We start from the raw sequence: 285,905 nt of genomic DNA, 5'->3' as shown, positions 1-285,905 counted from the left end.
AGCCTGAGTTTATTAAGAGATTAGATTCCGATGGATGTCACCATGAAAAAAATGTAAAGTAAAAGCATCACAAATGGTTTGCAAAGACTTTAGGATATCCATTTATTTTTATTTTCACTTGAGATTCCATCTAAGAAAGCAGGACTTATGTGAATATATGACACACATAGGCTCATATAATAGCAAATCTTGAAGGTTTTTTAATACAGTGGTGGATAGCAGCATTGTTCAGCAAAGATATTTTCTGTCCCCTAGACAACTCTGCAGCATACAAATCATTACTTAAAAAAAAAAAAAAGCAAAAAGAAAAGAAAAGAAAACAAAAAAGAGTTTCTCTGCTACTCCGAGAGGCTAAAGGTATTTGTGTAATTATTTATACCATGCACATCACCTTGGTATCAAAGCATTACATATCTGGTATTGCCTCTATCAAAGGGATTAAGAGTGCTGCTTCAGCCTAAATTAAGGGTAATGTTATATAGCTAATGTCACAGCATAAATCCGACTGGGGACAAAAGAGTGGAGCAAAGCTGTAGATTGATGGATCTATACTGTTGAACACACACAACACAGAGAGATGGTGAAGAAACACCATGTGCTCTCCTGAGCACTCAGCATGCAATGAAAGATGCTTTTGATGGAGTTTTAGCCTTAAACCACATCAGCAAGACTTTTTTTTTTTTTTACATTTAAGTGTAGCCAGGGCAAACAGGATGTGAACTCAGCCTTCAACATCATAGACATATCGAAGAAAGAGGCAGCACTCAAAAGCTTCTTTGAATGAGGCAAATCATTTTATAGTTAGTTCATCTATATTAATATAATCAGTTAGCTGAGACTCATTTCTTTTTCTATAAACTACAAAGTGCATCACATTTCAACTGTACAAACGTATTACATTTGTGTAAAAAATATGCAAGAGATTTGTGTATATATCTTTTCTAAACCTTCTTACAAGCAGGTAATATTCCCAAAAAGATCATAAACCTTGGAATATACCTTAAGAAATGCCTTTTTTTTTACATTTCCCATTTCTTTACAGATATGAAACAAAACAAATCAAACAAACAACATCTGCTATTAAAAAATAAATGGGGATGGGGAAAGTATTCTTCAAAATATGCTCTTTTTCTTAACATGCAATGATTCTGTAGTAGGGAAATTTGTCATGAAAGTTCTCATTTAGCAAAGAAAAGTCTCTTTCATTTGGTTTCAGCATTTCTCTCCTCACAAATACAGTGACATTCTAAATGAAATAATGCCTAATGATTTCTCCCTAAACATATGAATTATGCATTCATAATTTTCAGAAAGAAAATCAGTGTTTTCATTAAAATTTCTGTTTTGCTGGTTAAAAACTGTCATCTCACCATACTTTCTCCAACAATAAAATTTTCCTTGGGCAGGTATCTACATCATCTCAACATTTTAGCAATGGTTAAGGAACACTTGTTAGTGGAAAAAGGACTGAAAAGGTAATCAAATACAAAACAATAAGGCTATGCACTATGCAAAAACTTTTGAGACATGCAATGCTGTACAAAGTATATCAGTTCACAGTTCAAGATGAAAACTTAAATAAATAGCAACTGAACAAGTAGTTTGATGTACATGAGAGGGTTCTTTGTGCTTTTTTGGGGGGGAAATGAAAAAAGAAACTTCTTTTTTTTTTGAGCCTGAGACAGCCAATCAAGTAACACAGACTTTCAAGTAATATCTAACCAGGATACCTGACCCAGTAACACTGCATGAAAATAAAAAAAAATTAGACTTTCCCAAACCAATTCCCTGGGGCCAACACCTAGAAAGCAAAAATACACAAGGATTACATCAAAAGGAACTGACCTATTTTTTTTTCCCTTCTACATAAGCTTCAGAAATTAGCAAAATACTTCCCTATACAAAATTAGTAATCAGCAGCTGCAAGTCATCAAGATTTCTCCAGTGAGTCCCCCTCAAATGGCTTATTCTTTGAAGGGAAATCCAATTTCAATCACGCATTAAACATTTCCCGGTGACCCCACTGGGCATTTTCAAAGAGCTTCCCCTGCTATCATCACAAGAGGCGCGGACTTCAAAATCCTGATGGAATTGAACCCAAATTCTGAATCGCTTCTTCAAGCGAAGTTGTCTGTATAACGACAAAGGATTTACGTTGTTTTACCACATCTCTGTGGCTGGGAGGCTGCTGTGCCTCATCAACAGTGCTCACATTCCCTCCAGCAGCCACCCATGCACAGCTACCTCAGTGCAAACGTTTAAGCAGGCATGAGCAAGCATGAGGCAAGAGCTCAGATTGTCTTGGAGGGCAATGTGTGGCTTGCTGTTGATTGCTAGGCAACCCAGGCCTGCTGCTGACCCCAGCGCCTTCACCACAGTTGGGGCTTTTGAGGGAGAAAGGACCTTTCAGCAGACTGTGCAGAGCCCTGTTAATGTAAAGCCCTGTTTCTGCAAATAAAGGGCAATAGCAGGGTCGCCCTATGTTCAGTACACTCAGTGGATAGCTAGGTGGCTTTATTTATTTACTTATTTGGTTTTATTTTAATGGAGCTGACAAAATCTGGCAACAATGCGCTCTGTAAAAAGTGACATTTTGACTCTAAGGGAGGAATTATTTGCGATTTGTTTTGAACAGAAGCTTAGTTCATGTCAGATGTGAACCTCCAGACAATCATTAGTTTAAACTGCCTGCTATGTGTTTAAAAATTTCAGTCAATTTATAACTGATCTGAATTGCAAATGGGATGGTAATAAGCCATTAGGGAACAACATATCTCTTTTTCACACTCGCAGCCCTCTGCTTTGAGGGGCTTCAACTGCTCTGAAATATGAAAATACCCTTTTAGTCATGTGCAGTATCAACAAACAGGGCTACTTTCGAGATGCAGAAATGGAATTTCTTGGAAAATCACCCAGAGAAGACTGGCAGCTGACACAGGAGCAAAGCAACACGGAGCCCAAGCTGTGAATAGCAGGCAGTGGTCAGCTGTCTGAAGAACAAGTAGCCTGATTTGCTGGTGGCAATGTAATGCCTGGTATCTGACAAGCACTTGGTTACTTTGGTTGCTGACTAAGGGATCTGAGCCATTTCTTATCCTCTATGAAAAACCATATTTGTGAGTGAACATAGGCTTTGCATTACCAAAGTATTTCTGCATAGTTTGTCGTACTTCTTCAGTACTGATTCTCCTGAGCTCAAAGGAGTAAAAAGGTAAAATTTTTTGTCATTCTCGTTCAAAATGGGGATCTACAGTAGGTATCCTTAAAAGGCCTGCACAACTAAACATAGAGCAAGTGTAAGATAGACGATAGCATTAAGCATCGCAGCTCTTGTCTTGAATATCTCTTCCCTTTGATTATTATCATAATTTATATCATCATAAATCACCTACTGATTTATCATGCTTCATAGTTGAAAAAACTATCTTTACGTATCCTTCTTGTTACTTTATATTTCTATAGCCACTGTTAAGTATCTGCCACTATTTGTTCAGGTTGTTTCTTGGTTTTTTTTTCACAGACTAATAAAATTAGAATCCCTTATCAAATTATTTCGTTGTTTCTCAAATCTGCAGCTGAGTCCAACTATATGACTGTGCTAGATGACAAGCCATGTAATCTCTACATTCAAATAGATTCTCTCCTTCCTCCTATGAAGGAGGGAGAAATTCAGACTTCTGATGTGCATCTTTATTTATTTATTTATTTATTTATTTATTTTTATTTATTACACATTACACAGTGCATCTGTGTAAGTGAGCACTGGGGACCACAGCACTGGTATAAAAAGTGGTGTTATTGATGCTCCCACATCACTGGATACTTTTGCAACCCTAGAGGTGAGTTAATGGGGTTCTGGAACACCTTCCTCCCTGAAGCTGTATGTATAATACAGCTCCTGGAGGTTTTGTTTCTAGACAATCTCCTTTTTGAGGGCAGATTAGCCCAGAGATGCCTACAACAGCCTGCATAACTGTAACCACTCTGCAGTATTCCCCATGGGAGGTCCAGCAGACCAAAATTCTGTTGTGTTAGCACACATGCTGGACTGGATTTCTACAGAACGTTCCTTCCTTCATGAGAGAGCATTAAAATGGATATTCCATCAGTTCTTTCACAGCGCATCCACTCAATCCCCTCTGCTTTTCAGAGATAGCACCACAGCTGATAGCAGGTGAACGTAAGAATTACACCATATCTCAGGTTTTCTAGGGAGTTTACAACAGCTCCTGTACATCTGGCAATATGCTAGAAAGAGGATTGCTTGCTCAGTACTATTATTGACCTGCTGTGCAGCAGAAAGGAAATTGACAAGGTCAAATAGGTCAAAGGTAGAATGTTGAGGCAGAAACTTGCCTTGCTTAAGGAGGGTAGAAATAATAAGGACAAAGCAACTCAGGTAAAACCATGGGATTTGATGACTGTTACAGGAACTTGATTAACTACTAGGACTGAAAAAAACATCCTCTATCTGTATCTCTGCCTCAAACAGCACACATCTAAAACAACTATAACAAAGACTGATTCTACTGAGACCGGCTTTCATCAAACTCCAAACTTTGGTGTACATATGCATATAAAAATGTAAAATCATATATGATTTCATTTTAACACTAGCGAGAATTTCTGTTGTATAAATATTAAAACCAAAGGGAAAACACATTTTCAATAGTCAAATTTTCATATTAAAAGTCTGTAGTAATATGAATAAGCTCCAGACAGGAAAAATCTGAGTTTTTGTTTTGTATTACTTCGAGAACAGATGCACATAAAACTACTCAAGCATAGAAACTTCACAGATAATTCTCAACCACCAAAAGTAAAGAATTCCAAATTCCCAATTTCCTGAGAGCACAACAGACCATTCATCTCCGTCAAATCCCCATGAAGTAAATTAATCCTTTCCAATTATCCTTGCAATGCATATTTGGGATAACAGTTCTCTACTTTGAAATGCACATGACGTGTGGAGCTTCCACTCATTTTAGTGAGATAAAAAGCACATTTCCAATTTGAGTCTTTGAAAAAGTCTGATGTTCAGTATTTATTATAACACAGAGATTAAGGACAGTCCTACTGAACACTAATATTTAAAGACATATTCCTTTCAGAAGTGATATTACAGCACAGGACAATTAACACACTCCCAGAAGTACATACTTCAAGCAAAAAATATTTCCTGTGACAAATACAGAATTTAAAAAGGTATTATGTGTTTGTTCAGATGGAAATATAGTAGTTACATACTTTCAAATCTAAACTCCAGCTATTTACAACTTCCCCAGCAACTGCAAAACACTAAGAAGTCTGCATTCAAAGTTGCCCTGGTTGAGCTTGTGATCTTCTGAGGAATGTGGGCCTGGCAAAGAGTGGTGTCAGGACCCCGAATTTCGGAAGAGTGAACTTTAAGCTGTTCAAGGTATTGTTGGCCAACATCCCTTGGGATGCTGTCCTTAAAGACAAAGATATTGAGGAGAGCTGGTTACTCTTCAAGCGTGCTTTATGGGAGCAAAAGAGCTCTCCATGCCTCTGAATAAGAAAGCGGGCAGAGGAGGCAGGGAACCAGCATGGCTCAGCAAGGATCTGCTGGGCATACTGAGGGCAAAGAAAGGTGCACACAAGCTCTGGAAACAAGGCCATGTCACCTGGGAAGATTACAGGGATGCCGTCCACACTCGCAGACATGGGATAAGGAAAGCCAAGTCACAGGCAGAACTGAACTTGATGAGGGATGTGAAAAACAATAGGAAGACTTTGTACAGGTACATTGGCAAGAAGAGACAGGCCAAAGCAAGTGTACCTCCTTTGGTAAATGTAAAAGGAGAACTGGCTTCAATGGTTGAAGAGAAGGCTGAAGTATTGAATGCATTCTTTGCCTCAGTCTTCACTGACAGCCAGGATTCTAATATTTCTCACATCCCTGAGCCCTGCATTCCTAAACCTCTAAGTGGAGTCTGGGACAGTAACCCCCCCCCCCGCCCTCCCCACTGTAAGGACAGAGCAAGACTGCCTCATGAGACTGAATGTGTACAAGTCTATGGGGCTGGATGGCATGCATCCCAGGGTTCTGAAGGAGCTGGCTGAAGTGGTTGCTGAGCCACTCTCCATCATATTTGAAAAGTCGTGGCTGTCAGGTGAGGTCCCGGATGTCTGGAGAAAGGGTCACATCCCTGCCATGAATAAGACAGAGGGTAAGGAGGACCTGGGGAACTACAGGCCACCCTGTAGTCTCACCTCTGTGCCTGGGAAGATCATGGAACAGATCCTCCTGGATGACATGCTTGATCACATGAGGAATGAGCCTGTGATCCGAGACAGCCAGCATGGCTTCACCAGGGGAAGGTCATGCTTAACCAATCTGGTGGCCTTCTAGGATGGAATAATTGCATTGGTGGACAAGGGAAAGGTGACTGATGTCATTTACCTGGACTTGAGCAAGGCCTTTGACATGGTCCCCCACCACATCCTTATCTCCAAATTGGAGGGATGTGGATTTGATGGGTGGACCACTTGATGGATAAGCAATTGGTCGGAAGGCCGCAGACAGAGGGTGGTCACCAATGGCTCTGTGTGCAGGTGGAGGCTGGTAATGAGCAGCATCCCCCAGGGGTCTGTCTTGGGACCAGTGCTCTTTAACATTGATGGGGGAATCGAGTGCACCCTCAGCAAGTTTGCTGACGACATCAAGCCGACTGGTGTGGTTGAAATCATGGAAGGAAGGGATGCCATTCAGAGGGACCTCAACAGACTTGAAAGGTGGGCCTGGGTGAACCTAAGGAGGTTCAACACGGCAAAGTGCAGAGTTTTGCACTTGGGCTGGAGGAATTCCAGGCATTTATACAGACTGGGAGGAGCAGTTCTTGAGAGCAGCCCTGCTGAGAAGGACCTGGGGGTCCTGATGGATGAAAAGCTTAACATGAGCCAGCAGTGTGCCTTTGCAGCTTGGAAAGCGAATGGTATCCTGGCTCCATCAGAAGAGGGGTGGCCAGCAGGGACAGGGAGGTTATTGTCTCTCTCTATTCTGCTTTTGTGAGGCCTCATCTGGAGCTTTGTGTCCAGGTCTGAAGCCCCCAGTACAAGAAACAAAGGGAACTGTTGGAGAGAGTTCAGAGGAGAGCCACAAAGATGATCAGGGGGCTGAAGTACCTCCCCTATGAAGACAGGTTGAGGGGGTAATAAATGGGGATATTGGTGGCCCTGTCTGTGGCAGAGGGCTTGGAGATTCATCATCCTTGAAGTCCTTTCCAACCTGGGCCATTTGTGATTCTGTGATTCTGTTTTCTATCATTACTTTGGGTCTGAGAAAAACAGCACACAGGAAAAGATGATCAGAATCCATCAAAATTTTGTAAGGGAAAAAAATGTGGAAATCCTTTGCTCTCTGCTTCTTTTTCAGTGACGTTAGACTATTTAGTATTTTTGTCTCCTTAGATCAGGTATTCAGTATTAATTCCCTCAATTACTCTAGTAAAGTCAGTACACGCCACAGTGCATGCTTTAAATGCATTTTATTTTCCATACATCATTTTCCTCATCACCATAAATGGGTTCTTGCATGTACAACCTACCCCGTGCACTTACACCTGCACAATCTGGCAGTTCAAATGTGTACATTATGTAGGGAAACTGTTGACATTTACATACCTGCTCCATTTAAATTGGAAAACTGACTTCCAAGGGGAAGGTTCTTATCCTTATTTGACATGTGGCACAGGCCAAAGATATGCAGTTGTATTTACTGAAAGGAAACCAACACAAACAGTGAGAGAGAAAGATATGAGCAACTTGAGAGATGTGATTTCTTGGACTTTCAGTCATGTGTGTGTGATTGTCATATACTTTTTCGTGTGAGATATTTGGCTATCTGAATATTACTTTTCACATGACATAGTCCTAAGAGCATGTAGTATAAATGATCATAAATCAGTTATGAAAAGATTGTCATGTGAATGGCATCTCAAAGACAAACAATAATTTCTGTGCTCTAAATGAACATAATCCAAACACAGAATAATATTTTGGTTTGGTTAAAGAAGAATTCTACAGGAATCAAAGGCTTAGCCCTACATTCCTTCCTTATGTCGATATTCCTATTGAAATCAGTGGGATGCTCTATGTATATTGCTTGCTCTGAAAGTAATTTTCCTTCTACTTATTTCCATGGAAATTACAATGGATATGAAGAGGACAATAACATTATTTGATGGAGCAGATTCTCAACTACAAAACACTATTTTTCAGTACAATCACCACCATGAGCTATACATTTTTGCTTGCGATGAACAAGAGACTACATGCTGTGGTTGTAAAAATCTGCACCAACATTGGTGACCCATTGTTGCTGTTGCTACTGTTGAAACGCACCATCCACCACCTCACTTGTTCATATTCACTTTTTAGTCTCCCTAAACATTCAGCAAGCATTGATGAATGCATGGAAAAAATTCTCCCACTCAGCTGCATACCTTTGCTTTATACATTATTTATAAATGCTGTTGTTTTCATGGAAACAAATGGGAGGCATTACTTTTGGAACAGCCTACATACATGCTTCACTATGGCTGGATCTATTACTTACATGAGGTTCAGCACTGAGGTTGTTCTCCATATTATTATCAAATGAAACTGTAACCTAGGATTATCCTCCTCTTCCTTGTGCAAATTCTTTTGGCTAGTGGCAATGATATTAGCATGCCGTAGAAGAGCAGTCTAAAAAATTGCCAGGAAGTACAGAAGAAAGATATTGCAAAGATATCATCTCAGGGAAAAACAAGTGAAGACAGGTCTCAGTGATACGCAAATCAAGCCTTGAGAAACAGTTCTCAAGTGAAGTTCCCTGCAGGGATGATTTAAATTGAAATGATTTTTAATCAATATAGTCCAAGTTCAAAATAAAAGAATTTGGCCCCTGACTCTAAATCTGTCTGATTCATTATTAATAGTTATTTCAGAAGTTTTTCTAACCAGTAGTTCAAAGTACAAACCTATTGTAGAAACGACCTTGTACAATACTAATATACATTCAGTATTTTAAAAGGGTTTTTCTAAACCAAGAACATGTAAAGAAAAGCACTACATGCTGAGATTCATCCAAATTAGAGCAGCGTATTGTTATCCCAGCACACCCAGAGGGAAAACAGAAATTGTGGAGAAGTCCAACCTCTTACAATGTTGCTGTTCAGTTTTCAGTGAACCCAACTGAAGTCTATCCAAGTTGTCTTGTTGCTATGTTAGATCGAACTTGTCCTTTCTTTTGAGTTGGAGCTGAATGCGGTGTTGCAAACAAGAGGCAGTGCATAAACAGATTTGAACTTGAGCACACAAAGTTCCATACTAACATGCGGAAGAAATTCTTCATGGCAAGGGTGACAGAGCATTGGAACAGGTTGTCCAGAGAGGATGTGGAGTCTCTTTCTATGGAGACATTCAAGACCTGCCTAGACAGCTACCTGCGCAACATATTGTAGGGTATCTGCTTTAGCAGGGGGGTTGGATTTGATGATCGCTTGAGGGCCCTTCCAACACCAGTGAATCTGTGATTCTGTGATTGAACAAAGCCTCAGAAGGTTTCCATAAAAGACAGACAGAAATGTCAAGGCAGTTGCTTCCTACGGCCATCACCTGGAGGCAGAGAAGTGGGAATCTGCATGCAGAGTGTCTCCTACATGCATATCTACAGAATTCCTCCATTTTCCATTTTCTGAAAATGTTTTTTATTCATTCAAAGAATGAATGTGTGTAGATATGAGATAACATGGGCCTCAGGGCTAGTATCAGTAGGAAGGTGAAGGCAACAACCCCAGATGTGAAGGTGAAAACTATGATGCAAAATGAAGTTCATCTCACAGCAGCTCAAACCCTGAAGACACATTACTGTGAACACAAGTCTTGAATGACCAAGAAAAAAAAAAGTAAATACTATTTCCCAGATGACTCTGTATAAAATGTTCTATCATCACTGATAAAAAACACAACACAAAAGAAGTAAATAAAAAAAAACATGAAAAAAAATGCTTTTTAAGATGTGTGGATCATTAAATTTGCAGAAAGGAACAGCTGCATTCCTGGATTGCAGTGTTATCAAATGACTGCTCAGAGGCAGAATGAGGTGTGAAGCCATAACGCCTCAGCGTATGCCATTGTGGTCACAGATGTCCTTTACTTCATACACTCTGTTGAAGTGGTATGGAGGTGGGACTTGCTTTCAGCTGACTTTTACTTTCATTCTCTTTCATTAATGCACAATACTAAACTGACTTCTTCTTTGCCTAATGTGTCCAGGTTTCCAAGTTCTTACATGTGCATAGCTTTCTCCTCAGTGCCATGACAGTATTTAAGAAACATGGGATTGGCCCAGAAAAAGAGAGGTTTTAGGAACAAACCAGATATTTGTTTTTATGAAAGTACATCCGCTTCAGAAGTATCAAGTCATACTGGGACTAGTTCCTGCGGTGGATTTTAACACTCCATCCATCGATAGACAGATCAGTCCTAACAGGTTGGTATTTACAAGGTTTTGTTTTGCTGTGTTTGGTTTTTATTTAATCATTTAGCAAAACACAAGTTTGCACAAAAGATGAAAATCCACTTGTACACAGATTGAGAGGTCAACAGCATAGCTGAGTGCTCAGACGTTGGCTGTTCTGTAGCCAGGCTGTGTCTGACAAATAGAATATACCTCAGAAAAGGGGATGTGATTTGAAATATTAAGGAGTGTTTCAAAGGTAATAGCTGTAAGGACAAGATAACCACTGGAGAAAGATTATATCTGGCTGCGTATCTATGTATATCACAGGACTCCAGTATATACTACTTCTAGATACCAGGGCTTATCTCATCTGTAATATCCTAATTTCAAGAAGATCAGAATTCACCCACATAACAGTCCTACAAAAGGTGACCGGTCTTCCAAATTCAATGAGGTAAATGGTGAGATTGCAAAGCAACTTGGAGCAGCTGGAGCTGGTGTGAGCAGTGCCAAGAAGGATGGATTTTAACAGGCAATCAGGCAAGCAGAAAGTAGCATTAGGCTGCATAATTTCCTGTTGAAAATGATGGGGAAATGTCAGGAGTTCAAGGGTAGTTATGGAGCATGCATTACCAGAAGACTGTAGGGATGGATATGTATACGAAGGGTTAATCGTGAACACAGCTATACACTTTGCTGGCATATAAGCTTAACATACTTAATCAGGTGATTTATGCAATGTAGAATACAGAAGCATAAATGCCTATCTTCTGGTACCTAAGTCCATTAACATTAGAATTAGACATGTCATCTATATCCAGTATGCATTATTTTACTGATGGTTACATATTTATTCCTTTATCAGATTTTTGTTTAAATGAGCTTCTCTAATCACAAAAGACCTGAATAATTTGATGTGCAATAAATGTGTCCTCGTAGCCTTATTATTCCTTAAATAGAGGATAGAATATATCTGGATTAGCTCAAATGACAATTCCCTATCTTACATTAGGTTCACTAATTTACAGTGGAAAACATTCATGCAATCTCAAATGAAAGAGTTCAAAAAAATGACAGAAGGTATAGTTAATTAGTTGACTGGATTATTCAGTCCTTGCATAAAGGCATGAGCTCAGCTTTAGCGAAGAAGTAAGCACTGACAGAAGTTAATGCCTTCTTTAAACATCTTAGACTCTTGTCAAAATTATAATTGCAATGATTTCCTGCATTTGGTATAACAGAGGGCTGATCTTTTTTCACCTGATAGGAGTTCTTCAGTTAGAAAAGGGAACTGAATAAAGTGAATAAAACACAAGTGTATGACATGCATTAGTAGCAATTGCATTAGATACTGTACGAAACACCTTGAAAAAACAATGTTCTTTATGTTAACGGCACTTATAGGATGAGAGGGACAAAAATGACAAACAGAAAAAGACAGACAGATGGAAGAACAAGGATACAGTGACACAGTTGGTCAGCCTGACAGGCCAGTACATCTCCAGCATGGCAACTGTCAAAATTTTACTAAAATTCACAGTAAAATTAAGTTTTACAGATGCAGCTAAGGAAAATCTCTTAGAAAAACAGTGAGGTGAAGCAAGCTAAAAATCAAAAATATGTGAGACAAATCAGAATGAGGCTTTTTTTTTTTTTTTTTTTTCCTCTGATACACTTTCCTTCTGAAGGAATAAAAAATAGAAAAGAATGGTTTATTTTCCAGATATCTAGATCCATACCCCAGTACGATACACTTTCTTTTCATTCACTAATGTTCTGCATTCATTGTCTTAATCCAACTGAAGAAACCCTTCAGAATCTTTACTTGAAGTTCCCCTATTTCCTAGAAAATTGATGTGTCATGCTTTAAGAAAAAAGCTGCTTTTCCTCTGAACATGTTTACCACCTTCAGTCATGCCAGACATTTTTAGAGTGTAGGAAACATGGCTTTGTTGACATGAGAGGAAGGCCCTATAGAGTGGTTTTGGACCAGAGACTAGGACCAATGGGATGAAATTCAACAAGACCAAGAAGGGCAACGAAGCTGGTGAGGGGTTTGGAGCACAGGTCTTATGAGGAGCAGCTGAGGGAGCTGGGATTGTTTAGTCTGCAGAAGAGAAGGATCAGAGGAGACCTTATCACTCTCTACAGCTACCTGAAGGGAGGTTGTGGTGAGGTGGGGTCAGCCTCTTCTCCCATGTAACTAGAGATAGGACTAGAGGGAATGGCCTCAGGTTGCGCCAGGGGAGATTCAGGTTTGATGTTAGGAACTGTTTATCTGAGAGAGTGGTCAGGCACTGGAATGGGCTGCCCAGGGAAGCGGTGCAGTCACCATCTCTGCAGGTGTTCAAGAAATGTTGAGATGTTGTACTGAGGGATATGGTTTAATGGGAAATACTGGTGACAGGTAGACAGTTGGACTTTTCCAACACTGGTGATTTCTGTGACTCTATGATCAACAACTGCACTGTGAAAATACCTGTGAAGATGGAGAAATAGATTCCTACCCATAGTCAGTTCTGCACGTGGAAAAGTGATTAAAAGAGTAAGGCTAAGTATTGCAGGAAATCAAAAGATTTCCTGTAAAAAGAAAGAAAAATAAATAATTTTCTGTGAAATTCAGATGGGATGAGATTGTGTTATTTGCAACTATTCTAGGAGTGCTCTGAAAATAATAACTCCTATTTTATGTTGGCTCGTGACATCAGAGGTGGATGTTGGTGGTATGGCGGTAGAGACTGAAACTTCCCACCAATATTTTGTTGTATTTTGTTGATGTGGGACAGATAGCAGTAGAGGGGCAGTCTGACAAAATACCATCTGACATGGAAGTGCCTATGGAGCAAAGGTGTGTCATTGAATTCCTCTGTGTGGAAAAAAATGATACTCACTGGCATTCATTGATGCCTGAGACTTTGGCTCTATCAAATACTGCGATTGTGCTCTTTTCCATGTAAATAAATAGGAGGCGTTACTTTCGGAGCGACCTACATACAAGCACTACCCCTTTCAGCATCCATTTTGAAAATAAATCTAAGCAGCAAAAATCAAATCTGACCTTGGGAACGATGGTATTATGACCCAGAAGCTGGTCTGAAATCCTGTCAGTAATCTTCCTAGCTATAGAGAACAATATACAGTTCTTCTAAAGCTCACGAAGACTTCATGAGATAGTGCTTCTTTTATTAAGCCAGAACTAAATGATACAGACTTTCCAAAACAAGGCACCATCATTTAGCTCCTCATTTTATCTTCAGAACTCATTATGACAATATTTTCAGCCAGATCACAGTCACTTACAATGCACATCTAAATAGTATGCTACTCTGTCTGCAAAGATTGAATATAAAGAAAGGAGACTGATGTAAAACAAGGTTTTCAAAATGAAGAAATATTGAAATTAGCATTGCTGCTTGTTTCCCCTTACTGTCCACACCCTCCCAACTATTTTGTCTGTAAAACTGAATGAAGAACAGAAAATCAAATAAGTTGAGAGACTGCTATTGATCTACATGAGTAACAGGATGTCCTATAGAGTAACAGAAACACTGGGGGAGGGAGACAGGAAATAAATTAAGAAAGGAAGAATTATTCATAATGGAAGCTACTCTTGTCTCCCTAGGATTCAGTGTCTTAGATTTATGTTTGTTCTCTCACACTGATCTGCCTCATTCCCATTGTTTTGTTTCTGTTATTACCCAGCAGGCTTTTGCAAAAAGGTGTAATTTGTACCTGCTTTAAAAAAAATACTGTGTCAGTGTCAGCTGTGTTATTTCAAGTAATCCTGGTTGAAGATCTGCAAATAATTTCTAAATAAAAAAATAAAGTAAAATAAAATAAAATACAGAAACTATTACATAGATTTCAGCAAGCATGAATACATTTGCTACTAAAGAGTACCATCCCCCTTTTCACACCGTAGCTGAACAGAATTTGTAGCTGCTGCTCCAAGGATCCATAGGATAACAACTGGCTCACTGCATCTGATGATGCCTCTCACTTGCAAAAGAGCAGCAGCTTGACATACCACAAGTCCCCATGCTACAACAAGCACAGGTAAACACTGACATCCTGTCAGTAACGTCTGACCTTGCATTACGCAGCACTATAACTACTCAAGCACGTAAGTGGCTAAATCATTTTCCAAAACTCTCACAGATAAGAATCAGATATTGCCCTTGTCCAATGGAGACAGCTGAACATGCTATATTAACACTGATATCTTCTAAAATATCTCCTGAGCCTTAAAAGGCCACTGTTTGAATAAATTCATTAACAGATTTTAGTGTTTTCCTGCATGGTTGTACACTTCTGTATCTGTAATGTATCAGTTGTCTCAGGTAGTTGTCTCCACCAACCTGTTATTCCTCTCCACCTAGAACCCAAGTCAGCCGTGTACACTGAGTTGTGCCAACAAAACATTCCTAGATCAGAGCACTGCTGATGCTTTACTTGCCGATATCATCTTGATGAGTTCAAAAGGTTCCAGCCGCTCTGCAGTATTATTTGCCATCTCCTAAGACAACATCCATCAGTGGACACAGTATAAGAACCGTGCAAACCTTTTACTAATCAATGTTTTGATAAATGACTGCTCAATTTGTTTACTAAAAAGCACTTAACTTAAATAAGGTCTCATCTTTCTGCTTTTGCTCTCCGCTGGTAAGACATTTCCTTGTTAAAAAGAATTCTTTCAGCTTTGGTATTAAGATTATTGATAGTAGATGGTCTTTTCCTCTTCATTCTTTAGGCACTGTCCTGCAGATACCAATCTAAGCATTTTTAAATGCCAAAACATTATCCAGCTTCCTTTTGGCATTCCCAAAACTGCAGACTACACTTCCCATCCAAGAATTGTTAGACTTTAGAATGTCAACTACAATAAGAAAGGCAAATTATTACTATCTCAAATTATTACTAATATTCCATTTCAGTCTGCCATGAGAAAAATCGGGAAAAAATGAAGATATTTATGATAAGCAATAACTGACAGAGATTATAAACAAATAAACCTCTGTCTTTGAATACCTCCCACTTCTTGCTTGCACAATACTTGCAAAACAAGTATTTTCCTTCTGTTTTGTGTTCCAATGCCATAGGCTTTACACATAGGGCAGTTGTTACAAAGAAGATACTGCTGCTTGCAAGGGAAGTACTAACCCAGCCCTAAAGAATTTGCACTCTAAACTGGGCACTGGCAACACAATACACATACATATTTGAGCAGGCAAATTTGAGTTGACAAGTGAAAGCCTATATCTGAGGGCCAAGCAATGCTTTATGCAGGAGCTGAGGTACTGATTCATTCTAAAGAAAAAACTGGTCTGTAACAATGACCTGTGGGAGAAGTACATGCAAAGATCATTAGAGATGAGCAGCTCTCTTATCCCCAGGTCCTCTGTATTACTGACAGGCAGCTTCAAGAAGCGAGTACCAAACCAAAAGAAAAAGTATCATAATTTATCTTAAATTTATTAACATTAGAAAAGCTCAATTTTATCTTTAAAAGTCAAGACCACAGATTTTTGAAAGAATTTATTTTGGTACAATTGTGTCAACAGACTTATTTTCTATGACGTAAATAGTTGTTCTGTGAAGTCAGACTGTCTCATAGCATACACTCCTCTCACTGGAATCAACAGACCACTCAGAACTCTTCACAGAACACAGTTGTTTAGGAATTAATGTCACCCTGTTCTAGAGAAAAGATGATACAAGGCAGAAAGTCATAATGCAAGGGCTCCAGACTTTTCAAAGGAAAGGTTTAGAGTGAATGCATGTTGCTTCTGAGCAAACAGTATGCTTTGTCAGTCTAACCAATGCTGCCTCTGTGCATGGAAAAAGTGTAAAGGGAAATGAAATAATCCACGTTTGGAGAGAACACTGAATGTAAAATTTTGTACTGAAGGTGCAGGAGTAAGAAAAGAAAATTTAATAGCTTTTATAAATCAAAGCAGATTAAGTTCAAATATAACTACAAAAGATTAACCTCAATCTTTGAGAAAAAAATGCACAGTTATACAGAATCTCACAGAGGCACCATTTTTTTCCCTGCATTTGTTTCTTTTTTTAATTTATTCTCTTCAATGAATTTTCCAGAATTGCATTTGGAATTTGACCCTAAAGTCAAATAATTAGGATTGAACAGCTTTTTTTACAATAATTCATTCTATATTTTTAGCTAATATGTTTGTTGCTTATTTTTATTGTCCCAGTGTAGTAGCTTTTAATCAGATTCAAATAGTTAAATATTCTTTTTCTGACAGAAGTTGTATATCTATCAGTCTTATTCAAGAGCATGAATTTTATCCAGGTAATTGTGAGTAACTGATCAGGTTTTCTGCATGTCTGGGATCCAGCTTTTCAAGATTTCCTCTGTTCCTTATATTGGATAAGTAGAAAAAAATGCATTCCTCTGAATGTCCATCTATACTCTTTTTCAAGGTCATAGGCACTTTCCATAGTTCCTTCCTTCACATTTTCCTCTGGACCCCTCACCTTGTTGTTGTCCATGAGAACGACACTCTTGGAAGTGTTTTCCATTCCAGCTCTGGATTTTGTAGCCTCACTGACACCCGGATGAACTCAGTTTCTCTGCTTTCATTTTATGTGTATATAAAACCTCAATATATATTATCTGTATATAAACCTTTTCCATTAAACTGATTGTAATAATTTTTATTACTTTTAAGGGGAGTGTTTCAGTTCTGGCTTTTGGGAAAAGTAATGTCCATTCTATGATTCTATAATTTATGCATTTCAAACCCATTTTCTATGATTTATGCATTTCAAACCCATTTTCCTGATCAAATATGATGGAGAATATTCTTTTCATCATATCAACGTTTATTATGCAATGTTTGGATGACTAAGAAACTATGGTGGTTTTGGAAAAAACTGTATACACAATGCTGCCTAATTAATATGCCTGATCTACATACGTCACTCTGAAAGTAGTACCTCCTATTTATTTGCATAGAAAATGCACCAGATACAAGGAGCACAAGAACACTATTTGATAAAGCAAATGCTAAGCTAGAAAACACTATTTTTCAACAGTCACCACCATGAGCTTCACATTTTCACCATCCATGAACAAGAGCCTGCATGCTGTACTTCTAAAGATATCCATCAGAAGAGGCGACTCGCTCTCACTGTCACCACTGCTCCACCCACTGCCTCACTGTGCTCACATCCACTGTTTGGTTTCCATAAACATTCAGCAAGCATCGATGCATGATCAATGTTTCCACGTGGAGGAACTCAGTCACACACCTTTGCTTCATACGCATCTCCATGTCAGACCGCCCCCCTGCTGTCACACAGCAACAAAACATAATGGAATACTGGTGAGAAATTTTAGCCTCTGCTGTCATACCATCAACATTGGCCTCTGAGGTCATCGGCCAACATAAACAAATAGGAGGCATTATTTTCAGAACAGCCCTCGTACAATCCTTCTGAATGGGGTCCAAATTTAGGGTTGAAAGATCAATATGGTTACCAGCTATTCGTGGAGAACTGGAAAGAGCAATCAAAGAGGATGTGAATTATTATCTGTATCAGTTCAGAAGAAAGGGAGCCCTCCCATAAAATCAGTTTAAAAGGATGAAAAAGAATCCCTTTGTTTAGCACTGTGTCCAAGACAAAACCAAATAGACTTACTGATGCAAATACACTCCTCTACTGGCATGCAGGAAAACATTACAGATCCTCAAGAGGAAGTAGTGGGAGATTTTTATGACTTAAATAATAATAATAAAAAATCCTGTGTTTACTCTTGCTATAGTCTCAAGCCTCACTGAAACCTTACCAGTGATAAGAGGGAAGGCTGTTGAGGTGGGACTGGGATTTTGGGATCCTTGGAAGTAAAGTCTGCTTTTCCACATGGAGCCATTGCTCTCCCTGTACACTTTCTCCTGACCTACTTATGGGAGTGGGTGGAAGGTTGGGGAGAAGTCAAGTCCTTCTCAAGGACAACAAAGGAGGCCTTTGTAAAGCAACATGGATGCTAAAGTCCTAAGGGAGGTCCTAAGGGATTAAAACCAGAGAAAGAAAATACCCTTTGGTCCTCCAAACACAACAGTGGAAACATACTTTTCCTTTACTCAATATTTAAAATATTAAAAGTTTGCAAATTCCCTAAAATGGAATCCAATTATCCTTACAAACAGAGTCTGATTTCCCCAACTCTCTGAGCCACTGATGCTCAGCAGCTGGCTGAGCTGTTTTGCACTCTAGAATCTAGGACAGCTGACAGTCAACAGATCTACTTTGCTGAGAGGATTTGCTGGTAATTTTGTCCAGCTTCTGTCTTCCAATGACAGTCAATATTTTCCAAGTAAACTCATCCATGTATTCATGTAAAGGTCTGATTCAAAGCATTAGGCACTGAGACATCTCCTTGTAGCGCTCTAGATAAAGTTTAACTCCACCAAAAGCTGAGCATTTGGATGGAATGCAGTGATAATTTAAGTGCTGGTAAAGTAACACAGCCAATTGAGCACCTTAAAATGCTGATGTGTTACTCACTGAATGTCTTCTGTTCCAATGATCAAAAATTGGCACCGAAGTTATTTGCTAGAAAAAGCATATAAAAATCTGACCAGAAGCAAAGCACTTCAATTAATCGCTCATCAAACTTTCGCTGGTGCACCTGTACCTTTGGGGACCTGAATACCTCTGAGGTCACCTCATGTGTTTACTGCAGTTCATTGTTTGCTGGCTAAAGCCATGATTGTCAGACTCTGATTGTATTCAGAGTAGGGTGTGACCAATGGCCACCAATATCCTGTGCAAGGGTACTTTGTCAAAACAGACACTGTTCTGTCTAAATATGCTTAAGATCAAATTAGTATAAATAAGCAGCAATCAGCAGATGGGTAAAAGTGTATGATGTCAGTTAATCAAAGAAGGTTCACAGTTCTGTCTTTCTGACAAAGGACAGACCAGGCAGAATCTCTGATATGCTTGAACTCCCTTTTGTGCCATGATAAACATGCACCAATTCTTGGAAATGGTCTTGATTGAATTAAGCTACTGTAAAATCCATAACTTCTCCCTCTCATCCATACCACTTACTGATACATTCTATTTTTTTTTGAAGTTTGAAAAGATACTGATGACATTTAAACTGCCTCAAATCACATGTCAATAAAGCACAGCAGTTCTGATTACTAGGGATCTCCTTGATGCCATATAAACTGTGTAGGGTCTCATGCAGAACTGAACCATTCAAATGTTCTCAACTATGACTACTGAGATAATGTCCACTATTGCAAGTTCTAGGTCACTGTTACGTTAAAGCTGAGTCACACTACCAGTCATATTTGCTAGTCATACAAACACCTTTCAGACAAAACTAGCTGCAATTTCTCCTCTAATTAAGTTTTAAGGACTTTCGAAAGACAGGAATTGTAAAAATAAGTTGCACTCCACCGTGATGCACGGTTGAGTGCATCTTCATCAAGGCTGTGGATGCCCCATCCCTGGAGGAAACTAGTACAACATTTACAGGAGCAAATTAAGAATAATTATAGAATGGATACTCAGAGTAAATAACAATGCATGTGAATTAAATAGCGGAATAAACGTTAAGCAATAAAAGTGTCTTAAATCCATTGGTTTAGAAGGAGATTTCTTCATTCAGGCATCTGTTCATTTATATCAAATGGTTTTGCTCCTCTGTCACTGAGATATTTTTAACTTCTCTTCCCCCTCTCTCTAAATCTGTTCATTCAAATAGTCTCAGCTTGACATATCACTGAAATGTATTTCTGCTATGGTTTAGAAAGTAGACACGACTCACTCCATTATTCGAAGTGATGAACAGGATGCAGTTCTACACAGAACTGCAAAATTTGAACCCTGCTAGGCAAAAATTAGCCACAGTCCAGATTTCCGAATGATATCTTTTCGCATTTTTCCCAAGGAAAATAAATTCCCTCTCCCCCTCCATTTTTCCTTCTGTTATGAGAGTATTCATAACATTATCCCCAACTCTAGGAAAATCCATATCACACTGTGGTTAATCTTCTTGGGTTTTCTTATTTTTACTAAGAGAACACCATACCATCTTTGTTAATACCAAGAGATGAGCATACCATCTTCCTATGACCAGAACATAGTGCTAGAGTTACAAGCACAGAAAAGGGAAAAAGCATACTTGCCATGGATAATAAAGCTAACTATCACCCTAAAGTAGAACAATTATCCTATAGTGCCTATATCAAAATACCTTGAATTTCCAGCATCTTCTGAGTCACTAAGTTTATTTAAAACAGCTTGTGATCAATAAGTTTAAGAAGTTAAATAGAAGAGAGGTTTGATTTTACTTTTCTAGAAAAAAAGTCTAAATAAGAATACAGCTTTAAATTACAACATGTTTTAATTGTTTTATTAGGTATTTTCCTTTATTTTCAAGGGCCAGATTTCAAAGTAGTCTTTTAAAAGTACCTAGTTTTAAGACAACCAAGCATAAGTAAGGCCCTGGTTCTGGCCAATGAAATAACTGGATCCATAACCAAAGCAATATTTCAATTTCTATGTGACCTAATTTGTTAACACAGGTATTAAGCATACCAAAAGCAAGTAGAAATCTGAAATCCAATTCTTCTTATAGCCCGTGTCACTGCACAGCTTCACATACAAGGTACAGCACACTGCATCATGTAGGGAAAGGACTACCACAGAACAGATTCCTTTTGCCATGATAAGTTAAAGTAATATTCAGATCTTCAGCAAAGATACGCATTAATTTTGAAGATTCTTTCTTATTGCTTCCTACAAATGCTTAATGCATTACTGAGTACTTGCACAGACTCCTTCCAACTACATAGACAACGCTTAGAAGGATTCTTTCAGCGCCATCTTTATCCATAACCCATTCAGCACTGACTGCCAAACATGGTTGTGTGACAAGATTTTGGCCAAGGTGATAAACCAGGCATTTTTCTTATGTCACATGATTTTTGTTGCTTATTTGGCATCATGAAAATGAAAGGATTTATTTTATCATCATTTTCACATATATTTTACCTTTGCCAAATCCAGTTCTTAGTACATGTTCTAAGCAGAATTCACTTTGGCCTTGAGGGAAAAGAAAATTGAGCAGTCAAGGCATTGCAGAGCAGTCAACATCCATGAGTGAAATTCAACTTTGACATAACCTTACTGGCTGGGCTTCAGCAGGAAAGCGTCTGTGCAGGAGGAGCAAGGATGGAGGTGGCAGGTATTTGGAAGAGCATAGAGAAAACTGCCGAAGTGGTTCAGAAATCCTTGCAGCAACAGCTCCAAAAACTGACAAACAAGTGCAAGAGAACCGAACCTGAGCAAATAATTCGTGGTGCATGCACATAAGTTTACCTGGAAAATCCATTGCTCACTCTTAATCCCTTGTTAATCTTCAGCATGACATAAGTTTTCAGGCTAGCACTCCACAGAATGATGAGTGATGAACAGGGATGCTTCAGCTGGGCAGAAAAAAACAACCCTTGGAACGCCAGAAACTCATTCTTCTGAACAACACACACTTAAGGCAACAAAAAGTTTATAGCGGATGCAAACAGCACGGCCACTTCCTGGAATCACTTTTATTTCTCTTAATGCAGTCTGTGCTTTAAGTGCCCCTTACTCGACAAGGGAGCTGAAGTTGGTTCTTCAATACAGAATAAAAATGCAGTGATGTAACACAGAGTTGGATCCTTCCATTTGTCAGCATGGTTCTGATGAGATTCATAGCTAAGTGTCACACTGTGCTAACTGAGCTCCCGACATTGTGCAGCCACACGAATTCAGGCAAATGACTGCTTTCCAGGAAATTTTATCTGAAATATCCTTCTGAACTCTGGCTAAAGGATTTTTCTTTAAGTTAAACTTGAAGTCCTGAAACATTAAAGAGCATTATGCATCAACTTAATTGGAAACAGTTTTGCCTCAACACATCCTGCATTTGTTCAAGGACTTAGAAAGAGAAAAGCCCATGCTTTGAAGCACCGTGACAACTTGAGATAAATTTCACATTACTTTTCTAACAGAGCATAATTGAAAACATACTTCATCACAGACTGTAATCTTATTCTGGGTAGAGATGCATTTAACCCACAAGCCTGAACTTCAAAATTCCCAAGTCTTGATCAAATTCTGACTGTGGCCCAAACTGTCTTCTCATTCTGTAAGAAGCAAATCCAGTTTTAATATTACTAGGCTTATTATTTATTATTAATATTAAAGTAATAATATTTAACACCCCAACAATTAAAAAAAAAAAAAAGAGAGAGAGAGAAAATAAATAAATAAATGAAAAGGCTCCAAATTATGTAGCTCCTGTTTTTATGGCAGTTTTTCAAAAGGTCTTTTTCTCATCCCAGCACCCATATCTCTCCTGCCTTGGGTACTGTTGCCATTTTAGAGTGAGGCAGTACACAAGTTGCTCAAGGTCACAGAGGAAAGCTCTTCCAGAGCCAGAAATGTGAATCAACATCTCCTGTGCCCTAACCACTAAGCTCTCCTTCCTCTCCTTAACAACACAGTGTGTTTCTTTGTTAAGTTTCTTTCTAGTTAGACATAACATAATGGGCCTTTTTTCTTTATTCATAGATAATAGCAATATGACATTATGAGACGGGCAGTTGTCATTCACAGTGAATGTTCTTTTTTCCCTTGCCCCTAAAACATAAACATCACTTAGCAGATTGTTGTCAGTCAATGACACTAGGAACCCTCTGTGTTTCATCATCTTTTTCCAGGAGTCTCACAATGGAAATTTGTGCTTTGTTTCTATTTTTCATGATACGAAAGTTTGACAACTTGTGGATCCTGGGTTGCAAGTATTGCTTCCTTTCCCATACAACCTTCACTGGACACGCAAGAAAAAAGCCTTCTTCACCTAGGAAATGAAGTCAACATCAGGTATTTGCTTCAAATCCTTGAGAAGGATTACATATCAAAGTAATAGATCAGTAGCCACTGCCTACCACAATATGTGAGCAGCCTTCCACATCCCTACTAGACATGAAGAGCACAATAGCATCAAGTGGAAGACCCAAGCACAGTACTGCATTTTCTGCTGTCACATTCTCCATTTAAATCAGAGGGACACATTTGCTATTTCAAGACTATGGTTGGAAGTCATTCTGTGAAACAAAAGAATTATAGATATTCACTTTATTTGTGCAGACAAATAAAAGAATGCATGTGAGAAATGCCTGACATGCAGAACCCCATCTTTGGGTTACTATTTTTGCATTCAACTCTTTAAAAAAGAAAATTTAATATAGTTTCTTTAAGCCCTATCCTCTTTTTCATGACCTTTTTGATCAATAAGCCTTTGTTTTGCTGCGATGCCTTGGCAGCAGAGGACAGCATGACTACAGCTAGTCCTTATCTCATATTTACTTTTAAGCTCTTTGGGCCACGGCAGAGGTCTGAGTCATTTGTTTTCTTTAGGTTACAAACTCTAAATGATGTCCATCACTTCAGAGTGTGGTCTTCACACGAGACACAGAAATTAGCTGAGAAATTACCTCCACTCTTTGATACATCTTCTGGCAAGTCAGTGAAATTCAGGTTGACAGCTATTTTCATGTAGAAGACAGGCCTCTCTGTCTTTTTAAGACTTCTTTTTTTTGGGGGGAGGGGGGTGGAGTATGGGGAGGAGGAGAGACATGAGAAGTCTCCATCAGATTCTGCAGTTGCTATCATTAAAAACAAACAAACAAAAAAAACAAAACAAAAAACCCAGCACCAATGGCTCTCTGTCACTACATGATCTTCTCACAGGAGTTTCACTGATAAAAATAAGTTTCCATTTTCACAAACCAATGTGAAACCTTCTGCTCTCCCTTAATTTTGTTGCCCTACGTAAAACGACATTTTTCAGACACTGCACCGTAACAGCAATCTCTAGCTTGTCTCTCAGCAAAATCTAAGACATCTTAAAAAAAAACACACTGACATTCTACTAATTCTTGCTTTTTTCCCCTTCTTCAACAGCAAATGCTGAAAAGGTGCAAGTGACCAAGTTCTGAAATGCTACATAAATACTCTGAAATAAATCAAAGATTTATACCCAAGTAGGCACAACTAAACAAAACTCACTTTCAGCTTCACAATGTGGAATAACACATCAGTGAGTGACTGATATATTGCTTACGAAAAGGGAAGAAAAAAAAAAATACAAGAAGAAGCCTTTTCACAGTTCAATAGAAAGTCACAATATTTGAGAAATGAATAAGGAGTCATGTAATGGCTTTGCAGCTTTTGAACTTTCACGTGTTTCAGATTTTTCTAATGCTTGCATGGATTAAAGAGATTCACATCTCAATGGCTGGGGCACCTAACATTTTTTCTGGATCAGGTTTAATGCTTTCCACACTGTAAAAATTTCCCTTTGTATGAACACACCCTGAATTTAAGGAATTCTTCATATTTAAGTGTGTGTTTTCCAGTATGTTTCTTTTTATGTTAACCCTGTCAAAGGGCATGGTGTGTGGATCATAAGAATCATCAACTCCTTCAATTTCACACATCAGTACACTGGGCCTTTTTGGCATGCTTTTCTTCCCAGACTCCAAAAATAAATTACAGGGAGGAAAAAAAGTCAGGAGACAATAAATTAGAAGACATCCAGACTTTTTTTTTTTTACTTCTGTGTATTATCTCAACCTGGACCACAGAATAAAAAGGAGAACCATTCATTGCAGTAATGTGCAAAGTTCATCGTTTTAAAGCTGTAACTACACCCTTTCCATCTCTTTAAAAATGTTTCAAAGCAGTGGGGCCCAAAGAAAGAGTCTCTGATGTCCATCCAGCTCACACAGAAAAACACTGTGTTTTCTGCCCTTTGACAAAGGATTAAGGAGCGACAAAAAGCAGCTCCATCCTTTCTAAAATATGGGTATGTGTATATGGATATGATGCAAACTCTAACAGGTATAAGGAAAGAATGAATCAAGAAACAATCTTCACAGGCTTCATGAAAGCAGGCACATCCATTAAGTCTTTATGGCTCAAAAACAGGGGCAACCAGGTGTTTAAAACATTAGCACACAATAGGAGTGACAGTCCAAGATGTTCGGTGCAGAACAGAATGCTTGGGGACTGTGTAGAGCTGAACCTAAAGGATGGGTGTTTTGTTGTTGGGTTTTTTCTTTTTTTGTTTGTTTGTTTTGGTTTGGTTTGGTTTGTTTTCCTAACTGTAGACAAATAGAGAAAGATGATCTGGGATAATGCAAGTAAAGGGAATGTGAGAGCAAAGAGGAATGCTGTGTACTGACATTGGGAGGATGAAACTTCTTTTGAATGCTACTTGCAGGTATAATCATTTGGAAAAATAAGAAAGAAAGGGAAAAAAAAAAGAGACAAAAAGGGAAAGAAAGGGGTGGGGGGGAAAGGAGGAAAAGCTCCGATGACTTTTGCCCACGTTTGTCAAAGTAAAATTGCATACTTGCTCTGTAAAATAAAGCACATGGCTGCAAAACTGCCCCAAAAATACATTTCACTTCTATCATCAGTTTCTCATTCTTACAGGAATTGCCAGGTTCTGAATTCTGACCTTGGGGCTTAAAACACAATGAATGTGTATGAAAGATTATACACACTTTTCACCAAAAAAACAACTTCTTTGTCCCAAGCCACAGCTTTTACAACTAACAACTATATTTGAAAACAAATGTATCCTTTCACCCTGTGAATTAAGCAATAAAATGCTTTTGTGGGCAGTCTGTGTTCCACAGGGACATTTATTACTGAATTTCCATTTATGACTATGCTCAATTTGTTTCACTGAAGTTTGATTCCTTCATCTAAGCAACCATAGCCACCAAAATATTATGGATACTATGGAATGACTTCTCTTCAATAACACACCAGTTCCTCATGTAATAGCAGCAGATGATGCTATTTTCTCTCAAAGCTCATCAGATCTGCTAGTATGTCAAAGTGTACAGGGATATCATCTTAAAACACAAACATTTTTCAGGAGGCACATGTTCAGCATTCTGGATGCATAAGTCCACTTTTTAGTCTACAGCACACAAAGTTCAGGGCACAAAAGAAGTTTTGGTAATATAAGGTATTAAAACAAATACCAGTGAATGCTGGTATGCATCATGAACATACAAGGTATCTTTAAGCTGACTCATTAAAGGTGAAACAAAACACGACACCATACTTAGTAAAGTGATTTTTCTCCCTGAGAAATCAGTGTTCTTTTTCTTCTGTTTTGTCTCCTTCCGATGTGATTCACAGTGTTGCAAGCCAGCAATTGCAACAAGCCTAGAGTATAACTGATGGTATTGGTCTCCATCATTATGCAACACTGGAGCACAGCCAAAAATTCACTGCCTGAGATTTCTTCTACCTTTCTGTGTATTAGAAATGATTGACCCATATAGAAATCTTAAACTATGGAACACCATTGCTCCAAAATCCTGTCTGGCTTCTGATTATCTTGCATGTTTTGAACTACCATTAGAGTCAACAACAATCATAGAACATGAGGGAGCCAGGACTGCCTAAGGCTATCAAAAAGCCAAGGGAGAAAGGTGGTTTGAATAAGGGTATTACCTCTTTACCTCTCCTTACAAACACCATCATCGAACTGAAAACAGAGTTTTCAGTTCAGCACTAGGATTGAGCAAAGAAGGCAACATTTGAAACTTTGGAAAATCCCTTTGGAAAACTGGACAAGCAGGTATCATGCCCCAGTTCTTACAACTCTCCAACCAATCCACCAGTCTCAGCTTTCACTTGGTCCCATGGCTTAGATTTCAGATGCTCTACTCTGAAAACAGACAAGCAAGTCGTACTGCACAACATTATTTTCCCATCCTGCTCCTTGTGAATGCGTCATAGCATGAGAATCTGCTTTGTGAAATCAAAGATCACCTGCCTGCTTGGGCCCCTCGGCGTGGCATTTACTTGTTTCTTCTAATAGAAATAAGATTACTCTCATAAAACGGGAAAATATCTTGGAAGGCAGTGGTTAGTATTCGTCTCTTCCATTTTGTTCTCATGTTCAGCTAACATACTAAATACGAACTGACACTACAGACAGAGACACCATGGGAGGCTATTTATTTATTGTAAGTGTCTCTCCAGTACCACAAAAATATTAGGAATAGTCAGTGTAATGCCAGAAGATCTGAGACGAGTCCAAGTGCAAGACAAGTGTGCTATTCACTGGCTGTTAACAGAAAATACTTGCTACAAACAAGAAGAAACTTGACTGAAGTGGAGGAAATAAGGCTCTGATATGCACCAAAATCTCGGCTCCCCCACAAAAAAAAATGGGTACATAAAGCTCACGTGCACAGAGTTAAACCAAAGCTAGAGGGAAAGGGACACAACCTTACCAGTCTTTGGAGAGCCAATGAGCTTGTGGTCTCACCAGTGAGTTATAAACAACTGCAGGTTTGAGTTCCAAAGGAGTAATAAGAAAAGCACAGCCCCTAACAGTTCAGTTAGGTGGAGATGACTTCACTAACAATTCAGTTCACCTAAAATGGTGTGTATGTATTCTCGTGCATGCATGCAAGAACTGTGAGAGCCATAATATACTGCCATTATTACAGGTCACGAACAGGAGATTTACACAAAGATTCATCAGCCATGTTTCAACCTTCACCAAACCAAGTTTGCAGCACAATGCCTCCTCCTCTGTTCAACCTGGGTTCTCCAAGTAGCGTAACAGAGGACAAAAATCTATCATCAACAGTCATCCACTGGCTGCCATTTTTCAAATGCTTTCAACTTAGAGGTATCCAATCATTTTTTGCCTCGGAAAAGCCTAATTACTGTATCTGTCAGGCTTATAACAAAAACACAGAAAATTCTAGACACAACTATGTGGCATACCTACCTCCAAATCAATATTTTTGTTGGATGTGGATATGAGTGTTTTATTTATGCAACATCAAAGTTAAAAAAAAAAAAAAAAAAAGGAAGGAATCCATTGTTAACTTCAATGATGATAACAGAATAAGTCACCAGAGAGCTAGAAAGCATTTCCTTTTAAAGACTGCTTTTTTTTTCTGCTTCTGCAATTCTGGGCCCTATCTTTCTAGGTCAAGACATAACCACCTTATTCCCTGAGTTTCCACAGACTGTTATAGCCTGGATTCATTCTTTTTTTTTGGGTTTTGGTTGTTTTTTTTTGGTTTTGTTTCACTTGCTGTTTCATTTCATCAGAACAAAAGATATTTCATGATGAAAACAGAAGTATATGAAAACATCTAGCTGTGAAGACTAACCCCAGTGCAACCTTATCTACTCAGTAGGGAAGTGTTACTTCCTCGCATTTTCTCATACTCAAGGGCAAATTTATGGTATGTTGCTTGAAGATTTAAGTGTTCAAGGAATGTTTAGAGGAAAAGAAGAAAGAAAACTTAAAAATAGAAATACTACACTTTGGAGTGAGAAGAGAGAAAAAGATATGTTCAGCTGAAAATACGAAGACCAGATACCTGGTCCCACTGAATGCCAAGATAAAACAGCCATTGGTTGAGGTAGGGTCATGATCTCTGTGAAGATTTAAGTCTGGATTAACTTTTGAAGCAGGTGTGAACTAAAAGCAGGAGGGAAGAATTAACAATAAGAAAAAAAAAAATGCCTCTCTGTCTTAAACAGCCATCAAGCATTTCATTTTACATCATTTGTGACTGCAAAAATTGAAAAGTGGTTATGAAACCCATCTACCTAGTTACACACTAATTTTCACCACAATGTCCCCTTTTTGTTATCTTCCTATTACACAGCATCATTTGTTGTTGGTGGTGGTGAACGGGATGACAGGATTAATGTGATGGTTACGCTGTGTATTGAAATGCCACGAATTGTATGACAAGATGCTATTACCATAAATAAGCCAGCACCAAACACCTGGAAGCACAGTTCTGGTATTAATCTGAGGCAATTGTGATTATACACTATAATGTATGCCTAGTACTGCATTTGTGTAAATTGTCTATGTCTTTTATACACACATGCACACAGTATGCATACAGTATATCCGAGTATATAGGCGCACACAGGCAGGAAAAATATGAATTTGGGAGCCACAATAATGCTGCTCCTGGCTGAAGGTAATGTTACAGAATTTGTTTCCATCTTAGTGGATCACAGGAAAAAAAATATTGTAAGGATTATTTTAATTTGTAAAACATTTGTATTCCCTCCTGTATTGCAGTAGAAGGAATGTGCCAACTGCCACTTTTTAAGAAATATAATACGCTTCCTCCTACTTTGGGTTTGAAATTGGAACCAAAACAAATTTGCTGCAGCAAAACTGATCTTTATGGTCCTGGCAGGAGGTGAAGGCTGGGAGTGAGCTCACTCTTTGCTGCCATTATCCTTTCATGGGAATCTAGCCATTCTATATCCTGCATCCTCTGCTCCTTTCCAGAAAAACAGAAAGCTGCAATGACATCACAAAATGCACACAGTGCACAACCAGCCAACACTCCTGGGTGAAGAGTACACTGACCACCACAGCCAACTCAAATAGTGGCAGGATTTTGGATCCTTGATTGGAGGAAAAAATTGTCTGCATGTGCTACTTGTAAATCAGCACTTGCTTAGCCACCCTAGAGCATGAAAAGCAGCACAATAGATCTTTCACAGCTCACAGGAGAGGTCACGGTACAAGAATACTGAACAATGCAACACAATCTTTTGTAGGTAAGCAACTTCGGGGTGGGAGGTGTGAGTTGTTACAACAATAGAAACCTCAGAGGAGACAATCAGAAAATTCTTAACATGTTTTTCAAAGGAATGTACACAATTGACTGTGTTTTCAACAGACATACATTTCAAACTCCTCTGGTGCCCTGATTCTTATGCTTTATAAACACATACATAGAGAGAGCTAGATTTTTTTTCTGTTTCATTAACTCCGCATTTTTGCTACTTATAATTATCCCAGGCATTATGATCAGACAATTCACACATTAATTTATTTGGAATAATTTCCATTAAGGAGACATGCAGAATAGTAACCTAATGTTGAGTACAATTTCTGGTGCACTGCATTTTTCATATTTAATATGTCACTTGACAGTTTGTTCAAACTGACTGACTTGATGTTTGTTATAAACATTCACTGTGCTGAAATCCCAAACAAATATCAGGGATATAATTCTTTTCCGTAGAGTACATGCTTAATATTGTTTCTTGCCTTCCTCTGGGCTCTTTCTTAGCATGAATATGCCAGAATAAGATGACACTCATCTCATTTTTCTAAAAAAGAGGTTTCTGCTGAAATGAATGTAATACTGCATGGTAGTTTTGATTTGCTGAAGTCCAAGTTAGCTGATGTTGCAAGTCAACTGGGTGAAACTATGACTGGCTACATCCAGTGAGGGTGAGAACTTTGACAGCTGCACACAAAGCTTGTCCATTGCCTACCTTCCCAAAAGCAAACTTCTCCATGACCTGATCCTTCTCTCTCATCACTAGAACAGGTTTATCACATGGAATGCAAGTGGAGCATGAGGGGAAATGGCAGAAAACACAGCATCTAGGAAGGTTTAGAAGACATGCCAAAGGAAAAATGGTAGCCTAGGTGCAAAGCCAAAGCCACGGACAGCATCCCACAAGAAAGCAGATCAAAAAATAGGGCTTTGATCAGAACACCACTGGGAGGATTGGTTCCTGCTGTGGGAAGCAGAACCTGCATCACAGTTACACTTTCTAGCATTACATCTGGACAGATGGTAAGAACACAGACAGCAGGAGCAACCTGAGGGTTTCCAATAATGCCTCTCTTCACTTTCATGCCTCTACAAGTCTGTAAATCTGCAAAGCTGTCAGGAAGAAAGAGACGGGGAAGAGCTATGTGCTTCAGCAGTAAATGACAAACAGGAAAAGAGACGCAGGAAATTCAAATCTGTATAAAACAAATGCTTTTGCCTAGGCCACAAAATGCATTCAGATGTATGTCTCCATGTTTAACTGCTTCACCTTCCAGAGAAAACTTCATGAGCTGAGGCAGGGGGCCAGGAAACTGCAGGGGTAATGCTGGCCATCCAGACAGACACTGCTCTGAGAAGTGTCTCATTCATCCAGGTATTTCACATGGAACTTGAACGAGCTCACACTTTTCAGCAATGAGTCACACACTCATTTGGCAAATACAAAGACTTTCAGAGTCCCTCTCCCCCATTCCCAGCTACTGGGAAGTCACAATTCTTTGAATGTGATGTCAGGAGGTGTTGCCATGAAAACCGTTCTAAAATCATAAGCACTAAATTGTAACTCCTTTGCATGGTAAACAATCACACGGGGGGCACTGTGGTTTGGACGAAGATATCTTATAATTAGTGACAATAACAAAGGAAATATTCGTAATTACATCAAAGAAGTCTTCATTGAGTATTGTTTTTATTTGCTTCCAGAGGGAACACTGAATTCTCTGAAAAAACATGACTGTTTTAAACAGATGTAGATAAATAAAAAAGGGCTATCAGGAGAATCTCAACTTCAAGCTGGAAAAATACTTCAAAATGCACATGAGGCTATCTAATCAATCAGCTTAAAGGCCAGCCGTCAGCTCTCTGCCAGCAGGCAGAGCTGCTGTGTCCGCAGCGTGTGCGCATCTTTTCAGATGAACACGGCACACTTCAGCACATCCTGGGTGCATGTCTGTGCGTACAGGAGGCACAGTCTGGGGATTCGTTTCATCCAGCAGCACAAACACAGGACTAATTTTGTGAAGAGCAGATAGCTAAAAATAGCCAAGAGTGATGTTATGCAAGAAAACCTGGTGTACGTTTCCCCTTTCCAGATGAGAGAATCTGACATAGCTTCAAATAGAAAAAAATAAAATAAAAAATAAGGCGATGGTCTGACCAGAGTATAAACTATATTACCATATTCATTTCATTCCCTTCTGCAGAGAAGGAATTTGAATTTCCTATACATTAAAGATGCATGCCCACTGTCATACCATTTCAACGACTTAAATAGTAAATGATCAAAAATTCACAGTGCTTCTGCCCTCCTCTGGAAAAAAAATAGGTCAAAAATGAATGGAAACAAACTGTCTTCTCCTTTTTATGCATTTGAGAGAGGAAAAAAAAAAAAAAAACAACAAAAACCAAGGGAGATAAATCTGCATAATACTGAACCGAATCTCTTTAATTCCAGTCAGCTTTTATCATTCAATCACTGAGTCTGTATGTGGAAAAATTCATGCTAATTCCCCCTAGCAACAGCCTCAGCCTATCAGGACAAGCCATGCACCATGCAGCTGCCAGCCAGCAAGAATAACTCTAAGTAGGTCAGGCCTGCATTTCTAAAAATGCCACGGTCTAGTAACCCCACTGTCCCGTCTGTCTGCCCTGCCCCATAATAACCTCAATTGCTTGGTGACACAATGACATACTGCCCTGTTAGAGCGCAATCAAATCACGCTGCATTATTCCGCTGCGAGCATCGCTGCTGGAGGAAGGAGCCGTCGAGGGGCAGCATTAATCAGGCGGCCATTCATGTCCACCAGCACTTCACTCTGGAGATGGGGCCTGCATTAATGACCAGCTGTTGGAAGGAACACAAACAAAGTAACGCCTTCCACCCTGCCGGCTGCGCAGAATACGCCATTCTGTTCAGGCAGGTTGCGCTCATTGACAGAGGCCGCGATGTAAATTAAACAGCCCCAGACAATGCTGGCTTTTGTAAGCTGCTACTAATTAAAGTAAGTATATTTAAATTATACTACACACAATTCAAAGAGCTATTGGTTTAATATACAGAGTCATCTCCTCCTACAAATTTGTGTTCACGGTCAGGAAAAAAAAAAGAAAAAAAAAAACAACAGAACCCACAACCACTGTTTGCATAATACAATCTACACATCCTGGTAAATTAAAGAGTGGCACAAAGAATAGAACTGCAGCTGACTTGTGCTGGGACCAGGGATCCACGCCAGGCTTCCAAAAACAGGCAGCAATGCACAGTGACTGGCGAAGGGCTGTCGATAAAAGCCGTGTAAACATCTCCAGCCACAGCATGGGGAAAGGCCGGTCAGAGCAGGGTAAGCACCCCTGCAATCTCACCGCTTAAGTGCTGCAGAGCCGCCAGCCCAGATCGAAAAACAACAGCAGGGGTCAGAAAGCTCCAGGCATGTCCCTGCAGAGCAGGCAGCCCTAAGCTGCTGCATTCCCAGTGCACCAACAGGACCACGTTTGGTTGCAAGATGTTGTGCTAAGCCGTTTTTTACACCATCCCTTAGCCAGAGGAGCCTTAATAGAAACCACACCTGACCGCAGTAGGTCTGCACTGGGGTGGTATTTCAGCATCAAATCTGCAACGCCAGAGCTGAGTTTTGGTGTGCTGGCTTTGTGTTTAATTTTACGCGTGCTTTTAAACACCTTGGTGTGTCTGGCCGGTCGCTCCCTCCCATGCCTCGTGGCACGCAGCTGCCTGTGCAAGATGGAGACAGGAATGACATTTTCTAGGACAGATGGCTTGTCTGCATTTCTTCCGAAGGATTCACACTTCCAGCCGGTGAACGTGTGCCCTCTGACAAACTGATAAGTCAGTTTTCTCTTTTGCAGAGTGCAGCCAGTCTTATACGTGTAATCCAACCAGCTCTCAGTTACGAATGCAGCCGATTCATTAATCCATTTCGCTCTCTTGTTCGAAGCAGGCTCAAGAACCAGGTTATGACTGCCTTCCTTTGCTTTGTGGCACACATCACACAGCTATTCTTGGAGAGATACAGTCCCTGACGTAACCACGGGCTCCTAATTACAAGCTGCTGACATTTTGCAGCTTTGAAGCTATGAGCTAAAAGCCACTCTTCCTCCTGCTCGTTTGCTTTAGAACAGCCTGAGTTAAAAGCACAGCAGTTTCAGAAAGGTGCAGGAGTGGTATATGCTTCTTTGCAGATCCTGCTGTATTGCCAAGGTCATTTTTCTTTAAGAAAACACAAAACTACAGTATGGGAGTAATAAGACTCCTTTGCCCCCAGCACAAGAATGTTACCCAGCAGCTGGCTAAATATAATCCAACACACAGGGCAGCCTTTGTAGACAGGGTAACAGTGGAAGGGCCAGACAGGCATCTTGCAGGGTAGCTCACCATGACTATTGGGAAATCCCCTCGTATGCAGTTTAGGATGACATTACGGTCTGCGGATTTGTAGAAAAGGGAAAAATAAAGGGGAAGAAAAAAACCCTCTTTCTCAGTAGGCAGCTGCTAACAGCCATGCCAAGCCCCACTAGCTGACTGCAGTACTTGTTTTCCCTATTTTTGCATTGTTCAGATACGGGCAACCCGAGCTGCCAGCTGATCTCAGTATGCCAAGCACTGTGACTAGTCTCCCTGTTCTAAAAAACACAAGTCTCCTCAATGCATGCAAAGAAATACAAACCAAACAGATAAACAAAAAGAGCTCAACGCAATCAAATTACAATGGCAAAAAATAAGCAGGTACATTTCAGAAAAATCTGCTGCTAACTGCTGTCTATTTTCAATAGAGAAATAATTATTTTAATCAGAAGCTGATTTTAAAATTCTAAATTAAAAAAAAAAATAAAAAGAAATATAATGCTGACTATAAATGCTCAGTTGAGCATTTAGCCATCTGATGACTGTGGTAGCCAGCTGGTCTAGAGGTCATCTGGGATGCATTTATTTTGATTAGATTGATCACATTTCTATTACAGCATAGAATTTTTTGCCGCACTGAATATAGCTGTGTCTGTAAAGATTTTAAGATAGAAAAAATGACCCCCTCCCCTTAGCTTCTCTCAACACAGTGCAGAAGATTCAGTGCTCCAAGGTGTTAAATGGAAAGGATCTGCTTTCACATTTCTTAGAAGAATTCTGCCTACATCTGCATTCGCAAAGTGCCGCCTCACTCAGGAATTGGATGTAGAGCTAGAGCTGAAAATACAAGCTGCAATCAAGTCTGACCATCAAAGTGACAAGCTTCCTCTGTAAATTGGTCAGAAATGTCTTTCTTTCATGCCTGTACATGCTCCCACACGCATAAGCACACACATACATAAGCACATACATACACAGCATGGCCGCTGTTTTCCCTGGGGATATTGCTGCAGCCACCTAGCTCATCAGTTCCCTCCCTGACAGCATCAGGAGTGTTCGAGCTACAATTCACAGTGCCTCCATCCATACATTGCTTTCTTAATCACCCCATCCTCTCCACATTGAGAATGCACAGAATCAGACAAACAGCACGCAGCGTTTCTTCTTCCACTGCATTTGCACGCACTCTCTCGCTCGCTCTTCCTCCCGTGGCTTTGCCTCAGCAGGCAGATACGACCAATACCTTGTTTATCCATCTCCAGCACAACGCTGAGGTGCAACTCGACTGCAGCTCTGTGGCTTTCCCCATCTTAATCCTCTGGAGCAGCAGAGGCTGGATTCTTGCTGCTGATGCCCTTGTTGAGCACTGGATTACTTTTCATCATATTTCTTTAAGCTTTTACCCATTCCACCCTAGATTAACATCCCTTCTTTTTCTCCCCACCAAAAAAAAGAAAACCCCCAAACCACCCCACATCACAACCCTTTGCTTCCAGAACCAACAGAAAAATTGCGGCTCCATCGCTTCTCTTCCTTAGCGATGCGCAGATGAGGGAGACTCGCATCAGCCAAGCTGGGGTGAAGTGCAGGCAGCGAGGCTGCAGCAGCAGCAGAACCAGCAGCAGCCACCCAGGTAAATGCGAAAAAGCAGGCTGTGTCGCAGTGCCGTAGCTGTGAGGAAAGAATCTTGCTTCTTCTGAACAGTGCAGCTTCGTGCCTGCAGGAACGGAGAAGAGGGAAGACCCAGAATTAAAAATAGAAGCCAAAATAGTTAAGAAGAAATTATGACTATAATAAAGGGCTGTAACTTTATTTTCTGGGCTTTAGGGGTTTTCCTAGGGGGGTATCTTTCCCCTCTCCTCCCCAAAATCTCCTGTGTTGCTGGATGTTACTGTCCAAGAGTGGAGTCACAAAGGCTCACCCTCCAAAGCGCAGCGAGACCAGCATCACATGAGAAACCACATGACGCACCCAAATCGGATGCTGATGCGGTCCACTATTTCACTCGGGGGGGGAAAAATCTCGACCGAAACATGTCCCTCTCTAGCGGTTAGAAAGAATTTCCCTTTAAAAGAAAAAAAAAAAAAAAAAAAACCTCACAAAAATAAATATCTCCCTATCTCTTGTCTTCAACACCAGAGCTTTGCGAGGCAGGAGAATGCTGTTCCGCAGACACTAGCTGGATGGCAGCAATATTACTTCCAGGCTACGCTATGCAAAGCTGATTCCACTTAAGTGAATTCCTGAAAAGCATACTCCATGTCTTCATAACATGAACAGGCTCTGAAAACCAGCTCCATTATCGTTCCCCACAATCTGTGCCCAAACCTGCGTTCTGAATAATTTATTGGAGACTAAAACGCTGTTTGCCAAGACCGTTCCTTTTCTCGCTCAGCCTCACACTCAAGACCGACTATGGTGAGGAACAGAGGGGCATTCATCATTTCCACAATCAGTGATTTTAGAAAAAGTGCTATCCCTCAAAATAATCACAAAAACGTGAGAAGAAAGGTTTTTTTCCTCATTTATGGGCGCGAAGGGTTCTGACTGGTTTGCAGTCATTGACAGCGCTTTCCTAACGTTGCTGACTCCAAGGCTTTCAGTCCAAGTCAATAAGCAAACAGTATTGCCTGCCAATCCCTGCAGAGGTGTTGTGGCATGCTGTTAAACGTAGTCAAAGCTGGACACCCCAGGCCGTCCCCAACAGGAATGTGCAGCTCCGCAGTGCTGTGCTCTGTCAGGGCACTGAGCAGTTAACATCCTTGGCTGCTTCACCATCTTGCCTATAGGAGCGTGGGACTGAGGCACTGGTTAGCTTGAGAAACAAAAGCAAAAAAGCTGACCTTGATGATCGATGGAATTGCTGCTGCATAGAGTTCCCATTCAACAAACGCAGCTAGCGGTTTGTAGCTTGTTTGGCTCCTGGCATTTGTTGAAATGACAGAGCAGGTGGCACAGTCCTCCACCTCCTTTGTTTGCAAAACTCAGCCACCACCTTGCAACGCTACGCTCCCAGCTTTCTACACGAAACTGTACACGGTGTCAGACAAATGGAAAATGATAGCTGCCGTGAGTCCACACAGCTGTTTCACACAGGATCCCATTGCGAGCTCCGAAGTTTATGAGATGGAGATCAAGCACAGAATTCCCCAGAAGAGGGAGGTGCCTGGCACTCAGGTGGGAAAGTGTGACAGGAGCAGAACCCGATGCTCCTTCGTGCTGATTTCAGCCTTACCAACTGCACACACAACAGCAGATTGCAAAAAAACATTTGCACAAGGCAGTTGATGCTTGTTCTCATTGGCTCCTTCCAGAAAGGGGTTTTTCAATGGGCTGCACCTATGACCTATGTACACGTACAATCCAGTTACAGTGTTTGCTCTCAGCAGGATGCTGATGTTGAGGAAAGTCCCACAACCATATATACAGAAATCAAAGGGTTTCCATAGTCATCCTAGAGCATTTTCACCTGTGACGTAACAGTATTGGTAGGGTCAAGTCTTTGCTGGAAAACAGATACTGCCACACCTACACTCAGACTCTAGTTAATGGATACAGTATTTCAATTTTGATGTAGTGTCAGCTAATCTGGAGAATAAAGGCTTCAGGTGGTGTTTTCAGTCTAAAAGATAAGCACTACCAACACTACCAACAAGGCAGGAACCGAGACCAGCAAAGTAAGTATCTTCAGGCCTTTGGGTTACAAGGAGCTGTCCTGGTGACCATACTTACTATTCTTAAATGCAGCAGGTCTAGGGAAGCGATTCTGCCCCTCTACTCTGCTCTCATGAGACCCCAATTGGAGTACTGCATCCAATTCTAGGTCCCCCAACACAAGTAGGGCATAGAACTGTTGGAACAGGTCCAGAGGAGGGCCATGAAAATGATCAAAGGGCTAAAGCTGCTCCTCTACAAAGACAGGCTGAGAGCTGGGAATCTAAAGACCAGAATGGCCTATAGGAAAGAGAGTAAATTTAGACCAGATATTAGGAAGAAAATCTTTACTGGAAGGGTGGTGAGACACTGGAACAGGTTGCCCAGTGAGGTTGTGGATGCCGCCTCCCTTGAGGCATTCAAAGCCAGGCTGGATGGGGCTGTGAGCAACCTGCTCTAGTGGGAGGTGTCCCTGCTGATAGCAGGGGGTGAAATTAGATGATGTAAAAGGTCCCTTCCAACCGAAACCACTCTATGATTCTACGACAGTATGTCTGAGAATGGATTCTTATACATTCCCATTAGTTTCTAAGACAGAGAATCATAGAATCATAGGATAGCTTTGGTTGGAAGGGATCTCAGACAACAGGAACTTTGTGAGCCAATCATTTTTTCATTTTTCATTTTTTTTTATCAGTAGCTCATTTATGTGTTCTGACTTAGAATCACAAATATGTTGGTTAAAAAGGTGTGCTGGAGGTCACTCAGTGAGCTCTCTGCTTGAAGCATAGCTATCGCCAACATTGCACCTGGTCAGCCATGATTTCTCCAAGACGAGACCTGAAAATCCTTGGGGACAGAGACTACTTAAGGTTTCTGGCTAACCTCTTCCAGTGCTGCAACTCTTCCCTTGTGAAAATTTTTCCCTTGTGGGAAAAAACATGTTCTTTCTCTGTTTCTTACATACAGAACCTTCATTGCACTACTAGTGGGAAATACTGAGTTGCATACACTGCCTAAATTTAACACTGAAGCAGGAGAGAAGTGAAGGAGTCAAGGAACGAAGAAACTTTTCATTTCTTATTCAGTTTGTCAAGTTCTGCTCAAATAAGGAGCATCTCCAAATTGCCATCATGTGAGGACTGTTCTGGTATCTGTGTGCTCCCAGCTCAAGTATTAACCTAACAGCTAAGACAGCAACAAAAGCCGTGATGACAATTCTCATCTTCTCCTATTTATAATAATTATGAGGAGAGGGAATAAAAACCGAGCCCTGATATATGCAAAACCTGAGCTACTGACATTCAAGGCTAGGCTGGATGTGGCTTGGCTAGCCTGGTCTGGTGGTTGGTGACCCTGCCCATGACAGGCAGGTTGAAACTAGATGATCCTTGAGGTCCTTTTCAATCCAGGCCATTCTTAGATTCTACAATACCCAGAGAAGTCTGAACGAAGGTTGAACCAACGGAAGCTGGAGGATACTGGTTTACTCAGGATGAATTTTTTAAATAGACCTGAAAAGGGGGCTCTGCAGAATTTATAAATATATAAAGCTTGTGAAAAACTTTCCACGTAGGTACGTGATACATGTGCCTTTAAATACAACCTAGAGATACACATCTACATTAGATGCAAATAAAGAGAAAGGGAAAGAAGGAAAAATACAAGAATTACAAAGAGAAATACAAGTCAACATTTCTTTAGAAATGTAAAAGACTTAGATGAAGAAAAGCTCTTTGTAAGAGACTTCTCTAAGCACACAGAGCTGAAAAATCTAATCCTTACTCTGAGATCCCTTCAGATAACCTCTCAGTTAAATTCTTTAATAACAGCATGGGTAACAAACTCTCCAAATCTCTAGAATAGACACCTTCCTTTGTGCAACGCTGTCAAACCTTGAAGTAATTCATGGGCAGACTAAAATTACCTGTCTAAAATGACTCTCTCAATTGACTTCCACAGTATATATTCTCCCCTTCCATACAACGAATGGAAAAGAAGGACATTGACCACATTGAATAGCTGAGGCAGGAAGTTCTGAATGGCACTGCTAATGCCAGGGGAAGATATGGAAAGATCTGGGCTTATTTTGAATGCTACTTTGACACAGGTAATAAACAGAATTTTTCCCTGCAGCTCTTTGGTGCCAGCATTTGAAGATCTGTTCTCAAACATTTCATCACCCTGCTTTGTTTTAGTGTGGATTCATGCTGACTTAACGATGCATTAGCTACCTTAGATGTGAAGCAACTGCCCACAGGGAACTATTTTAGAAGTGAAAGTCAGCATTAGAGTAGACTCTAGATTGACAATTAAAATTAGATTAATATGCAAGCAGACCAAAATAAGAGCAGTTCATGACCCCAGGGACCTGGACAAGCTTGAGAAGTGGGCTCATGTGAACCAAATAAGATTCAACTAGGCGAAGTGATAAGTGCTGCACTTGGTATGTGACAATTCCATATATGTCTACAAGAAAACAAGAAAACAAGAACAAGAGCTTACTGAGAGTAGCCCCACAGAGAAGTAGTTGTTGCAGGTTCTGTCAAACAAGAAGCTGGACATGATCTAGCAGTGTGTTCTTGCAGACCAGAAGACCAATTGTATACTGGGCTGTGTCAAAAGAGAGATGGCCAGAAGGGAGAGTGAGGTGATTTTCTTCTTCTGCTCTGTTCTCATGAGGCCCTCCCAGCAGGGAGGTCCACAAGGATCCCAGCACAAAAAAGATGTGGAGCTGCTGGAGCAGGTCCAGAGGAAGGCTACAAAGATGATCAGAAGGCTGGAGAACATCTCGTATGGAGACAGTCTGAGGCAGCTGGGCTTGTTCAACTTAGAGAAGGCCCTGGGGAGACCTAATTGCAGCCTGCCAGTACTTGAGGGGAGTTTATAAACAGGAGGGAGCCTGGCTTTTCATCTGGACAAACAGTGATAGGGCAATGGGGAATGGTTTTAAATTAAAAGAGAGGAGACCTATATTAGAGACTAGAAATAAATTCTTTACTCAGACGGTGGTGAGGTGCTGGCACAGGCTGCCCAGAGAAGCTGTAGGTGCCTCATCCCTGGAAGTGTTCATGGTCAGGTTGGATGGGACCCTGATCAACCCCTGATCTGTGGGTGGCAACTGCACCCATGGCAGAGTGAATGGAACTAACTAGATGGTCTGTAAGGTCCCTTCCAACCAAAGCCATGCTATGATTCCTTTAAGATTATTGAATGCTGGGGAATGATTTTCATCCAGATTTGGCATGCTTCTTTATATGGCTAATTATCTGCTTGGTACAGCATTCCACTATAATATAGACCACTATGAGTCTAAGATTCATTGAATTTCACTGAAGATGAAACACTGGATCCTAACAGAGAGAGAGTTGAACTGCTAGAGGGATCAAGACCTAAAGCATTAGCAACCAGACAGTTACCCAGTTACCTTCTGAGCACCCACTTTATCCTTTGTGAAAAGTCCCTTTTGGGACTCACGTCCTTAAGTCAAAGCATGCAGAGCTTCATACGGGTTAAGCACAGCACTGGCACTGCATAAACTGGGCAAAAGTAACAGGACTTCAATAAAAATCTGGCCAAAAACTGCCACTGCTGCGTAGGACTAAACAGTGCTGCCCAGGAATCAGGAACTGAAAAACAGGAATACTGTAACTTCAGTTGAAGCAGAATGTCACCAATAATGTGCATATCAGTAAAGTAGTGTTGCTAATTTTGACAGAAAAATACAATTGCTAAATTCTGCAGGGAATGGTCCATTTGATGATTCTCAGCAAGTATTAGGGCTTGGGGTTTGTTTTTCAATGACCCCTCACTTCAGAATCTGCAGCTGGAGAAAACATTATCATTAGGCTTGAGGTTTCAACCCAAAAGCCAGGCAAGACTTGATGTTTCACTGAACTCAAAACCTCAAACTGAAACTCAAATGTGCAAACTTTATGGACTCGAACCAGAACAAACACTTGCTAGCCCCATGTAAACAAAAACTACAGAGCTGCACATAGGTTTAAGTACTGAGACATAATGGCTACTGGCTAAGGCATGAAGTACTCCATGCTCTTTTGAAGTGCCCTACCAAATACTGGTAGATTTTCAGTGACCACAGAGTATGTCTAGACACACACTGCCATAGCTTAGAGATGCTCAAGCCAACTTTAACTGAGAGCTCAATCGCCAGAAGCATTTTCTCTGCAGTCCACAGAGATATAGAGTAAAATATCCCACAGTTCTGTGTGGCCACAGTTAAAGTTCTTTGGTAGTTGACAGGCCTCTTCAAACCCATCTTCTGATGGCACCTGGAATACCAATCTAGCTACTGTGTTATACCAAAAATATGTTTTGGTTGTCTGTTCAAGCAAGAAATAGGTACAAATACATCTTTTGGTAATTGTCAGTAGAATATGCCAGGATATGTCTAGAGTACCACAGCAAATGCATTTAAAAAAAATAAGGAAAGGTTTCTTCTGCATTTTTAGCACAGACAAGCAACTGCTGATGTAGACAGTAAATCTCTTGTCATTCTCATCTGGAATCAGATTTTAATTCACTGATAATTCAACACTACTCCTTGAAAAAATTCCCCCATTATGTCTGGACATGATAGACAGCTTATTGCAATTATACTACCTCTCAAAGTTCATCTATTCCACGTAATAGCCCTGACCATATATATTTGTATTTGTGAGCTGTGTAATCATAATACTCTGTTCCTACTGTTAATACCTGCTATTTCAAAATTGAAGTTCACTTAGTACAAATATTGTGTACATTGCCGAAACCTCATGGTTCCACAAGCATTACCGTGGGTAAATTTATCTGGAATATATACAGACAAGAAGCAGAAAGGAGATCCAGACAGAGCTAAAAATGCTATATTTATATGATGTTTTCACAACATTCAACCACATTTCATCATTAGAAAATATATGTAAGCAATTCAAAGGACTGAGACTCTGCATCTTAAGTGCTGTGCTTTTGGATCCCTGTAAAATGTTTGTGTGACAAAGACTGCAGTGGCAGTCCTGGAGGAGAGCAGAAATGTGGGAGTTCAACAGGGCAGAATGTTGATCTAAATGCATCAAAATGATAATCACTCGAAAATAGACACACGATTCTCTCTGCATTTACAGAAGCTTGCTAAGGTTAATATTTCCATTATTATTTTGACTTGCTAAAAATTGTTTCCTCCTTTTCACTTAGCCCTTGGGCTAAACTGTTCCTATGGTTCAAAAGCAACTGCCACGATGCATATTTCAGTGTGAAAGAGGTCAGGATGTAAGATCCTGTAGGGTACTGTAATTATGGTTAGGATGTAAAAAGAAAGTAAAATTTGTATAGAAAATTTGGAACTGCATTAAAACACACATAATGAACAAACAACTTACAGCAAAATATTAACATTCTGTGTTGCTCGTTCACTTGCATTCTTGTCACTGTTCCCTCCTAATTTCCCCAAAGTGTAAAATAACACTGGTTTGACATAACTATGGAATATCTGATAGCTACAAAACACATCACTTGACCTACACCACCAAGAACAAAACCACGGAACTGGGCTCCAAGTCACCTATTAGATTTGTAGCTCTTTCATGTCACGATTTCATTTTGACTCCAAAACTCAAATGCCTTGTTTAGTAAACCTGCACTTTAAGAAGAGAGTCTAATCTGAACACAGATAGTATAAATATCCTAATTTCCTTATAAAGTTGTACAGCTGCTAGTATTGGTTTTATGAACATGGAATGCTATGAAAGACAATGCAGATGTCAGAAGACAAGCAGATAGTGTAATCTTTGGTTCTTCGTACAAATAAATCTCTAAATCCTAATGTGTTTTACAAACCCAAAAAAAAACTGTGTGATGAAGAGGCTGCACAGAGATCAGTCAGAACTGCACGTGCAATGGCTACAAGTCTATGAAGGGTACAGAGCTGCACACCGAATTAGTATCATACCCACGAAAAAAATTAAATAAACAGTGAAGTTTTATGATTATAAATCATGCTACAGAGGGAAAAGCATACAGAAACACATCACAATCAACTCCTTGGTGAAACTGCTGATAACGCAGTTAATGTCTGGTCTTGGGCAAGGGACTGATTTCCTTTTGTTGGCTGCCCAGTTTTAGACAGGTATTTTACATGAAACACATTAAAAGTTCAAAGTGGAAGAACTATGTTTTTTCACCTGTGAGTGGTTTCAGCTTAAACTTCTGCATTACTGTCAGGAAGTCAGTTTTTCCATGCTTGTTACTGTAAACAAAGATTGTATGGCAAGTCTCCAAATGTGATAGCTTAAGGACCAAACTGCAGGAGTGACAGGCTACTTCTAGAGAAAGTGAAAATCACTGTGCATTTAGACTGTATTTGGTGTGCTTATTACTCTGCTGCTTGGAAAGCACAGCAACCACATGCAAATATCCCTTGGCGTACATACATACAGTGTGCTGAAACGGTGAGTGAATAGGCAGGGAAAAAAACCAACAGCATCACTTGTTATTAGCACTGTTTCCCACTCAGTCTTTTAATGGCTGCTTATATCTATCAAACCTCAGTCTAAGCTCTGCTTGGTTTTATTTTGCCTTTCTTTGTAAACTTACAGCAAAATAACATTTGACACTTCCAAGAGGAGTCCTTCTCCTCAAACATTAGCGTTTCTTTGTAAGAACATCACCACTTCCAAGACTAGTAGCCAAAAATTAAAATTTGAAAAGCATTTATCTTGTACATTTTGGTGCTCCTTGGATGTGAATCCAAATTTACCAATGCTGTAATTTTACAAAATTATTATTGTTTTTCAGATCTGAATCCCCTTCGGAAAGCTGAAGGGGTTTGTTTCAGTGAACATAATCCACTCCTTCTGCCCTTGTGCAAGGCTTCCAACAATGACACACACTTTCTAAACGTGCATTTTCCTATATCCAAGACCCTGTTCTGAGGTTCTGCATCAACAACTGAAGCCAATGGATGCTGTGCCATACAGCACCATGCAACAGTAGCATGTAGTGTATCTGGCATTGAAGACACTAAACTGGTGGAGATTGCACTGCTGTATCTATACTTCAGCTTCATGTCTGTAAAAACAGGGATAATATCTGTCCTTCATCTCATGGGAATGTGACAAAGATTAATCAGATTGTGGATCAGTAAGATAATACACACATTAACTGAAGACAAAATACATTTCTCTTCAGAGAAGAGACCTAAAAACACAGGAAAAAAAAAAATGCACCCTAAAATTTGATGTTTCTAGACTCATGTACAAAGCACTTACATTCTACCATCTTCAGTATGACACAAGCACATCCATTAATAGTCTTTGCTGGTTAAGACTTGCTCTCTGAATTAGGACCACAGTGCAGATGTTATATTGGCTGAGCAACATAAAAGCCTCAGATGTGTGTTATTAATTTGTGAAATGCAGATTTGTTTCATTGTCAACAAATTGTGAGTAATTATCAACAAATGGTGAGAAACTGAGGAGCTCTAAAAATAATTATGGCCAACTGGATGAGTGCTTCCTGGTCTTACATCTAACACCAAGAAAATATTTGAAATGTCTTCTGCTCTCAATTGCCATTCAAATGTTGATTCAACTCCTTCAACTCAGACATCTATAACTAGATTCAGCTTCGGAATATTTGCTTTCCTTCATCGTTAGCATCCTATCCTGTGTTTTCAAGCATTTCAAAACATCACAAAACAAAGCCTTCTGAATTACCAGTAAAATATATGAGAACAAAATCTGTAAGCCAGAATAGAAAAATAGATTTGAACCTAACAAACAGGCTCTGTTTTGTTGGTATTCAGTCCTTCCATGTTAAACAGTACAGGACATTGCTAAAATACATTTTAACCAAGATAGCCTCTACTGTAGGTTTAACAACAAATGAAGCTGATTACTCACCCATGCTATCAGTCCACATACCTTCCTCATTGCTAATGAAGACCAACCTTCCAGAATTAGCGCTGAGGAATGCCTTCCATAAAACACAAACACTCTTTAGCTCTGTGTACGATAAAGTAACCTCCACCTGTAAGGTTATACATTTAACAGTGAGATCTGTGTCCAGTGCTAATGAACCTTCCCTTGGTAAGCCTGAACAAGGCTTGCAGCACATAAGATCTATATAAATAACAGTGCAGGTTAGAAAGGTTTCACCATCCACAGGCTCCTCATGACAGCCTGGCTTTACTGCTCTGAAGTGATCATTCCCACAACAAGATACGTACCAAAATCTGGTTGTGCACAACTTGACTGAAAACGAGCACAAAGTAAATTCCTGTAAGAACAAAATGAGAACAGCAGGGCACCTGTAGTGTGTCCTTTGTTTCATGCATTACTTGTGGTTATGATTCTCTGGCCACAGGACCTAAATTACAGCTTTCTATCCCAAACTAGGGGATGATCTCCATGAAGATGGGATTGTTTTTATTCCTAACCTATTCTTTCCAGCTACCTTCACCACATTACTTCAATAAAAAGCCTTATTTGTGGGTGTAGGTTTCCAACAAAGCACACTCAACGTGCTTTCTGCCTTTTCCCCTTCATTCAACAAAACATTTCTTCAGACTTAAATGGATTTTAACTTCATGTAAAGTAAAAGCTAGATAAATGCAATGCAAGTGCATTTTTGTTCATACCAAAAGCAATTGCCAAGTGTAGTTGCACTGCAGCCGAACTTGACTTCTTATAAGACAAAATATCACCCTGTTTCCCAACTTCTGACAAAATGAAGAGGCATTTGCCTCTGACATGGAAACATCTTCCAAACAAAAAAATCTTGCTGGAGATACCAGCCTGGGAGGAGACACAATTGTCTCAAAATCAGTAGCAGTTTAGATTCTTTCCCTTCCTAGAACTACTTCTTTGAAAGCTCTTTAGCCATTATTATTTTTTTAAACAAATGGGGAGAACAAATGGCGTGTTCACATTCACTCTGCTCACAACAGGCCATCCTGCAGATCAGCTCACAGCCAGACCATAATGTGCTAACACCAGCTCCTTGCATTAGGATAATCATTTTAAAATGAGTACTTTAGGTGCTAAGAGTCTGACTACAAGCTGCAACAACATTCAAATAGATAGCTGTACACATATGCATCCAAGTAGCATGGATGTTCATCTGTTTCTATGTCCTTTAGCTAGCCTGAGAGCCTTATACTTCCATAGAGCTCTACCTTCTTGCCTCAGTGCTGCACAAACCTTTCTCCAGCACAAGCACAAGCTTCTCCTAGCTGATAGGACAAAGTGACTTGCGTCTACAGAAACATGAGTTACTGTCCTCTCAGTATCACATGACAATAATCAAATTCACTGCAAAATCACATCCACCAATGTTTTCATGCTTTAGCTCTTCAAGCCCAATGATGTTCCTTATTAAATACATTTTTGTTCTCTTGGATTACAGTTTCATGCTAAAAGGAGAAACAGCCCTAAGAAAAAAGACTGCCATCGGCATCATCCTTACAAAAATTCTGTACAGAGGTATCTTAAACCTCAATGTCAGTGGGCCTGCTAAATACAACCTAGATATGGAAAACAACAACAACAAACAGGAGATACCAGAAGCACTGAGAAGTACAGCACCATGACGTGGATAAATACAAACAGCCAAATGCATTTCCTATTGGCCCACATATTAAACATTTCAATGAAGAGTCAACTGTACACTACTCTTAAGATATTAAAAATGGAGAACTAAACAGACTTAAAATTTCTCTCAAGAAACATGAAACAAGAAATAACCTATAACACTTTTATAAATCATTTACTTCTAATCTGCTGTTACAGACAATTTTATTCACTGATCACACTTGTTACATGGAAGAATTAAGGTTTGCTGAGCACCCTGAGAATGCATTCACCCACATTTCCCATATTTAGTTTCTTTCTAGATTAAGCCCTCCTGCTGAATTTGCTTGGTTTCCAATCACAGTTGAGGAACGGTCACTGTTTCAATGTTCAAACCTTTATATTATTGATTAAACTCAAGACTAACCACATTTTAAAGAATTTAGGAAAGAACATCATAAAACATGAGTATGACTCAAGAAACAGAAGTTTGCAAAGCTTCAAAAGAATGAGATAACCAGAAGGAATAAGGTAACAAGAAGGAATTATGTTAAAAATGCCTGTTCCAGGAAAACATAAAGGACAAACATTTTCTGCCTGGAAAATAGAAACCAGAGGGACACTACACAAAGATAAAAATACCACATTTTATGCAGGAGACAGCAAAATCCTTCCACAGCTGCATACTTTTAGAGTTTGCATGGCCCAATCCGTTTCTTGGAAAATCGGTGCATCTTCATGAATAAACAAACATTTCAGAGAGTAAAGTATAGATCTTCTACTAGCATATGATTATTTTTTTTTTCCTTTTCATTTTTTTGAAATTTGGCCAAAGTTCAAAAATACTGACACATCCTAGCCTGTTTTGTGCAGAGGGTGCCAGCTGGGAGCAAAGCCCACCCGTATCCATTCTGCTTCCTTCAGCTACATCAACAGGGGCTGAATTGGATCCACTGGCTACAGAACCTGTAGAAAGTAACTATGCCTACAAGCTACTTATATATATACTAAATATTTCTTAATATTCATTTCTGGTTTTAGAATACATCCATCCAAAGGGTTCTTTTTCAAGATCAAAAATCAATTGAAATTGTGCATACAGAAGGAAAGACAAAAATGTCTCAATTCTACCTAAGAAAAGATTTTAGAAAAGGATACATGGATTCCTGCTGAATGAGAGGCAGTACAGCATTCAGCTGCAATTTGAATCTATATTATATTTAACAAAACCACAATGTGTTCTCTTGTCCTAGTAAAACTGCATTCTACCTTACCAAGTCTGAATAATTTGTATAAAATTGATTGCTGCAGTTCTTAGTAAGAGCTCTAATTGCATTCCTGGTATAACTTAAAATGATAACCTTATCTTAATTAGTAGCATGCTACAGAAATGCTTCTGAAAGCCGCGGAGGATTAACCTGCATTTTTAAACAGAAGCCCCAGGGCTTTTTTTTTTTTCTTTAATTTCATCTCAAACGTATGAGCTAGTGCTAACTTATCAAGAAAGAAAAAAGTAAAATAATCACACTGAGAGAAAATAACCCTGCTGCCACCTCCTTTGGTCAGTGCAAGTTTCCATGCATAGGCTGATTTCTATGCACATGTGCACACACGCATGTCTGCTACTCCTCCACTCACAGCCCAAAGAATGCTTACACAAAACATGTGTTTCTTATATGTCCCCAGCACATGGCACATTCATCTCATCGTGTGGAGAATTATCCATGCCACCACAGAGCCCTGTGTAGGGCTGGAGCGGGCCAAGCAGAAAGGGGCTGTGACAAAGGGCAGAGGGAAAACACACTGATACATCACCCAGCCCTGGTAGCCACAGTAGAAGGAAAAAGAATCCATTAAATTTAACATTAATTTAAAATTAAAACAAACAAAGCTACCACCACCATCAACAAAAACACTCAAAGGTGTCACCATCTCAGAAGAAAACTAACATTTAAACAACGTGCTGCAGACAGCCCACTGAAAAGATCTCTGATGACAGAACCAGAAGTAACTCCAGATCTGCCACTACAGCTGCCTGCAGAGCTCATCAGCCAGCCAGATGTGGATGCGACTTCTACAAGCATGCACTTCACAACATGGTGAAGGCATACTGCCATACTGTCAGGATCAGAAAAATGAATACTAGGAAAGTTTGGCAGCAAGCTACTAAAAGCCCTTCATGCAAATCCTGCTTTTTCCTCGGCAAGTTTTCATTTGTTTGCTTTCTTGCTACATTTAAGCATATCTTTATTGCTGTTCTGTCAAAAAGTGACTCTGCTTTGTAGCTTAATAAACAATTATTAATCAGTTTTACTGGGATGATAATGAGCCCAAGAGTAGCAGTATAGCACGCCTCCCCTCAGAAAGCAATACTGGAACTGGCAGTTTGAACAACTGAACGAATGCTTTGAACATCCGTGACATATTTCACTACTGTTTGTGTTACATTTTGCTCAGAATTGAGTCCATCTCAATCCCTCCAAAATAAATAAACAAGAAACAAAAGAAAAAGAAAAAACAAACAACAACAACAACAAAAAAAACAGTAGTAATTTCCTTAGACCTCATTCCTTCTGCTCCCACAGCATAGGCATGCACCTATAGCAAGCAGTAAAGCCGAGCATATGGGTGCTAATGTATTATTTGTCTATTTCAAAGTAATTTTTATTCCTAGCCACTTCACACTAAAAAGCACACCTGCTTTTTAACCAAGGTCACCCGCTATACTGCAGGCCCCAAAGGGCACAAACCACTCTGAATGCATCCATGTGCAGCGGCCTATCTGTATACACAGCACTGCTGGAGCTCCTGGGTGCCGCTTCTGTATACAAAAGCAATAAGGTGCTGTTTCAGAATTGCTATAGTGATTCTACTTAAAAATGGACATACATAAATTGATAGACATCCATATGTATGAGGCTATCCCTGGATGCATCCCTCCCTGGTTCCCTGACATTCCATTTGAATGGAATTCAAGAGGAAAATGATTAAACTCTTCCAGAAATGGTGAGATCTGCCCCTTGCCCCCCAACACCCTCAAACTGTAGCATTTTCCTCTTGCAATGTGCTTTCATAAGCTGAACATGCATTTGTCGACACACGCTTTAAAGAGAATGCCCTCAAAGCTGTAGCCTGTATTGCTTTTTGCTCAGTAGAGCTGACAGATACCTACTGAAGGTGTCTTGCATCACACTAACCAGATAGCCTTTTGATAGGAGACTGTGTTTCTCATCTCCGCGTTTTCTTTACATTTTGCTGATGGTATGGATTGGAAAGAGAAGGACTGAATGAAAATCATCAGTTATCCAAGACTGCCTGCCTAATGTTTCTGCTTATGGCAATGAACAATCAGAGCAATCAACCTGGCCTCCGGTGTGATCCTAGCCAGTCCGTTAGCTAGTCCTTATAAATCCATCCATCACCTCTCTGAAAGTCACCGCCTTCCTTTTACCAAAGATAATGTATGTTATTGGGACTATATCACTGCACACAAAATCATTAAAGAAAGATAGACCACAATTTATGGCCGAGTCTGCGGACAGCAGGGCATTATTTTAACCATAAAATCACAATCTGCAAGGACAGTGGCCAAGACAGAGGAGCCGTTAAAGACTTATAATTAGCATCAATCAATGTGACACTACTGTTGACATCTTTATTACTTTAAATACACTAATCAAATACTTCTGCATTGAGATAGAAAGATTGATAGGCAGACAGACACAGAGAACATCTCTACAGAGAGCAATTTTAAATTAGCTATTCAAAAGGCAACAAAAAAAATAAGCACACCAGCATAATTGCATGGAAATGCAGTGCACTGACTAAAGCTGCTTTTAGCTAGGATACTGGACTTGGGGTGGTCAAGCCTGCATATGACATACCTCAAATCTGCCCTGAAAAAATCCCTATTCAAACATCTCAGTCATGCAGTGGGCTCCTCGCTCTTCCAAGCTGAATCAACAAACATCCCGCAGACAATCTTTGCTTTAGGGCATTTTGAGTTAGAAAAATAATGGCTCAGCAACTCCTTATAGCACCACTCCGCTCTACTTTTCTACACACAGTTTAATGGAAGAATATCACGGTATTATTTGCATACCTACACTGTGACTATCAATATTGCCTAATTGCATCCACATGCAATTTCATGCTGCACAGACACTAAAATATTCTGTTACTATTACTGCTAATATAAACATCTCACCATTAATAACCAAGAAGCTGTTTCACTTCTCCACCGCCTCCCAGGCTATACTGTATCTTAATGAAAGCATGTTTGAGGAGCAGCTCCCTTCTCTGTAGGACATCAACTTTGACATTCATGAAATGGGAGTTCTTCAACTAGCACTGGGAATCAACTAAATGTATGCATATCCTTGTCAGAAAACATCATTTGGAAGGAATCAAATGATGGTGCTCCTACATTAGATTAAGTTAGTAATCACTTTATCTTCTTCTGTTTTAATAGAAAATAACAATATTTTTTAAAAATACCATTATACAGCAAAGAAGATTCAAATTTACCAGGTCTTACTTAGGTATAATTAGAGTCTTGTTGGAGGAGAGATGTTAACTTTGAAAAGAGACTGTCTGTTTCCCTTCCCCCTTAATACCAAAAGACAATACCAAATAATCTCCCATATATGTTACACGAGAGGCTATATGCTATGCTTATTTTGGAGAGAGTCTTCCTTCCAAGAGGTCGATGGCAGCCTGCCAATCATTTTACCCATACACTGAGCATAAGGATTAACAAACCTGTGGAAATAACTGAAAAACAGAAGCAGCCTCCCTGAGCTGGAGGCTCCACGTACTCTGAGACGGCTGAAGGCTTCAGCAAGGGACTCCATTCAGCCATCTCTGCCCAGACACAGGGAGTGGTACTCTACAGGACAATAGGAAAGCCTTCAGAGCACTAAGTAATGGGAAAAATGCAGTGATTTGTCTATTGAAAATCCAATTAGCCTAAGCCAATATTTATCAGATCACTCTCCTTAAAACATTTTACTTCAATTTTAAGTGAGTTACACTAATTTGGATTGGACTATCCTTCTCTAATGAAACTGCCAAACCTTTCAGACGCTTTAATTCATTTCTAAATGCAGTGGAGCCCTATAAAACAAGCACAAAGAGACTGCTGAATGCCTGTGGGGCTCCACTGCATTAAAACAAGCCAACCTATCAAGTGACAGAACTTAATGAAAGCTTTTAAGTGGTGGCGGGAGGAAATTCAGACAGAGGACCAAGAGTACAGATCCCCAACTGGGCAGCAAGCCATCTGTCTGCCAGTACTCCCCCACAGCACGCTGGAAAAACTCCTGCATCAGAGGCCTGCCCAGCTCCCATGTCCACTTGGGATGTTCCCAGACACCCTCTCTCCTTGCCCTTCACTGACTCAGTGGGAACACGCATCCCGTCCGTCCCGTAATCTGAGCAGAGGGTTGTGAAAGATCCTACAATTCAATTATTTATTTTCCGAGGCTGACCTTATCGCTTGTGAAGAACAGCACAAGCAACCAGTCACAGAAGGCTTACTAGCTCTGAATCAGCGGTGGGGCCCGCTGTATCAAAGGCCACGATGTGTCTGTAAGAAAGCAGCTGGCAGTAAACAGGAGTCGCACAGAGGGGAAATGACAGCCATCAGGGTGCAGCCGCTTCCTGCTCTGAGCATTTGGCCGCTGCCAAAACAAAAACAATGCTTAAATCTGTGCAAACATCCTCAGTGACAAAGGGGAAGGGTATAGCTCACAGCATAGTATTGTTCACAAACATCAGGCTCACTCAGCATCCAAGTCCAAAAGAGCCCGATTCTGTAATTTCCAGACAGATAGATTTACATAATAAATAACACAAGCACCGGGAATTGTGCTTTCACCACTATATACCGAGCTGCACATCAGGGTGTATACAAGTACTCGAAAGTAATGTATGTGAGCATAAGACTTGGACATTTGAACAATAATCTGTGAGCTAAAATTTGGCAAATGATTTTGCCTAAACCTGAGAAGGGCCCAGACAGCCACAAGAGATGCCCTGGAATGGAAAGGGGAACTTGACAAGATACAGATGTACAGCATGGTGGGACAGAAAATACCCAAAGGAAAGACAGGTATGTGTAGAGGGCAGATGGAGATGGGAGAATGAAAGGCAGAGAGGGCAAAGCAGTCCTACAAAGCAGGACTAGGAGTACCAAAGATCCCATATTACCTTCACAAGCTGCTCACTCCTTTTCTACTCATGATGACACTTATGTACCTGAGCACATAACAATAGGTTTGCTGATTGAATTGGCCTTGTCACTAAGCACACATACACCTCCCCTTGAAGATGGTGTGGGACCAAATGCAGCCAGTCCAGAATCCCTCTTTCTCTGGCAAAGGTAAAGTTTCAGCATAAACTTGGATGAGATTCTGCACCTTGTCCATTCCTCCTCATTATTTGAGGACACTGAGTCAATCCATCAGTCCTATTTTTTTTTGTGTAACTTGACTAAAGGTGGCTCAAGCTGTTTTTAACAGAAATGCAAGGTATTCATGCGATGAGCTTTTTACTTAAACCTGTCTGATTGCTGACCTGACAAAAGAGGAAAACACACCAGAAAAGTCCTTCTTGCATGGCACATCTTTCTTTCCCTCCCTTGCCCATTGCTTCCTTCCTCCCTCCATGTCACTCCACGTCACGACACGCATCACTACTGCTAGAGCACTATGATAAATGTATGCAGCTACTGCACAGGCTTTTTACAATTGTCTGAGCCAACAGTATTAATCATGAACTGGGATTTGGAAATCATAACCAGGAGACAGCCGTCGCGACAGCTCTACATCGTAATGACAAAATATGCAGAGCAATGTGGAAGAGAAGAGCGCGCTCTCTGTCATTTGGTCTCTGTGCAATTGAGAGGCATGGTAATAAGCATGTTCATTTCAGTGCTCTTTTCTCTCTTTACTGTAACAATAGTTTTCTTGCTCCGATGGATTTTTTTTTTATTCTATTCTATTCCTTAGAGTATCAATGTTAATCAAGGCACTGCTACCCAGTGCTGTCAAAGAAATAGCACATCCCAACTCAGCCTGCTCATATTGGAGTCACTGCTGCATGTTTAATGGTTTGATGTGGCCATACAATCACATATAGCCACGTATGTGTGTGTACACAGTTGTTCCCATGCTCTTGATCAAACAGCACAGACGTGCTGGAGGAGAGCAAGTATTTCTTTAACTTAAAGGTTTATATCAATGTTTAATGCAGTATGTTGAGCAGGATTTTAAGTGAGATAAGCTTCCTTTAAGTAACACACGGGCTACAAAGCTTATGGTAACTCGAAATGTGTGTGCTGGATTTTTATCACTTGGGACAACTGCAGCAAAGGCAACCTTTGAGCAAGAGTCCTTTTAAGCCAGTACATGAAGCACTTGTGTCAACTTCCACACCATGCACGGATACAAAACCTTGCAAAAACGGCATCGGAGCCTCAGCTCAGATGAAATTCACAGGTACAAGGGGCCAAACCCCAGCCCTGCCTTCCACCAGCACTCCCCCAAACCTGCTGGAGCTGCATCCCCACGGACTTTGCCTGGGCCAGCCCCGGTCCCGCCACAGTGACCTTGGGAGAGTTCAACGCCGGGAAGGCTCTGGCAGCCTCTGCCTGTCCTCGCGTTACCCTGCGGGCGTGCCAAGTGATGATGACAGCCCCATTGGCTTTGAACCGCCTGACGAAGCACGAGGGCTGACTTCAGCCAGCTCCCGCGTGGGGCTGAGCCGGCCCAGCGTGCACCACAAAAATCCAGGGGAGCTTGGACTGACAACCAGTTCCTTGGAGCAAAGCCTCGGCCGGCCAGCTCAAGAAACTGCTTGTGGCTTCCTTTAAGGGCAGTGGGAGAGCTTGACATAGTTTCATGTCTAGAACATAGAGTGCTGGTATCTAATGCAAACCCAAAGTTTAATCACAGAATGTGTTTGATATTCGGTTAAAAGTTGCTAAAAGAAACTTTCCCAGAAAACGTGACAAATAGTGTGCAGCACAGCACCACTGAAGGCAACATATATGCTTTCAGACAGAGCAAAACATACATCTTACAAACAACCAGCTTCCCGAGGGATGCAAATACCTTAATTCCATGTAGTTTCCAAACAGTTGTTTCAACACAAGCTCTTATACGGATTATTTCATACTCACAGGGGTCACTGTACTGCTTACTGATTAGAGGGAGGGAGTCAACTCTTTAAATTTCTCTTTTGTGCCAGCTCTGGTTTTTCAGAGCTGTGTCAACAGTTTCCAAAATAAACTGCAGCGCCAGTTCTTTTGTCTGTATCATACTCTTATAAGTACCTTGAAAAGAGCAAATGTGGCTTATTGATTTAATGGTGCTAGTGCCAAGACCTCTGCTGCTGGATAAAAATAAAACTCCCAAACCCTAGGCGTCTTCATTTTAGCATCTGGAAAACATGTGCATTAGGAAGTTTTGACATATTCCAAAAACGATACACAAACACTGCCAAGTTCTTTTACTGGCCTACAGAAAAAGTCAGCAAAGCCAAAATAAAAGGCTTATTTTATATTCCAACTATCACGTGCAACTCAGGCTTTGAATACTTAAGCAAAACTGTAACTCTACTTATATGTCAAATTCCAGTAACTATCAACAATAAAGGATCTGTCATTTGTCATATATATTTCTAAAATGACAATTACATATTCAGTAGCATGAAACTCAGAATCAAAGCTGCTCAGGACACACAAAAACCCATGGGCTAAATGTGCCTGAAAGTAATGGGGTAGCTTTGCAGAACTCTCCTTGCCACTCTGGTCACTTCTATTTGGGAAGAAGCTGATGTGGGGGGAAAAGGGTCTGAGCTTTGCCAAAAGCAGAAGATAAAAGAGTTGCTGATATTTTGCAGGGGAATGATAAGACTTAGGATTTGTTTGTTGCCTTTTCAAAACACTATTTTAAACTTTAAATTATCCTCTCTTCTTGCAGGAGTAGTTTATTTGGAATGCTTTTTTTTTTTTTTTTCCTCCTGAAACAGCAAAACTGCATTTGCTTGACATTGTTCTTTAGTAACCGCCCCCATCCATTACCAAAGCATCACTGCAAACTTTTGCTATCCCACCGTTAAAAACAGCATGTTGTTGTGGGTGGGCTTTTTAAAAACAAAAATATTTTACTGATATCATATTAAAGACACAATGCCTGATTGTTGCAGGAAGAACTTGTTATGTGTAGCTAAATCCATATAGGCAACAGCAGTTTGTAAGATCTGGAGCATCCCCTTGAAGTCCTGGTGGTTAGTGGTGCTGCTGACGAAGTTGTGGTTCCTAGCTGCTGGCTGCTCCATTTCCATGAGCTCAGCCAAATAGTCTGTTTGCTTAACTTCAGGCCTTAATACATGCACATAGCTGTGATATTTAAATGCTGCATGAAATGAGGGATCACAGAAAACACAGCATATGACTGTGATGTAGAAGTTCACTGGTGGTGTAGGGATAAAGAGCTGTAGCAACCACTTCTTGCAAGGACTTGAAGAACACATCAGCTTGGGGATCGCTCCCCCCTCCTTAATAAGTCTCAGACACTGAGGAGAAGGAAGAAATACTAGTGACACTCCATGGGGACGCTACTGAGACACAAAGGTCACCCCACCCACAGGTCTGCTGTGACATTCTCCATACAGCTCCTCCACAGAGAACAAGAGTCACTCCATCTTGTCGCACAGATTCATCTTTGCTTCCACTGTTGAGAAGCAGACCAGAAAGCAAACGAACAAAACTTCAATATTGCAGTAGCTTCTAAGCAGCAGCAATGCCTGCAGAATGAGCTGAGCACCACGGCTCCTCTAGCAGGAGATGGACACCAGGTAATTAAGCCAGGTCTCCATGGGGTTTTCAAAATTCAAGCACCCACCTCATTATACTTGTGGAACAGAGATAGGGTCTTGTCTCAGTACGTCATTTAGTGGTAGTAATTGGCTCGTGACATTTCCATTCCTTTTATGAGCAGTTACTGGATTGTCACAGACACTGTTAAGTGGTCTCATGGCTAAAGCTGAAGTTCTGTCACTAAGTGGCCGCATGTAGAAATTTTGTACTATCCAGTTCAGAGAAAAGAAGCCACGTTCTGCATTCAGAGGAATAAGCCCAAACAACTGAAGAAAACAATCCTGCCTGTCAGCTAGGAAAAAGAGATCTTGAAAAACTGATGTTGCCAGAAAGCAATTTGGAAAAAATAAACAAGCAAACAAACAAAATTAACAAAAAATCCTACTCCAAACTAAAGAGCTATGGGCTAACTGTGGCAGAAACTGTCTTCAAAAAACTTTTCTGTCCCAGCTCTAAAAACTTCCTTTATACACAGAAGTCTTCATCAAAAATGCTTCACCCTCATCAGCAGGGATTTTTTGTAGTTGTTCACAAGCAGTTTTTACAGCAGTATTTAAACCACTGACCTTGGCCTAAGAAAGAATACAGACCATACTCATCCAAGTAGGCTATAAACTGCTAGCCAACTTTACAGCCTTTAAGTGCTGTTAGTCTCCCTTATAAAGTTTAAAACCCTTCTAAGGAATTTATCCCTCTGATTGTTCTTGTGCAATGCACAAAAGGTATAAAGATTTGCCTCAGGAAGCATTTGGTTCTGTAATCAGTCACCTTGCAAGTTCCCTAAACCTATCAGTTTAGCAACATGACATCCAAAGAAGAGTCAAAATGAAAATCCCACAATTTTAGCAATAATAAATTTTAGAGATGATACTGGGTTTTGACTCATCAATATATTGTTTTCTTGGCCCTATGCATTGATAAATTGTGAAGAATGCAATAATCTGACATGTTGACAGAGATTCTTTAAATATACTGAGTACTCTGCTAGCTAGAGACATTACATGGATGGAGAAGATACCATCTGAAATAATACACTGCATCACATAAATAAAACAAAACAAAACCAAAACACTCTATGCAAGGTCCAATGTTCAATGAGCTCAGTAATTAAAAAAAAAAAAAAATGAATCTGTTTGGGTCTCTTTGGGAAAGAAAGCTGAATTACTTTTATTTTGCTGGGGGTAGGGAAGGAGAAGGAAGCTTCTATGACAGAATGGTGGTGACTATGTTGAAAAGTAGTCTTTTGTAGCTGAGAATTTGCCCTATCAAACAGTGTTATTTTGCTCTTTATATCTGTTGTAGTTTCCATGGAAATAAATAGGAGGCATTATTTTTGGAGTGACCTACATAGGAACAGCACAGTCTACCACTGAATTCAACAGTTCCAGTCTGCATATGCACACCTGACGTGAAAGTACTGGTTTATTTATGTCCAACTGGTTCTCATTTAGTTTTAATATTTGACAACTAACCCTCATCCAACAGAAGTGCATCAACAGACTTTTAATAGCAGATGAACATTTTTCTATTTTCTAAACATTCCGGATCAATAAATAATTACACAGCTGTAAGTACTGGAAATGAACAAAAAGTCAGTAACAGGACAAACATTCACCACGTTAAATCTCACCAGCTCTATATACTTCAAATGCTCATTACAATAGCTGTTAAATATAAGGCTTTTGTTACTGAAACCATGCTGCAGTTATCACAGGTACTGGAACTGGAATGATATTGCACATAATGGAATGAATACGCTTAGACATATTTATTAGTTCTAATAATATAAGAATATTACTCCTAATCATATGCTCTTAAGAATAAATCTAGTATTATTCCTAAAGAAGGCAAAATAGAAAATAAAGGGGGAGCTATGGCACGAACAATTCATAAGAGGAAATTGTATGATAAGCTCACAAACCCACTAAACTATAAGACCAGCAAACTTGCTAGTAATATATAGCTTAGAAAGAGTATTCTAATCACCTTGAATTGCTCTCTTGACTTTTACAGTGTTGCTGGGGAAAAGAATTGAGGTTATTTTTTAGGTTTACCTGGGACAGATGCTTGTTACAAATAAGTCCTATTACAAGTACACCCTTCAGTACTTTCGAAAGTTAACACAGGAATGGGTGATGCAGATCACCAGGGTCATCCAAATCCTTTTTCAAAGGGAAATCATAATTGGAGAGAAAAAAAAAAAATATGGCCTGGCCTGTCGACATGAAATGCCAAATTGCTGGGACTTCTCATGGAATTCATTACAGGTGTACTCTGAAGTTCTGCTATGATTCCTTTGTGGCAATATCAGTTACCACTCAGTCACTTGGGCTTTCATATTTACTTACAGAGAGTTGTATTGACATGCATATTTTATTTATACATGCAACAAGTGGTATTCTGCTGTCTTTCTCTGAAAAAGCAGCATATTTTTGCTGCATGCAACCCAACTGTTTCATTACCATATTAGTGACTGAGTGCTGTGGCTTGCAGACCACTCTAAGAGGAGATGTGCTGCTACAACAGAAGACACATTAACAGCACATCACTTTACTCGGACCTATCAACTGTTTCCAGATCATTTGGGTTGATAAATTACGCACTCCAGAAACTTTGGGATTTACTTTACTGCAAGAATCATTTGCTTGTACAGAAATATCATGCCTTCCCAGACTGATCTTTTTAGTTTAAAACACATATAAAACCACATGCAGAATTTCTTCCTAATCTGTAGCGTGGATCAAAGATGAAACTGTGGGGCTGCTGCTCAGGTGGAATACCTTTATATCCTTGGTGCTGATGAAATGTACGTGCTTGCTGGTCTGATGTTTTTAATAATTGTCAAGCAGAGTGTCATCGGGCTTATATACATCTTAATGAGAAATTGCTAAAACAGGAACTCCGTTCCTGCTTCTTAATCTGTTGTGTTCGCATCAAAGCCAGACACTGTATAAACAGGAAACTGGAATCAGTCTGATAATGTGTGACCCACAGGACTGGAAATTTAAAGGAGACTGGATACACAGACAGAACTACACACACTTTTGCCTTTTCTCTTTCAAAACAGTTGTTTTTCAGCAGCGTATCATCCTCCATGAAGCCAGGAACTATACGGTTCTCCAAGAAATCTAGGTAAAGTTAAACAAAGATCTAAAACCAAGCCTCAGTCATACTAAACTACATTGATTCCTTTCTAATTTCAGCCTTGTGAAAAGAGTAAAGGTGAAAACATCAAAAGATACTTAAGTCCCATTTCTTAATAGACTTCGCTGCATCAGCTTTGTCTATCACTTTTTTTTTTTAACTTTATTTTTAATTTTGCTATCAGAAACAGTTGCAAATGGTTTTTAGAAACAAGAAACAAAAGAAGGCCTATGGGAAAACTACTGCACACAACAGAGCACAATGCCTGCAGTTTCTGAACTTCACGTTACTGGGCCTATTGGGCTGCCAACAGAGTGCAACGTGTACCTGCCATTAATATTTATGGTAATCTTCTAGAATAATGAATAAATTCCCCTAAAGGTGCCAGTTAAGATGTTATTACTACCATGAATAGGGCAAATACTGAAAAGGAAACCGAGTTCTGTAAGACTCATGCACCACACTTTTCAAAGGATAAAATAAAATGGGTTGGAGAAGGAACAAACACAACTTATATGGCAGACAGGTGGTACAAGGGCAGCTCTGAAGTCAGTGCCTCCTATTTATTATGGTGGCCCATGACATCAGAGGCAGATGGCGCGGGCAAGGCAGTAGAAGTTGAACATTCCCACCCATATTCCATTACATTTTGTTGCAGTGCAACTGGTGGCAGCAGTGGGCAGTCCGACAAAATGGCATCTAACACGGAAGTACACGTGAAGCAAAGGTGTGCCATTGAATTCCTCTGTGCAGAAAGAATTGTGACATTCAGTGATGCTTGCTGAACTTTTATGGAGACCAAACAGTGGATGTTGACACAGTGAGGTGACAGGTGGTGCTTTTCAGCTGTGGCAACAGCTACGTGAAAGACAGGCCATGGTGCAGATGGCCATGCAGATTGTTATGAGCACAGCATACAGGCTCTTGTTTGCAGCTGATGAAAATGCATGGCTAATATTGGCGACTGCATTGAAAATTAGCATTTGTAACTGCGAATTTGCTCTGTCAAATAACTTTGAGCACATCATAAGTTGTCGGGCTGAGGTGGGTTTTCTTGTTTGGTTGGTTTTTTTTATCCCATCTAAATTTAATATTATGCACTTTTCAAACAGATAAAATATGATTCCCATCAATGTTTGCAGGGTCAGCTCATTAGAAAACAAGAAGCTCCAGTGTTGTGTGTGTGGATGGAGCTGACTGTAGAGCTGGAGATGGTTTGTAACTGAGATAAAACACAGAAACAATCACTGGAGATCCAGTCCTAATGTCTTCTTTCCAGGTCACAGGATCTTGACTTCTAAGGACACTAATATACAGTACAAGGCAAGAAGACAATGAAAAAATAAAAATACCTATAATAAAACAGAACTATTTTCTATATATAAGAAAAAGTTTGGAACAAATAATAATACACAGCATCATTAAAAAGCCTCAGCTGTTAGCAGCAAGAGAATTTCTGAAGATTACAGATATCAAGCTATTGTGACTGGGATTAACAGAGTCTCTAATCAGTGAAACCTTTCAGTAGTTACAAAGCCATAATGATGTAAAAAACAACAACAACAACAACTTGAACAAAGAAGCTTTAGGGCACAAAATCATTTCTTGAAGTACTAAACGTTGAATTCTATTAATATGGCTCATGTGGATACATAAAGAAGTGAGATCTTTGCTTTTCAGCACAGTGAGGTTTTCTGTTGATGATGCTTAATAGTAGGCATGTGTTAAAATCCATCCTTATTCAAGAAGCATTCATAGAATCATAGAATCATAGAATCATAGAATCATAGAATCATAGAATCATAGAATCATAGAATCATAGAATCATAGAATCATAGAATCATAGAATCATAGAATCATAGAATCATAGAATCATAGAATCATAGAATCATAGAATCATAGAATCACTAAGGTTGGAAAAGACCTAAAAGATCACCCAGTCCAACCGTTCACCTATTCCCAATAGCTCCTACTAAACCATGTCCCTCAACACAACATCCAGTCTTTCCTTGAACACATTTGTGTCTTTTTAAGTCTTTCCTTGAACACTTTCCTTGAACAGCATTCAAGCTGGCACTTAAATTCCACAAAAACCAAGCTTACTTTTTCCAATTAATGCTGACATTGGAAACAAGTAAAAAATGGTGCTGACAACAGAAATGCAACCTTTGCTTTCATGCTAGAAGGCCACGTGAACGAAAATTTTCGGACTCATTTTCCTGTACAGCAAAGGTGGAATGGACTTAAATCATAGAGCCATGATACCTAGCATAAAACACTCACAGCTTCATTCACCACAAAATCAGCTAGTAAAAGATGCTTTTCCCAACCAATAAAGCACACATTGGCACTGAAATTTGGTTAAAAAAAAAAAGAAAAAAAAAGAAAAAAAAAAAGCATTATCTCTATTCCAAACTAAATGAAAGCTACTAGTTTACTTGTGTATTTATGCTATTTGGTCCTGCTTACAACTGCTCCAGATAAAGGATGTAGCACATCCTTGGGAGTAAGAAAATTGGAGATGACAAAATTTCCTCTAAACACCTCCATCAGCCTTCAACTACCTTTGTCAACACACTGATTCATGTCTTTTCACAGTAGGACCCATTGGACTGGCCTTATTCCAGTACCCCCAGACTTCAGGGGTTTCACTGCTTGAAGATTTCAGGATGAGTCTCGATAATGAAAGATAAAATAATTTCAGCATGTTCAGCTGTAATAGACAACTGAACTGAATAGACAACTCAGACAAAGAGGCACTGGAAGAAATTGTTTAACTTTTCTCAAGCAAGGATTTTTCTCAAGAAGGACTGCAATATTGGATGCAAAACTTACATGAAGGCTTAGAATATTATATAACTTCACTGCATTACTTTTTTCTTGCTGTGCCATTCAGACACATATCCTGCATTTTCTCAGAGAACTAACCAGCCACTTACAAGTCTATTGTTACTAGGTACTATTCAAAAGAGCTTGGCTCAAATTACTGGATTCCCTCCCAGAGCCATGACAGCATCTCAGACTTATGGATAATCATGTGGTTGATCATTGACTTATACATCCTTTGTTTTTGCTCCTATAAGATTGTAAGTGCATTGTGCAACAGAAAACTCCTAATGCTTCCACTCATAGCAAACTACAGTCTTGTACTTATTTTTTGCCTTTTATATCTCTATTTCCTTTCTCTCCTAATATTAAACTGATTAACACGATGGAAAAATCAAAAGCAATTTAACTGGCCAAAATATCATAACTGCCCAGTTTAACAGGTTTATTTGTGTTCAAAGTTCTTTTTCAGCTTTAAAAATCACAGTTTTTCTATCACTACACATTGCCTCTGAGTCCCTTCCTGCTTCGGGAAACTGGACAGGCTATTAAAAATGTGGTCTAGGAAAAGAGTGAGACAATTTTTTTCTTACAATTTTCACTGTTAATAGGAGTCAAGCTAGTAATGCTCTATGATCAGCAAGTGTATTCACGTTGTGTTATTTTGGGGAGAAAAAGATACTTTTTTTTGTTCTTGCTCTTAGTTGGTTAATTATCACTACTATTTAATAACAGCGCATTTTCACTGGTATTGATGGAAAGAGAGCAGATTTCAGACCTGTTGTATTCTGATTAGTATAGCTAGTATTCTGCTATATATAATATAATATATTATATTATATATAATATATATAATAGCTATGTATTCTGATAGTATTAGCTATCTGCCTTGTGTGCACTGTGCTAGGCAGGATTCCTTCTTTTCAGTGTTTCAAATATTATAAATCAACAACAGTTGCAAAACTCCCCTCAGGGCTTAAGGTATTTTACTGCCAAAATCCAACTCTCAGATGCACAATTAGCCCTTAGTGTGAACCAGTGTCATACCTCCTCCTTCATTTTCCCTTCTAATATCTGTTTTGTACCCCAATATAATTATAGAGGCAGGAAAGGGACAGAAATATCCCCAGTAAGAAGTGAATTTAAGGTTGAAGCAATAGTACTTCTGTACAAATGTAGATTTGCCACAGAATACAGAATAATGTATGATTATGATGTCAATCTCTGAGAATAAAAAAATCAGTAGTACATACAGTAGTATACTGTTCAATAATAAATATAATACATGTACACATATGTATAATTAATGAAAACAGGCTGTGCATTGTAAATATCACTGTTACCAAGGCACCATAGGATCTAAACAATTTTCCAGGAAATTTTTCCAGTGGTATCTTTTGTAAGCAGGCAAATTAATTTTTATTTATTAGTTAAATCTCAGACATTTGCAACAATAATTCACTGACTCTATTTTATTCCCTTCCACTTAGCAACACTGCAAAACTAACACAGTTCTAAAAGCACAGACACTCTTCTTCTGGTTGACATATGGAGAACAAAATTATTCATTACACAATTAATCTAAAAGAGAACAAAATGATGCACCTGTGGCAGGTTGAGCATTCAAGAGCAGTAGTTAAAGGTCTTCAGTTAACTGTATATGAGTAAATGTGTAATGTCTTTGTCTAGACTAAGATTTGGAAGTGCCCTGTTATCTTATTTTAGCTAACAATTTGCTAAGATGTCTTTTGTGTTTAAAGCAGCATATCAGCATATAACCCTAATGCACCTTAAACTGATCAAATTATAACATGCTAGGAAATGAATTCTAATTGACACAAAGATATAGATAAGGGGATGCAAACTAGAATCCTAAACTAGTCAGAACTGGATAGCTGAAGTTTTCTGTTTCCCACCTTCAAGCCATAAACTAGAAAAAGTTATGGAGGAGTAAATTAAATTAAGTCAGACTTATGTTAATGGTCAGGTAGAATCCTCAAGTTTATTTCCTTAAAGCAATTAGACATCACTCCCTGCCTTCTTTATTCCATGCCCATGCCATAAAAATAATGCTACCATAATCTCTAGAGTAATCGTATCAAGAAAGAATATCTCTTCAGTTCTGTATTTGAAGTTCTGGCATGGTAAGTCATGAAAACAAACAAAATCCAGTTTGCTAACTCTTTTAAAATCATGTACAGAGACTTAAGTAGGATACACTCAGAATGAAGTGACTTTTTTGGCCCAGAAGAGTGAACTATGCTCTTTGCAAGCCAAGGGAATGATTTAAAAATGCTAAACTGTCACATATTAACTATATTTCACTTTCCTGTATTAAAATCACAACAATGAACTTATTTGGATAACAGTGACCTGTGATCCTATAAATCTCTTGTCCAATAATGGCACAGGAATGGGTACTACATTCATTGCAGCAAAGCAATAAGGAGCAACAAAATGTGCTGTACACGTAAGAATGCAGAGGAGAGTTGAAGTTCAGTTTAAAACAAAACTAAGTTGGAATGATTTGACAAATATTGCCTTTCAGTTCATTACCATTGTTTTCTATGGAGAATTTGCATGATTTACTCAACGAGTCAAAACAAATATTCAATTATGTTTTGTTACACATACACATGTACATATTCGCCTCAAAACACCAGCATTAAAAATAAGTGTGTATCAGTAGCCAGGCTAACACACCTTCAAATTTGAATTTTTGCTCCTTTTATTGATGCAGCTGTATATCTTAAAGCCTTCAGATCTTCTCAGTAAGCCATCACTTGCATTTTTACTACATATCCTTATAGAGTGAGATGTTCATAGTGACTTAGGCAGTGGAAGAGTTTTATCAAGAATAGAGGTTTTCAGCACATAAGTTGCAAAGAGATGCTAATGTTCTTCAGTTCTGACACAGCAAACAAGCACAAATAATTCATCATGTATGGAAGTGAAAAGGAATGTAATGCAATTCCCTGGATGGGAAGGCATATTTATTATTTCAATATGGAATTTATTCTGGTTGATGGATGTAGACCAAGAGGAAAAAAAAAAAAAATCAATACAGTCTAGCATGTATTCAGTCTGAATTTCACTCTAAGCAAGGATAGAAAGGTGAAAGATGCAAAGAGAAAAAAAATATATATAAATTCTAATATACTGTTATTGCTATACAAGGATTTAACTCACTGAAGTTAAGAAGTTAACTAGAGGATGTCATCATCCAGAATTAAAACTTAAAAACATATAGTAAGTCAACTTCCCTTCTGTAAATAACCTTTACTCATTCATCTTTTATGCAATCATTTTATAACATGACCTGTAAGCAGTGGAAGTTTACAAGCAGGATGCACTGCGGAAAAGCAAAATGTGTTTTGTTTCCTATCCATCGTCCATACTCCTACCTTTTCACTTTAAAAAAATGAGATAATGAGAACTCATCAGGTTTCCGAGATTCCCCTTGCAAATTCAGAACAGTAAAAATCTGCTTTCCTCATTGTTCTTTTTATGTACTGTAATTGTTTTTCACGGGCTGTGCTTCTTCCAGAGGAACTCTAACGCAATTTGTCTCCTTGAGAGCTACTGCTGGGTTCCTTGGAAGACTCAGGACATGGGTAGAAAAATGTCAAGGGGGAAACCTTGCCCAGACATAGACCAGGCAGCAAAGATCCCCAGGGAAAAAAATCATGTTTATTAAGCCACTACTCTTGTTCAGTAAAGGTTAGCAAGCATTACAACGAATTTCCTCTTGGGTCAAATAAAGCAGAAATGAGAGTGGATGTGATACCACCTGACAGGCCTTGATTTTTAGCTGGAAGCTACAGTACTATTTTGGATTCTTTTAGGTTCTGGATCTCAGTTTACAACAACAAAACATCTTCACGATTATTAAAACAAAAAAAAAAAAAACCCCAAAAACCAACAATGAAGAACAGTCATTTTATCTCCAGAGAACTATAAAAGTTTTGGGGATTTTTGGGTATAATATTCCACCATTACATGTGAATCTGGGGCAGACTGGTAATAACAAACTGCGTAAAAAGGATGGCTAAAACCATAGATGTGCAACCAAAAATTGCTCCTGCACAAGCTTTAGAAGAGTCAAAACCACTACTTATTTTTTTTCCAGCTTTATGAAAGTGCAATCCTGTGAGAGGCCTATTGTGGTCCTCTTCAGAAAAATAAATTCACCGTATTTACCGAGAAATGTACTCTGCAAATGATCTAACATCTCATTAAGATGATTTTACCCCATATTGTTCTGGCACACAGGCTCTCACAAACATTTTCAATACTCTGCTCTTCAGATCTCATCAGAATCCTAAACTAGGTCATCTGGAAGGATGATGTAGCACACAAACAAACCGATCACATCCAACTTCTCCCTTTCTTACGTGCCTACTATTTAGAGGAATTTGCCCTGCAAAGGAAAGGAAAAAATAAAGAAATAAGTCTTGGATGGCCCTTTCCCAATAGTTCTCTCTGCACCCCAAGAAAGGCAAGCTGCAGATCAGGGCTAAGGTCTGTCACATCAGGGCGGCAGGCAGCAAGGTCTATTCTTAGCACACAGGAGCTGACATTTAGTAGAACCGTAACAAAGACAAGGGAGTTTGTGAACACTCTGCCAAGAGGCCGAGGGCCACGTCATCCTGATAACTCAGATTACAACTGCAGCTTATTTCATTTTGTTTACCTCATGCTAGCAAAGATGTAGGGAAAAATACTTTAATTGTCTCACGAAGAAAAGGCAGCTGAGAATTAACGACAAGACAAACTTCCATTGGCGCTGGACTTACGTTAATGAATAAATAGATAATCAGTCACACATTTCAAGGGAAACATGTTAATGATGAACTTCTGACCAATGCACAAAAAAGCAATCATTTAACAGTTTGCATCTTAGAAAAAGATACATATGATACAGTTTTGGTATTTTGCTCTCCAAAGCAACAAAAAAAATTTACTTAAAAATGGACAGCCATTATCCCCAAAGGTATTTGTTTCAGTTGTCTCATAAACAATAAATTTTTTGTGCTCTTCCACAGAAAGAACACAAGTAATTGACTTTTACATATTGATACTCCTTTGAAAATATCCCATGCAATGCTCTTCTGCTGGATCAATAGCCTACTAAGGATATGCAGGCTTAGCTGTCGCCACTGTAGATAAATGCAGCCAACTTCTGAATACATCCCCAAACCCAGAAGTTTGGCCCTCGTTTTTAAGTCTCACAGGTAGGAAAACTTCCAGGAAAGGGAAGGACAAAGAAGGGAGAAAATGCACAGCTAGAAGCTAAATAAGCAACCTCCAATCAAGAACTACAGAAGAAATCTGCCAAATATCAAATTAAATTAGTGCTAAACATTGTTGAGACCATAAGTAGATCTTAGTTTCTAAGTTCTAGCCCTGATACAATCTAGTCCTCAAGGGAAAAAATAACTGAATTCTCTGGTCTTCACCTGTTGTAAATAGTTGCAAAACACAAGCCGTTTTCTTTACACCTATAACTTCCTCTGAGTTCAGTAGTTCAAAAAGTCTCATTATTGCAGCAGATAAGACAGAATTATGACTCTGGGCTTGACATGGTGAAGTGCCTCATTACACACCATCACAGATATCACAGAATGCAACAGAGATTTCTTCGTCAAGGAGAAGTAATGAGCTGTCCTGGGTCTGCAGTGTCTTTTATAGCCTCCCAGATGTTTGCACTTATTTATTTATTTATTTTTGCACTGAAAAGCCCCCGAGCTGCTATCAACTCAGTAATGAAAAATATAACAGCATAAAGCTGATAAATATCAAAATACGGGGATTGCTGATTATGGAAATAAACTGTTTGTTCAGCATTTTGTTTTGATAATATGGGATGCGCTCAGATTCTTTCCTCCACAATTCCCTCCTCATTAACATCCTGTCCAGTTTGCTGCAGGCTATGACGTTGTCTCCAATAATAGTTTTGGCATATGTTTCCTAAGGAAAGGCCTGGCCACCCTTCTGCAGAGAGGATGTCGATTGCGTTCATGCTGGAGATGCACACGCACCGCCTCCTGCTGGGTTTAAGCCCCAGTATCCACATGACCTGTCACTACCACTCAATAACAGCCACCCAAAACCCATACAGCCCTGCAGATCTTCCCTAGAAATGGGCGATGTATGTTTGTGTCTCTACATATAGAGACACAAACACATGTATGAAAGACAGATAGACAGGCACAGCCATGCAAGCACTTAAAGCACACTGCAAAAGTGCATTGCATCTTACAGTGGAAAAAAAAAAACCTCACAAAACTCACTGTCATTCCTCGAAATCTTAAACGAAAGGCAAAAATACCTTGGGGAAAAAAGCAAGCTTGTTCACTCCCATCATCACAGATCTTCATATTCAGAGGCCACTGTTACTTTTGCTTAAGGCCATTTCTTCTATTTTTTGAGAGAGATGCAAAAGTAACAGGAGTGTTGTGTTAATGCAAAAGCATAATAAAGTTTTCAGCAGTGGTAAGACAAAATGAAATCCCAAATGCCCAAAATGCACCAGTTGGAGGTCTGATCTTCAGTAAATAGAATAACCAGAGATAAATGACCAGAAACTCCTCTTTGAACTTTGGACTCCTCTAAATCAGTAAATTAAAAAACAAAAAAACAACCATCAACCAACCAACCACATTTTAGACAGTAGACTTCAAGTGTCTCTACAGTTATTAGACTAGTCCTCGGTTTCCACAGACCTGTTGGCACTCTCTCCTGCACCGTAGGAAAAAATTTCAGCCCAGAGATAAATCTCATAATGTAATTTAGATGTGGCCACCTTCTTTTGGTGTCCCGTGGCCTCAGTGCCAAAGAATAATTCCAAGCACATTTACTTTTATTAAATTACAGACCCAACCCATCTGTCTGCTACCAAAAATCTCTGGTTTAACATAGGTACCATATGTCTTTCATGGAGGAACGGCATAACATCATTATTTCTGAATAGAGCTCCCCAGCTCCTTCTACCAGATGAAGCAAACTGTCTTAGTTCCACATTAACTACCCTGTGAGAAACATGAAATATATAGAAAGCAAATATTTGCCATATCCAGCATATTCCTTACTCAAAATTCTGAAAAGATGAAGTAATAACAGCAAAACTGATCCAGGAAGCAATATGAAAAGGAACACGAAGATGACAAATGCACAATACCAAGCCTACATTCTTTTCATTTAAAAAATAATTATGGGTAGATAAGCTTATGCTCATACATGCAAATTAAACACCTTAGTACTCATAACATGTAAAAACTTTGGTTTATTCACAGAATCACAGAATGGCCAGGGTTGGAAGGGACCTCAAGCATCATGAATGTCCAACCCCCTGCCACATGCAGGGCCACCAACCTCCTCATTTCATACCAGCCCAGGCTGCCCCGGGCCCCATCCAACCTGGCCTTGAACATCTCTAGGGATGGATGGGGCATCCACAGCCTCTCTGGGCAGCTGTTCCAGCACCTCACCACTCTCTCTGTAAAGATTTTGTTGTCTATTCTTTGTGTCTATTTAAAGATGGGCAAAGGACTTTTGCTGGGCTCGAAATCCAACTGGGAGACAGAAAGTGTAAACTTCTAAGGTTCTAAAGCAGCATTAAAGACTGCATTCATACTGAGACTGGCATTGGAAAGAACCCATACACCCACAGTGCACCTTTTTCCCTGAAGAGCTTCAGGTCAGGAGAAGCCAAAGCTTTATTGCATGATCATGTCTCCACTGAACCGGAACACACAGTGAGTCAAAGGAGAAATGCCAAAAAATTGAAAAAGAAAAGCCTAGACTTTATTTCCTACAGTAATATTAAAGGAGTGAACAATGGGTCCCAGGAGTTCTCATTTTTCCAAATAGAAAAACAAAAAGTACAACTACTCACAGAAACTCCAGTCCTAAAGTGCTTGCTACCCAAGTGCCTTCAAATCCTTAACCTTAGCTTCTCATCTCCACTGAGTACACAGATATCTATTTGGACAAGGAGATGGCCTGATTTTCTCCTTCCTGAATTCTTCTGAAGAAGTTTCTCACCTTCGCATTCTCTCATTAAAGCAATTAAGTCAGTAGGGCAAGATACTAGTAAAGATGCCAATATTGACAGTGCCTTTCATTCTGCCATCTTAACCCGTGTTAAGAATAATTTATGGTACTGTCAGTACTCAACACAGCCTAAATACAAACTCTTGGTCTCTTGTTCCTTAATGCACCTTGCTCTTTGCACAATGGGTGCATTTGCACTGCAAACTCTATTCCAGGGGAGGCAGGGCAAAGGCCATAATCTGGCACAAAACCCATTTAGAAAAACAAGCAGAATGAGTATTTCTTCCTGATGCTGTGTATCTCATGATTGCCAGGTGCCAAGGACTGCTTATTTTGTTTTCTTTTTTTTTCCCCCCCTTAAAGCCACATGTCATGTTTGACAACACCCTTGTGAACTTTTGGCCTGACTTAAAACAGCCGTAGATTATCCCCCAGAAGTGAAGCCTGCTTCAGTGAAAATTGTTGTTCCCTATCTGTAATTTAGAGAGGAAATAAGAGAACATAGACAGGAAGGAAAGTATGGGGAGATAGTGAAGCAGAAATGAAAAAACTGTAGGTACAGAGTTTCTGTACACATTCTAGACCAAAGCAAATCGCCCTATTTCAAAATGCACCACTCACAAAACTACATGCATTTTTAAGGACAATACTCATCTGCAGGACCAGACTAAAGAATTCTAAATGAAAAATACATTTTAAATACTATATATGCTGAGAAGCCAACATGGTAAAATATTACAGCTGTGAGTTAGCTGTAAATCATTCTAAAGATACACAGCTCTTTCTCTCCTATCTCCTTTCCTCTTCCTACATGTTGCAACGTCTCTGAGGTGATACAGAAAACCCAAAGCAGAATGCTGGGCATGAGAAATGTCACTCACCTACGTCTGTTTTGGTTACATTTCCCATCACCAAGCAGACAGGAAACGTTCTCAAGCTCACAAAGAGGCAAACAGAAGCCAGAGCTAAAAGTAGACTGTTTTTTTTTTTTTCTGCATACTATTACTCTGAAAGAACGGAAACCATATGGGGATTGGGTTATTATTCTACTAGTTACTGCCTTCAGGTGGCTCCAAATTAAAAAGAAAGATTGTCAGCAGATGCACCCATCTATTCTACCTCTTCTTCACCTGGCCTATTATAATGCTATTGCAGCTATGCCCACCAGCAAGCTCTAGCTTAAGATATTCCAGCATTTCACTATCCAACCCTTTACCCCCTTAAGCACTAACAGGCTGATAACTTAGCTAAAAAATATCACTCTGGGCTTAACCATCAAGCACCTTTTTCCTTTAAGGAATGATCCAAAGGATTTTCAGATCTATTTTTTTTTTTTTAAGCTGCTGCACACAGAACAAGCCATAGCACAGGCATTCCCTGAGAGATCTGTCATGTCCTATGTCACCCACCTGTGCTTTAACCTCTGCAGCATCAAAACCTTCTCTTGTTCCCTCGGTCACCAAATGCATTTTTACTTCCCTGTATCTTCACATCCTCAGAATCTTTAAGGAATGTTCAAAGGAACAAGCCGCTAAAATTTAAATCCGTGCCAAATGTTGAAGTTCAATCACCTTTAGCCCAGTATCACCTTCTTCAGACTAAAAAGTTACTGGTCAGGGAACAGGTCATCATCATTAGAAAACAGCTAGAATGAATGAACAGATATACACATCAAATTTAAGAAACAACGGTGATAAGCACTCTCTCCCACTTTGTTTCCTGTTTGCAGACAGCTGGACAACAACAGAAAGAGATGCTGTTTGAAAAGTATTTTTTCATACCAGATACATGCACAGGAAACTGCCACAGACATCTTCAAATACACGTCTCAAATACATCTACGCGATACTCAAAATATCTGAAAGACACAAAATAACTGACGGTGCAAAACCGACCTATGGGAGAACTCACAAGCAATTCATATCCATTCCATGGCACAGAAAAAAATTACACAGAAAGCTGTGGGTGTAATATTTTAAAACTGTGAGCTCGATGGCATACTTTAGTACCATAACATTGTAGGCTGATTTGCAATTACTCTGTGATTTGCAAGAGTAGTGAAATAAATATAAAACTGATCAGGAAAAGAACAGCAAGAATGCTAACTTCAGGGCATCTTAGTGCGAGCAGTTGTCTGTTTCCTCATACAAATATACAAGCATTCATCACCAGTAATAAGTAGGACTGAAAACTAGAGGCACTGCTGAATTTCAAAAGTTTTTCCTGAGTGTATTCCAGAATTATTTGTCATTACACACATTCATAAGAAAAGCCTCAAATTGTTTTCTACAAAATTACTTTCAATTTTTTCTAGATTGACCTTCGTGGAAACAATTTTTCTTTTCTCAGAAATCTGTAGAATATATATATTTTTCCTTCTATAGCAACAACAAAATCATTTGTGAAAAAAGGAAAGAAAAGTAGTGAAGATTGTACCAGATGCTGTTCCTTAGACAGTATACTCATACTGGTGGGGCAGTGAAGCTAAAGGTTACATCTGGGAACGCAGGAGAACTCTTCAGCTGCAAATATTGAAGCAGCTTCCTTTTGAATTACTGCTCTTGTTATTTTTGCAGCTGCTCGTGAACTTTCCAGAATTTGCTGCTGAACACAAACTAAGGAAGACCTCAGATATATTGAAGTACTACTTTTAATTACATCGAGAATAACAGAAATAAAGCAATAATGACATCACTTTCCAAGATGGACTTGTTCTTACACATTCAAATTGCTGTTGAAACGACTCTCCTTCAGGCATTGTTGCCTCATTCCAAACACTGAAGCATCCTTAAAATCATTCAGTGCACTTGAACAAGGCCCATGTTCTATAACAGAAGTGTCCTTATTCTAATAAGGGATCTGAATCAATTCAGAAGACAATATCCAAGACAACTTGCACTGCATAGTAGCACAGGCTTAGCTATATGATAGTATTATATGAAATTAGATCAAGCCCAGCAATGCCCACATGGACCCAGGTTTCCCTACATACGTGAATGCATTCAGACACTTTTATTATGAAATCCATTTAGAGGATTTCAACAATTCATTTAAAAGGCTTGGTGAGATTTTCTGGTTTTCAATAGACTTCGATGTCCCTAGTGATTATATTCGGCCCCAAAACCCACAGTAGCTGTACACACTCCTGTAGCACTGCTAAATCCCACTTACCAACTGCAAGCGATTTATACTAATGTGACGTAAAAAGAGTAGGTACCTAGGAGGAAATCTTCTTGAAATAATATATTAATATTGACAAGATATTAATGCTACTCTGTATATCTACATGTGAACACTTTGACCTTAGTTTACAGGCATACGATGCTCTATTTTAAACTCAGAAATAAGATTCTTATTACTATGCTCTGCGCCTGTCTTTGGACAGCATTTCTTTTCCAAACTTTTAGCCATCAGAACCAAATTGTAATTCAGTGTATCTGCAAAAGTTATTTTAGGGACATGAGAACAACCATTTCTTTGCACGGACACTCTTAAATCACACATTCTTTAAAGTCAAACTGAAAAAGCAATACACTTCCATTTAATCATGTCAGCTCTACAGAGAAGGACCTGGGTGTTCTAGTGGACAACAGGTTGGCCATGAGCCAGCAGTGTGCTCTTCTGGCCAGGAATGCCAGTGGTATCCTGAGGTGCATTACAAAGAGAGTGGTCAACAAGTCGATGAGGTTAATAAGTACCTAAAAGGAGATGTGAGGCCACTGGATGAGGCCAAGCTCTTCTCAGTGGTGCATAGTTGTATAATCAATGAATATTAGGATGCTATAGATATGAAATAGACAAAAGAGTTTGACAAAGCAAATTACGATAACAAAAGGAGAATAGACAAAAAGCTTATCCCTATCCTGGGCTCACTCACAAAACTCCAGCAGAACAGATCTCCAGCAGAGACCCTTCCCCACTGGCAGCCAGCTCTTCAATAGGTCTAGGAGAGCTGCAGCCAGCTCCCCCCCTTCCGGCACACAGCTGAATTGCCTTCACCTGTGCTCCTGTGGCTGACTCAGTGCTCGCCTCAGGTGATCAATTAGAGGTTCCCATACAATAATGATAGGACAAGGAGCAATGGACTAAAACTTGAACATAGAAGTTCCATATGAACACGCCTAAGAACTTCTTTACAACAAGGGTGACAGCATTGGAACAGTGCAAGTTTCAGAGTCTCTTTCTATGGAGATACTGAAGACCTGTCTGGATGGCTACATGTGCAACCTATTGTAGGGAACCTGCTTTAGCAGAGGGATAGAACTCGATGTCTTGAGGTCCCTTCCAGTCCCTGCAATTCTGTGATTATTTGCTAATTAATATAATGTTCCTCCTGAATGTAAATACCATTCTTCCCTACAAGGTTATGCAGTTGTTTTCCAGTTTAAATATAAAACATTACTAAAGGATAAACTGAATACTTCTACACAAAGATAAGATGAGCAGGGATTTGCACCACAATAAGAAATGCGATTACTGATAAAAACAACAACTTCGTGTTTGGTTCAGCACCAACTAGAAATCTTAGATCTCTGACAACATGCACAACAGTATCCCCAAACTCTTATTGAAACTGCTCTGGTCATACATTTTTTAAACAAACAGATATTGATGCAGAAGGTGATCATGGAACAGATATAGGCTGCAGGAGATCTCACGCTGATGAAAAGCAGCAGCAGTCACTCTTTGCAATTCTGGACCTACACAGTCCTATAGTATACCTAGAAATATTAAAGATGTTATCTTACTCTGTTCTTAAGGCATCCATCCGCTGAATTGGTCACGAACTGACCTTTGGATAGTCTTAGGTGCTCCCCAGAAAAACCTTCTGTTATGGGCACATTACCAACCCTGACCCCCTGCCTGCAGTAGGACCTCAGGATCAGGGTATTAGATGAGTTGCTTATGTTTCTCATGCTTCACAAGAGGAAAAGTTTAGAAATGGTTGGTTCTCAGAGGTAATGAGGGTGGGGTAGGGGTGCAAAGATGCACCATTCAGGAGGTTGTTTCCTCTGGCTGACAATATGCTCTATTCCTATAAAGCTGCCTTCTGAAGGACAAGACAGTCACCTGAAGAGCTAAAAATCTGTATACAACACTCAAGCCACAAGCAAGGCTGAAATATCTCGGTAATATCAGAGGCACAATTACCCACAGAGAGGAAGCAGCCAGAAAGAGGATGATAAGTAACAACAATTTGCCTGTATAACAACAGGAGACAAAGAGCCATATATCTTGAACAAAGTAGCATCTCACTTCTTCCAGGAAATTGAACTATAATCTCAGCTGACAAAATACTGAACTTTAAAGAATTATCTTAGCTTGAGGAATAGTCTTACTGCCAGCATTGCTCCTGTGCTGCATCTCCAAGCTTTTCCATTGCTCTGTATGCTGTTCAGAAATGCTCATTTATACCAAGTTCAAGAAGGGATAGGATTGGAAAGGCTCTCGTGGCAAAATCTGTGTGAATTACAGGTTTTACTGCATTCATCACCTCCTGTGGAAGTAACAGAACTATTTTTGTGGCATTTGAATCTCATGGGTTATGCTCTGAACAAGAATGTACCCTTGTCACTGACGCTCACTGAAGTGTAGATGCAGAAACTATAAAGGCTAATTCCCATCCTTACAGGGAATCAAAACACCCTGATGACACCTGGTGAACATTAAGGCCAGCTTTGGTTTCAAAGTCAGGGGCCCTTGGGAGAAACAGAGGTTACATTTGTCAGTTCACTCACTGCTCTCTAAACACTGCTTTCCTTCTTTCTTCCTTTATGTTTTCATTAGCACTATCAAGCCTGACAAATATTTTTCTGTTTTTCTTTCCCTCCTCCCTTCACCCATATATCAGTTCCCCTACCATCTGTACCAGGCTCTTCAAGGCTTATTGTGTGAAAACCTGATTAGGAGAGCAAGCTCATTTGTCTGATAAAATAACAAAACAGAGCAAAGCCAAGGGTGACCATCACATGGTTACTCTCCTGTGCTTCAGCCTGCAGATCGGTATCAGTTCAGTGTTCACCAAATGCATAAAAACAGCACCTTAACACCTTAAAGCAGGACCATCACTGCCTCAGTGTCTTAAGAGTGAGAAAGAGTGAGTAGGGACCAACTTCTGTATGAAAGGTAAAAAAAACTATTATCAAAGCAGCTGGTCTGAGAGTTTGTTTTCAAGAGAAGATACGAGCAGATGCTTCTTAGAAGAAAAACAAACAGGTAGAGCAGGGCAAGATGGCATTTCTCTCTACAGGAAGAATTTCTTAACCGTTCAGTTGGTGGTGAGTTTACATCCTGAAGCATAAAGATTCACTTCCCTTTTGTGGAATGTGCACCAGCAAAAAGTTATGTAATGTAGCTGAAGATGGCCTCATTATGTATGTGATCTAATATTTATGGCAGTATTATTTATAAGCTTGCTAAGTCATTACCTTTAATTAAAAGAAAACAAGAAACATCACAATTCTTCCTATCTTCACTTCCTTCACACACAGACTTTTGCATCCGTAAATAATTTGTTAGGATAATTTTAAAACAAAACAGATATTCTTCTCTGTTACATACAATTACTAACTATTTAAGCTTCTCTGTACTACAATGAACTAAATAACAAGAAAAAATTGTGGTGTTTCCAAGCTGGAAATATAGGAGTCAGAATTTCTGCACCACACCTAAGAATCATATGAAGTAGAACTGAAGCCAATTTTCTTCAGACTAGGCATTTGTCCCTGTCATTATCTGCAGGTGAAATGGAGCACCATGAACACTGTTGGCATAGAGAATTTGCTCCCAACTAGGCCCTTACCCTGTAATTTCTATGTCTGTGAATACACTGATTCAGGAAGGCTGCTACTTTTCAAACGTTGAACATGTGCTTCTTTAATACTACTCTTCCTTAAAAGAAAGCACCATGCTTTCTACAAATTAAGTGTAAAAATAAAATAAGTGACTTTAAAATAAGTTAAAGTTCTTTAAGTTTCTTCGTGTACTTGTTCTTTGTTCACAAGCAATGTTTGGTTTGCAACTGGAAAGATGGTACCGATACATGCCGTTCCCAAAGCACCAAGAGCTACAAGCAGACTGGGTGGTACTCTGAACTCCATGTTTGAAGATATTTAACTTCAAAAACCCCAAAATGATGAAAATATCACCCTGTCAATTGTTGAAGAGCATGCAGACTGGAGCACTCTTGGGTTTCCTCCTCTGCCGACATGCCTAAGTCCCAGTCATAATTTGTTCTGATAACCTCTATTCATTTAGCCAAAGAAAGACAATATTCCATTTGAAATGCCAAAAGATTACACCAAATTCTTCTTTCATATGTACTGATACAACCCATAGCCACACTACTTAACTGCCAAGATGCCCCCATACGCTTACTTAGGCACAGAGGAACAGATTCTGCCTCACACTCTGTAGCATTCTCAGAGTACGTAGGACTTGGAAAAAGCCAATAACTCCACTTTGAGACTGTTTTGTATAAGGGGGAACCAAAGGCTACAAAGATGGTGAGGCCAAGATGCCCTTAGAGGAGCAGCAATGGTTCCTCGGTTTCTTCAGTACAAGGAAGAAGAGACTGAGGGGAGGCTTTATGGCAGCCTACAGCTTTCTGATGAGGAGAGCAGAGAGGTAGTGCTGATCTCTCCTCTATGATTACAGTGACAGAACCGTCATGGAGCTGCATCAGGGGACAGTCAGGTTGGGGTTTAGGAAAAGATTCTTTAGCAGAGGGTAGTTGGGCACTTGAACAAGCTTCCCAGAGCAGTGGTCACTGCACCAAGCCTGCCAGAGTTCTAGAAGCATTTGGACAACACTCTCAGACATAAGCTAGATCTGTTGTAGGCAGACAAGATGCCAGGCACTAGTGGCTGCCTGTGGCAATGTGACAGACATCTGTTGTCACTCTTAGCTCATGCACCTGCTCCAACGGTGTGCAGAGATGAGGGCTTTCCCTGATTGATGTGTGTAACTGCTTCACGAGGCTGTGTGGGTGAAGGATGTGGGCTGGCCCCAGCAGCGTACCAACCTAAACTTCCACATTACATTGCACAAGGGAAAGACAGATCGAGACTCATACCTGCCCACCCACACAGATAAACCCAGCAGATATAAAAAGGCATGACCTTAAAAACCAGAACATTAGAAAAAGAGAAGGAAATGTCTCCCTCTTTTTTTCTTTTCTTCAGTCAATCAAATAGGTCATGCACAGAAATGCGTAGGTCGCTCCTAAAGTAATGCCTCCTATTTAGTTGGAAACTATGGAAATTACAACAGTTAGAAAGAGTAAATATCACTATTTGAGCAAATCCTGGACTAAAATACACTATTTTCCAAAATGTTCACCATTATGAGCTATGTATTTTCACAGACAATGAATAAAATCTTGCATGCCACAATCGTAAAAATCTGCATTAGTGGAGGTGATCCACTCTCACTGTCGCCACTGCTGAAATGTACCACCCACAGCCTCACTGTGCTCACATCCACTGTTTGGTCTCCATCAATGTTCAACAAGTGTCAAATGAATATCAGTGGGTACCATTTTTTCCTGCACACAGAGGAATTCAGTAACATCCCTTTGCTTCACCTGCTCTTTCGTGACAGAATCATTTTGTCAGAATGCCCCTCTGCTGCCATTTGTCACATAGTGCGAAATGTAACTGGATACTGATAGAAAGTTTCCACTTCTGCCATACCACCAACATCCGCCTCTGACATCATGGGTCAGCATGACAAAATAGGAGGCATTACTTTTGGAGCAGCCCTCATACTACAGCAAACAAAAACAGGCCTAGTAGAGCTTCACTGTCTCAAATCAAGTTACATAGACAACTTGCTTCGTCCATTGCCTTCACCATGTCAACACTAGACTGCACCTCTGTCTGTAATTTGCGTTAAGAAAGTATCTGGAAAGTTTAGAAGAACCAACTTCACAAGCCTATAAAAACAACCACTTCTACTGCGTATGCTCACCTATCTCCTGAGAGGAAATTCTCCTCTCAAAAATCTGATATTCTATATGCTCTAATTAAGAGAAAAGGAAATAGCTTTCACAGAGTCTTGTGCAAGGGCCAACGAACATAACTCAAACACTCACCTAAAACCATGAAAACACTTTGAAAAGAAGCAAAACAAACATTCTGTTAATTTCCCAGAAGTATATCCAGTAATCCTCCTGACACGAAGGGCAGTAGAATAGGAAAGTGGAAAAGGAGAATTTAGGGATGTGGCAGGGAGAGTTGCCTTTATTTCTCAGTCTTGAACCGTTTTAGGAAGTTGTGACAGAGGAATTCACTTTGATCTGCTTTAGCAGTGCTACACATGAGACATGGAATGGATAGTGGTGCATCTCAGAAAGCCATTTTCTGAGAGGCATTATGGTTCTTCCATCACAATTATTTCTGTAGCACCAACTGAATACTTAGGTGATGTTATTAAGAGTCAAGGTGATATACAACTCAGTTAGCCTTCATCTACTTCCTGAAATCTCAGGAAGTTCCTGTACACACTTAGAAAACCCCAAGATTTTCCTCACTTCTCTGTCCTTGGTGCAACATGTCATTCTTTCTGCTTCCAACCAGTTTAGTGATGGCAATTATTCACCATTTTTGCACAAAAGAAAAAAATGTGAGGCAAAAATAATGTTTATATGTACATTTCCCAGTTCTACTTATCATCACAGTTACCTGCCTGAGTAACTTTGAGATCAGCAGCAACACTGAGAGAAAGCAGGTAAAACCAGCAGCCAGCTCTGAAATTAGAGTCTGCATTCAATTGCAATTGCATGCAAGCTATCAGAATTTTTTCCAAATCTACACATAGCCAAGTGTACACTTTTAACATAAAAATGTATCTTATTTTAGCCAGGAAAACTGAAAAGGGTACATTTCACAAATAAGACATTACTAATCTAGAGACAGACCTGAGCACTGCCACTCCTAGTATAAACACACCTGAAACTGATGCAAAGGGATCATCATACCTTCGTATGTACCTCCTGTACAACTGTCAGCTACAACTATGATAATCAAGTTCATATAGAATCACTGAATCCAGGATGGCCTGGGTTGAAAAGGACCTCAAAGATCATCTAGTTTCAACCCCTCTGCTATGTGCAGGTCACCAACCAGCAGCCCAGGCTGCCCAGAGCCACATCCAGCCTGGCCCTGAATGCCTCCAGGGATGGGGCATCCACAGCCTCCTTGGGCAACCTGTGCCAGTGTGTCACCACCCTCTGTGTGAAAAACTTCCTCCTAATATCTAACCTAAACCTCTCCTGTCTCAATTTAAAACCTTTCCCCCTTGTCCTACCTCTATTCACCCTCTTTCATCAGCTGTTCCCCCTCCTGTTTATACTCTCCCTTCAAGTACTGGAAGGCCACAATGAGGTCTCCCTGGAGCCTTCTCTTCTCCAAGCTGAACAAGCCCTACTCCCTCAACCTTTCTTCAAAAGTAAGAAATGTAGCTCTTATCTGCTTTCTTCTACCACCTTCATTTAAAGCATGAATAGATCTTTAGATCCATGTGGATGCTATACTAAATCTGGCCTCTTCTGTCTTGTTTTGTAAAAAATGAGAGATGTGCCAAAATGGAAAGTAAACATTGATTTCCTCTTCAAATGATGTGGTTTATCTGTTGACCATTTACTGAGAAAGTATTAAGCAATCCCTGCTAAAATACATTGATCTGAAGGAATTTTACTGCTGCAGTGTATGTTACATATCAGGCAAAGAACTCTAAATCTTTACAGTTTTCCTCTGAGCAAGACATACAGAGAAATATGTATCCTACACTGCATCATACACTGTCCACAGAAAATGCTTTTCTGACATAAAAAATCAGAATGAGAACAAATGAATACTCATATTATTATCAGCAATGATGAAACTCAATCTTTAGTTATTACATTTTAAACCAATAACTCCAAGCACTTATTACTCTTACTTTGCAGATCTAAGAATTTTGCTGTGCAGTTACAAGGCCATTGACAGACCCTGAGACACAGCTGGAGCTCTGGAATTCCATCAGATAATGGACCACAAAATTAGATACCCTCCTTGTTTTTTCTTCTTTTAACTTCCACCTATGCCTTCATGTATTTTGAACTGCCTCATTCAGCATTTAGCACAGCACTGCTTCCCACTCTGGCTTTCCTTGAACACAGCCAATTTTTCCTTGTGACTGCTTCCTGCCAGACTGAGCAAGAACATGTGCAAAAACACTCACAGTCCCAATTTATGCCTCAGAATCTCCCTTTGTCCAGCCCAGTACATTAGAATATATCTGTAAAACGATGAAAATTGCCAAAAAATAGGAGATACTCGCTTGTCTTTGCTTGGCAGGATGAAAATGTTGCCTACTCTTGCAGTTTCTCCCCTTGTCAGAGTACACTGCTTTGGTCACACCTTCAAAAGTAGCATTTGCTAAATCATCTCCGTTTGCTGCGCATCTGTTCTCCCTCATAGAACCCAGCACCTTAACCTCTCACTTTCACCCAATTTACAAGACACAACCTTAGCACCTACTACATGCAACAGAATCTAAAACACACGGAGCAACAGAGCTCAGAGGAAAAAGTAGGAAGAACAAGCAACGCTGATCAAGGGGATGTAGTAGCCACTCCTCACCAGCATGCCTGCCCACACACAACCTCTTCTTAAGACAAATACTGTCTTTCATTTGAAAAAACATCACTGTGATGGCAAGGAGCAGCGTGGCATTTTACTTTGTGGTGGCAGAACAACAAGCATCACGTAGCTTTGTCTCACTAAGCAGAACACAAACTGAACGGATGAAACAGTTATCTTAAACCAGGGATGCCGTCAGATTCCAGCTTATCTTCCTGTCCACATCTTCACACAAAAGAAACCTCATCTCTTAAGTAAACAAACACATAAGGAAGCAGCTACAGTAATAAAGTGGAAACTCCATGAAGTAGACAAATTATGATCTCATCACTTGTTTTTTTGGGCATTTATGTTTGTTTTTTAAACATTTTCTTTCTAACCAGACCGAGCTTCATTTACCTGAAAAATTTAAACAGCATCACGGAGGAAAGCAGTAATGAAGACTACACTGCTCATTTTTTAAATGACAATGCAATTTAGTCTGATTTAACGCAAACACAGAAACGTGGCAAGAGCAGATGCACCACTACCAAATGAGTCTTTATTCAAAACCAGCAAATGTAAATGTATTTTGAACAAAAAAAAATAAAAATCTCTCCAGTCTTTGGCTAAGTGCAATGCATGAAGGGTTAAAGTTACAGCCATAGACTAACGCTTCTTTTGCAAAGGCAAAACCTTGTAAATAACCCTCAGGCAAATCATCAACTTCCATATTGCTCAGTTTTCTGTCCTTGAATCATTTATGGCAAAAAATAACTCCTGTGAGGCCCCACGGTGCAGAAACACCCAAGTGCAGGTGGGTCTATGGATATTTATCTATTTTCTTTCAACATTTCCACACTGTAGCTGCTCCCCTTCAAACTCATTACTCTGCCCATTCTTCTGCTCTGCAGAAATAGAGAGGAGAACACTCACACTTTTGTGTTTATGCTTAGTAGCTATGCTCTGACTCAACAAATTTCAGGAAAGTTAATGCTGAGAAGAAATGTGTGACTTCCCAGCCGTGCTACTCTGTAAGGAAATGAGCTGTGCTCTTTAGGGAAAGAGAAACTGCTCTGGAAGTCTAGACTGAACCCTTCCTTTTCCATCCCTCCTCCTGCTTCCCCTTAAATGTATTGAAGACAAAACAAAAGGAAGGCGGAGAATGAAAAGGAACCGCTGGGCAGAATTTCCATCCCTGTGTTTAATAAAAGCACAACTTGGACATGAATTTAAATAGTGCCAAAACATCAGCTGGAGGAAAGGGAGAAGACAGAGAAATGACAGGGATGTTGGCAGCATGTGGCTCAACGAAAGGGGAAGCAGAAATGAGGTGAAAGGCAGTATATTGCAGGCAGCCAGTCTGACCATCCTATGAGGTTGGATTTGTCTTAAAACAAGACAGATAAGGCAAGCTCTGGATCTACTTGTCTACAACTGTGTCAGCCAAAGGGAAAATCCCATACTATTTAGTAAAGTTACTCTGTTTGAGAGGGAATGTTAGAGATTACCTCCTAAGAGCAGCTGTGAGATACGATCAGAACAGCAGGGAAATTGGAAACAATCAGTCAAATAAAGTCAAGTGAATTTTAAAAGACCACAGAGACCCTATGAAGTAAGACAGAGAAAAGACAGGTCACAGACATTAACCAAAATGAATTGAATTTGACAGAAAACTGGAAAAAAAGTAAAGGCACAAATAAAATAATTTTTTAAAGTAATAACAATAATAATCAAGAAATCTCCAGGTAGTTTGGCATTACTTGATTCAACTGGGGACCAGTAAGTAAAAAAATTTTACCAATTCAAAAAATGAAAGATGGGCCAAGTGAATGGGAAAAGAATCATAGAATCACCAAGGTTGGAAAAAACCCATAGGATCACCCAGTCCAACCATCCACTGATCACCAATGGTTCTCACTAAACCGTGCCCCTCAACACAACGTCCAAACATTCCTTGAACACCTCCAGGGTTGGTGACTCCACCAGCTCCATGGGCAGCCCATTCCAGTGCCTGACCACTCTTTCACAGAAATAGTTATTTCCTAATGTCTCGCCTGAATCTCCCCTGTCACAGCTTGAAGCCATAGAAGAAGTTGCTGTGTACCAAGGAAGAATGGCAAAGGAACAAAAAACAACAGACTGTCAATTTAAAGATGTCAAAGATTATTTCAGAGGAATCTATAAGTCACACTGGCAGAAAGACCACCAAGAAAAGCAGTCCCAGAGAGAGAAAGTAAGAAAATATATGGGCACATGTGCATTTGAAGTTAAGAGCAGTACGAAGAGGCACCAAATCTCATTGACTTCCTTTATTTCTTGCATAAATGAGAGGATATATTTTGCTCGAGTCCTTTTGTTTATTTTTAAGGAGAAATGGCAAGGGAAGGAGCACGAAACAAATGTGGCCACCATGACTTATGTGGCCACTTTGAGAATTTTGTCCATTCTGAGCATACTTAATTCCTGCTGCATCAGTGCGGCCTGTGTGACATTTTTTCTTCCCTTTACAGGAAAACCAAACCAGAATTACATCAGGAGAGCAGAAGGGCAGCAAGATTAGAACTTTCTATTACTCGGGGGCAGAGCTCAGCCAGCACCCTCGCTCTGTCTTCAAACACAGATGCAAGCTAATACAAACAGCAGCTCTCAGTGCCCTCTGCCACACTCCCTAATAAAAAATAACAAAGGAACACTTTGAACCACCCTTCAACCCCTGCTTCCAGCTGCTGGCACATGTCTCCATATGGAACAGAGGAGAGGAAAGGGAAGGAGTGACAGGGAGGAGTCTGTTAAAGTCACACTGCTTGCATCCTGAGGTTATACTGGACTACAGTGTGTGCCAGAGCTCAATGTTAGGGTTTGGCTTGTTTTTTGACCAAGAGCGGGAAAGAAGTTTTATCCCTCAAGGAAAATTCTCAAGATTGGGTATGAATGTTAAGACTGTGTGCCTGAATCATCCTGTTAATTCCCTAAATCCCACATCATGTGAGGTTCAGATAATGTTTTCAGCTAGGAAACCGTTTTATTATTTATCTTAAAGGGAAATAAAAAAGTGGTTTAGAGCTTCTCCCTCTCGAAATCACAGCTGGACCTAGTTTTGTTTTTAAACAAAGTTACCAAATTGCCCTTAAGCTGGTCAGTTCCAGTAATCAGCATCAGGGTAATAACAGGCACTCCGTTGGTTTCTCTTCTGCCAGACCAAAAATATCCACTCAGCTAAATTTTTCCCCAAAATGTTTATTTCATCTAGAGTGCAATTGGGTCACAGGCACATCTTTTTTAAGGCTGGAAAACGTACACCTCTAAACATATTTCAAAACAACCAAAAGCATCTCCACCCTTCTTCTTAGAACAGTAGCAACGTAATGAATTTCATCAGATGCTGCCTGTCACTTATGGTACTCTTGTGATATACTACAGGAAAAATACTGATTTCTTAAAGAATCAGGGAAGCTTCTGTCAATTATAAAGATTAATAAATCTTTAAAGTTCTTTTCATGTATAGTACAGTTCCTTTCCTGTGTATTTTATCCAGATAGTAAATTTCATCACCAGAAAATTCCAGCAATTTTAAGTCAGAACACTCTACTTAAATTGGAAATGGCATCCTATAGCCACAAGATCATCCAATGTACTTACAGAGCAGAGTCTGAAGTACAGGGGCAGCATGAAGTCTCTTTTGCCCTGTCCTTTCAAGGGTCCCACTGCCAGAACACCGAAGATGTTGCTGAAGGCAGAGACTGCACAACAATGCTTGATTTGGCAGCTGGCAAAGAGCAATCCTTCTGCATCATGTAACGATATAAAGACACTACCTAGAAGAAATTTGAACAATAATCACTCAGAACCAATAGAAATCATATACTTCATACCACCATAGCTACATGTGTCCCACACCAGTCCTTCCAGTCCTGGAGAAAAGGAGAATGATGCTTAACACCTAAGTAGCATCCCAATCAGTATAAAATATTTTTCTCAGAGACTGGAAATGACACTGATGACAAGGTTTGAGGCTGAAGGATAACACAGAGTTCATAGATAAATGTCATAACTTATGAAATAATTCATCTGAGTGTGTCCACTGGAACGAGAATGTTAACTAAAAGGAGGAGATGAAAACAATTTTTCTGCCCGTGGTCATTCAGTGTGATAGTGGAAGGAAATGACTATGAGTCAGCTCAACATGGGATGGAGAAAAATCTGAAGGAGTAGCAGATACAGAGCCGAAGAGATAAAGGCCATCGTAAGCTACTGATGAATGCTGGTGAAGTCATCTCGAAGGGAACATAACTTTAATCCCCTTAACGTGGAAACATAGTTCTTGACATATGACATTTAGCATTAGCTTTTAAAAGGTAGTGGAATGCTGAGCATTTTCATTTGTGACCATTCCTATTCTGAAAGTAGAGAACATGTAAGAATCCAAACCAGTCAACCACAGATGTTTCTGCATCTAGATAACGGCAGTTGTACAGGCACCTATGTACATGTTCACATGTACTATAAATCATTTAATTAAATTTGCACACAAACTCTGTGGGGTTTGTTTCAGTCCTGAGAAAGGTCTCACACTTCCGAAAGATATTTCTTATTGTATTAGTTCATGCAACAAAAGACTTTTGCTCTTTGATCCTTACAGTGTTACACCTGCTATTTACACACTAGTGCTGTCCACATACATACAACACATTCATATTTTTCCCCCCTCCTCTCCTCATTCTCTTTTTTACCTACAGCAAATAACTGTAAATAGCTACACACTACCAGCTAATACAGTGTACTGACACATAAAAAAGAGCAAAATGTTCAAAGTAACCTTTCTAATCAAACAAAGCTTCCTAAACTGCACTATATATATATACACACACACACACGGTGCATCTGTGTCTATACATGTATACACGTACATACAGCCCAAAATCAAAATGGTACTATTTATGTTTTGTACATAAGGAAAGGATAAAACCTTCATACTGTAAGTCTTTACAGCCCCATAATTTACTCTCTGGTGTCTTAAAACAGCAGTAAAGTATTTCAGTGATAGCCATAGAAGTATGATCTAAATTGAATCTTTTCAAAAGCTCTGTTTCAACTCTAAGGTTCTGAAGAGAATTATTTATATCTGATCAGTAGCAAAGTTAATATGTGGTCCAAACTTTTCCAAAGGAATGTGGGGACTAATGAAAGGAAGGTAGGGTTCTCACTGCACACAATGTGGATTTCTAGTAGGATGTGGATTTGTTGGGGCAATCTTATATCAGTTTGTCACAGCACTCATTGCTTTCAGAAGATGCACCTCTTGTCTTTCCAGCATTGCACCAACCAAAGCTAGCGGACCTGAAACGTGGTAAGGTGTGAGGCCTCAAATTTACCTGTAAACAGGGAAGCTGGGAGTGAGAATCAGAGACAGCCCATGTATCTTCAAGTCCTGCCTTGCCTTACCGCAAAAGGTGTTGAAGAATTATTGGGGTCTCAAGCCTACAATCCCTACAGCCAGCTGGAACTTTGCACTTTGTTCAGTAGAAGTACAAGCAGCTCAGACTTTGCAGAAGACAAAATAATGAATGGAAGTTCAGAATACTGTACAGCGAAGGTTAAGTTTAGACCTCTTAGAGAGTAAACCCACTCTCACAATTAAGACAGTGCACAAATTAATCAAACAGCCTATCAGAATAGTTTTGATTCTGCTTTTAATACTCAGGAATGGAGTAAGGATGTCTTTCGAATAAATACCTTAATACTTTATCAGTAGGGTTTTACAGTAAGCATGTAAGCGGGTGTTACACATTAGAAAACAAGTGTATGGAAATTGGCATTCATTCTTACATCTAATTCTGTGGTGAAAACCTGGGATTTTCATTCTCCTAAAATTTATTTCTTTCCTTCACCACAGGCAGCTGCCCATAAAATACCACCTTAAATGGTGAGAAATATTACAGTCAAAAGCTGTCTAATGACTCAGTTACTCAATTATTGCTTCTTCCTCTATCTACAAGAAATTAATTCATGTTACCAACTATGTTTTGTTTGTTTGTTTTTTAAATGTAGTTTCCAGAAAAACAGTTTTCTGCCATTTTAGTTATTGATTTAAGGCTACCGAAATGCAAACAGTCTTAGTAAACACAAGCCTTAGTAGTGACTGGAAGAGGAACTTCAGGAAGCTTTTCAGCGCGTTTTGAACTAACATGTTTTGAGTTTGTTTTTCAGTTGTAGGTTATCCTCAGCTTGGAAAACAGCAAAGATAGTACTTATGAAATTCAAGGTTTCTGGAAACCTCTAAGAAATGCAACATATCAGCTCCTGATTCAGGAACATACTTATCTATCTTTACAGAAACTTCAATCAAGTATCTTTGAATATGCACCAAAGTCCTCTGCCAAATGGGGAAGGATCTGGACTGCTGCAGGGAGCCACTGAGAAGTGGCTGCAAGGACCTTAACCCTGCAGTGGGGCTCAGTTGATAACCACAGTGTGGTTGTTAGGGAGAATATTCTAATACTGTGAGCACTTACACAATAAAAGTGGATTCAATTAAATCAGACATTACAATTGTTTTCTTACTGTTGTTTCATCTTTTGGAGATGCAAGGAATTGAATGAATTGCTTGCTTCAGACTTTCTGCATAAGCCAATCAAGGATTTGTGTTTTGGGTACTAACGAAGAGAGATTTTAACCAGTGAAAACCTAGGGAAAGTAAGTAAATAACTGATCAAAGCTACTTGCTTAGCAGGAAAAGACTGATAGAAAAAACAAAACTGATACAAAACTCAACTGTGTGCCTAAGAAAAGACAGCTCCATGATTTCAGTGAAGAACTGAGTATTGTTCGTTAAGGGAACATTCAATATTTCTGGGTCACGACTGAGTGAAATTCTTCTCTTCTCATAAACTACTGCATCACAGAGTCTTAAATTAAAAGAATTCCCAAATAATGCAAATCATTTAGATTACTTCAGCCTAAAATCAAACTTCCCACACACTCCTCCTCAAATGAAAGGTAAAAATCACAAGAATTTAGACTATCATCTGCATGATTTTAACCATAGCAAAATAAATTTTATGTAATTATTCCTATTCCTTCCTCACAAAAGTCTTCATACAACTTTCTCATGTCAGACAGTCTACTGCAATCTTTTCTCACTGTGCAGCATACACTACTTTTATACATGACCAAACACCACAAGCCCCTACCTTCAGGTAGAACTTCCATATACTTTTGTCACACAAATGAGACCAAAAAAAAAAGCTGGTGATTGCTTCCTCTGCTGATTTAACATCCCTGCTTACTTCGGATGGGTGATTGGTCTATAGTCTCTGGTTAAAAATTCTTACAAGTCAGATAAAATGCAAAACGTATTTGAAAGAAGTTGGATCATTTGCTGTGTGAAACTACTTTTCCAAACTCCTTTGAAGACTAGAGGCCACATTTCAGACTCATTACTACTAACAGTTTCTAACACACCTTCTCTATACCTGCTTACGAGGTTAACTTCAACCCTTTTAACTGTGGATCAACTGGACTTCAGAACAAAGTACACCATTTTAATATGCTATGTGTAAATTTGAGAAATCTTGAAAATAAGGCTACTGTTGTTTAGAATAATTCATTTTGTGTTTGAAAAATCCCTGCAGAAATTCACAGCACTGTCAGAAAAGTACCATATTTGACACGGTTTTCTTTTCTCCTCTCTGAGGACCGTTATTTTTTCATATATTGGAAGAATCTCTTACGTAGCACAAAGGACACAGTGCCAAGTGTTCTCATATCACTTTTTTAAAATTATAAATCAAGTTTTCTGCTCCTCTTGATGACTTTTTCAGTAATATTTTACACCAGAGAAGAACAGTATAGCTTTCTGCTTCTTCAACTGTTCCCAGTGTCCTGTAAATAACATGTAAGAATGTAATGAGTGTTAAGCTCTTCTATCACTGCAATATTTGGATTCCTACTCACATATTCAAACAAATTTTGTGAGACTGAATTTAAACCAAGCCTGAGTACTTGTGACTTTCTTAACTGACAACTGACTTCCCAGATATTAAAGTTCACAAAAGTCACTGGAACATTAATAATTCTTCTGTCCTGAAACACAGATACTTGTTTTCCATTTAACTTGTCTTCCTGTAAATGTGTTTTTGCAGAAAGCAATTGCACCCTACACATCCAATCAGCATTACCACAGTACTTTAAACCTGCTCTAACTCAAAAATAGTGCCCAAACTATTCCTGTATAACAGTATAGTGACAACAGCAAGTATTTATCCATAGGAGCTTCTTTGCCTTTTTAAGTTACAATGGGGAGACCTGCTTTATTCACACATTTGTCTACTACATAATAAATAACTTACCTCTATAAACCCAACCTTCAAAGATACCAATGGGCACCAATGAGGCATGATGGATGTAGCTCATTCTGACATGACACTGTTTACATTCTGTTCCTACTTAAACACAATCTTAAGAACTAACACATTTTCCTTCTTCCTCTGCCCAGAAGAATCTATATCTGGGGTAGCATGTTTGATTCCAGCACATTTAAAAGCACAGTCTTTTTTCAGCTTCTTTTGTTTGTTGCTGTGTTTGTTGTCTGTTTCTTTGTTTTTAAACACTGCTGAGAAGCTCTTATCAGCTTAATGCTTCCCTTTTACTACCCTACTCACCTAGTTTCTTGCAAGTTGTTTTTCCCCCTCACTGGGACTCCGGTGAGTTTTGTGCACAAGGCTGCAGACACATAGAAAACGTGGGGGTGGTAGAGGGAATGTCACAAAGAGATAACTGAAAACGCCAGTATTTCAAGCAAGACTCCTTTCTTTTCCTTCTGTGGTGGACTCTCTAAAACAAGTGTCCTCTTTCTCCCTTACCCAGGCTATTCTTGTGCTGCTCTTTCTCTTGATGTTACTGCAAGCCTCATGACTTGAAGAAGTAGTTCCCAAAGAGAAATGCTCAAGTGAGAATGTCACGACCAGTTCACCACAAATACTGCCATTATTCATAGTTATGCTGAATTCTTTCTGCCCACTATAGATTACATCATTATGCAAAGGCATGACTTAAGACTATGGGGAAAGAATGGCAAAAGGCCTCTTTAAGAAGCATTCCAAATTTCACCAATTCATTTCATAAACAGAGCACATACATAAAGATAATCTTTTTGCATTCCAAGTATTTTCATGCTAGAAAGAGACCAGGTATTTGTTTCTGCACTTTTGTGCACACACTTCCCCAACTCACATTTTCAGAACAGAGGGGACTAGATCTTATAACAACACAAACAGCTCTCTTTTTCCATAGCTTCATTCACCACTGTGGTCACTGCTCTTGGCAGTGACATTTTAGAAGTTGAAAGAAAAGAAGAGAAAATATAACAGAGTCGACTTTCAGATTTTTTTTTTTTTGAGCTTGAATGTCATCCTCATTCTTAGAGTGCTTATTTAAATCTTTATCAGCCCATTTCTTTTTTGCTAGGATGCATGCAGGGATACAAGCTTATAATTTGGAAGAAAAAAAAACAAAACAAACAAACAGACAAACAAAAATGCACAGTAACAAAATACATGAAGAGGGGAAGATCTCTTTTCAGTTAGAGAGGAGACAACAGCAATCAGTGCATCACCATGTGAGGACACAATCAGCAGAGACACACGGATGTGAGAATGAGCCACGCGTGGCTAGGAGCTGGACCCAAGGGCACAGCATTGCTGTGACCTCATGGCAGTGAGGTCTGCTCACCTTCACCCTGCTGCCCAGATCAGGAATTGAGGGCATAATTGTGGTTGGCTTTGGCACACAGACTGCACCGGGAACTGCACGAGGCTGTCATTACACTGCCATCTGAAGGAGCTGGGGTCAAACAGAGCAGGTAAAGGGGTACAGGGTAGGAAGAGGCCATGCTTAAAATATTTTGACACTGCATGCTGCCCGTAAGCTCCACATATAGCTTGGAAGACAGAATGGGGAGAAATGAACGTGTACCAAAAATCTTCCTAGTATGTCTGTCTTTCCAGCCAACTAGTCTGGTTTAATTCAGCAACCTCAGAAAGGCTGCTGGGAGCTACAGAGAGGAAAAAACACCTTGGAGGCTGTGTTGATAATATCCATGGTTAGTTACGTCCCACCCAGATTTGTCATCCTCTAGCCGTGCTTACCTTCTGCTAGTTAAACCCAGCAATGTCCTCATCAAAGAAAAAGGTCCTCTTTACAGTGCCTGGAATTGTTATTTTGCCTCCTTCATCTGAAGATTGTATTGAGAGCCAGGGGCTGTGCTGCACCTCTGCATATGCAGAGAGACCTGGAGTCAGGGGAAAGGTGAGGAGGAGACGGTCAGAACAACGTGGATACGTGAATACGAGCAATTGAGCATACCATGAAGGTGTCCTGCCTACAAAGCATGCCTGGAAATTAATATTTTGGGATAGCAAAAAGGCTACACTGCTATGAGGTTGTCTAGACCACCCACAGGACTAATAAATTAGGGACTTAGGGAGAGATGAAAGAAGTTGCTTATGCCGAAGGAAAGTAAAAATGTGTTTTGGAAAAAAAGAAAAAAACCAACACAAAAACAACTACCATTTTCTCTCTCCTCCCATTCCATTTTCTTTCTGCCGCAAAGAAAAAACCTCACCCATGGTAATCCTGCTATGTAAGATCCTAGGAAGAGTGGAAGGGCAAGAACAGGGGAATTCCATTTACAGCAAATCTTGGATCTTGTTCTGCTTGATTTCTCTTTAGCTTTCTTACTTTTTCCCCTAAGACTTTAATTATTATTATTATTAAATTTCTTCAGACATTGCAGGAAAAGCTACAAAATCCACGTCCAGGTTTAACTCCATCCCTCTTCTCATTGCCTCCATCTTCAAAGTAGTTTCAAGATGCAGGAAGGCAGCACAGGGCAGATGCCAGTCCCCTGACCTCTGTCTGTCCGCCCTCTGTCTGCCCCCAGGCAGGCACAGCATGATTTGTTGCCCGCTGGTTTCCATGGCAATGCAGCCACACTGTACAGGCAAGCCTCACACAGGTTTGTTGTTTTGTTGTTTCTTTTTCCACATAGGTGCACAAAACAATGGAGCTAAGCCCAAGACGCATAAAGAGTTACCATCACCAGATAACCACAGAGCATCTCCTTCATTTCCCATAGCCACCTTTTTCTTTTTCTCCCTCTTTAGTAACGTCTATTCTAAGCAAGCACTGAAGAGCATCATTTCAAAAGCTCATACATATGCGTGTGTATAGAGTATAGCTGTGCACACACACACACAAGAGAGACCACACAGCCTATACATGGTCAAACTGCATTTCTAGTGACCCCTCTTTACCCTCTTATGTCTGAGAGAGTTTCTTAAGGGCTTTCCTCAGAACCACAAAGCCGGAGCTTTAATTCCTGACCTATTTCCAAAGCTCAATGAAAGCCAGCACAGATGTACACTCACCACAGAAACATCCTGTGATTTTGTAAAGCAATTTAGAAAAAGAAATCTGAACTTGCAAGGCTAAGCACTCTGAAAGCTCTCAGATAAAAAGAAAAAAAAAAAAGTCATTATGGAGCAAAAGAAAAATCATTTATCATTTGTTTTAATGTTTTTCTTTTTAAAAGAAAGTAATTTTCATTAGATGAAAGGGCTTAATGGTCCAAGCAAAAATCTAAGCGTATTCAAAGTTCCAGCATAGGTGCAGTACCTTACAGTGAATTGCCCCCTAAGCTTGTGCATGGGCAAAAAGTTCATGTTGCACAGCACATCCCTTTGCACCACCAGCTTCCTATGGCTCTCCTGCATGAGTTCATCACGCTCCCCACTTGGGCAGGAAGGTGTGGCCACTCTCAGCAGGACTTGCAGCATCCTTTAGAGATGAGCATGAGCCTCTAGACGTAGGGCATGCAGCATGACATGTAAAGGCTTGAGATGCACACAACAATGTGAGCTGTCGTTCAGATTTGTGGAAGAGGACATCACAGACTCCTTCAAGATGAAGCAAAGAACTGATTTGCTTGGTCCATGAAACATGGTGGCAGTCTTGCCAATATTACAAGCTGAGTGTATGACTCAATCCTGAAACTACAAAACACAAGTGCTAAAAGACCCAGAAAAGTAAAACCATCTTCCTTAGATGCCATGCATCATAGACTAATGTTTCCTGACGAGCCATAATTGACAACCAAGTATCTCATCTGATCATATAATCTTTTCTAAGCGGCGTGGCAACTTTTCCAGCTATCCACACTTACTTTAAACACTTCACTTTAAATGCAATGAAATGAACTTTAAAATTGGCATTTTATTACAATGAAGCATTCACAAGGGCTGCAATGTCATCTCCTCCTATCACTCCTAATCAGCACCCGTAATTTGCACTTAATTTAAATTATCAGCATACAGCTACCATGGAGGAAACAAATGCATTGTTTGATTGTAAAAGATTAAAAATACCACTCAAAAGCTAATTGGAAAAACATGAGCACGTAAAACACAACCATCGCTAAGTTTTCTCACCTGGATGTGAGAAAGTGGACTTAAATGTAGGGAAAGTTTCCCAAAAGCTTCCTCTCCTCGTTTCACATACACTACAGACCAGGCATGCCAAACCCCAGAGCAACAATCCCACTTTAGGGGAAAAAAGTAAACCACATGCTTTCCATAAATAGCCCTCTCCTCCTTTAAACAAACCCTGTGCACGCAGGCTGTAAGTATGTTACAGTTTAAATATTTTGTTAACCTTCCTCTCAGGAAAGGAAAAAGCATCCCTGACAAACATCTGCCCCCAAACAATTTATACACGAGTGTGGCTAAAAGGCAGCTTTCCATCTGCTGAGGAAGAGGTACCCTCAATTACGTGCATCACAAGAAACAGCCTTACTGTGTGAGAAATGAGGAACAGCAATCTGAGGGGAGAGAAGAAGGTTTCTTTGGATGGATTATGCTATTTAATTAATTAAGTCACATACCAGCATTAATCCAGGCATAAAGGCACACCAGCCTTCCTTTTAAAACCTGGGCAAGGGGAGATTAAAACTACAAGGTGACTGCACGGAGCCTTACATTCATTGTGTGAATCCTGGGTTGTAAAAAGCAGACCACATGCAGTGCAGTGTAAAGCAGCAGAAGCAGAGATAATCAGATCAGGCACTAAAAAAAATAAAAAAATAAAAAATAAAAATAAAAAAAAAAAGAGAGAGAGAAAAGAAGCACCTCTGAATGACTGAACTAAGATGGCGAAAGTTGCCATCTACTGCAAGCATCAGCATCACGGTCACAGCTATCAATAACACCCAAGCTTAACAATCACGTTGTTCAAAACAGTTATCTCAACTCTTTATCAATAGGAAGTTCAGCCATGTAATACATGAGGATCACAGAATTTAAAATTTAAGTGTTAAAAAAAGATAAGTCATATTATTTTTTTAAGTTATGGAGGAAAACCTGGTGGCATGCTGAGCAGTGGCTTTTACCTATGGTGTGCTGCCTTTAGACAGGTATAAATGCAGAAAAAGGCTTCTATCACAGATTTATCTATCCACAAATGTGCACAACTGTTACAATAGCTGGATTGCCTGAGTGAGTGACCTCTCCCAGTTTGCCTCACATCTCAGACATTCTGCAGTCTGTTTGGGCTCCTACCACATTTGTCCTTGAGTTTCAGAGTCTGACAATTCTCTGCCAGAGAAACATTTCAAGTAGAGTCACAAGTAACATCACTCCTTTCTACCTTCTTCACCAGTGCCCCCAAGAAAGGGCAGAAGGAATTTAAAACATCACCTAAAAAGCAGATATTTGGAGAGAAAGAGTGTACTGACTTTTCTAGAACAGGCTATGAGCTGAACTCGCTCTTTGCATTTCCAGCCAGAGGTCCACAGTATATACACATGGCTGCAGAAGTCTTGCCAAAAGGAAAAGGCATTCCTGGGCTCCAGTTGTCCCCCAATAAATGACTCAAGTCTCCCTTGAAAAACAACGACAACAACAACAAAAACCACACAACCAAAAAAACCCTCATGGTATGATCTTGATGGATGCTGTTACAGCAGACCAAACAATCAACCCAGAAGGGCAAATGCAAGTCAAGTTCTTCATACATTTTAATTACAGTTTACACAAAATGAAAGTCAGGTTAATAAGCTCAGTTCATAAAACATTAATAAGGAGTGGCATTTTTGCAGAAGATCAGGGGCTTAGCCTTCAAGGAGCTGATCAGAGAAAACATGTTGCACGCAGAAGTCACCTGTAGCCCTCAGGTGAGGAAGAGGAGGAAAAGGTGCAAGGGATGGAGAAAAGAACAGGGGGTTTTAATAAGAAACTTTCTGAAAATAAGCTGCAGATCTGTTTTCTCCCACGTGTTATTTCAAGATGATTAATCACACACAACATCAAGGAAAGGGCACCCCGTACATCCCAGCAGCACTGCCAAAACTGGGTGGAAAGAGACCTTGCACATCACCTAGCTCCTTGTGTTCAATTCCCTTCTGAACACATGGTGGGGAGTTTTCATACACGATTCACAGTCTGTGGCTAAAAACCCTTACCTCAGTTTCTAGTATTCCTCCCTCCTAACTTCCAGCTTCTGAAAAGAAAACAAAACTGCAAAGAAATATTCTTCTCCCCTTTCATTTATTCTTGGATCTATTCCTGATCGAGAAACAAAGTTCTTTCTGAAAGCACAAAGCCTGCCAGCACAGGGTGCAAAATGCAGGACTTCTGTGTGAAACAAACTCTGGCAGCAAACTAAGTTTGGTATCTTGATTTTCTTCAGAAAACCTTGTAAAACTGGTACAACAAGCCATTGTGAGCAGCTGCTTTGAGAATATGCTCTCACAATAAACAATCTCTGATTTACACACAGGACTGCATATGCCTAGACAGACTTTTATATGCTTCTGAATATTTCAACAGCCCTTTCACCCTGATTCTCTCAAATTTTTCAACAGATAGGTGCTAAGACCTTATGCTTGATAGCATTGTTAAGGGATCTTTTTCTTTTTAATGTGTATTTTCTTTAAATCCTACTATTCCACACCTTGAAAGAACAGCCAAAGGACTATTCACTCTGTAGCATTACTGGTCTCATTATAAGCACAAAAGCCAAGAATACATGCTGTGCTCACAACCTTCTCCCATCTAATCCCACAACAGAAACATCAACCAACTTCTTACAGCAGAACAGGGGCGGCAACAGGGATTCCTGTCCTGCACCCTGGTCTTGCTGGGGACTGCAGCTAGTTCTGTGACATGTGGCTAGAAGCTAAGCCAAAGCACTGATTGCTTCTAGAAGCAAAATTTAGAGAAGACAAAGACCTGGGATGGATAGATGGGTCACAACTTTCAGAAGGGGGGCACAACAATTTGATTGCTAAATACAATGAGTTGGAATAGCCTCTAGGTCAATGCGAGCACTAAATAATGCGTGTTCAGTGCAGGGTATTTATTTGCAACGTTTTACATTCTCTGTTGTGATTCTGCTTGTTGTTTTACACTCTTTAAGGTACAATGCAGTGCCTGCCCATGCTTGCCCACATAACTGCTGCATATCTCCATACCCCTCCCAAGCTATATCCCAGATCTCATCCCTCCTTTGAGCAGGGGACCCTGTCCCACCATTTCTTTGCATTCTCTCTTCTACTCCTTTCCTGCAACTGAGCTGCATAGGATTCATCTCTTTTCCTCTCCCTCCCTCCCTCTGCAGCCCTCACACTATAGCACTCCCAATTGTCACCACAAACAAAGCAGTCTTACCATCGGAAACCACACCTCTGTCTAAACCTGTCACTTCATCCCTAAACAGCTAAAAATGCATCAGAACCAACACAGCTGATTTGCACTGCACATCAGCAAACAGAGGGGATATGGATCCAACTCAGCCAGGCTCAGAGGTGGTAACCACATAGCACTAACTCTTCATGGTCAGTACTTCACAGATAACTTCTATCTCGTCAGCAACAGCTGCTCAGCAAAGGTTCCTCAGTTCCCAATATCTTTCACCTGAGAAGCCCTTGATCCACTCAGGGATGTGCAAGTAGCTCTTGAGCCTGGGTTATTGGATGGGGAAATCTTCTGCACTATCGTTGTCCCCATATTTGGGTAAACTGTGATCAGCTTAATTTTAGTTAGGGCTACATTTCTCTCTGTCTCAGCAGATAAAGAGGCCCTGCATTATAATAGCTTTGGCTTTCAACAAAACGAAAAGTAGCAAGCATTACTCCTAATAAGCCAAAGGCACACGAGAACTCACTGATGTCTGTGCTGGCAGGCTCATGTAGCACACCTGCTTCAAAAGGAATGGCTAAGGCAGCTGGCTAAAAGGCACCCCTCAGTTGTTTGTGTAATGTTTTAAGAGCAATCCTGAGGTGAAAGAAGTTCATAAGGAATAAAACAGATAGGTTCTCTATGGCAGGAACAATTGCAAACTATTTGTTCACCCACTTGTCATCTAGCCTTTATTTCCAGAAAGAATAAACAACATTTCTAAATGCTGCTCAAACAACTACAAGTGCTACACATAAACCAGAGCAGTCCAACCTTAGTGCAATGGGCATGTATGCCAGCAATTTAACTGCAGCCCTAAAGCTATGTCTAACTTGCTAACACACAATTATTTACGATAGTGATACCAAGAAATTCAAACCATCGTTTGAGAGCTGATTGTTCTTTTGATTTCCTTTCAACATTAATGAAAAGCCTGTGAGCAAGTGACCTTCTCCTCACCTTGAAATGACAGGGAAAGTGAATATGCAAGCCAGGCTTTGAGGACTACATATAGCTTTTAAGGTTCAATCTGGACCTCCTAAAGCAATTTTTTCTAAACTTGCATGCCCTCAGATCTCATCTGCTGAGCACTTTCTAACACAGAACAAGGTCTGAAATGTACTACTCCTCTCGCTACAAAGAAAAATGTACACCCAATCCTCCAGGCAATACTTTGAAAATGTATTCCTTCATGCCTTTATATTTAAATAACGACTTTTGACAAAAACTTACAATGATTGCATTTAAGACCTTTGTTATTTGCTTTTGCTAACTACATCACACCACCAGTGATATCGTTACTCTTCCCTAGGAATCCCAAGTTAGAATGTCAAGATGGACAGAAAACCCTCAAAGTTGTGAGGCAGCATTATGTACTTGTCTGGGGCTGACATGAGAAATCTTCTCATCATGATTTCTGTGCACGTCCACCTAGTAAGGTGAATCCAATTTCTGAATGCAGGAATTGATCATAAAAAGATTTGCACTGGTTCAATGCCACAGAGTAATTTAAAACATCTATTTACTTTCTAAAACCTTCTCTCTTTCTATTCCTCTCCTCAAGGGAACACAGATAAACATAAACTTTTGCTAGAAAAGGTATCTAGTTATCTACTGAGGCATCAGATGAAGCAGGTATTTGCACACTTCAGTTTGTATCTCAAAGTTATTCTGGGGCACAAAATAACAACTAGACCAAAGCCAGCTTAACAAGTTTTTGACAGCCAAGCACAGCTACCAACAGTTCTGCATGGGAACTGTTGAGTCACAAGCACGTTTCAGCAAGTTCCACAACCTGTAATTCTTAAGCCCTCTCTTAAGGCTGTGGCACCTGACCTCAAACTTCAGTACTTATTCTACGTTCCTGTTTTCATTTGATTCAATTTACCTATCAGTTCACGTATAAGCAACAGCAACACCTTTCCTATCCCAAAAACTAGAAGTTGCACAGCCTGTGGCACACGTTATTTTGACAAAACTTTAGAATTTGATATTTGCCTTTTCTTTTGTTCCTTCATACACCTTTCCCATAATTTCTACTTACTTTCTCTACTGTCTTCAATTTCTACTATTTTTCTTAATCCTATGCTATTTTTCCTTTTTTTCCTAGAACTAGTGCTCAATTCCTGTCTCCTGCATATGTATTAGTATATCTCTTGTAGTCCTGGGCAGTAGAGATGGAAATAAGACTTACAGCTAACTTTGTGCAAAGGGGATACGGATGAAGAAAACAATTTTTCTATCACTAATAGAAACACTGACTAGAACCTACATACAGTTAGGGAATTTTGTCACGGGCAGGGAAAATTTCCTTTGTGTAAAAGCCATCTTTAGGCTGGCTATGCTATTAAGCAATTAAAAATACTACAATTTGAAAGAAATGCCATAAAAAAACTGGCCAATGTTAATCATGTGTCACTCTGTTTAACCGTAAGACAGTTCACATTTTTCCTTCTTACCACACTTTACAAGAGAAAGTTACATCACCTCACACCATTTTGCACTTGTATGCAATTTACAATACAAATTTATATTTCAATTTCCTATTCTGCTGTCAGCAGCTTTTCTTCCTTGGGATGTTAAGGAGAGATGCTGGATCTTCAGGTCATTCTATGTGAAATATCATTATTTATAAAAATGTTTAATATTTTCAATAAATCACGGGGATTCAGCAAGCATAGATCTAAAATGGAAACCTAGAAGCCTGTCAAAAAGGGTGACCTACTGCATGAACATCAAACTAAATGGAACAATAACCTTGTTTGGATTCCCAGTATTCTGAGCACCAGAAATATAACAGGAATGTAAAAGTTGTCGATTTCATCTGCAAATCTGGATACCAAAATATTTTAGGTTCAATTCAATTCAAAAACGGATTAAGATTGCTGTTTGCAGATAGGCTCTTCTGAGCGTGTTTAGAAGTTCTGTACTATCACAGTAATTTAGGGGGAAATCACAATTAAAAATGCCAAATGAACTTCCCTGAGTCATGGAGAACCATTTACTTGGTCAGCTAAGATTTACATTCTCATAATGTGGTATTTTTAGTCTGTTTAGCTTGACGCATCGGGATTTGGATCTGAGGAGATCATTGATTCACATCTGTCCCAGGTACACACACTTTTGATGCCTAAGTATGTCATTCATTTGTTTGAAACCTTACAGATAAATTGATCAAAGACAGAAGCGAATACAAAATCGTGACAGTCCAACCATTACTGGAGCAACATTTGGAATTGATATTCAGGTACATTTTGTCTCACTCAAAAAAGAACAGCATCCCTTACTTTGTCTAAATGCCTCATCTTCTTCCTCCACATCTCATTTACACATACAGAGCTTATATATATAATCCTTTATTCTGCAAACAGAAGTTCAGCATTAGTTATCACACACCGTATCGCTCCAAGATGTGCAGGCAGGGCAAACAAATCTTAACTGGGAAAAGAGGTAAATTGGAAAAAAAAAATATAAAGATGGTAATCAGTAAATAAGATTTGCCTCAGGAGAAAGACTTTGTTACATTTGTCTAAATAACAATGTATTCCAGATATATCTTCAGTGGACTCTAAGAACTTAGCAAATGCTTTTAATAGAATTCCTTGCTAGGTGTTTATTTGAGGGATGTTTTAACCTCAAGTAAACACCAGCTTTTCTTCACTGAGTTAGGACTTAAAATTTGGATTTCCTAATAACAGCTACATCTAAATTAGACAGTACGAGCACCCTTCACTGTGTCTTCTGTTTAAAAAGCCACCACAAATCAGAGGTGCACACATAGGAAAACTTCAAATGCACTTTGAAACTATTTTGCAGAGACACGCGTTTCTTTCCCCACAGTATTAACTATTGATCAACAGACTAAATAGGATAGAGATACCAGAAGCATAGCATGTTTTTAAGCTGCAAGAAGCAAATCACATAGAACAGGTGTGCCTCCAAGGAAAACTGCTACACAAGACAGTCACTGCTGATGACTGTTGCTGTGCTATATCCAAATAGCACATAGTCTAAGTCAAATTTACCCTGAAGCAAATGGTTCTTGACTAGAAAACATATAAAGGTTGGTTTGTTTGTTTGTTTGTTTGTTTCCAATAAACATATGTCAGTCCATGACCATGGGCAAAACCAGGAGGAGAAAAGAAAGAAAAAACAAAACAAACCACACCTCAGTCCCAACTTCTGTCAGCATTCCTGGGCCAATGCCAAGGTTATGGCGTATGTCAGATAGCAGACCTAAAGTTATTTTCATATTAAAGAAGGAAATAGTAAGTTTGTGTCAAATGCACTGAAAACAAGCTATTTTTTTCCATGATACTGCCTGTCTACAACGTTGTCACATCACCATGACATTTTGATACATGAGAAGTGGAAAAAGTTTAAATGAAGAGTTTGGTTTCTCACAGATGAGGCAATTATTTTCTTGGAGGGGAATTACTTCAGGGGAGATACTAGGATGCTACTTTTCAATTCTGCAATCCCCCACAGTGCCCCATCCTCTCTGCTTCACCTGGAGAGAGTATGGGGAAAGGAAAAGAAGTAGTCTTTGGACAGTGCAATGGGGTGCTGCAGGTGGGGACAATGATAGATAAATACATATATATGAAATACAGCAGGTAAGAAAAGCATTAAAATTTAAAAAATACATTAATGAAAATTAGTAGAGGGAAACAAAAAATGAGCAGCTAAGTTCATCTGACATGCTAATTAACTTGTGAGTTATGGTCACCAAGGAAACCACACAGTTCTCCCAACTTTTGTTCTTTTGATACATTCATTTTTGCACTGAATATTCTTCATCTTTAGTATCTCTGGGAACTACAAGCGCTTAGAAAGCATCGAGGAGTCTTCTTGGGAATGCTGTACACGGACACACAACAGATGGCAGACCCTCATTTTCCACTCTTTTAACGTCCCGTGGTCTAACGGTACAAAGACTATTTAAAAATAAGCACTTGGTTATCATTCATTCTATCATTCATCACATACTCCTAGCCACAGTGATTTGCTCTCCAAACTCACCCTATGCCAGGACCCAAGCCTCTGACATGCACATGCTTCTATGGTTACCCTACAGATCAATGAGCAACACAAAACTTTCTTCACGTGGACATCCAGCAAAGCACTCGAGTTTGTTCAGACCAAGCCTGGAAACAGGAAATGTGTGCATGACTGCCTCACACGTTACAGAAAGGCTATTCTGTTGACCTCAGCTCTTGTCCACAAAACACTACCGATAGCTCTTTGTGACTAATATTGTTGCTTTGAGTTTTAGTCTGTGGAAATGCAGAAAGTATGTTACAGCTTGAATCAACACAAGTTGGCAGGTGGAGAGAGGGTGGGTGGGTGTGCAGGCTTCTCCAAAAGCAGCCTAAGGAAGGCCCAGCTCAAGGAGATGAGGCAGCAGATAAGGAATGCTTGAGTGGAATAAAGTTACGCGAAATGCAAGGCTGTGGAATATGTACTGCTCAGCTGGAAACACAAACCAGAGTACTGATTGAGTGCAAGAAAAAAAATAGTTAAGATTCTGAAAATTTCTTGAGAATTACACATGGTGCCATTGCATGAACAACTAATATTTGCTACAACTGACAGTTTTCAGTCATCTCATTTAAATAAATTGTTCCAACAGTATCTTAGGACTCTACTAATAATTACTGAAGTAGTTCAGATGTTTTCATGTGCTACTTTGAAGGATTTCTAAGATTTATTCCTATTGTTCTTTTGTAGAGACATTCTGCAGTATGTCTACATATCTACAGTATGAAGATCATCGTAATTTCAACCTCAAATCTGAATTATAAAAGGTATGACTTTAAAAGCATGTGCTACACGTGTAGTTTCTTTATATTAGCTGACAAGTTGAGGAAGTAAATCTAGCTTTAAAGAGCTGCATTGCTGCACCTGAAGTGCTTTTGATTCTTGCCACTATGATGTTAGATAACTTCTAATCTTGCCATCAATTACGAAAATATTGTTATGACAACCTTGGTTTTATGAAATTGGGTTATCTTCCAGCCTGTGGACATATTCCTATTGCATTCTGGGTTCATCTACATGTATAGCTCACTTCTGTCAGAATGACAAAAGACAATTGATTTTGTTTCATGGTGTATTCTTATCAAGGCTCTCCTACGCTCTTAGCCAGTCTTTGACGGATAGGGTGTTAGAGGAAAGGTCCATTAATTGATTTGTAAATAATTACAGCTAAGTCTTCATTTTTGACTAGCTATCAATAAAGGCCTATCCTTTTTTCACTGGTGAATGCTTTCAGTTCAGGTTCAGTGTCTAACTTTGAACCACAAAATTCATTAAAATCGCTGTACACTTTCAGAATAGCACCCACTGGTGATGGCAGAGGTAAGAGTGTGGCAGCTTTTCTCTTAAACCACTTATGAAGATGGATTAGAGAGAAGCAAAATAAATATATAAATAAATACCAGGCCCGGAAAAAATCCAAAGGCAAATCAATTTCTTCTTGAAGTGGGATTTAATTTTCAGAGCTTGTGAAAATTCATCCAGTGCACAGAAAAAAAGATCACAAGCAATACTTGCTACACGGTTCCTAAACATGCAAAGCCTATGGGTTCATTAGGTGCTACATGCACACAGTATTCTATCAGCCCTTGTTCCCAGAACTTTTTGAACCTGTTCTCTGAACACAGACACATGCATCTCAAAGGCAGGGCATTCCTAGAGATTTTGTTAAAATACACAATGGAATAGATCCAAGAGAGGGCTATTTAATGCCTTGATGGAGCAAAAGCCTGCAGAATGAGCTCATACACATCAGGCAATCAAGGAGACCAAAAGGTAGACATACACATAAACATGCCATTTGGATTATCACAACAACCAAGGGAAAAAGGAGTTGATGAAGAAGTCATATGCCAATTAGCATCTGTTTTTGGAAACCCAGGTATTAATGGTTCTAGATTTCAGTTTCCCAGCTTTTCTTTCAGCATCTTGTCAGGAGGACAAAGCCCAACACAAAAATTTGAGCCCTCAGAAGAAAGTGAGAACTCAAGTCTGAAAAGTAACTACAATACCCAGGCAACCATTTCATGGGCTGCTAATACAGTGAAGCTGTAATACAAATATATTGTAGTTGTCACATGCTCAAGAGTGCAAATGCCATTAAATCAAGCCACTATGTTGTACTCTGAAAATGTATTTTAAGTACCCAGTATAAAGTAAGGCAAGTTATATTTAATTCCTTGTAAATTATGCCAACAAATGAGATACAGAGTTGTATCAAAGGCCTGCCTGCTCAGCATAAAAACAGTTGCCCAGAAATCCTTCTTTATGGCTGCTTTCCAGTGATTGCCACTAACTTCTCATTAACTAGCACATAAGATTTCCACCCACTTCAACAGAAGAGACAGGAACTCCTACAAGAACTATGCCAGTTTATAACCTAAGTGCTGCTTCTATGTGATAAATATCTGCCCCATATGTCAATTGATCCATTATACCTGACAAATACCTATAAGTCTTTCAATTCTACCTGCCTTCACTACCAAATTTCCAGAAAGAGATTAAGCTGTAATGCACTTAACTGAAAAGATGCATGTCAGCACACACATAGTTGATCCATGCCCAGAACACAGAAGTAGCAAAAGTTTGTAGGTTTACAGTCTCTTTCCTACAATATTTCCATTAAATGTCCAGCTAGCACACACTGAGCATCCACATGTTTAGTCATTTAGTTATTGCTCTGTTGCTCACAGAGTCATATGAGTCGTAAGGGATATTCACAGCTCCTTTCACTTTATCTTTCAAATAGAAATTTGTTAAGAAAACAGATAAAAATCCCTGTCATACTCAAAGCAGAAAGAGTTTACATTGTTCATCACTGGGGGCAGTAAAAGCATACAAAGGAGAGAGACCTTCACCAAGTTTCTCCAAAATAGACACATCTCCTCATCCAGCCCACACCGGCTCGGATGCAATGGTACCAATAGACACTGAGTCCACATAAGACCACGAAAAAGCCAAGCAAGCAGGAGGAAGCCAGGTCGTCTGTTATTGAGCAAACTTAAGGTTTTCTCTTCTTCAGATTGCAAAAATGTGCTTGGTTTTGTTTTTCAATTGAACAGCAGCATCCTGAAGGGAAGAAACATTTATCCTTCAGTGGTCTGTGCCCTTCCCATGGTGGCCTCTGAGACTGATTCCAGCCAGGCCTCCACTGAAGGTTGGATCTGCTCCATTGAAACTGGAGAGAAGATTTGGGAAATGGGTCCATGAACTACTTAGTTATATTCCATCTGAAATAAAAACAATTTCTTGATCAGTCCAATCTGTATGTTACCTCTACATACAGGGGGAGAAGGGTTTATGAGGAAAATTTTTTCAGGGAACAGGGAAACATTGCTTGAATGAAGAAGCATTCTCCATGAAGAAGGAGAACCTCGTATCTAATGAATATACTGTCCTAGGCTAAATCACAGCATGATTCTTGGATAATGTCAAGAACTTTATGGGAGACCCTGGTGAACCTTAGACAAGCACACTGTAAGGAAAGAAAAGCTGTCAATGTGTTTCAATTAAAATGTCTCTAACCTAAGCATCTGTCTTTAAGACACTAGAGAGACCTTTAAAATCTGGTAATTATTTAATAATATTTCACGCTTACTGTTCAACCTGAATCTCAGCTACAACTTCTGTAAACGTTTGCACTATTTCTGTTCCAGATAGTATATAAAATTATTTCTAAATGAATTCAGCAGGTTTATAGCAGCTGTTCTACTCTGGTCACTCCCTTCAGTGTAACAGAGCTTTCAATCAGCCCCTGCCTCTCCCAGGGCCTTTGAACAGCACCAGAGCATGTGTTCAATATGTTCTTGGGATGTAAGAAGCCAATCAGGGAGCCTTAGTAATCCAACCAAACCTGCAGTACACCTGCAGCACACTGCTTTTTTTTTCCTTTTTTTTTTTAATTAACATAAGGTGAGAACAAACAGTATGATGTTTCAGTTTAAAATCACATTTGTTAAAAAACACAGTTACTACAAAACGATTCCAGTTTGCCATAACTCAGACATGGAATATAATCTTCCCAGCAGGAGCACAGTGCAATTGCAAACATAATGCCCCTTGGGATAGAAAAGCTCTTTTTACTGCTGTATGCTAAGTGTTGTAACAAATCAATTATGTCAGAGGGCCTCCTCTGCACCTGACAGATTCCCAATACTCCCTCTGCTTCTTCCTCACTTCTCTCCTTCTTGGTGTTTACTTTGGCTCTACTTTTCTTGTGCCCCTTCAAAGCCTCCCCATCCTGTGTCGGCCTTTGGACTAGAGAGTACAAAGGATGAGATATTTATTGCTTCACAGTCTATTTAAATGGCAGTACAAACTGGACAGAGAAACTGAGAGCCACTTAAAGCGCCTCTGATTATGGGCATATCCACAAACAGGTTTGGTGTATCTCTTCATCTTCATTGGTAGGAAAGAAGCCATCTCCTGAGAATCCTAGTCATAGCTTAGCAAGCTTTCTACAAACCAGGTCTGAGCTTGTCTGTTGGCTTCTGCTGATAAGGTCCATCATGCTGCCATCTTTGCCTACTCCACCAAGCGCCAGTAGGCTCGGCCTGAACACAGCCAGTGTATCACTCACAAGAATACAGCACTCATGGGGGAAAAACTCACCCCTAGGCAAGCATGAAAGTGAAAAACGGGTTCTAAAAACCCTTCTGCAGCCCATACCTCCTGGAGCAACAAAAGAACCCAAGCAGCCCTTTGAGGCTTCTGCATGGTTTTTAATAACCATCGTTCAACTAATGCTGCATTCTTCTCTGAGGCATCCACCTCCTCCCACAAGTCCTGCAGTATGCATAGAATATGCAAATGTGTTGAAACTTAATAAATAATAATAAAAAAAGTATAGCACAGTTCTTTTTTAATGCCATTGTGTAAACACAATTTGTATTGAGCTATAGTATGAACATCAGTTAAGAATTAGTTTAGAGGTCTTATGAGCTTATGAATTGCCAAGAAGTATCAGCGTACTGAAAAGAAACAGGATTGCTTTGGGTTTTGACACAACACGGGTTTTTAAGCAAAATCAACAACTGCAGCTATCACTGGTACCGAGACATGATTTTAACTGACAACCAGAGGTAAGAGTCAAGGAAAGATTTTTTCAAACTACACAAATTAAAGTTGTTTGTCCTCTGCTTACAATGTCAATGTGCTCTGACTGTAGAAAATATATTTTCTAGGCAACGTTGCTGCTCTAAAGAGGATTTGAGTCAGAAAGCAAGTAAATGGAGAAATAAGTCAGAAGCTCATTTTCTAGAAAAAATAACATAGGAAAGCAGAGTTTATGAAGGATGATTCAGTAACACACAGAATCTCAGTAAAATGCAACTTTTGCAAGCAAAACCAATTTCAGCAGCACACTGTAATACTGTTGCAGAAGCTGCAGGGCAATGCAAGAAGGTAGCACGACAGTGAGGGATCCCATTTAGAATTAACTCTTCTGGCTTGTGGAAACAGCCCTGGGGTCTCTAAGAATGTTGCTTTTCTGGCAGCATGCTCATTAGGAGAGGAAGCACAGTTGAGGTTTCCCACACCGCATCAATCCCTGGCTGCAGGTTTGGACAACAGGGCCAATTTTCAGCAGGTCAAACTGAAGGAGCCAACAGTTTCTCTGGTATATGTTAGTAGTTTGACAAGCTGTGTTTAATGGCGTTAGGATCCAGAGTAATTAATAAAATAAAAATTTTAAAAGGGAAAGAAAGGCAGAAAGAATTATTATAAAAACAAACATAGCTGCCCAAAGCTCACTGAGCTCTGCAAAGTCTTCTTAGAACGATGGCAAGGGCAACAGAATATATCACTGTCAGGCACACTGAGATTTTCATCCTACTGCTGCTCAATAGACATGACTTTAAGTTCCTTTTCTCAGATGCAAACTCTTTATTCACACCTCCCTCTGAAAGTTAAATTCATTTCTATTTATTGTGTAATTAAATCACAATACACAAAAGTGTCTAGGATTATATAAAACAAAAAGGTTTAAAAGAAGTCCATCTAGTAAGTGGCCAATGAAGAAATTTGGCTGTTGCTCACACAGTAAGAACAATTTTGCCATTATCTACATAGCAAGAAGAGCTAAATCCACATTCATGGGACAGTAGGTTCACAATTTTAAAGCTCAATAGCCACTAATTATAGGCCTAGCCTTATGCTAGACAATGATTCTTGACCACCAGGCTTAATGGTCTGACATTTACAATAATGTTGAACACAATTGTGCCGTAATGCTTTTCCCCTTCATTTCTGCCCGAACTAAGATAGGCTGAATACAGCCTTTTGCACAGCACTACTAATTATGATGAAGTAGGATTTTTTTTGAAGAAAGGCAGAAAAAAAAGAGATAGGGAAAGAAAAATTATACTGTCAATACCACCACTCCCCAAGTCTGTAGGGGTCTTCTGCCTTCTTCTCCTCTATGGGAATTGCCATAATGGCAATTCTTGTCCTATGCTTGCAAAGAGTTAACAAACGCAACACTCAGCCATGGCACTTAGCATTAGTAGAACAGAGAGGCTGAACTAAGCTCTGGTTGACCAGCATCTCTGCAGCAGTGTCATCTCATATGCCATGCATTAAAGCACTTCTTAGTTCCCTACAAACAATGGGCTTAAAAGGCAGAGCAGGAGATCTGTTCGATCTGCTCCTTGAGTGCAACTTAAGACATGCAGCTGAAGGCAGGCAGTTTGTGACCACAGGAGTAACTCAGGTATCCAGAAAGTCAATACTTGTGTGTTGTTATTCTCGCATACATCACATTTGCTGATCCAACACTTGTTTCCACAGAAACTGGATCAGAGGAGCTGCCAGCAGCCAGAACTCCTCATGGAGCATGGCTGCACGGCTCACCACCTTCAACAAGCAAAAAGAGATCTCAAACCTTTTCTTTAATTAACAAATAATAATTCACTTCTGCTCACTTCAATAATTCACTTAGAGCATCAGAAGTAGCCGTTGTTTCAGCTCTGCTGCACGCAACCCAACTGCAGCCCTTGGAGATCGACTGTTCAGTGATATAGAAAAAGGTGCTTGCTCTCACAGCATGGCTTCTCTCTATGGCCTTTGAAAAGTCATGGAAATCAGCAGAGATCCCTTATGTCTAGAGAAATGCAGAAGTGCCATCCAGAGGACCCTACACTGGGTGGAGTGACAGAGCAGCAGAAATCTCACCAAATTCAGGATGGATAGATGCACAGCCCTGCACCCTTGCAGCTATACAGGCTGGGACAAGGTTGGGTGGGGAGCAGCCCTGTGGGAAGACTCTGGGTGTCCTGGTGGGCCACAAGTTGAGCAAAAGATAACAGTGGGCTCTGGAAGCACAGAAAACCAACAACATTCTGGGCTGGATGAGCCAGAGCACAGAAAAGGGAAGTAATTATCCCCTTCTACTCAGCACCCAATCTTAGCCCACCTCGTGTCCCTCCAACCCAAGACAGATATCAAAAAGCAAGTCAGTGGAGGGCTGCCAAGATGGCTGAGAGCTGGAGCACTATGAGAAGCTGAGGGACCAGTGCTTGTTCAGCCAGGAGGCAGGACAGCTTCAGGGCTCCAACAGCAGGCCCTGTGCCTACAAGATGACTAGAAGTCAAGCTCTTCACAGCAGCTTTTAAAAATTTCACATGTTCAAAATCTGCGCAAGATAAAACAAATAGTGACATCAAGCAATCCAATTCTAGAGAATCCAGCCCACCAGGAAATCTCAATATCATCAGGTCACACGAAAAAAAAAACCTTCTAGAGAATAAATATATGGATGAGCAACCTCTAGTAGATTTTGCCAGCCCTACAGACAACTCTTCATATAGGCCCAATAAACCATCATTCTTTCTCTTTCTTACCTCATTCAGCAAATGTATGCTATTATATACACAAATTTCTATACAAATAAAAGTATACCTTAATACCATAGTATTTTCTTTGATCTTCCAATGAAAACAGAATTTAAAACTCACACTATTTCGGCTTTGTTTTAAAAAGCTTAGGAACTCATACGGGACTTTGAATCCAAGAATCATTCAGCTGATGACACTGAGAGTTGTATTAGACTTGTAATTATTCCCTTATGAGTTCTGCTGTCTGTCTGAGAAAGAAGCGTATTCATTTACATCCTCAATAGAGATTTATTCTGGTGAAAAAATGAAATGGTTGAAGACAGCAAGAACTTAGTTTTGCTGTGCATCTGTTAGAAAAAAAAGTGTCAGTAACAAACAGTGTCTCTGCCAGTCAATAGAAGCTGTATTCTCTATTTACATCTAATGGCAGTTTACTTGAGATCCTTAGTATAAATCCTATCTCTACAGTTCCTGCTTGCTAGCCACTGCTTAAAGCTGTAACACTTCATTAACATGCAAATGCTTGACAGTTATTGGGTTTAAGTACATGTGCATATTTATAAACAACCATTTTATACTACACCACCATTTAAGGAAACTGTTTAAACGGACTAAATCTAAAGACTAACTTGTATCAGTTGAAAATACATTGCCAGCTTATTCTCTCCCTTCTTATTTGTGAACTGTTGCAATATCGTTCGTACAGGTACGTAAAAAAATCTAAAGCTGGGTAAAGTTCTTATTTGTTATATACAAATATGTTCTTATTTGTTCTTAACCTTTTTTTTTTCTTTTTTTTTCCTACTGAAAAGGCAGAAAGAACACAAAGAATGAACAATGCTTTAGAGTTCAAGACAAACTTACGGCAACGGGAAGAAAAAAACCAACAATGATTAAACCAATTTTAAGTAGAAATCCGTAATATATCCGTAATATGAAATCTCCATGTTTTCAAAACAAAGACTACAGAAGTGCCAGAAAGACAATGTACAAGACTAAAAGTTTCCCAAAACTAGATACTTGATTTCTTTGATAACAACACTAATCCTGCATCCTGCAGAAAACGGCTTCCATTTATTCTTCAATATCATATCCTACAAAGCACATACCAAAATAGCATAGGTACTTGTAATTCTTGCAACATGTTATATCCAAAGCATCTGGAATTCTTAGCAAGGAATATCATGGGCCATTCATTTAAATTTCTCCAAAACTGTCATGGAAAATATCATGTAAAGAAATATATTTACATATATACTTACATTTCTTTAAATTCAAAGGACAAAACGATGCCAAAAGCAAAAGGATTCAAAGAATTATTACTAATGAATAAATGACCACATTTTGTAGAACCTGTTTTAAAAATCTGCTCGAAGGCCAGTAGCAGAGCACATTAATGAAGAGAAGAATGGGATTGGCTGAATCAATTTAAAGTTAACATGATTGGACTTAATCGTTCTAGATAAGCAGAGTTATTTCTGATTCCCACCCTTTCCTCTTTAAGGAAGCAGAGAAGTTGTATATAATTCCTCAACTATAACTTCAGATGCAGTATTTTTCAGCTGTGGTAGGTGGGAAGCAACATCACCTACCAATTCACCTAGAAAACAGTGGTTTACTTCAGCTTCATGCGATTCTGTTCAGCTCAAAAGTGATTTATAAGTTACATACATATTCAGCATTGCTCCTGAAAGCCTTAGTAATTTTCAGCAGAGTGTTCCACAGGTACCAACTTAACATGAAGTAGCAGCTAGCAAGCCATCAAGTATCAAAGGGACATATGGGGGCAGCTTGTGCATGTGAACTATACAGCCTGGATTATTTCATTGCAGACAAAACATGAGCATGAACTATATTTGTACTTGTAAAGAAAATAAGGGGCTGTAAGCCAATTTTTTTCTTCTGTTGAGACATAATAGAAAAATATTCCTGTTGTACAGATTACATTTTAAAGTTTGATGCCTTTTCTGTTTACTGGCACACAATCCACAAAAACAATTTTAAGAATAGCAGTGATGAGGAGAAACTGAAATATCTGAAATATTAGCACAGTATCCTAATGTATTATATAAATATCACATTAAAATACAGAAGCACAATTACTGCAAACTTCATTTTGGTCAAATTTGGCTTTATATATAGTTACATGAGAGTCAAGTATGTTCTTGTCTCTCTTTGGACTTTTATAAGACACATCAAAGGAAGGAGCAGAAAAGTCCTGGGAGAGAGAATATATGTCATAACAACAACCATTAGCCCACAAAAAAAGAAATTACTTTACTAGGTCAAAATACAACCATTTGAGAAACTGACACTAAGAATTCATAGCAAGTTTTCAGTTAAGAAGATGTGCAATAATACCAAAAAAAAATGTCAGGTCCGAACAAAATTCTAGTCTGCACTCATGAAAAGCAAAGTATTTTTCATGCACGAGCTAAGTTTGACTGTGAGTATCCCAGTCTAAGTGTAGGAAATGCAGCAGTAAAAAAATAAATACTAGCACCATGCAAACACCAAAATTCTTTGACATACATGACACTGCAGCTCTATTGCACGATAATGCCAGTTGTAGTTCACATTACGTACCTTGATAATTCACAGGGTATATGAAAAAAGTGAAGATAAGATTGTTTCAGGAAAAATGTCTACATTGTCTTTCCCTGTACTTAGCCACTCATTTCCTGTCCTCCAGCTAAACTAAATGAACGTATATGTGAACACAGCCAGGACTACATTATTCCGTTGTCACTGCCTAAAATTTGCAGCCATCAGAGCAGCAAATCTTGAAGGTAACATTTTCAAAATTCCCAAAACATTTCAGCTTTTAAGACCTCCTTCAGAACCCTGATGTGCTCAGAAACATTTGTCTCAGAGGGATTAAGCAAAGGAGCTTTCACTGACTGTACAAAATATTGGTTCCTAAGGTCTTTAATCAATTTATAATTTTTGAAAGGTTTACCTCAAGTCTACAAGATTTTCTTGTAGTTCTTCCCATAGAACAAAATCAAAGAGACTAATTCAATTGAACATCGAAAGACGGTAACAGAAAATGGTTCTTCTTTCTTTGTTTTTTTTAAGATAGGTCAGTTCATACTTCATAAATAAACAGAGGTCATCTTCATGTTTCTTAGTTATCCTGTGTACCACTTTAGCACAATTTTCAGGCATTATCTCATTAAGAATAACAAAGCTGGTAACTACACACCATAGTGGAGATGCTGTACTGATGATAACTCATTATTTGGACAATTTATGTGACAACTTACTGCTCAGATAAGAAAGAGAACTGATTCTTGAATAGCTCATTCATGATGCTTACGTTAGGTCCTGAACAGGTGAAATAGTGTGTACGTAAGATTTACTACAATCATGAGCAGTCACAACTTCACATAAATGATGAACATATCAACATGAGACCAGCAGAATGTTTTGGTGGATACACTACCATGTCACTGAGATCATTACTCAGTTCATTCTGTCATATCTTTACTTGCTGTAGAATAATACATAATACTTGCTGTCATGTCTTCTACTGCTGTAGAATAATTTCAATTTTCTTTCTGCTACTGGACGCCCTAAAAAAGTTTATATAAGGCACGTGCAGATGAATTACAGAAGGCAGGTAAGAACAGAGGCATATCCATAAACCCTTGCATGTGGACAGACAGCTCAGTAGTGAGCATGTTCAAGCCAGGTTCAAAGCACAGCCTCACTTCCTTCTATCCCATTCCATCCCAACTGATGGTTGGTAGCTGCCATACTCTTCCTGGGACAACACAACTGACTACTGTCCACTACACGTGGAACATTTTTAACATGCTAACAACATGCTACTTTGAAAAAAGTAAATAAGTCAGGGTGTTAATGCAATTTCTCAGCCTCACACAAAATCAGTACTTAAATAATCTAAGCAGCATATCCAACGACCAAGCAGGCCAGATATTTTTAGCTCCATTTCCAGCAAAATTAAACTGTTTAGGCTGAAATTTTCCTTTCATATAAACATGAACTTTAGTTTTCGCAAACAAATGAATTGAAGAGGATGCTGTATTAAATCCTAATGGCTTTTCTCTTGGGAAGTTTTAGATCATACTTGCTTTGGAGCAGGAACTGGCAACATATCAATGAAAGGAGCCATGAACACACCCTCTCGTTTAGTTAGAATTTTCCCAGATCTCTTTAGCCAACAGAAAATAAAATTCTGCACACACACCTTGTAAAAATAACTTAAATTTCAATATCTATACTCTCTAAATCTGCACGGTTTCTTTTGCAGTCACAACTAAAATGCCATTGTTACATCTGTGTTCCACAGCTGGCCAATTACCACAGAGAACTGCAGGAAAAAATAATTATTTTGCCCTCATATCAGGGCTGGAACAGCATTCAGTAACCAAAATTTGCTCATATACCAAATAAAGAGAAAACAAAACATCAGGTAACTTGTCAATTTAAAGAGTTTTTTCCATTTGAAGGGGGGGAAGGAGGGGAATAGGTGAGGCAGAGAAACAACAGAGAAAATATTCAAGTCTACAATTAAATCTGTAACATAATGCATACCTGAAAGGTACCAACTGGGGCCAGCATTGATTCTAGCATCCAATTTTTCAGTGTTTCATTTTACAATTTAATAACATTCTTTTAACATACCCTTTTCATGTCTAATCTATATTACAGCACAATGGGCCCAAGATGATTTTTGAACAAAGTTGGAACTTTTCCAAGCAAAAAGGAAAGGCTTTCTTTAAACTCTGATCCCAGCTGTTTGATGGGATCTAAGCAGGTGAGCAGCTGAACCCACGCAATCTAGCACAAAACCAGAAGTCCTTCTGCAGGGTGCATGGTACAGGTTACGAGAGCTACAGGAGCAGGTGCTGAATACAGAGATTCACATTTGGGTTTAAATCACTCTCCTAAATTTTGTCCTTGAATCACATGAAGATATTTACTTCTGTACTCAAAGAGAATATTAAAATAAGGGAAGGGATCCCCTTCTATAAGGAAGTATTTATTCTCAAAGCATTTTTAGCTGCATATTGTTTTCTAGCAAAATCAGGAGTGATAAAAACAAGTTTCTTTAGAAAGAGTTACACCTTCCCCCAAACTGCGGATGGTTGTGAGGTCTAAGACAAGAAGCATCAGAATAGCTTAACAATTTACTTATTTATTAAAGTCTCTACATGTCTCATGCATCAGACAGGCATGAGCGTTATGTACATCCAGCTGGGGATAAAGACCAGAAATTTAAAGAAGCTGTTTGTGATTTCAGATGGGATGTGGCACACAGATGAAAGAGCAAATATTTTTTCCCCTTGGTTTAATGCTAGCACTGGATTCCTAAATTAAGCCCAGCAGGAAACAAACATCCACCACAGATTTCAAAAGATATCTCACATCTTTGTATTAAACCGTGTTATTTTAAAAATCCCAAATGCTGCATGTCTGAATTTTATTAAGTCCAGAGCCAACATAAGAAGTGCTATTTGATTTATTCCAAAAGAATGCAGAAAATACGAGTGGACAATGGGATGTAAATTGCAGGAAGCCAAAGTAAAATTGAAGAGTAGGAGATAATGTGCCTGATGTTATTATCTGTAAGAACACTGAGGCAGCAAGGCTTTGAAAAATTACTCTGATGACCTTGAGAGCTTGCTGAGACTGAAGAACAACCAAGTTAGCATATTTCCAGCAGGGGTGGAAGGAGGACAGCCTGGATTTTATTTTTCCAGATGGACTGGGAGATGTTTCTGATAAGCAGTTCTGATTTCTTTCTACACCAAATAGCTACTTCCTGTGCTCCCGTGAGGAACAAAATTAGTCAGACATGGTTGTGCACATTCCTCACTCATTTCACATGTGATTCTTAGCAGAAAGAAAATTTGAAATTCATACAAAAATTCATTTAAAATGTCCCATCCTGAAAATATTTGTTTCTTCATACACTGTGCTTCTATTTTGGAGGCTGCAGATATTTTTCCTTCTTTCCCACTGACTTTGATGATGTTTTAGGACTGAAACACGAGTAGAACGTTCCCATGAGATAAAAGACTTCACTGCAAAGGACACTTACTTAGAAGATTAAAACAAAAACAAAAAACTCTTGGAGTATGAGATGCAGCAATTAATTTATTGAAAGAATCACTCTCTTCAAGGGCTTTCGACTTCAATATTGTAAATAATTCTCTGCTTTTATCAGCAATTTGGATGGAAATAAAATCTGGAAGTTTTCACTCATCAGCTGATGAAAATTGTAACAGTGTAATTCCAAACAGTCTAGCAGTATAATTACAGACAGAAAAATAGCTCCAAGTTCTTCTGTAAACAGTATCAGTAGTAAAACTGAAGTTTCCTTCCATTTTTATGGCTGGTTATTATTCCTGGCCACCTTAACATTCCCATGTCTCCCCAGTGATCTTGTTTCAAAGAGGCTGGGCACAGGCACAGCCCCTGCTCTGGAAAATCCTGAGCTGTCAAGCTCCCAGATCAAACAGAAGAGAGGCCTGGTAAACTCATGTGACCCTCAGAAAGGTCTGATTTATCTTCTTCCTTAAGACAGTCACTTATTTTATCACAGTTTTAGGGCTTCCTCTTACAGCTGCGCCCAACTCTCCAGTAGCTAGCCAAGACCATTAAATATTAGAGTGAAGAGATGAAGAGCAGGAGGAAAGCAAGCAAAAGTCTTGTTCTCATTGGAAAGCAGGCTAAAGACACATCTCAGAAGTGCCATTGACAGCAGGCAGAATTTTGCAAGTGTGGGTGAACTTTCTTACACTCTTGGATCAGCAGAGTGGAAAAGAGACATTTGGTTTCTGTTCCTGATATTGCTGTTGCATGTAGTACAAGCCAAACTGATTTATATTTCCATTCATACATGCCTAAGACAAGTACATAGTAGCTTACAGGCACCTTCCACATTGTGATCAAGATGATTTCATTACTTGTAATACACTTTGAGATCCCTGGGTAAAAATGCAAAGAACTCCAACTCTGTAGTTTATAACTCAGGTCTTTACTTGCATCAGAAGAGAAAGGTGGATGCACTGCTTCAGGCCTTCTGTCTCTAAGGTCCAGATATCATCAAAGAATTGCAGAATCACAGAATCAAAGTTGGAACAGATCACACAGATCACCTCGACCAACCATCAACCTATCACCTGTGCCCACTAAACCACGTCTCTCATTGCCACAGCTATCTTCTTCTTGAAAACCTTCACACATGGTGACTCCACCACCTTGGGCAGCCTGTTCCAATACTTCACCACTCTTTTGAGAAGTTTTTCCTGCTATCCAACTTGAACCTCCCTGGCTCAACTTGTGGACATTACCTCCTGTCAGTAGGTACTGGGAAAATAGGCCAACATCTACCTGGCTACAACTTCCTTTCAGGTAGCTCTGGAGAGCAATGAGGTCTCCCAAGCCTCCTCTTCCCTAGACTAAATATTAATCCCAGTTTTCTCAGACACTCTTCATAAAGACTTGTGTTTCAGACCCTGTATCAGCTTTGTTGCCCTTCTTTGGACGTACTCCAAGGCCTTGGTGTCTTTCTTGTAGTGAGGAGCCCAAAACAGAATACTGTACTTGAGGTGCAGCCTCACCAAGGATGAGTAGAGAGGGACGATCACCTCCCTAGGGCTGCTGACTACACTATTCTGATACAAGCCAGGATGCCATTGGCCTTCTTGGCCACCTGAGCACACTGCTGGCTCATATTCAGCTGCCTGTCGACTTGCATCCTTTTCCTCCACTCAGACTACCAGCTACTCTGCCCCAAGCCTATAGCTATGCATGGGCTTGTTGAGACCAAAATGTAGGACTCAGCATTTGGTCTGTTAAAGCTCATACTACTGGCACAAGTTGTTTCAAATACCCTCACACTTCTTGCTCTAACTTTGAACTCCACTCTTGGCTGTGAGATTGATGAAGTATTGGACTCACTGTGAACTGGCTTGAATAATAAGTTCAAAGGGTCATAGTGAGTAGGGACTACATCTGGCTAGTGGTCAGCCATCATTGGTATTCCCCAGTGCTCACTCAGTTATAGTACCACTCCTGTTCAACACTTTTATCAATGATCTGTATGCAGGCGTGGAACACAACCTAAACAAATTTGCTGATTATGCTCATCAGCAAGGTAGAAGCATCTGGATATGCTGGAGCAATGAGCCATCAGCAGTGACATTCCTTTTCAACAAAGGAAAATGCTGGGCACTGCACCTGGAATGGAGCAGTGCCAGACACACACACAGACTGGGAGATAAGTGGCTGGAGAGCAGCTCAGCAGATAAGGTTTTGGGAGTGCTGGTCAAAAGCAGGCTCAGCAAGAGTCAGTAGCATGTCTGGTCACCAACAGCAGGATGAGAACACAGCATAATGTGTGCCAGGGAAAGGTCAGACTGAGCACTGGAGAACATTCTGTACCATCAAGGTACAGAAGGAATGGACTTCCTAGTGGGGTGGTCGATGTTCCGTGCCTGTGTTTAAGAAGCATATGGATAACACTTTTAATGATAGTGCTTTGACCTTCTATGAGCCCCAGAGCAGTCCAGCAGTTCGCCTCAAGGACCTCTGTAGGTCCCTTACAACTCAGCTATTTATTCTATTCTAACTCTGATTTCAAATTACTTAAGGTCCTAAGAAAATGCTGAAAGAGGAAGAAGTAAATATCAGCATCTAACAACCATCCCTAATAATCTGGAATAATTTGGTGCACCTTTTGGAAAGAGGTATCCACGATTTTTAAGTTTGTATTGACGCAGAATAGAACAGATTACCTACTCTGATGTAGAAAATAACAGAAGTGTGATCACTGATCTTTGCCAGCTTTGGAATCCGGGAAGGAAATTCTCCCTCTTCCAAAATATTTCTCTGCTTCCTTTTGTACTTAAGGGTCCTATTTCTCCATAGTTCTAAAATGCAGATGTGTCCTTTTGTACTGGATCCATGATTTCCTTCCAATCACTTGACTGCTCCAGCAGAGCTTTTCATTGAAATTTGCCTTCATACTCTTAAGTACCAGTGTTTTTTTATATTGTTCCAGAAGTCTCAAACAGATTTGTTTGCTTTAAAAACAAAACCAAACCACGTTTGAAAACAATAGTATGCCATAGCTGCTATTTATCATGCTTTACAGCAATATCAAATCAACAGGAGCTGTGCTTGCCTCTAGGATATAATTGATCAGTTACCTTGCACAGAAATTGTTAAGTCAAAGAAGAAAAGAACATTGAGAGTGCTAGAGCACAAATGTCCAAGAACACTCTGCTCTTGTGAGTTTCATGAAGTCTTGTACAATAGTGATTCAAAATTCAGGAATTGCATACAAAACTAAAACATTCTTAAAGCATATATCTCCATTATCTACATGAGTAGATCATTCCAAATTGTTTTAAATACGCATGCAGCTTCCATTGACATTATCTAAGTAGAAAAGATATTTTTAAATATGAAATGAATACAGTTACAAATTTCACTAGGAATGGCAATAAATTAATTAGGGGGTAGCAATCTCAAGAAAAAGCTATAAAACAGTCTGCACCTGAATGTGACAGTAACAATTGGCCCAAAGATATTTTTATGTGGTCAAACTCCAATATTTCTGAAATTCTAGACCTTAAGATGCTTTTTCCCAATTATGGAATATTAATTAAATGCCTTCATACTGGTCATGATCTCTCAATGAAGGGCTTTATGAAAGTGCCCTGTGAATATCAAGTGACAACCTGATCAAGTTTTGGACTCATCACCACCATACGGACTGACTACATCTTGTTAAATACGTGCATTCAAAATCTGGAAACAGAATTTCATCATAAATAAACAGAAAACTGCTCTGACACAATTTTGCTAAATTGGAACAACAGCTCTTTTCCTCTCTTTTATTTAAAAAACACAAAACTCATCTTTAGTGACTGAAATGCCTTGTTTCACTCTCTGATTTCAAGCATCGTTTTCAGAGAAAGAGATGAAGCTCTCAACTTTAAAATATAAATTGCCACTTTGCAAAGACTACTTCAGTTAAATGGACTTAAAAATGGCAGATGTAAATCATGGCTGTTTTCATGGAAATGCTGGTTTATCTTTAATGCTGCACTGTCGGTAAGTAGCCTTACTGTAAACGGACACAGTAAAATGCAAGAACACAGCTATAATTACTTCAGTGTATTCAGTGTTTTAAATTGATCAAATTATGTGAATTGATTTTTAAAAATTCACCTTAAGAAGTAGGGAAGGAATGTATAAGAAAAAATAAACATCACTTCCATCTTCATAGTGGAATTGATTATATGTTATAGATGGGTTATGCTCTAGGACTATAAAAAATTACAGGTGACTTTGGTTATTAGAGAAGCTATCAGTCAGTCTGGATTATTGACATATTTTTGTGTCGTGGAGCTTCAAATATCTCTCTGTTTTCTTTTTTCAGCCTCAAAATCAGAGCATTCAGAGTTATCTGAAGGAAGGTCACAAGGTTGAAAACAGGAACAAGCTATTCCTGTACCTGTGATTCTATCGCAAAGGATTTCTTGTCATCCAGCAGAAAAGTTTAACTCTCCTCTTCTATCAGTTTTTCTTAAGAGCAATTATTATCAAGAGATAAAATTCAATCTAAAAATTCAGAAACTGTTCTGCAATGATCAGAGATTATTTTATACTCTTCTTTTGATGACTAAGCACAATTAGCAAAAGGATTCATGGCAAGACAGGAAATTCTGAGAACAGAAGTGAGGGTCTATCGGGAGACCTGCAGACTAAATTAAAGCGATTTAAAAAGAGTGACACACTTCATCTTCAATCCAAGTACATATCATAACTAATACCAAAGGTGGCTTAGATAAATGATTCTTAGATAAAAGATGTTATAAAATAACAACCTATCAACATTATCATTTCCAGTGAGACAGTACTCTGTCCTTAAGACATGACTATGGTCTTTCCACATGATTCCCATCTCCTTCAATACTCTGAATGGACAGTGATAATTGAACAAGGAATTATTAATTATTTGGCTTTACTTTTATAATTCAGTATGAAAGTCTTGTTTACTGCATATAGAGCCTGAATTGAACAATGAATTATTCATTTGCTTATGGGTTTTCTTACAGTGCTCATCACAGCAATACCAGAAGGCACTGCAAATACTATATGATTCATTTTCACATCATCTTTATGAGATGAAGTCAAAGATATCATTGTATACCTGTTATGTTACAGAAGGGGACCATGACACAGAGATATTAAAGCTTCTCATAAATACAAATGTACAAACAGAGATTTGTCAGGCCAAGTCTCTTCAAAATACTTACATTTCTCACACCAGTCAAGATAGCTTCAGTAGCAGACATAGATCATAACCCAGGTCACAAAGCAAGCCCCTGAAAAAGGAGGAATAGAATCAGGATCCCCTAAAAGCATTCTGTTTTTAAACTACACTGCACATACTACGTGATGAGACAAATATGATTAAGGAAAGTGAACAAGCAGTTACATTGCACCACTATAAAAGAAGGTAAACAGCAAAAACCCAAATACAGCCAAAGAGACACTTAAGCACAATAAGGATTCATGCCACACTGCTTTCAGAGAATGCCACTTTTGCAATCTTCACCACAAGAACATAGCTAAGATTGCTTAGCTTCTGTTTCTCTCATCTCCCTCAGCCAGATGAGCTGCTGTGGCAACAGGAAGAGGGAACACCATCATGTGCTCATTTCAGACATCAATCAAAGTGGGAAGAATCTCAGAAGCTCCAAAGGGGAAAAAGTAAAGTGACAATAAATGGCAGAATGGATAAATGCTCCAGAGCACTGCCCAGAGAGGCTGTGGATGGCCCGCCCCTGGAAGCATTCAAGGCCAGGCTGGATGGGGCTTTGAGCAACCTGGTCTAGAGGGAGGTATCCTTGCCTGTAGCAGGGGGTTGGAACTAGGTGATCTTAAAGGTTCCTTCCAGCACAAATCATCCTACGATTCCAGGCTTCAGCCTCAACATAGGGCCAGAAGCAAGCCAAGAGAATACACTAACATAGATTAAAAAGACTTGGAAATGGGTAATTTTAAGCAATAGGGACCACCTTTAATCTTTCCCTGTTAGATGTAATTCACCCAAATACATCTAAAATCATTACAAATAAATCAAAATGTCTCCATCATAAAACTACATGTTTATACAGTTTCTATTACGACAATTTCTTCCACAATTTGACCCTTTCCCAGTGTCTAAAAACTGACAAAACTGTGCATGCAGCCTGTCTGGCATCTAACTCAGTCCACTGATAAAAAAATGACTGTCTTAAGACAGGATTTAGCTTTCTTAACTACAAGCAAAAACAGTTCCAAACTGTGTTAAAGTTTCCTAAGGAGCAGTCATGAAGGCAGTACTGCCTTGGTGGAAAAAGTCCTTTCAGAATTACTCTACTATGAAACCAGAAGGCTTTCTGCTTCAATTCCAGCATTCACAGTATTTCCATGAGAAACACAGATTAATATAGCTTTACCATATGCAGGTCAGCACATACGTTATGTTCGGCAGCTGTAACTAAACAGGCTGCTCCTCATAGCCAAACACTGATCTATTTTTTTGGAAGTGACCCAGAATATGTTCCCAGTTCTGCAAGAGGACTCTTAAAGGCCATGAACATGTTATTGTAAGATTCATTTGCAACGCCATCAAAATTCTGACTCTGTCGCCGCAACTCATTTCCAATTGATAGAGCAAGGAAATACAGGTCGGTCCCACACTGACTTATGCAGTATTTTATTCCTTAGCACCAGTTTTTCCTCACTGCTTTCCAGAAAGTCTGGAAAGCCTCCTCCAAATTCAGCAATGCTCCTGTATTCCTTGCAAATCCAGACGCTCTTTTCATCTTCACAGGGCTCCCCACATCCATTGATCTGACTAATAGAATTCATCAGTAACAGCAGCAGCGTGGCAAAGCTCAGTCTTCCTTCCTTATCATTATCCCCCAACCACAAGGTGCAACTGCACCAGACAACAGACTAGTCATGCACCTTCCCTCTCAATTCTTTACTATGTCTTCTGCCTACACACAGGAGAAAAACGTCTCCTGCCAGACCCTGATTTGGGTCACGCCATCCATACATCTGCTGGTAACCAGCTAGAAGACAAACACTCCAGACAGTCTCAAGAGCCTACCTTAAACGGTCACAAAAATAGTCTCCTACTTTTATTTGCTATAATTTGCTTGACTTGGGTGCTCCATTTTCTAACAGCCACTGGATTTAAAGAAGCTGGGTTTGAAGGACTGCTTGCCGTGGAGTTTATAGGCCTGATGCCACAGCTGTGTGAAGGGAAAACACCTTTACAATCTTGAGCTCAGGACTTGGGCTCATGTATGAATCTCCACAATTCTTATCACTCACAGTAGCTATGTTTTCATATGTAATTTTCTTCCCTGTTTCTCTTATAAGTTACACTAAGCCAAAAAAACACTTTGGCTTTACTAGATTAGAAAGAAGAAGAAAAAAAAAAGTATTTGGCTGGGGAAACAAACTTATCTCAAAAATTCAGGTCAGCCTCTCCTGAACAGAACACACCAATCTGAGCCCCTTGCATGCTTTAGCCTTGTTAGCAGACCTAGGGAATATTTCTAACACTACTGACTTTGTACATTTGTTTCAGGAGCAGAGTAAAAATGCCATGCGCTGTCAATAAAGAAGGAAGAAACCCAAACCTAAGGATCTCTCCCCCCAGCCTTAGAAGGGCAATGTGGAAACTGCAGCAGCAAAACTCACAGGCTTTACAAGAAGACTTAAAATCCCCTAGACAAAGCCTACACTTAGCCTGAGAGAGAAGAGGAAGGTGAAGCAGTTTAACCTTCAGTGGGCAAGCTGAGAACCAGGAGGTATTTCTCATCGATGGCACAGTCAGAAAACACATTAGCAAATACCCGTATCTGTGTATGAAACGCCAGCTAGTTTAGTACAATCAGAGACAAACTTGGCAGCACTTGATAGCTATAAGTCAACATAAAAAATCTTTCATAATTATGCTAAAAATCTTCATTTACCATCACTTTGTGTTGACCTGCATCAGATAAAAGAAGACTGCTAAAATTCAAATAACTGATAGGTGTGAAAATTTACTATTTGGTAAACACTGAATACAACTTAATTGATCTACTGTGCACTTGCATTCAGCATTGAAAAATCATTTCCTAGCATACTCTTACCTTGACAGCAGCACTTGCCCCATTAAAAATGTACATACATATTCCTTTCAATGTAAGTTATATATGTCCGATTTTTAGACTGTACATACCATTATATAATGCAATTTAACATGTTTTTGGGGGGACAGACAGCAAAACCAGTAAGAAATAAAGGATCTTTTCTTTGCATCTACTTCAATTTTAAAGGCTTTTTTGGGGAATTAAAAAAAAAGCTATATTATTTTCTATTTTTTCGTTTTGATTTATCCATAAGAAAACAATTTCGTCACTAGGCTATTAAATGAAATGTTATAGGCAGTTAAGAAGATTATATTTCAAGAATTTAATAAACTATTTTAAAAACTCTTAATATTCTATAACTACATGTCTTCATTTGTTGCTAATTTTGAATACAATAAATCTGAAATTGAATTTTACAATAGAGTGTAAGCTTAGGCCCCATGGCAATTAGGTTTGGAGAGCTGAGGAAACTTCACTATTCCCCTTCCAGCTGCTAGCAGATCACTGATGGCTCCCTCAAGGTGGATTCAGGAGCACCATTAACACACTACTGAAACGGCTGCAAAATCTGATACCCTCTTTTGCAGCCTATTTTCCTCAGGCCAAACTGCAGAGCTTACACATGGAAGAAGCTACGGCAAGGGAGATTTCAAGCTACGGCAGGGGAGATTCAGGCTGGACATGAGGAAGTATTACTTTTCAGAAAGGGTGGTCAGGCACTGGAATGGATGCCCAGGGAGGTGGTGGAGTCACTGAGCCTGGGGGTGTTCAAGGAAAGACTGGATGTTGTGCTGAGGGACATGGTTTAGTAGGAGCTATTGGGAATAGGTGAACGGTTGGACTGGATGAGCTTTTAGGTCTTTTCCAACCTTGGTGATTCTATGATTCTATGATTCTAAGGGCAGAAGAGAACTAAAAGGGAGACTTCTAGAAGTCTGCCTTGCATAAAAGGTAAAATTCTAAGTGCAGTGAGTTGTCATTTTCACACAGTACAGAAATTGTATTTTACTATAAATCTTTTTCTAAAACTTAAAGTGCTCAGAATGAACTTTCCTTTCAATAAAACAAGGGTCTAAGGAATTCTTCTCCAGAAGTATCACAGGTACTACTCGATCTCAAGAGACTCTGGTCCCAGGCTTCTGCAGAACACTCCTTATGTTTTATTTTATTTTTCAAAGTGACTGATTAGAAAGAAGCTGGAGATGTGCCAGGTACTCTATTCAAAACACCTTGAAACAAACTGTATTGCTCTCTATATTTGGAAACCATAAAATAAGATGCAAAACTGAAACCATATACTTACAAAATCTACGTTCGGACCTCATTGTTTTCAAAGGAAAAAAACACAGATAAACTGCAAGGGTAGCATATGGTTTGGACATGAATGTGGTTTGCATCTGTTTCTGGTGAATTACTTCAAACTTTACCCAGAGTGGAGTTTCAGAGTCACAGAGACGTGGGTTAAATAAATGAGCCATGTTTTACAGCTCTGACCATGGCCACAGAGCTAAAAGTCATCAAACCCAACCCACAGGTCTTTCAGCCTTGCAGCAGTGCTTTTCTGGGCTGCTCAGCATATGAGGCAGGAAGGCAGTCGCTGAAGGAGATGGGTCTTTCCCTGCTTCTCATCAGTTTGCTGTTAGCCCAAATTCAGTCCCCTACGCTCACTGGGTCCCACTCCTCTTATTAGGAAAGCCCAGCTGATGGCACAGACTTGCTAAGCTTATTGGTGTAACAGAGGCCAGGCTCACTCAGGCCTTTCTGAATGAACCTTTTACACCCATCAGTCACAATGAATTTCATGCATACATCTTTCAAAACTAGCAAGAACAATTCTTTGTGAAGAATTCTGCCCATTTTTCTAACATAAATGTAAAAAAAAAAACAAACACTTTTTTCTCAAAAAAGAAAGAAAAAAGGAAAATGAATCCATCTATTAAAGCATCATGAAGTTGAAAATGATAAAACCATATCAGAGCAGATTTCCAGAATGTCATGCCCTAACTTTGCTTATTTCCCTTCACTTTAGCTAAGTCACAAGTAGCACTAATGAACACTCAGTAAAGGGCATGTTTGCTACCTAGTTCTACTATTAACTTGTGCTAAGGATTGTTACAAGGCTCTAACTTCGCATCTCCACAGCTTAATCTTCCATTTTCAGCATAAACAGGAGTAACTAAAAAATAACTGCAAAACAGAATCAAAATCATTATGATTATCTGTAAGAAGACAATGCCTTGAATCTGATTCACATATACCAACTTCTGTTTAAAAAAAAACAACAAAGAAAATCAGGTTATTAGTGATAGCTCAAAGTAAGAGCCAGCTATTTCTCAAATGATCACAGGGTTCTTTAGAGATGATAAATTTGAAACCTACTATGTAATCCTAAGTAAATTTTCTATCAGCTATGCAAGTAAATTCATCACAGCAGGAAAAACAAACAAACAAAAAAATGGGAAAACACACAAGTTCCCAATATTACATCAGCATTCTGGAAACTTGACTGAAGAGTACTAGATTTCATTGATCTCCTTTTGATATCTCCTACATGATATCTTCCTTCCTTTCAGAAGTGTACCAGGGACTGTGGATGGTTTCAGCAACAACAATAAGTGAATCATTGAAGAAACTATTCCCATGTTTTTCTCATAGCTTCATAATGTGCAGTTTTTTGGAAAGACATCTGAGATTGGTGCCATAAAGGATGTCAAGCTACATCTCAGACAACAAGAAACATTGCCTACCCCTAAGTTCCAGTAAGCAAGCACTTTCCTGCTAGACCCTGCTGTGTTCACAGATGCTGAAGGTTTAAGTCTCAGCAAGCCACAAGTACTGCACGCAAATTAATTGGGGGAAAAAAAATAAATAAAACAATCTTACGTTTCTTCCAGGACTGAGAAGATATGAGTATATAACAAACCAGAGATGTGCCTGGTATATTACAGCAGTTAGATATGCAGCCTGACAAGCAAGAAGAGGAGAGCAATACAGATGAAGTGTGAAGTCACAGCAGGCCAGGCAGGTGTATCTATAAACCATTCAGTCCTTCTTACTTGCCTTTGTTACTATTTGAGTCAAAAGCAAGCAAGATGTCTGTCCCACTGAATTCTAAGTCTACACTGATCTTAGAAATAACCTCATATATCATCTACACAGATGAGTTATTTCTTCTATTTGCCTTGCTCCCTCCCTCCAAGCAAATCGAGTTGTATAGTCCCTATAATATATAACCTCTATCTCACTACAAGGCCATGGATATCTATACAGATGCAATGCTAATTCAATATCTCAGAGGTAAGTTTCAAAGAAAAATGGTTAGGAAGATAGTGGAAATTGAGCAGTTGATACAAGAACAAGGCAAGAAATCAGCATCTCAGCTTTTTTTGGTAGCATGAAATTTCTGCTCTCCTTGCACTCATAAACGGCTTACTGACTCAAGGCATTGGTAGCAAAACAGTTTCCTCACAGGAAGTGAAAGACAAACAAATATTCAAGAGTATATTGTAAGCATACTAACAATGATTTGAATAAAATAATAATTCTGATCAGCAATACTGGAAATTCTACCCTCATCCTGAAGTGGCATATTACTGCCCCAATCCTTCTGAATCTGGTTAACTTGCTGAAGTACCATTAATATGCTTCCATACAGTAGCAGAGGAAATGAATTGTATCTGGTCTGCGTGGAAGTCTTTTACAATATGCACATATTTATCAGTCTTGTCCTATATGCATAAATCTACCTATGCAATTTCTGGAAAACACTGATAAACATTACTTAGAATACAAGAAATGCATAAAGAAAGAAAAGCAATGAATTTACATGGGAATTTACTGCATCTGCAGGTCATACCAATGAACTCAATTTTTCCCACAATTAAATCCATGGAGTTATCAAGACAATCAGTTTATTTTAAGGCTGTCAACCCAATATATAAATTTCCTTTTGTGCTTGAAATGCCTGTATCAGATAAGATAGCTTTTGTTTAAACTGTTATTTTCAGCCTTTGCTTTGGGGGGTTTTGAATATACACAGTGAAGTAACTTGAGATTTCCTACCCTGCTTTAAAATGTGTTTCTTCTGTCTGTTTGTATTTTGTAATTTCCTGTCAAATAACCTCACCATAATTAACTTTCCTTGCTCCATCCTACTCCTTTTTTTTTTTTCTTTTTTTTTTTTTAAAGCCATTCCCACTTCCTGAGGATGGTAATAAAACACTGATTGCATTCGGCTGCTATCTGCCTTTTCTTCCCCTCCTTCCCTCCTCTCTCACTCTCTTTGTCAAAGCCAGCACTCAGGTTTCAGCTCCTCATGGGCTGAGAAAGACACATCGTGTAGAGAGGAAGCAAATCAGACTGCAGGAATCCAGATTCATTAGAGTTTATTGGGTCAATAGGCAGCTGGACCAGCGCCAGACAATTAGGGTGCATTGCCCAAGAAGCCTGGATGCATCACTCTCCTCTCAGAGCTTGCTCTTCATCCGCAGCAGACACCGTAACACCAGCACATGTCGGCACTGTGCCCTGCTGCCTGCTGAATGTACAAAGAGGGAAGGCAAAGCAGTAGCACGCTGCTGCTTCAAATCGCTTTGAACTAACTTTAGAACAAGCTGATTTAGCTGACTGCTTTTTCATTAAGTGCGAAGCCACCTATTTTTTGCAACAGAACTCTCTCATTGCTCTTCACTAATTCCTACAAAAAGAACTGTGTGCTAATACGTCCCCCTGCAGAGCCTATGGACCCTTTACCTTTATTCATCTGTAATTCTTTAATCTCTTCCATTCACCTTCAGCTGCACATTTCTGTTTCAACTAAATTCAGTCTCTTACCCCTGTCTTCTCGCTCTGTCTTCCTTTCCACTGTCCATAAGACCATACCCCTACCTATTTAAACAATTACTCTATTCTCCTCTTTTTCCCTTATCTTTAAACCCAGGATAAAGCCAGTGCACTCGCTTTCTCTCTTCTGTCTCCACTCTGTATCGCATCCAGCCCAGCTTCTGCCATTTCACACTGAATGAAACTGCTCACTACAGCCATTCATTCTCCCTTCTCAAGCAAATATCAAGGACCTTTCTCTATCTTCCTCCAGCGTGGCCTTTCTGGTTCTTTTGACACTGCTAATCATCACCCTAGCTCTGATGTCGCGTCCTCACTGAGCTTTCAAATCAGTCATTATTTTTCCTGACATTGTTCTTTGTTCTGTATGGCCCACAGTATCAATGGGTGCTTCTGAAAGCTGTGACACATGCTTCTCAGTTCAACATGTTTGGATGATCCCTGTAGCTCATGATTTCAGTGTTACTCACTCTGCACAGATGGTACAGACACAATTTTGTGACTGCCAAAGCAGCCCACGGTGGTAATCTGACACAAAGGTGATGGCAGGAGTATGTGGTGAGGGACAAGCAGGAGCTACAGCCACTCTGGCCAGCAGCCTGGTATCAGATCAAGAGTTCATGAGAACACAGCATCAAATCTCTCTTCTTCTTCTACGCCACCTCCTTTGCACTCTACATGTGCCAAATGTTCAAGTCTTATACCTTGTCACCAACATAAATTATCCTGCTCTCATAACTGAACACACTCCCTCCAAAACTTCCTTCTCTCCCTTCCACTGATGCCAGCAATGGGATTTCAACGTTTACACAACAGAAGATTCAAGATCACTTGTGGCATTTCCTTTCCTTCTTCACAGTACCACATCCATCTGCTCCCTTTTAACCCCATTTTTCTAATCTCAGCAGCGTAAATCTCTCACTCAGTACTTCACTGAAACCAGTCTGACAGCATTCTTCCCTCCAGTGTCTGAAAAATACCACTGCCTTACATCAGGGCTCAAAAGGTATAACTAATGAATTCATCCTCCCTTCTCTGTTCAATCAGAAAACCCCTAAATGAACCTCAGATAATATCCTAACATGGCACTGCATACAGAGCTCTTTTTACAACCTCCTTTTTAACATTTGTGAGTTTTATATTCTTTGAACCTTCCTAAATTGATACAGGGATCCTCAAGAAACCACACCACCAAGCAGAGTGACAAACAGAACTATTCCATTTGCGGGTATCTGACACAATAAACCATTCAGTCCAAAGCTGGACAATAGATGTTGAAAGATTTCTGAAAAATGCTTGCTGTCATACCTCTGGTTTTCAAATGAGCAGTTATAAAGATTACCAATACCTACATAATAGAGGGACACCGAGATACTGAAGCTTTGCTTCCTCTGCAGTCAGATTCTTCCTTCCTGATGGTCATCTAGGGTGTTTGCCATTGCTTGGGTTAATTTGTTTGTGTTGAGGGGGGGAATTCAGGTATTTTTTACGCTGATTCCACATCTTAATTATGCCTGATCCCTCCACAAGCACTATCATTGCATAGTAGCCTGAACACAGCAGCTCATTCAGCGCTACCCTTCCAACAGGACTATTACTCTGCTATGTGTTTGTTCTCCTCTACAATATTTGTTTTAATGAGTATTTGGGATTCTTCCACCCCATCAACCTGGTATTTAAGTACAAACCTGGCACTTAAGCACAACTTTTTTCCTTGTTCATAACTAACCACAACCAATTGCCCTGTTGGGCAAGGCACAAACCTTTTATTAACTGTCCAGTTGAACTGATTGTCTTTCCTTGAATGGATCACTAAATGGATTAGAAATGTAGCCCCAACTTCCCTCCAATGCTATGGGAAGCACATATAATGGTAAAATCATGGCAAAGCGGATCTGGGAGGAGATCTGCATATCCTAATGGATTTCTTCAAAGAAAGAGAAAAAGCACAAAAAGCACAGACATGCTGCTTAAATATGTAGGGGATAAGAGAGAGAGAGGTAGGCCCAAGGTGATGGAGAGCAGATGACTGCCAAAAAAATTGTACAAACTACAGGTAGAATAGAAGTAGCTTATTAAATTATAAAATTTTAAAATAAAGTTGACTTTTGCTTAAGAACCACCTTTTGCTTCGAGAAGCAACCTCAGATCAGTGGACATCTTTGTACCTCCCACTTTTCTCCAGATGTTTGGCATGCCTGGGTCTCCTGGTGTTTTGTGAAGGATGCACTTCCATGGGCTCCTCAATGTCCACTGCCAGATGGGGGATCAATAGTCCATGCCATTTCCTCCCCACTGCATACTGCTGGGTGTCAAGGTATATGCTGGAGGATGCACTTCAATGGGCTCCTCAGCATTCATTCCCACATGGAGGATGAGTGTCTCATGTCATTTTCTCACTGGTGATCACAGGTAGACTGAGCAGTGACTGCAGAGTATCATCTTCATGGTGGTCACAACTTGGCTTCTGGCCTCTCACTGGACAGTGGAAATAATTTGCCTCTATGCCATCTTTTGAACAGTGGGCATGCCTGTACCCTACACTGTTCATTGGCTGATACTACTGCGCCTCATCTTGTTCCCTTTTTCATATTTGCTCATGATTGCCAATGATTTTCATGACGCAGTGCCTCTTGCTGTGCCCATTCCACTTAGTCTCCATGAGAGGTGTTGCTCCCTCATATAGGAAGCTCCTCTTTTTCACCCCACACACATCTGGGCAGATGGCTGCCTTGCTGCTCTGGCTCCTCTCCCTTTTGGCTGCCAGGGCACACACTGATTCAGATTCAATTTGCCATGAATCAGAACTCCAAGATCCCTTTCTCTGGGACGGCTCTCCAGCCTTTGGGCCCCGAGCCTGTACATATATTCAGGGTCATCCAGCTCCAGGTGCAGAATCCAGCCCCTCTTCCTCCAAAGGAGTCACTAACTCCTCCCAGTTTAGTGTTGGCTACAAACTTGCTTAGCATGCATTTGAGTCTTGACTCCAGAAAGTAAAAAAACTGTTGTTACTTGCTGTGGATAACTAACAGATTATCAGTGGCCATTAAATACTTTATCAGATATTCAAATAATCATTTAAATGATTTATTTCCAGTCAACCCAGCCTGATATGCCACAACATCTCCTGACATCTTACGTAATAGACCAGCTGATCATTTAAAATCTTGAAGACTCACTTTCTGCCATGTTGCAATTCTATGACCTGTAAATTGTATAAACTTTATTCACACTACATCCCAATAGCTGTGTACATCTGTCACAATGAGTTCCTTACAGCAAGAAAAATCCTCCATGGCATGTTGAAAGTGATTAAGAAAGAGCTGGGGCATATTTCTTACATTGAGCATTTGAAACAGTCTGTGTGCTAACAGAATGTTTACCAACAGGAAAAAACACAGAGGATTCAGCACTTGCACTTTGTAAAGTAGCATAATAGAACACAGCAAGGACAACAGCTCATTGCCTAACTCCTTCTGAAAAAGGATTACATCATTTTACCTTAATTATAAAGGGGGAATTCCCTGTATTTTTCCCAGTCAAGTAAGTCTATGAGGTCTAGGTAAGTTCCAAAAAAATAATTAAAAAAATAAATTAAAAAAACAAAAATCCCTGTAAATTATTTCAAATTATCAGTTCAGTTTTCAGTCAATTGCTTTGGATAATGGAAATCCATGGTTTCCTGGCTTCCAAATATTTTTCCTTGCAGGCTTCACTTCAGATAGTGGTTTATCTCTTATTTGCCAACATTCACACTGATACCCTCTCTCTTTACTTCAAGAAAAAGTTTTTCTCTCACTTTGGTATAGGAGATGACAAGAGTGATTAACATGACCAGAGACTCTGCATATGACCTCTTCATTTATGGTGTACTCTGTGTCACAGAGGTTCATTACATTTGTGTTTCGTAGACTTACTTCACTCAAGGAATGAACTCTTAAGATGGATGAAAACTCAGCATAGCTGCTTTAAACAAAACCATCTTGTGATTTGTAAATAAGAAGTGATTAGAGAAACTTGCTGCAGAAATCAGTCACATTAATCAGCTGGTTACAACAGACTGATGAACAGCCACCAAAGCTGTCCAAACAATTTTGTTAACCTTTAACAAAAATGTGAAAGAATATGCTGCAAAGCAGTTCAGCTTTAAATTGATAGGACATTTTCCTTTGGAGAAGACTGAAGTTTTAAGTTTATTATTTTATTCAGATTTTGCCAGATAAGCCAGTCCACAAAAGAGCAATTTATAGCTATAGTACTCCTTTCCACAAGTCCATCACAGACTGTGAGCAGTAACAGCCCAAGGCAGGACGTACAGCATTTATTCGGCGTCAGATCACAGCCAGGACTCCTTGAGGGAGGCTGATGCTTAGCCAATGCACGAAGCAAAATGAATCATTAGAAAGCCTCTGAGGATTTACTCCTGCATTGCTTTCCCTCCTGTCTCACCACCGGTCTTTTGGTAAATAAAACCACCCTAGAACTGGAGGGCAGTCAGTACAACACAGTGCCCAGCAACTTGGTGCTTTCTGTTGTTGTTCTTTTTTTTACTTTGAAGAAGCATTTGATTCATGTTTTGATATAGGCTGGTGGATTTCAGATGACAGTTTCCAGATTTTCTTCCACAACCATCAGAAACAGAAAGCTGACTTACAGGAAGGTGAGGTGCAAGAGGGAGACAGACAGCAACCTCGCAAGCAGTCTTAATCAAATCATTTATTCCACGAGCTGCAACACCAAAGTAGGTTGATAATACCATGCTTATGTCAGTCATAACATATCTCATAAAGCCTTTCAGAAGAAAACCTTACCAGGATGACCTCTCAACTAAATTTGTTCACACCAAACACAAATTCAGCCTCTCTGTAGCCAAGGAAGATCTATTCTTTTAGACACAGAATAGTAGACACAAGCACTAGCAGCTCTCAAGAAGGATGCACGTTTTATTAGATGGCAAGGAATTTGGACAAATTCAGTGAAATGCACTTTATTTTTCTTCATATACATCTACTTCCTAAATTAACATCAATTCCTTTTTTACACAGAGCAAAATTCAATATGGAACCAACTCTTACTGAAGATTTCGTAGAGTAATAAGCTGGAAGGTGTGTGATAAACTCCACTCTGATACAATAGCATATCTCAGTTAAACTCAGCAGGGACATTTGTTTAAGTGACAAAAGAATTTGATGACAATTCTTCTCACTGGGTACGCTGCACTTATTCTGTACAGCCAATGAATAATAAATCAACACAAATTACACTGCTTTATCACTAACGACCATTTCCTGGTCAGCTATACCACAGACTACAGACTCTCCCACAGGAGAAAAATAACCCCCAGTGACATAAAATAGGAGTTATTTATAGCCTGCAGGGGAACAATTGGGCTCTAACATATAATTTGCAATACTCTTTATATTCACAGTGAATTTGGCCCTTAAAATCTTTGGCTGCATGAAGGCATAAGCTACTTTCATCATTAATGCATGAACCTGCAAAGTATTCAAACATCAATTAAAATAATTAGCTGCTAGGCAGCTCCCCATGCCCCACAAGAAGCGCCTTGCACTTGACAACTGGGTCACATGTACCTTGTTTCTTCACCACCTCTACTTTTCCCAGGCTTTTAACTGAGAATGTAACTATCTTAGGGTACAAGCAGCTGAGCCTAAAGCAAGCTTTGTGTTGAGACTCTGGACCTCTTCAGCAAGGCAAGCTTCTGACTACCTCAAGGCAGTTTAAAGCCATTCCTGCTCTGACAGGTGTGGGAGCATTTATTGTTAAGCAGTACAGGAGAACATCACATTGATGCAAACCAAGGCTAGCTCTCTATCTTCACTGATAGAACTGACAAGAGCGTAGAACAATGCATTAAACTGCCATAGTTTTGCTCAAATCATCCAGTGTATTCTTGCCCGCAATGGTTCAGCCCTGACATGCAAAATTCTTCAGAAAGGAGTGCAGAAAGCATGTGGGATGGAAGGAGGGGGGGAAAATCGAGCCAGGAATAGGGAGAACAAGCACCTCTGGGACACTTCTATGCCAATCTCCTCCATCCAACGAAGACAGCATGGGCTGCTGCAAGGTCCCACGTTATCAGAGCAGAGATCTGAGTGCACAAAACAATGCAAGCTGTGGGTGTCTGGCTAGAGCTTTCTCTCTTTGTGACTAAGGAGATGCCTTTATGGCTGGCTTGGCTTGCCCTGAAGGCTTCACAGAGCATTGTATAATAAAGATAATTGAAACACAGACTGTGTCAACAGACACTTCCTTTGAGAGAGGTAAACAGGAGGACAGTACTTCGCTCATCAAAAACAATGAAATGTACCTATAGGGCATGCAAAGCCAGCCAAGATCCTCTTGGGCTTTCTCTTTCCTTTTAAAAAGAAAATATTTATTATTTTTTCCTCAAATTTAATACTTAAAGAAGAAAATACTGGCAACACCCACAATGATGTCATATCAGTTGCTCATTTCAGGTCAAGCACAGTGCAAGGGGAAACAGGGGCTCAGCAGGGGTCCCATTCTGTTCCTCCTACCCACACAAAGTCTGCAATGCCATGTCCAGTGGAGAGGACATTTTCAGACTTGCCCACCAGCCTTACCACGAGAAAAACAGTCTTATATATAAGAAAAACAGACACTGCAGGCTTTATTTCCTATACTGTCAAGTCCAACACTTCCAGAAAAGAGATGAATGTAGTGTTCTTCCTTGGTCTAAAGATGGTGGTGGAAACAACCCAGGACAGGACAGCAAACACTTGTGGTGAAGATGTTTTCAGTCTTCCAACTCAGAAAAAAAAGCAACTAGAAAACTCTATGGTATGGCCTGGCGTATTAGTAGCTACCAGAATAGCCAAAGCAAACAAACACAAAGATGGAGAAGGTAAAAATGATTTCTCTCCAATTTCTGGTTCTCTAACTGTGAGATGGTATCATCCATACAATACCATTCTCTAGTGTCTTCACTGAAACATATATTCCTTAACTTTACCATTCACATCACAGCTGTTTACAGCTTTTTCCACCAGATCAGTCTGATACATCGGGGAGCAGGCAGCACAAGGGCTGTTTTGAGCTTGGCCAAGCACCTTTTCCTAACAGAGAGCAGGATGTGACTCGCACCCACTGCAAGACAAGCCAGATCTTTACTTCTCCACAAAATAGTCTTAGTCACGTTTTCTCTTAATCTCTAGCTATTTTCCTTGCACCAGAGTCATAGGTAATGTCTCTATAGCATCTACGGAGGTCGGGTTGCCACACAGTTATGCCAAGCACCCGAGTTTGTGCCATTCAGCTCCTCCGTGGCCCCGCCGCGTGCCTCCACCACCATGAAGATGTCTTAACATGACCAAAATGTACAGCGGGAATATCAAACTGCTGCTAACTGCAAATTTTAATTAGAGCATTTGCCTCTGGTGCAATGCAGTAATAAAGAGAAAATGGGTGCATCTGCTTTCTTTTAAGGATCTCTATGCAGGCAGGTACAGGCAGACCTCAGCTTGCTGGCTCCCAGCTGGAAGCTGTGTGTTGCTTTGTATGCAGCGCAGCGCACAGTACATGAGCAAATAGGCCCTATCGCTCAGCACACCTAAGCTTGCCTAGATGCAAACAGAAAGGAGAATTGTGCCCCTGAACCAAGCAGAAAAAAAATAATCCAGATTTTTTTTCTTTACATCCAACACTTGTTCTCACTTGTCCTAAGAAAAACAAGTTTGCCAGTATTGCTCTGGTCTTCTCATAGAGATATGCTGTTAGACATTTTCTGGCTTGCTGTTCATCGTATTTAGGTCATTTGCAAGTATTAAGCTATCATCCTCCTGTAGATGATAGCAAGTATAACAGGAGAGTAATATTCAGAGCAGATAAATCACAGTGGGTAGTGGATTATAATAAAGAACTGGCGAAGCCTGCCTGACCCTTTTATCAGTGAGAGCCAGCTTTCGGTAACACCTTTAAATTAGAGTTTACCACATTTGTTTTCTCCAACTGGCTATTTTAAAACAGAATCACAATGCAATAATGGAATGTGAACAGGGACATAAAAGGGTGTAAAGCCAAAAGAAGTGTCTGTTCTTTTTATTAGGAGGTTTACCAAGTGGCTAACCAGTCAACAATCGAGTCACTAACAAAATATAATAAAACATGAGGACACTGGCAGTTTTAGGGTTGAGTATTTTTTACTTCTGTTCTTTCAAAGATCTTTTGTTCTACTCCTGGTGAGATGGTTTTATCACAGAGGAAACCCAGAAAAGGCTGGGGACAGCAGAGCTCCAGAGAGCACAGGAGAAGCAGCTCCTCTCTAGCACCCAGAACCACAAAACGCACCCATCAGACTTCTCTCCTTGCTCTTGTTCCAACAGCTGGGCAGAAGCCAGGTGATTTCCTGCTCCAGCTCAGAGGCAAGTAGCCTTCCTGCCCTGCCAGGAGGGCTGCTCTTCCCAGCAGGGAGCTACCAACAGGAAATACCAACCCCAGCTTCCAGCAGGACCCAGCCAGCCCTTCCTCATGGTCTGGAGTGCAGATGCTCCAAGAGCTGACAGCTGCCTTAGACCACAGCATGGCGTTTGGGTAAGTCACACTACTCTGCTTTCGTGTTTCATTTCAAGAGCCCACTCAGCCAGAGGAGCTGCCTTGCTCACTCTTTGCTTTTCTGCTTTCAGAACCAGATTTAGCAAACAGCAGACCATAACAAATGGCATCGACTCACCCTTCAGTGCCTTCTTTAATGGCAATGAAGAAGGATGCTACAGACAAATAGGTAGATGTTAAGGAGGAAGAATGTGCGTCACATCAGTAAGTTCATCAGTTAATATAAATTAATTTTAAAAAGCACCAACAGAAAACAACATCTTTAGATTATAACAAAGCACAGAGAATATAAACTGTATATATCTTCGCCTTTTTTCCCTTGCCAGCAAAATTGAGGGAGAACACATAAAGCAACAACATCACAGCTTTTCACGCTGTCAAAAACCAAGATAGAATATGAACATAACTCAGTTTCAAGTGGATCTGAAGAGCCTGAATGCTGAAGTCCATATGCCAGCTTTGCAATTACTAAAACACTGGACCTACCCTTGCTTCTGAGTACTGACCAAGATTAGCAAGTCACTTGAAAGTTTACAGTGGGAAAAGTATATGGATTTATTCTTGTAGCTACATGTGTACAGCAATTATGGCACAGGTAAGCAATAACACATGCCTAAGGCATCAAACTTGGTGAGGCATGAGGCTTACGTGCATATCTACAGTTATGACTTCAGACTTCAAAGCACCTCTACTGCTCAGACAAAATCAGTAGCCTACTTTCTTGTAAAACACGCACAAGGATCTATTACTGTTAAACACATATAGGTGCTTATATAACAGGAGAATTAAAGTGTGGGTACCAGAGCTGTGAAAGTGTAGGGAGGATCCTACTTACAATGTTTTCCTAAAGTGAGCTGACTTCAAAGCAGCAGACAAAAGTTAATGCTGCAGTTAAACTTTGAATCTACCCGCTTTGCTCTGATGCCTGAAGTCGGGTGACTTACAGCAGGCCCCCTTCAAGCTTGTGCTCCCCTTGGAGAAGTGAAGACCATTCCAATACATTACTCACTCGAGAGCTTTCAGACCTATAATCAATCAAGAAAAAGCCATCACAAGTGCATGATCAGTGTCTGTGAGCATGGCAATTGATGACAAAAATCAATAAACATTTCCCGTTTACATGATTTTTTCAAAACAGGACCACGTTTTACAAAAATACATTTTTCTGAAGATTGGTTTTGAATGGTATCAGCTTCAAAGCAAATGTTTCTGTGAGGGCTGTTATAACATTCGAGTTCTTACATGATCTTCAAGGCGGTAGTGTGACCTAGGAGGCAGCCATAATGAGACACAGACAGTGAATAAAGCACTGATTTAATTATGTTGTTTGATATATTATGACCTCATCTGCTGGTGTTTATACTAATGTAGTGCTTGAAATGCTTTATCGACATATGGGAAGGCACAGTCTCCGGCCTGAAGAGCTTACAGCCTCAAAGACAGAAACCAGATGAAGGGTGTTTTCTTCCTGTAGTTTATTGTATAGTTTAAAGCTTTGCTAATTTCCCTCAGGCCTTAAATATGCATATAAGGCAACAGAGTGAGATGCTGGGGTAATGCTCTAAGCTTTCTGGACAAAATATCTGTAGCATTGTTACTTTCAACCATAACTGAGGACTGCCAATATGGCAAGCCTATGTTTTGACATGCAGCCAACAACAGGAAAATGCAAACACTGTGTGGGGCACAGGAAAGCTATAGCTGCTTATGGTATCTCCACCTAATGCCTCCAGTTCTGGAGATATCTCATGCTCCAGTGTGGGCTTTGTCTCACTCTTGTGTTCCGCTACAGAATTCAGAAGAGAAAGGTAGAGAGTCAGTGCAACCCGCTAGTTCCTCCATTAAAGACTTCCACTGAGGCAAAAGAGGCATCTCCCCCACAAAAATTCACAGCTGAGGCTCCAAGTTTGGTTAAATGTATATCTATGCATATCTATTTTTGCACTTCTGATTAAGATTTCCTGAAAAATATGCAGTAAAGTAATTCTTTATGGTGCTAACACCATAAAAAAAACTCCACGAGGAAGTGAATAGTTCTGTGTTCAGTGCACCATCTGCCAAGCACTCAGTAAATAAGGCCATACAATAAATGGTGAGAAACAAAACATCAACAACCTACCCACTCATTAACCACTAGCCATGCTGTGTGCTGAATGATATACAGGCCTTGTATGAAAAAAAAAAAAACCAACAGTACACAATCCTCTAATTAAAGGCAATCAAAATGAATATTTACCAAGAGGTTGAATGAGTAGCTTTAATTGTACAATTTTCTTGCCTCCTATTTCTTGGCTTCGCCACCTTCAAGTTCAACCCCGCTCTGTAATCGAAAAGCCTAACTGAAGTCATTATTTATCTTATTTTACTTCTGTACAGGAAACCCACAAAACACATATGGTTGACACACGTTTACCCTCATTAGGTACAAGACCACTGCTTCCACTGACGCCTATCAGAGCATGCAGACACAAAGGCTGAAAAAAAGATACTCTAGCTTACTTTAGTTTGATTTAGTTTTGAAATGGAAACAGGGCGACCTTCCTCTAAAAAGAGAGTTTTCTGAGTTTCACTGCATTTAAAACTTCTGTTAAAAAAAATGAGGCCTGCTAAGCAAGAATAAAAGATCAAAAGAGTATAAATTTAGTACATTATTAGTAGAGAAAAAATATTCACACACACATGCATGTATTTGAAAGCCTTTAAAATGGTACATGGAAACTAACCAGTGAGGAAGCATTTGCACAGCAGAACTGAAAAACAGCTGAGAGAAACTAACAGTAACATGTTTTCATTTTCTTTTTGAATTCTGGTACAAATTCAGCTAATATCACATTGTATGATCTCATACCAGGATAGGAGCCAGAAGTTTCACTTGAAATCTTTTCAGTTATCAGATCTGGAAAGCTTTTCAATCACTTAAGTTTGAGAAGCATTTAAAAACAAACCAAAACCAAAGCAAAAAAAAAAAAAAAAAAGAGGGAAAGAAAGAATAAGAAAGACTAGAGATAAAAGGCCAGAGGCTTGAAACATTTATCACTTCATCATACTACTTCATTTGATGCTACATCAGCATCTTTACAGGTACAATGGAATGCCTGCTCTGCTTATATTCTGAGAGGTTTTAGAATAATAAAATTAATGAATGTACAGTGTTAGAAACTCACAGAGCAACACGGAGCAACAAGGCCAGGCAATTCATATGAGGTAAAGCTCCTCAGCTAGTATGTTTAGGAATGGAAACATTCCCAAGCATACAGGGAGATTTCCACTATTTATTTCCAGCATTGAAAAGCTGCAGACATGCAGCAGCACTGCTTTGGTGTCAGCCCTGCTGGGTGCCTGAGGAACCAGGATGGAGTCACAAACACCAGAGAACCAGCCCAGACAAAAGTTGAAAGTGGAAGAAGATGGCATGTCTTGGAAAACACATCACCCTGCCTGGAAGAAAATATTTTAACATATTTCAGAAGCTACTAAAATAAAACTCTTCCCACCTCCATATAACACAGCATAGAAACTTTATGAGGACAGATCAGGGTAAAAAGCACTTTTCTGGCATAGCCAACTTCAGTGTATCCCACTGATAAAACTAATATATAACACACTTCACAAACACACTGACAGCCAAGGAAATGCAGGCATGGGGTGAAACTGACAACAACCACTCTCTACGTTGCCAAGCTCAGTGCTCTTTTGAAAGTCTATGCCAACTTGAGATATTACAGCAGCCTGAGGCCTGCTCTGCTTTCTGACAGAAGCCACATCTCTCCAGGTGACAGCCCACTTACCCATTACTGAATAAACACTACTCATTCAAAGCCCAAATCTGTAGAACAAGTAAAATCATTTAGTCTTACCTTAAGTGGTGAATCCACAGGCCAGCGTATAACTGAACTTGTTTATAACAAACTTCAAGTCTTAAAAACGTTGGGCTTTTCTTGTTGCTTTTTTTGTGTTTTTTTTTTTCCTAAGCAAGTCAGCATAGGAAAGATTGGAAAAACAGCACAATTTAATGCACAAGGCACTCAGGTATGGATCTGTAAGCTCATGGTAACCCAGCTGCCTGAACCTAGGCACTCCCTCTCTTTGAAACTTAGAAAGTGCAGGAGGCATTACCAAAATGTTTCTTCTGCTTTCACACATGCATTTTTCATGCATGCAAACAAACCTAGTAAGCATATTCATTTCCTTGCCATGTTGAAGTTTCTTCCCTCCAATGGGAGCTGCCATTTGCATGATACTGGTGAATAAAAATGAGAAACCTAGAAATTCAATTTTACCACTATATGTCTTCTCTGCGCAGATCCCTGTTTAGAATCACAGAATCACAGAATCCTCTGAGTTGGAAGGAACCTTTGAAAGTCATCTAGGCTAACTCCCCTGCAGTAAAAAGAGACATCCATAACTAGATCAGATTGCCCATGACCTGATTTAAACTTGCCTTGAAAGCTTCCAAGGATGGGACATCAAGAACACTTGGTAACCTCTTCCAGTGACTCAGCAACCTCCCTGCAGAAGATTTTTTCCTTATATGTATCCTAAAGCTGCCCTTCCTGAGTTTGTAGCCATTTCCCCATGTTCTGTCACCACAGACCCTGCTCCAGAGTCTGTCCCCTTCTTTCTTATAGGCACCCTTTAGACACTGTAAGGCCGCTATCAGGTCACCTTGCAGTCTTCTCTTCTCCCAGCTGAAGAGCCCCAGCTCTCTCAGGCTGTCCTCCTCGTAGGAGAGGAGTTCCATCCCATGGATCACCTTGTGATCTGGACACACTCCAACAGGTCCGTGTCGCCCTGGTACTGAGGACTCCACATGTGGACGCAGCAGTCCAGGTGAAGCCTCAGAGCACAGCAGAGGGGCAGGATCACCTCCCTCGACCTGCTGGTCACGCATCTTTTGATGCAGCCCAGGGTACAGTTGGCTTTCTGAACTGCGAAGGCACATTGCTGGCTCATATCCAGCTTGCATCCACCAGTACCCGCAGGTCATTTTTGGCAGGGCTGCTCTCAATCCTTTCATCCTCCAGCTTGTAATGGTAGAGGATGTTGCCTTAACTGAGGTGCAAGACCTTGCATTTAGATTTGTTGAACTTCATGATGTTCTCCTGGGCCCACTGCTCAAGCCTGTCTAGGTCTCCCTGGATGGCATCCTATCCCTCTGGTGTGTCAATCACACCCCACAGCTTGGTGTCATCAGCAGACTCGCTGAGGGTACACTCCACTCCACTGTGAGCATTACTGAGGAAGATATTAAAGAGTATTGGTCCCAGCACTGACCCTTAGGGGACATCACTCGTCACTGATCTCATCCAGACACTGAGCCATAGACTATCACTCTCTGGACTCGATCCTGCAGCCAGTTCTTTGTCTACTGAACAGTTCACCCAAGGTCATCCTTTTTACCTTTCTTAAAAATTGGCGTGTTACCTTTTTTTCCAGTCATCACGGACTTCACCGGATTGCCAGTACCTGCTTTTCCAGTACCAAAGAGAGTGGCTTGGCAACCACATCAGCCAATTCCCTAGGACTCTGGTATGCACCTTATCAGGACCCGTAGACTTGCAGGATGTTCATGTTCCTTAGGTGGTCACAAACCTGATCCTCACTTACAGTGGGAGGGATGTTGCTTCCCCAGTATCCTCCTACCAACCAACATCTGAGGGCTGTGTGACAGTGCTTTCCCATTATATTCCAAATTTCCCCTTCAAAAAAAATTTTTTTGTTATTACTGTCTGCACACTTCTCACCCCTGTTTTTTCCTCCAGTCCACAAATGTTTTATTCCTGGCTCTCAACTTTGACTTCACTTTTTCTCTCTCACCAACTGCAGAGGATGGAGATTCTCAAACTTACTTTCAGATACAGCCCATCAAAAAGCATCTACAGAGGGAAGAAAGTGTTGTATATTGTTCAACAGAAATACTCCCACTCTCTTCACCCTACTGCATCCTTTCATCCCACTCCTTGTTCTGGAGAAGCCACATGAGTTACTGTTTGCATTTGCTTTCTTCCTCTGCTCCAGCCACTCCAACACACTACTGACAGCCCTGCTGTTCCGCTACCTGCCCTGTTCCCCTTCCATGTGCCAAGATGCTCCCACAACTTGCTGTAACCTGCTCCAACTCATTATATGCTTCCACCTCCTCTCCATCAATTGCAGATTTGTGGGTCAAGCAAAGCGTCAGACTTCCTCCCTACCATCTTGGAGGCAATAGTATCATCATCAGAACCATTCCTCCTGTCCCATTTCCTCTGGGTTGCAGAGCTGTAGGCAACAGAGATGTAGGTGACAACATCTCAGTGCTGGCCTTCTGAAGTCCTGCCCAGACTCATGTCTTTTTGGGGGGATTATCTGTCTTCACTCATGTAAGGGAAAGACTCATTTAGGAAGCCATGCCGAGCTGCCCTGGATGACACAGCTTCTATTTTTAGCCCTGCTTAAGTAGATAAAACAAACCTATGCCATTAGAACATTCAATTTAATACAAAGATTCTGCTGCTAATCTTCTTGTATTAGAGTTCAGTTTTACTAGTTCTTAACTATTTACTGTTGTGTCACAGATTGCCTCAAGAGTTATGCGGGCAGTGGTATCTGCTATCCAAAGTTCACACTTCTAGGCACTGCTCAACATCATTACCTACACAGAATTACAAACAAAATCCTGATCCACCCTACATGGACAAAGTGTGAACCCCTACAGAAATGTTAAGAGCTCCACCACCTCACACTTTCACAACAGAAGTTGGATCTACTCCCGCTGAACAGATTGTACTAAGAAGCACAGATCTCATTCACAGGTCAAAACTTGAATCTGTAAGCATTAAATACTTTCAAGGTAGAAAGAAACAAGAAAGAAATTATTTAATTTCAATATCAGTTACATGCCGTTCTCTCATAATGGCCCTAATGCATCAGTGAGAAACAAAGAGAGCCAGAAGTGAACTCACACCAATACACTTAAAGGGTTTGGCTCCTGGTTTCTCTCTTCCCTTCTGTAGGCAGGGAAGAAGTAAGGGATGGATGCAAGAGAAACCCAAGCCTGCGCTGCAGCTGCCAGAAGCAACTTTTACATCTCTACTCCCCTTCCACCATTTCAGAATTCTCCATCTTTGGCTAAAAGTTACCGAATATAAAAACTCTGTAACAGAGAGAGTTGTGGAAGGCTGAGAGAGGGGTAATTTGTAGCAACCTCACGCTACTTTTTATGGGAACCCTCTTTGCACTAAACAGGAACAGAAAATTCTGAAGATTGGTGTTTGTAATTAAGGGGTGTGTTTGCAGCACCTGAAGCCTCTTCTATTCTCACATACATTCATCTGAATTATATCTTCCTGTTTTGACTAACGACCTTCTGAAGTAAGGACCAAGTTAATTATGAATTATGCCACATTTATTCACCTATCCTTCCAGTTGGTAAGGATAATAATTGAATAATAGTAATAATAAGGATAATAATTGAAAGAAAGCTTACCAATCTTTCTTGCTATAAGAGAAAGCCAAATTGTGTCAGGAGAGCACAAATCTACCCCCAGAAGTAGGTTTTCTTGTTCTCTGTAGCCTCCGCTATCTCTGGCTGTCAGTAGTTCTATTTGATTTACTGAATGAGCTCAGTGATCGCCCCGTAATGCATGCAGATCACTTACAACAGCATGCCACTTGCTTACACCCTTTGCCACTATGCAGGGCACACACAATAGCATGTGCCCATCTTAAAATTCCATCTGCAGTGGGTTGGCAGCTGTTGGTTTAGCAGCCAAAAGGTACGGCTATGACTTTGGCCTCACTAAGTCAGCAGTAATAAAAGGTCCATCAGAAACAGTAAGTGCGGAAAACTCCGTATTTGCACTTTGCTCATGCAAGTACATTCTCATAAAAATATGCTGTGGTACCATTTATTTCTTCCTAAAGTTATATTTCATTTTTATATAGCATTACCATAAAAACTCATCTTCTAAATCATACTGTGTGCATTTGCACACACGTATGTACATGTGTATGCAGCATCTGCTTTTATGACTTTGGAAGAAAGCCAACAAAATCAGGTGTTCCAGCCTGAAAACACTAAGTTTTAAAGTGCACATTCATAGCACTGGGAGCCTACAGAGTGAAGTAAAAGCAGTGGGCCCTGGCAGAGCAGAGACATCCCAAGATTCAGCCCCATGCAGAGCACTACAGGCTCTTCTAATGCTGAGAAAGCCAAAAGTCATTTCTGCAAAACATTTTGAAGAGGATTTTATTTTATGTGGAATACACTTTAGTTCTATAGAAGAATAGTGAATCTTTTTTCTTTTTTAATAAAATAAATAAACCACATTGTGTGTTTGCATGTGGAAAAAGTTTGAAACTTAGCTATTGCGATCCTTGTGCAAACTAAAAGCTTAAGAGTGGGAGAAAAAAAAGGACATCACAAGCCTTCGTGTTAAAAACATAAAGGAGAGGGGGATGGAACTAACACAAGAAATTGGATTAATTAGACTAATCATAGCCACAACTGCCAAATGTGCTGAGCTCATATGGAGAAGTTCTGCAGCACGTACTAAAAAACACCCTCATAAGCGTGGGTACCACATTGTGACCTCTGAGGTGTATCAGGAAGATCCCATACACACACACACACACAGTACTGCAGGGGTTACGGCTGAGGTTGCTGGCTTGGTATCGGGCAGTTTGTGGTTTAGGCAAATGGTTTGGGAATTTGCAATCAGTTCTTATACATCCATGATATATATAAAATGTAATGCCCTCCTGATGTGCTGGAAATGCATCCAGAGTTACTGCTGCACAGGGCTTGGGTTGCTTTGTCTGTGGAGACCTTTTTACACCTGAAGCAGATAGACAGAGCATCTGTGAACACAAATTTCTTCCTGTTATACACTTATATGATTGCATGTGACTAAACTTAAAATGCTGCATTCAATTGCTTTGCTGAGGAATGTGCTACACATTAAACTAGTAATGGAGAAGAAAGCACTGAGTTCCATAACCTAAAATCCCAGCATACAAAGGATAAAACAGCATCTTTCTCAGCTCAAGTGACTAAGGAAATATATCCATAGAAACTTTTCAATTAGAGGGGTTTGGGCGAAATCACATGAATTTGGACACCTCTGACAGCCACAAAATGATGAAAGCTAAATTTGATGAATCAGCATCATAAAAATGTTCCTCAGATCCTTGACCTTAATAACTGGAACTATTTCTGTGGACCAAGAGGGAGTTCTCCAGCTTCTCCAGCTCAAATAGTAAGAGAGGTCATTAGAAAACCAACACGAAGGAAATATGGTCTGTAAATGTTCATGCACTTTGTGCTGGCTGCCAAAACACATTTAAAAGCCCAGCTGTTACCAACATCTATGATAGCTTCTTCAAACATGCAGAGGCACACACCTTAAAATCTGTCAGCAGCTAGTGTGAACAAGAAAAGGCCAGAAGACCCAGCTAGTACTTGAAAAAATCCCTTGAAATGTATGCTTTAGTGTTAAAAATAAAAATGTCTGGGCACCAGAATAGAGATGAGTTGTTTAGAAAGCAAACCTTTCAGGGTTCAGGCTCAAACATGGAGTCACTTAAACCAAAGGAAATCTAGATTTTTTTTGTTTGGCCCTAAATTCTGACAGCAAAATGTTTGCTTCATTTTCGTGCAACCAAACCTGACAATACAGATCAACCATATTACATTTTCTTACGTACTTTCACAAGGCAGAGAGAACTGAGGAGTTCATGAAAATGCATTAAATAACTGCAGTACATCTTTCATTCATTTAACTTGGGCTGAAAGTCTGCCTGGTTTCAGGTATCTAACTCTGAATGATCTGATTTAGGGTTTATCATAACCTGAGCAAATAGGAAAAATCTGTTATTTTTAACACATTCAAAACAATGCTATCTTTATTGGAGATTCAAGATGACCAGATAGACTATTTCACTTCATTTTTTATGCAACCATGTGCTTATATTTCATGATGCATCTGACTAACTGAATAATTCAACCAAGACACATGGCTGAGATACTGAAAATACCCTCCTCTGCATAAGCTCTACTATCCAGGCAACCAACAGTAATTATATTTTAATACTCTTATCTTAAAGAAAAAATTAAGAAGCCCGATCCTTCTCTCCAAAACCCTATCAGAAACACATTTGACAAATGCATATATAAATAATATGCATACAAATAAAGCAGGATCTTTTTAGCATATGGGAGAACATGAGGGAGGAGGAAAGAAACCAATCAATTAAAACACAACAAAATAAATCAGATGACTTAAACACACATGCACTGCCAAAATTGACCTGGCTGTATGGTCACACAGGTGGCCAGACAGGGTGGTGAAATTCTCCTTTTTCCCCCGTTTTTAATTCCAACTGCTTTGTAAAACAGCAGTCTTGAGGAAAATCTTATGTGCATGCTCACACACACCACACAAACACAAAAGGGTAGTGAGTACATGGAGTACCACCTGTACAGCACCACTACTGTGAGATAAGGCAAGCTTAAGACCAAGTCACTGTGAGATTTCTAAAAAGAGTCTTGATGTTCTTCCCTTCTCCAAGTAGTGCTGTGCTTGTCCCCATAACCAAAAGGTCTCCTAGAAGTCAACTTTTGCTACTATCTTTACCACTCAGAATCATATTGCGGTATCTACACAACGCTGATGTCACCCAAGAGTTTGGGTATATTGTATCCAAGAATATTATCAAACAAGTGGAAAACTGAGTTGCATTGATTACAGATGTCTGGGGGGAGGGAAGGAAAAAAGCCAGGCCCAGGAACCAAGTGCTTCTCGCTCTGTACATTTCTGAAAGGTGCTCTTACACTGTAACAACGATAATGGCTGACCTTGGAACCGTCAAAGAAATAATTTGCATTTGCTCATATCTGTTCAAAGACCTATCCAACATAGCTTTTTGTGGTTTTTTTTTTTCTTTTCTTAATGGGCTTTTTGTGTTTTTTGTTTGTCTCTGAGGAGTGAAGGGGGGGTAGCTTGGGGACAAGACTGTATGCAACTTGAGCTGTGGGAATCTCAGGAGAGAAGACAGTCTGAATCTCATCTCACCATCAAGGAACACAATAGAGGTGAGGTAAACCATACAAATCTAGGTCAAGATAACCCTCATGCACTTTGATAATCAACGCAATGCCCCATTTCATTCCATGATGCCTGTCACTGCCACTGGAACAGACAGGGAGGAGGAATAGCAGCAGTTTACATCCATCTCTTGCCACCAAAAAACAAAGCAGCACCAAGATTACTGTATCGTGTAATCACCCTTAGGAGCAAAAAGAAGATGTTCTATTAACTATCCCCTTAACTCACAGTTCAACAGCAGACTGGGGGAAAGGAGAAACTCTAAGGGCTCATGACAAGTGGGGCTGGATAGGTGCTGTCCCATGCAAGATTTCTGAACAGGGCTGCAAGAAGCTCCTTTTATGAGTCACAACTGGAGGACGTTATCAGACATTCAGATTACAGAAACATTCAGATTAGAGACAGAGTTAGGGTTGAGAGAAATACGTAGCATAGAGGCCCCCTATAGCAGAGTTGGGCTCCCCTTGCCCCAGAAAAGGGCCATGCACATTTCATGCTCATCTCCAGCAGGCAGGAGAGACAAGAGCCGTAATTTGCCCCTTACTACTGCTTGTAGATACTTTAAGGAAACCACCCTATACTCCACTACATCTGACTAAGCTGCAAGAGGTTTTTCGCCCAGCACCCCAAAATATTACCCCCCCTCTCCTTTCTTCCCTGCTCAACCCCCAATTTCTTTCAAAAGGGAAAAAAATATTCCAGTAGCACTCAGAAATGCATTCCTACTCACATGCTGAAACCAACCCTCACCCAAAGCACACAGGTTACCAGACACGAGAGAAGCTGAAACAGGTACCCAGGGGACGTGTTTGCAAAACCTACAGTCCTGCAGATCCTCCTGACAGAAAGAAAGGTATGCAAGCCTAGTAGGTTGAAGAAATGATTTCTTAACAATTTCTTAACAGTTCATTTATTTTATACAGATATAAGTAAGCACATAACTTGGGTTATCCTCTGGCTGGTCACAGCCCTGAATTGCAGGTAGCTGGAAACCCAGTCTTTAATGTTGAGTAAATCTTTCACACAAAATTTCATTTACATTATAAAAAGAGACTGAAAAAACTTAAATAAATCCTCGCATGGCAGTTTACCAAGTGCAGATTGCTAAGTCCTTCAGAACAGAAGTCTGGGAATAGAACTTGGAAGCTTGCTCCTTTCAAATTAAAACTAGTATCTCTATGTCTGGGAAAGACAAGGGCAGCACAGCCTCCATAGATTGCCAGCTAAGCTTGCTCCATGTTGCTGTTTTCCTTGACTTCTTACTACTTTATAAGACATTCTAAGTATAATCTATATAATGAACATTGTTAATGTTCCTTTAATAATTATAGTAATTAATTATTATTAATGAATAAAGCACATGACAAAGGAAATATCAAATATAAAGCACTATCACAACACATGCAAGAATGTCCACAATCATAAATCCTTCAGCTGATCACTAAATGCAAAAGTGGCCTCAGGACTGACAGTGCTTCAATTCTGCTTTATTGTATACAAGTTGAAGCTGAACTGAGACTCAAAGCACAGGCTAATAGGACATCTTGCTTCAAAATGCCCAGAGAAGGAGCCTTGTTTATAATATACAAAAGCTGTTCGGAAAGTAAAGTCCACTATTTTATTGTGTTGGCCCACAGTGTCAGTGGCAGATTCTGGTGGTAAGGCAGCAGAGGTTGAACCTTCCTGACAATATTCCATTACATTTTGTTGCAGGCAACAGACGGCAGCAGAGGGGCAGTCTGACAAAACGGCGACTGACATGGAAGTGTGTATCAAGTACAACATACTGCACACGGGTCAGGGTAATCTCAAGCACAAATAACAGGCTGGGCAGAGAATGGCTTGAGAGCAGCTCTGAGGAGAAAGATTTGGCAGTGTTGGTTGATGAAATACTCAATATGAGATGGCTGTGTGTGTTTGCAACCCAGTAGGCCAACTGTATCCTGGGTTGCGTCAAGAAAAGTATGGCCAGTAGGTTGAGGGAGGCGATTCTGCTCATCTACTCTTCTCTCCACCTGGAGAGTGGACTCTCTCCACCTGGAGTCCACCTGAAGTACTGCATCCAGTCATGGGGCGCCCAAAACAAGAATGACACGGAGCTATTGGAATGGATCCAGAGGAGGGCCATGAAGATGATCAGAGGGCTGGAGCACCTCTCAGCTGAGAGAGTCAGGGCTCTTCAGCCTGGAGAGAAGGCTCTGGAGGGACCTTACAGTGGCCTTCCAGTATCTGAAGGGGGTCTGTGGAAAAGCTGGGGAGGGGCTTTTTTATAAGGGCTTGTAGTGACAGGACAAGGGGAAATGGCTTTAAACTGGAAGAAGGTAGATTTAGACTAGATATTAGGGAGGCTTCTTTACTGTGTTGTGGTGAGACACTGGAACAGGTTGCCAAGAGAGGTTGTGGATGCCCCCATCCTGTTCAAGGCCAGGCTGGATGGAGCTTTGAGCAACCTGGTAGAGTAGAAGCTGCCAGTGAGAGAAGATTATTGTTGGTTTTCTAACTACAGAGAGCCTTGTAACATACAGGACTGGACCAACTCTTTCATTATCATAAAAATATTGGATATTTCTCAATTCTCAGCAGAGAAACGGTTAAAATAAAATAAATAAAATACCAAATATTAAATACCAAGCATTTCTGTCTCCGAATACAACACTACACAGACGCAAAGGGCAGCTCACACTCCTCTGACCCACAGCAAAAGAAATCAAGACTTGCATTCAGATAATGCTTGGAAATTTTCTCTGGTATTATTTTAATAATATATTCCTATTTAGCTTCTTTCCCAGCTCTGATTGGTATTTTCTGACAAGAATTCCATTCATCCAAAAAAGAATCCTAATCAGCTGAACAAAAATGTTTCATGAAAACAACAGATCCAATTAGCTGGCAAGGAAACACAGTCACCAGGCCAGGTTCCCACTGATTTCCCAGGCAGGCAGAGGAACCTAACCTTCCTCCCTGTAAAGCCTAGATGAACTCTGGGTTTTGCAGCAAGAGCTCCCCGAAACAGTCTGGAGCACAGTCTAGGAAGAACACAACCAACAGTATTTTAGCAGGGAGTTTTTCATTCAGAGGGTGGTGAGGCACTGGAACAGGTTGCCCAAAGAGGCTGTGGGTGCCCCATCCTTAAGGGCATTCAAGACCAGGCTGGATGTGGCTCTGGGCAGCCTGGTCTGCTGGTTGGTGACCCTGAACATAGCAGGGGGGTTGAAACTAGATGATCTTTGAGGTCCTTTTCAACCCAGACCATCCTATGATTCTATGATTTAGAGACAGACATCCCTAGTCTGCAAAGCACAAGGTGCTGCAGATATGAAATTGGCATCGAGCAACGGTGGAAAAGGCAGCTGAAGAACGGCAGGCATGAGTACACACACAAACAGAGGTACAGAAACAGTGCATTTACAGCTCTGCACAGAGGTAAGCATCAAACATAACTTGATTTTCTAGTGGACATGAAATGAGTTGGCTCAAAGGCTGCTAACAGGAATGTCATCCCTGCACTGTTTCTGTGCTGATGTACTCTCCATCCTAATTCGGTGACCCAAGACAGCAATTTTGCCTTTTTCTACATAAAAGCACCAACTTACATGGAGATGGTTCAAGAATTTCTGAAACAAAAAGGTCCTGGGGATAAAGGTCCTAAATTTCTTCATAAACCCTTCCTTGCAAACGCTGTCACATCACTAGGTGTCTGTCAGTGGTTTGAGAGCACTTCATGGTGTAGGCACAATGGTTCCAGTAATGTATAGGACACCAGCCACACAAAGATCTGTCACTTCTGCAAAGCACTAGGAGAGATGCAAACCCATAAGAGATGTCCCAGAGGGCAGTACCAATAAAGCCTAATGTATGCTCCAGAAGAAAAACCCATGCAAACCATCAAGACAGGAAACAGCTATTTCTATTTTATTATTATTATTAATTTATTTTAAATTTTTTGCTTATCAGTTGGATGTTTAGGAGACAAAGGTTTATAATGGGCTCTGTGTCAGCTACTCTGGAGTTCGTATTTCACAGAAAAGCATGCCAGCCATCACAGTATTTTGCCAACAATCACAGTATTTTGCTAAGATCACCAGTATTTCTGAAGTTGTTTTTGAAATAGTTTTATCAGAACAACCTTAAAAGCATTCAAGAATCAATGCTGGCTCTTAATATTAAAACCTTAATTCTCTTTCTCCCTCCACGCCTTTCCAACCTTCCATTAAAGACAACCAAGTCCCATTTTCCTTCCAATGCTTTATGCTTTCTTGGCAAAGACCAGACTGCAAAGCTTATCAGAAAACAGAGAATGGAGGAAGGAAGGATGAAACACAGCAGGAGAGCTGTGCCTAAGGCTGATGAGTTGAACACAATTTAGCTTACAGTTAACACACAGCAGGACTTTCGTAATGTCCTTTATCACCTCTGAAGCCACTTCCTCATTACTCATTAGCCTTACACATAACTAGACAAGGAAAGATGCTTCTGTGCAAAATGGAAAACCATTAGCACAGTATCACAAATTAGCAAAAGTAAGATGATTTTTAGAAAAGAATCTGATTCTTGTTTCTGTTCGTTAGAGGATAGCAAGAACAATACATCCAACTGCAGGCAATCTGAAGCAACGACCCCAAACATCTTGTGTAAAACTTCCACTGGACTGCACATAATCTCTGAGGAGAACTAAAGAAACTCGTGCTGCTTTGCGACAAGCGGTTCTCAATCTTATGTCACGTACATTACAGATTTATACTCTTAGTTTGTCCTAAATATCTAAATATGGGGGTGGGCATCTACAGAGAATATAAGAAATCAGTGTAATGCACATTTCAATTTTGCTCATTCCTGAAACCCACTGTTAAAAATGCACAACTGAAAAATTGGTTTCACCATCACAGACGATAAATCTGTGTCACTAGATAAAGACAACTAACTAATCAAAGCCAAGAATCAAAAACATTTCAGTGCCAAGCACCAATCAACACAGCATTTTCTCTATCTGGTTTTGAACTCTGCTTGTACATAGCAGAAGTAAAACAAGCTGATAACATTTGTGCTTTCTCACTATTGAAATTGGGCTCGTATGCACCTGTGAGAAAGCAACGGGCATATTGCAAGTCCTTAGCTGTCTTTGCCAAATTAAGGTATGCTCTTTATGACAAACAGAAGTCTGAAAAAAAACTATGCCTAGGGAGAGCAGAATCTCTTCAAATCAGAGCTATGTGGGAAAGAAAGAAAATGACCAGATCCTTTATATTCCACAAAACAACAATTTAAGCTTTAGCTGGAAAAAAAAAAAGAAAATCCTTCTGAATGTTGATGACAGAACAAAGACCATTTACCTACACATAAGTAACAATCACAGCAAAACCCAGCCACTAAGCTTCCTCCCTTCTGCTAATCCCCTATACTATTCACTTCTTTCAACTGACTGTTTCTTCTCATTTGACCTGTTTAACCTCATGGTTTAAGCTTTCTACTCCCAGACCACTTCTGCTGCTCTCTCAGGTCACAAACAGGCTTCCATTAGAGCTATTGTCAGCCTGGAGGAATGTTAATTGTTGTAGAAATTACACTGTAAAAATCAATGTCACCAAAAAAAAAAAAGAGCTGAGCAACAGAAACTCAACCACTAGTCCATCACATTCGGTTCAGTTGACATCACTGAGAAAATACAAAAAGCAAATCAAAACAGAGGCTTTGTTTTGGGACATGAAAAAAAAAAAAAAGGAAGAACATTACACATCTGAAGCAAAAGTTCAGTATGACAATTAAAAAAAACAACTCTGGAGATGAAATGACATGATGCAAGAACACACGGAAACCACAAACAGAAATCTTGGCACAGATTAACACCAAAAGATGTAGATACGATTGTCTGAAATAAAATATTGCCCATCCTAACACAAGAGGCTTATTTTTCCTGATTGTGCAATTGGGCACTTGTCCCAGATCGTTCACATGTGCATACTGTGGAAACACCCAATGATGTTTTGTTTGTTTCTTTGTGTTCTGCTGGTTTTGGTTTGTTTTTGTTGCTGTTGTTGTTGTTGTTCTGGTGTTTTTTTTTAATAATTTATGTCCAGAGATGACTTAGTATTTAAAAGGTGCTTCTATGTAAAATCAAGTGCATTTTTACAGTATAGTTCTAGTAGCTTCACTTATTGAGCCTCGATGAACTAAAGTTTAATACATGTGTAAGAGGCCAGGAACACTGTTGTAGCCATACACCTGTTGCACAAGTCACTGCCAGTAGTGCCTGCCCTAGAAAATCACTGAGCAGAGGCAACCTTGCCAAGATGACTGGTGGAATCAGCAACCAAGACAGAGAGGCTCACAAAGAGGGAAACATAGGAACAGGTGCTCAAATGGCTTCTTTTCAGAGACCCAGCAGTTAGAAGCAAACCTTTTTTAAGCCTAGTGGAAAAGACACGCACACAAGGCACCAGTAAATTACAGAAGACATTATAGCAACCTGCCACAGCCAAAATGTTGTGGCCTCTGCACAGGGCTCACTACTCAGCTTCTGCCTCCACCTCTTCCCACCACAAAATATCCTTGCTAAATGCAAGATGAGTTTGTGGCCTCACCGCAGTCCAACTAGAAGTAATTTGCTCTCCAGCTTCCCTCCAGCTACCAGATTTTCAGATTGCCCTTGAGTCTGATTTTAAAAAAGGCAACTTTCCAGAGGGTGAATCCCCTGCTGCAGTTGGAACAGACCACGAGGGTCAGATCCAAAACTGCGACCTCTGCACAAGGCTCACAAAGATACCTGAACGCTTCTTTTCATCACGAGTGAAAAAGCACAGGATAAAAGGACATACCACGAGCATGGCCTTTCTTATTACGCCATCATGAATGATGTCTCAGACAGAAATGAATGTCTGTCAATAGTGGCATCATTTCAAATTTCTCTTAGAGGTTTTAATTTAATATTCTGTTTAAAATGCTTAATAAGGAACCAGTATGCCTGCTCTATTTCAATTCTCTAGATTTGCCTTCATTCCAACACTAGCTGTACTTTGTTTAGGTGACAAGACTTTGGCAGCAGGGAGGGAAATTGCAGTGATAGCCTCTGTGAGCTGAGCCCCTCAGCTGCCGCATGTAGATCAGAGCCAGCCCCAGCTACTCCACAAGGGATGCACCACTGCCCAGAGCCCAGCCATGAGTGACGCTCGTTGTGCCTCTGTAAGAGATATAAGGAAGGAGAAACTGCTGGGCAACAGCAGCTGGGAGAGAAGACCAATGTTGAGAGAAACAGCCCTGCAGCCACCATGGCCAATGCAGAAGGAGGGCAGGAGGTGCTCCAGGTGTGGAGCAGAAGTTTTCTGCAGCCCAATAGAGGCCCATGGTGGAGCAGGCCGTCCCCCTGCAGCCCATGGGCACCACAGGGAGCATGGAGGAGCCCATGATGGAGCAGTGGATGTGTCCTGAAGTAAGCCATAGCTCATGGAGAGCCTCCACAGCCATAGGCCCTGTGCCAGAGCTGCAGCCCATGGAGAGGCCATGGCCGATATGGCCTGTCATGAGGAGAGGGAGTAAGGGAGCAGAACAGTGGAACTGAGCAGCCCAACAGCATTAAAGCACTACACTTCCGTGCACAAGACACATGGCACAGCCCTTTCAGGTGCAGACGCACTGATATTTTGAGGGGTTTTTTAAATCATCTTCTTTGAATTCTTAAAAGAAATGCACCTCTACTATATTTTTACCATCACAGCGGATCTCTACAGGCAGCAGGTTGACTCTCAGCTAGAGGTTTCCTAGGAAGCCCACACTCATCGTGTTTCCTGTGAAAATCCATGCTGGCGCATCAGTACTAACTGTACTTCACAGGGCAATTCCCTTTTCATTGGCACTTTAGCTTACTACTACGTTGTCTCCAGAGGCTCAGCAACTGTATTCACCCCTCCTCGATTCCCACCTCCTCCTAAGAAAGTAATTTTAACCTTTTTGTTACTTCATCAACCCAAGTGAGAGAATGCATGTATATGCGAGTGAGCATGCAATAGAAAGGAAGGTTCAAAGCCATCCCCCAATGCAAATCTTTTATTGGTGCTGTAAAATCAGAATCAGACAGCCTGTTTCTTTCATCACATCACTTGCACACAATCAGTTGCACCTGACAACAGGCTGTCATAACTTCTTTCAGAAGGATACTGGTTTGTCTTGTTGCAATCCCTTCTGAAACCGTCTAGTCTGACATTCAAGGGGAAAGGTGAAACGAACTGCATCATTGCTGGAGTTTGCCTTTAAACAGAATATAAGGAGTGGAAATGACTGGGAACCCATGCATCAAGGCAAGAAAATGCTAATGAGATGTTTCAAACCTCTTCCCAGGTAACTGTTTGCTAGAGACACCTTCAGACTTGAAAGCACAGTCTTGATTAAGCTATTTCCACTAAGAAACAAAAAAAAAAAGTTACTTAAATCAAATCATTATGGAAACCTCCTTTAAATACCACTGCCTGCAATCTCACTAAGTCCCAGCTGCAACTCCTAAAGATTTCAATAAAACCTTTGTCTGAAAAAAGGAGTGCTAGATTTGGCCCAATTTAATGCATTAACTCTGTGGTAGGTGAAAAGCTGAGACATAGAGACATTGTGAAACTGCCCTCATAGCCAACAAGATAAGAGAAAACGGCAGTGTTCTTCCCTGCGGTGTGCAGAAGCGTGACGGGAGGACAGGAAAATGAAAGAAGAGCAGGGAGCAGGAGTTGTAGGCTAAAAAATATTTAATATCCTCCCAGCATTGGCTGGCCAGGATTGCAGTGTGCTTATTAGCAAAGCTGGCTGGAGCAGAAGGCTGAAAAAGCTTCAAGGGGGTGTGGGTGGTCAGGGGGTGTTATGGGCTGTGCTTATACAAGTTCATGAGGTTCAGTAAATTCTTCTGCCAGCTCCTCCAGGCTGGGGGCAAATAGAGATAACCTAGGCTTAACCCGACTGCAAGCAAACCTTCCCTTCTCACCCTCACCCTCAATTAGCAAGCTTAAATCCAGGGAGTCTAAAAATAAACCATGAAATCACTTCAGTTACAGCTCTAGTAATGCACTTCTCCATAAACTTCTCCATATCACTGAAATGCTCCAAGCCTCATGTGTTAAAGCTGATTTGTTAAAAAACAAGTAAAAGTATGGGAGGATGAAGAGGCTTAGCTTCCAGAAAACCTCTACTCTTCTATCAGTTTTTATACCCTCACAATAAGCTAGGTATTCCTGACTACACTACTGTTATCTGCTTCTGCTTTTAAGATAAGCGATGCTAAAATAGCTAGCTGAAGAACTTTTCAGGTAAGATAGGTTTCTTGCACTTCAAAACTGAGGACTAATAGGCTTGTTTCAGAATGACAGGATCTTTTTTCTCTTCCCGTCCCCCAGCTGTGAACATTCATGCTCACAGCAGTCTCTGACATCAAGACCACCCGGATTCATTTTCATCTCTCAACCATCTGCCTCTGCTGTGCCCAGATAAGAATCTAGACAGATCTTATTATTATTTTATCCATAACTTGTCTAAACCTTCACCAGCAAAACACTGACTCATTCCATCTTTAAGCACCTAAAGAATGTAAAGGAAGAGAAATTAACTAATGGATGTGGAAGTTAAACATGTAACAACACAAACTTGCAAGCTAGACAATAAAAGTCAGATCAACAACACAAGTTTTTAAAGCTGATGAAAATTCAAGTCCTAAAAATAGAAGCCAGAGGAATCATGACTGATGCATTCCTTTCTACCATCAGATGATATCTAGCAAAATTTGCCCTTAATAATCCCTCATCAGCCCAAAACAATATCATTGAATACAGAACAAGCATCTACTTCATATCCAGAAAATGTCAGTGCCCCTCCTTGGCCTGCAGCAAGAAAGTAAAAAGAAATAAAAAATTCACTCACAATGAAATACAATTTTAGGCAAGATTCTCCTAAGAAAACAAAACGTTGGCAAATACATAACTCCTTCAACTCAGGTGGTGGTACCAAAGAAAGCTGAAGTAAGCTTGATTGTTGCAAACATTCTGAGCCTCGGTAAAAAGCTGGTGGATCATAAGCAGTCATCACTTTGAACTTACAAATGAACTTTAATGCTACAGCATGCTCCTTCTTCCCTCATGACTTCAGCCCGCATCTCTACAGCTACTTCAGTGACAAACTGGGGCAGCTCTCCTTTGGGTACAATTACATGGTCTGGATCACAAAAGCTTCTGGTGAGAAATAGGAAGCACAAACCACTGGCTTTCATTCTGACAATTACTATTCTGTGTACAGAAGAACCTTCTGCTTGTGCATATTAGCAGATCACATCTTAATGCTCACCATCTTGCTTAGCAGAATGCATTAACAGTTGTTAACGGTGGCAATGTACAAGGCTCTTCTACTCTGAAGGAAGCCTACAGTGCTGTCCCACAGATCATGTCAGATGTTTGAAAAGACAGAGGAACCTCTTAAAAATATACTTGAAAATAAGAAGAAAAAACAACACGCCACCCTTCAGATTACAGGAAAACCTTCACCCATCAGTTTGACAGTTCACACACCAGTATGACAAGATCATCATACCTGAACAAATGTGCTGCATTAGCACACTGGAAGAGTTCCCTTACAGACTGCTAATTACACTGGAATTTAGCCACCAGAAATACTGTTTTGAATGTTACAAAAGTAAAAACATTTGAATTTCCAGTGTTACAAATGATAACACAGAATCAAAAGGCTATTGTAAGCTACCGTATGAACTATTTCTACGGTGTTACTCCCAACCTATTTTTGTTCCATTTTTCTTGAGCAGGAAATTCAGTCCTGCAACCCCAAGTGGAGCAGAAGGAAACGAGGATGTCATTAACAGAGGGCAACAGCTCTAAGACATGATCACCTCCATGCTACAAGCTTGAAAAAGAGACATATTCAGCAGGGGCGAGTCCAGGAATTCATTGGCTTCATCCTCAACAATACAAGGATAATTTGCTTTTTGTTATTCATAAAATAATGAAGAAGTCATTAATTAAAAATCCACTGTAAATTCATTGAGTGCAAGGCACTCGGGGTAATAAGGAAGTAAGGTGAAGTCTACAGCTGACCACAATTAATTTACCTTACAGCAAAGCTTGAGGTGCTTGGTATCCCCGTGTTTTTGCAACCAGCAACTAATGCATACTCCTTACTGCATGGTAATCTGGGGAGGGGCTAAGAAAGGAGCTGTCCTCACATTGCCATGCTTGCTTACTCTGTCTTCTATTGAAATTCAATGCGGTTGAAAATGTTTACAATAACAGTATTTCCATATCTGAGTTACAAATACTCATTTCTGCTTCTCTTCTCTTCTCTTCTCTTCTCTTCTCTTCTCTTGCCAACAGGAAAGAGACTTATTCTAATATCATTTTCTCAAGGAAGTGAAGTCCTTAGCTGCACTGTGTAAAGTTAGGTTAAGTACTGAACATGTTCCTGCTTGTGACACAGAAGTGGCTGACATACATATACAACAGGATCTGCTGCAACCCTGAATCCAACACAAACATCCAGGAAAAAGCAAATAATTTCTGAATTTTTTTTTCAATAATTATGTGCTCGGATACTGCCCTTGCATTTGTGATTTTGTATTTCAGAAGGAGAAAACACAGAAGTATTCAGAACGATTCCCTGCAATTATTCATTATCACAACGAGAATAAGGAAATGACTTCAGTCGATTGGAAAACCTCAGTTAAACTAAAATACTTTATTAATTCTTTGTTCAGTTTAAGTAAATAAGCACGCTTCATGTGAGGTTAGCTCCAGGGTTTATTCAAGTCACATCTTACATTAATGTTTTAACCAAGTGCATTATGCAGTGATTTTTACAGACTACCTCAGGAGGAGGAGAAAAAGAAAAAAGAGAGAGAGATTTGGGGGGGGGGGGAGAAAGACCTCAGAACATTTGGGAAAGGCAGACTGGGTATTTTCACAATCCTGAGAAAATCTTTGGGTTCTCCCACAGTGCAATTAAAAAAAATAATAATAATCACAAGATGACACTCCCTGGAGGGGAGGTGCAGGATTCCCAGCCCTTGTGCCTGAGCAGCAAAATCCTGTCCAGATGGCATCCAGATTTTCTACTATTCTACAGGCCCTGACTGGACCCAAAGCTGGAAAAAACACAGCAGGCCTGCTTCATTCAGATTACGGTCAAGGTGATCAAAGACCTGTGTTACCACACACACACACACACAAAATAAAACAACCAGTACATCTATCACTGAAAGTATGCCCCTATAGAAGAAATGAGTATTTTGAGAAAGTGCGAGGAAAACAGAGAAAGCAAATACACTGTAATTATGAAATCTTGCTGTGAAAAGTAGTATTTTCACAAACTGCTCCAATAAGTGGAAAGACAGGTTTGCGGGAATTTAAAATCTTTCACCTGAAGAGCTCAGAGCCCAAACAAAAGAGCACTGTTCTGCAAGGGTGGGAGGAAAAGCCATAAAGCAGAACTAGTCGAATTTCTTAATCCGAGCTGCCTGACAGGGTGAAGGCAAGCCAGCAAGTAAAATGATTAAGTATATTACTTCAAAATGTATCCTTTTAATAAGCCAAAAGAATTTCCAGTAAAGATTTTTAATACTCAACATATATCTTCAGATTTAAACGTAAATCACTTTAGAAGTCTTGGCCAAATCAAGAAACAGCTTCGGCAGAAAGGTTCTTTCACAGCCATCTTTACCACGCATTTGTCCAAGGCTCATTATAATTCCAGCATGGTGACAAGCCTTCTATAACACACCTTTTTTTTGTCTATTCTGTTTGCTATTTGTCATGAATGTCATGAGAAAACCAGCTATTTTGACCTTCACCATGGCTATTGGTTCTAATTTCTTTGCAGTCCACCAGAAGCACTGAACATAAAGGCCTTTTGTTGTACCGCCTTAAAGGCTAGATTCTCATAGCAGAAATAGAAACGGTTCTGTGGAAAATCCATAAGACACAGTAGCTTTCTTCCCAGTCTGTGAATGATGAAAACAAACAGGAAATAGAGATTAAATTGGGATAAGTAAAAAGAGAGTTTGAACTCTTACTGAAAAATGAACTTTGCTGTAAGCAATGAGTTTTATGAAATGCGTTTGGTTACTAAGAAAATTTTCAGTGTTTCTTCCTAACACTCAAAAAAACAAACAAAAAAAAAAAACAATCATACTGGCTTGGTAAGAAGCCACAACACAAAATACTTTACCTTAACCAAAGTAGCAACACATTCTTTTTCACAGCTTAGCCACTACTGTTAGGATTTTTGTACATATTATTTCCCTTACTGAGGGGATGAAATGCAGTGCTCGTGGAAGGAATGTGCAGTCTGTTTGCCTTCCTAAGCTACAGAGGAGAGTGCTATATTCTTATGTGGCACAGCCACAGCAAGTTGCAAATCTGAGTTTGTAAACATACTGTAGAATTTAGACAAAAATGTGATGCTGGTGGCACCAAGGTGTCAACTCGGACTCAGAATCTTGCCTGCTTTAGCAACTTCAGCACCTTGCTTTCTATTCCTATCCATAGAAACCAGAACGTTCATCCTGGCCCTCATTACTGCTTCTGAGATGTGAGATAATCTCCTTCCTCCTGGCCATGACAGAAGCAATCTTGTCCCCTGAAATCCATTCAAAATGCAAATGCAAAAATCATCTTTCTGGATTACTGCCTCAAGCACATTCCCCCTATTTCATCCTGCCAGCCCTCTTATGGGCTCCCCCTTTTTCTACTACATTAAGCACAAATTGCTCGCCTTCATTTCAAGAGTTGTTCTTGGATGGTGACAACTGATCCAAATGCCCTACACATCTACTTAAGACCCCGGTAATGAAGCCTAATAACTACATACAAAATCTTTTACGTAATGAGGAGACAGCACTCAATGCTGTGCACTTTAATAACCAATTCAGTGGAGTACACTTTCTCACAATAAAAACTATGGCACGTGGCTGAAGCATTTTACATGCTCCTATTGCAGGTGGAATTCAATGCAGGCTTTTAAAAACATCTGCCCCTCGGAACCAGTTTATAATGAACTATTAAGTTTCCAATAAAACAATTTTTTTACGTATCTGTTACATTGAAAGTGTTGTGGGTTCTTCTTGGTGTGAAAAGAATTCACAAAAAAATAAAAATAAAAAATCACAGCATCCACAAAAAACTTCAAGAAAATGGTGGTTTGGTGCTTCAAGAGATTTGCTCAAAGAGACTCCCCTGGAAGAACTTCAGCCTCCCTTGATGCACTGCTCTTCTTACCAAGCCAGTATGATTTCCAAGAAGTAAATCAGGCTATCAAAAGAAATAGCTACAAGCTGTGCACTTTTACAGAACAGAGGTGTAGTTTCTGTTGCACAATAAAGAAGGAGGCGCACAGTCTGTAGGTATAAAGGTATTTTTGCACCATCTCCTAGACCCTCTGCACCTAATGCCCAAAAAAGAGGAATAAGAATGCAGGTGGGGAACCTTTAATTCCAATTCATCTCAGGAAAAAAGGAACAACTTGAGTTTCAAGGTTTGTATGTACGTATCTGTTTCAGTCCAAACCTCTAGCTGGACAAGTCCCAAGCAGACATCCTCTCCCCAGACCTGGGGATTTCTGGCCCAGCCTGCCCAGGGAGGTGGTGGAGTCACCAACCCTGGAGGTGTTCAAGGAACGTTTGGATTTTGCGTTGAGGAGCATGGTTTAATGAGAACTATTGGTGATAGGTGGATGGTTGGACTGGATGATCTTGAAGGTCTTTTCCAACCTTGGTGATCCTGTGATTCTGTGAAATGAAATCTAAAGCATTTAGACTGGAAGAGTCGGAGCATGATTTCCACAGATCGTTTCAGAAGGTGCCAGAATCTTTTTGGAAGAGTTTGACAAGTATACAGTTTTGAAGTTAACACCCTCAAAACAGGCTCAAAAAAAAATCCAAGCAAGTAACAGTCAATTATTATGCACGTGAAAGAAAGTTGAAAGATAAACAAAAGAAATTCCCAAGAGAGCATAAGAGCATGTGTGTGCAGTGTAACAAAGGAATGCCTGCACCCAGAGACTATTTTAGAAGACATCACACATCTCACCAGCAGACTAAGTTTCACGTGAGCAGAGTCAAGGGAGTTGCCAAGGCCAAAAAAGCCCATAAAGCAAACCAAAACAAATGAACTACAGAAAACATTTAGGGCTGTGCATACTTGAGCCCTGTAGCAAGACTAACTGTGAGGAAAAGTCTCTCTTTTGTCAAGGGTGGTTGGGCATTGGAATAGATTGCCAAGGATGACTGGCAAATTATCATTAGTGGAGGTTTTTAAGAACAGATTAGACAAACATCTGCTGGGAATGCCACAAGGACAACTGATTCCAGCTCAGATATAGTGAAGGACATCTCATGCTATTTTCCATGATTCCACACAACACATTCTTCACAACATCCACCAGAAAAGCAAGGAAAGACTTCAGTCTCCCCAGTATGAAAAAAAAAATTCCCATTAAAAAATAAATATGACAACATGCAGCCATGGAGGAGCTCACGGTGCAGCAGAGGATGAGGCTGGAGGAGGCTGCTGCCCATGGATACCCCCACAGGAGCAGCAGCCCAAGGAGAGGAGCCCATGGAGGGCCAGGAGGGCTGGGGGAAGTGCTGCCCATGGGCACCTGTGCTGGAGTAGTGCAGTCATGAATACATGACAGTATGGAAATGACTCCATGACATACATGGAGTACAGGCAGAGAGAAGCCACAGAGGAGCAGGAGAGATGAAGCATCTGGACTGACTACAGTGCCCAGGTGTGTGTAGTTTTGCATTTAGATTCTCAGTGCTCTAGTCCATTAGTAATAGGCAATAAATTTCATTAGTCTCCCTAAGATGAGTCTGTGTTGCCTGCGATGGTACCTGGTGAGATATCATCCTATCCTTATCTCAATCCACAAGCCTTTTTTAATTGTATTTTCACCCCCTTGTCCTTCTTTTGAAGAGGGAGGAATGAAAGAGTGGTGTGGAGGTGCTTAGCTACCCATCTGTTTGAAACCACCATCAGTAATTAATATAGCTCAACTGCACTTCATGTCTTCTATTAGCCTTGCTCTAAATAATCTGATATACTTAATGCTTAACTCCCCCTTTCTACAACATTCACTGGAATGGCATCCATTGGTAAGAAGTGTATTTGGAAAGACGAAGGACGGATGCTGTTTTATACTAGCATGCAGAATATCACAGTTTAGCATGAGGTGCAAAATAAAAACAAAGGAAATGAATCAGCACACAAAGAAAAACACCACAGTAATATCTTTCTTCTGACTTGCCTCCCATGTGACCACAGAATAATCCCTACACAGGAATCTGGGGTGAAGCACAGGGCATTCGTCTCAGGCAGTGGAAAAGAATAGGGTTCCCTATACACAAGGTGGAGATACAGAATTCATTGACAATATATGATGAGAACTTTTTCGTAGATAATCATTTCCTGCTAATTAGAACAAATACTGTGATAAATCCAGGTGTTTATTTTAGCAGCAGGGACTGACAATCATAACATTTCCTCCTCACTCTCAAGCAGAACAAATTAACGAGAAAAAACTCCATGCTCCACTACAAAAGAAATACGTATTTTCTTCCTATATACAAAAATAAATGCATACATAAATAAAAGACTACATTTAGACTGCAGAAAATACTGAAATTATGGTGGCCAGGGACCAACAGCACACATGGTAAACCAAGGATCCTCCTTTACATTGTCTGGTGATGATCAAAGTTAAATAATACATCTTAATACATCTAATTGCAGAAAATTCCACAGAAAAAGATGAGGATGGAGGAATCCCTTAGAAAAGCTATCACAGCCCTGATGTCTGCATTTATTTTTCTTAAAAAAGATGAGAAAACAAGAACAATTAATCAACCAGTCAGTAGTAATGCAAAAACATGTTAGAGGCATCGCTACTGTACTAGTAAATGAATTAACATACGTCCACTGAAAAATGACAGCAGAGGAAGCAAACGTAGAATTGCAATTTTATTTTGTGATTATTTTTTCTTAGAACCTGATCCTTCAGTGCTTCCAGAAATCACATAGCAATCAAATGTAAAAATTATTTGTAAATCATGGTTATTATGGGTGTGAAAACTGAAAGCACTCTTGCTCAGAAAAAAAAAACAAAACAACTCGGTGGTCTCTGACTTAAGAAAAAAAAATATACCAGATGATGCTGCCACTCACTTTATATCTCATGAATCTGGCTGAAAGATGAGCCTGTTTCCATAAGAGTTAAGAACCCTCCCACCCTTTTCTAATCCCCCACCGTTGTTTAAAAAGCAAAAAAACAGCTCCACAGAACCTGTAAATGTACGTTGTGCAAACCCAGTGTCAAAAGGAGAGGTGCCATAATCAAAATATAATGGAGTGAAAATATCCCTATCGCATCCTGCTGAATAACCTTATTTGTATGCATCAGTGGAAGTCCCTTGCAGTGGATAAAAGGCCTTCATTAAATTCTGAGATGGAGCCGTAATGCGTATGATTGGAAACATCTCTAGATTAATTTATTCATTACCATTTGGGGTGCCGTGGAGTTGGTTTTGTTGCTTTTGTGTTTTGGGGGATTTTCTTTTTTTTTACTCAAGTATCCAGAGTATAGGCTGAGATTTTTGAACCCCAGCTATCTAGGCAGGTTTCTTTTCCATGCCTTAAGCCAAGGAAACAAGCCAAGAAAAATGGAAATTCCTGAAGATTCTGAACTTGTTGGGTGGTAGGTAAATATTTAGATGTTGCTTTCCTTCTTCCTAGCCATGACTTCTTTTTTTCCATCATTTCACTGGATGTAATTTTTTTTCCTACAGAGTGATTTATGAAAAACAACAGCTAGCCAGCAGCAGAAGCAGCAACAGCATGAGCTCCAGGTGTTAGGAAAAATCACTACATAATTAATTTTCTCTTTGATATATTATCACATCTCAAAAAAATATTATCACAGAAGATTCAAAGATCTATCACATCCCAGCACAGACTTATTCCATTTATGATATTTTCCTTTGACTTGGACGAGACTGCATTCCCTCAGATGCAAAGAAGGAAGGACTCAAAAATGAATTGTTCTGCAGCAACTAAAAATATATTAAACAGTGCTTCAAGATTGACACAGTCTGTTGTTGTTTTAAGGCAAGATCTAGCAAAACAGATGGTACTGGATTTCAAACCCCTCTGCCAACTCAGTTAACCAATTAACTGAACACTGGCTTTCCATGGTTATCAACTTCCAAGAAGTTTCCAAATTTTAAATCTACATTCCTTTTTAGAGGAATTTCGGTTCCCTTGGTGCTGTTGAAAGTTTGAATGTGTTGATATAACATATAGCATAAAATTCCACAAGCTGACTCACAGTGACTACAACAGCATTTGAAGCTTGGATGTTTTTTTCTTAGCAAGACCTTCCTATGCTTCAATCTGGAGTTCATAGCTGGAATGGGATTATTTTGCTATGCTGATGTACAGTTCTGCAAAACAGGTATTCTGGAATTACGTATCTCTAGCTCATACTCTGTAAAAATGGCATCTCTTCCAGAAATATGGAATTGCTTTAACTAGGATGACCAGCTGCCAAAAGCTTATTGGGGCTGGGAATTTTCATCGTGCTCTGAACATGAATCCAGAAAATAAATGAACAAAGTGCAGTGCAAGCAAACAAGGTGGGGTACCTAAGGATAAGTTGGCACTGCAGTAAATGATGAGCTGGAAAGAGCCAAGCTGAGAGATCCCTGGAGCATCAGAATGGTTACTTAAAGCTGCTCTCAGAAGCAGGAAAAGATACAGGGAAAGCTTTTGTAACTTTTCAATTTATTCAAAGGCAGGAAAAAGCACCAGAGATCTGTTGAAAAGTTATATTCAAATTCAAAGTCTAAATGCTTTCTTTCCTCTCTACTAGCAGAGCAGTGACCTCACCTGACTCCTTCTTTCCTTCAGAAGAGCCAGGAGCTGCCATCTCAACATGCAGGTCAGGGGGCTGCACGCATCCAGCCCCAGACCTGTGCTGGAATAGGTTTGCAAAAAAGCCAGATAGATGCCACTCTTAATCATCCAAAGATGCCTGAGTAACTTGTCTTCTGCTTTTTCTGAACACTGTTAGAAGAGCGCCTGTCATTTAAAGAAAATGCATGGGACGATAGAAACTGCCATAACAGTTTCCAAACTTTGTTGCTGAATGCATTTACACATGCACCAAGAAGTAATGCAGTTACGTACTTATGACTGGATTAAGTGTTTCAAAGAACACACAGAACATTCTGCATTTAAGGATAGAGAGAGAGAGAGAAAAAAAGAAAACCACCGTCTTCCTTTAATCTAGCTCTATTTAGGAAAGCCCGCAAATATTTCATTTTCAGCTTTCTCTTGAAGAATGATCAAGTTGGAGAGACGCCGCTGGCGGCAGCTCTGAAAGAAGGAAGAAATTCAACAAACTGAGTGCCTTCCTTTCTAATCCTAACATTTTTAAACTGAGCAGGATTACGATTCCATTATTTCCCCTCTGAATCTAAACAAGGAGGCTTTGAAGCAAGAAGGAAGGAAGATAGCTCATTTAATATCCTCTAAGTGTTCTGCATAAGAGAGATTGCTTTCGATGATCTGGAAGGAAAAACCTCTGAAGATGGGAGCTGGAAGAATAAGGTAACAGTATCCAGTTGTATATTAAAGATTAAGATTCAGTGTGTGATATTTCACAGGAATTAATTTCTGTCTATCCCAGACTTATCTATCCACCCAGTGGTGGCAGGTTTTTGCTTTACCTGCCTCATGCAGGATCTGACCATCCCCTGATGCTCACTGAGAAGCACTAGCAAGCACAGCAAGCTGCCCCATCCCCAGCAACACATACAGTTGTTAAAGGACATCACTATACTATACTGCATTCTTCCTTTGTTGTTTCTTTAACCACTCAATAAGTTTATAGATTGAGGAGAGAAAAAGGTGGCTTTGGTCTGAAATTAAACCAAAATCTCTCCCATGAAGCAACTCATGTAGTGCCTTCCTAGATTGATGCACAGATTGCATATGGCTGGGTATAGAGGCAGCCCCACACCGACACTCTGCATCAGCAAATTTGCATTGAACAGTTAAAAAGAAAAAAAAGTATAAGGGGAGGGAGTGGGGAAACCGAACTGTTTGAGCACTGCGGTCCTAAGCATGACTTCATTCAATGACAAATTGGGCTGCACTGTGTATTTTTAGGTCATGTGTGGGTGCTCATATGCCATATGCAGCTTTTTACCACTATGTGTTATATCCTATATATAGGCTCATGCTCCTGTTCACAGTATAATTGTGGAAACTCATGCTCCAGCCTGAAGCCACAAGGGAAGGGAAGGGAAGAAGCAGCTCTTAGCAGCAGTGACTAAGGTTAGAAATTCTACCCCAAAACGTTGCCCAGCTTTCTTGCAGAAGTTGAAGGAGTTTTAAGGCTCCTTTCCTCAGTGCCCAGACTCATTCTAATTACAACTTATTTGCTTCTCTTGTCAACACTTCCTAAACTCTCTCAGGTCTATTCCCTTAAGGCATCCCTGCAAAGACCATCTTTGGTGTTTTCCAGAGGAGGGCAATAATGGAGACATGACAGTTTAAGACAGTTCACAAAACTGTAAGTGCATTATCATAAAAATAACCTTCTAGATTAAAAACAAGCAGCTTTTAAAGCACAGATGAGGCATGAGCAGCTCACCAGGACTGGAGAGAGGTAGAGAAGTCTGCCAAGCCCTGCACTTCAGAAAGGGAAGCACTGCATTTGGTGCAGAGATGCAGCAACATCCTGCCTTTTTTTTTTTTAATTAAAAAAAAAGAAGTAGGCTGAAAATCACAGGGCTTGGGGAGAGGAAGCAAATAAAAGAACTGGCTTGAAGGCTAGACCACCAACATCAATGAAAGAAACGACATCTACTAGTCTACAGTTTCCTTTCAGTTGCCTCCATTTTTACATAAAAACCATAAACAACTCGTCATGGCTTGCTTGCAAAGCAATATGCACCTCTGCAGCTCCCCAGAGCTGCTACACGCTATAGGAAAGCCATGTGAAAGAACGTGCCTGGGGAGAAAGGAGGAGGGGAGAAAAGTGGAGGAGGAGGAAGCTCCAGATGTGAAGTGCTACTGAGAACCATTCCTGCCACGCAGCATTGCCACCAGCATCACCCTGAGGCCCTATGTAGCTGCTCCAACAGCTCTGCGTGGGATTAGCTATCTGATAACAAGCAATGGCCTCACTTGCAACGGCTTACATCAGATCAAAAAACAGCACAGGACGAGGAAGCAGCAGCAGGAGCAGCAAAGCAGTGCCTTTCCTCCTGGATGGAATAAGCAGTAATACTGCTTTGGGTTGCTAACCCTGTCCAAGCCACCACCTGCAGAAGTCTGCACATAAAACACCAGTTTTGGTTGCAGTTCACCTGCAATTATAACTTGTCAGAGGCCATACCTAACCTGGAACCCAGAAGTAACTCTAAACCATTTCGTAAGGATGATTCTTTTGCCCCCTTTGGAATCAGTCAATTTACAGATCTGAAGTGCACAGAGAGAGAAGATCCAAAAGTGTTTTTAAGGGAGTCAGCCAAGCCACTTGCTTAAAATCTTACTTATGCTAAAAATTCTATGCTAAAAATGGTAAAATCATACCATTCAAATTACTTCTGAGCAGGCATGTGAGCTATGGTAGCAATGATTTTTTAGTCCCTTGGCAGTACAGCTCCTAAAGCTCTGAAGGGCTACCAAATCAGTTTAACAGTCACTTCTGGAGAACAGAGGGAGACAGAAAGTTAGTTTTTATTACAAAGGAAATGGAAGAAAAATATTGCAATAACCATTTTCCAATATGTTTCTATTTGTACAAGCAAATTCATTCTACTTAAGGCTTTGTTTAGAAATAGCATTTCCTAACTTTCAGAAGAAAAAAAAAAACACCTTATTGCTAGACTAGAGCAAGAGCCTTGGAAAATAGGACAGTCCACCTGATCTCAAACCTCAAGATATTTTTTTGTTTTTGCACTCTTCCCCTTATTCTTTAAGTAGCAGACTGTCATCTCTCAGAGTATTAGAAATACAGACTAATTTGACACACATGCCATATAGTAGTATGCTAACAAAACACACAGAAACCCATTGATAATCTTGCAACATAGCAGTACTGGCTAGAAAAACAATGTAATGTACATACAGTGTCCTAGATTTAGCAGGCAAGAGTGGATGGAAAACATGATTTCTACAAAGCTACGTTTGCCCTTTCATTCATTCTTCTCTTCCCTAAACTGGCTATCATGGCATTTGACACTTAAAAGTTAGCTTGAATCTCTCACCTATTTCATTAGTATTTAACTCAAATAAAAATGTCAACTACTCTCAGACAAACGTTACAAAGAAGAAAGCAAGAAGAAAGGGCACAAGCATACATATTCATGGTGAGACAGAACACTGCCCGACTCAAGAAAAGACCTAGATGTCTTCTGTCACCTGAGAAGTGCAGTAATGTCCTAAAAACACGCTATCCTGAAATGGAATTTCTACAAATAAGGAAAGCTGATCTGTTCATTTACTGGGTAGAGTGACATCAATATGACATCAGCAGCTGCCAATGGCAGTACTCCGTTTGCGCCTGGCGTTCGTGCACTACTTCATATTTATGGATAATCACCAGGAGGGTGTTAACCCTAAGGTTCTGTTTTTTCCTCCCTATCATCTTCTAAATAAGGCAGCTGCTTCCTTTCAGCATCGAACCTGACTGGACAGAAAAAAAAGCAAAAAGAAAAAATAGCAGCCTCTCATCTCAGCATGTTCCCTGGCAAATCCTGAAACAATATGTGGAAAGCGGGGGAGAGCAGCTGGAGCTACGTGTCACCGCTTCCTGAAACCTGTAGGCAGGCCAGAGCTTCAAGCTTAGCTCTTCCTTAGCTCTGAGGTGCAGAACCAAGGGAAAGGAAAGCATGTAAGGTCAAACGTGGGGTCGAGGGTTTTGTTGTTTATGGAAAAGAAATGAATGCAGTTGTTATTTCCACCCAAGCATTTTAGAACCTCTGAATAAGCAACGTGCTGCACTTCTTCCCCTCCCACCACAATATCCTCTAATATCTTCTTTCCAGGGGAAAGGCCTCCTTAAGGCAAGAAGTGAGGCCTTTTGCTCACTGGCACAACCAGTGTGACAGTTCAGGCAGATGCTGAAAGGCCACAATTCCCCCAGTCCACGAGCAGTGAGGCTCCAACAGCTGGCTGTGTGCAGAATAAAGGGCAAGCAATCTGCACGTCTGTGTTTGACACAGCCCACACGTGCCCCATCCAGCTGGCACTCAGGGCTGGACCTTCGATGCTGTGCTGCTCAGGCATAGCGAGGAAATGCAGAGGTTGTCCTCACAGATGAACAATAGCACTCCTTCCCAAAAGAACGTGAGGTTTCTCTCACTGCCAAGCAAAACCAAAACAGCCTGCACTCGTCCTTTTCCACACGCAGACTTGAGATTCAGCACCCTAAGGTGCATGTCTATATTCATGCTTGTGCACACGGTAGGTGCATGCAAGCCTACTAATAGGCATTTTTTGACCTCCAAGCCTTCACCACAAGAGTAGGATTTCTGACGCAGCTGTCTTGTCAGAGAGCAAAAACAAGTCAGAGTTCAGCACAAGGACTTTTGGCTAAGCTGACACCCCTCAGGCTGACAGCCATTCTCACGAACAGATTTAGCAACTTTGCGAAAGGAAAACAAAACAAAACAAATGACCAAAGTCAGCTTCAAACAGATCCCCTCTGAGCCCTCTGAAAGATACCATTTCTCTATTTGTACATAAGCTCAGTAATTATGTTATGCACCACTTTTTAGATAGCATGCTTAGAGGACCAGAAGGTGCAACATAAATATGATGAGTTCATTTAAAAGGCAGATCATGTAATGCAAAACTATAGTTTTTACTGGCCAGTGTCATTTAATCAAAACCCATTCATTTTGCTTGTACTGTGCTGCTCAGAGAGAGCTAAGACCTGTTAAACTGACTCTGCTCTTTGCTACTTGTTCAGATATGTCTGTTTTCCAGCTGTGATTATATATATATATATATATATATATATAGTGCATACAAATAGCACAATATTGTAACTAAATACAAGTGAATAGCTTCATATTATAATTTACCTACTTAGTTATTTATTAACTGCCAAAGATGTACTTGCTTTCTTTCCTCCAGGACATAACTCTGCTAGTCCAGGGCCCTACAGCATTGCTCATCAAGACAGCTCACTGCTACAGGCAGGGAAATTCCAGCTTCATGCTAGGCTTTCCCTGTGCATTCTTCTGGGGAAATATTCATTGGTAAAGCTATTGTACTGTAACTCTGCCTGCAGCTCAGAGGGCCACTGGGCATCATACATCAAGCATAACAGAATAAATTGGGATACTTTTGCAAATGAAGCTACATGGAAGGAAAAAATGCATTTCAGGTGGTAGGCCTACAGTTACAGTCTAAATCCCATCAGGGAGATTTTAGGTATGTGCCACAGCATGAAAATTTGCTGTACGAAGAGAATGTTTCTAAAGGCACACTGAGATACAGTATAAGCCTGCTTTCCAAAGGCTAAGAAGTAACCTCCTAATCTCCAGGGGAACGCATTAACAACCAGCTCCACCTGTATAAGGAGAAGCTAAAACTGCACAATTGAGATTTATGAGATCAACAAGAGATCATCACCCAGGGATGATATTTCCACCACACTCACAGCACCACCCTGCCTTCAGCATCTAAAAATCTAAAACCAAATCATGAAAATGTAAACACCGTTGTGCTTCTCACTGATCAACATTGGCTCAGCTTCTGCATTTTTTTCCACAAAAAGAAAAATATTTCCTGTGATCAAATCTGGGTTCAGGCTGCATTTCAGGCTACAAACGGTTTAAAACCCCGCACCAATGCCTTTTACCTCAAAGATATTTATATTTATGCTACCTTGGAAGCTATGACACATGCAATCTCACAATACCCCTCACACAGCACCTATCACTGTGTCCTGGCCCTGAATTTTCTTACAGTTCTGTTATCTGTATGTACCACTATCTGAAAAACTACAAGACACCTGTAATTACTACTCTTGCAGGTAGGAAAAGCAAAGTATTAAAACAAGGAAAAAGAATAAATATGTATCATTCCCCGCCTTACCACTCAGAACAGCTTCCACCAGGAAACCAGTCTTGCATTCTCCCATCCAGCTTATATCTCTTCCAGGACTGTTGAAGTTATTACAAATCCCAAATACATCCAGTAAATTAAGGCTGGAACATGTAGACTACCATTAACTAAGGCTGAAATAAACTTCACTATTAGCTAGACTTGTAGCTTTTGTAGCTATAACATCCATTAGTCAAGGCAGACTCCCCCCTCTCCCCCAAAGGGGCATTTTGTCCATGACTTTGGGGGGGGGGGGGGGGGGATTTTGTTTCTCATTAAAAACATGAGCTCCACAGCTCTCAGAACCCACCAAAAACAAAAATGGAAACAATTATGTTGCTAATGCATTCAAACTTCTCTTTAAAATCGTCCGGTTGCCACATTTCACTTTATTTACTCCAACAGAAAAAAAAGTAGTAATAATCATGGTTAATATTTAGTGTAGCAGAGGCTTGTAGAAAGGCTCTTCAGTCTTCAGACAACCAGAAAAATTTTGCAATATCCTAAATATAGATGCTAAAGACCAGTGACTCGGGCAGAATAATTAGATGACTGAAACCTCAGGAAGGGTCCAAATTTAAGTAAGGAAATATGTAGCAGCTGTACTTCAACTGCACAATAACAAACTTTTTCAATGACAAAGACCCTTTTTGTGCATTTTGCCATTTCCTGAACAACCTTTCAGAAGAGGCAGGAAGCCTGGCCTTGAGGCTGGGCAGTTCCTCTGACGCTGGAAAGAATGAAGAATCACGTTCATTATTATTTCAAGTTATACCACCCCACCAGAATTTCATTTCTGGGGATATATGTATACTCACAATAACATGGCCCAGCTTCTATCAACTTTTATTGAAAATGCCTCTGAAATATTCTGATTTAGATCACACGGTAAAATAAAATCAGTCAGCCTCCCTTCTCCCTTTCTCACATAGAAATATGCCCCAAAGAAAGCAAGGCAGCAAGAGGAGTGACTGCAACCTCAATAGCATGCTGTGTTGGAGTGGAAAAAAGGGTGAGACTGTACGAGAGAAGTCCTGCACTGTATCACAAGCACCAACTCTAAAACAGAAAGCAGCATAGTGAAAGGTAGAAAGATTATTCCCATTCTTAGAATGGCTGGGATCACTTAAAAGAATTATTAATTCTTCTCATCCTTTTACTCGATCGTATTTGAATGTTAGCTATGCCAATTTGAAAGCATATGTTACAGTATCACAATTCAGCAATAGAGAGGAAAAAAAAAAAAAAGGGGGGAAATTTATCCAGCTGTTTATTCATAACTGCTCCCTGACTGACAGCTCCTGCACAGGAGCTGGCAAAGCCTCCTGGAGGCATGCCCACAGCCCAGCGTGCTCCAGCTCTGCTCTGCTAGGAGAGGCCACTTGTGCAACTTCAGTAACGTGAGTTACCAGAATTCAGCCCTGTAACAGGCAGCACTCACAATTATGCTGGACAATTCATTTTTCCGTTCTTATCCAAATAAATGTATTCTTATTTTAATCAGCATTTACATACGTTGACTGTTAAATATCTGATCCCATCACTTCCAGAGTTAGGCACTGTTTAGTGCATTTTCAAAGGCAGATTGCTGTGACAGATCACAACACGTGTTTCAGTCACTAAATACTTTCATTTGTTGTTGCTTTGCTCTGATTTTTAAATTTTATTTCACCTTTTTTCTTCTCAGCCTCTTTTCTGTTTGCATGTAAAAACTGGCAAGACATACAAGATGAGCTGCACAGGTTTAGTCAAGAGCAGCCACAAGGTTAATCCCCAAACGCAGCAGCCCAAATCCTGCCATTCACTTCCAGAAGGAAGAATCATTGACATTCTCAATAAGGCCTCTCTGCAAGGACCCCAAACAGGAAAAGTGTCAATGAACACCAAGCGCAATCATGGCAGTAGGCTACGTGGATAGATACCTGCCTGCAGGCAATCAGACAGGAGAAATTCACCCCTCATTGGGTGGATGCTGGGTGACCTACATTACCTCACAAGGAGCAGGATGCTGCTTGTCTCAACCCCATCCACCCAGAAGTGAGACATCTCCCAGCGATGACAGGCAAGCATCTCCTTGCAACACAAGGCAAGGCAGCCTCACTTGCCCATAACCAGCCCTAAATGCCCCTGGGTGGCACAGGGACAGCCCAGTGCTCGCCCCTCTCCTGTGACACAGTGACATCTCGGTGAGGTGAGCCCTGTCCAGCTCAGCTGAAGCAGATCTGGGTCCTGTAGTTGCTCTCCTTACTCCTATACAGCAGCCTTGGATTTTTCTGAAGGCATCTGGTGATCTGTGTTCAGTTGGTTCAGCATATGAACATTTTCAGGCATTTATTTTGCTGCGTTAGAACTGTGGAATGCGTTGCTGAAATCCATTCCAAAAGATGTGAAGGCACTATCAAGGAGCTCTTGTATCCTACTTTTTTCTTTCTAAATGTTTCATTCAATCTCCTGTTCCAAAATACCTAAAGCTATATTGTAGACTAACATGGAACTTTTAAAGTAAATTAAGTAGGTTTTTTTTATTCCAATAATACTGCTTTTCTAATCACTGGACTAATGGTTTTCACTGCATTCCTTTAGCTTAAAAAATTATTTTAAAGAGAGGAAAAAATAGTTTGCTCCAGGCTCAGTATTGTATGCCAAATTTCAGTCGGCAGTGAATTTTAATGGCAGAGTTATAAACCCTTGAAAGCAAAAAATTTATAATGGAAACGTTGACACAATAACTATAGCTAGCAGCACAGGTGACACTCCTATAATATATTAGTTCTCCCTAGTTAATCTGTTCCTAGGAGCCTGAGTTTTTCTGCATTTTGAAGCCTCACATAAAAAAAAAGGGTTTCTGTACGTGTATTCACTCCAGTTGAAGTCAAACTCGTTCCATACATACAGCAGCCATTCCTGCTTTGCTCAGAACCCAAAGTACCTGATCAGTAGGATGCCCCTCTTTTTCAGCAGGTTAACTACTTGGAAAAGTACAGGGGACAGGAGGATCCTACTAAGGCAAGTGGGCAAGGAAGGATAGAGCAAGAATAAATATACACTTTAAAGCACATAAAAAATGAGAGGTGAAGGGGGACATGGAAAAGAAAAATGGATACTAAAAGAAAGGAATTGTAGCTAAGTGCAGGAAGCAGAAAAGAAAATCCATGTTCACAAAAGAGCAGGAAAAATACACTAGAGAGCAGCAGCTCAGGAGAAAATAGCAAGGAGATAAATAGGGAACTGGAACAGAGAAGGAAGACAAAGTATTTTTAATACAAGCTCACGCAAATGCACTACATAGACAAAAAATGAGAGGACAAGCAGCATGCAGAGCAAAGAAGCTGACTCAAAAGAGCCTACTGCTGATGTCCTACTGGGTTCTGTGCTTTGTTTAAGTGTAATTCTCTGGCAAAAGACCAAAAAATTCTGTCAATGCTGGGAAAGAGGTGACCAAAACATTTCACACATTCAGCTGAAGTCAAGCAGCTGCTTGTTTTGGGGCACGTCCTGAAATTAATTGAAAGACTACAAGAATACATCACTTACATTTCAGATTCCATGTTAACAAATACCGCTGTCATCTGAAATGACCACTAAAATGATGCGAGGGTGCTTTCAAAATGAAATTAATTCACAATTAATCAAGACACTCTGCCTCTGCACGAGTCATTTTCTGAACATATGCTCGCAGGAAAATATAGCATATGAAACTGAAGTCCCAGATGCTTACAGGTAAGCGTAACATTTTAAGCCGTGGAGGAGCAGAGGGTTATTTGTTGTTGTTGTTGTTTTGGTTTTTAATAAACAACATATGAACAAAAGAACAACACATGCATCGGAATTTGGACCAAGAAGAGAAGTGTAAGTGAACAGAAGACTGCTCTGGGGATGTGGCTGCAAAGACCAGCAAAGGCAAGCTGCAGGATGATGAGCCTCCACACTGCCAGTATTTTTACATACCTGCCAGAGCTGTGGAAGACCCTTCCTTCAATCCAAAGCCTATTCTCTTTCCGGTAACTGAATTAATGAGGCATTATTTTGAGAAGAACCCTCTCCCCCACTGCACCCCAAAAAACCAAAACCACCACATTCACTGTAAGGACCTGTTATTCTTTAGCTCATAGCTCCAGCAGCGTGCCAGGCCCAGCAGTCATTGGCAGAAATAAGGAGGTCAAGCAGTAAGGATGGGAAAAGACTGCATGATTTCTCTTTAAAAAAAGAAGAAAACTGGTGAATTTTGTCTGCGCTCGGCATAAATACTAAATGACAGTAAAATGATCTTATTGAATCTCTGGAAAAATAAATGGCACACAGGTTTCTGCTGGTGTGCTACTGTAACATTTGGCACAATCTCATTGGTAGGGCTGTGTCATGCTGATGGATTAATGAACTCTCTATGAGAAATGAAGAGATAAACGTGTAACGAGCAAGCAGCCTGCACTGACAGTTACTGCGAGTTAAAGGCTCCACGTCTCGCCTCTGTTTGTCAGCCCTGAGCAGACTCAACATGTGAAAAACTGTAAATGGAACAAAGCCAGAATGTAACTTTACAGGCAGAAAGGATTAATTTGTAACAACCGGCCTTCGTCCAACCATGTAAATAGGCTGCATATACATATAAAACACGTATAAATAAAATGAATGGATATATGAAACAGGTTTCACGCACATATTCATTCATATAATATATAAAAAAGTGTGAATATATATGAAATTAATCTCAAAAGACAAGAAAAAAACAGAACAGATTGTTCTGATTAACAAATTGTGTTAACTTATCAAAAAACACTGTATTCTAAAACCAAATGAGGGATTCTAAAGCTTCCAGAACTTTCTTAGTTAAAGTAAGGAGAGTACTCTACAGTTCTTCAGTCTAGACTAGAAGACTTGAGCAAACTCAACGCTGCCTGTTAAGAATTTAAAAATAAAGGAAAAGCACTGAAGTATTTCAGAAAGAATGAGGAAGAAATAGTTCAATTCTCGCCTCTTCTAAACCATTCAACGCCAACAAGCTCCAGTAAATCTCACTGTCAGTTCACAGCATGTGGAAAGCCATGGATTGGTTCTTTCCTCAATTAAACCTGCTCACTCCTATCTAAAGCAGTATTTTCTGTTATTATCAGTGGGGGAAAAAAAAAGTTTTAAAAAATACAGACGTAGCACACACAAAAAAGTCCAATTCTCCTTGTAAAATACTGCCATTTCCATGACTTTCAAAACGTGTTGCAGCTGTGGACTGTGTGTACTGTTCCTTTTGGAGGATGCTGAGGGCACTGCAGCTGAAGCTAGCCGGTCCTAATGTGGAGAGGAGTGGGGTTGGTATTCCCTCAGCACAGCTCATCTCCTCCCTACAGCTGCCCACCCAGGGTTATGGAGGACACTGTCTATGTATAAGGCTGCCGAGAACACAAAAGCACTGCTTTGGGTTTGTTGTGCTCTCACGAGCTGTGATGAAGGAGCAATTCCACAGGGAGGGTTTCCACTGAGAAGGAAATCTCTTGGGATAGTAAGGGCTGACAGCACTGGGCATTAACCATCTGACTTTCAGCCCTGCTGTGACTGTGAGCTGACAGCACGCTGTAACAGCATGCAGATGCAAACACAGAGTCAAGAGGACCCTGACTTTAACCAATTATTTGCTCCAACCAGATACACACAAGAGGTACAAACAAGAATCTTTAAAATAATGGGTTAGGGCAAAATAATAACACACAACCACAGCCACAGGAGACCTGAAATAGCCGCCTCATTTGCTCTTGTGACTAATGTCAGTTCTTGTATTGTGCAGCTAGAAGATTCCTATTTTGTATTTCTTTGATGCTCTGAATGATCACTAGCATCACCAACCTACTGTCAGCTTACTGAAGCAGCAGCAGCAACTTCTATTTCACTGACAAAAAAAAAATATAACTGAGAAACAAGACATTCAGGTAAGAATGTCTCAGCAGTTCTGGAACACGTAGGAATTACTCCAACACATCCTTCCACAATAGCATTATTGAATAATAGATCATTAGATTGTTTTGATTTTTAAATAAATATATAAAACAGTCAACATAATTTCAAACACAAGACATAAAATAATTATGGTCAAGTTGTTTGATCTTTTACCAGAAAAGCTTTTAGTAGGCATACACTAAGGCATAACAGTAGTAGGTAAAGCAAGGTAAACAGAGACAAAACACTGCAATGAAAACAGGACGTAGAAGATCCACTGATGCTAAATACTTTAATAATGCAACAGCTTATCCCATATTCTTACACCATTCTTGAACAGCCACAGCAGATCAGCCTTTCAAAGCAAGGTGGGGGAAAGGGAAGGGGTAGGAAGAAGAAGCACAGGGATTGTTTGTAGGATTTCACTTTGTGCAGGTGTTAAAGTTTGAAGACTTCAGTAGCAACCCTAAATGAAAAGGATGCGGTAAACTCAGCGCACCCTGTTAAAGAATAAAAGTTTAGGTTGTTCTGTTTGATAGCTGTTCTATGGCTTCCTTTCACAGCGTTCTATGGCTCTACAATGAAAGAGGGATCTTAAATTTGCACAGATCACTGCAGTGAAAATAAAAATGTCTGGGCAGGGAGAATATTTTTAGCAAGATATTTGCCTATTTAAAGGCATTCAACCACATGCCACGTGTTCAAAAGTAGAAGTGTCTTGAGACATCCCATTCACTTCAACACATTTTTTCTGCATCCCCTATTACTTGAAGTCTCCTGATCTATTCCCTCTTTTTAAGAGCACCAGCTGCTCAGAGCATTCACCTGCTTATATTACTTTAAATCCTCATCAGACCAGGATGTCACAACTGACCAGCTAGCATGAGGGCACTAACTTCAGCATCACATGGCATCAACCAGCTGCAAGATGCCTTCATTTTGCATTAGTGTAAGTATATATATATATATTATATGTGCATGTAAGTCTTAATTTTCTTCCTTTAAGCCTGTTAGGAAAAGCAAAGGGCCTATCAGAACAAAACTAAGATTTAGGACTGATGCTTTTTCTGAAAAATACACATCAACTTTTTCAGTATACAAACAATATCAAAACCTTCTTTAAAGTCCCAGTGATGTCCACAGATCTGTAATTCCAGCTAAATCCTTGCTCTCCTTTGTTTCCTATAGCCTTTGAATTTTTTCTTCCTTGCTTCTCTGTCAGGTCCAGAGCAAGCAGCTGAACACATGGAGGCCTGGACTTTTCGTAATAATAATGTATTATTTGCCAGTTTTCAGTTTCAGTCAACGTGCCAACCCATAGGCTAGTCAATTAAAATGATATTTTAAGTAAGATATGATAAAAAAGAAACAAAAAGAAACCAACTATACATTGCTCCTCCCAAAACAAGCTGCATTATATGAACTGTAGCTTCCTCCTACAATCAACACTATGATTTTGACCAAAAAAAAAAAAAAAAAAACTGCCAGTTTTTCTGACCTGATTTCTGCATCAATGTAACTGAACTACTTTACTTAACATCTCCAGTTCTGTTATCCAGACACAGTTTCTAACTCCTTATTCTGTTATTCAGAAACATAGAGATCCTATTTTTATATCTATTCACTTACTCAGTGGTGTTTACATGAGGACTAAACTGAAGCCTGCTGAGCAGCAGTTCCTAGTTCCTCCCCCTGTGCCCTTCTGAGCAGGCAGACAGATTACCTTTTCTTCTCACTTCTCTTGCCCAACTCCCTTATTTCATAACTCTTGCAACACAGTGGCCAATAGTGTTCCAAATTGTTCTGATCTGAATCAGTCAAGCCTGCTGGTTTGTACAGTGGCTCTTAAAATCCTGTTTCTGAGCAGACCAGCTTGCTGAACGGCCAGTCTCTTCCTTGGACCCTACCTTCACATGACAGCATTTACATTACTGACTACTGATGTGTCACCACCACAGCTACCAAGCAGTACAGAATATGGCAACAAACCTGCACACAAATGTGAGGTCTCTTCCTCACGTGGAAAAGCTCAACCAGAGACAAAACAAACACTGAAGAGCTCAAGCATTTTATTTTTTCTAGCTTACAAGTGGCCAGCTTCAGGATACTCTGAGAAGCTCTTCATCTCAGTGATCCCCCACCAGCCGTTTATATGGTGAGAACCTGCAATTCTGGACAGCATGCCCTGCACCAGAGCTGCCAGCGTTTCACAACGGAAGTTTCCAGTTATCCCACTTAACATTACAACGTTCCTACTGGAAGAACAACGCAATCCACAGATTGGCCATGAATCACATTTATATTAAAAATACAGTATCCTGCATTTTACAAGCTAAACTAAAACAGATGCAATTAAAGCCTTTGAAAGTAATTTTGGCAAGCGCTTCATTTATATCTACAGCTAAAGCAGATATTTTCTCAAGCATTTTTGCCAAATTTGAGTAATTCTCCAGCTCTGTGTTTTAATTACTACATATGCTTTCCTGTTACAGTTAAGAATATCCATTACACCCTTGAACAGTCACCACCATGAGAAAATGTGTTTTCTTTTTAAGCCTAGCGATGTTTCAAATCACTGGAGTGATACTGGCAGAGCACTGCAGCTTGCAGATGCTTTTGATATACACTGCTATAGATAGTCTGCACATACACACACACACACCCATGACCTGCATCTGACCTTGGCTGCAGCAATACACTGCGCATCCAGAGCTGTCTTACAGATCTAAGGGAAGACACACAGCATCGTGCTCAAGTCAATGTTATGCCTAAATACCACAACAATTCTTCCCCTAGTATGGCACCTAAATTAAAGCCAATTTCAATAAACATTTGCTTCTCAAAAAGACTGACTTGTTTGGCTTTAGATTCTTTGCACCCTTCCATCCCTTCTGTGCAAGCTCACAAAAAGCAACCCTGCAGAGAACATACAGCATGGCTCCATATCAGCATCCTCGGAGAATCACAGCCTCCTAATTTATGGGGTCATTATTCAGAGATCGGTATCAGTTCCTCTTTAGCTCAAGAATCCGTGTCAGGAAATGAGATGGGGACATGATTCTGTCTAGCACAAGTGTGTGCTACAAGTTTCAGTCTGCTCCTGAAATTACAATGGGGAATTTTAAGATTCAAAAAAAACAAAACAGTAAACCACTGCAATCCAGCCCCTACATTGCTTGGCTTAAGAGCAGAGCTACCTGCCTAGGCAGCCAGATGAAAAGTGTTAGTGGATCTGCAGCTTTATTTAATTGCATTTGGTGAGATCTTCATGCAAAAAGAGCCTTGTTCCTCTGCTTGGCTTTGTAGACTACAACGCACTGTGAAATCTGCTCTAAACATACATCCCACATACTGGAGGTATGTGTGCATTCACGTCTATGGTTAGCACCAAAAGATCAGTGAGCAAGTTCCCCTCAAAGTAAACCAACAACGTCTAGACCAACTGCTTCCGTCAGTCCAGGTTTCAAGTAAAAAGGAACAGCTGCAGGCAAGAGAAGGCAATCACAGCTGCTTTAAAACTTAAAGTAAATTAAGTGGGAGGATTTGCAGATAAAAATGAAGTGTATTTAAAATAGCAGCTCTTGAGTACTGAAAGTTTGCAGCCTTTTAAACAATAGTAAAATGCATACCTTATGCATAACTACAGACCAGAGTGTCTCCTCTCAGTTGTATAAGCAAAACTTTGAACCTACTTCAGCAAAAGCAGTAGAAACGTCTGTTATGTCTCTGTGCATTTGAAAAAGTAGAACTTGGCCAAAAACTCTTTTCTAAGAGAAAAACTTTGCTTTGCATGTTAACTGGTACAAATTATGCAAGGTATTGCCACAGTTTTTAAAGGTATCATTTCCACATACGCTATATCATCACTTACATTGCAAATTGCATCTCAATTTGAATAAGATTCAAGAGAACTGCACGTGATAATCTGAATCACTTCACTGTTACCTTACTGTAGAGAACACACAAACGGAGCTAATCCATTCTAGTTCTTGTCCTATGAATGAACAGAAGAGCACATCTTTCTACTCAGCGTCAATATTATGGCTTTCTTTATGGGCAATCTTAAAAAAGACAAGAAGATTTTATGCCACTTTTAGTGGGATGTTTCAGTAAGAACTGACGAAATAGTGAAAACAGAAAGGCTTGCCTAGAGTGAAAGAGCTATTCAAAGTGAGTCCAAAATTACCAGGCTTTCCCCTAAGAAGCAAGTCACACAACTGCTCTGCTCTCACAGAGGTTCACAAAGGTTTGCAACTTGCTTGTAGAGATCCAGACACATTCAAGTCTAGCTTCCTACCTGGAACATAAACTCAAGAGAATTCCCAGCCCCATTCAGGAGAACAGCACTTTAAGAAGGACCTAAGCCTGTAAGTCCAGGAGCTGGTTTCACATGCAGGACCCAGAGTCTAGCTATTTTTTCTTACAGTGACAAAATGTTACAGCACACATCTATACTCAAATGCTATGTTTGCCAATTTAAAAAGAAAAAAAAATAAATCAAGCTGAGGAGAACTTGGCTCCAAACAAAAGCATGTGCAGTACCGTTCTGCACACCTCTCCAAAGCATTTCCAATAACCAAAGCATCAAAAATCTCATTATTTTGGTTACTTTCATACTCTTCCATCAAAAAGCACAGCATGTGAATCAAAAGTCCTCAACTTTGCCTGCTATTTCGGCATGTCCATTAGATCTTAATGGGGAATAAGTACTGAGCTTTTCCTTCTGACATAGGCCTTAGTGAAGTTTCTTCAAAATACAGAAAGCCTCCAATTTCTTTTTTGCTTTACTAGGAATGCTGCAAGAACAGAGAACAGAATATACACCATGGTGACAGGGTGTCTCCTCCAAATAGCAAAACACCCATACTCACTTTTTGAAAAGTACGTAGCTCGAAACTTGAAACACTGTGCTCAAAGAAAAAATAAGAAAGTTTTAAACCAAGTGCACAATTGGGAAACCCTGTGAAGCCCGGACTCTTCCTCTCTGATGCGTATTTTTATTTTTATTTTGGTTTTTTTTTTCCTAAGGAGAAACAAATACTATCACCAAACTCCCTTTTTCCAGCTTACTAGTGCATGTCCTTGACCAGGATACAAAAAAAGAGGCATTTACCAGCACTCTGCAAGTGAAATATGATTATTCTGTATGAATTACACATCTTAGGAGCTCAGCATTTCTTCCTCATTGAAAAACCTATTCAAGTGTTCCCACATCTGTATGCTGCTAAGTGGTTTGCTCCAGCCAGGAGTGGGGGGGAACAACTGCTGATATTTCAAGAAATCTTATCTTTTAATGATTGGGATCAGAGGAAGGGCACGGCCATGAGACAGCTTGAAGCAGGCCTCACCTCTGGCATGGCTGAACTTACAGAGCTGCAGTTCTGCCACCAACATCACTTCCCCCACCTGCAATCTGCTCCCAAAGTGTAGACAGCAGGGAGATCAAAGTGAGTGAGGAAGTTTCTTACTGTGACGCTTCTGTCACGAGTAGTCTCTCTCCCTATACAGCACCATAGATAATGCCAGTAGAGCAAGGTAAGCATAACCTCCATCAGACAACAGCAACACAAACCTGCCAACAAGATCATATTCCTGCTCTATTCCACTTTGGCTGTGGCAAAATTCCCACTTCTGAGTTTCCAGAACGCTGGTTTTCAGAGGTCTGTCATTTCACTAGTTTGTCTCTGCCTGAAAACATCCCAGCACTGCTCTGTCTTCTTCAACTGATGGCCACAGCCAGGTCATCACCTTTTAACAGAGAATATTTTCTAGTTCACTCCTCATATTGAGGGTACTGCTGCATGTGGTTTTGGGCATCACATTATAAGGAGGACATAAAGCTATTGGAGTGTGCAAAAGAGGGCTCCAAAGATGGTTAACAGTCTAGAGGACAAGACATGTAAGGAGCAGCCAAGGTTCCTTTGCTTGGTCAGTCCAGAGAAGAAAGGAGTGACGAAAGGCCTCAGAACAGCCTACAACTTTCTAAAGAAGGATGTGGAAAGTAAGGCACTGATCTTCCTGGTGATAGTGGCAGGATGCACGGAACTGCATCAGGAGTGGGTCAGGCTGGATGTTGAAGACAGGTTCTTGATTAGGGTGGTCAGGATCTGGAACAGACTCGTCATGGCAGTGATCATTGCCCCCAGCTGCCAGAGTCCCACATGCATTTGAACAACGCTCTCAGACACAGGGTTTGAATTTTGGGTGGTCGAGTATAGAGTCAGGGACTGGACTCGATGATCCTTATGGGTCTTTTCCTACTCAGGGTAGTCTATGATTCTACACCCACTAAATACAACGCATCAGCACCAGGGCACAACTCAGAGGCTCAGCTCACCCCCTCAACTCAGGGCAGCAGTACACAGGGGTGCATTCCCTAAGGCAACCTTCAGCTTCCTTACAGAGATAAGCTACCACCTTCTTCCCTTCCTTACAAAAAAAAAAAAAAAAAAAGCTATTTACACTTAACTTCTTCTGATAAGAAAGCCTACATGCTAATTGTGACTCATAAATAAAGATTAATAAAAATAAAATTGTGTCTTCAAACAAATTTATCCAGTCCAGTTTAATTAACTAACACAGCCAGGTTCTGTCACTCCCAAGCACATGGAGAAGAGGCAGTCAACCCATGGAGCACTGGGATGGGGAGAAGGCCATCCTCCTCAGGACATCCGTGCAACGGGACGCCTTACAAGTTAAGGGCTGATGCGTTTTGCCAGAGGAAGCAACTGGAGCCAGGAGGATTACAGTTACTTTTGTGGGGCCTGGGAAGGTGGGGAAGGAGGTCAGGCACCAGGGGCATATTCACACAAACAGCCAGACACCAAAAAAAAAAAAAAAAAAGCAATTCTGATCCTTGCCTAGGCAAAACAGCAGCAGTGTTCATTCAGCTGTGAATTTATTGCGTGGGAGTTGCTACAGCTCTCTCAGGGAGATTTTTTTTTCCCCTACACTGGGTTTTCTGTCTGGTGTGTTTTTTATTAACTCCTAGAGCATGTCTGTAAGAGGAGGTGGTGTGGGGGCTGGGGAAGTGACAAAGGATGTTTTTAGCAGACTGGCATTTCACAAGTTAAACTGACTTTTCTGAAGTACTCATCACCATAGACTGCTTAATAATGTGTAGAAAACTGACAAAAAACGAGATAAGACCATCAATCCCCGTTAAATTTGATCAAACAGTTTAAAGGATGGCCTGTCAGTTTTCAAATGCTCAAAGACAAAAAGACTTTTGTTACTGAAGTCTCTAAGACCAGGGCCCATTCTGGATGTCAGAATACTTGAGCCCATAGCTAGAGTGAAGATGACAAATTAAAGACCAGTGCAGAAGTCACTGAACATAAAATCAACACGATAAAATTAGTTCCACGTTCCTGTTTGTAATCCACTCCAAATATTCTACAGCTGACAAAATGAACCAAAGTCTAACTGTGACCCTGGAAAAACATAGCTAAGTGTACAATTGAGACATGTCAGGCCAAAAATTTCAAAATATCACGTTTCTGAATACTCCCAATAATGGAGTCCTCTCTTCAGTATCTGTGATGGAAATAAATGTTTATCTTCCAAAACCTCTACAGGAATTTAACTGAAAGTACAATCCCACAGTCACCATGGAAGAGAACAAACCTAAACTAGAAACTTCAATGCTAGAAATCACAAGAAGCACGTTACTTGTCTTCCAAGCAGTTTTGATTACTTAGCTCACCCAACACCTCTTGCACTCCCATGTGTTGTATTTTCAGTGGGAGTCACTACCTGCTGCCAGTACCAAAGCTACTTGTTTCCATTAAGATGAGCAAGACTAGCTTTAAAGATAAGACTTTTTTTAACTTCTGAAACTGATGTTCACTGTGCCTGTTGAAGGCAGTTCTGTTTTAGTCATCTTCCATGTATCTGGAGGCACAGTTGGTTGCAGAATCCAAGATTTTTCTCCAAAAGCAGGCTCCAAACTTTTCAGATGTTTATGTTTGACACAAGTTAGGAAGCTCGTGACTCACTCCATAACTGGTCAGAAGGATGACATGACAAGAACGCTGATGCAAGGACAAGTTAGTCCAAAGTTTGGTGGCTGAGATTTAAAGAAAACAGCCTGTCCTGTTCTGCAGGCATAAACTGGCAAGAAAGAACAGCTTTCTTTGATGCTGTAGTATCAGATGGCTTCTTATGACAGATCAATGCCACTCTGAGAAAGTTGCTTCATTCTGTGGTGCAGCAAATAGATTTTGATTAATTTTATACGTGGTTGTGATTGGACTTCCATATTTCTTGTCTTAAATTCTGCAGCCATACCTGTGCAATGTATAAAGTGCTAGTAGGGAGGCAACACAACTGAGGAAAAACAAGTTATATAAATGCACTGATCATTCACCTGAGCAGTACAGAATTTGCTATTGCTGAGAATGAACAGCATATAGGCCAGTCTGCCCACATCTTTGCTTAACATTTGGCCAGAATTCTGCCACTCTTGTCTCTAGCACTTCAAGGCTTTTTTTTTAAACTTTCTATTCTTTAAAAAAAAAAAAAAAAAAAAAAAAGGAAAAAAGTACATGTCAACACGGTCACGTAAAGATAACAAAATACTGGTATCCCTCTTAACCACATCAGACTGCTCAAGTTTTTGCAAAGAATTAACTGCCAGGAAACCACAGAAGTCAGACACAAAGTGTAGGAATTTATAATAAAACATAAGGGTTTTCTCCTTCAGGCCAGAAGAGCCCTCTCTTAATCTTCTGTTATATCACCTGCATACAATCAAAGAACCCTGAAACAAACCGCCTCAGCATTCAACAAAAGACTCTTCTTCATTTGGATGTTACTGTTCTACCTGATGGAGCAGGCAGGAAGTGATCCAGCCTGATCTTACAGCTCAAAACTGCTTTCACCACTGTCAAGAATTTAAAGCCATTAAGCCACCAGCAGCAATTCCATAAAAACAGAAAAGGTATTGTCTAGGGAAAATTATTTGTGGAAAGCTATTCAGAGACCAGTTTCTGAAATAGCAGGAAAATAAATGAGAAACTTAAAAAAAAAAAAAAAAAAAATGAGCAGTCAGAATGACATGGAGCTGTGCATGAAGAGGTGGTGATGAACATGAAAATAAGACCTATATAAATTAAGGTAGCCATATGTATAATGCTGTTAACCAAAAAAAAAAATAAGCAGCAAGTCTTCTCCATTGACATGAAAAGCTGAGCTTATGGCGTGGGCATCGTACTTTTACCCATCCTCTGGATGTGCTGCTGAAGGAGCAGCTCTCAGAATCCTGGAAGGGGCAATCTTGCAGATGATCAAAGCGAGCTTATGACAAGCAGTGAAATTTCTTCAGTCCTCTAAAGGAACACTGAATTGCCATGTTGCATGGAAGACTCAGACTTGGGGAATTCACACATGTTTAATAGTAGGAGGGTGTGTGGAAGTTTCTATCATACCTGCTCGCAGTTTTGTGCTCATCCTCTGCATTCTGCTGCCCTGAAATTGTCAGAGGCAGACACTTGCATTAGCCAATGGGAAGAAGACACATCCATTTAACAATAGGAACCAAGACGATTCATGAATGGATTTTAAGTGATTTGCCCATGGAAAAGAAGTGAGCAGAAGCTAGTTCCAGAAATTAAAAGCTTCTTTAAGCATTTTACACAAATATGCGCAGTGGGCATCCTCTGCAAATATCTTAATCTTACAGGGAAGGACTGACTACATGCAAGTCAGCTATCAGATACATGACTTTTTCTTCCTTGAAATACATCTTATGATGAAAACACAAATTGCTGTTTATCAATACAATCAACATCAGTGGTCTTAAAATGTCTACATATAAACCTGTGTAAGCAGTATTAAAAGAAAACACCTCACAGTTTTCTTCTATCCCAAGTATAAATCCCCTTCTCTAAAGTTCTGCTCTAAACTACTTCTTCTTGAGAAGAGCCAGTCAAAAAGTTTCTTTTAAAAGAAAGATTTGTTTTGCACAGCTTTCTGTTTAGAACAGTTTCTGAGAACTTCAACATTTTCAACCAGAACTGACCCTGGTTAGAGCAGGAAGATTGCCCCAAAGGCAGCAGGTCCCAGTGCAGCACTCGCAAGCTGTGCTATTCCAGTCTTACATTATGAGTTCTGTCCATCAGGGTTGTGGCAAGCAATGAAAAACAGATCTGTTCTTTCAGCAAGGATAACTCCTTCATTTGACTCTAACAGCCAATTCACTGATCAGGCCAAATTAACTGCAAGTGATAATTATGAAAGAGCATAATGATGGAAAAAAAGAACTTAAGTTTTAAGACTTATAGTTGACAGCCCTTTTGAGTGGCCAACTCTTACTATTCTGCAAAGATTTAAGGAGCCCTTCTGAGGATTTTCACCACCATTTCTCAAACAGCTGTACCACTTGAGCTATTCATAATCTCAGAATCTTAAAGTAATAACCAAAACATATTTTTCTACTACTTTCTTCTCATTAAAAATGAAACGTCCTAGCCATATTCACTTAATACCTCAGAGAATAGAGAAACAAAGAAGAAAAGGGAAGAAAGGTCATTGTCAGGCCAAGATTAAGTCTGGAAAATTTCAACTTGAGACATGAACATTTCAGGAAGTTATAAGCAACTGGAATAATAAAAGAAGAACTGAAACACTGTAGGAATTTTAACTAGAGCTCTTGCTATGCAAACCGAATATTATTTAATGTATTTTAGTAGCGTGCAGAAATGTTTCTTGGCAGAGGTATAAATGATCTATGTTCTCAAGAATACTCCAGCCTACCTTAGGGAGCAGAAGAAACAGATAAATAGTGTTGATCAGCACAGCTCCCTTGCTATCAGTGATACCAGCAAGTCAAAGAAAAAGGGAATACTATCAAAATCCTCCAACAGCTCATGTTGTTCAGTGCTGCCGTTCTGTGCTCCACCACAGAACCACCAGCTTGGCCAGCCTCTCCCTAGGTCATCTTTATCAAAATCTGGTTTGTTCCAATGCCTACCACAAGAGCATACAGAAGTGAAGAAACATTTCTTCAATTTAAAACAAGCTGCTGTTTAAATCACAGGTTCAATGTTTTTTGTGCCTACCCCCTCAGCACATTCCCTTGAACTTCTTAGCAGAACGATCATGAATCAAATGAAGCCTAATCAAAGCTTTCTTCATCTCACTACAGAAGAATTGTCAACAGATGAAATCCACCTTTTCCTGCTTCCCTGCTCCAGAGGACCACAGGATGTAGAGAGGCATTCTGTAATTGCTGAATTCCTGTTGAAATAACTGGAAGAACGATTATTTTTCCAAATAGTGCTACATTAAAAAAAAAATAAAAATCAGACATCCTATGAAAACTCCCCATGCCAACCCAGGTATTTAAATTATGAAGTCTCCTGTAGAAGAAAAACGCCCCACACGTTGGAAGCTGACTCCACTTGACTCCACTTAGCAAGTACTTGCAAAGAGCAGGAATGCCTAAATACACAGAGTTGCTCCAGAGGCATTGCCACTAGCATCTTCTTTTAAGTTCCTTCCACACACTGTGATACTGTGAGCATTTCAGTCTGAAACTAGGTCATAAACTTCTCTATTGGAAAGCATTTATAGCTGTTTGGACTGGATTATTGTGTTCAAGAGGTTATAATAATAAAGGAAGCCTGCAAGTATACTTTTTCCAAACTCCTAGTATGCCATTGCCGGTTTGAGAAACTGGTTCATTTCTTATCCTTGTTTGGCTCTCCTACACTCAATTTGTTGCTTGCTTTGACCACTTTCTGGACAAATGTAAAACTTACTCTTTCATCTAATTAACATGAAGGAAAATTTAGAAAAGTTTCTCATTTAGCCCTGCTCTAGAATCAATTTTAGAAGAACACTGACAGAGTTTCAATAGCCATTCAGGTACTCAAGTCTTGCCAAAGTTTGCAGTCAGTTATATCCTGTTACAAAAAGAAAAATAAAAAAAACTCTGCTCTGTTTTTTCAATTTTGTACAAATTTCCATCAAGAAACAATCTAGCTCTGCATATTCACATGCATCCAGATGATCTGTGAATAAGCCTTATTCTCTTTAGTCTAATCAAATTGGCCAGCTCACTTTCTCCTCTTCCAAACATTCTCAGCCACTCCTTCCTGCAAAGGCAAGCACAGAGCATTTGCTATCTTTCTTACCAAGCCTTTTTGAATACTTAAAACAGCAAGCAATTGCTCCAGCCACAGTTCAGTCTTGCAAGGCCCGTCATTTGAGGCTTCTTCTGTTTGCTCTCCATTAACCATCTGGTCTTGCTAAGGGCAAATTCAGCATCCAGCAGCTTCCCAGAAGGGACCCTGCACATAGCAGGGGGTTGAAACTAGATGATCACTGTGGTCCTTTTCAATCCAGGCCATTCTACGATTCTATGATTCAAAGGCAAACGCCTGCACATCTCTGGGGACTTGAGGAACAAGGCATCCAGTTTGTTTTCTCTAAGTGAGAAAGATGTCTCAGCAGCCTTTTGTGCGCTTTCTCGTGAGCCATCAGAACAAAGGCAAGGCAGTTGTCCTCAACTGAAAAATCCATAAGTGGTAATGCTGCATCCAACTTGCTTTCTATCTTACAAGGATCCAGCTGAAGGCCCTGGGCAATAAGGTGGCCCTCTGCAAGAGCTGTCTTACAATTTTCTTTCTCAAATACAAGCACAGAAGGAAAAATGAGGGCAGACTGGATGAAAACTACATGTACAATATTAAGTTGGCTCTGTAATCAGGATCAAATAGCAAGTCCAAGACCTTCACTGCATTTGGAAGAAAACCAAAAAATTGAGAGCAAGAATAAACCCAACTTTTATCCAGCTGCAATAATTTTTTCTCCAGAATACTCTCTGCCAAGAAGGAGAATCAGTATAATTAAATTATTAGCCTTCAACTAGGTTTTAGCTAATCGTTGTTTTTGCTTCTGTCTGCTTTTCCATAATTTTAAAAGCCTTCACTCTTAAAACTAGAGCAATCTGTATTCAGTACTTAATACACCTACGGGGTGTTTTTTTTTCCCCAAAAAGAATCCTCTTCAGCACAGAATCTGCAGCCTTCTGTTTGACAATTCTACTGCAGTAGTTAATATTATATATGCTGCTCAATATATTTTTGCGACACGCCATCTAACCAAGTCAAGTGAATTTACACAATATTCATACTCCCTTTTATAGCCTTGATGTAGTAGTTGCTACACATGGAGTCAGGTCTTCAACACAGTGATTCTGCAGCAAAGACACTATTAAACAATATTTTTTTTTTTCTTTTTAACCTGCCTAAATTTCTGTGAAGCTGACAGTAGCGTTTTAAAGGACATATATCCTTTTATTTTTATATATAATACAGAAATACATTCTGATTAATAGTCCTATGTTTTAACGCGTTGCTGGAAGGCTCAATTCAGAGTGCATGTTCCTATGATATTTCAACTTAGGTAGTTTCTTCCACCCAATCTTGAATTCTATCAGAAAAAACCTGCCAGGGTAACTGCCTCACAGCTTGGGAGACTGAGCATCTTCTTTTATTTCTGAAATTCAGAAGAGTGGAACAAAATGAACGCACACGTCCAAATTACTTGATCTCCGTGTAAAATAAAATATGTATTCATTAAAAGCATGGAAAATGAGCTCAAAGACAAAAGCAAGGCAGATGTGAAAAGTTGCTTCAAATCTGTATGTTTTGAAGGTGACACTAATCAGAGTCACAGAAATCCTTCAGTTTCCTTTCACTTCATAACTCTTTAAAAAGATACTTTCATTAAAACTTAGCAGCCACCCCCTATTTCCACTGTCCCACCAGAGCAGAAAGGGCACTGTGCACCTCCTGGTTCTCCAGGAACACTGTCTGAGTCCCCAGATTAAGTGACACCAGCAAGCAGGAGGTTTAAGACACAGACAGGGAGGGCTCCCCCCTTCACTGCATTGCATTCAGTTGGGGAATTCTGAATGGTGCAGAATCACAAGGCCCAGAAATCATCTGGGATGAGAACATAGCCCAAAAAAAATTCATGGAAGGGCTGAACTATATGCAAGGCTACTCACCACAGAGACCACCAATGACACAGATATCCTTCATCTGTAGATAACAAGCAGTTGAGATGGAAAGCAAGCACGTCTTGCACCCTTCTCCTCCTCTGCCATCAGCTACCAGCCACTCTCTCTAGGACAGTAGCCTGCTATGCCTTACTAAAGGTTGAGATTTAAACTGGATTCTCAGTCTAACCAACAACAACACTTTGATGTGTTTGTTGCGTTTATGCTCTTACAACCCAGAGCAGTTGCAGAACAAAGCAACACCCCAAGGTCATCCATCTGGGTATTTTGTACCCTTATCTGAAGTCAAGGTAGACATCTGGCTCCCACATGGACACAGTGCAGTCTTTGCCATGCTTATCTCCACAGTACTCTTGCAAAGGAAGAAAAAAAAAAGGACAACTGGACATCAAAAATAAAGGTCATGTACTCAGGCACCACTCTTTTGCTTCAGCTGAAATGTATCTTAGCAACTCTGCGCAGCAACTTCCCAACAGTTCTACACTGCCAGTATAACAAGGCCCATATGGAAAGAGAGCTCAATGCACCCCTGGGCCCAGGAGTTTTGCCCAGAGTGCTTTTTTGTGCATCATCCTCCTAATTTTCTTTATTAGGAATACAAACACACAGGTACCCAGGCACTTCCCACTGATGTGGGGACTGAAGAATTCACCCCTGGCTTCCCAGGAAGGCTATGACAGTGCAAAAATCAAATCTAAACCAACATTACTTGCTTGCCTTTGGTTAGGCTTATGAGATCGGGTTAACTTCCAAAAGCATCAACAACTTGAACAGTATTCCCTGGACTGGCACAATGCTCAAAGCCACTCATGATATTCAGAAATTGTCTTTATATTCCGGCCTATAGCTGTAACTGCTAACACAAAATTAAACTCAAAAGTAAATGAAGGAAATTACATTATACAGCGGCAAGAATAAAGACTACAACAGCAGGCAGCTCGTTTGTACCCACAAGTCTAATCAACTGCAGAGGATAACTACATATTACTGATAATCTTACAGTTTATCAACATCAGATAACTTTCATACATGACAAGACTGAGAAAAAGGATTTTGCAGCTTTAATGCTAAAAAACATCTTTCCACTCTATTTACACTGCATTGCTGGGGGTTTCAGTAGAAACATTTCTTTTACAGAAATGGATTTATTCAGAAAAAAAAAAAAAAATTATGAAGTCTCTATTTTAAAATTTGAGATATGGGCAGAAAGGGTAGAAACCTTCATCAGGCAAGTCATGACCACTACAGATCTTTGTGCAAAATCTGAGTGACCAAAACTGAATCACGTGGGGTAGCAGAAAAGAATTTGCTGGATCCAGTATCTCCCTAGTGGGACAGACTGGAATTCACTACATATATACAAAAAAATTTTTTACTTCCCTCTTTATGGTGATATTTTTAGACAACTATGAACAGACCAACTGGTAAAAAGTTTAGTAAGGGGTCAACCTCAGAATTTCATTTTTCGGCAGAGAAATTGTGGCTTAAGAGAAGCAAAGCCTTCTGGAATAGATGTTCCAATCTGGTATAAGTTAAAGTGGATGGAACTAATTCCTGAAGGAGCAGGTGGGTTGATGGAAGAATTAGTAGTGACAGACTGTATTTTACAATAATCTTTCGATCATTAAAACCCAATTTAACATGTAACGTCATCTGTTGTCAGAGTTACCAAACCTGGGAGGAAAACCAAAAACCTGTTCGTGATGATTTACAGAGAGACATATGCAAACATTCATGTGGACACGAGATTATTTATATTTTATACTCAGTGAATTTTGATGCCGTAATGTTGAAGACTGCTACTATTGAAACTTAACCAGAACAATGTGAGGAAAGTTAATGAACAACTGTACTGAATGGAATATATCTGGTTTCCTACCTGAAGTGTGTTCATCAATCATTACTGCTGTGCCAGGAAAATGCTTCAGCAATCCCACAACAAAAAAGATCTGGAGAGTTCCTAAATGTTTAAAAAGAAATATAAGCGAGTTACATGATGCAAAGTCACCGATCCCACAGCAAATAGTAGATTCTTGCTTCAGAGTTCCTTACACTTGGAAGGATTTTGTTGTTGTTGTTCTTTTTTCCAAACTAACTTTTTCTTTAACAACAAAATTGTGGTGCATTCAGCCGAGCCAGAGCTAAAACAACACAAAATTCAATTACTAACAAGACTGGGAAAAAAAAAAAGAAAAAAAAAAAAAACCACAATGATTTGCAAAGATAGCTATACCAAAAGAAAAGCAGTTATCCCTACTCGGTTCCATGATTTGGCAACTATGCTGTGTCCACATATTCACATGTAGATATTAATTCAGACTGTGTACAGAGAAGTTTTTCAGTTCTCACCAGAGAAGAAATAACGTTTCCAAATCATGGCTATATTTCACAGAAAGAATGATTTAAGCCAGATGTGAAACACATGGATTTTCTTACAAGTTTCCCTTTTTTTTTTTTTTAATTTGAGTTGGAAAGCTCCATTTTTCTGAAGCATCTAGGTATAAAGAATACTTTAAAATTCCAGACAAAGCATTCTTCAGAGTTGTAGTGTGACTTTAGAACCCCCAAACAAGTTTGATAAAACACAACATAACTAATCCAAGTTGCAGTATCCACAGTCTTCTCTTTGCAAATGAGATGCTAAATTGGAAAAAATACCCAACACTAATGTTGCATACATATGCCTGATTACAAGAGTAAATATGCAGTAGGCATATATAGCATTTCCAGGTTTGATAGCATATCACTGTAAACGTCATTGGCAAAACACATTTTCTAGAAGAGAAGAAAAATAATTTTTCATAAAAGCATGCCTACATGTGTAAATTGCATCTGTATCACAGACACAAATATTCCCTATACTCAGTTACCTTAATGAAGGTACAAGATGCAAACTCTCAATTGGTTCTACTCAAATCTTAGCAGTCTACAACACATGAAATGACATTCTGTGTTCTGATACTCTAATACAGTTATAGCCCATAGATACCTAAGCTTTCTGCTCCAGTAAATAAGTCCAGCAAATTATCACCTGAAGATGGCTACAATGTTTTTTTTTTTGCTATATTTCACATATTACGAACCAATGTTCAGACAATCCACACAGAGATATCTATCCCATTTTCTATAGGATTTATGTCTAATCAGAATGTACATGCATGCTTGCATAAAAATTAGAAGTTCCTCTGACAAGGAAAAGTAGATTCGCAATCATTTTTCTAATTCACATCCCTTCTAACTCTACACAGCTATTTTAGCAATCTACAGCACGTGGTCAGAAAAATGACAAGGTCAGGTGATGTTCTTATCTCGTTACTGACTCCTCATAGTTGCTCTGCTTAAATGAAAAGTCAAATCATTGCCTCTCAAATCAAACAGTCAAGTAAAATTTCCTCCAGTAAAACAGTAGCATCAAAAGCCTATCTTGGCTAATTTGTGTACCTTCTTTTACTTCTACACAACCTGCTCAGCCTCCAGTGACAGTGCCCACACACAAGACAGAGCAAAGATGGGACAATGTGTGGTCATCCAGCTGTAGCTTACAGAGAACAAACATCTCCTCAGCCTCCATGACTGATGATATTGTGAAACAAAAGGACCTACATCACCTTTCCAAGTGGTGACTGACTGAAAACCTAACAGGCTTTAACTGCTAGTGTTAGTTTTAGTTAGAATACAACTAACAAGATTGATGCGCATTCATGCTATTAAGTGGCTTTGCCAAGAAAACTGCAATCCTCTGTCCACCTTTATGTCCTGTTAGCACAAACTACTCAATGCAGATATAAAAGACTGTGAAGAACTGACAGTTTTACCTAGAAAGGTTTTGGTCTAAAATTTTCACCTTGGAGCATATTAAGTTTTTGGAAACCTAATCAGACTAAAGAGAAACCAACACATTCAGGAATACTGCAGTTTCCACAAAATGTGAGTCTCTTCCAGCACAGCCTCTGTTATTTCCATGAAGTGACCTTTTCCACTGAAGACACTAGGGGACATAGGAAAAACAGAAGACCATACAAAAGCAGAGGCTGCCTTCCTGAATGGACAGACAGAAAAAAATCACAGCATCCAAGATTAAAATGAAGTTGAGAAGAAGGAATATGCCTATTTTATCTAAATATAAGTTGTATCTACCTTGAGAAGACCATAGCCACTTGTGACTAATTAAAGCCACATTGATTTTTTTTTAAACAAAAGACCATCAGAAGCGTTTGATGAAGGATGCTGGAGAAAGGCTATAATAAAAACCAAAAGGTTATATGGATTCCTGTGCAGACTGTGGCTCCTCAGCCATTCTCTGCAGCCCGCTGGTGGTCCCCGCAGTTTCAGAAGGTGGTCCACAACATAATCATGAGGAGGACAAATTGAAGCCACATTTCTATTTGTGCAAGCAAGAAAACAACAGGAGAGGAATAAAAGGAGCAGATGAACATGCAAAGTCTAGCATGATTCTCATTTGGTCACAAATGAAAACCATTGTTGAAGCACAACACAGCATTGTCCCTATTCTCTAAGAAAAAGAATTAGGCTTTGACGAAACAAAGATAGAGGAATAATTTTGCAAGTTATCTCTTTGCAAATATAGACACAAACAGGTCTCAGAAGGGCAACATCTTTGAAGTAAGAAGCAAAAGCACAAAAAAAAAAATCCACAATGCTCTCTAGTTCTAAGTGTGCGCCCAAGCAGCACCTCCATTTCTTACTATGAAGGATACTGTTCACAAACCAGCCTTCATTCCTTGGCTACAACACCAGGAGCTTCTGGCTGACAACCTGGACAAGCACTGTGGCATTTTCTAGCCAGGGCTCCAATGAAGTTAGCTACCCACATACTCTACACATACTGCCACCTCTGCAGCCAGATGGAGTGAGTGACAAAGCTGAGATTTTGCTACTAGAATTAGAGGACTTCTGTCTCATTTCTTAAGCAAGGCAGTCACATTTCAAGTGTAATTACTCATTTTCCTTCCCAAGGAATCGGATGCAAGTATTGCTTTGAATGCTTAGATAATAGGGCTGTTTGAAGCTGGGAAAGTCAAAAACACATTTGGCAGCCCTCAACAGCCAACAAGAAAAAATTTTTTTGGAGGAAGAACTCCCATATACCCTCTTTGACCTCCAGCAGACCTGGAAAAAGGTACAATGGCCACTCTGTAAGTAATGCCTTCTATTTTATTATTTATTACTTTAGAGGTGGATGTTGGTGGTATGGAAGTAGAGGTTGAACCTCTCCATCAATAACTTATTCCATTTAGTTGCCATGCAACAAACTGCACCAGAGGGACAGCCTGACAAAATGGTGTCTGACACAGAAGTGCAGAAATGAATTCCTCCATGTGGAAAAAAATCGCATCCACTGACATTCATTGGTGTTTTCTGAATGCTGATGGAGACCAAACAGTGGATGTGAGCACAGTGAGGCAGTGGGTCGTGGGTCTCAGCAGTGGCAAAGGCCACAGGAAGCCTCCTCTGCTGATGCAGATTTTCACAAGCACAGCATGCAGGCTACTGCTCATCAATGGTGAAATATATAGTTAATGGTAACAGTGACTATGTTGGAAAAGAATGTTTTGTAGCTGAGAGTTTGCTACATCAAATAGGTTATTGAGCTCTTTTTATCTGATACACTGGCAGTGGAAATAAAAAGACATTTTCAGAGAAACCTGCTTACAACTTGGAGAAGTCGACACGAGGCCCATGTATGCAGCTGAAGAATCACCATCACCATTTTGTTCTTGCCAGGAAGTTAAAACCAGATTATATTGGCTGCAGGAAATAACACACACTTCAGGAGCAAGGAGACACAAGCTCAACATTTACAGCTGTTAGGCTCAGTCCAGCCACAGCTATCTGCATAAAGGCTAAAGATTGTGTGAAGTGATGAAACATCAGGAAGTACTCATTTTTCCTAGGATTTAGTTAAATTTACTAAAAAAAAAAAAAAAAAAAAAAAATAGTCATGGATTTAAGTGCTCCCATGAATCAGTTAAATCCCATCCTTCGTTACCATTTGAGAAGCACCACAGAAGCAGAAAGGCAGAGGCATGTAGGGCTGAATAACCATTTGTTAGCAATTTTAATAGCAAAGCTTTATTCTCCCCCACCTCCTTCATGGTGTCTTGTACTTATTATGGTGAAATTAGGAGTTTTTACTCGGAGTGAACTCCTGCTAATCCTTTTATTTTGGTTCAGTGCTACACTACTGACCCTGCAAGAACATTCATCTACATTCACAGCTGGAGCTGCAGACTCTGGCTTGAAGGAATAAATGACTTTGCAAGGCAAAAGCAAATGAAAGGCCAAGGGTTTATCTAAAAGAAAATCTGAATTTGACCATCTTAAACAAAGAACGGGAGGAAAACAGGATGTATAATCAGACATCCCATCAAAAGCTGATATCAAAAATATCTGACATTAGAGAAATACAATGTACAAAAAAAATCTGAAGTTCTATCATACCATAAAACATAAGTTCTTAAAAAAAAAAAAGAAATTTAATTTTAATACTAGATTATATCCAACCCCAGTGATCTGCTACAAAGAGAGCAGTCAGACTTCAAAGTGCTCAGCTCCATCCATTTGTCCTGACCTTTTATTATCTCATACTTTCGTCAGTTACTTGCTCATTTGCAACATTAATCTAAAGTTACAACATCACCAAATGAAGTACTGGGTCTTGCTTCAATTTGCTTGCCAACTTCTCAGTCCAATTTCTTCATTGCAAGTAAATAACAAAAGGAATGCAAAGCACAGTGGAAAGTCAGGTTGCATGCACATAATTCACCCATTTGTGGCCATCAGGACAGGGAGCACAGAAGGGCATTAAAACAACTTGTGAGAAGACAGAACTTAAAGCATGAATGGCAACACGCACACGAAAGCTAAAAATCAGGATCTTTCACTTTGGATGGACTTCAGGAATATTCTTGATATTAAAAAAGAACATTTCTAGAATAGTGTCAGGTTCCACACTTCTTACAACGCTTCTTTGCTAAATGTTCAATAAACACATCACTGCTGTTTTGCACAGAACACATTTGGTGGCTTGAATTAACTTGATCACGTGTGCATACATTCATCACCCTTTTAATAATATGAAAGCTTGACCCATTAAACTGGTCTGGAGTTATTTGTACATCCACATTCACAGCAATTTATTTTGAGCATATTGCAAGGAAATGTTTACTTAGCTTTTCTTAAAGCTGGGCATCTCTGACACCCGAGACCTCAATATCTTAAATTTTTCAAATCATTGCCTTCCTAATCAAGGAAGAAATGGACATAAAAGCTTCATTTAATGAAAATAATTTAGAAGCATATTTTATTGCTAAGAAAATCTAGGCACAGAAAAGCCAGAGCATTTTTGATTCTTACCCACATTTTAATTTTAGTCTTCAACTTGCTCGCATTCTCAAAATAGATTTGCAGCAAAATTTTACATCCACACTGGAACTCTCACAAATGCCCATCTCAAGCAGTATGAGCAGCTCTTTACTGAGGCTGGTAAATCAGTAGAAACAAAGTAAAAAAGAAAAAAAAACCCTATAGTTTTTTGGTGATCCATACTATTTACCATCAAAACATGCCAAATTTAATTTATCTCCTTTAGGGCCAGGATTTTTATCCATCTGAAGTGAAACAAATTAAATCACACCAATGATGGAGCATTCCCCCACTTTGCCACTCCACTACCCATTTATTTTTACTAGTCCATTTAGCATAGAAGCCCTTAACACTGTGTTTGCAGAGAGACCCAACTGAAAAGAAGATTCAGGTCAAGCTGATTGAAATTACTCTATCACACTGGCATAGCTCATCCACTAAGGAAATCGTATGCAGCACCAAGCACTTCTCAGCCTTTGGAGGTTTCCCTGCTGCTAGCTGCTGGATGAGGAGGACAAGATCTAGCAGGAGAGGCCAAAGGGAGCATGGAGCCCTTTGCTACAGATCCGGGAAGAGACTGGATCTGCCTGACAGATCCTCATCCCACTACACACTTCAGTTGTTTTGACATACTATCTGCTGAACAGGTCCTTCCTTGAAAATGTTTGAATGCAAATTCTCCATAAACACTTCTATGCATGGAGCTATCAGCACCAGAGAAAGAAGAGGTATAGTAATGATGTTTTAATTGTTTTTCCTCATTTAGTCTTGCTTAATACTGCCAGTCCCCCAAAGGGACAGGACCCATCAGGTCACACAACTTAAAGTGGCCTCTGCAGGTCAGCTATGCCCACAGTGCTCCCAGGTTAATTGAGTGCAAGCAATGAAACTGGAGCTTGATGCAGAAAGAACGATGGATGCCTAGGAGCAGCCTGGATGACCTATTTGCACCACATTGCCAGAGCCAGAAAATTCACTCTATGCTTCTTTCCAAAGTACCTAAATTTAAAACAGCCTTCAAATTAAAAGCTTGCTTAATTCACTTAGAGAAAAAGAAATAGAAAAGCCACCGTGAGCTATGATGGCACCAACTTTTTTCTTCCCTTTTCTAATTTTGTTCTTTTTATTATCATTATCCCATGTGGCTTTCAGGAAGTCCCTACAAACTAGTCGCTATTACGAAGATGGCCTATTTTAATCAATCCCTTGACAGGAACAGCTAATTATCTAACTTTTCTGACCAAACTACCAGATGGCTTCTGTTCTACACTTAATTTTAGTTTTCAGTCTGTAGTGTTATTTGCATAATAGACGTCTATGATGACATAGAAATAATACCAGTACCAATACCTAAGGTACACAATGAACACTTACTGTACTCTCCCATTGAAGAATAAAAATACAGGCACTTAAAACGACAGGCATCTCCCACATTTTCTTTTCTTACTGAGTTCCTAAAAGCCAGAGGCTTTCCCTTTTGCCAGCAGGTTCACACCATCATCAGGCTGCCAAGGCTGCAGACCTCACAGCACACCCACCAGACAATGCAGGCTTGGGCCAGCTCCACAAATGGGAGACCAGGAAGGATTTGAGTGTGTCTATTGCTGTGTAAGATGGCATGTGATAAAACAAAAAAACAGTGAGGGCATGAAGGCAGCAGCCACTCCTGGTATGTCCTAGGAACGTACAGCTGTGTCTGAACAAAAAGCCAATAGCAGCCACCCATGAACAAGCTGAGGCCAAGATCACCCAAGTGAAGTTTTGTGAACAAACTCTTAAGGCCATGACAGCACAGGATTTTTTTATTATTATTATTATTATTTTTAAGTTTGTTTCTTTTTTGATTGTTTTTAAAGAGTAGATTGATACAGGAAAAAACATAGCATAAGAAATAGGGCTGAAAACACAGATTTCAAGCTCCTAAAGCATACTGTAAGGAATGAAAAGTAAGATGTCAAACAGTAATTGTATAATCAATGAATATCAAGATGCTATAATTACAAAATAAACAAGAGAGTTTGGCAAAGCAGATTATGATAACAAGAAGAGAATAGATAGAAAGCTTACCCCTATCCTGGGCTCATTTGCAAGACTCCAGCAGAGTGGAGCTCCAGAAGGGATCTTTCCCCACTGGCAGCCAGCTATTAAACAGGTCTAGGAGCAGCACAGCTGAATTGCCTTCACCTGTGCTCCTGTGGCTGACTCAGTGCTCGCCTCAGGTGATCAATCAGAGGTTCAGGCCGTGGCTCAGCAGTTCCCATACAGTAATATACTCTTCAAAATAATCAATACAGTCACTCATCTTTAAGCATCTTCTCTAATAGGTTTTGTATATATTTCAAGAGTAAGAAATAGAACCCCTCCCAAACTGGAAAAACTGTTTTTAGTCACATTAATGCTAAGAACATGTATACTTAAACTGGTAGCAATGGAGGAAGTGAGAATGGCTTTTTTTTTTTTTAATTAAAACAAAAAGGAAGTTATTCTAATCCATTAAAAAATAAATCATTTCTGTGAAGATCTGGAGAATAACATTCTATATTACCATAGATTTTACTTTAACAATCACAGTGAGTTAAGTGCCTCTTGGTACCATTACAGCAGTGTAAGAAAGCCTAAACATAAATAATCAGCAGGGAGAAAAGCCAACTGAACACCTGACAATCAAGAAACAAAGCTGAGTTCTGTTAGTTTAACATCACAGCTCCACTTGTAAGGAGCTTCTCATCTTTGAACGTGTTGCAACAAGGATATTTGTTTAATAAATGGCGCACCTGTAGACTGATAAAGCTGGTAAAAGTTTTCATCTTTGGGTTTGTTCTCCCTCCAAAACTGCATTGATCTTCTCATCCCATAGTGAAAAACAGGTTTCATTTTCTGTCACTACAGTCCAATGGAAATCAGTTCCCAGAACAAGCACTCCAATGGAAACACAAGATAAACAGAACAATTTAATATTTGCTTGAAGATTTTTATGTCGGATTAAGACAAGCAATTCCAAAACGTAACTCTAAGTTACATTCATACCATTAATCTTCCAATCAAAGACTGTACTGTCTATTTTTAGTAATCTGCAGAATTTTTGGAGCTGATTTTAGAGTCAAGGCTGAGCATAAGAGGTCTTGGGAAGCTGACTGGAGTAGAACTTACAAAGACAATCTCCAGTTATATTTCACAGAGCCATAGATCCTCCTGAAATGGAAAACAAGGATAACCACTGCCAAGAAAACTAAGCTTGCTTAAATTTTCCCATGTAGTGCTGCTTAATATTCAGCTAACCGGCCTGGGTTCCGACTGACTGTTAACACTGCAGTGCCTGCTGCTACTCCTCAGCTTCAGCTGCACTAAATCAGCAGCAGCATGCTATAAGCCATACTTTAAAATGAAGTTTCCTAGATTTCTCAGCTCCTGTCATTCAGATGAGCAGCTGTAGCCCAAGCAAGCTCTCACCTGCCTGCCAAACACCAGCACAGAACAAGATCCTGTTTTTCCCACAAAGCCTACTTTCCATATACCCTGGAGGTAGAAGTTGCCCTTTTTGGGGATGAGCATATCCACCCCCAACGACAAACTCTGTTTGCACGTCCTGTGACTTCAGTTCCCCTCTTACACAAAAAAACTCCTTCACCACAAAGGTGATGTGAAGTTCAATCCATTAACGAACATAAAGAACACGAACAGTAATGGCTGTGTGGGCAAATATTGACAAAGTTTCAAACAAGTGACTCAAGGACTCTGAGTCTTCCTGAGTCACTCCTCTGTGGGATTTCTGATCCTTAGTGACTTTAAAAAAGAAAGTCTCAGCTACCACCCAGCATCTCATTGCACGTATATGTGCTGCCTGTGTCCATTCTGCAGTATGAATCACTTCCTGTGAGCAACTTTATTAACTGGAAATCTCTTGAGAGAAAAGGAAAGAATATCTTAAATACAGCTATAAAGAACAAAGATAAGAGAGTTTTCTTGACCAAGACAACAGGATATTTCAAGAGAAACAGCTAATGCCACTAAATGCATACACAGCTACAGAAGCTACTGCATATTACTACTAGCAGCAAATATTTCCTTCCTTTCTACATGGAATAAGACGATTGAATGGAGCAATCAGTCATTTTTACCCTTTTTGGATCCATCCTTTGTCCGTATAAATACACAATTCTTTAAGTGCCAGTAGTCTAACATTAGGTTGTGCCAAAAGTAATGCCTCCATTTTACATCCGTGAGAATTACAGCGGATACAAAGAGCACAATAACAGTACATGAAAGAGCAAATTTTCAGCTACTAAACACTATTTCTCAAGATAGTCACAACCACTAGCTATGCATTTTTGGTTGTGATGAACAAGAGTTTACATGCTGAACTTAAATCACCACCACCTCACTGTGCTCACATCCACTGTTTGGTCTCCATCAATGTTCTGCAAGTGCCAATGAATGTCAGTGGGCGTCATTTTTTTCCCTACACAGAGGAATTCAATTTCACGCTTTTGCTTCATCCATTCTTCTATGGAAGACACCATGTCCCTCTGCTACCATCTGTCAAACAGCAACAAAATGTTGAAGCATCCAGCCAATGTTCTGTTGCTTCTATTGCCATACTACTAACATCCACCTCTGATGTCATGGACCAACCCAATAAAACATTACTTTCAGAGCAGCACTGGTATATATGAAGATCTTTGCTCCAGTTGACATCTATAACATTGTATTAAAAAGATGGTTTAAAGCCGTATCTTAACATCGTCTATTAAAATGACTAACACAAGTGAGAAACAACAAAGTTGCACGCCCTGCTCACAGACATCAGTCAGGGCAAGCCATATTAGCAAGCTATCTTTTTTACTGGAAGGAACTGATAAGGTAATTTCTGCAACGTATTAAATCCTAACTCATACTTTGTCTCACTTAGCAGCAGGAAGGTCTCACTAATGGGCACCTGTAGAACATATGGATTGGAATCCATCCCATCATCCAGCACCTCAGATGATACATGCTAAGTTACTGAGTGTTAGCACACTATATATGATTTGACTTATGAATGTATCTCTGCATTTTACATTATTAATGTGTGCATGTGAAAAGAAAAAAGCAAGCTTCACAGAGAAATCCATGGCTACAGGCAGTTCCAAGACGCTATTTTTTATATAAAGCAGACTGAGGTTTTTTTTCCTTCTGCTTTCCCATTTTCTGACTTCATCATTGTACAAGGAGGCCTGTGAGCCTTTGATGCGCTCACCCAAAACAAACAAATCTTTGCAACTCTTGCAATCTTCTTCCTTTGGCCACCCAGCAAGAATCTAATAGGATCCCATGTCTGAAGGCCACCACTGAACAGTACTAGCAGGGGAAAAATAAAAGATGAGGTCCAAATGTAATAATTACATAATATTTTTCTAATATAATGTAACACAACACTAATGTAAACAATATGTTAAAATCTTCATCAATCAACATTGAAGAATGGGCAACATTCACCACTTAGCAGAGTGAAACCGAAAGAGTAGAAAATCTTTTTCAGTGGTTAGATGAAAACTGTGAAAGTGACACATCTCTCAGACAAGCAGTAGTACCAGTACCCTAATTTGGACACCTATCTTAAAAGGATATTCCCTTGAGACACACCAAGGGAATCCTTCACATGCATACAAACATTATAGAAAAAAAAAGTACTTTTTTTTTTCATGCTTTGTATTAGTAAACATAGCCCATAACTTTTAGGTATCTCAGGAATTATTGCATGTCATTTTCTTATAGTTATTTTTTCAGCATTAATATTTATCATTCCACAACTGTAATCCAATATCCTTTCTAAAAGTACACTTAGAAAATTACAATATATTGTAATAACAGCTTAATACAGTAATTAACTGTGGATGCAGAGATTCTGATGTAATGCTCATGTTGATAAGTACTCTCATAAAAGAAACAGGGAGAAATACTCATCAAGACATACAGATGCACAGCAATATTATATTGCCAGCTTTGTCTTCTATTTATTCTCGTGTGAAAACTGCAAAGCTTATCTTTACCCCTCTTAAGGGACAGTAAACCAAAGCTCCTGAACAGTGGGAGGAAAAACAGGCTGTTAGATGCACCATTTCTGCAGTAAAACATTATGATCTGAGTGCATGAGGGCTGCTCTGAAAGTAATGAAACAGGAGGCATTATGTTAACCCATCGTATCGGGGGCAGATGCTGGTAGTACAGCAGCAGAGGCTGAAACTTCCAGCCAATATCCCATTACGTTTTTTTGTTGCATGACAAATGGCATACGATGTGGAAGCGTGGGGGAAGGAAAGGTGAGGAACTGAACTCCTCCATGCTGAAAAAAATGGTACCTATGGACATTCACTGAGGCTTGCTGAACGCTGATGGAGATCAAACAGTGGATGTGAGCATAGTGAGGAATTGGGTGACACATTCCAGCAGTGGAGACAGCCAGTCACCACCACTGGTGCAGATTTTTGTGAGCACAGCATGCACGCTGTTGTTTATCTCTGGCAAAAATGCATCGCTAATGGTGGTGACTACATTGAAAAAATAGTGTTTAGTAGCTGAGAATTTGTTCTTTCAAATAGTGTTATTGTGCCCCTTTTATCTGTTGTAGTTTCCATGGAAATAAGTAGAAGACATGACTTTTGGAACAACCTACATAAAGTAGGTCATGGCAGAAGTGGGAGAAAATGATGATGTGAAATAGCTGTGCAGAAATGAATGCTATAGTCGAAGAGCATCTTTTGCAAATCAGAGCAATGAATATTTGATTCATAATGACCATCCAGTGCTATTTCTCTTAAGTGTGAGAACAATGATGATGTATCAGGTAAGAAGGTTGTGGCAGTTAAACAAGACAGTGATAGGAAATCGCTTGTGAAAAGCACATTGAAATGCCTTGATTCAAGTGGCCAATAACACCAGTATCCAGACCTTCCAAGTCTTACTGTCAAGAAAAAAGTACACGTCTCTGGAACAAATTCAGGGCCACTCATATATGCCAAGCTCCATATAAAATCTGAAGGAATCATTCTTCACAGGGTGCAGTTGTATTTGCAGCAATTAATAAGCAAACTGGCGAGACATTTTGTATCCTAAACTGTCATCACTCAGTGATGCAAATACACTTGGTAGAACTCAATCACACAACAACAGAATTAAAAAAAAAATAGAAAAATTAAAATATGTATAAGCCTTATTAAGAATAAACACATCTTAAACTATTTCATGAGACTTCATTTCTCTGAAAAGGGAATTACAATGCTTTCACAAGCACAGGCCATTGCAACATATATTACATCACTGAATGATTAGAGGTAGCATACGGGGTACTCAAACATTACTGATGTCTTTCTTCACACATACACCATCTCTCACTGCTATTCTCATCAAATCAAGAATAGCTCTAGCATTAAGGCAGTACTGTTTACAGTTTCCTCAATACAAAATCTTTCCTACAGGACACCTCTTGATCACAAATTAGCTACTGAAAATTTAAGATACTCAGAATGACCAGTTTTATTACTAACAGGAAACACAAAATAGACACAGAGAAAGGAAAGAAGCAGCTACTGTTGTCTGCTTCTCCCAAAATATGAGCTTTTTGAAGTTCTGTATAAATAACAGGGTATTCAACCAGATCCACCCTGCTGCTGCTATATCTTCCCTCCATCACACAAACAGTTCAAGTGAAAATAATCCCATTCTCTCTATATAGAGTCTTTGTGAACTATACATCAGCTGAACAAAGTACATCATCTCAATGAACACATGTGATGGCCTTCTTCCAGGCTGAAATTTTTTTCCTATTACTGACTTATATCATGCTAGATACCAGCCTACGATAGGGCAAGAAAAATGGTTGCAATGCTGCTACGTGATGGAAAACACAGCAATGATAGCAGAGTAGCAATGTCCTAGGCTGCAACAAGAGAAGACATGCTCAAATGTCTTCAAATTGTCTACAGCAACAGCTATAGCTATAGACACAGAAAGAAAGCTACAGGTAGTCAAGGTTCTCCAGCAAGATGCCCTTGCTTCCACTGCCAACACTTAATGGGAAGGGGTCAATCCTGCACCTGAGCTCCCCTGGGTTGGCCCTGCCTTCCCAGCAGGTGCTCAATCATTGCTTCAGGCCATGACTTAGCATTTCTGGTACCACAGTCCATGCACCATGAACAAGGAAGTCCTTCTGCAGGGCAATGGCTTTTCAAAGGCATTCCTTCACCTACCAGTTAATAAAATGGAAAACTCATCTTCCCTAGTGAAAATTTTCATTTATTGGGATATTTCTTTCAAACGTATCTGAAATATATCACCCAATAAATCTAAAACAACTAAAATACCACTTACAGGAACAATCTGGTTATGGTCAAGCATTTGATAATTTTATTTGCAGAAGGTCCAAATCAGAATAAAGCACTTTTTCAAAGGCACTTGGTGGAAGCTGAATCTATTAAAACTATTTACTGAAAACATTAATATGTTCCTTGCTGTGAAATCCAGTTCTGCATTCTCAATAGAAAGTACATCAACCTCTTAAATAAGCAACCCATATAGGCGTGCTTCCAGCTTCTTGTAAGCAGATGAAGACTGAAAATACTCCAAATCTGGAGGTTGGGCCCAGCTGCTGCCCTTAAAAAAAGCATTTGTTTCATCCCAACATCCTTGTCAATATGATAAAAATAAATATTCTCACAATTTGGAATAGTCTTCTTCCCAAGTCACAGAAAAAGAATTAACCTTTCATTTGCAGGAAAGCACTCTCCAGTCTTAGAGACTGGCAAAGAAATAAGAAAAACTCATAAGAACTCATCAATAAAATAAAAGAATAAAAAAGAAAGAAAGAAAGAAAAGTATAGATATGGTATTTCCAGCATAGCCTCTTGAAATAGCACTTGTCTAGAAGTTTTTAGGTTAAGTATCATTGTGATACTGAAAGAAAAAAATCACACAAAGGCATGAACTTTTTGTAAAGTAAATCCTTATGTATCCTCATGTAGGATTTAGAGAGAATACATGCAACATTCCATGTATTTTGATTGCCAGAATGCTGACTTCTACACCATAAATCAGCTAGCTATCAATAACAGTTCAGGGGAGATAGGAGTAAGTAGTAATCCAACACTAGTGCACATAAATCATCATTTTTTAAGAGGAAAAAAAGCAGAGGCACAAAAATGGTATTGACTCCTTCTGAAAGCTACCAAAGGCCACTTCTTAGTGGACTTGCTGTGCTGGGGAATCCTCCCTCCCATTCACAAGCAAAAAGCAGGAATCTCTCTCAGGCTTATTTGGAGGAAGGTGGGTGGAAGTAAAGTGTTCAGTGTGGTTTTAGCTTGCTCTTGAATGATTTTACCCCTGGAAAGAGGCCTAACAGAGCTCCCACAGTGTGTCAGCTCCCTCCCTGAACTGATCTATGGGATCACGGTTTGGGAAGCTTCACACTGGGTCATCAGGAAAAGACACTGGGAACAGAGTTACAGACCCCAGTCAGCAATAGCACACAGCCTTAAGCAAAAATATCCTTACCAATTCTTCTGCACGCTGACAGCTAAAAAGCCCCACACGAAACAGCCCTAAAGAAAACCACACAGTAAATATTTAATTTAAACACCATGTGACTGGGCCAGGTCTCATAACCTTTAATTGATATTCTCCATTAGCAGACAGGTCAGAGAGAGTGACACAGGATCCCTCCACAGGATAAGGTCCACCCCAGCCTGCTCCTGCCACCCAGCAGCATGGCCTGCCCACACAGGCTGATGGCAGGGCATCAGCTCCCTGAACTGATGCCATTTAACTGTGAGAACTTGGATTTCTGTCAGTAGCTGCATGAAAGAGCAAGGAGGAAGTTTTCCAAACAAGCATTACTTCTCCAGTAGAAAAAAGACAGAAAATCCACAGAAAGACATTTCTGATGCATGTTTGTTCTACACCAAACTCCTAAATCCTCTTCAGTCTTTTAACATTTACAACTTTGTGCACTTCACAGTATAATTCTTATTAATTTTACATTCTTCTTCTGTTGTGCTCTTCATTTAGAGAAGTCGCCGGACTTGGGACAGGACAAGCTTCTTCATCAGGGAAATGTGTGCATGAAGAGCAGCACCATAAATGGACACTGGAAAAAAGCTGACATACTTTATGGTCACCATTTTATTAACCAAGTCACATGCATCCAATTTCCAGTGGTGTCAATTAATATTAAGCTTAGTCCTAAGATCACTGAGATGAAATAAACATGGGGCATTGGCTTTTTCTGAATAATAATGGATTTATTTATCTTTTCAGGTACAGATAAACAGTGTCCATAGGAGAAAGATGGGGAATGTACTCATTAACAAAGCACAAAAGTTTCCATGGCACATCTCAAATCTATGGTACCATTTAATCCATCTCTTCTCTCAAGGACTACTCAGCCTAGGAACATGAAGAACATTCCCTTGTCCTCAAGCTATCAACTCTGAATGCAAAGGTCTGATAGAATCAGTTTTGGGAGCACCTCAAATCCACCTGAAGGCTAAGCATCAGATGTACGGAGGTCTAGGTGAACATGTAGCCTCTTAGCACAGCACACTGTTATTAAGACTCAGGATTTCAGTACTTCTACAAAGTGAGAGCTACACACAAGTAGAAAAAGCAAACAATTTAATTGAGTAATAGTTAAATGCAGGAGGCAAATTCTTTTTTTTCTTTTTTCTTTTTTTTTTTTAATTGCAGTCTGTTGCTTCTTTCACCTTCTGTTTGGTAAACATTGCCCAGAAATATCTTTGAGATGTTTGAGATGCTTTTGTATCATCATTGAGACTATTCTCAGGAGAAACAACAAAAAAAAGAGCTGAATCCATTCTAACCATGAGCTTACCTAGATAGAAAAGCTCACTGTCCAAAATCACTACATATGTCATAATTCAATTCAATGAACTGAAGTGAAAAAGAAGGAGCTTCAGGATCTTGGAACAGCAAATTTTGCAAAGGCAGGGAAATCAGTGAGGTCACACTCAAACACTTATGCTCAACACAGAAATAGCTCAAGTGAAAAATGCAGATGTTACTCAGCCTTTCCATTCCAAGTGAGAGGGGGAAAAAAATGACTTAGGAAAGACTGCAGACTGGCTTGCATGAATAAACACTTTTAGCAGCAAATTAAGAGGAAATCCAGGTGCTGCAAAGAGAAAAGATTAATTAGCAAAGATGACAGTGTCTCAGGGTAAGAAGTGTTGAAACTTTAAATAAAAAAGAAAAAGTGGCCTCTGGAATTTGATGCTAGCAGCTGACCTGCTCCAAAGTGCAGGACAGGTTGCTACTTCAGCTGGAGCCACTGCTGTAGGTGTATTCTGCTCCCATTAGATAAAGCGTAGGCAAACAAAATGAGACTGTTAGTCGAGGCTAAAAAGTTTTACACAGTGCTAAGCATCCAATCAGGCTAAAACAATGCAAAGACCTCAAGAATGGGAGAGAAAAGGTCAGAGACAGCTACTGCCAAGCTATTCTGAGCATCACAGCAAGCGATTTGGGCCAAAGTAGTCAATCTGAAAGCCTCAGTAGGTCACAGGCTCAGCATGGTGACTGTCAGTGTATTTCTGACTCTCATAAAGGGTCTGGTACTCCTCCAAGCAGAATAACCTGCTGTATCCTCTCTCACACACTTCCTGCCAAGCGTGGGGCCCAGAGAAAGTTATCTGAGGAAGGTTTTCAGTAAACATAAGCTATCACTTCTATTCTCCACAAAGTACTATAAAACAGGAGGAACAAAACTTCACTTGTAGCATCTTTGGAGCAATAGCTTCTTATTCTATCCTCTCTGATTACAGTTGTGGCACCCATAAGCTTCATCTCCACACTTCACTACTAATAACCAAAAGTGAGCAACTTTGTTAGAAAAGTGCAGATTCAGCAGTATACTTATTTCAACCCCACCTACCCATCCCATAAATATAAATATGTTCCACAGAAAAAAAATCTGCTTTACTCTGCAACACATATACAGATTTTTAAAGGCATGTAAGACTACAGCCAACAATGATGTGATGAGTTTGCAGGTGGGAGGACGTTTTCAATAAAATGCTTTTACTGTTGTTAATAAAACACACAGGTACAGGAAATCAGAATAACTGAAAAATGAATTTGATACAGTTTTGTACAATGTTTTTTGTAATTATATTTGTTGAAAATTTAGGAAATGAACAGTTCCTTGCTACTAACCAAAACGTTCTTGTAATCCTTATCCAAAAACTTGATGCAGCACAGGGCAAGTCCAACTGCTAACTGGTAGAAGTTAGCGTGGAATATTCTTTTCCTGACAAACCATGATAGTTTGGTGAGTCCTGATATGGTCAGGTCAACAGGTCCCAAAATAAAGAAATAAACTTGCATATCTCTAGAGGTCCTTTCCAACCCCTACTATTCTGTAACTCCCTATATATGGCTACTTAAATTTTTCAAGGATGAAAATGGAATCTGCAGGTGAAACTTAATTTCACGTACAGTCTCTCTACATAACAATATTTTTAAAAAATGATTTTTTTTGCAGAAAGAAGCAGAAATATGGACTGAATAACTAATAAAGAAATTCTTCTGTTACAGTTTTTTCAGTATTCATGTTATCCAAGCATAACCCAAGTTTTTTCTGCTGCGGTGACCAGAATGCATCTGTAGTTTTTTTCTACTCTCTCCCTTGTTTGCTTCATCTTAACTAAAAAGTGGACAACAGGGTGTATATCAGACCTGCACTTGTCTACCAGTAGTAGCATTTCGTCATGAAATCAGCATAAAATTCAACAGGGAAGTAGATAACAAATTTCCACAGACTCAACTGTACGCATTTAAGTTATTAAGCTAGAACTAAAATAGAGATGATAAAAAACAGTCACACCTATATAATCCTCAGATATTTCCACCATTCTGGCGAATATTTGCTGTTTCTGTAAATCTTCTCTCAGCACCTGTCAGAAGCACAGCCAGAAACATGGGGGAATAAATACATCAGCCTGCACAGATTTCCCATAAATCCAGTCAATTTGGAGTAAGCTAATTCCCCTCTCTGAGCAAGAGAGAAATTTACTAAAATTCTTAATCTGCTGTGTGCTGACACAGCACTGCAGAGCTTTGATCACCCTGCACTTCCCTGAGCTGCCAACCCTACGCTCAGCAGAGGAGCATGCAGGGAGCAAGGGCAGGAGCAGGGCTCCAGCAGCAGTGAGACACAGCTCAGGCAGAAGGTCAACATTCAAAGCCAGCAGGCACACTGTAGTGGGAGGAGAAAGAGGTGAAGAACATAGAATCAGAGTAGCCTGCATTTCTGAAGGAGTCGATCTGTTTTCGTTTTCCCCCCCTGCCTCTTCTTCTAACAGGCTTTTTTCCTTGGTTGCATATTTCATCATATTATTTGGTTTGTCCCTCATTTACTTATTTATTCTCCTTCTATTTTGTGCTCTACAAAACTTACGCTGTTTAAAGACAATGTATTTTCTCAGCCTGGCAGAGTCAAAACTCACATAGAGCACTTGAACTGCCGTTTTAGAGCAAGCCACATTCAACACAGATCGCTATAGATAAAGCCCCCATTAACGTTTAGAACTATTCCAGCTCATGCTAGGGTTTCTCCTGCAGCTCTAAAGTCTGATACAATTTTATCTACAGGCAGCAGTATTGACAATGAGCCAGAGAGCTGCTTAACTGAGGGAGAAAAATCTTCCAAGCAACCAGGTCTTTATTGCAAGGAAACATGAAGGTTGCAAAATTTGTCATCTTTTCCTCAACAGGATGAAGGAAAAGGCTCATGTGGCTAAACTGCACCTGCTGCTTTCTTTCCTTAGCTTGAACTACAAGTCTCAGAGATACCCTTCTGTGTAAGGGCAAGCCAAATGCAGGCACTGATTGCATCCTGAAAATTAATGAGAACCGTGGCAGTAGGCAGCCAAGGGAAAAAAATAAAAATTAAAAATAAAAATAAAAAAAATTGCCCCTTCCTGCTAGTCCAGCTGCCCTGGGGAAAGAAAAAATGAAAAACGAAAAATGAAACTTCCAGTAGCCTCTGAACAGTCAGTTACTGTTATAGACTACGCCTGTATGCTAAAGAAAGTGTGATACCACTCAGCTTCCAGACCTGACCACTTGAGTATTTACAACCTTCCCAGACACACTTCCTCATTTCTACACCTTCCTGCTACCAACAGACATCGTGTCTGAGCAGTATCTGCAGTGCTGAACTGATGCTCCCATCAAAGGCATTTCAAAGGGAGAAGCAGTTCAGTTGCTGGTTATTCACCTCTTGGGACTTGGAAGGCCCTATGCTCACATTCTTTTCCACCACAAGTTTTCCTAGAACACTTTGCACAAGTCTCTTAAGGCAAGGCACTCAAGGAATCCTTCAGAAAACTCCAGAATGACTTGTGCGCCTCAAACAGTGCTCAAATGGGGATCAGACATACTTTGCTCTGCTTCAGGGGGGAAAAAGGCCTCTTCTCCTCCCTGTAAACCCTCAGCCTTGTTTCCCTGCTCCTCCCCAGCTCCCTGCTGCCAGCTCTCAACAAGACGCTGACCCACTACAGCAGTGAGAGAAATACCAAGCTATTTCTTCTGGATTGCTTTTCTGCAAATTCAACCAGTTAATGCAGCTGAGGGCAGGTCTGGTGAACGTCAGCCAAAGGTAAGAAGCACATATCTGGGAGTAGGGAGGGAGAAAATGGAAACTCCTTGTCAGCTGCAAATTGCAAGACTGTTCACCACATGCTGCTGAGCCAAACTTGGAGTTTCAGAGAAAACACAGCAACAACTCAAATCTTTTTCATTATAAATAACCTCAAAGAAAAAAAAAAAAAAAGAAAGAAAGAAAAAAAGAAGGGGAAGAAAAACAGGAAAAATCTGCCCTTCAGGGAGAAGTGCGTGGTATGGCCCACCTACACTTCACAGATGTTGCATGAGCCTCAACCCACACCTCTCCTCTTCCCAAGGGGCAGCAGTCCCACACAGCCTTACCAGAATGGCACTTTTTGATACTGTGACATTTTACAGAATAGCAAGCAGGATTAAATGCACTTGATACAATGATTTGGTTTACAGGGTCAGGACACTCCCTGGGAAGAAGACAACTCAGCTTCCACTATCAAACTGCTTGTGGGTTCTGATCCAGTGATGGGCAAATGTAAAACTATAGAAATTAACCTGAGAGAAGGGACCAAAGCCCTCTTGATAAGTAGCTCTTCAGTACGTCTGAGTTAAATGTAAAGCTGGCATAGTAGCAGCTTTACAGCTGCTTCACAATCATCCACCATGACAAGCCACCCATGCTTGGTAGTTTACATCTCGCATGAAATCCTCCCATTATTTTGGGCCACAGGAAATAAAGTTGAAACCAAAGCTACACATTAATGTGGTATTACTCCGTGTCACTTGCTTTACTCAGTTGCCCAAGAGCCAGTAAAGGTTAGAAGTCAATGAAAGGTAGATTGTGTTCTCAATTTTTTCTTAATTATACAGATTATAGTTAAATAGATATCGACATACACATGTAGACATACACAATCTTATTTTAACAGCTCAGGTTTTTAATGGCAAGTTCAAGTAAGAGTACAGTCATCCTGATTGCATAGCATTATTACAATGTGACATCTCCCCTCATCACAAAAAATAAACAAGATTAAAACAACTTCTCAACTGGGGCTGTAAGATTGTGCACGTTGATTGCAAAGCCCAGACAGAAAGGATTCAAACGTGAATTTGACAACAGCTTTCCCAGCATACCTCATTTATAAGCTGTGACAGGACAAGTTCTGTAGGTGAGAGGTTTGCTGAAATTTTCCTGCCAGTTGCTGTGACGACACAAATGAATTTTCTCTCATGTTTACCTGTTGTACTTCATTTTTTTTAAAGAGCAGCAATGAGAAATATACCAGTAAGAGCACCAGCTGGCTTCCTCAGGGCGTTCCCAACTACCCTTCAGAATTTCCCAAGGAGGTGGCAGAAGTGCATCACCTACATGTAATGATGCAGACAGAACCCAAAAAGGCAAACTTCTTTCCTTGTGCATGAAAGGCACAGGGCAAACAAAACAAGACTCTCAGATAAAAGTGCTGAAACTAAAAATATTTTCACTTACCTTACATAAAATGTTCAAGATGTCCATGAAATGTTTTATTTTTGCATGTGCAGATTTCTACAGACTGTATCTCAGTAGGATTGTGACCTCTTCCCTACTATTGCTAACAGAGCATCATAAAAATTTAGTAAATCATATATACATTGCTTGCTGTACCATTAATTTACTGTCTTTAGAATTATTGGAAAGAATAACTGAAGTTCCATAATTCAAATACTACAAAGTACTAAAATAACCTGAAACCCCTACTGCCATGAAGTATCACCCAGTCTGATATATCATTGAACTAAGAAAAACATGGTCAGACTTGATAAACAGAGCTGATAATAAGTTTCCTGAGCACTGCAAATGCCTCATTCAAGTACCATTGTCAGAATCGTGACTCCTCTATGGAAAACAGTGAAATTATTACTCAACTGTCAATTAAGCAGAACCTGTCAGGGCAGCACCTGCTGCATTCCCAGGTAATAAGCAATGCAAATTCTAAACTGGAGGTCAAGATTGGGTCTTCAACGCAAAAATAGGTAGCAGGAAAAGATAAGGAAAGATTCCAAGGAAGGAAAAGGAAAGCTACTAGTACCATTCAATGAGGAAGGAATGAAGGTGCAAGAAGTTTCTAGAACAAATGGAGGTCTCATCAGTCACACTCCAAATGACATCTGAATGAGAAGAGGAAAAATGCAGAAGGAAATGGATGAGGCAGTTCTTAAAACATGAACGTCTTATTTTTGAAGAGTTCTTTCTAGAGCATATGTAATCTATTAAAATGAATTTAGTGCCACAAGGAAAAGTGTCAGCAGGATAAGTTAATAACCTTTACCTGCAGCATTGCATGGATAAATTCTGTGCTACAAACTATTTAAAAACAAAAAAAAACTAGTCAGGGTAAGCACTAGTATACTGAAATGCTACACTAAATTCAACACCACATTACATTTCAAGCGATTGCTCACTCTACCTTTTCCCCAATAAGGAAATCTCACTCTTTTCCTTTTGCATTCTAGAATAGAGGTTTTACCAGATGAGGCAGATTTTCTTTGTCTGTATAGATCTAAAAGCATTGCCTACATGCACTCAGTATCACAGAATCAGCAAACTACATATCACAATTCACTTTAGAAAGTACTCGGTTATTCTAAGTTACTCCATCTCCCTCAACTGGTCTGAAGATTCTTCAGAGTAAATCGTATTTCATTAACAATAATACTACCATCCATTATTTTTTTTTAATATTATTCTATACCTAGTTTAGAAAAAAACTGCTGTAGGTTTCTTTACTTAGCTGAAGACATAACCTTGGACACCTCACAAGTCTCAGCATTGCTCAGTCTCACTTTTCAAGGCACCAAACAGAGTGTGGACTGCAAAACTGACAGGGCACATCAGAATAAAGTAAGGATGCTTCCACCACGTGCTATTTGGAAAAGCAGCAGAACCTGGCCTTCACAACATCTGTTAGTACTTCACTTAATAGTATTAACATGCCATTCCTTTAAAAAGCGAAGAAGTTCAGTGACAACACTGACAACGCATGAGGCCGTTGCAGTTAACGTAGGTATCTAAACATTGTTTATTAATACACAGGGAGATTCCTTATTATTCAAGTTGTCCCTTTGCTTGGAAATTCAAAGCTTCACTTCAAAATAAATGAAGAGCAATGACTGCTGGTGAACTTTCCCTATTTTCTAGCCAGTTAATTTCCTCCCTCTGGTGAAAGTCTGCTGTGTGCCACATATCCTGCTTCAGGCTATTGCTGAGATGGGAAAGCTGTGGTTCCTTTCTTCCTATTACAAAGTTTAAAACCAGGAAATACATCCGTTATGAATTTTTACAAGTAAAACAAATGTTAAAGACATTGGCAGGAATGCTGGAAGAAAATTCCCAGGACCATAATGGCACACATGAAGCAAAAAATTAAAAATAAATTAATACAATGCTTCAAATTTATCGGGAAGCACTATTAGATGCAACATTACAGACATCTGAACAGCATTCAAAAAATCAAGAACTCAGCATGTGGAGAAAAGGGCACCAGAAAAACATACTTGCAATTCATTTATTTTTCCACAGACTGCGCACACACAGGAATTCTATAATCCTGAGGAAGACCTGACCCCATTCTCCCTCTTCCATCCTTCCCCTGGGGGAGGGAGAGCTCCTTGTTACTACACTGCTCTACAAAAGGTCTTTAAAGGCCTTGCAGTTTAAAAATAGCTTTTAACAACAATACTGAAGTCAGAAGAGAGCCTTAGTTACAGCCCAAGATATGCAACTTATTATAGTTACTCAAGCGACAAATGGCAGCAGTTCTGCTCAAGCCCATTGAGAAAATGTGAAACAATTTGGACTTTAAGCCCTGCAGCCTTAGCACAGCAATCTTGGCAAGATTAGACGCGGAGAGATGACTCATATATCAGTGTCTTGCAGCACTGCAAAGCCTCTCACTGTGTCTTTGTTTCGGCTGGGATGGAGTTGTTTTCTTCAGAGTGTCTAGTATAATGCTATGTTGTGGTTCTAGGAGAAAAACAACGTTGATAACGCACTGATGTTTAAGGTTGCTGCTAAGCAGTGTTGTACAGAGACAAGGTCATTTGCAGCAAAGGGCTCAAGGAGCTGGAGGGGAACACTTAGGATAGCTGACTTAAAGTGGCCAAAGGGATATACTATAGCACATGACATCATGTGAAAAGAGTTTTGAAGGGGGTGGGAGTTCATCTCACTTTTCTTCTGCTGCTTGAGTGCCTAGCTGGGCATCGGTCAGTCAGTGGTGAGCAATTATTTGTGCATCCTGTTATGTACACGTGTATATGTATATACATATAGTCATAACTATTATCTTTTTCCTTTTCACTGTCTTAGTAAACAGTTTTATCACAACCCAGAAGTTCTTTTCTTTCCCCTATTCTTTCTCCCATTCCACTGAGAAGGACAGGGAGTAAGCAAACGACTGTGTGGTGCTCAGTCACCTGCTGGGTTAAGCCAGAACACACTAGGAAGATTTCCAAACAGTTTTATGAAAAAACTGCCAGCACAAGTTCTATCAATCTCTGAGACACAATCCTCTGCAGCAGGAGTCTGCAGCTGGTCGCCGGTGCAGGAAAACAGTGCAGAGAGTTTGAGGAGATGATGGCATCACACAGATGAAAGGCAAGACCAGCCTTTCACTCCCTGGCCCTAAGAAAATGGACAACGTAGCGCACTTAGTGCTGCTGCCAGCTTCAAGCATTCTTTTAAGAAGTGGTCAGACCCAAATGCCAGGGCTTTGCACCAAGCCCACCTCAAAACTGTAATACATTTTGGAATCAGCAGTGACTGCAGAGAACAGCTTCATGCCAAATTGACCAAGCCCCAAGTGAGCAAGGCACATGCATCTCTAGAAATACATCGTTCAGTCAATGCTTAACCTCCAAGGACAGTGATGACACCACTTCCCTGGGCTTGGGAAGGTTGAGCTCTTAAGTAATCCTGACTTAGTCCTTGTGCCCTCTTGGGGCTTCTTGTTCTCCTTGAACACTCTCACCAATCATGGAGACCTCTGAGGCCTAATTGGTGAATACTGAGGCATGGAGCAGTGATTGACTCAGCCTGCTCTGTCTGCTGCCCTTAATTCATCCACTCAGCAGCAGGCCCACACTTTCCTCATTCAGCATTTTCTGTTAGCATAACAGCAGAAACTCTGCTTATGACCCTTAATTTGCACACATCAACTCTGTTTGAACTGCGGCTTTTGTTATACCAGACCTGCATGCATGAACAATTCTGAATTCCTCTTTTACTGCTTCCTCCTCTTCTGTACAGCCTTTTTGCATTAGAGGTCTGCCACAAGTTCCCTGTTTAACCAGCCTGGTCTCCTGATACATCCACTCATTTTCCCTAGCATGGCAATGGGCTGTTCTTGTGTCTAGTTCAAGACTAGCCAGCTTTCCTGAAATCTTGTACCCTTCAGACCTCCAGTGTGATTCCATACACCAGTTGCCTGAAGAAGTTAATGTCTGCTTATCTGAAGCCCAGCCTTTGTTATCCTGACATGCCTTTCTTGCTCCCCTATGGACCTTGAACACCGCTGTTTCAAGGTCCCTGTGATGATGACTACAGCCAAAGCTGTCATTGATTATCACACTATTAACCACTTCTGCTTTCTCAGTGAACAGCAGATGCAATTAGGTATCATATCTATTTCACTCCTCCAATATCTGTACCAATCAATTAATCCTGATACTCTCTGGTTAACTTACGTGTCACTAGCAAATTTCAAAGCAGTTCAGGTCACTCTGGCCTGTGAGCTAGAGACTTCCTTAAGCTGTCTAAAAGCTTTGTTTGCCTCTTCCTCCTTAGATGATTCATAAAAAAATCCCATCACAATGTCTCTTTTACCTTACTGGCCTACTCCTAACCACGACACACAGGCTCTCAGTGTGCCTGTCAGATGTCTCACAGAAGAGCTCTACTGCTTTAACATGCACTTAGAAGACTAATTCTTTGGACCCCTGCCTTTATTTTCCACCCTTGAAGAGCCATCTGCTGCTGTCCCCCAGTCATGCAAGCTCTCCCACCATATCTCAATTATTCCAGAAGTCATAGCCATTATCATACACATAGCTTGTTCCAACCCCTTTCCCAGGCTGTGTTTTTATGTACATGCACTAGAGGTGACAATCCCCGTCTCTGTTTTAAAAGGAGATTTCTGTTTTCCTTCCCAGGCTTACCAGCTAATTGGACATGACGTTCTTGCCCTGTATTGTCAGATGAGAATACAACACTAATGCTAGAGCTGAGTTGTCCTACAGACAGGGCAACAAAGATTCCTTGCCTCAGAGAAGTGGCAGAACAGATAAGAAGCATGATCACCTCTGCTTCATAGTGGGAGACAGAAGCATGGGAGACTGAGACAAACAGGAAGTTTGTAGTACAGAAACAAGACCTCCTGATGTCAGCCTTGTGCTTAACCACAAAACTGTTCTCTTCCCCTCTGACATAACTGTCCTGCATTTTATGACCACACATAGTTGCTTTGAGAGGGCTGAGGAGCATTTACAGTTCAATTTCTAAACAAGCTTTGTTCTTTGTTCACAAATGGTGACAAGGAAGAAAGGAGCAGGATGAGAAAGAAGGTTGTTAAAGCCTTAAACCATTGCACAGTGTGACCAGAGAGGGGGCTTCTGACAGCAGCAAGCTAAGTCCATCACACAGCTGCACACATGCTCCAATACCACCAGCAGTCATCTAAGCTAAAGACTCTGGGCTTTGCACTGAAGGGATATATCCACAAGCTCTGATCTCTGTGCAGTGACTCCTGGCAGAGAGGTGTAACAGCCAGCACTATCTAGCAGCTTCCAAATATGCCTTAGTTGACAGCCTTTCCCAGTTTTGGTATCATCCAAGCCAATGCCACAAATCAGAGGGGGAGAAGAATGGTGACATATCTTTGCTGAAGAGAAACACGGCAAAAAATGATGCTCAGCTGTTAACTCTCTACACTATTCTTTTTGTGTGCAATTAATTATTTTAAAAGCCTCATTCACTAATTGATATAAGTTCAACTTTGTCATATATTTTCAGTTTGTAGTGCATGCTGACATTGTCACTTTGTTAGGCTGCACGTATAAACTGATACTTTTAGTAGTTCGCCCACTTCAGAGTACATCAAGAACTTCTCCTTTCCCTACTTAAATTTAACACTGCCCAGCATTTGCTTAACTACAGTAACTGAATACATATAATTACTTGTTAGATTAAAAAAAGAATAAAGAAAAAAGAGAGAAAAAAAAAAGGAAGACTAGCACAAATACTGAAATGCATTAATCATATACTTGATGTCACTGCAAAAGAAAGATAAGTTCTTGTGGGCTTCTGTAGTGTAGAAGCTTTTCAATTGGTTGTGTTTTTACTTTTGGTGTTTGTGGGTTTTTGGTTTGGTTTTAGCCTAAGCTTCTCTAAACTTCCTTACATGTACAGACATGCTACTGAATTCTGTGAGTTCTTACTACTGACCAGGGAGGTGGAAATTGTGATGTCAAGACAAGATAGTTCTAAGTTTATTTCATCAGTTAGCATTCATCTTGAAACCAACCACATTAAGTTAATACACAGAGACATGAGGGTAAAACAGCTGTGATTAACATCAGTGAATATGGACTGACAATCCAGTGGCTAGCAAAATAAACAAACAAATACATAAATAACAGTGATCATCTTTACTTTTTCATTTTTCCTTGCTACAGTATAACTCTTACACTTAAGATTCAAAATTTGACACAATGCTGCACACTGCATGGTATGAGTACCACTATTTCTTACCTATAGGAGACATGGTGAAAGGAAGAGCTTATTCCTTTGCCAACACTGCAACATGCTTTTTAATTAAATTCTGATCATCAGAGACTGACTTGCTATTAAGAGAAAAGTATTAACCACTTTATTTATTGCATTCTAAAATCCCCAAGCAAACAATAGTGTTTCACTTCCCCATTCCAAGTTCACATCATAAGCTTCATTAAAAGGTGTAAGCTGATTCCGGGACTGTGATTAAATCTGGCCACCAAGGCCGTATCAATGCCCTTTCGTTTTAAGGAACAGGAAGGAAATTCAGGATACGTGCTATTATAACGGTAGCAAAGATTTTATCATGTTTTAAGTATCTGAGAAACTGCTTGCACAGCTCACTGTAGATGACACTTCCAAATGTCCATCAGTTAGAAATAATGCCTCTGGTTCCTTAGTTTACAGTTTGGAGGTACGTTTACATCAGCTGTTCTGTGTTCTTTGTTACATTAAGTTTTAAACCCTGTGGTCCCAAGCACTCATGTGTTTCCATCCCTACACCTCATCCACATCAAATGAGGGAGGAAAAAAAATAAAAAGGACAACACCACGGCCTCAAATGTGTTAGTCTGAGGAAGATCGTGGAATAATCATCAATCATCCCCTATAGAATGAGTAAGGTGAAAATAGCAGCAAGCTGAGGTTGAGAGGTTGAATTAATGCTCTTCAGGAAGGTAAGATGTTTCCAGAGACCCAATAACCCAGAAAGGAGACACACACATGCACAACGATTGCTGTGCTGCAGAAAAAGGGCAGGAGGAGTCCTTGATAGTCTACTCCACCCCTAAGATTTCTGGATGCTATTGTGCAGCTGTTTGATGTCACATCTGGTAGCAATATACAGCACACCACCCAGTTTTATCACCCCTTGTTAGTGAGCACACCCAACCCATCATTAAAGTGTCAACAGAACAGCAAGAGTTCTGCATCCACGTGGAAAGAAACTGGCACAAGAGAAGTCATGCTGATAGGAACAGAGGAAACGCTCCGAGAACCAAGCCCAAAAATCAACCTTCCTTCTCGATGTAAGCCACATGTACTTCATTCATCACACCAGCATGAAACCTTGAACCTATTTGATTAGGGTTCATGGAAACACTAATGATATCCTGGCAACAATGATAAATTCCTTCTGTCTCCAGCTCTCCAGGAAATGAGGTGCCATTGAGGTTGTTACTCTCTGGAACAGAGTGAAAGCAGCAGAAATTCTAGCTTATGAGTTAACTCTCATGAGTATGAAGCCCAAAGCAAACCCACTGTACACACTCAGCTGGGTCCCAGACTACCTCGAAGATCCAGTCATCAGGGATTTCCACATGTTTGGCTCTAAATACATCAGAATCTTTTGCATCCATTGGCCACGTAGATACTTCTGGTAAAAACACAGCTATCATCACTGCAACAATAGCCAAGAAAGCAGTATTTTATACTACCCCCAGGAATCCAAGTCGAGGGGAAACAAGACACAGAAAACACAATCTTCACAATGGACTGTGCTCAGCACCTCTTACTATATTTAATTTTCAAATGCTGGGAGAAATTAACTTTGTGAATAATAATGCACAAATTACCTTGAGTGGCCATAGACAACATCTATGTCTTATGATACAGCTTATTCTCAAAGTGAAGGGCAAAAATGCCCAGAACTTTATCACTTGCATTTAGACTATATCCAAACGTGTAAGCAAAAGGCCTACCTCCATTAATGTATTTTGGTATCTTCACTATGGGATTTTATTTTGCCAAGAAAACTGACAGCAGGAAGGAGGAAATTTTCTACCTATCTCTATATAAAATTACATCAGGCCTCTGCTTTAAATAACTGCCAATAAAATTACTTAGAACAAGAACTTGCCCTTATCAAAAATAAGTGCCATATGCTTGGTTTCTGACTATTAAGTAATTAATTGCTCTCAGAAGATACAATATAAATTTAAACTCACAGAGTAATTTTTCATCCTTAAATAGTCTGCCAGGGAAGACTTACAGGGGCTGTGAGAGCAAATACATAGGGATTCTACAGGTCATTTTATGTTCAACTGGCACATTTTTAGACTACCACACACACCATTATTTTGTTTCTCTTGGTGCTTTTTATAATGAAAATCCCCTATTCACATGCAGACTGTAACTTGTGTATACTATTTCCTTGATTCATTAACTGAAATTGACTAAATTGTCATTATAGCCTCAGATAAAATTTGTTTTCATAGACCTTGGGATCTTCATTGCGAATGAAGGTAAATGTCACGCAGTATTTCATTAGGTTACTAAAAGCATCTTTTTTTGTTAATGTTCCAAGCAGATCATTTGTCAGTGACTACAAAACCACTAAAAAATATATGAGATGTGCTCCAAAAGTAATGCCTCCTATTTTATTACATTGGCCCACGATGTCAGAGGTGGGTGTAGGTACTAAGGCAGTAGAGGTTGAGCACTCTCATCAGTATTCCACGACCTTTTGTTGCTCTGCAATAGATGGCAGCAGAGGGGCAGTCTAGCAAAATGCCATCTGATATGCACGTGTGTGTAAAGGAAAGGTGTGCCATTGAATTCCATTCACTGATGCTTGCTTATGAGACCAGATAGATGATGTGAGTCCAGTGAAGTGGTGGGTGGTGTGTTTCACCAGAGGTGACAGCAATATGGAAAACAAGGCATGTTCTGGACAGCCATGCACAACTGTCACACCACAAAACGAAGAGCATCTCAATCAGCTTATCCATGCAAATCAGCAGATTATGACCAGGGAACTGTGTATAGGGCTGAATTTTGGCTTCAGTGCATTGGAAACGAAGGTAACAACATTGCAGTATTGTAGTTTGTGCCAGGATGGTGCCACATGGTGCTCACACTGCATGTAAGTTAGTCAGAAGCCATGAAACCAATATGAGGCAGAACGTGACTGTCACATCATTACTAGAGATTAGATGTGGTGCAACCACTATGAGCCAGAGTCAAAACAGCAAAAGGTCCACGTAGAGGTGACTTGAGAATTCCCCATCAAAGAAAAAGATCAAGATGCAGCCCTCAGTGAATAAAGTGATTTGCAGATCTACAAAGATAGGAAATTGGTGATTCTTCTGGACTTCCTGGGATATGAACACATCATAAACTCTGATCACTCCATTGCAAAGCTGATAAAACTGAAGATTTGAACTTCCAGAGTCAGGCCAGAGAAGAAGACAACCCTTCTCTTGCAACACAATAATACAAGTAGCAAAACAGTTTGAAGACCATGGAGCACACTGTCAATCTTGGCTAGACTGTCCACCACTGTCCACTTCTGACTTCTGCCTGTATGGGGCAATGAAAGATGGTCTGTGTGGGAAACATTTTTCTAGCTCCATAGAAGCAGTGAAACACTAGGTTACCTTGGCTGATACAGATTTTTGAGTGCAGCCTGCAGGCTCTTGTTCATTGTTGGTAAAAGCACATAGCTAACAATTGTGACTATGTGGAAAAATAGTGTTTTGTAGCTGAGAATTTGTTCTGTCAAACAGCGTTTTGTGGTTTTTGTATTTACTGTAGTCTCCATGGAAATAAATAGGAGGCATTACTTTTGGAGCAACCAATGTATTTTCCCTCTTTGGAAGACCTATGTGAATACCAGAGAACCTTTAAAGCTTTTAATTTTATTTATTAAGAAAAATGCTAAAAATTGCTTTGTAGAACTAAAAAACATTAACAAATACAAGCAGATCAAGCTTGTTCGGACTAAGCCCAACGTTCCTTAAATTTACCTTCACAGGATGGTGCAATCTTTAAATCCTTGTAAGTCCCAGAATATTAGGGCTTCCAACAAGTATTTAATTAAATAAATACAGAAAATACTAGTATTCTTTAGAGTTTTAGAGCAAGCATGGAAAAGAAGTCAGAAAATAGATACATGTTTGGTCAATTGTTATTTATGGCCTGGAGAAGTCCAGTGTTCATTCATCAGCTATTGGAAAAAAAAAAACAACAAATTACATGTTTCTTTTCCATACAACAGCATTGTATTTCAATGTCAAAAATGCAGTGTTTGCAATCTTTCACAAATAGAAGACACTGATGTCATTAATTTTATTTTAGCACAATGTACTGATCTACTTGTTTAATTTCTCCCAAAGACTTTCTACCAATGAAACCAATGCAATAGATATGAAAGTAGTGATGAGATTTCTGTGAAGAGATGTTTTTCTTTACTTTTTTCCCTCTCCATAAACAAGTATATCTCAAAATGGAGGCTTTTGATACAGAAAGCTATTTGCCCAAAAGCACAGAAATCCGAAACTACATTCAAGCATGCTATTTAAGACAGAAAAGTATATTTCACTAATTGTTTTTCACTTGATGAAAGAAAAGAAATTAAAAAATCACTCTTCTGAGAGTAACATTTCGTCTTTAACCCAACACAAAACCAGGAACGGAGGTGCAGCATTTCAGCTTACCTGTCCCCCTCTTCCACTACTGCCAAGCAGAATTAAATAGTTAAAGCATTTTCTTTTGCTCCACTAAATTTAACACATTGACAAGATTACATCATGAGATAAACAGTCATAGCAAGTCCTTTTTTCCACAGCTATAATTGTCCTCTAATTTTAACAGGTAACGCTGAAAGTGATTAGAGGTTTGCAGCAGCAGTCTAACAAACAAATTGAAATTTAAATTAAAATATGTTAAAAATCAGACAGTGACAGAACAAGCAAGCACCAGGACAAAGTGTTCAATAACCATGAAGATATTCAGTAAATAGCACCTTACACCTCACACACTCTACTGCAGACACTGCATAGCAGTGCTAGAGGCTGCAAGCCCATAAGCGCTAATATTTTTCCTAGGAGACATTTTAACTACTCCAGAACCTTATAAACCTGATGTATTTGGGGCAGTTACAAGGAAATCTCTCAATGCTGAACACAAGTGCCATAGTTACTGCAGAGCGCATATGGATTCTGAGCAGCATCAGCCTGGGTCCTGGTTTAGATATGCCGAACAACTGACCACCTTCCCTCACATTGTTTCACAAGAAAATAAAGAATGAGTCTGTCCCCCGTTACCTCCCGCAAATCACAGATTAGTTACTAAGGAGTTTGAAAGCACAACAAAATAGCAGATCAGGAATCCATGCACAATGGGAAAAAAGCCTTGAATAACTGGATTTCCTTCTAGAAAAGCAAGCTTATTTGTTGTGTGTGGCAGAGCAGCTCCCAAGGTCATCCCTTGTAGGGATGTAGGAGTAGGAATTTTTGTTAGGGATTTTTTTTTCACTCAAGGGGATGGTGAACATCCCCCCCAGAACAGCTGCCCCCAGAGGCTGTGAATGCCCCATCTTTGGACACATTCAAGGCCAGGCTGGATGGGATATTGGGCAGCCTGATCTAGTGGTTAGCAAGCCTGCCCACTGCACGGGGGTTGGAAGTAGATGATCTTAAGAATCCATTCTAACATAAAGCCTTCTATCATTCTGTGTCTTAATGGTGCAAATGATGCTCATTCACAGGTATTCCAGGAAAGAAGGGACACCATCCTTGACTGCTTGCAAATATTATAGGATCAAGTATTGGGTAGATTTGGATTCTTTGCCTTCTTAGAAACATTTCCATTACAGTCAGGCATTTGGAGTCATGAAAAGATGAAAAAGTCCTTTTGTTTTGGCAGTATTACAATTCGCAATTCTTTAACTTCTAAATTTCAAGCATCAAAAGCCTGAAATAATTTTCAAATATGGAGAGAACTAAACTGAGCATTCACTCCTCCTTTTCAGAAACTTTTTTTTTTCCCTAGACAAGGTTACAGTCATCTTTTTCAAGTAATAAGCTTTATTACTTAATAAAACAACAAAACATAATAGAGTGCATATGGCATACAGTAATCCAGAATGTGGCTAAAAGCTATACTTGCAAACAAAAAGAGCTGGACTTATCTTCGAATCCCCACTGAAGTATGAAGTAAATTACATTAGAACACTTCGAAAGAACTTTTTCTTTCAAAAAACAGAAGTTAGGAATGACACTTGCGACATTAAAATGACAATGACATCACTATCTCCATTATAAATCACTGCTGTAAGGACTATTAAGTAACTCTTCTCAGGTTGAACTTTGACACAAGGTCGGAGTGAGATAGCATCAGTATCTTTCAAGGCTAGTGCAGTTGGGTAAAAGAGGGGAAATGCCAAGTTACACTCGCTTTAAGGCCATTTTTCTTTCTTTCCAGAGGAGTCACAAGTACTTGCATGAAATTTGTGCTCGTTGACTTGAAGTATTTGCAGAAATATGTTTAAAATGTGAGGGTTCTAGATCTTGTTTTTCAGTAAGATACATATAATACATAGTCAACAGGGAGAAGAACATCTACAGAACACTGAAAAAGTAAATTACTTTTATTATTTTTTCATTTTCTCTTTGCAGAGCAAGCCTTCACATGATTAAGCTGCATCATTGCTTTCTTGGCAGCTATTTGCATTTGCACTCTGATGTATTATCGTAAGACAGCTCTTTCATACTGTTCTAATGCAGCAGGTCCCAAATGAGGGGTCATGATACCCAAGCAGTGTCACAGCTGTTATGACCAGGGTCACAAGCCCAACAAAAGTACACTTGTTTATAATGGCATCTGAAGTCACAAGACCAATAGAAGCAAAACTCGCATACAGGAGGCTTTTAAGTAGCTAATAGAAGAAATTATTTAAGGCAGGCTTCACAAGAGAGTCTTACGTGATGCTGAAACAAGATAAATGCTAACTATGCTTAAGTGGCCATTAATAATGAATACTTGTGCTTTATCTGCAGTACTGTGATATCTACATTCCTAAATTATAAACTAAATCAACTCACCAGTGTCAGTCAGTTGGCAACTGCCAATATTTACTGAGAGGAACTCTGGAAACCTGAATGTTTTTGTTGTTTCAAATAAGATAAGTGTTGTTTTATTTGATATTATTGCTCAAAAACAAAAATAAAATTCCAGATGAAGCATTGATGCAAATCAACAAAAATCTTAACAAAGGCTAGAAACAAAAACTCTTCCACAGAGTTCACCCAAGCTAGGTGAACATGTAACCTGCTGCATTTACTCAACTTCTAGGACACCGCAGACACCTCTTCAGTACGTCTAAGTTTTCAAGTCATGTTCCCCACCACAAACAGATGAGTAGAGCAACACTGTTAATATCAATATTAAGGACATGACACTTGAACAATGCATGTCTTACTTCAGATTGGCTCCAATCCAGTCTCATGACAGAGCAGACTGGGAGGTGAGGTGCTGTAAGTACGCTCTAGGCATGAACTTTCTGGCTTTGTGTCAGATGAAAGGAATCCAGTTTGTGCACTCCACAATTGTTCCACAACATGGATCAAGGCTGCACGTTGTTAGCCATGACTCCTGATCATCTACGCAATTCAAGAGTTAATTCCTGAGCCAAACTAAAATGCTAATGTGGCAAAATGAATGCCACAGGAAGACAGAGTGCAAAGCATCGCATCCACATCTACAGAATCTTGTGGGATTAACTTTGATTAATTGAAATTTGTTAACGAATTGCATTTTGTCTAAATGAAGAAAGAAATACTAAATATGAGAAGAAAAACTACATGCTCAGTATGCCTCAACTAAAATGGAATTCATAAGTGCATATCCCTTCATCCTTCCTCCCCTCCAACACAGTTGGGAATTATTTTCTTACAGGGGAAACACAATTCACAGCAATATCATGGAAAGTGTGGGTTGCTAGAAAATGGAAAGAAAAGCCTATGCCTTCTGTTGCATGTTATTAAATAAAATATGTTCACACTTAGAATTTAACGATGTTAAAAAAAAGAGTTGGTAAAAGCATGAGCAAACTATTGGGAACTGGTCTAATTTTCACTCTGCTTTCATTTCCAGATTTAGGGGCATGAGCCTATGCAATAATTTTTTTCTCTGAGGCTTAGAAGGACATAAGAAACTTACTCTTTTTAGCTGAAAGTTAGATATATTATGGGCTGGTGTATTTATTTCTGAATAGTACTAAGTACCTCTCACTCTGCAATACATATGTGGAGAAGTTGAGCAAAACCTCATCAAAGCAGCTTTTTTTGGAACTTCCACAGAAGTAATTGCAGATGTTCAAACTCAACTGAAATTTTCAAACAGAAGTGACAGATTCTCACCCACTTTCACAGTCCACTAAACATCCTGACCTGATGTTAGGATACTACAGACACTTAGCAATTTTAATTTCATTCATCAACTAGAACAAGAGAGCTAGAAATTCTCCTTTACAGCACTGTATGAAATACGTATGTACACACAAACTAGTGTCTTCTCCAAGCAGTAGAATATGGAAAATACAAAGATGGAGTAATTTAGTAGCAGAATATCCATACCCTAGGCTCTCACAAGGTGTATCATCCCAATGAATCAACTATCTTCACTTGAACACAACAAAGCCTCAGGATTATGATTTTAAAATGTAAAATCAAGTAAATAAAGTGTTCACTGTAATACCAAATTTGCCTCAGCACTAGTGCATCTGAAGAAGAGAAGGAAGATCTTGCAATTAACACACAGACTCACAAGCATTAAAGGTCTTAAAAAAAATGCAAAAGAATGAAATTACTTCTTTAACTTCATAGTGATATAAGCACTTCAGACAACCCTAAAGTTCTGCTTACCCAGACAGAAACTTTATATTTCACACACTTAAAGACAACTTTAAGATAACAGATAACTGCAAACCAAAAAAGTTGCATTCCTAGGGCTGCACGAATGGAGTTTGAAGCGATCAGTTGAGGTGGGAACTGTCATTGCCATCACATTCATTAAAATTCACCACACTCCAAAGTCTCTCTCAATGTCTCTGTCACAACACAATTTACTTTCTTCTGATTTGTCAGTTTCCTCCACTAATTTATACAAAGCAATGAACTGTCACTGTGAGAGGCTGCAGTATATCACAGATAAGACGTGGAAACATCATTAAATATTTGGAAGTTAAAGATATATCTAACACCCCATTGAAACTAGAGTGCCAGCTTTTTGAAAAAAAAAACACAATAGAAAACCAAAAGTATGTTTGGTGAAAGAGAATATTTGTTATCTGTGACAAGCATTAAGTCCTTATTACCTTTAGAGCAGTAACTATTTTTTTTTCCTGAATCTAAACATCTACCTTTGCAAAGGACAGAAAGGGACCTAAAAGGGAGGAATTACACTTCCAAGTAGGGAAGATTTTTAGGCTGGCTTACATTGGTGCTTGATCCTCAGAGAGGAAAGTGGAAACAAAACAAGCCTTAGTCCCGTCTTGCAGCCTGTGCCATGCCACTACATCATTAGGCCAGGAACTCAGCACCACAGCATCACCCGTCACTCTGCCTCCTCGTTTCTTGCATGTTCCCTCCTCCTGCCTCACACCTTGACAATTCAGCGTGTGGTCTCTAAAACACATGCAGAAGGCAGCAGATGTTTTATGTCACGTGAAAATGTTATGATGTTTCTCGAAGGAAAAGGTAAAGCTTTCATTCTAGTAATAACCATTCAGGCAGCCAAGCCTTTAAAAAAGGGTCACAACTGGGTAGCAGCAAGTAAAGTAATGGCATAATCAGATTAATCTTACTCTGTAGGCTATTTCATTCTTCTCTATGTGCTACTTGCATACATCACTTAATTTACCTTCCAAGGCTGACGATCAATTTAAAGATGCTGTCGTGTCAAATGAAAAGAAATACGAACGTTACAGAGAAATTTCAGTTGAACAAGAAGTCAAAGTTTAAAACCACTTCCAGCTGCGGACCCTTGGTCTGCAGACATTTCTGAGCACACAGCTAACATACAGCATGAGTAATAACAGCACATGTTCTAAAATAAACCTTTGTTCTTACCAGACAGCACAGCTGACTTGCCTTGTTTAGGGCTTCCTCACCCCAAAATCCTCACAATCTACTTCTGAAACCAAAAATCATTCTTCCTACAAAACACTGCCTGTTATCCTCTTCCAGCTGAAGAAATCACTGCTGGAGATTGAGAAGGACAGGAGACTGAAAATCCCATGGTGTTTCTCACTCAAACAAAGTGCCACGAAAGACTAAGGGATAAACCACCCAGCCCACCCCATGATGTACACTGGGTGCAGCTGTCCTGGTGGTGTGCAGCCCCTTCTGCAGCTGGAAAGCTGTGGCATCCCACAAGTCAGAGAGTAAGGCTTCCTTCAACATTTTTGAGTGCAGTCCTTCACAACAAGCCATTCTGTAACATCAACACTGGCTTGCTTAAGAAGTTTGCAAGTGGAGTATGGTACTTCCAAAAAGCTTGACCTTTCCCTCTGCTCAAACATAAAAGAAGCCCTTACTGGCAAGCTCCCAGGCAGCTGCAAATACACAAAAGGAACCCTTACTGGCAAGCTCCCAGGCAGCTGCAAATACACCACCAGTATGCATACTGTGATCTGCGGGGCAAGAGCTACCTTCAGCCTTGCTGAGTTCCAGCAAAATGCAATCTCTGCCCATGACGGATTCTTAATGCTTACAGATAACAGTATTGAGGACAGGTTTAACTGTGTAAAGGCTTTAGTGCACTAACAGATCAATCCTGCAGAAAACCTGACAAAGCACAGTACTAAAATTAGATATACATGTGAAGATCAGAGCCCTGCTCAGTTTGACCAGAGCAGATTTCCCAAATACTTTATAGCTGCCTTTACAATTACTGTTCATGAAACACACATGCAAAAAAAAAATGCATCCAATTCAATCTCTGCCACTGTTATGATCACCAACTTCTGGCACTTATAATGAAAACTACACTTCAAAATTAATCCAAAAGGAAAGATGCAAAACTATTACAGCACATTCTCTGTACATATATGCTCCAAGCATAAACAAGACACAGTACCTGTATTTCAGATCAGTTTTTAAAACTTATCCCAAAGGTACTGCCAACTAGGCAGTTTTAGAAGTGCTCTGCAACAGAAAAATCAGTTTTACACAATTTAACTCCTAACAGACAATATATACAAGACTTTGTAAAGGTGTAAACAAATGCTGGTTGTTTGATTTTGCATCAAAAGTCAATGCAAAATGAAAAGTGAAAATAGCTGAGGGCTGCTAGGCCCACAGAGGCAGATGTTGTTGGTATGGCAGTAGAGCTTGAACCTTCTCACCAATTTTGTTACATCTTGTTGCCCTATGACAGATGGCAGCAGCAGGGCACTACTGTAAAATGTACCTGACACGGCAGTGGTCATGAAGAGAAAGTGTGCCACTGAATTCCTCCATGCAGAAAAAAAAAATGCACCCATTGGCATTCACTGACACTTGCTGAACGTTCATGCAGACCAAACAGTGGATGTGAGCACAGTGAGGCAGTGGCTGGTGCATTTCAGTAGTGGCAACAGTGACAGTGGGTCACTTCCACTCATGTAGATTTTTAGCAGAGCAGGATGCAGGCTCTTGCTCACTGCTGGTGAAAATGCATAGCTAGCAGTAGTGACTCCATTGAAAAAGTGTTTGCAGATGAGAATTTACTCCATCAAATAGTGTTATTGAGCTCTTTGTATCTGTAGTAGTTTCCATGGATGTAAGCAGGAGGCATTGCTTTCAAAGCAACATACATACAATTTTGGTAAGAGCATTAGCTGCATGCAGTTAGTTGCTTGCTGTATTTTGCACATCTTTGAATGCAGCTTGGCTTTTCTGGCCATTAAATCTATTCTGCAAATACCTAGATTTTATTTCTTCCCTTTAAACTTCTAAAGCAAATTTGCAAGAATATCTCCCTTCCATACACTGGATTCACCTTTTTCATAAGCTTCAAAAGCATTCCTTAATTTTCTGATAAACACACCGTCAGCAACATAAAGTATTTTCTAAACTGTCAGCATAACCCAGCCTTGTTTAACAAATTAATAGTGTGGATCTTAGAGCAGCTTTACAGAAGGCATGTTGTCTTCCATTCTTTAAGTTAATGCTATCAGTTATATTCACTGTGTTTAAAATGGTTTGGGGAATTTTCTGGATTTTTTTCTTTTTCTACTCTCATGCTCTGTTGTGACACAGAATCATCTCCAGTTTGTTTACAGCAAAAAAATATATTTGAAAGAATGTAATTTGATGACATCACTGAATGAAAATGGCATTATTTCTACATAGATTATGCCAAAGAGGGGCTCTTATTTGGCCAAAACATTAAACGTATCCACACACTCCACTACAAGCAACATTTGTGCTTCTGAAAAGAAGAAACTTACCACTAACAAACAGACAACAGCTAGAGTTTGTTGGAGCAAGTTTGGTTCAGTTTGCATACCTGATAAATTGTACTGCTTTTCAGCATTTTTTAATGCAAATAAAATCAATATATGATGTAGAAGGATATTTAAGGTGCATTTTGCAGAGCTTTCAGAAGGAGCAAAGTTAGTGTGGCACGGCACTCTTTCAGAGACCAATAATTTCTGAATTTCTGTCACAATCTTGATCGGCTCCAAGTCTGATAAGTGGGGAGAATAACTCATGAAAAGAGTTAATAAAGAGCATTTCAATTACAGTTGATCTTATGAGAAAAAAATAAATTGTGACGCTCCTATTAGCATAGGAAGCAAGAATTACCAAGCAAGAATTTAGCAATAATAAAGAAACGTAGGCAAGTATCGTTTTGGAGGCAATACAATGACCAACGTCATGCCTGGGTAAAAGACTGAGACTTGTATTGTTCTGCTGTGTTTTCTTAGCACCCTATAGACCTACAGTTCAATGCATTCTGCTTTAATGACAAAATCTGGACAGAAATGCCTATAGGAGGCAATGAAAAAGATCTCCAGGCAGTCATTTTTAAGATTGAGAGAGATAAGCCATAAAAAAAGATCTTCATTTCTGTTCCTTGTGCAGCATCATTTGTTTTCCCTGTAATTAAACCCACGGGTTAGGATCATTGTCATCACTATCAGGACAAGAGAGGAATTTCTCAGCTAAAAAGCAAAGAATGCTTGTGAGCAAGAAAGGAAAATGGAGAAGACAAAAAAAGGAGAGTGTGCAGACCAAGATGAATACTGGCAGAGAAGCCTACTGAGCTGTGATAAAAACTTGGGGGGAAGGAGGAGGAGTACTTGCCACAGTGTCACCGCGTTACTTCTGCTGCAACAGCAGCATCTGGCTGATCTCACTACAGAGCTGAATGGAATAAACTGAACAGGAAGCATAAAGAGACAAAATAGACCAGATATGATTTATTATGTACTATATAAGAACCACTGGTTTAACTGTCTGCATTTCAGTACATCCTGACAAAGAGAAGAGAAAGAATCAATATTTATCATAAAGCAGCAGTTCTTAAAGGAAAAAAAAAATAAAGAAAGGAAAAAAAAAGACAAAATCAAGCAAAGTGCATTTGCTACTCAATTAAAAAGCAAATGAAAGAACATTTGCGGGAAGTACTATAGAGGCAGAAATAGATCTTAGAAAGTTACAAGTTAGTGGCTAAAATACTTAAATAAAGCAGATCACCTTTGAAATGCTTTGAGAGCAGCACATGTGTCCCCCCTTAATGAGTGGCAAGACTAATAAATCATGAATAGTGAAATCATGATCTCAGAGGGGGTCTACCTCTTCATCTGTGACAATTAATGTGTCACCCCCAAAGCAGCCCAGAGGCAAATTCCTTATGCTATTTTTTATGCATGTATTGTTCTAAAACACATCTCCTCCAAAATTACTCTTGACATTTCCTTAATGGAGTGACTTGCACTCCAGCCAGCCAGCATCATCGATTTGAAGACATCAGACATGATAAAGATCTTACAAAATTCATCTAATCTCTGTTTGCCCCTCAAGATACAGGAAAAACTTCCACCTAGAAAAAAACATTGAGGTATCTACTTCACTTATCAGCAATAACATTACACAGGTTTAAACATTTTCCTAAAGGTTCTTTGTGAATTTTTCATGATTAAAAGTACTTCAAAACTATTCTATGGCTGTGACCTATATTCACAAGACAAGGAAATGTAGACGTATACTAAGGAAAACAACAAGGGAATGAAAAAATATAAATATCCTTTCCACTCTACACATGGAAACCAAAAAGCTCACCTTAGGGCAAGCTTACACTGTGCTTAATTTTTAGGTTAGCATGTGATAACAATCACAGCTTCTATCATTTGTCTAGCAAGTCTGAGTCAAACTGTGCAGTTCAAAGTGTCTATGATGCAATTTGCCTTCTGAATAACTTTGCATGCTGCTTGTATATACCACTTCCCTGTGTTTTTTTTTTCCTCTTTTATTTTCATCATATATTCCGTGGCATCTGTAGACAAGGAGTACTACTCACGTAAGTCATTTTATTTAAAAAATAAAAAATAAATCAGTCGGACCATCCAGTTGACAAAGCCTGAAAGTCTGTCTTTCCATATAGACAAGAAGAGAGGGAGAGGTTCACAGCAGCAAATGAGGAATCTGACAAGGAAGCTGCAACAGCACCCTACTAGGAGGAAGAACATTGTCCTTTCAAGCCTATAGTCACTCCTGCCCAAGGACTGTCATCATCTGTGTAGCTGGCAGAAGAGTAGGCACGCTTCTGACACCCTCTTCATAGTTTGTTGACAGCATATCAATTTAAATCACCATTGAGGGCAACGTAGCACTAAGGTAGTCTTTCCTTGAATAGTAATTGTCTGGACTTCATATTGATTCACCTTATGCAGTGGCATCTTTCATGCACAAAAACCACTTTTAATCATGCCTGGGCTTTTGGTTCCTCATTTAAAAGGCTGGTGATGTATAATTTTTGCTCTGCTCATCTACACTCAAATGAGCATATGCCAGCAAGCAGTACTGAAAGAACAGTCTTTCCTTTGCAGATTGGGGGTGAAAAACACTCAAGAATATTTGAATGCCTGGGTTTTCTATCAGTGGTATACCTCCACCATCATATGTTTGAGCCAGGAGATGCACCCAACAAGAGCAAGTCAATTCCTGGTAGTGAAGCATCAGATGGGTACAGGTTCAGTGAGCTCTAGATACAGCATGCCCCTTCTGTATCAGCTACTCAAAGTCACAAGCAAAGATGAAACAAACAAGAGCTCACAACCTGACTCTGTCGTCCTACCCAAAGGCTTCAAATTCCAGTCCTTTTGCAGCAGAAATAACTTTGCTGCCGTAGTGACAGCAATTTCCACAGGCACTGAGCAATGAGAAAAATGTTGTGATAAACTGCTACAAAATCTTCACCTACCACGCAAATAATTTAGGACTTTTCATCAATATTTGAAACATTCATCCTGAAGTTCTGGAAGAAAAAAAAAAACAACTACTTTTAAAGATAAGGAAAAATGGAAAAGTATCTCTACGTTTTAACTCCCTATGTTTAAACTACTACTTGTAATCTGTTAGAAAATCCACAGCCACATCTTCTCTCTCATCAGGCTCTGTGGCTGTTACTTTCATTCCAGTGATCCTGGAAGCAGCTAACACCTTAAGGACGTGATTGCCACAGTACAGCACAACCACTGCATACACAGGAAAGGGATCTGAAAGTCTTCGGCACTAATTGGGAAACGAACTGGTAAGAATTTAATTTGAGCGTTAGAAGCTGCTATCTGGTCTTTGGGGGCCGTTGCACATTTTTCCAAAGCTCTCTAAGGATCCTAGGAACTTGCTGCTAGCTACTCCATCCAGCCATGGAAATCTGACGCTCACTGGAGAGGAGACTGCACGTACAGGAGCACGGACACTGCCCAGGCAGTACAGAAAAGAATGTCTTATTTTTGACATTCCCCTCTATTCCAGCAGCAGCCCACCTTGTACCAGCAGGCCACGTTCTCCCAGGAAGCTCAGCAGGAATACAATTTTGCAGCTGTCTGTTGCCCTCAGTCCCATGCCTAACATCCAGACTTTTGCTGCACAGGTACACTAACATCCATTGAGATTCCTGAAGGCATGAGGCAGAAGTCAGAACTTATACACAAGGACACTGGGGGTGGAGGGGAAGACAAAGCAAAAAGATGACAGAAAACCCCAGTGAGAGTCCTGTATCTTGAGGGAAGAAAAGAGATCACCGTGAGTTCTATTTCCTCCCACTTACACATAAACATAGCCCTCAGTGCTGCTCTGGTAGCAAAGCCTGACATGAATGTTTTACACGGCGCCGTGCACACCAACGTAAACGCTTTTCTGTACATTCACTATTTTAAAAAAAATAATAATAATAATTAAAAAAAAACAATTAATTCATTATTTATTCCTCTAAAACAGCGAGAGCTAAGAATCTCACACAAGAAGCGTTCATGACACAACTCCCTTTAATGAACACCGAGGGACTTCTCATTCCATGAGGCACAATAGACTGCGGGATGAGGAAAGCTCCTGTTCAAGGCCCCTTCATGCCTGTGGCTGGCCGAACAATGCGGCCATTGTGGCCTGCTTTGCCAGCTCCCCCCTCCAAGGCAGGGTGCTCAGGCAGCAAGTTGTGCAAAGATGACTGTGGAATGGCTGCCCTGGAGATGGGCCCAGCACCCACTGCACTCGGCCCAAAGGCCCCTGTGGGTCACACGGCAGCCTGTCCTCCTATACAAGCTGACCCAAAAGCAAAAACAGGGTCGGCACTTGGAATTAAATCCCTTCAGCACCTGGCAGTGCTTTCACTAGGCCTCCAGTCACTGCTAAAATTCTCGCACACAGAGGAAACCCAAAGCAAGCGGCCCTGTGAGCACAAAGTGGGGCCCAATGCATATGAAAGACTCTCACAGGCACCCATAGAACCAGCCCCATATGTAAAGCATTTTCTTCTCATCTTGCTTTGGGATAACAGCTATATGACAAGTGAAATTAGGATAACATACTATGTAAACAGAGACAAAAGTAATGTTAAATTTGATTGCATTCTTTCCAATCTCCAATTTCAGCGTACCATTCTGTAACAAACACGAGATGAATATCCCATTCCAAACCTCAACAATACACAAATGATTCCCATGATCAGAACAGTATTTACCAAAGATGCAGAATTATTTTTAAAAGCCATTGGCTTTAAGGCATAAATGCAATAACAAAAACAAACAAAGATTTCACCAACTTATTGTTTGCAATTTACATTTGCGTAACATTTCACCTCCAAACATCTTGAAAATGCAACACAATCTGTGATCAATCCTCACTACATAAAGTATACTTTCATTTCACGCAAAGTAAAAAATCAATTGTTTGAAATATTAACTACATAAAATACATGACTCACCCTCTGAAGTCCAAAATGAGATGCCTGTGTCAAGTTCTGAACGTTTAGTTCTTTACTGGTCAAGTTATTAACAGAGATTGGGGTGTCAAAAATATGCTTTAAATAGTAGCAATGGGCTACTATAGAAAAAGCATCGCAGGCAATTATATTATTCAAAAGTTTTCTGCAACTACAAAGTGAGTCTCAGGTCTCCCCTCCCCACAAATTGTAGGCCTTTGTTAAACATTCTTTTAGCTTTCACCATGGTAAAGGAAAAAAAAAAAAGCAAGGAATTGTGGGATGCCTCTTACTCCAGGGGAAACGTTTTGAATAGAACAGCTGCCCAGAGGCCAGGAAAAAAGCACTCCCCCCTCTGAGAATAAGGGGCTTCTTGTGGGAAAGGAATAGGAATTCAGCAGAATTTATGGAATTGGGGAGATACAATAGGAGGTTACAAAGAGAGGTCTTCAATCAAGAGGAGAGGGGGGGAAAAAAAAACAGATTGCAGAAGAGAAGAGAGGCATCACCAGCCAGACCAGCAGGAATTAAACAGCTGAAACAGTTGTTAGCTAAAAATATGAACAGTTGTTGAACTAAGGAGAGGAACGCACCATTCCCCTAGCCCTGAAAGCACCATGACCACAGCCTGCCCTTGCTCTCCCTTCTACAGCCAGCAATGGCTGCAGCAAAATGACACAAATGTACAAAACCAAACTATGCAAAGGGATGGTTAAGGCGTTAAGGCACTCTCAGAAGGTGAGATATGTGGGCTGAGATGCCTCTCTAGTGTTTGAGAGCACTGAGCCCAGCATTCATCTTGAAACGACCTGCTAATGAGGAAAACAGTGCCTACTGCTGAGCTTACACGGCTCCTTGCTGCAGGCCTGCATTTACTGGGCACTCCCTGGATTTCATTGAATACAAGACAGCAAAGTGAAGCTTCTGTCACAACATTATCACATTTGCCTCTTACATGCATATTTCTCCCCTTGGGAATAAAAGACAGAGAGGGAGAGAGAGATTGAAATGTAGCAAGTACCTAGATTTTGGGGGTATACAGCAAGCAAGTCTCACACTTGCAAAATATGTTATTAATAGATAACATCTGAAAAGCTTACATTTCCATATTATTCAGTCAGTTTCCTTGTATAAGAGTCACTTAATGCTTACCATCCTAAGACTCATGACAGTGACAATGCAGAAGGTACATCACTTGTTAACTCATTTCATTTCTCAGGTGTCTAGAAACTGTTACAGGACACACAGAAAGTGCCATATCCTGCATAGAGCATTTGCATGTCTGTATACCTATGCGGGAGCTACCACAAAAACGTGTCTGAATTTTCAAAGCTTACTTCACTTCCCTCAAAGCATACCCATTGTGTACTTAATTTTTTTTTTTCCTGTACATTATGACAGAAACTTCAGAATATGTGTTAACGCAGACACAAAAGTTATATAGGTGCAAGCTGCACCATAGCCTGACTTCGAGCTGTGACTGAAAACTTCAAGCTAATCTTCTCCATGTTTGTCAGTCAAAATAAAAATAGAAGGAAGGGACAGGTACAGAAGTCTGTGAGAACTTCTTTAAATTTGAGCTATGAGGTTGGTTAACCACGTGGTGCTCAAATGCCTGAAACAGGACTTTCTGAGGCAATGAAAGGTTACCCAGAACTCAGGACTTTAGAGACTGAATTTTCTTCCATGCTCCATTAGCAGCAGGATCAAGTATGCAACACTCCAGATCAGAAGTGAATACTAACCTTATTAAAAACAAACACACAAAAAAAATAAAACAGAGGCCCTGATTCACTGAAGCATTTACATCCTGAGGTTTGATGCTGTTATTTCAATATGCATTTTCCACTCCTTGGGGGAACAAGACGCAGTCCATCCAAAATGCTGTGTGACAGAAGTGAGATACATTACCCCCCATGGAACCGGCACAGCCCAAGACTAGTCCAGCAACGGTGCTGCCAGACCAAACACCCAGCTGCTGCCAACCACCTTAGGGCTGCCAGCACCTGGAACAATGCACTTCAATGCCCTGAAACAGGCACTGGACCGCACACAGAGAGTTAATTTCACTGCACCTGCACTGCACAGACAGGAAATAATTTACGATAATTTGTCAGGATTAACCTTTTGATACAGCATAAATTTTTCTAGATTTAAAGCACTTTATAAGGTTGCAAAGGTTCATTTGTATTAAACAAATGCTGTATCAGCAGTCTGACAGTAGCAAAAATTCTGATGCTGAGAATAACTACCACTCTACTGGCCTTAATCTTTACAGCAATAAAATGAAGCTTGGCATTTCAGTGTGACAAGATATGATTCATAGCTAACTATCATTCTTATTTAGCTTTAGAAATGTCACACAGCATAATTAACAGGAGGTACTCGTGAGTTCACACATTCCAGATGTAAAGATTTCTGTGGAGGCTGCATCACCCAACCCAGACAAGTTATTTGTAGCCATGTGTTCTTAAACTGCTGTTACGATTTCATCATATTCAGCTCTGCCAAGCAGAGTCAGGCTGTGGAGCAGTGCTGTTACTGCCCCTGACCTTGTGTAATCTAATGAACAGAAAACAATGCTGGTTCATTACTGTGTTCCACTCTAAACCCAGCTGTTTATAAACATTTTAACAACAACAACAAAAAAAAGTTTTAATTATCTGGTGTCCACATGCAACTTATATTCTTTCTAAAAACAAAACAAAACAAAAACGAAACACCTTACAAATCGCTGGCTAGAGATAGTGGTTTTCAGCCATTTGCTCCATCTATATTTATATTTAGAGTGCTTTTGTTTTTGTTAATTCCAACAATTAAGGAGGTATTTTCAGCCAAGCCACGATGCAGTTTAAATATTGATTGACTCTACAGCGTTTCCATTTGAAGAGTACACACCAATATGCTCTTCTGCTCTATCAAGCCCCAGGTAATATGGTGCCAAAGCATTTTATTGTAAAGCAGACAGATCCAAATGTCATCTAACCAGACACTACCATGACACCTTGCCAAGAGCCCAGAGCAACTAGTAACTATAAAATATTGCCATCTTTCTTGCTAATAAAGAAGGAAACCTTGCCACACAGAAAGCACAGTCCCTGGGTATGCCACTGCACTGCATTTTGTCATCAATATTCATCACAGGCCTTATCATAGGGATTCTAGAAAGGAAACAGGGTTGTCTGGTAGAATATTGTGTGGTTCATCAACCCTACTCTGCTTCTCACTGCAGTAAACTATGATAGACAAAAATTAACTAAGGAGGTATCTGATACCTGAAACACAGCTTGATAGTTTCAGTTCAACTTGCCGACAAGAAATACTTCTATCCTTTCAGTAGCACTAAAAAATTTTAACAGCATCTAGACACTCATAAGAACATGCCTAAATTACTAGCAAACAAGAGGTGTACCAGCCTTCAAACTTACCAGCTTCTCTACTAGATTCATCATGAAATTATTTCCAGTCCTTTTTCTTTTGAATCACTACCTTGCTTTGAGGTAGGCAGAATATCTAAATGCACATCAAACTGTCAGAACCACCTCTGCAATCAGTGAAATATCAGAAATAAAAACTCTGGATAGAAAAGATGTTAATCCACCAGTTCTGATTGATACCAAGTACTTCATATCCCATACTCCAACTCAGGTTTGTGCTTTTATTCAGAAAAAAAATCTTGCTACTGGCCTTAATAGAAAGGAATATAACTACCTTTTTATATGCTTTGCTAAAATTAAGGGTCTTGGTACTTCTATCCTTGCTGCATGAACAGGTCTACCAACATACTGCAAACAACAGCAACAGATTCAGAAAGCGAAGTGCATAAGTGTCACCTATTTGTCTGGATGCAGTGGGAGGGCTTTGTTTGGTTTGACTTTTTGGTTGTGGAGAAAGGAAAGAGAGCAAAACAGAACACAGATAAAGCAAATATTACTAGGGTTTTTTGTTTGTTTTGCAGAAGAATTCAGATTTTAATTCTATTTGTGAAGTTGTTTTTATAAATGGTCACCTTGCTTCTACTTACTGTTTCTGTCCCTGAGCTACAGGAAACTAAACGCCCTTTCAGAATAAAACATCCTATTTATTGAAAAGCAGACAAAATCCTGCTGAACAAAAAGAAAACTTTATTGGCAGAGTGCAAGGGAGAAAAAAAGGCAGAAGTCTCTTTAGACAGCTCACTTGGCTAACAGATTTCTTCTCAAGCAAGGAGAGACAGAAGTGAAGTTCATATCCTACAGATATTTGTACGGATCCTTAACTTCTGCCCTGCTTTTAATGGCAGTAAATCCAGTGAGATTACACGTCCTTGAAGAGGTGCACAAGCAGATTTTAAGATACATGATTCATTCACCTCTAGACCCACTGAAATCATAGAATCACAGAATGGCCTGGGTGGCAAAGGACCACAGTGCTCATCCAGTTCCAATCCCCTGCTATGTGCAGGTCACCAACCAGCAGCCCAGGCTGCCCAGAGCCACATCCAGCCTGGCCTTGAATGCCTCCAGGGATGGGGCATCCACAGCCTCCTTGGGCAACCTGTTCCAGTGCCTCACCACCCTCTGGGTGAAAAACTTCCTCCTAATATCCAACCTAAACCTCCCCTGTCTCAGTTTAAAACCATTCCCCCTGTCCTATCACCATCCACCCTCATAAACCCCTCCTGTTTATATGCTGCCTTCAAGTACTGGAAGGCCACAATGAGGTCTCCCCAGAGCCTTCTGAGGCTCCAAATGAGTCTCTAAACTTCAGAAAGGAAGATAAAAGGTGGAAAATGACAATGAAAAAAATACCATGTTTTTCAGTACTTATTAAAATAAAAAAGAATGGCCCTTCATAGACTCTTACTTTGATCACATTAAAATGATTTAAGTCAAGGGACTTGACTTAAACTTGATTAAGCAAGTTTTAATCACTTTTCTCACCCATCAAGATATAAATGTATTTCAAGCCTGCTTTGTTTTTGTGCAGAGTTGTTTTCCTTAAGGAAAAATAATTCTCAGATTAGTGACCTTTAAGGTATTTTGATTTTAAATTAGTTATTATCCTCACAATTTGCATTTCAGCATTTTGCCAGAAATTCTATCTGCATTTACTGAATTTGATTAACTACATCAGTGGCTTCATCTCACAAGAAGCCAATTTGCTTCCTAATTTTGAAAGGAATAGCTACTATCCTGAAGTAAATGGAAAAGAGATATTCCCTCTGTATGAGCAGGTTGTGTTTGTCAAACGCTTACACAGCAGACAAAAATCCAGCAGCCTCCATGATTTGAACAGATTGCTCTTACTTACTGACTTTCTCTTACTATTATTTCCCTAGACTTAAATAACCTTATCTCCCCTTTCAGTTTCAAGCTCAACGTTATTAACATTGTTTCAAGGAAATACTGAACATCTTTTTCCTTTATTTTTTATTTTAATTAACTAAGATGGTCTTGAGAAAGGGAAATAATATTTTATTAGTCTTATAGACTAGTTCTATAGACTTCTAAGTAGAAGTGCAAATGTTTGTGCAATCAGCTGTGATTTCATTTGTGCATTTGGATACTGAAAAGCAAAAAAAAAAACCAAAACAAAACCAGTAAGAAGTGAAATCCATCCACCAATTTTGTAAAAACCACCTTGGAACTAAATTGCCAGCAATGCCTCCTCTTGTTTCTCTACTTAGCATTTCTTCCTACAGCTGTATCAATTTCTTCTTTTGTTGTTGTTGTTGTTTTAAGAAGAAATATTTTTCTAACGTGACAGCAATTGAAATTGAACTTAAGTTTCACTATTTTTGCACTGGCAAATTGCATCCAACCAAACATAGAACTAACTGAAGTAACAAAAATGCCACGTATATTGTGCACTAGAAAAGGTAAACGCAGAACAGTGTCTTTCCTCTTGCATCTCCATGACAGTACAAGAGAACATACACTGATTATCTTGACTCACTCCTAACATCAAAATCCCCTACTGGGACCATTTCCATTGCAGTCTTTGTGTGCTATCACGGAATTAGAGAATCAAGGAATGGCTTCGTTTCAAAGAGGCCTTAAAGATCGTCTCCTTATTTGCTCATAGATACAGCAAGGAAAAATCAAGGCATGTTATTTTTAAGAAAACTGACTCCTCACATTTCTCCATCTACCACTGAAGAAGAGCACACAATTAAGATTATCACTTTAGAAAAAGTTCCTCAACTTGAGCTAGGTAATTTCACTAGATACAGCATGGAAGCAGAAGTCTAACCCATTATAAATAGTTTAAATGACTTCTATTCACAACTACTTGATTTTTAGTTCAAGCACATAAATAGTTTTAAGATTCTCCAGAAATACATTTCTTTTTTTTTTTTTTTTTTTGGCCCAAATTAATAAAACCGTGTCATCATTTTTGATCTCTGACATTAATCAATATGTAAAGGTTCCACCCTGATACATAAAAGAGCTGGGAACAGAGGACAGGCTGCATTTCAATTTAAATGGGACTGCCTGCAAAGCATATTGTTCTTCAGGACAAGGGAAAGGAGTGAGAGTTAGAACACCCTGCTGGACTATTTAAGCATTATCTACAAATCTGAGAAATACTGCATAAATCCAAAAAGACATAGCTAATGTCAAACATCACTGGGTTCACGTGATACATGAGCATGAGACCACAACACAGCAGTCAGAGAGTTGGATCTGTCAGAGAGTTGGAAACAACACCTTTCAAAATGCAGTCTGATATCATTGGATACAAAAGGACTGTCATCCACAGATTATGCTTAATTCAGCTCAACAGCAATCATTATTATTTACTGAACAAGAACAGAACCGTTAATAAATCTGCTTCTTACACAATGTTCAACTCTCACCTGATTCCACAGTCAGGATCTGATTCATTGGACACACTTAGCATTGCTTGCACATTGGTAAGCGTAAGGGATCCTGTTTGGACAGGCAGGGCTCTAGCTTTTTCTCATTTTCTCCCTTCAGCACCGCTTTGGTGACCCAGCACACAGAGGTTTCTACACAGCTCCCAAGTGCTGACAGCTTCCCAGGATCCCTCTCCTTCCCATGCTCACTCCAAAGGGGAAAGGGCATGTTGCAGCTGAGCCATCCATCAGTCTCCCTAATGAGGTCTGTGAGCACACCCCCTTCTTTCAGACAGCCCTGCAACACAGACACAGCCTGAAGAATGCCATTTGTACTCAGTGCTAAGAGTGGTGGCAAAAGGGCCATGTGCCTATGGCTTGCTTGCAACATTTCAGCAACATCAGAAAAATTAGAAAAGCAAGGTCAGGTAAGCAGTTCTTCCAAATCCCAAAAAAAGATGGCATTTTTCTAGCCGTAAAAACCATGCTTTAACATGAGCCTTGCTGACTTCTGCCCATTTATATATATATTTCTATACGAGAATAGAAAATGTAGAAACTAAATACTCCTCATGCTCATTTCTTTATAAACTGAGCTCACTGAATGTACTGTACACATGATACCTGCAGAGCAGGTGCCAGAGGATGATGCCTGTGGGAGCACTCTAACAGCACACACTCCAAGTAAAGGATGTCCAGCAGAGGACAAAGGGTCTGCCATCGACAACCAGCCTTATAGAAGAGAAATACCAGGAATGCCAATCAGTGCTACAAAACAAACTCAGAGCTAAGTTCTTACCACATTCAATGCAATTCCCTGCAAAACAAACAATACCCAGTGAGCATCACTGGCACGGACAGTGATCTTACACCCTGACCACTGCTGCCTCTTTTGAGACGGTCTGTGCAATGAATGCTGACCCCTGAATCCCCTGTGGGAGTTCAGCATCGCTGGTACTACTCAACCAAAGCTCACTAGTTCTTGTTTTCTTTCCCAGTTTTTATTACTGTTGCTGCCCATACCCCACTTGATTCATCCATTTTGCCCAAGTGCTTTTTCCCTCCTGTTGTTTTAGGATTTACAGAGGTGACACCTATTTTCCTAAATTGATACACATGCCTCTACTAAAAGTCTTAAAAAAAAACAAACCCAAGGTACATCTTCTCTTTATAAAAACCTTCTCTTTATAGCCAGGCATCCTTTTCTCACACAAGGAGAACACCTCAGAACCGGATATTTTTTTGGGCCTTATTTCTCTCTGTATATTCAAGCCCCCAGTGACTGACACCAGTTTCTGACAGTGCAGACAGATTTCCTTCTCTTGCTTCTTTTTGTAGGGTGTCAGCAGGTGACAACTCATGCTCCACTGATGCTGTTCAACAGTCCAACAGGCCTAATACAGATCAGAATCTAATTCCACATCTTTTCTAACAGATGCTTTCTATGTTTCACACGGATGCACCAGTCCATTAGATGAGGCTAGTCAGGATTTGTCTTTACATATTTAAATCCAAAGTTCTTTAAACTCACTTTCACAGAATTTACAGAGTATTTATTTTGTTTACTATCACCTATATAATTTCTAGGGACAAAAAGAAGTCCAAATTTTTAGCAACACTAATTTAAACGATTCTTGCCTCCTTAGCTCAGAGCTCATTTTTCCCCCTTTGCATCCAAAATGGGCTCTTTGACATGACTTGCCTTTTCTTTCTGTGATATGTAAGAATTAATAGCCTCTTCAGCAACCCCATTCTTCTGGGACCAGTTTAGAACCGTTCTGGTCTTTCTCTTAACTTTTTGATCCTAAGTGAATGTTACATCCCCTTTTTCAAAGTTTAACATGTAAAGAATCATAATTCAAATGCCTTAAACCAAAATCCTGTTTAAAACTGAGAAACTTACATTGGTGATACTGGAGGAGAATACAGTCTGGCTGCTCTCTGTATAATTCTCTGAAGTAGTGACTGAAGTTCATATTTAATCAAACTAGATGCATCATTTCTGGCTTAACAGAAAAACAGAATGGAATGCAACTTTACTTCATCTTTTTTTTTTTTTTTAAATCAAGAACTGTAGAAAAACATTTGCAACAACCAGGTAATACGTTGGTTTCTATCCAATTTGCAAATCAAACGCCATAAGATGACTATAAAAATACTTCCCATATCTGTAATAACCAAAGAGATGCACCTTGTTCTGAATGCTTCTCCTTTCATTTGCTGCATCACAAATCCCATTAGTGTCTGCACCCTTCCTTCTCTACCAGGGTTATACCTAGACATTGTGATAGCAGTCTCCATCTTACTGTGCTGTATCTTCCATTCAGCTAACATGAAACAAAAAATATTCTGTTTTTTTCCCATCATATTTTGCATAGTTTGAGGCCATATCCAAATCTACTTGAAGCATCTGGTTGGGTTTTTTCCCCTCTTCCCAGAACATACAGCTTACTTAAAAATTTCAGCCCCTTGATTTGGTCGGTAAGAGTCACTTTTTGCTTTTTCCTGTGAAAATATCAGAAACCAAACATAATAAAAATACATCAGCCTGGAAATAACAAATGCATGTCAAAACAGTAATGAAACAAAAATTGTCTTCAACTTCTCCGTTCCATCAGCACCTCTCAGGAAGCAGTATACCACATTCTCTTTGATTTCGTTACACTGGATGCAGGAATAGGAAGCCACTGCCACACTTGAAGCCTACAGGAGGACAGACTGCCCTACTCTTCTGACTCCCATGCTGATTGCCTGAATCCTAGGGAACGAGCCTCCAGCCCTGCTTCAGTCTGCACTGTCAGCCAGGGCAGCTCTGCAAGGGCAACTGTTTTTTGGTTTTACTCTGATGAATGTTTCCTTAATTTCTAGGAAAAGTTTTCAGTATTTTTAGTGACTCCAGCATTTAAACTGTAGGTAAAATTCAATAAAAGACAATAAAAATGTATATGTAGAGTAGGAGGGCAGCAGGGAATACCCAGTCTTCCCTTTGTTTACACAGCTACTAGCCCCATCAGAAGGAACAAAGTTCTGGGACAACAATAGCTTATTGTATTAGAATAGGCAGCTAGTCCTATTCTCTGAAGCAGCCTGAAACTAAAACAAAAAAAAGGAAGCAGAACAGTATAAATTATTACAAAGTGAATTCAGAATACAAAAACATATAGATATCTATGTTAATACAAAAATCTAGTTTCTGCTCTCAGTGGGACACAACAGAACAAGAAAATGAAGACCAAAGGATGAAATAATAGAAAGTATCAGACGTTTCCCACACGCTGCACCTCACCCTCTTTAAAGAGACCACAGAGGAGAGTCAACAGAGTAAGGTCCTTGCAGGACGCAGTGGCCTCTACTGTGATAGCTATGGACAGGCAGTGGGAGCACTCTGCTCACAGCAGTTCCAAAGCAAACAACAGTAGATTTCCTCACCTGAGTTCAGTTGTTGAATTTGGTGCTTCTGCACGCAGTTGATAATAAGGGTTCCCTGGGGTCAGAAAGCAATGAGAATTAAAATCCACAGAGATTGTTAACTACAAAGACACCTCGTGCTTACAAGTCCAAGGCTCACAAGCCATAAATCATTGAAAGCTGAGAAGATCGTGGGAAAGCAACAATACAAACTCAAACCACATTTGAGCTCTTCCTGAAGCACCCACAGCAGCTCAGTAAAATCCTGGGTACAATAGCATTTAATCAAACCACTTATACTCCCCACCATGAAGATCCTGAGCTACCAATGACATTGTCATTGTCTTTATGCACACTGTATGCATTCAAATGTCACATATCACAACATATAAACACAACATAATGCATTTGTCACTATCTTTTCCCTGACAAAACTTTGACCAAGTGGCACTATTCCTGCCACTGATTTCCTCACCCTCCATACCAATAAATTAAGTTCTTCCTTTTTCAGGTAGGCAAAATGTCAGTTTCACATCCACACCAGCCTTAGATGCGAATAACCATGTTGAGATTATTGTGGAGTAGGCAAGGCAATACCCAAACAATGCAGATGTTAACTGAAACTCTCTTAAAGAAAAGATAGGGAGAGCTGATAATTTGCTGATACCTCATTGCCCTGCATTTCAGAAGTGACAGAAGAAAAAGGATCCAACCACGGGAGCAATGCAGTAAAGCCCAGGTATTGCTGAAAGCAAAATAAGCACTTTCATCACACCACAATGGATCAGATCAACAGTGCCCATTTCCTAAATACAATAGGTGCCACTGACTGAGTTTTGAATGAAATGCAACTTTAATTAGTCACAAAATGGACTGAGACAGAAGAGGTTTAGATTATATATTAGGAGGAGGTTTTTCCACACAGAGGGTGGTGAGGCACTGGAACAGGTTGCCCAAGGAGGCTGTGGATGCCCCATCCCTGGAGGCATTCAAGGCCAGGCTGGATGTGGCTCTGGGCAGCCTGGTCTGCTGGTTGGTGACCTGCACATAGCAGGGGGTTGGAACTGGATGATCATTGCGCTCCTTTTCAACCCAGGACATTCTATGATTCTATGATTGCCCACCCCTACCATGGTAATTCTTCACTCTTTCTGGACACAAAGTCCTATTACAGAGTCTATGCCAAAACTTTTCATTCTCCTTCTCCTCTTTTCAAATGGAGTAAACTTGCTCTCAAAACTATTAAATAGCTTGAGTTAGATATCTTACATCCAGAGCTGGACTAGACAACCTCAAGTGACTCATCAAGTCAGTTGTAGTATCACAACACTCACCGGTGGTGTTGCCAGATGCTGAAAAGAGCTTACAGTAGGGTTACCTGGGATTATCTCATCAGAGTCTTTAAGAGAATGAGATACACTGACCATCTCTCAATTGGATTAAACCACTGTCAAGGTGCCTATTCTTCAAACTCCATTCCAAAAATCTTACTCCAGAACAGAGTAAGGGCATCACCTTCTTCTGGACTTTTTCCATATCAGCAGTACCACGGTTTGAATTAAAAGGAGTCCTGCATAAGTATGTAATATGCAGATCATACACTAATTCTCCAACCCTCAAAGGTCAATACCCAAATAATAAGGAGTCAGTGAAACCCTTGGGCACTTGCCCAGACTCACGAATTTACTGGACCAAGTCCTCAGCATTAGGATTAATTAAATGCACGTGAGTCAGGATTTGCTTATTCACTGCAGTTTCTACTGGTACTCTCCAGTATTAAAAGATCCAGGAATGCTAATCCCAGGGATTACAGGAAAACAGTTAAACTCAGACTCAGTCATCCACAAATCACTAATGACTTGGGAGAAGACACTGCACTGTCACTCCCTAAGCCCTCAGACAAAAAAAAAAGTGAATGTATTACAAATATTATTTTCCAAATGTCAGGCATGGTGAGGGTTCTTCTGGTTTTTGTTTGCTTGTTTTGTTTGTGGGTTTTTTTTTTCAGATGAGAAAGCAGCACACAATTACTTAATTGTCTTTGACAGAGTCAAGGTTACGAAAAGGGAAAGAGAAAGGCTTAGTAAAGCAACAGCACAGTGCTTTTGTAATAATTTAAGACACACAGCATAAACTGATTGCAAACAAAATGAAGTAAACCAGACAGCTGTTTCTTCTACATCAACATTCAGCATGAATTCTTGCTGTCAAAGAACCAAGAGTAGAGATGTGTTTGCAACTCATATACTGAAACAACTTTCCTAGTCTGACTACAACACTGACACCACTTCTATACTTACTATAGATTTAAACATAACCACACTAGCCCTAAGCATCCAAACACCCCAAATCTGGAAACTGCTACAACTTCCTGAGCCAAGCAGCTACCTTATAATACAAACTTCTAAGGACCCTTCTGAAATGTGATACAACCTTCTGAGATGTGATATAAGTATAATGAACCAAGGATGGAACAGAGCTGACAAAATTCTTATCACAAAAAGGTAGAGCTATTATGAAAATTAAGAAAAGAACGCAGTGATCCTCCAGTTACACTTCTGCCAATAAAATAATCTTTTAAGTCTTCAAAGGTCCCCAAATACATTTTAGAATGTGTCAGCTCTCCCTGATGATTAATGTTAGAGGCAAAAAAGAAAGTTAATGTATGTGTATTCTTATAAGCTTTTGAAAATCAAAACTGCCAGTATCCTTGTAGTTTTACTTGTTCTTGCAGCAAATAACCTGCACTCTTGGATTTTATTTAAAAAAAACCATCCACTCTCAATATATTAAAAGGCTGGCTATCAGAAGATTTCAGATGTGAAATTTTGCTACGTTAGAAATTAAATCCTCATTTTTTCTCACCCACAGTCTTCTCTTATCTTCACCCCATCAAACGAGACAAAAGAGACAACACAAAGGTCTGCATAGTGCATGGGAAAAACCTACTTGCAAATGGAAGGAAGGCAGGCAGTTGACAGCAAACCACAAAGATAAGCACAAGTGAAACAAATTCTCAGAGCTCATCAACTAAGGATCCCTGCAGGAAATGTGAGTGAAAGGTCAAAGATAAATACATTACCTTCCTTTAACACCCACTCAAAAGCATGCATGCACTCATACATGCATATGCATACAGATGCTCTCCCTTTTACTTGGATCTCCAAATGGAATACATCTTATTCCATTTAGATGTATGCCTTAGAATCCATTGCTTAGAAGTGTTTAATGTCATCTAAGGCTTTCTCAGAAATCCACCCTCTCTCAATTCCAGCTAACAGAATTGTTGTATTCATCCCATATATTGGCACATCGCATTTCTTTAAGATTTAAAGTGCGTAATAAATATGAAAAATGCCTCAAAACTGCTTTGAAGTATGGCATTAACCAAAGCAAGACTAATATCCTCAGACTTCACCAGTTACTAAGCAAACGAACTAAAAATGAAGGTATTACAGAGAAAAAAAAAAAGAAAAAAAAGTGTTTTCCCTTAACATGTTTGTATTTAATCACAACCAAGATATTATGTAATTGAGGAACACAAGAAGCACAAATGTTTCATTTTGTTCTTCTGTAACTTCATTGGTCCACTACTTCCAAATGCACTGAAGGGTGTCGTTAACGAGCCAAGAAAGACTACATTAAATGTATTCACAAATAGCAGAGATTCATGTCCACTGGGGACACATTTTGCCTACGTGGATCTGCCAAATAGCAGCAGTACAGCTGCATGCAGATCCTAAAGTCCTGAAAGCACCAGAGGCTTCATATTTTACCAGAGACACTTCTCTGACAGTGAGATGGTGAATCTGATAGGCAGCATTACTCAGACTGATCCCAGTTTAGGCTTTCCTACTTCAGCTGTGAATTGGAGAGATGTTCAATTGGAGAGATGTACCAGACCACATCATTGCACACAGACATTCTGAGGCCACCTCTTGCATCCTCCTAATTTGACAGAACAAATAAATGGAAACCTTAATGTTCCCCAGACCTGCTAGTATGAATGAAGGCCTTAAAACAAGTAGGAAAAGATGTCAGTGTTACTGGACTCATGGCTCTGTTCTGATGTGCTTTACTGAGTGCTTCAATAAATGCACACAATTTAAAAAACATAACAATCACATGTTAAATACAATCTATATTCACATGAATTTGCATATAGATTTCTAGTTTAAATTATTATTAACAGACACAATAAGATTACCAGCGAGTGCATTACTACTCTGCATGTGTCAAATATGCATCTTAGGCTGCCTTTTTCTCCTGCTTATCTTTCCTGTTTGGAATGTTAAACTTTTGTGCCATGTAAATGAAAATATTTAATTATACAAAGCAAAGGGGAAAGGTTTATACTATTATAAATGAGTTAAAATTCTTTCTGCTTTAAGCTTAAATACAGAGAAGATAGCTGAGCATCTGTTAGGAATTTCAAAGTCTTAAACTGCTGCTTTATAAATTTTAAGAGCTACACGTGAACAGTTTGAAACCTTTTGATGTTAATAAAATTACTGTAATGTATTCAGTTTTCATGGTTAAAATTAAAAGAAATCTGAAAGCCTAATGCAAATTCAAGGTGAGAAGCAAATGCAGAAAGAAGTTGCTTGCTTGCTGCAATTTTTCAACTCTCACGGTAACCAAAAGAGTCTCACCAGCAATTTATAATTGCAAATGAACAAAAGACTAAGTAAGCAAAAAAGAAAAACTTCTCAGGAAAACAGCACCTCAAAAGCAACCTGCTCATTGAAAGAGATCTCAATGAAGGAAAAGCTAACGTTTGTAGCTATGCACACTAGTAATATTCCATTCAGTGGTCAGTGCAGTACACTGAAAATTGCAGTCATTTAGAAGTGAGAAGTGCCTTACATCCTGTAGCTTCTAACTGTTGGCATACACAACTTGAAAGCTGGCAGGAGAAGGCTTCCCCCTTCCACTGGCTCTACCTGTTTCAAAGCTGCCATTCATCAGCTATAAAATGCTGAATTTAGCAGGAAAATTAAAAAGCTATGAGATTAGCTGAACTGTGAGATGACTGCATATGCTGTCTTCTTTCATCACATAACTAAGTGATCACCTTTTCTCAGACCAATCTCATCATGGTTCTTGTCTCCCAGCTACAACAATCCACTTTACTGGCACACGATCACACCATTTGCAAGTGCACACATTTATTTAGTTTCCCATCTCTGAAATGTACCAGTAGGAATCCTCCAAAGCTTCAGCTGTTCTGTCTCCTACCAAATGTACTGCCTTGCTCCAGAAACACACCAGTGCTTAGCAACAGAGCAGATTTAGGCATTCTAAGGTTGATACTCCTAGTGTGAAGCCCTTCTCTCTTGACAAAGCTGTTCAAGTCGAATTCCACTGACCTAAGATCATCTGGGCTTCCCCAGGCACAGAAAGCAATAGCAGTCTCAAACTCTTATCCAACACTATCACTTCCTCTGAGACACTGTGCAAACATCTTGGAAGAAGAGCTATGAAGTCACAGTAGGCACTGAATAGTCACAATGAGGTTTTCCGTTACTTTTTTACATTACATTCCATTACTTTAGGTAACTGAACACAGGACGGATTTGTTGAAGGTTAGATCAGTGTTATGGTGCAGATGTTACCCCAGTCTGAGCCAGAATTCCTATCAGGTTTGCCTCCTGGCACAGCCTACCCCATACGGTGAGCTGTGCGTTTTGAAGACTCCACCTGCCTTCCTTCTCCGCCACCACCCAAGAAAAACCTCGCACCACTGAAGGCATTCAAATGCATTAAGCTAGGTGACTGCAAAGTATCACAAGTCCTCACCAACTCCACAGATTAAGTGTGGGTTTTAATAGAGGCAATATTTCTCCATTGCCAGCCAGTGCAAGATTTGTTATCTATACAGTGACTCAACTATGACATTTTTTACGAGTGATATGTTAAACTAATTAACATTAACCTAGCAGAAGAATCAGGCATAAATCAGGGACTGTTTCAGTTAAAGATACAAAGGCTTCTATACTGATAATTTTCCCAAAAGGAAAGACTGTGATCCTTGAACTATGAGATTTCATTTTAAAATGAATATTAACTGATCCTGAATTTTTATGCTGAATTTTTTGGAATGCATTTTCAACACAGAATAATGAGGCATATGCATCTAGCTTAATAATTCTCAATCCAAGAATGAGAGAACTAAGGCAGGACAAGAGCCATACAAAATTTATAAGAAAAATTAAATATGCATAATGATTTATTTGTTCCCCTCTCCATTTGGAAAACAGGACAATGACAGAGACAGTAATGCCTATAGATTTTGCCAGCTCAACTACACAGAAAGCACAACATGGATTCAAGTGCAGATATGAGAGCAGTATTTTTCAGATTCTCAATTGCTCATCTTTAAACACAAAGACAAAAGGAAGATCAAGTCAAAAATAACTGAAAATACATGTTACAACAATAACTGTCCAATGAATATGCCAATCTTCCAATGAGGGCACAATGGTCCTCCTTACACAGAAACTAAATACACTAACTGCATACTCCACAATAGATACTACCACGCACCTTTCTGGCAAGAGAGATGCCACATGCAGCCCTTGTCTCTCCCTAGAGCTTCTGGTTTTTGTGTGGAAGAAGTTGATCTTGCCTGAGCAGAACTAGAGGTACTGTGTTTCACTTTCTGCGTTGGGCAGTGATGGCTGTTCATGATCTATAACAAATTATTGCCAAGAAGTTAATCCAGGCATTGACCTGAAATAACAGCGTCTAACTTCACACTTCTCTTCAGCCTGGAAATGTTTAGAGTTTAAGAACAAGAGTGAAAACACACCGCTGTACCAACACTTTAAAAACAACAAAAAAAAATCCACACACAATTCAATGTGCATAACAGTGGGCAGCAATCTTAAGCATACAGGTCTGCAAAAGTATTCTTACTCTTTTTTTTCCTGCCCTACTCTCTCTCAGATCTGCCATCTTAACTCACTGTCCTTTGCAGCTGAGTTCAGGGCAAAAAACTATTTCGACTGCAACATGCAATCCAAGGTCAAAGCAGTAGATTGATTTCTTCATATTCGCAAAAGGACAGAAATCAATTTGCGATCAGTTCTGGTCTTCCTTTGCAAACACCCTTCCACCTGCCTTAAACATAGTCATTAATACGCCTGCAATGCATCAAGACCACAGCAAGCACACACACAGCTCTGGTGGTACTCAGAATAATTCTTAGTGAAGATGCTAAAATGAAGTATTTTAAAAAACACAACAACAACAAAATACCAGTTTCTCTTGCTACTTCAAATTTTACACTCTGCTTAATTTAAAGCAATTCGATTAAACCCAATATATGCATATACACTTACACACACAGACATAGAAATTAAGCCACGTCAACTACCAGTTAAAAATATACATATGTTTTTTAAATGTTTGTCATAGTTCTGCTTCAGATATGCCCCACTGCTTTGCAGCAACGTCTTCTGAAGGAAAGAGCGACAAGGGGAGGAGTTAGCAGCATGCCTGAGACTGAGATAAAGCATTTTACAACTAATTACAGGGGTATTCTCTCAGTATACCCCTGATCACTACTAATTCAATAGTCACTTTTCCATCGTGCTTCTGACCGATGAGGATTTGCACACAGGATGCATTCTAAGAAACAAACTGGTAAATTGGAACAGGTCGTGTATTTCATGCAGCTAAAAACTCAAATGCAAAGGGAGCACAGCAAAGAATACCATGAGCACAAATGACAGAAGCAGGGGCTGGGAATGAATGAAACATTGCTCCAAACAGGAAGGGAAAAAAAAATCATGTCCCCTTCACAAAGATGCTTCCAGCACCACTCCTTTGGTTTTGGGCTGTAAGTACGGTGCATGCACACACATGTACAGATTCATCTAAAACATGAGTAACTGTAAGATGCTACTCTAACACACATTTAAACTCACACTCAACACCTGCCTTATGTAAGACACATAAAATGAGATGGTGTCTATATAATCTTGCATCCAGATGCACTGTGCAGTCCAAAACCAGTCTCAACTGACATTAAGCAAATCTTTTCTTCAGGGAGAAGGAGTGACTTTATGCTTTTGTTGCCTTCAAAACTCCCTTTTCAGTCCTATGACCAAGTATAGAATGAACCACTGTTGTGAGCATAAGTCAGGGTGTAGCCTCCTACCTCCACTGCCCAAATGCTGGAATTCCTGCAGGAGAAATACCTTAATCGCTTTCCAGCTAAAGCCAATAGCTGATGCCTAGAGAGAACTGAGTTGACAAAATAGATTTTTTTCAGGCTAATTTGTTTTTGCAAGCTGTGCTTTAGAAGCAATAATAACTCTTTTCACAATTTAAACACAGTTTTTCACAGTGCATTCAAATCATCAAATAAATTAGGCTGGAAATGCTCATGTACCAAAGTCTTCTGGAGATCTGGGAGACAGATTTCAACCATACACAAAAGAGAATCTTTAGAGTGATAAAGCCACAAAATGCATAGATTAACAGGCTCTGAAAACAATGTTCATGAGTCCTGAAGCTGAAAGATATCTGCATGATAAAGAAAAAAATGTTGATTTTAGTAAAGTTTTTCAGTATTTCAAGTGTAGTGATTAAACACACATACAGTTGTGGACCACAATCACTGCCTCCAGTGTCTGTTTTTCACTAAGAACCAATTCTTAAACACGCTCCACAAGTCCAAGATCTCAAATGAATAGAGTTGTAGACTGATGATAAAACTTGGTGAATATGGCAAACTCAAATCTCAGACAAGGAAAGCACATCTTCATCTTGCAAATTCTCATCTTTACCAACACTATTTCTTTGAACATCTTTGCAGTTTCTAACTGTTGCAGCCTGAAGATGTCAAACAGCAGCAACTCCAGAAAGCACAACCAAGCCCATGTTCCCATCCCACCAGGGTACCCAAGGAGCTACATCAGCTCGAGTCACCTGCACTGCCAGCACAAGTGAAGTCACAAATACACAAGCTCAGCTGAGATGCAGCACTTAACAGATCACATCCAGCAGTACCATGATATAGCTAAATTGATTCTGGACCTAATGTAGTGCACAGATTGGTGTTGTGCTATGCACAGCAAGAGTGGCAGTTTGCACATACCTCAGTGCTCGCTGCATAGTACAGGCATCTTCTTTTGTTATTTTCAAAGTATGAGCACAAAGTAATACAAAAATACCAACTGAAAGCCGGCCTGCAAATTCTGAAAGATAGCTAAACAAGCAGCCACACAAAATCTCAGCTCTGAGATAATCTCTAAATTGCATATGCAATCCCTGAACCACTTACCTAAATGAATCATTGCCTTAAGCAATATTGCAAAACCAGGCAGCAGAGGCTAACTCGTATCCTCACATGAAGACAAGAGTTGTTTTTGGAGCAAATTTAACTCGAAACACGCAGTGCTGAAGTTAACTTCAATTCACCGTGCAGCATTAAGCAGAAACAATTTTATCATTCACCATAAGGAAGCCAATACTGCTGATCCCTGCGATATTTATAACCTGTGTTACAGACGTTTAAAGATTTCACTACATTTTCCCATTAGAAATACTCTGATGGCACAAGCCTTCAGGCACATAAATTATGACAGTAGCTTCTAATCCATTTCCACAATATCCACCTCCCTCCTCTCTACCACATCAATCACCAGCTACCAGCCCTTGCATTCAAGATTCTTCACCACTTCCTTTCCTCACTTGACATTGCTGGCTCATAATTGAATCAAACTGCATCTTTATCCACCCAGAATTCATAATGTCCACTTAGTACTTTTTATCACTACTGCGTGCCTTCACCACTACACCACCACCCCATCCACCTGCCTTGCCTGTAAGGATTCCCACAAAAATGGGTGATTCTACTTCACTGAAGAAGCAAGAGAAGACAAATCCAAACAACACTACATTCATGTTCATGTGCAGGACTTAATGCAGCATTTTTCATGGGCAAAATGCTTTAGAATCAATGTGTAAGGGAAAATATATATATACTGGAACACTTAAATATATCAAAATGTGATATAGTTCACAGCGTGGCAATATTGTACCTAAAGGGAAGAACAGCTTATTTTAGTATTTAAGAATTAATAAACTATATAGAAAATTTAATCATTTTGCTATTTTTAGCAGCAGCAAACACATTTAGATTAGGTGTGAGCATTTTCTTCATCTTTCTTCTCTTACAGAATCAAACACAGTATCTTCTCACTGATGTAAGATATTTGTATATATGAATACAGACTCTGCACTTGTAGCTGCCTTATAACCTTTCAGGGGGTGTACCATCCCTGTCCTCTCACAGAGATCACATTTCATCTTGTGTTAAAATATTCCTAGTTCCCCCACCTTACCCATCTCTCCCTACCTAACCCAGCCACGTCTATGCATTTTAATCACAAAAAGGTCAAGGTATCAAGCACAATAGCACACTACCCCAGACTTCATAAACAGTTTGTGACAACTTCCATGTTATGACAATGCAATGCAAGCAAGCAAGCAAAAAAAAAAGGAACAAAATAGAATCTGCTAGCGAGTCAGAGAGCTTCCTGCTACTTAAACAGGATGGAGAGAAAAGAAAGTGTATTCCAGGAAACATATGCCTCTGTTCTGACACAGGTAATAGCACTTCACATAAAGGACCTCAGAAGGTGTGGAAGCTTTCTGCTCAAGTTTGCACGCAGCATTTCTGAACCATAACTGTAACAGATTTCAAGCAGCAACTCCCCGTCTCGTCTTGGCCCACAGTCCTTCCTCTCTTCTGGAATTTGCTCGCACAAAGGAAAAACAAATCTACACCAATACTGATTTTGGTTTTGTTGTACCTCAAGTTATTCCATAAAGTGAAAATCAAGTGAAAGCAGAGAAAAGAGAAAATACCAAGCTCACTGATACAGCTCATGAGATTCCATCAGCACTGGGCTAAACAAAGAAAAATAACAGGCAAAAAAAACAACAAACAACCCAATATCTCATTATCCCATTATCTTTGAAGCCAACGCTACTAACTCAGCCGCATCCCTGGGAACTGTGAGGCTGTTCCCAACATCTATGCATTGAGAGGCCACATCCCCTTAGATCCCAACTTGCCTTCACCTTGAAGTCAGTGCTTCCCACGGTCCATCTCCTCCCAGTCACACACTAATCCTCAGATCATTCCTCCTTTCAGGGAGAAACAACCAAATTTCTGAGATCTGCTTCCCAAACTGCACTCCACATGCCAAGGAGGACTCTCTGGCAGAGCTGCTGGAAAAGGAAATTCCAACACTCTGCACTGCCAAGACCTGGCCTTTCCTGTGGAGATGAGAAAGGCAGAGGCTCTCAGGAAACCATCCTTGTTTCTATTTCATCACAGAAACCAGTAGAACACATGTGGGTCTACTGCTTCTGGGAAGTTTTAGCTCACCTGGGAGCTGTGGAGCTCCTACTTCAGCTGAAAGGAAACAATCAAAACTTGGGGAAAAGTCCCTACAGCACTTTCCTTTCTATTTTCCTACAGATTCTTCTTGAAGAAGATATTCTACACAATATCTCCTCCATCAGCTACGTAAAAATACAGACATCACTGAGCTCACTCTTTTCTCCTCTGCTCACTCCTCACAGCTCCAGCACTGCAGCTCACCCACCCAAAACACACTGCAGAAACATTTCTTGCAACGTGTTAAATCTCTTCTCAGTGGATCCTCAATTGGCCTCAGACATCCCCACGATCCATGCCTCGTGTGGAGCAACACATTTTCTCACACAACAAAGTACACTGACTTCCTAAAGTGAGAGCATAGCCAAAAGGAGGAACCATATCTCTTCAAGTCTGAGTTTGGTTCGCTTTAGTAAGTGAAAGTTCTGCTAGAACAGTGACTACTTCAGGGGAGGCTTGTAAGTAGTTCAGAGCTCAGCCTCAAGCCCAGGACGCCTGCAAAGACTTCCTTCTTGGACAGCCACAAGCAAAGTAAGCAGTGGACCAACTGCAACCTCAAAGCACCAGAACAAACCAGGGTGTGAAGAGGGCTTCAGAGAGCTAGTGCTACACTGAAAACCTGAAGACCTTCTCCCAAGCATCAGCTCTTCACAGCCAGCTTCCTCAGGAGGTTGATTCCTACACATTTTAGGGCGGGTTGTCCCCATCACCCCTCCTAGGGCAATGCTCCTTCCCCATCCCACCAATCCTCTGTGCCTCACCAAGGCAAACCCAGTGCTGTCGCAACCTTTTTGCTGGGACCAATCCAGGAGAAAGGGTCAGGGTCCTTTCTGCTGTGTCTTGCCTGGAGTCACCAAAAGTACAAAGGCTGCTCCAAAAGTAATGCCTCCTATTTCATCATGTCGATCCCCAATGGCAGAGGTGAATGTTGGTAGTGTGGCAGCAGATGATGAGCCTTGCTGCCAGTATCTTGTTACAGTTTGTTGCCATCCAACAGACAGCAGCAGCGGAGCCGTCTGACGAAATGGCGTCTGACGTGGAAGTGCATATGAAGGAAAGATACATCACTGAATTCCTCCACGTGGAAAAAATGGCACCAACTGACATTCACTGATGTTTGCTGAACGTTGATAGAGACCAAACAGTGGATGCAACCACAGCGAGGTGATGGGTGGTGCGTTTCAGCATTCTTTTAGAGTGACCAATGTATTTTAAGGGCCTTGCCCTGCACCAACACAGCAAACCTACCCTGTTGGGAGCTGTCATGGAGGTGCTTCCTAGCTGACCTTCCCTTCCCTCTGTCCTCTGATATCTCAGAGTATAAGAATACTTCTCTTTGTTTTATTGGAAGTAGCTCAACGTAATTTGAAGATAAACTTTGTTCTTCCTCTTTATAGCTCAACTATTCTGTCAATTCAGTAATCATTGTCAGAAATATTCCGGGTATAAACAAACACTAATGTATCTAATTATTTGCACATTGTATTCTGAATCCTACAGCATTCAACTTATTTCAACTCTCAAGACAAGATAAAAAGTTGCCCCTATTTACTCTATATAAAAATTCAGTTTTCAGTGTTGATGAAAATGAATGGCTTTCACCTTCTCTGTTATGAAGAACCACCATACAGATTAGCTTGCAGAAAGACACAAAAATGCCAAAGAAACTGAGTAAGAAGAGAATCTGCACAGAAAGAAAAAAGAAAAAAAAAAAATAAAAGAGATTGAAGTTTTGATTTCCTTAAATTAGAAAAATGTAATAAGATGCCAGATAGCAGCTCCAAATACTCTTATCTGCTACAATCCACTTATTATTCTTCTCTTCCCCCCTCCACAAAAAGAGTGGGACATTCCTTTCCTGAGACTTCAAATTAAAGACTCTCATACCGCTAACTTAAGTCATACAAAGTTCAAAAGTAGTACTGATGCAGAACAATATTAGGAATAAAAATCTAAACGTATGTAAATTGCATTTAGTAGGTGACAGAAATCTTGTCCTCAACAATCAAGAAAATTAAGATTAGGTCTTTATTCAACAAGTCAGAACCAGGAAATTAGCAGTGCATTTACTGCCTTTTGTATCTCTGTTTACAACTGGAAAGGATAACAAGTGATTATTTGTTCAGATTCCTATTTTGCTCCAAAGTAGGCCAGCCAGCTCAGCACTTTTCTTAAGATCACAAATATTTGTCTGCCCTACATATGGGCTACAGCTGAACCAATCCGATGGGCAGAAATATACAGCGACAATTTCCATATCATTCATTTTCAGCTGTAACTGAGAAGTACACAGAACAGGTGCAAACTGATCAGGTTTTAAATTGTCCTAAAATTCGCTTCGTGATTTCAACAGCACACCAAGAGGAGCAATAATTTCCTCATCACTGGATTAACATTTCATATCTAGGTTCTTAAATAACGTGCTATTTGTGAACAGCTCTCTGACAGCTTGTTGTCTCCACTAGTTTTCATCTGCATTTTGTACATTGGTTATCTCATATAATCATGTCTGCATCCAAGAGGCCCTCACAGCACCAGCACTTTCACGATGCAAACATAGTCTGTGAAAAGCATTTAAACCATGCTTTAAAAACACATGAAACAAAAGCATTCCTTGAAATTTTAAGCTAAAGACTTCAATTTGATCTCTTACACAAACTGTCCATAAAGAGTTTTGTCACTATTTGAAAGAAGAGAGGTTAAATAATAGAACGTTGCAGTCTTGACTTCAACTCAAAATAGTAACACCCCCTAAAACAAAGTTGGCTGTTTGGAAGATTGCAGCTGTGGAAAACGCTTTGTTTAAACTGTTTGTAACGTTTTTTAAAGGGAAGTCAATTAGTCCAATTTTCCCTAGAGATGCTAATTGCTCCTTAGACCCAACCAAGTGATTACCTTAAACATATCGGCTAACTCTAAAAGCACAAATATTTCCATGTCCAGTCGTTCCTTGGATATTACAGATACACACATTGACAAACCACTAGTAAGGCATTTCTGTGTGATTACACCGCTCAAAACTATTAGTAGACATCAACACCAAGGCAAAGACAGAAAAAAAGACAGGTTAAAAAGCAAGTTTATTTAGAATTTAGATGATGTGCTTAGTAATTTGATATATGAGACAGTGTTTTTGCAACGGTCAGGGAGAAGCATACCTTATGTTATCTGCAGAACCTGTGCATCAGGCAGCAATATAATCCAAATGGTTAGCAGCAGCATTTCCCACAATATCCTCATGTTTCTGCAAAAGCTTCTTCGTCTTCTCCCAGCAGCTCATTAACTTACACACGTATCCAAACAACGAAGACATCAGGTCTTCACACCATCAATGTGTGGTACAGTTTGTTCCACGCCAGTCACCTCCTGAGGAGACCCAAGTTGTATTCCACCACTGGAAGGATAACCAGTATGGCACCCAGCACAGATTGATGTTTTGGCAAGCATCCCGTTCTCCAGACAGCCATGTTTTTGACCTGTTTGAGTAAGAAAGTGTTAGTTTGGCACAGCGACTGCCACACCACTTGGGGACTGACAAAAATGCAATGTTACATTCTGAATAATTTCAAGCATGTATTTCTTCAATGATTTAGACATTCAAAGCTTAGTGATAGCATCTGACTTGACAAACATCACCAGACCGGAGCGTAACAGACAATTTGGGATGGGTTCTGTTGGTTTTCTACTTCCAAGGCTTTAAGAAAAAGGCTTTAATATTTTTGCTGCAAATAGTAGCAATGAAGCTTACCAACCCTTTGAAAGGAAATGCATTGGGATGGTGGAGGGGAGAGCTAATGATGCTGTCTACAATGATCTTTCCTCCCACTCCAGCCCCAACTCTGCGTCCCACCCAGCAGGAAGCAGCACCAGCATCGCTTGGCTCCAGGAGCACAAGCACCACTGCTGACACTCAACCCAGCAAGGAACAAGACAAAGTAACCAAAGCAATGCCTGACTACGCTGGTACTCCTGCTGTGTCATTCCTCCCGGGGTACCAACAGCACATTTGTGCTTAGGTTGGCAAGGAACAGAGAGAAAAGTTGGAGTTCTCTGCGCAAGATGGAATAACAACGCAAAAAACAACACTGGGTCTGCCAAGAGGAGTGGGGGAGAGGGGAGAGAACGAGCTTCCACAGCAAGAACAAGGGAGGAGAATGAGAAGAAGGGGGCATGTGCACAGAGAAAAAGAAAACAGATATGCAGAAGGTGAATATGTGTGGATGCACAAGAACTTCTGTTAGAAGTTCTGTGTAACTGAGTAAGGCGCATTTGGGGCGTATTACAGAGGAATAGTTTTGGAGAAGAGGAGAATAAACTTTGTTATTTGCTTGGCATCAGAGAAAACCTTAGCGTATCCATGGCTGCAGAGTGGGACATGTGAAGTGAAAGATTGAGGCAGAAGATCTTCATGGGAAACGCAAATATAAGCATAGAGCTAGAAGAGTAGGTAGAAAAGACCAGGAGGACAATGTGTGACAACAGAGACAGGGTGCAAAAACAGAGAGGTCAGAAATTCTGGAGGGTTGTGAGAAGGGAGAGGAAAAATGGGAAAGAAGTAAAACAAAAACAAAGTAAACCAAAACAACGGAGGAAGGGAGAGGACTGGGATGAAGAATGAGGAAAAGCGGTGGTTGTTAATACAGAAAAATGGAAGGGGAAATAAGAAGGTACTAAATTAACTACAGAAAAATATGCAGAAAAAGAAGAGAATTAAGAAAAAAAAATACAAAGAGCACAAGCTTGCAGAAGTTGTGACTCTTCGTACAGAAAGTGCAAATACCAGAAGGAGCAGAACGAAACCCAAGGCGACCCAACTTTGTCAGAGGGATGAAATGGCTCTCCGTAGGGGATGACAATCGAGGACGGGCCGGACCGACCCTTCTCTCCGTCCCCCTCCTCCATCCTCCCTCCGGTCCCTCCCCACTAAGCGGTCCCCTCGCACCTTGCCGGGCGCTGCGGGGCAGAACGCGCAGCAAAAGATTCTCGGCACCCTGCGGGACCCCACCGCCTTCGGCCCGGCCCCGGCACCCTCTACACGTCCAAGAAGGTTTTCCCCGTGTTCAGCTTTGTTCTGTTCCATCTCGTCAAAAGTACGTTCCGGAGCACGGAGCACTCACTCAGAGCCCGCTCCCCTCCCCGCAAAAAGAAATCAATGAAACCCCTGAAACAAATCACCGAGGGGGCACGGCGCTCAGAGGGGGCGAGACATCTCTCCCCCCATCCCGGCTGTAGGGGCAGAAGGACGAGGCTCTCCCCCAGCCCATACCTGCATGTGCTCCGCGCATTACAAAGCGCTGCCCCGGCCGCAATCGTCCCCATCGCGCACTCCGCTGCGCGGCCGGCGAAGGGGGGGGGTTGAGGGGGGCGAGGGAGAGCGCAGAGAACAATAAGCCCGAAGACAAGTCGTACCTTCTGCTTTCTTTACACCGCGAACCCCAGTTTCCTCACGAGCTTACAGAGGGGCTGAACGCTTTGAAGAGTGTCGGGAGAGATGGGAGAAAGTTGCTTCGATCTATCCGGATAAAGTTGCCGAAGATGAGCTAATCCGGGAGAGATGCGGAGTTCACCCGAGTTTCTCCTTTTGTTCAAGTTGCCCGAGCAGACAAAGAGCCGCCGGCGGCGGCAGGTCCCCGCTCCCCACCCCACCCCCTCCCCCGCCGGGTCCCGCCGTGCCCTCTCCCCTCATCGCCCCCCCAACTTTCCACCTCCTCCATCCCTCCTCGGCTCTGGCGCAAAACTTCCCTCGTACTGAACCTCCCAGAAGAAAAAAAAAAATTAAAAAAAAAAAAAAAAAAGGAGAGAAAAAAAAAATCAAGGCTGTTTGAGGGGTGGAAAGGGAGAGCAACATCTCTCAAATCATTATTTCCGGTAGATGCACCTCTTTGTTTGGATTCCCCCGACTGTCAGTGAGGACAGCCTCCGGGTATCGGTTAGTCGAAGCGCGCGGAATGAGACGGGCGAACGCGGGACGTAAAGGAAAATAAGTTTGAGAGAGGAAAAAAGAATAAAAGAAAGGAAAAAAAAAAAGAGAGAGAGAGAGAGACAGAGAGAGAAAAGAAAGAAAACCTCCGGAGTTGCGAAACGAACCCTTTTTACATGGACACGGGAAGTACATAAATAAACAACTGAAGGGGAATTTGGGAAGACTGTTGCTTCTCCTCCCCCCTCCCCTTCGTACATTTCCCGAGAAAGGAACGAAGGAACCCCCCAAAACCCCGTGCCGCCGCCGCCCTCCGGCATCCCTACCTGTTGCGTAAAGAGCAAAGCAGGGGCCGACAGCATCCGTCCCGAAGAAACCGGAGGATAAAGACCCGCACCCCCTCACCTGCCCCCGGCCGCCTTCACGAGTACCTAGTCCGCCCCCCACACCGGGCAATGCCAGCAACCCGCGGCCGCCCCCGGCGCTGCCTTGCCCGATCCCGGCCCGGCGTGCGACGGCCGTCGGGGCGCCGAGATCCCCGGCGAAAGTTTGGCGGGGCGGGGCGCGCTCGCAGCGAGACAAAAGAAGAGCGGAGCGGAGCGGCGACTCACCTTGGAGGGAGGGAGAGAGCGAGGGAGTCTGCGAGGGGACCTTCCGCCTCCCTCCTCATCCTCCTCCTCGTCCCGTGGGCTCGGGACCGCGTTGCCGGCTGCGCGCCCATCTGCGCGGCCGGCTCGGCTCCGCCGCAGGTCCTCTCCCCGCTGAACAAAGGCGCGGGGCAGCGCCCCCACCTCCCGCCCCGTCGATGCCGAACTTTCTGTCCGTCCCCCCCCACCCTCCCCTCTCCGGAACGGAGCCGCACTTCGGGGCCGGGGGTGCCGCCGCCTTTTGTCTCCGCCCGGGAGGGGTGCGGGCCGCCTCCGTCCCCCAGCACTGTCTGAGCGCGCTGACCGGCTCCAAAGATGCCCCAAGCGCAGCTCACGCTTCTTTTTTTGTTTTGTTTTGTTTTGTTCTGTTTTGTTTTGGTTTTTTTTTTTCCCTTAAGAACTTGAGGAAGTGAGCTGGAATTGATACTTAGGAGCTGCACGCACCCACCACGCTAGGGCTAGCTTTGTTCAAAGTTAGAAAACAGAGGATGGTGCCGAGATAGGTTTTTTTAGACGAGGGAAAAACAGGATGGGAAGGGCACGGTGAGGCAAAAATGTATTTATCCTTTGGTGTCCTGTTGACACCTTCTGCAGCTCCTTGCTCATCTACGTCCCTTTTTCCTTCAGCTCACTCCACTAGCAACTTAGCAGTCTCTCTTCCAGCTCCTTCTCCCTCTTCCCACTTTCACCCAGTTGGGGCTTCCATTCAAACCATTCCTTCCTACCCATCACAGTCAGCCTCAATGGCTGGTCCTCCAAAACATTTTGTAATTCTCCTCCCGGGGTCAAACTTCTATCTCCATGCCCCAGAGAAGGTTTCCCTAGCCCCTCACTGCCCTCCTCTTCATCCCTCCAGCCCACTGTCACTCCAGACATCCCTGCCCATGGGCAGTTTGCCCCCTCTTGCCCCTCTCAAGGACCAGCTGTTGTGCTGCAATGCACTTTGCTATTAGTATTGCTCCTGAAAAGGGAGTGCCTAATGCAGGATAGCACCGGGCAGGCGACAGGCCTGTGTTCATTCTTCTCTACTATTCCTTTCACCTTCTTTTCCATTTCTGCACTGTGCCTGCAGCAACTATTGCAACACTTTTGTAACTTCCTCTCGAGTTGTTTTCTACAGACTGCTTCTCCTTTCCTTCATTTTCTGACTTTTTCCACCAATCCTAGATTTCTATTATCTCCACCTGCACTGTTTCCAACCTTCTATTCTCTTTTCTTTTTCCACGTCCTCACCTTTGCTGTATTCAATCCTTCAGTGTCATAAGGGGAGGAGGAATGCTGCCTGCATTATAGCCCTTTCATCACTTCCATTCTTATTGCCTCCATTTTTCCAACATGCTCACTTCCAATAGCATACAGTGATCTCCAACCAATCTGTTGAAGACAAATTCAAGCCATGTGTATATAGTTTTATCTGCTGTTTTTTCTTTCAGATGGCCCCCAAAGAAGATACTGCTTGCTGGGAACTTGTGACAATAGTTGCAAGCTGACAACAGTTTTGTCAATAGTTTTGAGCTTCATTCAAAACGAAAGAAGGGAAGAAAGGAGAGAAAAGAAAGAAGGGAAGGAAGGAAGGAAGGAAGGAAGGAAGGAAGGAAGGAAGGAAGGAAGGAAGGAAGGAAGGAAGGAAGGAAGGAAGGAAGGAAGGAAGGAAGGAAGGAAGGAAGGAAGGAAGGAAGGAAGGAAGGAAGGAAGGAAGGAAGGAAGGAAGGAAGGGAGGGAGGGAGGGAGGGAGGGAGGGAGGGAGGGAGGGAGGGAGGGAGGGAGGGAGGGAGGGAGGGAGGGAGGGAGGGAGGGAGGGAGGGAGGGAGGGAGGGAGGGAGGGAGGGAGGGAGGGAGAAGAGAAAGAGGGAAGAGGGAAGAGGGAAGAGGGAAGAGGGAAGAGGGAAAGAAAACCACATTAATTTCTAGTGCAAGCTGCTTTGAAACAGGATATGTCTCTACCTTTTTACTTCATTATGAGAGATGAAGATTAACTAATCATTTGTGCAGAAGCCACTGGTTGCCTAGGTCCCATAATCATGGCCTGGTTATATTCAGTACACACAAAGAAAAGACAGTTACAGCTAACATGTAGCTAATTGAGCAAGGATGAGAAAGTATTAAAAAAAATGATCCAAAGGGCAAAAATGTGATATGCTTTACAAAATAAACCACTAAATAATTTTTCTGTAAGAAAAAGATAAAATGCCATCTGCAGTCATGATAATAAAATATGGTTAAAATCGCTTTGTGGCACATTGTCCAGGTAAAGACAAGCATTAGACATTGAAAAGGAGTACATAAAAAGCAAGGAAAAGAGCAACTGATGATAATTAACACAGAAGAGAAATTATAGAGTATAGAAAATCACTTGGAAAAGTCAAAATCATTACTGAAAAATCCATGTCTGGAATGGATGGAACACACACAATTGTACAGCAAGTGCAGAATTACACATCTGTCTCTTAATGATGCTTGTGGACCTGTTGGTAGAGATGGGAACATTTTTAATTATTAGACAAAATGTGCTGCTAATCATATCTGTGTTGAGTAAACAGAAAGATAAATACTGCACATAGATGATGACCTACTCTTAGGTCTGATAGCAACTGAAAAGGCTTTGGGGCAGCATCTAGTGCCAATAAACATTAGATCCTTAGCTTCAGATGCCTTAGCATTAGAAATGTCTGGGTGAGGAGATTTATGTCACAGCGATGCTCAGTTTAATACACGTTTGAACGACAGGGAAATCATAGGGGTCTATTGCCAATGTTGTCTCAACATGAGAAAAGAACATGCCAAATGACAGCACTGCCTGACGGTGGTCTCTTGCAAAACAGTGGGAATTCTAACACAGAATTAAACTAGAAGATGAATAAGGAAAAGAATCATGATCCTACAACATCGTTCATTTAATACTTTGTAGGTTAGGCTAGGTATTTAGGTTTCACTACAGGTATTTAGGTTTCACTAGAGGAGGGACCCAAGTGTGGGCAGGCAGCTCTGCATGCTGATGCGTGCTTTGAAGGACATCACAGCAGTGAAGAAGTTGCCCGTGGCACTAACAGTTGGACACTTCCAGAGAGCACTGATCTCTTGCTCCCAAATAATGGGGACAAGTAGCTTAAACTATTGGTGCTTATTCTTTAAATCCTTGATCCCCCACACTGCACAACTGCATTCTTTTTAACTTTTTCAGCCTCAGATACACGATCGCTTTCTGTCTTTCCATGACTTAATTACATTCTGCTTCCCAAGCTTCCTAGAGGAGAAAGCTTCAGTGGGATTCACTCCCTGGATATAAATTCAGGGCTTTTAAAATCAGAAAAGGTCATTAAGTGATCCAGCTTGACCTTCCACATAATTGGACAGAAAACATAATCCAGTTTCTCCTCTGTTTATCCCAGTAGGTGATATCCTTATGAAACCTCCGTTCCAGAAGGTTTTCCATTTTGTTGAAACATCAGCCAAAAACGTCCCTTAAGAAGCAAATCAGCTCCAACCCTTACTGTTAAAAACCAACAAACCTGTGTTTTAAATAATTTTTTTTTCTGGCTTTGTTGGATTTTTTTTCTTTGTTTTGTTTTTCTCTTTTTGAGTCTCACCGCTACATTAAATTAGCGTAGAGCTAATTTTATAAATGGGGGCCTAAAAGCAAGACTGACTGCACAGGACAGGAAACCTTCCTGCAGAGATAATACACTTACAGGATTGTTTTAATCTCTTTGAAGGATTACTTGCATTAACTTGTTTAGGTTCCATTACATTTAGCAAGAAAACACACAACAGCATAAGGCTCTCCAGATGAAGTCTTTTGGGCTCTGACACGCAACAAGTGTTTGGTTGCCACTAATGGCAGTGGTGAAGCATGCATCTGTACCACAGCAGTGACATGAAGTGTTCCAGGCCTCATACAGATGCTGTAAGCACCCACTACAATGCAAAGTGCAGCTCAGCACAATTTTGACTGTTTCTGCTGCTTTTCCCCCCCAGTGGCAGAAGGTGCTCCTAATTGATCTTGTAGAAACCAAGACTTTATACAGAAATATATTATATTATATATCTCAAAGGAAAAAATCTGATAGTCAAAATAAGACTAGATTTGGGGAATTCTGTTTTCGACCTCACTTCCTTCTTCCTCCAAATTTGGTGAATATTCTTCCTTCCTAAAAAATGTTAATTTGAGACATATTAGGCTTAACCATAGCTACAATAATGTGCTACTGCATTCGGACTAATACACAAATAGCTTCAAAATTGTTAGGGACAAAAGGCTAAGGAATAACGTTTGGAATGCACCATTTGATAATCTTCATTATCCCTCCCCTTCAGACAGTGCTCAAGAAATTTCAAGTTACTTTTGAACTTTTAAGAAATTATTATCTTCTCTGGCTTGTATTGAAAACATCAGCCTTTCTAATTTTATTTTATTTTTTTTTAAAGAAATTATCATGTAATATTAACAAATACCCTGGCCTGAGATCTTACTCAGTGTGATCCCTTTGTGTCACAAATCTCAGTAGATAGTTGAATGGTTATGTAGTTCAGAGAGTATAAAATCCTTCTCTTGATACATGCTGAGAAAATACAGTAAAATGCCAGAAAAAGGATTTGAGTCCTGCTAACAACCTTGGTCTGTTTTACCAAGGGGCTGTGCAACTGTGTTATCATACCCAACACCTCTTTGTAGCTTAACAACACGTCATTGTGCCTTACTAGTACAACTAGACAGGCAGGGTTTTAGTGGCTGGCCCAACGTCTAATTTGAGACTTCCCCATCTCTGCAACCGTAGGCAGTCCTCCAAAAACACATTTCTGCTTCTTGTGGCTTAGTGTGGTTATGCAGTCTGCAGCCCTCCTAAAAAAAAAAAAAAAGAAAGAAAGAAAATCCAAAAGAGAGAAGTCTGAAACAGCATGCATGCTTCCATTGCTTGCAGGGACAGGAGAAAGACTCCAGAGCCAAGCTCCTCCTGACCCTGGGCATCCCTACACCGGCAAGACCTCACGCCACGTGTCAGCTCTTCTGGGAGAGCTGGGCTGCATGGACACAGGGCTGCAGCCTAGGGAATAAGATGGATGACAGACTTCTTCCTGCTACCCCACTGGAGGCAGTGCAAGTGGGAAGAACCTTCCCCGAGCCCCAGGCTACCAGAGCTATCACGGGGATGCTTTGCAAATTCAGCACATACCAACACAATGGGGATTTTCCTCTGTGTGATGAGACATCTTCCTGACCACAGCCAGGGCAAGGCTGTTCCATTCTGCTGCTTTCACTCTGGCCACCTGATATCAGCCTCCTGCATCTCCAAGTCTTATGAGTTTGATCCTTTTCATATGGAAATAGGTATGACAAAAATACCTGTCATTGTGAAGGACAACAGAATATAATTTGTTTTTGCAAGAAATACCAGGGTCACCCTGAGCTCAGAAATACTGTGGCAGCTCCAGTAAAACCAGCAAAGTAAATATAGACGCAAGATAAACTATCTGGTCTTCCCTTCGCCTGTGACCTCTATTACTTTCCCTGTTTCTCTGCCTACAACCTCAGTGAGTGTCTTTTTGATCCTTCGGTTAATATGATTATCAGGCTTCACACTGCCACTGCTCTCAAATTTTGCAGATGGCATTTCATCTGGAAAGTGACAACCCTGTTCTGTTCGTTATCTATTTAACAACTGTGCTTTTGACTAACACAGAGCACTTTCAGTAATAGATCTATGTTCATCAAAGCTCAGCTATTCGGTTTTAGCAATTTGTTTTGATTCTGTCGCCATTTACACAAAGTTATTTACCTGCCCCTCTCGCATTTTTCAAAGTGTGTGGTTGCTTTAACACGCACTTACTAAAATACAAACTGTACACTTAAAGCCATCCTCTGGAGGAGTCCCAGTCCTGAATGAGGTTCTGTGGCACAACTGAACTATGTGAAATGACAGTGGCAGTCTCCTAAGGGTGAATTTATCTCTGTGTTAATGAATGAATGGAATAGACATACAGAGTGTCAATGATACAGCGCTCCCTCAGGAAAGCTGAGGTGCTATGTTGATCATTGAACACTGGATTTTTCTTAAACCCATGATTTTGCAGTAGGGATTCAATCCATCTTCCAGTGCAACAACTGAAAAAGTTTTATAGACACCAGTACTGATATTGCCTTTCACTATGCAAACCCAAACCCACTTCATCACTGTATAAATAAAAGCTCCAACCACACTACTGCAAGCACCAGTGCGAGTGAATTTATGCACAAATGTAACTACCAAATTAAAGCTGAATTTTGAGAGGCCTGATCAAGAAGGGTGCAAGCTCCAATGGCAACAGCTTGAAACTCTAACTTAGCTCTAACCCCTTTTTTCATCATCTTTTCTCTGCATAGTGTCATTTTTTAACAAAATGTGCCAAATTACAAGTAATAAAAGCTCAAGTATGTAAGCTGCAAAGGCCAGAAGTGTCACGAAAGAAAAACACCATCCATAATATGGGACTGTTTGGAATCAGATTAGAGAGGCCTAGAATCTGTCAGCAACTTCTGCCCATAAGGTCAAATTATGAGGTCTGTACTTACTACACATAAAAACACTCCATTTCCAGATTCTGCCCCCCACAGACACTGAGTAATCTATGAGGTCCATCAGTCATCAGCTAGTTTATGTCAGACTCCAACTACACCTACATAATATGTTGAATATTTGGAATAATACATTCACAGAGCAATGATATAAATATATTTTGCAAAGAGAAAAAAAGAAAAAGTGTGAAAGTAAAGACAGAGAGTAAATTCCCATCCATGACAGGGAAAGCATGGAGAAATCAGCAGAAACCCCCACCAGGGGAAAGATATGGAGCTTTTGGAGAGGGTGCAGAGGAGTGCCATGAAGATGATCCAAGGGCTCCAGCATGAAGATCTATGAAGATAGGCTGAAGGGATTGGGCTTGTTTAAACCTGGAAAAGAGAAGGCTATGGGAAAACCTCATTGCAGCTTTCCAGTATTTAAAGGGAGATTAAAACAGGAGGGAAACCAACTTTTTACACAAGTAGATAGTTAGAGAATGAGGGGGAATGGTTTTAAACTAAAGGAAGAGAGGTATTCAGAGGATGTCAGGGCGAATTCTTTACAGAGAGTGGTGAGGTGCTGGAATAAGCTGCCCAGAGAGGTTGTAGATGCCCCGTCCCTGGAGTGTTTAAGGCCAGGTTGAATGGGGCCCTTGGCAATCTGACCTAGTGCTTAATTTAGCAGCTGGCAAAGTGGGGTTGGAACTTGTTGATCCTTGATGTTTCTTCCAACCCGATCCATTCTATAATTCTAAACATGAAGAGTGGTAGATGTTCTCTAGATAACAGCCAGGCAGAGGAGGAATGACTACCTGAAGGGCAGCCCCATAGGCATGGATACCCACAGGACACAGGCATGGGGTCGCCAACCTGAAGGCTGCTGCCATGTCAGGATCTGCGTGGACAGCTGGGCAATGCAGTGTAGGACGTTCCTTCACTTCCTTTCTTTGGTCACCGACCTGCCGTGAGGTTTGAATGGCGTCTGGCTGTCTCTAATGGGGACCTGGAGGAAAGGCATTCATCCTATCACAAGCCTCCTGAGCCACCTCAACACCAACACAGCAGTTTTCAAAAAATTCTTAAGCTTACTTCACACAGATATAGATGATCATTCAGACAATGCAAGTCAAAGGAGAGGCAGGCACTAAATAATAGCAAGCCTTATTCTGCCTTTCTTCGGTGCAAACCCTAGATCTCTGTTCTGCATTATTGTTTCAGTAATCCACTTCTGTGATACACATGTAAGAGCTGTTTCAGCAATTTATGAGCTTTAGTGATGGCCAAGTAATCAGATTTTATAGTCTGATACAGATATCAGAAACACCTGGATACAGATACAAAAAAGATTGTAGTAAGTTATTTCATGAAAGGCTAATGCGTCACAAAGTCCAGTTGAAAGGCATTGGAAGGACTTCAGGGAAATTCTTTCTGCTCTTACATTATCTATCATTACATCAATAACACATCCATGAGGTTTGCAATTCCACAGCCCCAGACATTTTAATACAGGAATACATAAAATCAACGTAAGTCATTATTTCCCATCTTCATTTAAAAATAAAAATAGAAATCTCTGTTCCAGAAAAAAATAAAATAATAAAAAAGAAATCTGCTAATGCAGAATATGAATTGCATAGAAACTTTAAAAAAACTGTACATGAAAAGCCAAGGTCATTTTGTATAATCACACAAATGAACAAATAGCTGTGGTAAACTGAAATTCCTGGAAATCATGTAAATAGCCGGCCGTAATCAGAGCATGCAGAGCAATTATTAATCTCCTGATGCTGATCTTCCAGACACAGTAAGTTCACCAGACTATTTTTAACCTATTTTAGTTACAAAATTTATCTAGTTATGTACTTTGCTTCCTACATTTCTTTCTGTAAATTGCCTAGGCAACATCTATTGTATATCCTGTAGTATAAATTGAATTATTATCCTAACGAGCTTTTCTGAGAAATATAAAAATTCTGACTAAAAATCTGTGTGAAAGTAGATACACCCATTGCTTTATCATTAATTAAAAGATATGCTAATGTTCTAATGTCACAACTACTTAAACATTCAAAAGTACAAAAATGTACTTGCTTATAATAAGTATATCTGATGAGGAAACATCCTTAGAAGCGATCACAGCTAAAATTGCTTTTCTAGACACAAACAGAACACGCTTTACATCAGACTAAACACTCAGTTAGAAGACAGGTAGTGAACTGGAGACTACGTGGATGCTTAGCTGGGCCTGTGTTGATTTCCATACATGCACCAGAGTCATGAAACACAGAAATAAATTTACCTAAGTACTTACTTAGAATTTAGAAGGCAGAGAAGCGCATGCTGCCCTGAGAAGCTGCTGATGCCCCATCTCTGAAGGTGCTCAAGGCCAGATTGGATGGGGCCCTGGGCAACTTGAACTGGTGGCTGGCAGCCCTGCATATGGCAGGGAGGTTGGAACTGGATGGGCTTTGAGGTCTGTTCCAACCCAAACCATTCTATGATAACTGCAACCCAAAGCTCCCCAGTTATCTCCAAATACAGAAGCAGGCCTAATGTCAGAGGGTAGAATTTACTTGAGGAGGTGTTGTAATTAATTTGCCTTTGCCAGCTTTTTGCAATGCAGAAAAACCCTGCTACCTTTATGAGCCCAGAGGAGAGACCCTGCTGCAAGAGGCGCTCTGAAGGCAACAGATGAAAGAAATGGGATTTATCATCAAATGTCTGGAACTTGCTCCACCCGTTCTTTTTGGCAGGGCAGCACATGACTGCCTTCACTCCCCCCACCACACAGTGCACCTTGTGAGATCTGTCTGGAGCTCTCCAGAAGCAAGCTGCTGGTATTACTGCTGGGTAAGCACTGGGCTGCTCACACAGTGTGCAGGCACCCAGGACCCACTGGATGCCTTCACCTGTGTGAGGAATGATGGCAACTGCTCTCTGCCTTCAGCCTATGCTTTAGGATTCACACAGGTCTCAGCACCACTGCCTGCACCTGGGGTTCACACAGCATGTCAGTGGATGCTCAGAACAGATCAGCTGGCAGAACATGAATGTCACTGCAGGCTGTTGTAACACTCCACCGTGTTTGATTTAAAAAGGAAAAGTCTAGGAAAGACTTGGAGTCATGAGACAGGGGACCTGCTGCTGTTTGGCAGAGGTACGATGTACAGCTACAGCCTCAATTATGCAATAGGCTCTAATTAAAAGAAAAAAGTTAGTCAATTTTTCCCTTTCTGAGCACCACTCATCTCCAGCAAGCAAGTTACTCCTTCCTGACTGACTTGAACAGCCCTAGCTTGAGCTGTCAGCTGCCTTATATTACACTCCATGACTCCTCCAGATGGCTCTTTTCATTACTCAGGTATATAATTATCGGTGATGAGAATTACCTCTGGTTTTACTGATGAAAAAATTACCTTTAAATTCCAAGCGTGCTGTGTCAGAGTAGTCAAGCTTGGAAATGGAAGAGAATTATGTCACAAGTGGAATACCTGAGCAGAAGAGGTTACTCAAACTCCTGCTGAGGGCACAGTCTAAAGCCAGGTTAAATCACTGATGTCTTTTCTACTTAGTTTCAGGGCGTTTTGCATAAAATCTTTGCGAAATATCACCTCAGGTGATCACATTAGAAGATGAAAACTAAAATCCAACCAGAAACACCAACACATATTTTTACAGTTTCTTGGAGCACGATGAACAATAAGGTGAAGCTGGTTAATTAGCAAGCAAGCTAATCTCCATTTTCCCTTATCTGGTTTTCCTATTTAAGTCATTTATCTGTCCCTCAGTGCCCCTAAAGAAGTTCAAAATAGAAAAAAAATGTAGCAAACAAGGCCTGTAGCTGTGCAGAAAGGAGAAGGTAGAGCTGGGATAGGAATTGCTTCTCCTTAGTCTACAAGGTCTTCTTGAGGCAAATCCTCTCCCCATCAACAGTGGAGGAGGGCAAAGAAGGCTTGTAGGGCAGGTGGATAGCCCTGCAGGCATCTGCTTACAAATGGCAAGGCTTCTTTCTGCCTTGCTAAAAAGGCTAAAAAATCACTTCACCTGCTTGATGAAGTTCTCATTTTGGAAGTCTCCTACATAGGCATTGGTGGACAGAACGAGCACAAACCTAGTGGGTCATTAGGTGCACATAGCCCTGGTTAGGATTTGTTATCCAGAAGTTAAGCCAGCCATTGCCAAGTAAAAACCCAGATGAAAGCCAGCATAGGGCAACAGGGCTAGAATACAAATGTTCATTGCCTTGTGATGTTCCTATTGCCTTTCTCTTTGCTGCCACCTTTGCTATCAAATCCAAGAGGTTTGGTTTTGTGTGTTGGAGAAACTTGCATTGGTTCCCTTACTCAGCAAGATTTCTATACCACTGAAGTAGTCTCCATTCCCTCTTAATTAAGGGCAATATAATTATGTTTCTTTTCCCTTATACAAAGAATTCAAAAAACATTATTTTGTGAATGTGGTTTCTAGTACATCCTCTAATTCCACTGAACTATGGCAAGCAACATTTTATCACCATAAGTGATTTCTGCGATACCATCAGAAGGATCACACTATCCAATTTAACACATTACTATGGTATAAGATATTAATTTATCCTTTAATCTGAACTGCTGCTTTATTAAAAAAAAAAGCAAAAACCAAACTTTGCACAAAGAATCAAATTAAATCGAACCCCTGACATGACATTCAGTAAAATGGACAAGGCCTAGAGCAACTTATATCCTCTTTCATTTCCTTATAGTATTACGCGTGTTAGAATATTGTTTATCAGCTGATAATCAGAGCTCATCCTTCAAGCAAGGCACTCTCAGCATTTTAAATACCTCCTACCTTCTATTCGTGTACATATCAGATGAATTTACATTCCACTTGTGCGGAAGATCTTATGAAATCCTATCCGCAGTCGCTGGGTACCTGAATTTGCTGTGGAAAAACATTTGGAGCCAAGTTTGAATGAAAAAGAGTAAGAGGAAGAGAAATACGGCGAGTGCGTGAGGGCTCTGAGGTGTTGCTCAATGATAGGTAAAGCTGGTGATAAATTAAGATATTGAGCAAAAAGACAAGAAGTTCTCTAAGGGCAGCTATCTGAGAATCAGAGGAATGGGATGTTTTGAAGAGGACTCTACTTATTTCTCTCTGAAGTATGAAAATAGTGGTCTTTGCTGGAGGAAAGGAGGTAATTATTCAACTTCGTAAGGCATGACAAAGTCACAATATTTTTATTAAACAACGCCTCTCCCCCTTCCAATTAAGAAATCTCCTTTTAGAAATTAGATTACATACCATGAAAATCAAACATCCGAACTACAGAATCACCATCCTCAAATTTGAGAGGAAAGTCATAACTAGAACAAATCTAGACAGTCTCATCAACGTTTTCATCATCATATAAATAAGATGGAATTGTGTCACTTTGTTTATCTCCTTTTCTTTGCTTGCATCCTAGGTGCTTTTTGCTCTACAGTCACACTGTTTTACATCTGAGACTGAAAGTTAGAGAATGAAGAGTCCCTGCCTGACAGAGACAAGGTGCTGCCAGGTGCTTGGAGCAAACAGTGACAGAAATGTTAACACATCTGAAATTAGCAGCTCATTCTGCAAGCACTGAAATAATTGTTCCTTAATTTCAGTTTATACAGCTGGCTTTGTTAAATGATTAGTTCATTTAAACCTGAGGAACTAATTATGAGCATGGATAACCAGATAAGACTGAGATAGATAGGTACTTTGTTATTTTCCCTAGATGTGATGATCACATAACAATTATTAAGAAGGAACTCAGACTGACTCAAGCAGAAATGAAGCAGTATATTTAACAGTCTTTTATCAAAAGAGAAGTTTCTGGAAAGCTGTTTCTTTTTTTCATGCTTAAAACTACCTTGGGTCACACAGACCTTCCAGACATTTTCACCAAAACTCCCTACAGCCTCTGTAATTTCAGTCTCTCAAGAACATTTACTGGTCAAGCAGCCTAAACTCACAATATTTTCTCAATAGAATAAAGTTTAAAATGTTCCTGATTGTCTGATTTATTTCACAAATCAAAACGTTCAATATACAACCTGTGTTCTACTCAGCAAAGGAAGAGCTGTATCTTCTTCATTACTCCTTCTTCAGAAGCCAGTTAAAGACTGACTGATGTATTTAAATCTGAAAAAGAAAGTATCACAGAACTTTGCCGCATTTTTGCCAATTAATGAATACAAACTCCTTCTTCCATACCAGAAAAGTAACTGATCATACTTCCAGATTGCAGCTACTATTCTGACATCCACAACAGACCTGGCCTTGCTTTTTAAAAGACAAAACTTTTGCTTTAGCTGGCCAGCATATTTTGATCAGCACATCCCCCTTTCTCCAGATTTCACACATTTTTAGTGAAAGTCTAATTGTTCTTTTTAAGTACAGTTTGAAGTAGTGCATGAAGAAAAAAATAAATATGAGGAAAATATTCAGTAATTATTTCCTAGCACGATAAAACTGCATAAATTAAGAATCTGGGCAAATATATGTTGTACTGCTTAAAGATATACCTAGTATTGGTGTAATCCTCATGCTTAGTGAATGGAAATACTGGATTATCCCAGCCAATGGGAATCACTATTTAAAAAAATAACTAGGAAGCACAAATGCAAAACAAGATGAAAATGAATTATTTAAATCAAGGTTTCCACCTTGACAGTTTAAATCATGATTAAAACTGGCTATTTAAATGACTTTGATCTAAATTGATTGATGTGAAACCAGACCGTTTTGTTTGTCATTATTATTGTTCTCAAACCACTCTAATGAAAAGAATGATTTGTAAACGTGCACATGTGGATATTACTTAATGAATATACTTTGTTCCACATGTTTGCCATATGTTTACAAGAAGAATGTGAACTACACCTTCACTTACGATACAAGAGCTTGTCAAGTAATGCTAACAAGTTGAAAATTGACTTTGTTAAGTTACATGATTTTGCCTTTTGTTCATAACACAGTCATTGTTACAGGGCGATTTAGTATATTTAGTATTAACCAAGCTCCAGGTCACCAGCAGACCCATCAGACACAAAAGAGGCACAAAAGCCATGTGGCATTGAGCATCTTTTGAATGAGACTACTAAAACTTCCGTAAAACACTTTTGCTCCATAAGGCCACAAGACTCCTTGTTCTATGTGGAAGGTTTACGTCTCAGAGTAGCATTAGCACAGCTCCAAGATTGCATGGCTCATCAAGTGGAGCTGGCTCCAGGCGAAAGGCCCTTCACACTTGCCTTCGTGTCTGACCAGTCTGCAGTCAGTTTGCAGCACAGAGGAACCCAGCTATTAGACACCAGAGAATCCACCCAAAGGAACTCTCCTGAAACACAGATGTGTAGAAACCAGGTTCCCTTGGCTCATGCAGTGATGTCCTGATATCCTCACCTCAGAAGAAATTGAAACCTCAGGCTCCATCTTTAACATCTCTTGTGGAAACTCCATTTCCATTCTCTGCCTGGATAAAACAAAGATTTGCCCTTTCATCTCCACCAGGCTCTTATCTGCTTTCCTCCTACCTCTTTCTCACTTACTGCCATAAGTAACCAGTATTCTCATTAGTAAACAGCTAAGAATTTTGCTTTAATATCCAGGCTATCGATTAACAGTACTGCTGTTTTCCTAAGATTCTTGAGGTTCAACTCATTTTTAGTCATAACTACTGCAAGAGCTCTTTTCCCAGGCTTTGACAAATGTTAACTTTTCCCCCTTCTTCCTTTGCAACCATATTCCTCCTATCACCACCAGCCTGTTCCCATGTGGCAGCAGAAAGTTGCCTGCCATCATCTTATCATCTCAGCATCTTTACTGTTCGCTCGTTACAGTTTTGTATTTTCCCTCATCGTGACAAATGCTGAAGAAAAGGTCCTTGCTCACAGGTGTAAACTTGCACGTGCTCTCATCCAACCCCCTTGTAAAAGTCTGTCTTTGTGATATAAGCAAAGAACAAAAGAGCATCTAGCTCAGGCTGCTGCTGTGGTGATATCAGTGCTGCCCAACTGATGGGCAATAATATTTTGCTTTCTACTTACATCCATTGCTGCTTTTTTGTCTCGTGTTTACAAGCGGTCTGAAGTGGGTCTTCTCTATTTCTCCTGAGCTCACAATGCCCCAAGGCTGTGAGACATTATGATTAAAGGCAGCAGCAACAACATAATAGCAATAACAAAATATAATAGGTGAGAAAAGAAGACACTATGATTTCATTTTATCTAAACCTGGAACAATTTGCTAATGGAATTAGGAAGCTCCCATTGTGTAACTATCACTGAATGTGTCAGCCCATGCCTGTATCTCTCACACAGTACACCATTTAAATAAATTGAGCTGGAATTTATGGCCCTCTGTTTGCAACCAGCTCTGGAGTATTAGAATGCATTTTCAGTTCAAGACAGAAAAGCAAATAACAATTTATAATAAGGCTTCATGTTTCAGCTGTTTCAGTGAGGAGGGAACTC

At 40.1% G+C, this 285,905-nt stretch overlaps 1 long non-coding RNA gene across 2 annotated transcripts; it reads right to left on the bottom strand.

Annotated features, from left to right (window-relative positions):
- Positions 1–67,588: 67,588 nt before the first annotated feature.
- Positions 67,589–269,921, bottom strand: LOC125691380 (uncharacterized). 2 transcript variants are annotated; one of them, XR_007376106.1, is made up of 7 exons: positions 269,730–269,921; positions 267,479–267,796; positions 197,542–197,622; positions 123,154–123,222; positions 93,399–93,541; positions 86,893–87,068; positions 67,589–68,012 (listed from the first exon to the last, which is right to left on the bottom strand). It is a non-coding gene; the product is annotated as an uncharacterized LOC125691380 (long non-coding RNA). The 2 variants fall into 2 exon arrangements; XR_007376107.1 differs by lacking the exons at positions 67,589–68,012; positions 86,893–87,068 and adding an exon at positions 91,012–91,134.
- Positions 269,922–285,905: the final 15,984 nt, after the last annotated feature.

Source organism: Lagopus muta, chromosome 3, assembly GCF_023343835.1.
Source record: "Lagopus muta isolate bLagMut1 chromosome 3, bLagMut1 primary, whole genome shotgun sequence".
Taxonomy (NCBI): Eukaryota; Metazoa; Chordata; class Aves; order Galliformes; family Phasianidae; genus Lagopus; species Lagopus muta.
Note: the sequence above shows the minus strand (reverse complement) of the source record. Positions and strands in the feature narration are given on the sequence as shown.